Source organism: Ursus americanus, chromosome 7 (assembly GCF_024610735.1).
Source record: "Ursus americanus isolate L20-20 chromosome 7, mUrsAme1.1.p, whole genome shotgun sequence".
NCBI classification, from domain to species: domain Eukaryota; kingdom Metazoa; phylum Chordata; class Mammalia; order Carnivora; family Ursidae; genus Ursus; species Ursus americanus.
Window position 1 is genome coordinate 38,847,706 of NC_142133.1, and position 217,338 is coordinate 39,065,043.

At 46.1% G+C, this 217,338-nt stretch overlaps 5 protein-coding genes and 1 pseudogene across 13 annotated transcripts in view; 2 read left to right on the plus strand and 4 right to left on the minus strand.

The window, feature by feature from the left end:
- BOLA3 (bolA family member 3) overlaps positions 1 to 3,119 on the minus strand; it is a 10,693-nt gene extending 7,574 nt beyond the window's left edge. Inside the window, exons 1-2 of one of the 2 annotated variants that reach the window (XR_015725226.1) lie at positions 2,977 to 3,119; positions 551 to 674 (exon numbers count right to left, since the gene is read on the minus strand). Coding sequence is in view for 1 of the 2 variants with exons in the window: in XM_045788309.2 (XP_045644265.1) it covers positions 551 to 674; positions 2,977 to 3,030 (178 nt within the window). In the remaining variant the exon portion in view is untranslated. The remainder of the gene's footprint in view (positions 1 to 550; positions 675 to 2,976) is intronic. The other variant, XM_045788309.2, reaches the window with a different exon arrangement.
- Positions 3,120 to 9,969: 6,850 nt separating this feature from the next.
- Positions 9,970 to 28,273, minus strand: MOB1A (MOB kinase activator 1A). Of its 2 annotated transcripts, none has more exons than XM_045788313.2 (6): positions 28,048 to 28,273; positions 23,588 to 23,751; positions 18,226 to 18,319; positions 16,464 to 16,597; positions 12,278 to 12,441; positions 9,970 to 11,139 (listed from the first exon to the last, which is right to left on the minus strand). In XM_045788313.2, exons 1-6 carry the CDS (start codon positions 28,059 to 28,061, stop codon positions 11,062 to 11,064), a joined length of 648 nt encoding a protein of 215 aa, XP_045644269.1. In that variant the 5' UTR covers positions 28,062 to 28,273; the 3' UTR covers positions 9,970 to 11,061. The 2 variants fall into 2 exon arrangements, with proteins under 2 accessions (XP_045644269.1, XP_045644268.1); XM_045788312.2 differs by having other exon boundaries at positions 23,588 to 23,754; positions 28,048 to 28,272.
- A 14,021-nt stretch (positions 28,274 to 42,294) lies between these two features.
- On the plus strand, positions 42,295 to 54,834 carry MTHFD2 (methylenetetrahydrofolate dehydrogenase (NADP+ dependent) 2, methenyltetrahydrofolate cyclohydrolase). Its single transcript, XM_045788314.2, has 8 exons — positions 42,295 to 42,448; positions 47,647 to 47,831; positions 49,174 to 49,296; positions 49,702 to 49,854; positions 50,321 to 50,428; positions 51,849 to 51,941; positions 52,361 to 52,486; positions 53,638 to 54,834. The coding sequence occupies exons 1-8, from the start codon at positions 42,348 to 42,350 to the stop codon at positions 53,799 to 53,801; spliced, it is 1,053 nt and encodes a 350-aa protein (XP_045644270.1). The 5' UTR covers positions 42,295 to 42,347; the 3' UTR covers positions 53,802 to 54,834.
- Positions 54,835 to 55,543: 709 nt separating this feature from the next.
- On the minus strand, positions 55,544 to 143,795 carry SLC4A5 (solute carrier family 4 member 5). Its single transcript, XM_087863565.1, has 25 exons — positions 143,717 to 143,795; positions 137,135 to 137,326; positions 125,498 to 125,627; positions 105,520 to 105,680; positions 104,619 to 104,774; positions 103,237 to 103,332; positions 100,845 to 100,900; positions 97,488 to 97,645; positions 96,946 to 97,033; positions 95,891 to 96,045; positions 95,345 to 95,533; positions 93,519 to 93,693; positions 92,888 to 93,021; positions 91,921 to 92,192; positions 87,744 to 87,802; positions 85,255 to 85,455; positions 81,150 to 81,263; positions 79,757 to 79,918; positions 78,758 to 78,936; positions 77,472 to 77,544; positions 65,536 to 65,604; positions 64,703 to 64,876; positions 62,379 to 62,534; positions 59,434 to 59,501; positions 55,544 to 57,495 (listed from the first exon to the last, which is right to left on the minus strand). Exons 1-25 carry the CDS (start codon positions 143,793 to 143,795, stop codon positions 57,330 to 57,332), a joined length of 3,462 nt encoding a protein of 1,153 aa, XP_087719691.1. The 3' UTR covers positions 55,544 to 57,329.
- A 26,202-nt stretch (positions 143,796 to 169,997) lies between these two features.
- Positions 169,998 to 175,016, plus strand: LOC123786164 (adaptin ear-binding coat-associated protein 1 pseudogene; annotated as a pseudogene).
- Positions 175,017 to 182,221: 7,205 nt separating this feature from the next.
- Positions 182,222 to 212,064, minus strand: DCTN1 (dynactin subunit 1). Of its 7 annotated transcripts, XM_045788319.2 has the most exons (32): positions 211,978 to 212,064; positions 199,106 to 199,351; positions 198,761 to 198,839; positions 198,526 to 198,560; positions 197,808 to 197,828; positions 195,381 to 195,398; positions 193,966 to 193,986; positions 192,527 to 192,718; positions 191,982 to 192,179; positions 191,632 to 191,836; positions 191,477 to 191,555; positions 191,197 to 191,356; positions 190,980 to 191,084; positions 190,614 to 190,805; positions 190,409 to 190,525; positions 190,022 to 190,174; positions 189,224 to 189,384; positions 188,949 to 189,117; positions 188,609 to 188,677; positions 188,318 to 188,380; positions 188,056 to 188,205; positions 187,732 to 187,893; positions 187,515 to 187,646; positions 187,168 to 187,293; positions 186,779 to 186,921; positions 186,326 to 186,492; positions 184,971 to 184,985; positions 184,646 to 184,779; positions 184,339 to 184,531; positions 183,998 to 184,077; positions 183,110 to 183,199; positions 182,222 to 182,700 (listed from the first exon to the last, which is right to left on the minus strand). In XM_045788319.2, exons 2-32 carry the CDS (start codon positions 199,331 to 199,333, stop codon positions 182,563 to 182,565), a joined length of 3,795 nt encoding a protein of 1,264 aa, XP_045644275.1. In that variant the 5' UTR covers positions 199,334 to 199,351; positions 211,978 to 212,064; the 3' UTR covers positions 182,222 to 182,562. The 7 variants fall into 7 exon arrangements, with proteins under 7 accessions (XP_045644275.1, XP_087719694.1, XP_087719693.1 ...); XM_087863568.1 differs by lacking the exon at positions 197,808 to 197,828; XM_087863567.1 differs by lacking the exon at positions 184,971 to 184,985.
- Positions 212,065 to 217,338: the final 5,274 nt, after the last annotated feature.

A 217,338-nucleotide genomic window follows, 5' to 3' on the forward strand; every position in this document is an offset into this window, starting at 1 on the left:
GAGGTGCCTGGGGCTGGTAACCGGACTCAGGACAGAGTCCACCTGTGTCCCCCCGTGTCCTGGTGCTGGTTCCAGCTCTGCCACCTCCTCCCTGGGAGGGGCTGGGCAGGTTCTTTGGCCTTTCCGGGCTCGGCTCTTCATGGGGAAAGTAAGGAAGTTACTTTCAAAAGCATAAAATCCTTCTGGGATCCATTTAAGCTCTAACATTCTAGGGTGTCAGAAGAATGTGGAGAAATTAATGTTTATCTCGAAGTCAAATTAAAGACTGTGGACCTGAGCCCCAGGGTGGCCGAGAGGGACCTCATCCGAGCCAGGCCAGGCTAGCAACCATGAGTCCTCCCAGCTGGGTCTTATCCCCACACACTTTCCCTCTGACGCTTCCACATCCCCACCTCCGGCCGTTGGCTGGGAGGCTGAGTTCCATCTGTCCAAAAGCCACACGTGTGGAGAAGCCGCTGATGGCGAGGGCACTCTGCCCAGGCCCTGCCCCCTGCCCCTGCTGAGGGCAAAACCCTATCACGCCCTGTGGGAAGACGAGTGAAAACCTCACCTGAAATGTCGGTGACTTGGATAGCTGTCGCTCCAGGAAACTTGTCTTTGAGAATTTGGGTCACCTTGTGCTCCCCCTCAGTTTGCGAGGTAAACATCCGCTGGGCACAGTGGAGAAGAGGAAACTGCCACAGAACGGAGAAGAGTCAGGGCCGAGCGAGATGATGGCGCCCCCAGGCCGGGCTGGGCCACTGTGCAGGCCCCACCTGCCATGTGCTGCCAGCCAACCCGCACCCGGCAGCGGGGCCACAGGCTGCATCCCAGGGACCACATGGCAGTGCATGTCCACTAAAGCTCCCCAAGACACAGAATAAACTTTTGGGGGGAGTAAGTAGAGGTGGGGAGTGGAATTGTAAATAACTCACTTTGACTCCAGAGCAAGACAAACTTAACCAATCTTGAACTCACGATAATACCGTGAGAGAGACCCCATGATGAGGTCCGTCTTGGAGGTGAAGAACAGGGGGACTAAGGCAAGCGCTAAGGTTGGGCCCACTGGTAAGATGCGGAGCCAGAGGCCGGGCAGCCTGCCTCAGACGTGCCTCCCCAGGCCAGTGTGCCACCGACCACGCACTGCTGAGACCAAATGCCACCTGTCCTTTAGGCCTGATTCACACCCTCCAGTGGGCTGTGGCCTTGTGACTGACTGCTCACTAAGCCAGCTACACTTTGTGACATCTACTAATTCTTACTGGGGAGAAGCAGAATTCTTTTAAATGACCTGAAGGAGAAACATTTTTAGGTTATTTACCACCGGCAACAACACTCCCTCTGCCCCCAGTGGCTACCGTGGGAGCCAGTGCTTCTGATGGGAACGTGTCAAACCAGGTCTGCAGCCCCTTGACTGGGTTGAGCACATGCTACAAGCGAGACTGAAAAGAGAGCATGGCGGGCCTTGGAGTTTGTTAGGCCTCTTGATGGCAAAGTAACCTGCACAGAACGGTGCCTTTTGAAGCTAGTCAGGGAAGATGCCCAGATGAGAGGTATTGCCTGGGCTCGGGCTGGAGGGGGATGGCAGGTGGGACACACGAGCGCTGTTCATCTAGTGTTGGTGCTGAAGGTACCGTCCCCTCACCCTTCGGTCCTACCTGTCTCAAGCTGTTCCTGATGGCCCAGAGCAGGGTCCTGTGTTATAGACTCTCAAAGCACCTCTTGTTCTTTTTTAAAGTAGGTTCCCCACCCAGCGTGGAGCCCAACACAGGGCTTAAACTCACCACCCTGAGTTCAAGACCTGAGCTGAGATCAAGAGTCGGATGATTAACCAACTGAGCCACCCAGGTGCCCCGTGAAGCACCTTCTTTAAAATGACCTGTGCACTGGCTCTTTCACCAGCTGGTTTCAAAGGCCAAGACTGAGTCTGTCCTGTTACTGTAGCCTTCCAAAGTTGGGCCAGCACAGGCCCTCTGGGAGACTTGGGTGATGGGTGGATGAATGAATGAACAAATGAATGAACAGAAGGAGCACACTATTCAGGGCATGCCTACTTGCACCTGCAAAGAAGTCTCCGTTCTAGCAGACAGTTGAAATGCAGGTCAGAAGAAAGATCTGGAGTGAGACTGAGTGCTGTGTGGAGGGACAGAAACTTGATGCTGTGGGCCTGGCTAAGATTGGGATGGGGGGGCTGTGGAGCTTCCTCTGAGGACAGAGCTTTGAGAGGCAACGGCAGAAGGTAACCCGTGGCAGGCAGAAGCAGTAATCGCTAAGGGCTGAGGGTACTTAGCATTGCTGATTTCTCGGGAGGTCTTTCCTCCATTTTAGCTAACCTGTAGGCAGCGGCCGTTACACGAGCAACCTACTGACAAAATCCCTAGAATCCTGACTGTCCACGCTGAAAGCCACCCGCTCTTTAGGTTGGGGGCAGGCTCAAGAGCGGCAGGAGGGAAAGAAGACGGGGAGGCGAGCAGAGTGGATGAAGTGAGGAAAGGATGAATCAGGAGCGAGGAGAGAAAATTCAGAGAGCGCGTGGTGAGTGCCCTCTGCTGGGCTTCTACGCAGGGCGTGTGGGGCTCGGAGAGGGTTACGGTCGCAGAGGTGGGAGGACTTGCCCAAAGCCCAGAGCCCAGAGCCCTCGCACTCTCCGGCACCAGGACGCCGGGCCGTGACTGCCATGTCCCCGGCGCAGTACATCAACACCGCTTTCTCGGCGCCCGCCGGATCATGACTGTTTCTGTGTCTGTCCCCCTCGTCCCCCACCTCCACCGGCTCGGGAGCTCCGCCAGCGCGCGCCGGGGCCCGACGTTTCTCCGAGGCCCGCCGCCCGGGCCCACTGAAGAACCCAACCAACGAGGAATGAATGAGAGAAAGGAAGGGGAGGCCCCCCGGGCCGGCGCCGCGCTCTCCGGGAGCCCGTCCTCGAGCCGCGGCCGGCCCCGCGGTCCCTCCGCAGCTCCCGCCCGGGAAGAGCAGCCCGGTCCCGCCCGCGCTCACCCCGCGGATCCCGCGGAGCAGCGGCGCTGCAGCGGCCGGGCTCCACGCCGCCATGCCCGGCCGACGCGGCCCGCCGCCCGAGGTCGCCGCGTCCTCTGAGAGGCGCGGAGCCGGACTCCGGGAGCCGCCGCCGCGGGCGAGGCCGCCCCCTGCCGCCCGGAGGCCGCGAGCCGCCCCGCCCCGGCCCCGTCCTCGCCCCAGGGACGCCTCCCCGGAGCCTGCTGCTCCGCCGGCTCGCGACCCTCGCCGGCCCGGTCCTCGCCGCGCTCCACCAGCCTCCGGGGGTCGTGCCACCAGCGGGCCCTTCTTGCCCAGCCTGGGGACGCCCGGGGTTCTCGGCCCTCCGATCTGAGCTGCCCACACGCCAATGCCCGTCGCGCCCTAGGTAGGACATCTCCCTTGCCGTCCCCACCGCCGGCAACCTCGCTTCCAAACTGGAGAGTGTGGGTTTCTCCCTCCAGAGCAGGGGAGCCGTGGAGGGACTTTAAGCAGGGGAGTCGTGTTCAGATTTGCGTTTTAGAAAGATCGTTCGGGCTCCTGCGAAGAGGAGGGGCTGTTGGGGGCTGACACAGGACAGAAGTTCTGAGGCTACCGCGGCGGTCCGGCTGAGATTTGAGGTCTCAGCGAGAGCTGGGGCAGCAGGGATGGAGTAGTGCATCTGGATACTTGGGAGGGGAAGGGAAGGGAGTGACTGGATTGGGCGGCGAGGGTGAGGAAGGGGTCTGGCGTGGACAGTGCAGTGGGTGGAGGACAGCTTGGAGGTTTGGAGTGAGGGGCGCCGACAAACTTCGTTTTGGTTTTCCCTGCTTTAAGGTGCCTGCAGGACCCGGCAGCAGAGAAGTAGCCCGGAGCCACAGACCGTGGAATCCTGAGATTGCAGTGGAAGCTGCCGCCCTGAGGACGGGTAAGATTATCCAGCAAACCTGCCCCACCTCTGGACTGATTCAGACAGACGTTGAGGCCAAGTTTCGAGCGAGCCCTTTCTCTCTCTAGCGGTCTATTTTGGCAGCGTGTGGTCTGGTATACCCTGCAGGCTTCCCCGGTTCTTTTTGCTCTTGCGTTCCAGCCTGTGCAATCAGTATGTTCATCCAAGCGCAACGCTTGGATGAGCTGGACGGACCTACAGTTGCTCTTTGAAGTGATCACCTAGATATATGCTTATTCGGTCCAGTATTGAGTGACTTCTGTTCTGGGTCTCACAATTTCTCCTTTGGATTACTCTAATAACCTCTCTCACATTTTCCGCTTGATTCCTTAAACATCATGGTCGGTGGGATTAGGGATAACTTGCTAACTTTTCATTTTTCTTCACAGGTATAATTTAAATTACCAAAAATATGTTTCCCATTGTGTAGTAGTCAACCGCCCTTTGCTCCTCATACCACGTGGTTCAGATGAGGTGGACCTATCCCCAGCTCCGGGAGTGGTCACATGACCCAGGTCTGGCCCCTCCGGCCAGATTGGTTTGAGTTGGTGGCATGACCTGAGCCAGACCAGTGAGAGTTGGTCTAGAGACTCCTCTGGCACTAAGGAAAAGAAACTGTCCTTTCCCCCTGAGTTTCTAAACTGTTAGAGGGCCCCGCGCTGGTTGCCATCTTTGTAATCCTATGCGCCAAACCCATTCTGGGAAATGAAGTCAATACAGAAGGAGTTGTTGAGATGTTTGACTCTGTTTGTCACGTAGTTCCAGAAATGAGCACTAAAGTCATTTTAGTTGGATGGGTTTGTCACTTGTAAGATACCCACGTTAAACTCACTGATTTTGCCAAATTCCTCCTTTATTGAAAATCAGTACTTTTGCTTATCTTCAAACTTCCTCTTCCTCCTAATTTCATGATTGCTCACATTATTGTTATTTTGGACCATCACTCTGCCCTAGTAGTCTTCCCTTCACGTCTCCACACTGCTGTCAGAGGCATCTGAAGTGAAAACCTGTCCATGATTTGCTTATCTAAAATCTTTCTGACCCTCCCTCACCTACTGGCAAAAACTCAAATTCTTTCCTATGATTTAACCCCTACCTACCTGTCCCTCTGACATCCACCCTTCAGTAATACTGGACGGCTGGTACCTCCCCGTACAAGCCATGCTACAAGCTTGCTTCTGCGGTTCCCCACCTTATAAGCCAGTTTAAGAGTTGTTGTTCTCCAGGCAGTCACCTCTGATTGCCCCACAGTAAGCTTAAGGGCCCACAACTTGTGCCTAACTTCTATTGCACATGTGGCAATCAGAGAACTCTACCAATTTATGTAGGTGTCTGTTTTTCCCAGTGGTCCCTGAGCTCCAGCCCAGGCTCTTGATTTAATCCTCTTTGTCAGCTGCCCAGCATGGCATAGAACAAAAAGTTCACACACTAGGATTACTGAACAGAGCTGAACAGTGGTTTAGCCATTCTAGCTCCAGAGTGTGAATTTGAACCTCTTTAGGAAAGGATCTGCAGAACAATCTCACCAATCTTAGGCTTCTAATTAGTTCCAACTTAACATTTCAAGTGTAACTTTTTATGATAGAAGCAAATAAAAGGCCAGTTTTACTTTGTTATGATTAAAAGTAAAAAGCTTTAGTCCCGGGAAATGGGTCTGTCCCTTCTGCATTTACCCTTTTTCGCCGTGAACTTGAGATTCTCTGATCTTCACTTGTATTAGTCCATGGTCACTCACACTTACATTTACGTCTGAGCTAATCGCAAAAAAATCCTTCAGGAGGATCTCTTTGAATACATCTTTTTTTCACCTCATAGGTATGAGTATAAACTGCAGTCATTTTGTTTTTTAGAGACTCGTAGCACTCGTGAGCACACAGAATTTTTACAGATGCATCCCAGAGAAAAAGACTGGCCTCGCTGTGAACTAGCGATTTGAAGTCAGAGCATTTGTGCCACCTTCTGAAAAACACTGAAAAATTCTTCACATACCTCTCAGTTACCACCCCCTTGCCAGGTGGCTATAAGGATTAAATAAGATAATCTGCTGAAGGACTCCCCCAAATGGGTAGGTTCCCCTAAAGAAGTGATTTTCAAAGCGCTCCTCAGCCACAGGAAAAGAGCTTGGCCAGAATCTGAGTCAATAATTGACTTCCTTCACTTAGCCAATACACTACAAAAAATGTCAGCTGAGCTGAACAGCGTGCCCAGAAATTTACATTCTAGTGAAAACTCCCTTGTCTTTTCACACAGCAGGAACAAAAAGTTCAGAGCAGGAGCCAGTCCAAATTTTTCAAACATGCAGCATCAATTTTGCTGTAAACTCTAAACCTTCAAGTAAAATCCACAAACTTCCCCAGCCTCTCTAACAGCCAGGACAGAGGAATATGACCTAGGATCCACGGAGTCTGAGGCGCCCATATATTTGTTTAATTTGTCACCTGTGTACACTTTTTGTTAGGAAGAGACAGGAAAGGAAGAGAGTCTTAAGTAAAATTGTTTTTTCTAGCCAGGGCTGATGCATCTAGCTTTTGGGAGGCAGGGATGCAGAGACTGACATCTCACGGCCAGCAATAATGGTGCAGGCTGTAGTGTCCATTCCGAGCCCTTCAGCAATGAGTTACTAGCGAGAGGGCCCAAGACACGGTTTAGACACTGTTCTGGCAGTGTAGCTTTCAAGCCTGACTCTGGCCCTTCCAAAGATTATTTGGGTTATTCTACTACTCATTTATAAAGTTTAAAATAGCTATCAAACCAGACATTAGACACCATTACGTTTTTGTGAGTGATTTTTAATCCTATTGAAATACAACAATCAAAAACTGATCAAGAGTTTATATTTTATACAAAATAGGGAGTATTAACCCATATTATTTAGCCATATTAACTTCTAAATTTTAACTCTAATCAAAAGGTCAGAACAATTCTAGCATTGCTATTTTGAATTAAAATAAGGCACCTGTAATTTGGACCTCTAAAAATAACTAATACTTTCTCCTACAGGAACAAAAACTGGCTGTTTGGGGTGGGCGGTGTCTTGTAGATAGGCTGAACACTCAGTTCAAGGTCAGAAAATCGTGAGTCCATTCTCTCCTCTTCCCTTTTCTCAGTCTCACAACCAGGAATATGCACAAGAGCTCGGCTTGGTTAGTGCAGGAGGAGACTACTAATTTTTGTCTGGGATGGGTTTTAGCCACTGTAATCATAGGCTGAGTTTGTTTCTTGGGGGCTGGGGCCCTAGTATTATAGAATATTTATTTAGGGACTTCCCTTTCCTCTAAGCTTTTAGGAAACATTTTAGCTACTAAATGATAAGCAAAGACAAACTTCTATAGAAGCAAAAATCTTAAGTTTCACATTTAAATAGAAGTGTGAGGGGCACCTGGGTGGCTCAGTCGGCTTGTGTTTGACTTGATTTGGGCTCTCGTCATGGTCTCAGGGTCATGAGATCCAGCCAGTGTTGAGTCTGCTTGCTTCTCTTCCTCCCCCTCTGTCCCTCCCCCCTCACTCAGGGGAATATGCATGTGCACTCTCTCTCTCTCTCAAATAAATAAAATCTTAAAAAAAAAAGAAGCAGCATTGAGACATACTTTAAGCAGTCATTTAATATATTTTATTCTGATGAAGTTACAAAAGTAGATACAAAATACTTTCTTTAAAAGTACAATTAACTGACTTAGAAAAATAGATAAAGCCCCTAAAGTTTTAAAAATACAACATACATTTTCATGTAAAGAACATTTAAAAATATTTTAGATGGTAACCAAGACTAACTTATGCCAACTATTGCTGATGTGGACCAAACACAGAATGTTCTATAAAAAAAACCCTATAGCACACTGGTAATCCATTTGGGTTTACAAAATACTTGTTTGGAACAGAATTTGAAAATGAGAAAACCCAAGTGAATTTCAGTGCAGCTGCTTCAATAAAGCAATTACACTGCTATCACGTGGAATACCATCCCCCAAAGCCTGTTACCGTCTGAAAGAGCAACATCTAATGTGAACACACAGGAAGACTGAGGGACAACTATTTTCCCTCTTTGCCAGAATTCTACAATAGTAAAAATCAAATCCACTTAACTGAACTGACCTCAGGAAGAGAGACCATCCCTGTTGAAGGGGCTCGGTGTTTGGGGTCTCCGCCAGCGTCAGGCCGGAGTTCTCGGACAGGAGGCAGCCTCCCGTAGCCAGGGAGGGAACCCCAGCACCAGGACTGCTGCTGCTCAGAAACGAATTTCTCAGACTTGGACTCTCTGGGGCGGATTTGCTTATGCTGATGAGGTAATGATGTTATGTTTAGAAGCTCCACTTCTAGGACAACCTCATTGCTCCGAGAGAGCGCCAACAGTGTAATCAGAAAACCTCCACAATGTCTGCACAAGTTAAAGCCGTCAGCGGATCGCTCCTCTTGCCTCTGCCCTACTAGGAAAGCCTGCCTTTTGTTATCAAAGGCCTGATGAGTGCACATCTGCATTTCTCCAGCAGGCAGTGGCTTACAGAAGCCAGGGCTCTACAAGGCTAAGATGAAGGGAAATTTGTTAGCTGGCAGCCCTCTAAAAATCATTTTATTCACAGTCTGGAGAATAAAGAAGACAGTTGGCTATCAAAACAAAAACCGTAGTATGAGGAAGTTTCAGTATTTAAACAAAAGTCTGCACATCATTGTCTAAAAGTTTTTTAAAGGCCCGGAAATGAAGCACCATAGGACTACCTGCGTAATTTAGCAAGCACTCTCCCACCCCACGACAGTGTCAGACGCTGACAGGAGGTGACCTCTGATTCGGAGGGCAGGGAGGGTTGTGGAACAGGCAGAGCCCAAGCACAGGAAGATAAATCACAAGGGATGAGTCCAAAACAGACTGATTTCTTCCAACTCTTCTCAAAGGCTGGCCCTCTAGCCCGGTCAGGAGGCCTCCCCCTCTCCCCTTTCTCCAGTTCTCTGCTAGCTACTCCCTGGCTTTAGATGGGAACAAGTAGTGTTAACTTAATGGTTAGGTGCACTGTTGGGTAAGCCTGATTAGCCTGGGAACCTGGTAATGTGTGTTTATTTTAAAAAAGGACATTCTGAGTCTCAAATTACTGACAAATTTTTATTTATGTCTAGCATGTGACCATCTTTGGTTTGTTGGGATGGACTCATGAAGAGAGGGAGGATTTCTATCACTGAAAACTAAATGGAGAAAAGAACTCCTTTAAGAATCATTTGAAATATGAGAAATGATGGAAAGTACAATCCTGATTGAGAAATAGAATTTCATTCCTTGAAGACTTAATTAAAGCCAAAGTTGAGAGGCAGTAACATTCTGGGTGGCATCTGGAAACCTGCTTTCTTGTTCATAAACGACCCACACAAACACACAGAACTCCAGACAGGGACCTTTAGATAAGCTTAAAACATGGAGTGTGGAATGTTTCAGAGGGCTTTTCTCTCTTTTTTTCATAAGGGATTATACCACTTTTTAATTCCTGAAACAATGATGTATGCTTTCAGCCTAAATAGATGAAAGGTTTTGTTTCCTTTAAAATTCTGTATATCTGGATATGAAATTGAGTTACAATAAAAATGGAGTTCCTAAGCAATTTTTTTCTTTATACTTTAGTGGAATAATAAAAATAAATAACAACAACAACAAAAAAACCCTAACCAATCTAACCTTTTATCAAAGCCATCAAGGGAGTTGGTGAGCACTCTGCAAAAATCCCAGCTCTGAAATCACACAGAATGCTGGACTTCAAGCAATGCCAGTCAGACAAGTCTTCAGTAGACTTATGCCCAGTACATTCTTGACAGGCAGCTGGAGTTTACTAAGTTCTAGAAACCTAATGAAATAGACCTTTATTTCACTAAAGGGGAAGATTTTTTTTTTAAATCCCAGTAGAAATAGAAGAATTTCAAGTTTTGATACAAAAACAATTAAAACAGGATTAAACCACTATCAGGGCTCAATCCATCCTTTGACCACTAAGAGAATGAAGATCTTTTACGTATTCCTCCCATTTTGTTTACACACTTACACACACACACACACACACACACACACAGCAGCACACCAGACTTAAGCCGTGTTATAAAATGTGCACACCTTCAAGGTTTTTTATTATGGTCTTAAATGTTATCCTTGTGGGGGTAAAGTTTGGGCATTTCTGCACTACTCTTAACTAAGTCTCAAGTCACAATACAAACACATAGAAGCAATTCCTGTTTTTGTTTTAAAGGACACTCAAAAGAAAATAATCAAGTACTCTGAGTACTTCCTTTCACTCTCCTTTGCAGGATCTCAGGGGCTCTGAAAAACAACATGAATGAAAATAGTGGTTCTGAAACCTAAATTTGTCATAATTTTTTGGAGTTTTCTTTCTTAGCCAAAAGCTACCTATTAAAATTAATCTGAATGAAGCATTTCAAAATAAAAATGTACAAGACTATCCTTACATGCTTTAAGAAAATTATTTCTGATATACATATTCCTAAAACTTTAGACAGGTTTATGTGAATAAAATCCCAAATAAAGATTAAAAAATAAAGTCATTTTAGAAATAACTCTCGTTACTCCCATACCACATCGGTCATATGAGGATTTAAACTGCAATCATGGATTCTGAAAAAATAAAACATATATATATAGTCTTACCTATAAAAACACTAGCATACAAACTTCAAACTAAAAGGTTATCCAAAGTAACACACAAATGCTCTAAATCTTAAGGAAACTTAAAAATACCTCTTCTATTTGTAAATAAAAGCAGAATAAAACTGATCTGATTGCATTATTAGGTAATCTGTCCTGGAAACTTGTTAATAAAGTATTGGCGGAACTTCTCAATAGCCATTATGCTAGAACCTGAAGCACTCAATCATTTTCTTCAGTAAAAGAATAAGTAAACTAATAGACTGCATGTTAGTCATCACATATTACAACGAAGTCTGACCTGACAATAACAGGAGTGGTCACACAGCACCTCAGACTCGGCGCCTCTTGAATTTCTCACGGAAGGATCAGGCCAATCCACCTGTGGGACAATTTTATCAGTAGACACAAACAACAGGTGTCTTTTTATCCTGTTCTCTTAAAGTCTGTATCACTAGTCTATAACAGATAGCAATGAGATAGCTCTAGCAGATGAAGCAAGAGGGTAGCTGTGTTCTAGAAGAAACATTTATCTGTCTTTCGATCCGAGCTTCTCAATTAATTCCTGAAGAGGTGCCAACTCACGCCTATCAATCAGATTAAACTCCTAAAAAGAGAAGAGAAGTAAAATTTAGAAACAGGCCTAAAATTGAAACACTATAAATGTCATTCAGAGAAGGGATTCCCAGTCCTGGTTTTTTGAAATCCAAAAAAATGATGAAATGATCTCTGTGCACATTTTTAAATGGGATCATTTTTCCTCACTTTTTAAAATATAGGGGACTTACCAAAGAAGCAACTGTATGTATTAGCATGAGCCTCACTGCGTAAAACATTAAAATCAAACCTGCATATATGTTTGCTGTCGTTCCTAGATCTATACTATACCTACACCCGCAGACCTGTGTGTCTATACTCCAGCTATGCTACTTTTCTATACTCCATCTGTATCATATCTACCCTGTGTCTGTATCTACATACCTGTATCAGCACCTATACTCTATCGAGACCCATGCCATGCAACAATCTCAGAAGGAAGACAGAAGAGCACAGTACCTTCTCTCTTGTGTGGCCCATATAATTGAAATACACAGTATCTACTATAAAACTACTGGCTTTTCTATCAAAAAACAGTATCTAGACAGACATATATGTACATTTTGCAGAGAATTATATCTCTCTAAAGTTGCTAAAGGAGTCTCAATTCTCTAATATCTTTCTCAAACAACGCAAATTATTTTGATTTTAAAAAGTTCGAATTCCAATTCAGGCCCCATTAGGTAATAGGCCACATCTTTGAAGGGGTTGGTCCTTTTTGAAGTTTCTGGCTGCTGACTTCATAAGATTTGGCCTGAAATGGGACTTCTGGAAGCTTAAACCAAGAGAGCAGCTAACAAGTTCATCCAAAAGTTTCTCTCCCAGGCACAGACATCTCATGAAACAATCGCCAACGTTTTTCCATAGCATCTCTTCACTCAGCAGCGGTGATGGAACAGAACGGTGTGGACAAGCTGCCCTGGGGTTCTGAACTGTCATATCCTAACCAGAGACCTGGCTGGGGCAGCCAGAGGCAGAAAGCCCAAAATGGGGGTGATGCTTTCTATGTTGCTGTGCCCACTAACAAAATAACACGGAAAAGAGCTCTACTTCTACTTTGCTCTACATCTATAAATTAGACAACTCTATAAATTATGAACAAATGAGTCCAAGTCAAAGGACAAAGAAGTCAACATGGTTCAACTTACCTGAACAAAGAAAATAAAGTGCTTAAAGGAGGTGTTGAGGTGGGCCTCCTCTTGCAGCTGCATCACAGAATCAAAGTGCTGGTGATAAATATGGGCATAAACCCGGAACAGACGCTTCAGAATGGTCTTTGCCACAGACATAAAGTTTTTGGGAAATGGGACACCTGTAATCAAACACACATATGTACCAATTGTCTTTTACGTAACTGAACAGCAGAAGGTTTAGAAGCTGCATAAGCAACTCCATCACACAAACACACACATTCACAATATAAGCCTGTTTTCCATATAAACATTTTTTTAAAAGGCAAAGAAAAAAAAATCCCAAACATAAATACATGAGGTATCCTCACGTAAGCATACTTTTTCTGACTGCCCTAGAAGAACAGGCACTGGAATCAAGTTTATAAGGTGCTGCTGAATCAAAGTTATAACAAACATAATTTTAACTGTTTAATACTGGAGAGTTTCTTCCTAAAATTAACGCAACAAATATTTTGACTGTAAATAAAACTTTTATTTTTGTAATTCGTAACTCTAAAAAAAATTTTTACACACACACACACACACACTCTACTAGGAGTGAAAACTAAGCAAGAGAAAAAGGCATTATAATCTACTGTCTACAAAAAGTATTTATCTTCTGAATTACTCTGAAAAACCCGTCTTCTTTCTTTAATTAGGAGTCCCCAACTTTTTATCTTTTCAAAGTGCTATTTTCATTTTCCTGTGGAATACAAGATAGGGACAAACTTCCTGAAAAAGGGAGGAAGAGCACCTCACTATTTTGCAAAGAAAATAAACACTTCCTTAGAAAAGAACCGGGAAAGGGTTTGGTAATCTCTCTCCAAGCAGTGCTGGTGGGGATGTGACTGCTCCCATTCCTGAGAATTCCGGCTGACAAGATCGAAGTCTTAGGAAACAGGGACAGTAGAAAGACAATACAAGTGGCACTGAGTATAGTATATAAACACATTAAGAAGTCATCAGCTTCCAAAATAACCTAGATTAGACAGCTTTAAAGGCTATTCCACAACACTACTCAAGGAACATTTCCTTTTCTTCAATCTTTTAGAAAACAAAGGTTAAAAACTTTTACCTTTCCTACATTTTAATTTATTTCTTAACCAGTCCTTAAAAGCCTGAAATTTAGTGTATTCTGCTCTTGCAGAATTTTTCTGGTCCCTGCCCCCACCCCATCTTAGGTAACAATTGGGATTTGCATTTTTTTTTAAAAACTGTATTTATTTAAGGTAAGCTCTACCCACAATATGGGGCTTGCACTCACGACCTCCTGAGATCAAGAGTCAGTCACATGCTCTACGGACTGAGCCAGCCAGGAGCCCCTAACAACTTGCATTTTCAAACTTTATTCTGGAGCTTGTGGGCATGTTTTTCTGGACTGGGGTCTCGTACTCACATACTGAAAAGCTGGATTTTTAGGTCAAACTCCTTCTCTCAGAATTTACAAATATGCATCTTGCTAATAAAAGGAACAGTAATAATTTAGATGTATTAGTTCAAAATGAGTAACAGTTCTATCTAATCAGAATAAGTAACTGGGAGAAGTAAGATGTAGATAATAGCCTAATTGAGGGGGGAAAGGATTCCAGAACGTTAGGCTGGATTACTGAAGAATGGAAAGCCGAGAAAAGAGAACAAAGTTTTAAGTATTTTTTATCTTCCATAAGCGGAAGACTTTAACGAATAAAGAAACAGAAGTAACTGGTCTTAAACCAAGCACTTTCCGAGCTGAATTGAACAGCAACATTCAAGCACGGTCAATATACAATAAAGAATCTGTGAGAAAGGAAATAAATGGTTTAATAATAAAATAGAAAACCTGACCAATAGCAAACAGACGGGGTGTAACATGATACACGAGTTTTTCTCCCAAAAGAGCCACTAATTGGACCGCAAAAAGGAATCTGTTAGGGTCTGAATATTTGTGTCCCCTCAAAATTCCTATGTTGAAATCCTAACCCCCTACGTGATGCTATTAGGAGGTGGGGCTCTGGGAAGTGATTAGGTCACAAGGGCAGAGCCCTCATGCGTGGGATTAATGTCCTTATAAAAGAGGCCCCAGAGAACTTCTGCTGGCTCCTTCCACCATGTGAAGACTGAGAGGCTGGCAGTCTTCAACCCAAAAGTGGGCTTTCACAGGGACCCAACTATGCTGGCAGCTTGATCTTGGACTTCCAGCCTTTAGAACTGAGAAACAGATTTCTGTTGTCACAAGCCATCCAATCCCTGGTAGTTTTGTTATTAGCAGCTCAAACAGACAAGACAGAATCCAATGTTATTTGTAAGACACTCTTAAACTAAAAATGAAAAGACTGATCTCATCCATAAATACCGATGCCAAATTTTTTTAACTCTTATTTTTTTTAAAGATATTATTTAATTATTTGACGGAGAGAGACAGCCAGCAAGAGAGGGAACACAAGCAGGGGAAGTGGGAGAAGAAGCAGGCTCCCAGTGGAGCAGGGAGCCCGATGCTGGGCTCGATCCCAGGACCCTGGGATCACGCCCTGAGCCGAAGGCAGACACTTAACGACTGAGCCACCCAGGTGCCCCGCAATGCCAAAATCTTAATCAAAATATTAACAAATAAAAAATACTCTCCCAGTAAAACATTTAAAAAAATACTGGAGAAAACCTTATGGTAAAAAAAAACAGACACTGGGAAAATATCATAAAACTCAACAACCATACCTGATTTTTTAAAATTTACACACCTCTAACCAAAAGCAAGATTCCTGCTTACTGCTGAAGTACGAGAAACACTTGCATAAAAGTAAGTACACAAGAAAAGGAGGTCTGCCACATCATCACCATTACTCAGCACTGCTCTGGGGCAATGAGATAAGAGTTACACAAGAAGTATCCATATCAGAAAGGAAAAGGCAAAATTAATATTACCTTAGTATGATGTGATTGTATACTTAAAAAACTCAAGAAAACCAACCCAGAACAACTGAAACAATCAGAATCAGATGGTCAATTTCTGCAAAATTTTATATAAAAATCAAAAGCTTTCCTATATACTAAACAATAACCATTGGGAAGCCAGATATCAATTTAAAAAACCACAAAACGTCTAAAAATAAACTTAAACTTGAAGTATTAACATAAAGTAAACTATAGAACTTTACAAGAGGAAATTAAAAAGAACAAAAAAAAGAAGAAATGAAGAAATGTACCTTGTCCTTGGGTAGACCCAGTTTTGTCGAGAGAACAAGACTGCCTATGTTAATCTACAACTTGAATGAAATAATAATCAAAATCTCACAAATATTTTTATTTTACCTTGCCAAAATGATTCTAAGTTCTTTGGAAGAACAAATATCCCAGAATAGTCGTGAATATTCTGAAAAAGAAGAGCAAGGAAGAGAGACTAGCCCTACAAGATGCTCAAAGATACAGGCTATGGTAATTAAAACAGTGTGCAATTCCTATAGGAACAGATGAAGAGACTGAAAGACTCCAAATTATGTGGCAATCCGGTGTACACATATGATAACCCGGGGAGAAAAGACACATGTGTTTGATAAATGGTACTGGACACACTGATTAGCATTTATAACTAGAAAAAAAAATAAAGGGAGCCTTAAGAAGAAAATTTCTGGCAAGAACAAAGATTTAAATGTAAAAACCACAAAAGTACTAAATGAAAACAAGGATATTTTTGTAATCTTGAAGTAGGGAAAAGCTTTCTAATCATTATATTAAAATCCACACAACATAAAGGAAAAAATTAATAGGATAAAGTAAGAAAGTTACATATGGCAAGAATATCTCAAGAACAAAATAAGACAAAGGCAAGCTGAGGAAAGATACATATGACATATATGTCAAAGAATTAATACCCTTACCATACAAAGAAACAGACAAAGGATAGAACAGAAAACACACAATGATCAATAAACCAAAAAAATCTCAATGTCATCAATATATTTTGAATGTACATTCAAACTTATTTACCCAAACTGAAGAGATTAAAAAATGAGTAGCCAACCAGTACTAGTGAACAAACACAGGCATACACAAACATGGATGGAAGGAGTATGCATTTACAATCTTTTTGGAGAGGAATCTGGCAGTCTTTACATTTTAAAGTAACAGTATTAAAAAGAACGCAACATATTTATCAGTTAAAAAGGAAAACAGTTCAACATTAACTCACCAATCTTAGAAGGAAAAAGAGTTTCATCATCAAGCTGATCCTGAACCCAAGTCATCAAATAGTCAATGTATTTTGGTGCAGAACATTTGATTGGCTTTTTAATATTAGTACCATCTGCCCAATGATATTCGTATCTGGAGAGAAAAAGGTTTTACTGATAAAGTTTTCAAAAACAGTAACAAATATACAACTTGTAATCAAAGTAGGTCTACATTTTGTAAATAACTTAAAATTACTTCAAGTTCTATTGAAGGTTACTCAGGGTTCCCTATAGAATTACCTGAAATAGGAGAGTTATAACTGGAAGACAAGAGGAGGATAATGTGGCAGCTGACAGTGCCAGAATGGATGTTTTTTTAACACAGCCCTGGGAAAGATAAAGGAACTACACATTCCTGGCAGAGGGTGCTAAGGACTGGGTCAGGGACAGATGGATCTCCCACATCCTGCAACAGCTGGCCATCAAGGTATCAACAAGAGAGTCAATATAATAAGACTCTGTTTCCTGGAGGCGCCTGGGTGGCTCACTATGTTAAGCATCTGCCTTCGGCTCAGGTCATGATCCCATGGTCCTGGGATCAAGCCTGGCATCAGGCTCCCGGCTCAGTGGGGAGTCTGCTCTTCCTCTCCCTCTCCACCTCCCACTGCTTGTGCTCTCTCTCAAATACAAAAAATCTTTTAATAAATAAATAGTAAAAAAATAAATTCAACTGGAAAAAAATCCAAAATCTTAAAAAAAAAACAAAAAAAAAAACAGACTTTCCTGGAGAGGGTATGAAAGAAACACCCTTAGGCATGCATCTTTTCCTCCCTCCCTTTGCTGAACTAGAATGCATAATAAGACTTCTGCAAAACTTCACTGTGTGAAGCATTTAAGCCATAGATAAGTTTAATTTTCTTATTTATTTTATTTAAATTTCTTTTAAGGAAGTCTGAGAAATAAAACTTAACACAAAATAAAAACATCCCTCCAAAATACTGTAATTAAAAATAGAATTACAAACTCACTGGAGACCTTTTTTTTCTCTTTATACCTGTAGCAGATTCAGGAAAGAATTTTTTCCCAAGGGGTAAGTATCTTGATACCATGTATCATCACATAAAATCAGTCATTTATTATTGGGAAAAAAATTAGAAAGAAACACTAAAACATTAATCTCATCACACCTTGACTTAACATTACTAAGGGTGATAAAAAGTTCCACGTTTCTTAATGTTTCTTAAAATTTATCATAGTCAATTTTTTTTTTTTTGAGAGAAAGAGACGGCACACGTGCATGCACAAGGAGGAGGGGAAGAGGGAGAGAGAGAATCTCAGCAGACTCCCTCCTGAGCACAGAGCCTAACAGGGGGCTCAATCCCATGACACTGAGTTCATGACCCGAGCCAAAATCAAGAGTCAGCCAGCCACTTAACCAACTGAGCCACCCAGGCACCCCTATAGTCAAATTTTTTCAGTCTAGCATCTTTAAGCCAGATAATTAAAGCAGCACCATTTGGACATAATTAACACTAAGTAAGCACAAGAAAAAAAAATTGAACATTCATCACTTAGTATAATGCAATTAAATACTAATACCACATACCAAAATATTTAGTAATAACTAAAAGCTTATAGGGAAGTATTCAAGAACTCATAAAATTGAACTGCTTTTACAGAGGCAAACAGATTTAAAAAAAGGTTTTATTGTTTAATTTATATCAATTAGTGATTAGCTATATTTAGTACTTCAAATGCCTACGTAACAGGCAGTACATATACCTTGGACCTGCAGACATGACTGGACAGCTGGCTTCAGTGCAGAATTCTGTAATAGTTCCATACAGCATGTTGATCTGGTTGAAGAAATCCACAGCTGGAAACGTAATAGCAGAATTGTGTTAAAATGTTTGTGCAAACACAATAAAACACCCAACCTGGCAGCTGAAGGAAAAATGGACAATGCCTTCTAGTTCTTGAATAAATCCTTAAGAGAGGCAATGATGCAGAGGTGCTGCACACTGAAAACAGAGCTACCCTCTTTTAGCCCCGAAGTGGACCCACAACTCTCTGGTCAACTCATCTTCGACAAAGCAGGAAAGAATATCCGATGGAAAAAAGACAATCTCTTCAACAAATGGTGCTGGGAAAACTGGACAGCCACATGGAGAAGAATGAAACTGGACCATTCCCTTACACCATACACAAGCATAGACTCAAAATGGATGAAAGACCTCAATGTGAGACAGGAATCCGTCAAAATCCTTGAGAACACAGGCAGCAACCCTTGACCTCAGCCAAAGCAACTTCTTCCTAGACACATCAGCAAAGGCAAGGGAAGCAAGGACAAAAATGAACTATTGGGACTTCATCAAGATAAAAAGCTTTTGCACAGCAAAGTAAACAGTACACAAAACCAAAAGACAACCGACAGAATGGGAGACGATACTGCAAATGACAAGTCAGATAAAGAGCCAATATCCAAAATCTACATAGACTGTATCAAACTCAACACCAAAAGACCAAATAATCCAATCAAGAAATGGGCAGAAGACATGAACAGACCTTTCTCCAAAGACGACATACAAATGGCCAACAGACACATGAAAAAGTGCTTAACATCACTCAGCATCAGGGAAATACAAAGCAAAACCACAATGAGATACCGCCTCACACCGGTCAGAATGGCTAAAATTAACAAATCAGGAAACGACAGATGTTGGCAAGGAAGCGGAGACAGGGGAACCCTCCTACACTGTTGGTGGGACTGCAAGCTGGTGCAGCCACTCTGGAAAACAGTATGGAGGTTCCTCAAAAAGTTGAAAATAGAGCTATCCTATGACAGCACAACTGCACTACTGGGAATTTACCCCAAAGACAAATGCAGTAATCTGAAGGGGCATGTGCACCCCAATGTTTATAGCAGCAATGTCCACAAAAGCCAAACTATGGAAAGAGCCTAGATGTCCATCGACAGATGCATGGATAAAGATGATGTGGTGTATATCTACAATGGAATATTATGCAGCCATCAGAAAATGAAATCTTGCCATTTGTAACGACATGGATGGAACTAGAGAGTATTATGCTAAGCGAAATAAGTCAATCGGAGAAAGACAATTACCATATGATCTCACTGATATGTGGAATTTGAGAAACAAGGCAGAGGATCATAGGGAAAGAGAGGAAAAAAATGAAACAAGACAAAAGCAGAGAGGGAGATAAACCATAAGAGACTCTTGATCATAGGAAACAAACTGAGGGTTGCTGGAGTGGATGGGGATGGGAGGGATGGGGTGGCTGGGTGATCGACACTGGGGAGGGTATGTGCTATGGTGAGCACTGTGAATTGTGTAAGACTGATGAATCACAGACCTGTACCCCTGAAACAAATAATACATTGTATGTTAATTTAAAAAATTCCCTTCTCTTTTTAAGTTGTCACACCTAAATTAACTTTTAATATATATTCACTTTAATATAGTAAGTTTTCCAGCACAGAACAGCAGGAAAATAAAATCTTAGCAATAATTCTAACTTAATGGTGACTATTATATCATTAGAATATATAATTTAATTATATCCAAAGGAATGAAAAAAATCCATTGTTTCCTATTGATCGGGACCAGACAATACTATTTGTGTTGGGAAAAAGCAGAAAGCATTGTAGAAAATTCTATGAAGGAGAAGGTGTATCAGCTGAATCAACAGGCATTGAAAACATCTTATCATAAAAAACCTGAAGCCTAATGCATACTGAGGACATAAAAAGGACACTGGAGACTCCAGCTACCCGAAGGGACAAAATTGAAAGGAATAATAAACGACATGTAAGCGTTCAGAGAACAGGCAGCATGTTGAGGGGCTGAGGTAGTCAGGGAGCACTTCCTACAGGAGCTTCAGCTAGATGTGAAAAAACATGGAAGAGGAAGGGGGTAAGAAATGAACATATCTGAGTCAAATGTTCCTCTGCAAAGACACCCACATAAGCCTTGGAAAGTTTTAAAAAATGTTTTAGTTCCCCGTCCAAAGGAGTACCTAAAAACCAACTAGGGCTTTTCCACGTTTCTTAAAAATGTGGATAAAAAAAAGCTCCATCTTGTCAAAAGGAATTTTATATAAAACCCCCTCACTTCTTTTTTTTTTTTTTTTTAAGATTTATTTATTAGAGAGAGCGAGCAGGGGAAGGGGCAGAAGGAGAGAGAATCTGAAGCAGACTCCACGCCCAATACAGAGTTTGATGTGGGGCTCGATCTCCCAACCCTGAGATCATGACCCGAGCAGAAATCAGAGTCGACGTTTAATTGACTGAGCCACCCAGGCGCCCCTAAGCTAATTTTAAAAGATCAGGAATTGCAATAAGTTCTGTGAGGAAAATAACACAAGGTGATGAGAAAGAAAGTAACAGAAGGAGAAGGCTTTTCTGAGGAGGGGACGTCTACGCTGAGACCCGAAGAAGAGGAGAGAGCAGCCATGAAAACTCCCTCACTTCTAAACCTTCCTCTTACTTAGTCACATTTCTAAGAAAGTAATACTTAGGCACTCAATATTTATTCAAAACAAAGAGTATGCCCAGATAGTGTGCTGGTTTATTGGTCTAAAGCAGCTGTTCTCCAAACATGGTCCCTGGATTCCCCTGTTTCAGGGGGCATATGTGAAGTCAGAGCATTTCAACTGCTCCTTTCACTCTGATTCTCTCAGGAGGCACAGTGGAGTTGTCCAGAGGCTCCTGAGGTGGGACATCACAACAGACTGAAGGCAGAAGTGGACAGGACAATCCAGTTGTCTCCTATGCAGCCAAATGTGAAAACAGATTTCTAAACATGCACAACAATGCCACACTTAATACTAAAATTCATTTTGGAAAACACTCATTTTTCATAAAAATATATTTATGTTAACATGCAATGGGTTTGTTATTTTTAGATGAATTTAAAAATAAGTATTTAAAATTTCTCAGTTTTAATTTCTAACACAGTATCACTAGATACAAGCTACATAACTGAAAGGTCTTTGAGGTTCTCAATAATTTTTTAGAGAATATAGGGATCTTGAGGCTAAAAGGTTGGAGAACAGCCTCTCTACAGCAAAAAGCCTCAAAGAAAAACTGAAGGCTGAAGAAGGCCAACAGATGCCTTCAGAAACACAGATGATAATTTGAGTTCAGGTTAAAAAACCCGGGAAAGGTCTTGTCTGAATACACAATGCTTCACAAGGTTCACAAAGATCTACAAAAACATACAGTGATAAATCTTCATCCCAACCACTCCAGCTTCCCCCTACAGATAACCACTACATTTTTTTTGGTCTCCTGCCCCCTAAGCACCTGTATCCTGTCTTACACAAAAGATTCAACATATCACATAGTTCTGCACCTTGTTTTTTCTCTTAGTAATATGCATAATGGCTTTTTAATGTACTGAAAAAAAAAAAAAAACTTTTCTTAATATGACTCCTAGAAAGTTTTAAATTTGTAGCTCACGTTATATTTCTATCAGACAGTGCTGATCAAAGGAGTGATTATCAACAGCTGAACAATACCACATAACAAGACAGCTAGACACTATGGAGGGCATTATGGACACTGCTGGAAGTATATGCCAACACTCAGTCTTCCAAATAAACAAATTCAAACCTGAATTTGAGCAACACTCCAAACCCATACTAATGTGGGAGCCACTAGCCACATACGGCTACTTACATTAAAATTAAATTTAAAATTCAGTTCCAGTCACACGAGCCGCATTTCAAGAGCTAAAAGGCCACAGTACAGATACAGAACATTTGCATCATTGCAGGAAGTCCTACTGGGCAGTGCTGCTCTGATCTACCATTTATAGGAAATAAAAGGAAGAACAGAACATGATAATGGATGCCTTGGGGATACAATCAACAAAATTCATACTGTGGGAAATAAATGAACTGGTTTCTTCAACAACAACAAAATAGCAAGGAAAAAAAAACTGCAACGAGGGGAAACCTGTGAATTAAGAGATTCAAGAAACATTACATATAGGCCTTATTAGTCCTGATTTAAACCAACCGTAAATTTTTTTAAAAAGAAACATTTAGAAGACAATCAGGGAAAATGTGAACACTGACTGGATATTTGCTAACATAAAGGAATGGCAGTATTGTCATTATCTTTAAAAGGGGGAGTTCCTGTCTTTTAGAGATATGGAATATTTATAGATGAAATAATGTTTTTGGGATTCACCCCAAAACAATCAGGGTGAGGTGGGCTGGCTGGGTCTCAATGCCAGTGTGGACAAAGTAGGGGAGAGACAGATGAGTGGGGAGAGGTGGAGAAGGGAAGGAGGTGGGGAGGGAGGTATTAAAATATGAAAAAAAAATAATAATAATCAGGGTGAGATACAGAAGCATGAACTGGCCATGAATCGACTGTTGAAACTGGACAATGGATGCCTGGGGATTCACTGTACTAGTTTCTCTACTTTTTTATGTTTGAAATTTTCCATCAAGAAGTTTAAAAATTCCTGGAACATCTGAAATTCCTAACAGATTTAAACCTTGTCATCTGGCACTGATCTCACCTCAAAAATGATAGGCTCAAATACGCAAATCCCTAGCCTCAGTATATATAACTTACCACGTCGTGCCCTCATTTTCTTGAACTTGAGTGACTTTCAGCTCATGGGTCCCTCCTAATTTCTCCCAATCTCTCAATGTCCTTCTGACTACTCTTAAGCCACAACCATCACGTCACTGCCCACATGAACTGCAATGGACTTCTGTGTATACGCAGGCAGATGAGAGCTGCTGGGAATTGGGGGTGCAATTATGAAGATGGGCTCCATGCAAAGTCATGGTCTACCACAGGTAGAATTTTGTATTCCAATCTTTCATTTGACCTTATCCAATAATTCCTACCATTCCATCCTCAGAAATTACCCCAAAGCTCTCAACATTTCTCCTCAGGTGTCTCTATCCAGCCATACGAGCTACATACCCAAGTACTCTGAAGAGAACAGAACAGTTTTGGATGTATTTGTACTTAGGAGTTTCTTTACAGATAATCCATTATACTACAACAGTTATACCTGTAAAAGAAAATTCATTAACAAAAAGATTTTAGCAAAATTCTTCTATACAGCAGCAAAGCTGAATGTTATTAGAAACTTACTGTTAACAGCAATCCATTCATTGAGGTCCTCTCCCTCTGGCAACATAACAGCTTGTCTCAGATTCCCGCTTCCTAGAGTTGCTTCTGCATGTTTTAAGAGTTCATACTGATGAGAGCCCTCAGGGATATTCTTCTTTGGTTTGAATGTTTTAGAAGAGCGGCTACTGCTGTTAGGTTGAAAGTAAATCAATTTTTATCTTAGGACTGAAAGCAGAATGGCATAATTTTAGGCATACAAATTGTTCTGAAAATAAAAAAATACTCCCTGAAAAGTGGCAGGATGGGGAGGGGGTGATGATCACAGAAAAAGAAGGCTTTAAATTTTTTTCCTCACCTAGATTCAGGATTAGCAACACAGTTGCCTACAGAACGCAACTTTGCTATGCCTCATGAAGTAGTGTGGTGTAATAGGATTCCAGTCCTTGATCTGCCACTAATTCTGTGACTGTCTGAGAAAACGAACTTCCTTTTGGCTTCAATTTCTACCTATAGAAAATGGTGGGGGAGGGAGGTAGCCCTAAGTTTGAATAGCTCAAAAATCCAGTCTGCTGTATCAAAAGATTTGTGATGCCATCAAAGCAAATCACAGATGTAACATTAACATTTTGAAGTTACTAGCAGGGAAAATAACTGAGAGACAACTGGTTACTGCAAAAAAAAAAAAAAAAAGTTTTTCTGTAAGGAAGCTAACAGGATATGAAACCCAGAAAAAATGGAGGGGTTTCTAACCATAAGAATTAAAATTTCCATAACAGAACAAAGAGACAAGTAACAAAAAAAAGTACCCACAACATGTATTACAAAGTATTAACTAAAAAAAAAAAAAAAAGAGTATTAACTAGATAATAAAGGGCTTCAATAATCTGTTAAGAAAAAGGTAAGGAATCCTTTAGAAAAATGGGCTAGTGATCAACAGGGAACTCAAATAAAAATACAATGGCCAATAAACATATGAAAAACCGTTCAACTAAAATAATTTATTTTTCCTTAATCTGAATGTCAGATTACGTTACAACAACTATATTAAGTGTGAGCTAGGGTACAGGGAAATTAGTATTTTAATACACTTGATGAAAGTGTAAAGGGTATTTTGGGAAGGCAGTATTATAAACAGTATCTATAAACACGGAAGTGCTCCCAATCCATCCCTTCTAGGTATCCCTCCTAGATGTGGATAAGGATGTGCTTCCCAAGATTGGTTTAAGAGTGAAAAACCTGGAAACAATCCTAAAACTCATTAGAACAGGAATAAAAAATTTGATCTATCCATAACATGGAATACTACATAGTTAAGAACAAGTTACAGCTACATGTATATCTCAAAGTCATAGTTAAACATACTGAAACCAAATGTACAACAGAAGCCCATCTTGTAAATACATACAAAGTGTCAGAAAGGGGGCACCTGGCTGGCTCAGTCGGTAGAGCATGCGGCTGCTGATCCCGGAGCTGAGTTCAAGCCCCACATTGGGTATAGAAATTACTTAAAAATAAAATCTTAAAAAAAAAAAAAACTAACATGAAATGATGTCTCAAGATTCAATATGATCTTCATCTAAATTAATACTTTTGTGGGGCACTGGGTGGCTCAGTCAGTTAAGCTTTCAGCTCGGGTCATGATCCCAGGGTCCTGGGATGGAGCCCCACATCGGGCTCCATGCTCATCAGGGAGCCTGCTTCTCCCTCTCCCTCTGCCCCTCTCCCCCACTTGTGCTTTCTCTCTCGTTCTTTCTCTCAGATAAACAAAATCTTTAAAAAAAAATTTTTTTTAGGGGCGCCTGGGTGGCTCAGTCATTAAGCGTCTGCCTTCGGCTCAGGGCGTGATCCCAGTGTTATGGGATCAAGCCCCCCATCAGGCTTCTCCACTGGAAACCTGCTTCTTCCTCTCCCACTCCCCCTGCTTGTGTTCTCTCTCTCTGGCTGTCTCTCTCTCTCTGTCAAATAAATAAATAAAATCTTAAAAAAAATTTTTTTTTTAATTCTTACAACTCAAAAACAAAAAACAACCCAATTTAAAAAATGATCACAGGATCTGAAAAGACATTACTCCAGAGAACATATACAAATGGCCAACAGCATACCCAAAGGTGCTGACCATCGTTAGTCATTAGGAAAATGCAAAGTAAAATCACAATTAGATAACATTTCACATCCATCTGGGATGACTATAATCAAAAAGACAATTAACAAGCGCTACCTATGGTGTGGGTAAACTGAAACTCTCATACAGTACTGGTGGGCATGCAAAATGGCGCAGTGCTTTGAAAAACTTTGGCAGTTCCTCAAAAGATTAAACATAGCATATAACTCAGCAATTCCACTTCTGGGTATTTACCCAAGAGAAATGAACATATGCATCCAATAAAAAAATCTGAACACAAAAGTTCATAGCTGCATTATTCATAATGGCCAAAAAGTGGAAACTCAAATGCCTGTCAACAAAAGTTTAAAAGAAAAACACAGCGTCACATTTCAAGCCAAAAAGTAACTAAGCAACTGAGCATCCACGAACCAACCACTAACTAAACATTAACTCACAGGAAAAAGACTTCGGGGTGGAGGGAGAGACTGTTCCAGTAATATGGAGATTTACAATTACAATCTAAATCATACAAACTTTCAGACATGGTAATCATACTGTGTAAACCGTATTTCTAAAAAATAATTGAAAGGCGGGGAAAAAACATTTTGAACAAGGATATTCTCAGTAGTGCTATTTTGTAATAGCAAAATACTAGATAGAATCCAAATTGCCGTGTATTGGTTTGATAAGATTTCAAATCCACTTGTTTATAACAAGTGAAATTTATTTTAATCCACTTGTTTAGGACAAAGACAGAAAAAAGGTTTTCATGTAAGAATGAAGTAAATTGTGTCACGATGTCATCATCTCATCTGTTCTCACCCGTGAGAACTCAGTAGTTCAGCTGCTGAAGGGGCCCGCTGGGGCTTATCAGTGAAAACTTAACGAAGAAGCAACTAAGCTAGGAGACATTCTGACTATAAATACTATAAATTTGTGCGGAGTACTCCAGTGTGTTCGGTCTGGGCAAAGTGACGCTTTGCTGATCTAAACAGCTCTCTGAAAACCTGGAAGCAACTGGCCCCTGCCAGGCAAATGCCCAGACCAGAAGGAAAATCCACTTGCTGGTCAACGCCAGCGCCTGGCAACAAGAGCTTTCACATTAGTGCTGGCAGTGGGACCTCAGCACTGGGCTGGCTAAGCCCAACCCCTCTTCTCAGTACCAACTCCCGTAAAGGTACATCTCAACTAAACTTGGACTTTATTTCTTTCATCTCTCCTTGTCTGGAACAATAGTGTATTTAATCTATCACGGACTTGGAGTATTGCATTAGTTTAATAAAAAACACTATCCGGTATGCTATTGGCCTACGAAATTCCCACAGCAAACTTGTGTTAAATACATTGCCCACAAAGGCAAACTCAGTCTCTGGGCATGTGACCCCCAAAGCAAAACATTCTCACAATAAGGAACTGGATAAACTCTGTTTAAGGAACGCTACGTACTTTAATAAAATTTAATAAAAATGTCAAATATGTGAGTGATGTCTTCACACAACCCATAAATTTAAGTAATGTAACCAGGTAGAGAGAGCCACCTGAAAATATTTTCAGCAGCATTGTTGGAGCTATGCTTCCCAAACCTTCACATGCTAAGAATCATCAGAGAATTTACAAAAATGTCCACTTAAGCCTCATTTGGGCCCCAGACCTTATCTCTAAAATAGGATTCTACCCAGGAAAAGTTCATTACACAAAGCCACAGTGGTGCCTGGCTGGCTCAGTCAGTAGAGCACGCTCCTCCTGATCTCAGGGTTTTAAGTTTGAGCCCCATGATGGGTGTGGAGATTACTAACTAAAATCTACACAAAGTCACAAAGCGGGCTGAATCCGAATTGGACAGGAGTCTGCAGGCAAGGCCGCAGCTTAACTTTAAGCTTCTCAAACTGCGGCACTCCACGGTTTCCTGGGGCAGCGTCTTTCCGCGGGGGTAATTTAATACTGAAGATAATAAAACTTGACAGACGGTGGAGTAAAAAGCTAAGTCAGCATGGATCGGTACTAGAAGGCTCCAGACTTGAGAGGAATCTGGAGCCCAACGGCGGGGCTCGGGGCTCCGCCCCCAGGTCGTCCCTCCGCCTTCAGGGGCGCTGGGGCGGAAAAGTTTGGAGGCACTGCCGGCCTCAGGGCCTCTCTACTCCGCAACCCTCTCGCTCCGCTTCCTTTGCCTCGACCTTCACCTCCGTCTGCCTGGGCCCACGTCCGGGCCTCTCCCGCGGCCCGCGAGGGGAGAGGGCGGGGGGGCGGGCAAAGCAAACTTCCGCCACTCCGACCCCGACCCCGGGGCCCTGCCCTCTTCTCAGGCGTCAGCTCGCCCCCTTCCTCGCCCTCGCCCTCGGCCTTCAGCCCTCGGGGCCCTCGGCCCGGCCACACTCACAAGAGGAAGCTCATCTTCTATCCTCGGAGGGGAGGGGCCGCTGGCCCCCGCCGCGGTCTGGATTCGGAGCCCGCGCGGGAACCACGAGGAAGCGGACAGTCCTCAGCTCGCGGCCAGCGGAAGCACCGGTCACCGCTGCTCTGAACCGAGGGTCGAGCCGGTGCAAGTAGCTGCGCTAGCCTCCCCCACCTTGCCGACCCGAAATGCGGAACCAGCAAAATCTCGCGAGCGAAGGCTTCGGCACGCCCCGCCCCTGCGAGAGGGACTCGACGCACCCCTCTTCGCCCCGCCCTCTCTTAAAGTTCAGCCAATCAGCGGCCTCCAAGCCGGGACTTCCTCCTCCTGGGGGCGTGGTCAGTTCGTGGTCCCTGGCCTGGGGGAGTGGCTCACCTTGTGTTTGGTTCGGGTGGTTGCGGTTGGTTTGCAGGCATCGTCTTGATAAGGCTGGGGGTCTCCAAAAGCGCTGCAATTTTTAAGAATTTATTTTGCTTTTAAATTAAGATATAATTCACATAACATGAAATTAATGCTTTAAAAATTTACACTCCAGTGGTATTTTTCCTCTATTCAGAGTTAGCAACCATCACCTCTAATTCTAGAACATTTTCATCACCCAGAAAAGAAACCCATTAGCAGTCATTCCCCTTCCTCCCTCCTGGCAACCCTTGCCAACAACTAGTCTACCTTTTTTTATTTATATGGACTTGCATCACCTGGACATTTCACATAACTGGGTTTACACAGTAAATGGTCTTGTGACTGGCTTCTTTCACTTAGTATAAAGTTTTCTAGGTTCATCTACATTGTAGCATTCCTTTTTATGGCTGAATAATATTCCATTGTATGACTGTACCTATTTTGTCTGCCCATTCATTGGTTGATGGGCATTGAGTTATTTCTACTTTTTGACTATTATAATTAAGGCCGCTACAAACATTCCTATAGTGGTTTTTGTATGGACAAATGTGTTCGTTTCCTTGGGGTATTATACCTGGGAGTGTCTGGGTCATGTGGTAACTATATGTTTAACTTTTTGAGGAACTCCCAAACTGTTTTCCGAATTGGCAGCATCATTTTACATTCACACTGGCACATGTCTGAGGGTTGTAATATTTCCATATCCTTGATGACATTTGCTATTGTCTTTTTTTTTAAGTGTTTCTGGCTGCATTTACCTTTTTTAAAAAAAGATTAATTTATTTATTTTAGACAGAGAGAGAGTGTGTATGCAAGCAGTGGGAGGGGCAGAGAGATAGATTCCCAAGCAGACTTCCCACTGAGACTGGAGCCCAATGAGGGGTTCCAGATGGGGCTTGGTGTGGGGTTTGATGCCATGACCCCAAGACCGTGACCTGAGCTGAAATCAAGAGTCCACTCTCAACTGACTGCGCCACCCAGCCACCCCACTATTGTCTTTTTTATTGGAGCTATCTTAGTGGTGTGAAGTGATAATCTCATTGTGACTTTTATTTGAATGTCCCTGTTGGCTGCTGTTGAGAATCTTTTCATCTGCTTATGGGCCATATGGAAGAAATTTATTTTTATCTTCCTTTAAAGTTATCTCAGCCCCTTAAAGGATGGTACAACAACATAAAAGGGTTTCCAGTTCAATAACATAGTTCACTGTCTCCATGAGATCACCATCCCTCTGTTCCTCAACACCCGTCAGTCCAGATTCTGCACTCCACCCAGCCTCCCGAAAAAATTTGGCTCATCAAGCTCTCCAGTGTCTTAGCTTCTATATTCCATGGGTATTTTTCAGTCCTTATCTTACTTGCCACTTAGTTCTATCTGGCCCATCCTACCAGACTCATTTGATCACAGTGATTTCATTTTTCAAGAATCTCTTTCTTAAAAAACAAAAAAAAACTCTTTCTTACTCGCTGTGATCTGGTATTTTAAGGTGCGACTGGGGGACACAGAAAAGGGAAAACCATGGCCAGAATGTTGTAATAGTTTACTTTAGCCACATTTTTTTGGTAACAAGTGACAGAAACCCACATTGTTTGTATTTCCATCTGAACTCTTATATTTTCTTTCCGACTAGACTTTGAGATTAGTTAAAAATAAAGTCTTTAAAAAATAATAATAAAGTGAAGCAAGATAGAAGAGTGACTAAAAAGCTCAGATGACTGTCTGTGTTTGAAACCTGCCAGTGCTACTTAACAATCACATGAACTTTTAGGTATTTTATAACCCTTTGACTCAGTTTTCTCATCTGTAAAATGGGGAACAACCTCATAGGGTTACGGGGATTAAACGAGTTCAGGTATAGAACTCGACTTAGACTATTCTTGGAACATATACTGTATTAACTTTTGCTATTTAAAAAAGAAGACATTTTGACATGTCTTATTGAGACAGAGAAACTGAAGGGACCCCATGAAAAAAAAAAAAGCTTTTTTTCCCCCCTCTTTGCTTCTCTTCCAGCTTCTATCCTTGCTAGGAGCTGCACCCCTACCCCACTCTACACACACCTTGTAATGCAATAGTATATGTCCTCCTTGTGAGGGACAAAGAGATAATAATGTCTTTGGAGTCCTCCACCACAGTATATGATAACATCTGTGGAGTGACCGGGTGAGGTCATCATAACGGTTCTCTAAGACCACTGACTCCAAATACCTTGATGCCTAGACACCTGGCTTCAGGGAATGAATGATTTATGGACACCTGGATCCTATCCTTGTTCTGACCAGTTCCTGAATGCCCAAGAGGATGCGTGCACTACAACAGACCACAATCACTAATAAAACCCCAGGCCCCAAGCAAAGAGGAGACTTATACTCTTTTCCCTTCCAAATCTCCTGGAGGTTCCGTCTGTATCTCTCTCACTCTCTCTGTGTATATATATATATATTCAATAAACTCTGCTTTCACCTACTGCTGGCTCAGGTTTGATTTCCATCCTGCATGAAGCCAAGGACCCTCTTCACTAGTCCTGTGGGACCCCCTCTGGGTCCTCAGACCAGTCCCACCCATGTCATTATCCCCTTTATTGGATGGCCAACTTCCTGACAGCAAATCTCTGATTTATTTACCTTTGTGTTTTACACGTGTCTACTGTGGGGCCTTGTGTCAGAGTAGATATTCAGAAAATACTTGCCACGTGAATGCAATTGGATAGCTGGCTATATATTATTTTATTTAATTTATGATTTTTTAAAAATTTATTTATTTATTTTAAAGAGAGAGAGTTGGGGGGAGGAGGGAAAGGGATGCTGAGCACGGAACCCGACTTGGAGCCCAATCCCACGACCCAGAGACCACGACCTGAGCTAAAATCCAGAGTCAGATACTCAACCAACGGAGCCACGCAGGCACGCCTATATATGATTTTAGACTAATTCCTTAACTGATGTAGTCCCTGAATTTCAGTAGTTTTGTGTAGCTTGGGAAGAATTTATATCTCTTTGCCCAGAAAGTACATGCTCACTTTTTTTTTTTTTTTTTGGTCTTTTATCTACCATGGGTTTCCCCAGTGGAGAACAATTTTTGATCACATGACTGTGAAATGACCATATACGGCAGTACATATGTTCTGGGAGTGATGGAAGTGCCTTCCCCAGGCACTTTTACCATGTGGGAGAACCACAGAAATATATCACTAGGATACTGGAGGGAAAGCTGAGGAAATTCTGTACCCGTGGCTTCTGAGAAAGAACCCAGCCATTAAATGCTAGAGCAGTGGTAAACTGGAAACTAGGTCTATGTGTTTTGGATACCCATGTGTTTCCTATGAGAATTTTTTATATAGTATTTTCAGCTTGTTGTACACATGTTCTCTTTCTCCCTCACACACAATTATTCTAGACCATGTAGTCTTACAGAATTACAGTGTGAGCTGCATGTGTAATTTAAAACTTTCTAGGAGAGAGAGAGAGAGTGAGAGAGAGGAAGAGCATGAGCCGGGGGGATAGGCAGAGGGAGAGGGAGAAGCAGAGTCCCCGCTGAGCAGGGAGCCCACTGCTGCCACTGCCACTGCCACTGCTGTGATGGCCACTGCTGTGATGGCTGGGGCTGGATCCCAGGCCCCTGGGATCATGACCTGAGCCAAAGGCAGACACTTAACCAACTGAGCCACCCAGGTCCCCCTCTAGGGTATATATCTTAAAAAGCAAACATAAACACAAACAAAAACCCCAGGTGGAATTAATTTTTTTTTTAAAGTTTTCATTTATGTGACAGAGAGAGAGAGCACAAGCAGGGGGAGCAGCAGGCAGAGGGAGAAGCAGGCTCTCTGCTGAGCAGGGAGCCTGAAGCGGGACTCGATCCCAGGACCATGGGATCATGACCTGAGCCAAAGGCAGATGCTTAACCGACTGAGCCACCCAGGTGTCCCCAGGTGGAATTAATCTTGACAATATATTTTATTTAACCCAATATACCCCAAATAATGTGATTTTAACGTGGAATCAATTTTAAAATATTGAATGAGCTTTGTTGCTTTTTTTCATTCTAAGTCATCAAAATATGATATGAGGGTATTTTACATACACGCAGCTTAATTCAGACTATCCACATTTCAAGTGCTCAGTAGCCACATATGACTAGTGGCTGCCGTATGGGATGGTGTCGTTCTCCATCAACTGTATGACCCTCTGATAACACAATTTCAGTACCGTGGGTCCATTTGTGCTTGCTCTTGTTGATACCAAAGTGCCAAGTTGCTATGATCTAATGAAACATTAACAGAAGCAAATGATGTGAAAACAATGCATTAGCACCAAGTGAGAGCTACATGATGCCACGTTGGAATGAAGAAACCAAGGAAAAGAAAAATTGTGGGAGAAAAAGTCATAGCTCAGTAGATGGTGGTGCACGATGCCCAGTGCCGAAGACCTTGCCCCGTGCCCGTCACTAGCATATCCGTACTGCAGGTGATTTCATTTCCTCCAAGTATAGCCCGCACGTTAAGTGATGATGGTATTTTGATTTTATGAACTTCAGTAGTTTCGTTGGTGTTTAATTTATAACTGTGTTTATTGATAGCTGTTAAAAGCTATAAACATAATCGCTTCTCGGCCTTTTGGCTAAGATCAAGTGTAAAAAGCTATAAACATAAAATCATGTATGGACTTATAGTTTTATAATAATTTATATTATTTAAATAATGTAATTACCATGAAAATATTTCCAAACAGCATGGGGAGAAAGGAATTCATGAAAGTTCTTCCCACTTTTAATGGGATTGTTCAAGTTGGGCGTCTCCTCTGAGGATATGAAAGGCCACCCATTTATTAAAAATCCTTTCAGGATAGCTAGATTTAGGGGTGGGGGAAGTGAGGAGTCTCAAGTATTGGGGAAAAACCTAGGTCAGTATTTGACCAGGATATCAATATACTTCACTTAGAAATCAAAGATAAGATTTCTGAGTTGGGGGATGCCTGGGTGTCTCAGTTGGTTAAGCGTCTGCCTTCTGCTCAGGTCATGATCCCACAGTCCTGGGATCAAGTCCCGCATGGGGCTACTTGTTAAGGGGGGAGCCTGCTTCTCCCTCTGCCTGCCCACCCCCCCCCTTATACTCTCACGCTCACACTCTCTGGCAAATAAATAAATAAAATCTTAAAAAAAAAAAAAAAGCTTTCTGAGTTGAGGGAGGGAGATCTCGAGCTAATTACCAATTGCTGCAGGGCAATTGCCCCCTTCCCGAGCCAACATGCACAGCCTATAGTTTATGAAGACCGGGGAGGTTTACTCCCTCCTTGGCTCAGTTGGCTAAAGAGATCATTGCCCACCATCTGTTCACAGCAGATGCTGAAAGCAGAAGCTAAGCAGTAAATTATAAAGTAGCCAGTACTGCCTTTTCTGAACCTCTCCCAGCCCCCACCGCCACCCCCACCCCCATTCATCACGCAGTTCCCCTTTCCAGCTCTCTCGGACAGCATTTGCAACCTCGCATTTTCATTCTCTGTAAGTGTCCTGTCTCATCATTCGCAGATCTCCAGCTTTGCGCACCCACCCCACCCACAGGCAGGGCCTCTTCCCACGTGGCTCAGGGCAGGGTTCCCGCCCCTCCCGGCTAGCCGGGTCTCTCAGCAGCAGCTAGTGTTTCAGCCCCGGTCACAAGTGAGTGAAAAAAGACAGCAGTGAAGTTCCTAAGCCGTTCTTGCCTGTTATCTCAGGGCTCAGGTGGCAGATTGTGAAAGAGAAATCCCATTGTATCAGACACCGAAAACAATCAGCCAAGAAGCCGGATGAACGTTCCCACTTTGAAAATATCTTAAGTCTAAGGTCAGACCTCTGCCAGTCACCTGGACTGGTGAATAAAATACATGGTCCTTGTCCTCCTGGAGCTTACATTCAGTTGGAGGAGATAGGTATTAAGCAAATAATCACAGAGCTACTCTTAGGAGGAAAAGCATAGAATGCATTAAGAGCCTTCTGAGAGGGTCATGAGAGACTTAAGAGAGCCTGGGGAGTCTTAGGAAATGCCATTGAAGCCGAGCCCCCAGAAGATGAGTTAGCCAACTGTAGAGAGGGGGAGAGGGTCCACCCTGAGTCAACAGCATTTGCAAAGGCTTTGAAGTGGGTGTTTGTTCTGATCAAGGCACCGAAAGAAGTCAGCAAATGTGGCAGGCAAGGGAAAAGTGAAGGGAGCAGAAGGCAGTCACCGGGAATCTTGGATCTTATGTGAAGCAAGGTGGCCAGTCACCGAGAGGTTTTCAGAAGGACGATGCCAGCTACACTGTAAAACGCTGAAGCAGTTAAGAGGTTATTGCCGTTGTCTGGGCGGGGGGATGGAGTTGAGCTGGACTGGAGCTGCTGAGAGAGGTAGATGGAACTGAGATCTATTCTGGAAAGAAAGAATAAGCAGGTCTCAGTGCAGAGCTGGATGTGGTCAAGGCTGGGTCCTGTGTTTCCGGCACAAACGACTAACAGGTCGCTGGTTTGTCCCAATTACTAAGCTAGAAAAGACTGGGAGGAAAAGCAGCTTTGGGTGTAGATTGGGAGTTCTGTTCTCAATGTGTTAACTCTGAAATGCTGACAATACAGATACACTCAGATGTGGAGCTCAGAGAAGAGACCAGGATGGGGCTAAACCTGAGAGTTAGCAGGGCGCCTGGGTGGCTCAGTCGGTTAAGCATCTGCCTTCGGCTTGGGTCATGATTTCCCGGTTTTGGGATCGAGCCCTGCTAGAGCTCCATATGGGGGGGCGGGTGGCGCTCAGTGGGTGGCCTACTTCACCCTCCTCCTCTAACCCTCCCCCTGCTGGTGTGCGCATGCTCTCCCTCTCTCTCCAATAAATGTTAATATCTTAAAAACAAAACAACTTGGGAGTTAGCAGCATGTAGGTATTTACAGCCATGGCAGAGACTATGGCAGAGACTAAAATAGCCGAGGGATGGGTAGAGAGTGCCAGGATAGAACCACATATTTAGGGGCGCCTGGGTGGCGCAGTCGTTAAGCGTCTGCCTTCGGCTCAGGGCGTGATCCCGGCGATCTGGGATTGAGCCCCGCATCAGGCTCCTCTGCTGGGAGCCTGCTTCTTCCTCTCCCACTCCCCCTGCTTGTGTTCCCTCTCTTGCTGGCTGGCTGTCTCTGTCAAATAAATAAATAAAATCTTAAAAAAAAAAAAAAAAAAGAACCACATATTTAAAAGCCACATAGAGGGGCGCCTGGGTGGCACAGCGGTTAAGCGTCTGCCTTCGGCTCAGGGCGTGATCCCGGCGCTATAGGATCAAGCCCCACATCAGGCTCCTCCGCTATGAGCCTGCTTCTTCCTCTCCCACTCCCCCTGCTTGTGTTCCCTCTCTCGCTGGCTGTCTCTATCTCTGTCGAATAAATAAAAATAAAATCTTAAAAAAAAAAAAAAAGCCACATAGAGGAGAACTTGGAGGAGAAGCAGCCAGAGAAGTAGAAGGGAAAGTAGGAGGGGATCTTATGAAAGCGAGAGCAGAGTTTCGAAGGATAAGAGAGAGGGTCAATCCTGCTGAATGATCTCAAAGTTTCCAGTAAGATGAGGACTAAAGGGAAAGTCTATGAAAGCAGCGACCGTGGGGAAATGTGACAGCTTTCTCAGCTTTAGGTTTCACCTCAGTGATTCAGGACAGAAGCCTTGTAAGCCGCCATCCGCGTGGGGGGAGGGACCCGGGCAGGAACCAGATGTACTGATGAAAACCTCTGTCACCCAGGCATGGCCTGCTCCACTCACTCAAGAGCAGCTTTCTCTGAAAGCAGTCTTTCTTGAGTGAGAAATGGAGAAACAAAATCAGGTCAAGTTGCTCTCTGCCATGGAGACCCCAATGACCCCAAAGTTTTAAATGCCTTTTCTCTCATATTTTTTCACCATTTTACTTTGCTCTATTAATTCTGCCACTTACCAGCTGTGCACTGAGGGCAAGTTATTTCAGCTCTTTGTGTCTTACTTTCCCCATCGGTAAAACAAGGATAATAATACGATAGGTGTGAGGATTAGATAATACATGGAAAACACTTAAAACTGTGCCTAGTGTATGTTGGCTATTGTTAGTCTCAAAAACCAAAGTTTGGGTTATTAACTTCTTTCCTTTTCTCTTAATGTTCAAAAACGAATTTTCTTGGCGTCTTCAAGAAGGAAAGGTGGGACACCTGGGTGGCTCAGTTGGTTGAGCGGCTGACTCTTGGTTTCAGCTCAGGTCCTGGTTTCAGGGTCCTGGGATCGAGCCCCCCACGGTTGCACTCTCTGCTCGGTGGGGGGTCTGCTTGTGGATTCTCTCTCTCCCTCTCACTCTCCCCCAGCTCTCTCTCTAATAAATAAATAAATCTTAAAAAAAAAAAAAAAGGAAAAGAAATGAATTCGAAAATTAGATCTGCTATTTACTAGCCATGTGATTCTGGGAAAGTTACTAACCTCTCTGTGCCTCGGTTTCTTGACCTATAAAATAGGATATTGTAGTATACTACTTTATAGGGTTGTTGTGAGCACGAAATGAGTTATTAAGCATAAAGCATTTAGAACACAAAGCCCGGCACACAGTAACAGGTAAGTGCTACCTGTTAGTTACGTTGTTCTCTGCAGCAAATCATTCCCCTCAATATTAGTACCACCTTTAATCTTAAATGGGATAAAACCGGGACAAATAGAAAGTGTGTAGAATTATTTTCATGATAGGGGCGCCTGGGTGGCACAGCGGTTAAGCATCTGCCTTTGGCTCAGGGCGTGATCCCGGCGTTCTGGGATCCAGCCGCACATCAGGCTCCTCCACTATGAGTCTGCTTCTTCCTCTCCCACTCCCCCTGCTTGTGTTCCCTCTCTCGCTGGCTGTCTCTATCTCTGTCAAATAAATAAATAAAATCTTTTAAAAAAAAAGAATTATTTTCATGATAAAATACATGTTGTAATTGATTTATAATTAATTATAAGGAGATAATAAGCAAGAACATCCTGGATTGGCATCCAAGTACTGATATTTGGGAGATAAGCAGAATTTTCCATAACAATCCTTGGTGCTGCTCTCAGAATCATGTATTTTTAAGCACTCTGGTAAAGCAGCATCTCTATTTTTTTAAAAAAATATTTACTTGAGAGAGAGAGTGAGCACAAGCAGGCAGAAGGGCAGAGGGAGAGGGAGCAGACTCCCTGCTGAGCAGGGAGCCCGATGTGGGGCTCAATCCCAGGACCCTGGGATCATGACCTGAGCTGAAGGCAGACACTTAACCCACTGAGACACCCAGGCATCCCTATCATCTTTATTAAAAAAAAAAAACAAACACACACACACACACACACACACACACACACACACACACACACATATATATATATAATCATACAACATTTTTGTAAATGGTAAAAATTTAATGAGTTCATTTTAGCTGGCAAAAACAAAAAAAAAAAAAGGAGAAGGAGGAAGAAGAAGACAAAGAAGAAGGGGAAACAAAGGAAGGCTTGTCAGAGTATAAGCTTCCGGGAGAATCATGTCCTTAAATGTTCTATAACCTTGTCAGGATTCCTTGTTCTACATTCTGGCCACTATCTTCTGCCAGATGCACTGTCTTCCATCTGACCTAACACGACAGTGATAGACATGTTCTGTGGAAGAGCATTAGTTCTGGATGAAGACACACCTATGTTTAACACTGGCACTGCCATTACGAGCTGCTGATCACGGGCAAATTACTTTAAATTTGTGAATTTGTCTCTTCTATAATAGAGATAACAATAGAATGACGTCCCAGGAATGATAAGATTATGTGAGCAAATGTAAGGCAAGTACCTAGCACAGTTCCTGGCATGTGGCTAATGGTTTATGAATTTAGTTCCCTTCTTCTCCAACCTCTCACTCCCTGTCCCCTTTCCTTTCCTGCCAAATAGAGTCAGGTTTACTTACTTCTCCTTGAAATTCTAGGGGTGCCTGGCTGGCTCAGATGGTTAAGCATCTGCCTTCGGCTCAGGTCACACACGGGGTCTGGGGCCTGGGCTTGGAGCCCTGTGTCAGGCTCCCTGCTCAGCAGGTAGTCTGCTCCTCCCTCTCCCTCTGCCTCTCCCCTCTGCTCATGCTCTCTCTCCTCAAAGGAATAAAAAAAATCTTAAAAAAATAAATAAAGAAATTAGAAGAAAACTGAGTTGTATCACTTCAGGGTACCACACTGCTTCCCCCAGATACAGAGGAACCCCTCAAACTGAAGGACCCCCCCAGTTCAAAAGACAAGAAAGAGAACTGAAGAAAGAACCTAAATCTTGGAAATTCTGAGGCCAGTATTCTCCAAACACAAGATTCTTTTTTTTAAATTATTATTATTTTATTTTTGAGAGAGAGAGAGCTTGCAAGCACGAGCAGGGGGAGGGGCACAGGGAGAGAATCTTTCAAGCAGACTCCCAGCAGAGTGTGGAGCCCCACTCGGGGCTTGATCCCACTACCCATGAGATCACAGCCTGAGCTGAAACCAAGAGACGGATGCGTAACAACTGAGCCACCCTGGTGCCCCATTCCCAGCTTTTCATGAGCTAGGATGTACTGCCTGTGAACCTCCGGGGCTTCTTTTCCCTGTCAAAGGCCCTGCCAAAAAGGCTGGATGTACTCCCTGGCTTCCTTTTCCCAGCTTACACTGTCACTATGGCCATAGAGGCGATTCCAGTCTAAAGTCAAGAAGAGGAATCTGCCATGAAATATGGGTCCCTCCACTAAGCTCCCAGAGCCCCCTGGGCGTACCTCTATCACTTATCCACTCAACTGCTAACATGATTTGTCTTTCAGCCCACTGGGCTAAAAATCTGGGTAGTCTGAGTTTGCATTTTACTTGACAGTTTTATATCCTTACTTCCAAGCACAATAGTATTTGTTCACATCTGCTGTCTTAAGGGTTCTCAGTACCACATTTTTATTTTTACTTTCTTTTCTTGTTCACTGTTACGTCTGCCTTATCCCCAAACGCCATGAGGGCAGAAATTTTACTGTTTTTTTTCTTTTTTAACTTTTTTTTTTTTTAAGATTTATTTGAGAGAAAGAGAGAGAGAGAGAGAGCAGGCATGAGCAAGTGGGGGGAGAGGCAGAGGGAGAGAGAATCCTAAAGCAGACTCCCCACTGAGCACAGTGCCAGACCCTGAGATCATGGCCTGAGCCAAAACCAAGAGTCGGCTGCTTCACTAAGCCACCCAGGTGCCCCACTAGTCTTTCTCTTTTTTAATTTTGAAAAAATTTCAGACCCATAGGAAGGTTGCAGGAAAAGTTCAGAGCTCTTCACCCACTTCCCAGTTGTTAATATGTTACATTTGCCATATGGTGTATCAGTTTCTCTTTGTGTATATACATTGTCATGGACTGCATTGTGCCTTTCCCAAAAGTCATTTATGAATCTCTCATCCCTAGTACTTTAGAATGTGACTGTATTTGGAAATAGAGCCTTTAAAAACATAATGAAGTTAAAGTGAGGTGGTTAGGGTATCTCCAAATCCAATCTGACTGGTGTCCTTATAAGAAGAGGCAATTAAGATATCCAGAGAGACATAGCAGAGGTGTTCTGCCATAGGGAAAAGGCCACGTGAGGACAGCGAGAGGGCAGCCATATGCAAGGCAAGGAGAGAGGTCTCAAGAGAGAAAAAGCCCTGTGGACACCTTGATCATGGACTTCCAGCCTCTAGAACTGGGACAAAATAAATTTCTGTTGGTTAAGCTACCCAGTCTGTGATATTCTGTTATGACACCCTTAACAAACTAATATTTATACAGGTGACCCTTGAACCACACCGGTTTGAACTGCTTGGGTCCACCATGTAGAATTTTTCTGATAAATACAGTACTATAAATGTATTTCTCTCTTCCTTGATTTTCTTGATAACATTTTCTTTTCTCTAGCTTACCTTTTTTTTTCTTTCTTTATTCATTTTTTTGTCAGAGAGAGAGAGAAAGAGAGAGAGAGCACACAAGCAGGGGGAGTGGCAGGCAGAGGGAGAAACAGGCTCCCCGATGAGCAAGGAGCTTGATGCGGGACTCGATCCCAGGACACTGGGATCATGACCTAAGGTGAAGGCAGACGCTTAAGTGACTGAGCCACCCAGGTGTCCCTTACTTTTTTTTTTAATTTTAAAGATTTTATCCATTTATTTGAGAAAGAGAGAGAGAGCATGAGCAGGGTGAGGAGCAGAGAGAGAAGCCAACTTCCCACTGAGCAGGGAGCCCGACACAGGGCCAAGCCCAGGACCCAGAAACAGAGCGTGACCTGAGCCAAAGCCCGATGCTTAACTGACTGAGCCACCCAGGCGCCCCTCTCTAGCTTACTTTATTGTAAAAAAATATGTGGATATAATACATATAACATAAAGTATATGTTAATTGACTTGTTATCAGTAAAGCTTTTGGTCAACAGTAGGATATTAGTAGTTAAGTTTCTGAGGAGTCAAAAGTGATACAAGGATTTTCGACCATGTGAGGGTGTGCATAACCCCCCTGTTATTCAAAGGTCAACCATATTATATTATGCTATGTTATATTATATATATATTTTTTCTGAACCATTTGAAGACATGATGTCTCTTTATTTCTAAAGGCAAGTACATTCTTTTATGTAACCACAATATGATTAGGTAAAGCAGGAAATTAACACTGATACCATGCTATTAGCTGATCTACAGACTTTATTAATATTTTGCCAATTGTCCTGTAATATCCTTTACAGCAAAGAGAAAGGAAAAGAAAAGTGAAATAAAGAGAAAGAAAAATAATTTTTTTTGGTTCCAAATCACATGCTACATTTGTCATGTCTAGACTTTTCTAATCTAGAACACTACCTCATGTTTTGTTTTTCATGACTTTGACATTTTTCAAAAAGCAAAGGCTGCTTTTCTTGTAGAATGTCTCTCAGTTTGGGCTTATCTGGTATTTCCTTGTGATTAGATTAAGATTCACCAGTATATTCCAAAATTTCAGGAATATGGCTTTTTCTGGGACTGTTTTAATATTCCAGGTCTGTGTTCTCTCCTCTCAACGTGTAAATGAAAAAGCTGTAATAGTTTTTAGGGGGCTTAATGGTTTAGGAAAAAATCACTTCATTCAATTTGCAGACTTGTGAAGAGTTACGAAGTGATGTGTCCTCCTTAATGCATCATGTGTGTTTGTTCCATTACTGATGGTGTTAACTTTGATCACTTGTTTAAGGTCGTGACTTTCAGGTTTCCCTGTTGTGAATTTACTATTCCCCCCCCCCTTTGCTATTAGTAACTATTTTGTGGGAGAGATACTTTGACTCAATGCAAAAAGGGGAGCCAGATAAAATACAGGAAGCCCAGTTTAATTTTAATCGCAGATGACCTTCGAATACTATCCTAATACAAGTATGACCCCTCCTCCTAAATTATTTATCTAAAATTCAAATTTAATTGAGTGTCTTCTATTTTTATTTGCAAGATTTGGCAACCCAATAAGTACATACCTTGTTCCTCATCCAGCTTCATTCGGTTGTTTTGACATCCATTGATGATCCGGTTTTACTATGATTTTGCCAAATAGTTTCTTTCTAACTCCATCATTCTTCTATCTGCCTGTCTTTTTATCTACTTTCTACGCTGCCTGGCACACAGTAGGCGCTCGGATATTTCTTCAAGCAATGAATGAACAAACTCTCGCTCGCGCTGGCCCGGCTTCCGTGACACCCGCTGCGTAGGCAGGGGCTTGCCTTCCTTGGCCAATCTCTGCAGGCTACCGAGGCTTCCGAGCCTCCCAGGGCCTCGTCGCTGGCTCTTCTTGCCCCAATCACAAGCAGGGCTTTACTGGGAAGGGGCCAATGGGTGCGGGCGGGAGGCGGGGCCTGCCACGCGGCCGCGGTATAACCGCAGGGCCCGCGCGCGCGCTTCTCTCCTGGCGCGGACCTTGGCGCGGGTGATGGCTACTGTTTCCATCGTGTCTACGTTGGCCACCCGGCTGCTCCGGCCCGCGCAGAGCTGCCGTCTCCGTCATCGCCCCTTCCACCTTTCGGTAGTTCGGTAAGAGGGTCCGGGAGCTGGGTCAGCGCCGAAAGCCGAGGGGGACCGAGGGTGGGGGGCCGCCCGGGCTCCGGAGGAGCGCCGAGGGTTCTACTGAGCATCTCTGTCCCAGGCGGTGACGGGGCGACGTGGCAGCCGAGCGCGGCCGCAGTCTGGGCGCTCGCTCCGTGGGGCGGGCTGATGCCCGGAGCCCGCCTTTCAGACGGAGCCGGTCTCCGCAGCCCCGAGGCGTCGCCCTCTCTCGGGGCCAGTCCGTAGGCGGGACGGGGCCCACGGCACGGAGTGAAGGCGCAAGCTGGCTCTGGGGCGCCCGGATTTACACGGGACCGCTCGGAGGTTACCGGCCAGAACCTGCCGATCGCCCTTGGCGGTATTGCCAAGCCGCTTGGCGAAGCAGAGGACACGCTTTGGCGAGCGCGGGGAAGGGCTCTGAATGAGCAGCCTTCAGAGCGCGTCGGGATCCTAGCGGCGGAGGGGGTTGGTGCAGTCTGATGAAATCCCAGAGCCGGCTTGCTTGCCGGGTACCCGCTCTTCCCTCCTCCTTCGGGAGGTGGATGTGGCTCCCGCAGTTCTTCAAGCTGCCCCTCTCCTTCCCAAGAAAATAAATGTGCCGTGGTCACCAGGGCTTTGATGCGGGCCACCCAGGGCTAGTCACTGCCAGGCTGAGTAAATTGAAGAGAAAAATACCCTAGAGGAGGAGAGAAAGAGCTCTGTTTGCCTTTTCTTAGGGAGGTAATAGGATTTTTCTGATCTTTCTAGACCTCAAACTCCCTTTTTTTTTTTTTTTTAAATATTTATTTGACAGAGAGACAGCCAGCAAGAGGGAACACAGGCAGGGGGAGTGGGAGAGGAAGAAGCAGGCTCCCAACGGAGGAGCCTGATGTGGGGCTCGACCCCAGGACTCAGGGATCACTCCCTGAGCCCAAGGCAGACACTTGACTGGGCTACCCAGGCGCCCCTCAAACTCCCATTCTTAAATCTAGGTGGAAGAGTCTTCTGGGGGCCTATGATTTCTCTCCCTAAATCTGCGCACTCCCGCCCATCTTTAGAGCCTTTGCATTGCCAGCGAGCTGAGCCTTGTAACAGCAGCCGCTTCTTTCATCCAGGCACCGCGCTAGGCAGTGTGAATTCAGGGATGGTCATAAGTCCTGTTTGCCAGTGGAACTCACTTACCTGTCAAGGGGCAGAACACGTATGTACTTTCCACTCAGTGTAAAGAAATGTTATTAGAAACATTGCAAAGGTGCTGTCGTAGCACAGAATGCCCATTAATGCGTTCTTGAAAGAAGACCTGGGATACTCAGCCCTTTTCTTCTTCTGACCCTGACCTGCCTTTCCAGCCCCATCCCTCATTACTGTCTGTTCTCTCCATTGCTCCGTTCCTGAGTTCTGGCCGCGTGTGCCTGTGGCTTTCATGATTGAAGAGATTTGTAAAGACCCTCTAATTCATCACCTAGAAAACTGAACCAGTTTATTCACTCTCCAGTAACAGATGCCCTCCTTTCACTTATGTTTCTGAATGAACAAGTAGACTTCCATATCTCTGAAGGCAATACTATGGTATTTATGGTTTCCTTGTTTGGCTTTGATCACTGCTGGCTAGTAAATGTAAAACAATAATATCTTTTATGAGTCTGCACGTCTTGCTTTTGAGGGGGAGGATTTCAGGAACATAAACTCATGGTTGGAGAGATAGTACTATAGTACACTGGGAAAAATGGACTTTGGAGGCAGGGGTTGGTTTGCATTTGAATCTTGTTCTACTTTCCCCTTATGTATACCAGTATTAGTATAATAACCCCGAGGTAAATGAGAGTAATGTATGTAAAACTCTTAGCAAAATACCTAGTGTTTAAGAAATGTTAGTTCCATCCCCCTTTGTATGTAATTAGTAGATACTCGAACTCTCTCCAGAATAACCTGATCATGACTTGTAAAATGCACCTAGTAATTGTTTTTATGGAAAATTACAGTGCTGTAAGCTACTGAATTAGGAAAGCAAAGATACTGCTGAGTTGGATTTTAGTTTTGAATTTTATTTGAACAGTCCTTGTAACTTTTTTCTAGTCTGTTCACTCATTTTATTTTGTTCTCATTTGTAATTTTAATGAATTATTAAGCACATCTGTGAAAAGCATTTAATTCCTACATGAGCGTTAGCTAATATAGTTAATACATTTCAGATTCCCTGTGGGACTGAGCTGAGCCTCTGTTTCTGTTTCTTTTGGGGTAGCAGTTACTTTATCTGCCCTTTGGCAACAGAGATGATGGGACATGAGGTCATGACTCACTGGCAGGACTGTGTTTCACATTTTGCAGAGTTGTATATGCACAGGACGGCTAAAGCAGCTGATAGTACGGAAGATACTCACTGTATTGTTGCTTTGTTTTTGGTTCTTGTTGCTCTTTGACAGTTTTTTAAAAGCTAATTGGCATAACATCCAGAACCTGCCTTTGGGACTTGGAACACTGGGTTCTCCCAGAACCCTGTGTTCTTAACTGTAGTAGATCACTCTTAGCCCAAATGTGCTGCCACCATTTTGTCTAAGTTCATTGCTTTCAATTTTTTTTTTTAAAGATTTTATTTATTTGAGAGAGTCAGAGAGAGTGTGGGGTGGGGTGGGTTTGGGTGGGGGAGGAGCAGAGGGAGAGAGACAAGGGTGGAGCCTGATAGGGGCCTGTCACACAACCCTGAGATCACAACCTGCACTGAAGGCTGACGCTTAACTGACTGAGCCACCCAGTCACCCCCTCAAAAGGAACTTTTTAAGGAAATGCAATTTAAGACTTAATTGAATATTTATATGTGTGTATATATGTTTATGTACATATCCTTATGAGTAAGTACATATATATTATATAGAGTAAGAAATTAATTTTTATTGAATATATATGCCTTGCACTTTATATATGTTATTTCATTCAGTATAAATCACTGCTGTAAGCTCTTTTATAGTAATCTTTCATTCTTCAGCATTCCAGGGTTGCGAATGCATTTCTGGACTGGGGCTGTTCCCCAGAAGTGCTGCCAGAGGTGTTCGTGTCCAAAGCCCTTTGAATGAAGTCCCCTTCAACTCTAGTTCTAAAATAGATTTGCAAACGTTAACATGTTTTCAGTTCCTTAATATACCATGGGTGTATGTGAAATGCTATTATATATTTTGTGCTATGCTAGTATCATTACATAAAATTTGGGTGAAAGTACTGTTTGCTATAAAATTTTATCTTTTTAATACCTTCCAAGATACAAATACAAATTAATATAAGGTTTAGATATAAAATTACTGCTTTATATCTAAGACATTTCGATCTGGTTTAAAGTAGGTATTTAATCTTAATGGAAAGGAAGCATGGAAGGTTTAAAGACTGTTGAAGCTTTAGGGGCGCCTGGGTGGCACAGCGGTTAAGCGTCTGCCTTAGGCTCAGGGTGTGATCCTGGCGAACTGGGATCGAGCCCCACATCGGGCTCCTCCGCTATGAACCTGCTTCTTCCTCTCCCACTCCCCCTGCTTGTGTTCCCTCTCTCGCTGGCTGTCACAATCTCTGTCAAATAAATAAATAAATAAATAAATAAATAAATAAATCTTTAAAAAAAAATAAAGACTGTTGAAGCTTTAAAATTCCATTTTAATTAGCAGTGGTCTTAAGAATGAATCATACCTGGGGAGCCTGGCTGGCTCAGTCGGTGGAGCGTGCGGCTCTTGATCTCGGGGTTGTAAATTCGAGCCCCATGTTGGGCATAGCGATTACTTAAAAAAAAAGAGAGAGAGTGAATCATATCTGACCATTCAAGATAACCAGTACCTTGGTGTTATCCCTGAGAATTAAATACGTGCTATAAGGGGAAATTTTTTCAGTATTTCAGACAATCGTGTGTCTCATTGGTCTTGAGGTTGAAGCGTTCTTCATGATACCGAGGACAGAAAGGAAACTAAAGGGAAAGACTTGTTTCCACTGAGACCTTTATGCTTAAAGAACAGATGCTCATCCTACATTAAGAACTGGGAACTTTATTATGGATATGTACAGAAATAAGAAAACCAGGAATTTTCTACATTAGAATCCAGGAAGAGCTGCAGAAACAGTTCTTATTGGGAAGAAGTGGTCTTTCAGAGATTGGAACATGGTTTTGGGAACTGGAGTTTCTTCTAGACCCTGAATTTTCTCGTTGCCCCATCAACAGCAGTTTCCGCATCTCTTACTCTGTCCTACCATGAGTGTGACTGCTGTTCTCTCTGTCTCTACTTTTTTCTATGTCTTTCTTCAGCTCCTCCACCAACAAGTCCTCTTTGGTTCTAGCGCGTGAATGTGTTTTGGGGCGAAGCTCTTACCAGTCTGGTTAGCTATACCATCGCTCCTGTCGCACTGAGCTTGTGCGCCAGCTGGACCGCTGGCCAGCCTAGAAGTTGTCCTTGGCTTCAGATACTCACTCCTGGTCTGTCAGCTGTGGATGGGCCACTGGGGTCCCAGGGTGGAGCACACTGTCACCCACGGGGTGGACCCTCCTTGTTCTTACGGAAAGTCTTCTCCAGGAGGGGCTGTGGGGAGCAGTGGTAATTTTGAGGTTTGACCTGTCCAGAACATTGTCTGTTGGTTTAATTGCATAGCATAATTTGTATATTTGAAAGCATCATAGAAATTAAAAGCCAAGTGACTTAACTGGGAAATGGTTTGAAACACATGACTGGATGCTAATAACACAGGCATAACACAAACTACAAAATGGCATATAAGCACAAAGGAGACACAAACCTCATAGTGGTGACAGGTCGAATAAAACAATTCGAATTAAAACAGTGGAAAACTTTTCTTTTTGTTTTTGGTCTATCAATCTGTCAGTGATCGGGGGCAGGATGGTGCAGTGGTAAGAGCCTGGCCTCTGGATTCAGACAGAGCTGGCTATGAAAGCCGGCTTTGCCAGGTACTAGCGGTCACTCACTTAACCTCTCCAAGCTTCCGGGTAACGACAGTAACTATTTCGGTCAACTTCATCTCCCTAAACATGTGGCTGGACACAGATTTACCATGCTGACGTTGCCCTTCAGATTTCCGTTGTCCCTTGGCGTGGGCACCATATGTTTTCATCTACTTTTTAAGTTTGGGGTATTTAATAACTTTTTTTTTTTTTGGTAGTCTGATCTTTACTTTTCACAAAAATTTAAACTACTTGGTTTTGTGACTGTTGTTGCCTCCTGCAGAAATGAAGCCGTTGTCATTTCTGGAAGGAAACTTGCCCAGCAGATCAAGCAGGAAGTGCGGCAGGAGGTGGAGGAATGGGTGGCGTTGGGCAACAAGCGGCCGCACCTGAGTGTGGTTCTGGTGGGCGAGAATCCTGCAAGTCACTCCTACGTCCTCAACAAAACCCGGGCAGCTGCAGAAGTGGGTATGTGTTCCTCGCAGGCCCTGGCTGCTGTCAGATTGCGGCTTCTCCAGGCCAACTCCATTGTCATTCGTGATTCTTTCTTCTGATTAGAAGACTCAAGCAGAGGAGGCTGCTGGGATTGAACTGTATCCAAAATGTGGTCATAAAGAAATTAGGCCTATCTGTTGAGGAGGCTTCTAGACTAGGATGGAAGGAATATGGTTGGTATTCTTGGTGTCTTCTGGAATATAAGCTAAATTCTGTCTTTAGTCTTAGCATCGGACAAGGGACCTTGACCACGGTTTACATTTGCTTTCCTTGACCAATAGTGAGAGTCTGGCTGAAATGCTTGAGCATTTGGTTGAGGAGGCCTCAGTGCTATGGCCTAGAACACAGTCCTTGGTTTGAAGGATGTGACTGACTTCTGGGAAATAGCTTTCTGCTTCTCTACCAACTGGGTCCAAAGCCAATTAAATCATACAGTGGGGGGCACCTGGGTGCTCAGTTGGTTAAGCACCAACTCTTGATCTCAGCTCAGGTCATGGTCTCAGGGTCCTGGGATCGAGCCCCACGTCAGACTCTGTACTCAGTGTGGAGTCTGCTTGCGGATTCTCTCTCTCTCTTTCTCTCGCTCTCCCTCCCCCTCTGTCCCTCCCCCTGCTCTCATATTCTCTTGCTCTTTTACATAAAAATCTTAAAAAAAAAATCATGCAGTGGTTAGAGTTTGGAATGGGTGATGGGAAGTTTGTGTTCAAGGTCTCACTATACCACAGACTCTGTGTGATGTAGACCTGGGGTGGGTGGGCTTGGCTCTGCCTCTTCCTGCTCCTCTGTGGGTCGGTGGTATGAGCCCTGGGTGCCCTTCCCTTCTGAAAGGCTGTGAAACCACTGGGGCTGTGGGGCCATTGACTGGGCCGTGAGTTCTTGATATCACTAAGGATTGAGGCCTGCCCTTTTCTTCAAAAAACCTTTAGAACCTCTAGAAAATGGCAAGCTGTGGCTTTTTAAGATACCAGGAGGAAGCACAGTGCAATGGAAAGAACACGGACTCCAGAACTGGAAGGACTGCCTTCATCATTAGCTGGCTTGTGTTTCAGTTCTGCTGAGCCTCAGTCTCCTTGTCTGTAAATTGTAGTTCATGAGAATAGTGTAGAATAACGTAGATAATTGTCCAGCCAGCATTCTCTAGCATGTATATTTGTGAAGTTACTTTTTTAGGTGCCTTGGGAACTGATTTGGGCTTTTTAGCTACCAGGGTTGGGTATGATAAAGAATGGCTATGTTAGGATACCAGGGCAGGCAACTTATCATTGCTCATTAAATGCCTCGATATATTTTTTTTAACTTTGGAATTTTCTTATAGGAATCAACAGTGAGACAATTGTGAAGCCAGCTTCAATTTCCGAGGAAGAACTGTTGAATTTAATCAATAAACTAAATAATGATGATAATGTTGATGGCCTCCTTGTTCAGCTGCCTCTTCCAGGTGAGTTTTGGACTGTCACTCAGAATGATTTCTGAGTAGAGGATTCTTAGCTACTTTATACACCTGGCCCCTCGTGGATCTGACTTACACAGGAGGTAAACTAGAGAGAGTGAATATTTTATCAGGTATGTGCCGACTATTCAGAATACCAGTTACTCCTTGAGTTGGAATTGAGATCTTGATACAAACTGGCAACGGAGGGAAGCAGTTGTACAAGAGGGTACTGCCTTTGGTGTTGGCATTTGGCTTTGCGTGGTGTGTGTTCCTTCTGTGCAGACCAAGAAGTCAATCACGGAGAAAAGTCATGGAGGGGGAACGGGTTGGACGATAAACCAGATAAGCTGGAGTCAGGCAGCGCAAGTATGCAACAGTGACTTCAGGCCGCTGCTCTGATTTCTCTTTCAGAGCACATCGACGAGCGGAAGATCTGCAACGCTGTTTCCCCAGACAAGGATGTTGATGGCTTTCATGTAATTAACGTAGGGCGAATGTGTCTGGACCAGTACTCCATGTTACCGGCTACCCCGTGGGGTGTCTGGGAAATAATTCAGCGAACCGGTAGGTGTATCCCATAGTTGTATGTCTGTGTTAGTATCATGAAAACAGTACTTGTCTGTGATAACAGTACCTACAGTCGCAGAGTGGACACTCAGGCCACACGTCCTCCGGTCCTGCCCCCAGAGCCCGCCTCTCCCTGCGGTTGCTTGTTTTGACTGTATTTACCTGTATTGACTGCGTTGCTGTTAATCCAGAAGCCTCCCTGAGGGGAATGTAAGGTTTCATTGTGTTGATAGTGCACAGTCATAACATTTTGTAGCTTCCAGGGTGCTTTCTCTCATGTTCTTTCCGCCTTCAGGATGGGTAGCAAGTGATGGGCCCCCTTGACTGATGAGGCAACAAGCTTAGTAACTCCCTCCCTTGTCACAGTTAGATCCATGTCCTAGGCCCTCTGCCTGCCTTCTTTGATGCTCCTTCTGACATAGTCTGGCAACTCCTTTTCATGCAAATATATGTTTCTTCGTAGGCATTCCAACCCTAGGGAGGAATGTGGTTGTGGCTGGGAGGTCAAAAAATGTTGGAATGCCCATTGCAATGCTGCTCCACACGGACGGGGCGCACGAACGCCCTGGAGGTAAGGAAATGGCTTTCAGAGGAGTGTCCCTGCTCCCTGCCATGCGAACCTTCAGAGGGTGTCCTGTGTTTGTTAAACTTTGTATTTGTTGCAATTTTGTTAGCAGAGATTTGGGGAGTAATCTTTGTAGGAGAAGCTAACTATCACTTGAGGCTACTTATATTCATTTGTTAGGGAACTAGTACAGAAATGGGTATGCCTCAGAAATATATTTGAGTTCTGAGTGTAAGCACGGTCGTAGGCAATCAGACATTTTCAGTTATGGCTTTGATAGTTTGAACTAAGAAACAGTTCAAAGTTGGTATCCCATTGTCATTTGATAGAAAAAAAATCTTAGACCATTGCAAAGGATTGACTTGATAGGACTGTAATGTGTCATTATGTCAAGTTCTGATAATTTGAGAAAAAGACTCAAATCAGATAATTTGAGAAAAAGACTCAGAAATCAGTTGTCACGTGTGGTTATCACAGGACCTTACATGATTATATCAGAAATAACGGCAAAACTATGTATTTTTAGATACCTTTTAGCACGCTTTTTTTTTTTTTCCAACCTTGAATAATTCTAGTGATACTTTGCTTAGGAAAGGTAAAATTCCTGAAAGACTGCTAAATAGGATAAGGAATGAATTTAATTTTAAATGATTCCAAAGAGCTAGGATGAGGGGATAAAAGTTATAAGAAACTGGGTATTCACCCAAAGGATACAAACATAGTGATCTGAAGGGACACCTGCACCCCAGTGTCCGCCGTAGCCAAACTATGGAAAGAGCCCAGATGTCCATCAACAGATGAATGGATAAAGAAGAGGTGGTATATATACACAATGGAATACTACTCAGCTGTAAAAAAAAAAAAAAAAAGAGAGATCTTACCATTTGCAACCATGTGGATAGAACTAGAAGGTATTATGCTAAGTGAAATAAGTCAATCAGAGAAAGGCAATTATCCTAAGATTTCATTCATGTGGAATTTAAGAAAACAGGATCCTAGGGGAAGGGAGGGAAAAATAAGACGAAATCAGAGGGAGACAAACCATAAGAGACTCTTGACTAGAGGGAACAAACTGAGGGTTGCTGGAAGGGAGGTGGGTGGGGGGATGGGGTAATTGGGTGATGGGCATTAAAGAGGGCACTTGTACTGAGCACTGGGTGTTACATGTAAGTAATGAATCACTGAACTCTACTTCTGAAACTAATAATACACTATATGTTAATTAATTGAATTTAAATTAAAAAAAAGAAACTGGGTATTAATTGCTGAAAAGCAGCTGGTACTTAGCTGTCCAGAAAATGGGGTACACGAATTAAGTCAGTTACTTCTTCGGAGATGGTGAATTTCTAAGCTGGGTTGCCCGGTTGGGACCTAATCCAATCTCAGCTTTGATTCCGAAATCAAGAATGTACTTTTTAATTCCTAGGTGACGCCACTGTTACAATATCTCATCGATACACTCCCAAAGAGCAACTAAAGAAACATACGGTTCTTGCAGACATTGTGATCTCTGCCGCAGGTAAGAACCTCAGGGAGGGGATGGAAGGACCTCACCTCACAAGGGAGACGACAGACCTCTTATCGTGCAATTCGTCTGCCTCCCTGCTGCCCCATTCACCATTCTCCTAGCAGTGATACTGTCTGCGGCCCATAAGGATAAGGCGAGAACCGTGTTTGCGGCATTGGTTTCTGGCACTCCACTCTTGACTTGATGGGTGAATGTTACTTCAAAAACCTCTGAATATGTCTGTCCACTGTATGAAGTTCCAGTGGTTCCTTGGCTAATGGTTTTTACAGGTTTTCCTCAGAGAAGCTAATTAGTTCTTCCAAATCAGATAAGACTGACTGAAATTGAAAATTGAAATCAGATAAGACTGACAAGTAGAATCTTCCTTTCAGGACTAGTGATCATTCCTCTCATTCCTCCCTCGTTTGCAGGCATTCCAAATCTGATCACAGCAGATATGATCAAGGAGGGAGCTGCAGTCATCGATGTGGGAATAAATAGAGTTCAAGATCCCATCACTGCTAAACCCAAGTTAGTTGGAGATGTGGATTTTGAAGGTAAATGGTATAATTTTCTTAAAATATAAAATCAGTAAATACTACCTTTAATGGACATTTAGGACAGATCATTTACTTTTAACTTACTTACTCTGGGGGCACCTGGCTGGCTCAGTCAGTGGAGCATGTGACTCTTGGTTGTGAGTTCGAGCCCCACGTTGAGGGATAAATTACTTTAAAAAATTAAAAAAAAAAAACAGCTTATGTTACTCTGGTAATTCAAAATGCATTCCACATGAATTAAGAGAAACTTAAATTATAGTCATTCTAGAACCATTTTAGTTGTTCATATCATAAAATTAGGGGGACCGGGTATAAACTTTTCAGGGAGCTGTTTGTTCTTTCCTTAGGGTTACTTAATAATTAAAATGACTCCATCACTTTTAACAGATCTGAAAATTTAATGAATGACTCTCTGAAACCATTGAGTCTTCTAGAAGGTGTTACAGAGTTATCATTTTCACATTGAAAGGAGAGATCACAGACCTGGAATAGGAAAAATGGTCCAGGAAAGAGCACGTTCCTGGATTTTAAAATATATTAGATTTCTCCTTTCAGTTCTTATCATGTTTATCTCAATTTTAGGCTGGTAAACCTATTTCTAGTTTTCTATTTCTAATAAAGCAATCATACACAAGCCTAGGTATCTAAGTATTTTTCCTTTAAGATTGGGTTAGAAAAAAATCTTCTCAGTTTCCAGAAAATTGCCTTGGTGCTTTGGGCAAACAGTATAGTTAAATAAATATAGTAAATAAGATAGAGTAAAAGTAAGAAAATGTTGTAGGCAGGTATTAATTGGTAATATATTAATAATATAATTATAGTTATACGTCACATATAGTTAACCCATTGAGGTATTTCTTTTTAAACTGATTTAATATGGAAGAAAAGTATGGATGATAAATTATAGGTTATTTAGGTGTATAAATATTCATTGAACAACTCTTATTACATGTTCTTTTAGTATGTTTAAAAGCCTTTACTCCTGAGTAATGTAGATAGGACTTTTTTTGTTGTTACGAGTTTGAGGCTTATGAAGGTGCTTATGTATATTCTTTCTTTTTCTTTGAATGCTTCTTCCGTGGTACGTTAAGATGCATACATTTCCTTTGCCATGATTAAGGCAGTCTACCTGTCTTGTTTCTACGTAGGAGTCAGAAAGAAAGCCGGTTACATCACTCCAGTCCCTGGGGGTGTTGGTCCCATGACAGTGGCGATGCTGATGAAGAACACCATTATTGCTGCAAAAAAGGTGCTGAGGCTTGAAGAGCGGGAAGCATTGAAGCCTAAGGAGCGTGGAGTAGCAACCAACTAACTGTTGTGTCTTCTGTCACGAACACCACGCCAAGCCAGTCCGAGAGGCGAAACAGGCCAATAGAAATGCAATATTTTTTATTTATTTTACTGAAATGGTTTAAAATGATGCTTTGTATTTATTGAAAGCTGAAATGGGTGGGTGTGTGTGGGCATGGCTCTGCCATACCTCACCACGGAGCACGCCGGCCTCCTGCTGCGTCGCGTGAGCTGCCAAGAGACGCCGTTCATCTGGCGATGAACGTGGAGGACATCGTCCCATTGAGAGTGGGTGCTTAACTTGGTCAGGCCACTTCAGTTAAAATTTGCCTTTTCTAGGATTGCATTTCCCAAGTGCTATTCCAATAAGAGTTGATACTCGCTTTAGGTTCCAAACCTTTTGAGTTCAACTGGTCAAACCAAAGGAAAAATGTTGCTAGAGAAAATTAGGGGAAAAAGTCAAAAGGAAGAAATGATAATTGAGTAGAAAAAAACATTACTGTAATTTTACATACCGATGGTATGTAAAAGTACATGTGAATGATGTCCTTAGCTGTCATTCTGTGGCTTAGTCATTGGGAAGACATTCAGGGTAGTTCCGCGTGCTGTCAGTCCTCGTCCCACATGTGTTACATTCACAAGGCTTTCCCATTTTTCTCTAGGATTGAAAGGCTTATTTTATTTTATAGATTGTGTGTGTTGTCATATTTGGCTTTTCCTCTATCCTTAAACTTCATTGTTACATCTTTGTACTCCTGGGGATGTCTGTATGGTTTCCTTGGGATATCTTGAAACCTATTTTTGAAAAACAGAACTTGGGCTTGATAATCATTAGGATTAGGGCAGCTTGTATAAGTAGGCAACTTACTTTTCCACCAAAGACTTGTCAGCAGCTGCCTGCTTTTCTCTGATGTACCTGTTGGCTTTCCCCAATGGGTTTTTGAGAACTTGAGTTCATATTGAATTTAATCAGACTTTCTGATTAAAAGGGTTTTTTTTGTGTGTGTTTCACTATTTTATTTTTTTTTAATAAAACACTTCTGACTGGTGTGGAATGAGTTTTCCAAAATACGGTATCTTGCTGCTACATAGTTGTGATCTAATCATAATTAATCTTTCTCACTGGATGTAACGGATGTCGATATTCCTATATTTGGTGACACCTAATCCTGTGCCTTAACCTGATACAAAGCGCTGTGGAGAAACCAGTCAAGTCCTTTCAGTCTGATGTCCCAACAGCTGTGCCAAGCTGGGAGTTTAATCTGTAAGAGTCATTTAAGTGGTTAGGCTTGTTCTGGGTGTTTTCTAAACCATGCAGTTCAATTTACACATTGTTGGATTTACAAAGGACTTCTTGATGTGCCTGCTGACAGCCCCCTCCTTCAAGCTCCCCGCTCTCTGCTGTCTATACAATTATTTGTTCAGTGTGTGTGTTTGATTTGACAGATAGGAAAGTATTTGCTGTGCACATTTTGAGGCTGGGATAGGTCCCTGTGTATCCTCTGTTCTCTACCAGGGCTGAGTATTTTGGCTTCCAAGCAGATCCCCCTGCTCCTGCTCCAGGCAGCTTGAGGTAGAAAGAAAAGAACAATGGGGAGCTGACTTCCTCCTTCTGCCAGCTGCCTTTATTCTTTTGATAGTTTCCTGGAGATGAAAGAGGATAGTTTGCTGGAGATGTTTTTGTAAGTGAGGTTTAGCTCATGTCCACATCCCATGTTTGCTGACTTGACCAAAATTATTAAACATGGAGCAAGGTGAGCAGACAGGGTTAAGTTTTATTGAATTATAGTTACAAGTGGAATTCTGACCTGCTACATGGAGACGTAACAATGTCAACCTGTTAAAAGCTGTCAAAATTAAAATGTTCATGTATATACAAAATATAAATGACATAATAAGGTGAAAGTTACAGTGATCAATTTACAGCAACAAAAAATTAACATTGTAGTTTCCAACTTGATTAATCAAGCCCATTTACTCCGGAATCCATAACATTTCTACAGTTTAATTTGGACAAAGTGCTATTGGAAATCAGCCAAGTTTTAAAACTGAAATGTTAAGGGTCGATTGTTAGATCTCCCAGGATTGGTGCAGCTGAAGATAGAGAATTTATCCTTAAATTCAGGGGATGGTTCTGGATTAGTGAGCAGCTAAGTCATTTTGCTGCAATCAGTACAGCAGGAGAAGTTTAGAGCTTTACCTCTTGGCAGTATCCCTTGGAAGGGAGCTCTGAGATTTACTTAATCAACACAGTTTTCTAGGGACCAGGCACTGTATGAAGCTCTGAGGATCGCAAACACAATTAGCTGTCCTCGTACCCAAAGTGTTGATGCTCTAGTGTCATTTGTCTTTTTAAAAAACAGAAAAGAACGAAGAAAAAAAAGCACCTGCCTTGGTCATCATGAGTAAACGTAGTAACTAACCGAAGTGATTTCCTTGAGATTCAAATCCATAGTTGTTTCGGAGAAAGTACATGTCAGCTGCGCTGTGGCTGTCAGGCACATAGTAGGTGTTGAATAAACAAGGTTGGTGTTTGGTAAGTGGGGATTAAAGATAGACTGGTAGTAAGTTTCATGAGGAAGGGTTTGCTTATTGAGTTATTAATCTACCCAACTTCCAATCGTTCCTTTAAAGTACTAATCTAATACTGCAAAGTTATAATCATTTTACATTAGCGCTGCTTAACACGCAGTGGACCTGTGGGTGGGCGTTTGACTTTGGGAGCAAGGCCATTGAAAACCTGCAGGAAGGACCTACCCGAGGGTGGAAGGAAGTCTTACTCTGGATGTGGAAGACCAGTGGTATTAATTTAAAGGATCATTTTGTTGAGATAATGTGGTTGAAAGTTTCATTTTAACAAGAGCGATTTTATTTTGAAAATGTGCCCACTTTCATGTGTTGGTTCTTTCATTAGCAGACTTTGGGAACTGGCTTTTCAGTCTGGGGATGCTCCAGTCACACTTCTGTGCTGGCCCAGGGCCCACAAGGCATGCAGATGGCGCAGACTTGCCACAGGAGCCTTAGAAAGCTGCACGAGATGGGAAGGGAAGATAGGGCCTTCTATGCATTTCTTACTATGCCAAGTTGCAAAACAAATTTTCCAACTTTGGTCTACTGAAGTATGAGCGTTTCAGTGGTTTGTTCAAGACCATCTAGATACTTTAAAATCTAAGCTTTAAAAAAAAAATCTAACTGGTATTAGTTTCAATAAAAATTTACTATTGCCCCCTTTATCTCAGCTATATTTTAGGGGGCAAGCATTGTTTTCATTTCAAGAAACGTTACAATTTCTATCCTGGACTGCATTTTAAAATAAGGTACCATGTTTCCGTTGGTTGTTTTCATAACTACAGAAAGGAGGAGACAGCTTTGCACGTAAGTAGTACTTTTCATCCACAGATCAGTTTCCTATCAAGTGGAATGACTCCAGCTGTTTGGCAAATAAGGAAACCGGCTCAGAAGTTCAGGGGTCTGGCCCAGACCGCACAGTGACGATGCAACCGTGCCCTCCCACGGTGAAGCTGAAGCCCTGTCTGGGGGCAGCTGTGTCCTAGAGGGTGGTCTCGCCATCAGTTTCTCTTCCGTATCTGTCCACGTCTGTGAAGTCACAGTCTGACTCCATTTCTATCTTCACCTGTGGCACCATGAACACTGGGCTCTGTGAATAGTTGAAAGCAGGTGAAGCTGGACAGGAAATTCTGAAGTGCAGTGTGATGCTGGATGAGAAAAAGAGGGAAAGAAGAGGGCGTTATCTAGTACTTGGTGTTTTCCACGCTCTCCCCCGGAGCAGGGCTCTAAAGCAAGTGGTTTGGTCCTGGCTTAGGAACTGAACACGTCAAGGTAGCGAGCGGCATCCTCTGCGCCTGGCCTGCGGCTGTGCTTGCTGAGCTAGTCTCGCCAGGGGCCTCAGCCCGGTTTTCACATTGCTGCCAAGGCGAGCTTTCTGGATCACAGATCTGTCTGTGATTCCCACCGTTCAAGAGGTAGAATCCAAGCTCCTTAGTGTGGCCACACAGGGCCTTCTACTTTGCACTCCTGACTATTTCTGATTTGACTGCCTGTCCAGCCCAGCAGTCTTCACTGTGGGTCTACTTTCAAATGGTATTTCAGGATTGTTCCCACTGCCTGAAATGCCCTTCTTTTGTCTCTTTTCTTCTTTATTCTGTGCACCTGGCAGACTCCCATGTATCGTTCTTGGACTCTCAAGATAAGGCCGATCCCCCCCTCAGACACTGTCCTTTCTCTTATGTGTGCTCCATTGTTCTCGGCTCGCAGAGCCGTAAGTCTTTGTTCGAAGGCCTGTCTTTCTAGACCCCCAGGGATTAAGCGTCATGCCTGGGGAATCTCGGATGCTTAACCTTTGTTAAACTAGATCTTGTTGCTGAGCCTTTTCCTTCACTGAAACGGACCTGTTCAGTGGTCCCCTTCCACCTACTTACACAGAGCTGGTGAAAAACCAGTGCAGCTGTACCATGTTTGTATGTGGAAATGCCCCATCCTGGTCCATATTTTCTCTCCATGGACTGAAATTGGAGCAATTAGAGGTTCGATTTGGTGTAGGCTACTTGAAAATAAATCAGGATAGACTGCTTTTCTCCCAACACCCTCATATATAAAATCAGTGGCATTCGTGTAACGGCGTAGGAACCCTGACTGGGGAGGTAGGATGAGAAGGCAGGCGGCGATGTAATTTGGACGTGTGACACTCCTAGGCTAGAGTGCCCTTGGGTCTGCTGTACGGGGGCTTGTTACGACGTCCCGTCTCATCCTGGCAATGTGCTAACAACTTTGACTTCTTAGACGATCTCATTCATGTTTTCTAAAATCTCGTGGATGACTGCATCTAAGCCCAGAGGTTATTCTGCCTGTAGCCTTGGGCTAGCCTGTGCCTTTGCTCGTGTGTGATGTAGTACAGTGATTCCCATCCCGTTTAGGGCACCACGTAGGGGCGCCCTACCATCTTCTCCAGTAAGAGCTGAGGTTGACTTTCTCTTCTATTTTTGAGCCCTCCTTGTTTTCAGTCATCAAGTTGTCCACTTTTTTCATGGCTTCTCATTAACAACACTAAGGTATCACAGTTGGCACAGGGGCCCCTGGAAACTAGGCCTGGAATCCTTTCTTGACTATTCTCTCCATTTTTTTTTTTTTTAAAGTAATCTCTATGCCCGACCTGGGGCCTGAACTCACTATTCCGAGATCAAGAGTCGCACGCTCCACTTAATCTTTGATATTTAGTTAGGCTTCTGACCTTTCCTAATTAACCATGCTATTACTTTATTCCACAAAGTACTGGAGTACCTAGTGTTGATCTTTGAGCTCATTTATCCTGGCATTCAATAATGTATACTTCAGTCATATGTAGTTTTTCTCTATATTGTTTTCCCCCCAGTGTTTTCAGTTTTACATAGTATTTTGTAATTTCCTTTTCTAAAGTAGAATACCTTCGTGTATTGTAATCATGTTATGTCAGTAAGAGGACAGATTTGTTACTTGACACCAATAATCAGGTCTGACCCCCTCTGTCTCCCAAGGTGGACCGGCAAAGGCGTTTTACTGAGACACTGGCTAACCTGGGAAATCCTAGTCCCTCCACCCTCCTGGCCACTGCTTAGTCTCTTATCTAATACCCAAGGAGTCTAGCCCACGGCCATTACCTTCGGTCGAGTTCTGAGTCACTGAAGGAAGAATCAGAATGAGTAACTCCAACTGGAAGATCTTTTTCCTGGCAGGAAAATGACAACGTCAGTTGTGGAGCAGGTTTGAGGAGGATGCTGGAGAAGACCTTTCTCTAAACCCAACAGCCAACACTACGGAAGAGGAAATCAGGGGCCTCACAGATTGCTTCTGGCTCAGTTACTCCTTCCCCAGAAGGCTGTCAGCCAGGATAGGTGGGTGTGGGGCAGGGCCAGGGCCAGGGAAGAGTGAGAAAGGGTGATGGAAGTATACAAATGGGAAAGAGAGCAACTAAAAAAGAGGTACTAATGACGGAGATGTGATGGGAAGCCCCTCAAGGGCCCTGGCAGGAGCCTAATCTGGGTCTTTTAGCAAAGTGGCAAGCTCTGCATTAAGACCACCGAGATGAGGACTCAAGCGGGATCTTTCTGATTACTCCAAGGATAGGCTATGGTCTTGATGACAAGACCGCCCTCCGGTAGGGAGCTGAAGCTGGGAGGGGGTAAAGGCAGCCACCGAATCCCCCAGGATCTTTGTAAGCAATGCCCAATCCCTCCCAGGCAGCCCCCCTTTCAGCAGTTAGTCATCCAGAATCACAGCCCAACCACTAGGACCTTCCAATTTATGATCCAAATGCTTTGCTGCCTGTTTCTCTAAAGGGGACAGCTCAGCTTGGATTTGAACCCTCAATCATTTTCAACAACCACTGGAAAGCATGGGAGGCTCAGCAGGTCATGTTTGGATCGATGTGGTCTGACACAATGCAAGAGAGGGCCAGATGGTGCCACCGGCATCAGGAGGTACCAGGGGAAAGGAAGGAATGAGGGGCTTTGCCTAAATGGAAGTGAAGCTTGATCTGGCATCTGCAGGATTTGATTTGGGGATTCCACTGGTTGAAGTCTGAATCCTTGTGGCCCAGTTCTCACTGAACTCTGCCTACCACAGGAGTCCTCTAGCATCTAAGACCATTAGGTCCCCCTGAGTTAAAGATGGAAGTTCCTTGGAGGAAGAGGTAGAGAATTAGTAGTAAGTAGGAAGGGAGAGACACCATGTGTTTTACTTACTGGCAATGCAGTGGATACCATTTTGGGAATCTGATTGGACACTTTCCATGGGAATCTTTATAACTGAGGGAGGAGGGAACTGGGGCTGGAGAGAAACAGTGGGAAAAGCTGATAAACACCACCAATTCAACAGCTTTGACTCTCTTGCCAAGTTGGAAAATACATGCATCCACAATGTGCCAACCACCAATCCTCTCTACATCCAGTCTAAACGGGGTGCCGCAAATCCTCTGGGGCTCACTGAGGGGCAATCACAGTTAGCCTGCTGTCCTAAACAGGACAGAACTCTTCCAGGAACATTACTGATCAGAACAGTTTCAACTGTCACAGTAACCAATCTCTCAGGAGTGAATCTCACACTATAGCTGCTGTTGCTGTAAAGACGTGTAAAATGAATTTGTGCAAATTGAATCCCATTTTTCCACTGAATATATCATGCTTTTCCCCAACCCTGAAATAGTTCCTGGCACGTGGTAGCCACACAAATATTTATTGAATGAATCAATGAAAGAGTAAGCATTTGTCTTTAAAAGGCACTTAGATTCTCAGTTTCTTTGTTCTCAAGTCCTGTCTTTGCAAACCATCTAAATTGTCAATGAAAAACATGTGAATGAATGATGGGCCTCTTCCTACCTGGAAGAGGAAAGCAATTAAGGACAGGGGAGTTTGGATCTATCACTACCATCAGAAGATGATTTGATTGCCACCAATCAGCCAGCAAATGAACAGCTTTGATCTGCAAAAGGCAAAACCACTAGGATGGTTCAGGTGGATACAGGGATGTGGGTTCAGGTCAGGCCTGGGAGAACGGGAGCCAGGCATGTGGCTAGATGGCATGGACAGCTTAGCATATTAGAAATGATCACATTCAAAGTCAGGAACAGGGGGCGCCTGGGTGGCTCAGTCAGTGAAGTGTCTGCCTTCAGCTCAGGTCATGATCTCAGGGTCCTGGGATCTAGCCCTGCATCTGGCTCCCTGCTCAGCGGGGAGCCTGCTTCTCCCTCTCCCTCTGCCCCTCCCCCCACTCATGCTCTCTCTCAAATGAATAAAATCTTTAAAATAATAATAAAATGAAAAATCAGGAATGGTTTTCTTAATTCCCTTTTAGACATTTAGCCATATGTCCATCTTGGGTGAACCACTTCCCTTTTGGAGGACCGTTTCATCATCTGTAATGAGTACTTGAACTAGACAATCTTTCTGCTTCACATTTTGTGAACTCTAAGTCTGGACTGGCTTCCTGTCTGTTGACTCCCTGTTTTGGGGGTGGGATGGGGAGGAAGCATGAGAGAAGAGTAGATGGGGCAACCAGGTGGTCCCCAGCATCTGGGGAATGTAGCCACCCTCCTTCCAGTGAGGACATGCCTCTCTCCCCACCTTCTTCCCTAATACCCCAGGGGCAGGCAAACCTTGTTCCCAGTCCTTCCACCTGTCCAGGAGTCCAGTCTACTAATTGGTGCCCATCAGACTCTTCCCCTGAGACCTACTCCATTCTTTGGAGGTCGGTCCTCATAACCTCCCCCATGATGGAGCTGAGTCTTCTGCCCTGTTCCATCAAGGACCTGCCCTGCTGTTGATAACGGCCCCAGGAGCTCACAGAAATGGGAAAGAATGGGTGTGGCAACCAGCCTTTCCTTGGGTTGGGGGCGGGGGGCTCATTCACTATGGCCCACGCTGAGGATACTCCCATAAGCAGACAAACTCTCAGCACCCCACACCAACACAGGCAGAAGCCTCAGCTCATCCCAGACTAGGCCCAGGTGATCACAGCTGGCCACCTGACCTGGGCAGAAGTGGAGGTGATCACAGCTGGCCACCTGACTTGGTCTCTTCCCTCAGCCCTGGCCTCACATTCTCCCCACCTCCTCATCACTGTCTTCATGGGCCCCTTTCCTTCTCTTCTTCTTCTTATCTGTCTCCTTCTTCTCCTTCTCTGGAAGGATGTTGTCAATCCAGGCCAGATCGTGCTGGGAGAAGATGAGGTCCAGAAGCCTTCGAACAATGATGAGGCCCAGGATCTGTGGGGAGAGTTCAGAGAAAACCATGGGCTCAAGGATCCAAACTCAGACAGTTTTTTCTCCCTCAGCTATGTTTAGGAACTTTCTCTGGTATCTTTGGAGCCATCTCAAGAGCTCTGACAAAGCATCATTTACCACCTGCCCAGCTTGGTTCCTCTCATCTGGCCTTTCCTCAGTTGAGTGGCAAAGCCTACCAATGAGCCAGGGGACAAAGCCTGTGATAGCTGAGGTGGGGGAGCCAGGCAGAGACCAAGGGCCACAGAACTACAGTTATTCTTTAAATCTGCGATCCTCAAACTTGAGCTTCCATCAAAACACCTGGAGGGCTGTTAACACATACACTGCTGGGGGCTACCCCCAGAGGTTCTGCGTCAGCAGGTCTGGCGTGGGGCCCGAGAATCTGCATCTCTAATAAGTTTCCTAGGAGATGCTGATACTTCAGCATCAGAGACCATGCTCTGAGACCCACTGTCCCTCTGTCCCTATTTCTGAGAGCTGCCAATCTCTCTGTTAACAAGTATAAAGTACACTGAATAAAGTGTACTGGGATATCAGGAATTTTTACAGTAAACTCTAGAAAGTTTGGTTCTGTTCAGCATTCACAAATTAAGGGGGGAAAAATGTGTGCTTTGGGGAAGGATTAAATACTGGCCTTTTAACAAACTCAATGGGCCCAGGGTAACTAGTTATAAATATTGCCCCTTCACTCCCAAGAACCAGCCACTAAGTGAAGTCAGGGAGAAAACCAGCCAGGATTTAACTCTGGTTCCTCACTGACCTGCTTCTTGGGAGCAAGTAGAGGTTGAGAGCTGGACAGACCTGGGTTTTAAAAATCCTGGCTCTGAAAACAAATTAGTGGTTGCTAGGGGCAGGGGTGGGAAGAAGCACTGTCTGTATAGAAATGGCATGGGTGGGGGGCTCCTGGGTGGCTCAGTCAGTTAAGTGTCCCACTCTTGATATCAGCCCAGGGTTGTGAGATCGAGCCCCCTGTCGGGCTCTGTGAGAGGCATGGAGCCTGCTTAAGAGTCTCCCTCTGCCCCCTCCCCCTTGCTCCTGCTGTTGCACATATGTGCTCACTCACTTTCTCTCAAAAAAGAAAAGAAAAGAAATGGCTTGAGGGAATTTTAGGCATGACGGAACTGTTCTGTATCATGACTGTGGCTGTGGAACCACTAACCTGTGCATTTGTTTTTTTGTGTGTGTGTGTGTTTTTTAAAGATTTTATTTATTTATTCGACAGAGAGAGACAGCCAGCGAGAGAGGGAACACAAGCAGGGGGAGTGGGAGAGGAAGAAGCAGGCTCATAGCGGAAGAGCCTGATGTGGGACTCGATCCTGTAACGCCAGGATCACACCCTGAGCTGAAGGCAGACGCTTAATCGCTGTGCCACCCAGGCGCCCCAACCTGTGCATTTGTTAAAACTCATAGAACCACAGAGTGAATTTTACTGCATGTAAATTTTTAAAAAATCAATAGGGGGAGGGTATGGATCTTGGCTCAGGTCCTTTTGGTTGTGCGGTTTGGGTCACTCACACATGCTCTCGGAGCCTCAGTTTTCTCACCTGTAAAATGGGGTCAGTAGTAGTACTTCAAGGCTGCTGTGGACTAAATGAAACAGCACTCCACACATGCTAATCGTGCCCATAATTTCCTTTCCTTTCCTCTTGTTACCGCTAAACCTCATGAGGGCCCTGTTGGAGAGGACCCATTCCCTTTCCCTGGAGTGGTGGTTCCCAACCTTGACTGCACATTTATGCTCACTTGCAGACTTATTACAGGCACCAATGCCTGGGTGTCATGGACAGATACTGATTTAACTGATCTGGGGTGAGGCCCGGGAACAAGTTTGAAAAGCTCCCAAGTGATTCCAATGGTCACCCAAGGTTGAGAATCCCAGGTGGGCATATTTCAAATCCTGCCTCTCTGTCCTCACTTTGGCCCCCAGTCCAGCCCTGTACGCTTTCCCGAAGCATTAGCCCACAGGCTCCCGCACTGCCCCCCAACACCCCCCTCTCTATCTGGCCTGGTCTCACGACCCGAATCTTGTTCTGTGCTTGCCTCTGTGACCCTGAGAGAGGCGGGCCATCTGTGACGGCGGATCTCCCCGCCGGGGACGCCTGCCCAGGCCCAATTGGCCGAGCAGGATGGGGAGCCCGCGCCCACCTTACCATGACCGGGAAGATGATGGCGGCCATCGTGGACTTGAGGATCCAGAGCACCGCCAGGCAGAGTATCTGCACCAGCGTGAAGAGGTGGATCCGGCGCAGGGGCACGTGCCGCAGGAAGGCGTGGTCCGGTTGGTGCTTGGCCGGCATCAGGAAGAGCTTGCAGCGTTCCCAGAACTGGCGGAGGGCGCGAGCTCAGCCAGGCAGTGGGGACCCCGCGAGGGAGGGGGCCCTGATGGGGGCTTGGGACTGCGGGAAGGGGTGGTGCGGTGGGGTCTCATAGAAGGTAGCCCCTTGTCCGGACTAAGAATGCACCGGAGGGGGACTGCAGGTCTAGGAGGACACACAGGGAGCCCTTAGGGGAGGAGGCCTGAGCCCTGTCTGTGGGGCACAGGCCTGAAGCCGGCCACAAATGGACACTGCCCCCATTCAAGGAAAATGCAACTAATTGCAACACAAAGATATCCAAGACATCTGGTGTATCCTGCTAAATAAAGAACAAAACAAAAGAAAACATTTTCTTCTGCTAGAGTTGCCTTAGAGAAGAAGAGAGATGTAGTGAAAGGCTCACTGGAGTCAGCCCCATCGGTGTTGTGAATCCTGAGCCTTTCCCTCGTCTGTAAACTAGGTTTCACGGCACCTGTTACACAGATCTCATTACAGAACATCTGTGAAGGGCCTGGCGTAGTGATTTTACTTGGCACACAGGATATGGTAGTATCTTTATCACCCTTATTCTTCCGCTGAACTGGGAAAGGAAGCACTTGGGGTTTTGGTAATATGGCAGCAGACGTGGAGAGCTGACTCCGGGGCTCTGTGGGGTGGGGAGAGCTTACCTGGATGCCATTCAGGGAGGCCACGCCCATGTAGAGGAAGACTCCATACAGCACGGGCATGGGGATGTACTGAAAATGAGAGAGGGAAGCAGAGCTTTGGACTGGGTCTTTGCCCGGGGCGGGCTGTTGGCCACCCTGTTCTGTATGACAGCGTCTGCCAAGTCACAGAGGCAGCCTGGCCTGCCTTGGCTTTCCCCAAGCCATGAAGGAGCTGGGTGTTTAGGGGAACTGAGCCTCTGAGAGCAGATCTGGAGCCAGTGTTGGTGGGGAGGGCTGTCCTGCCCCCTTCTCTTTATGCAGCTGCTCCCCCAGCCTAGACGCCCTGCTGTCCTGCTTCTGTCCCTGCAGCAGCCATGTGGTTTGGCTGAAGACACACCTTCTGGAACGTAAGAAAGCTCCATAGAAACCCACTGCTTGTTCTTGTCAGCTCCTTTCCCCTCCCAGCCCCAGCTGAGGACCCCACAAAGCTGTATTGCTCTGGGAATCTTTATTGAGCTGACCTCCCTCAGCAGAGCACGTGCTGATTAACAAGAATTACATACCCTACACAATTGGATTTAAAAAAGAAACAAAACAGATGTGCATAGGTAAACCAACCACCACTAATTGCCAACTAATGGCTAATGGTCTGGTGGGCATCTTTCCTTCTGATCATGCTCACAGGTAACTTGTTAGCTTTTTCAAAAATTGGACCATATCACTCATACTGTTCTACAATCATCATTATGACTCTTTAGAAGCCTTTTGAGGTATTTATCCAGTCTCTTTAAGCTATATTTCTGCTTCTTTCATTCTTCCCCCTCCCCCACTTTTTTCTTTTTTCTCTTTCTTTCCCTCTTTCTTTTCTCCCTTTTTTTTTCTTTCTTTCTTTTCTTTCTTTCCCTTTCTTTCTTTCTTTCTTTCTTTCTTTCTTTCTTTCTTTCTTTCTTTCTTTCTTTCTTTCTTAAGATTTTATTTATTTGACAGAGAGACAGCCAGTGAGAGAGGGAACACAAGCAGGGGGAGTGGGAGAGGAAGAAGCAGGCTCCCAGCAGAGGAGCCTGATGTGGGGCTCGACCCCAGAACGCCGGGATCACACCCTGAGCCAAAGGCAGACGCTTAACCGCTGTGCCACCCAGGCGCCCCAAGAGAGAGAATCTTAAGCAGACTCCATGTCATGCCCAATGTAGACCCCAATGTGGGGCTCAATCTCACAACCCTGAGATCATGACCTGCACTGAAATCAAGAATCGGATGCTCAACCAACTGAGCCGCCCAGCACCCCCTCCTCCTTCCCTTTATCTGCCCCTTTGACATGTGCCACTGTGAACAAGGCTCTGCCTCGGTTCCAGGGCAGTCATGTTGGAACACGTGGGAAATACAAAGTCCTGTGCTCAACTTTAAGATGCCACTTAGGATGTCCAACTAAATAAGTAACCTCTTTTAACATAAGTTAGACTGGGTTCATTTTTTAAACACAAACCATGATTCGGACCCATATGCTGTAAACCTCAATCCAAGACATTTGATCTTAAAGTAAAGAAGGGAAATATGGGCCACTGCTTCATTCCATTTGTACATGGCTTATGAGATTTTTTGCCCAGTTATGAAACAAAGTAAAAATTCCCATGAACACTATCCTAATCATTCTCAAAATGTGGGAGCAATTGAGAGAGAAATAAAATCTTTTTTTCCCTAAGATTTTATTTATTTATTTGAGAGAGAAAGCAAGTGAGAGAGAGCACAAGTGGGGTAGGGGGCAGAGGGAGAGGAAGAAACAGGCTCCCTCCTGAGCAAGGAAGCCCAACATGGGGCTTGATCCCAGGACCCTGGGATCTTGACCTGAGCCAAGGGCAGACACTTAACCATCTGAGCCACCTGGGTGGCCCACAAAATAAAATCTTAGATAAAAGACTTAGCTATAGTCTGTAATAACACAAATTCTAGATGGCTTAAAACTTCCCTTTGGACCTCATGAGGAGAACTGGGCTAAGTGTTAGAGAATTTGCAGTTATCCATGCCTGATTGAAAAGTCACCCTTCAACCCTAGGAAAATGTCTCCTGTCCTGTCATTTGCAGATTCAAACAGCTTGCTTGGCAAATCCCAAAGGTCCATGACATCACACTGACAAGTGATGGGGCTGTGATCTAGAATTCTAGATTAATCCACACAAATCTTCCTAGGATCCCCACAGAAAGCCCTTTTCAAACATTAATGAAACAGTAAAATGGCAAAAAAGGTGCCTCTAGTGTTAGTTTTTTACTCTATGTTGGAGGAGTTGACAATGATCACAATCCCACAAACATAAAGACATTGCAGCCTTCCCATATGATTTGCAGCTGAGACCATGAGAACACCTCATGGGGATCAGAGGGGGAGCTTCTGATATGGCCAGGGGTTCCCCTGAGGCAGAATGCTGAAACCCACGGTCCTGAAGAACAGCGGCAAGGTGCGAGCAAAACATGAACAGAACAGGACAACCCCTCAGGGCTTGGGAAGGACCGGGGATCTGCAGAACAGAGTGTGTAAGGTGTTTATGCCACCTGTCAGAAACGTGGCCACCTCATCCTCCAACGCCCTCACTTGGCAAGATAACCGAAACTTTGCAGATTGGTGATGACAGGGCTGAAGATCATCACTGATCCTCTAGCACTAAAAATCACTGTGTCTCAATCAGTACAACCATCCACTGAGAGAGAAATTTCATCCCTTACTGCTCAAAGTGTGATCTTTGGACCACCATTACTGGCATTGCCTGTGAGCTTGTTAAAAATGGAGAATTTTGGCCTACAGGAGGGGAGTTAAGATGGCAGAGGACTAGGGGACCCCTTTTTCAGCCGGTCCCCTGAGTCGAGCTGGATAGGTACCAGACCAGCCTAAACAACCACGGAACCAGCCAGAGACGCGGGAAGATGCTCTGGATCTCTACAAATGAACATCTCCAGCGCTGAGTATTGAGGTACAAAGCAGGGAGCCGTGAAACCGCACACAGATATCGGAAGATAAATGGAAGGGGGAGGGAGCCGCCGCATTCGGGCACCGGGAAGCGGTAGCCAGCTGCACGGGGGAGCGGGCGGACTCGCGGACGCACCCGTGAGAGAGCGGACTGAGACCGTGAGCCAGGGAACGTGCGACCAGACTGAAACGGAGCTCGGAGCTTCGGTGCGCTCACTGGAACCAGACTGAGACCGGGAGCTCCGGGAGTGTGCACGGGGCGGCTGGCGGCTGGCAGCGTTAGAAACACAAAGGACAGAGACGCGCCGGCTCTGGAAGTGAGGGCTGGGACGCCGGGTGTGGGGCGCACATCCCGGGACGCTGCAGGTTTGAGCAGCACCAACAGAAACAGAGTTAAAGTGGCCAGAACCTCAGTGGAGAACGGTCTGCAATCCCTCTGTTCTGAGACAGAGGCTGAGATTCGGCCGCTGCTGCTCTGACTCTCAGAAGAGGCACAGCAAACTGCCAGGGAAAGCCGCCAGAGAACAAAAGCCTGGAAATACAGGCTCACAGTGTGCCCATCCCCATCCCCCCTCGCAGGGGACACGGAAACTCTACCCAAACAGGGTTGCCTGAGTATTGGTGCGGCAGGCCCCTCCCCCAGAAGACAGGCTGAAATATCAAGAAGCCCACATCCCTAAGATCCCTATAAAACAAGGGCGCATGGCCTGGGTCCTGGTCAATAATTTGGGCTCTGGACAACCCCGCAACCTCTCCTCATCAGAATGACGAGAAGGAGAAATCCCCCCCCAGCAAAGAAAAGACAATGAGTCTGTGGCCTCTGCCACAGAACTAATGGATATGGATATAACCAAATTATCAGAAATGGAATTCAGAGTAACAATGGTCAAGATGATGTGTAGACTTGAAAAAAGTATTAACAAAAATTTTAATGAGAATATGGAATCTCTAAGGGTGGGAATGAGAGTGAATCTGGCAGAAATAAAAAATTCTATAAGCCAAATGCAGTCAAAACTAGAGGCTCTGACGGCCAGGGTGAATGAGGCAGAAGAACGTATCAGCGAATTGGAGGATGGGTTAGTAGAAGAGAAAGCTAAAATAGAATCTGGACTGAAAAAAATCCATTCTCATGAATGTAGGTTACGGGAGATTACTGACTCAATGAAACGTCCAATGTCAGAATCATCAGCATCCTCGAGAGGGTGGAGAAAAACAGAGGTCTAGAAGAGATATTTGAACAAATTGTAGCTGAAAACTTCCCTAACTAGCAAGGGAAACAAACATTCGTGTCCAAGAGGCAGAGAGGACCTCTCCCAAGCTCAACCACGACAAACCTACGCCACGTCACGTCATAGTGCAATTTGCAAATATTAGATCCAAGGATACAGTATTGAAAGCAGCCAGGGCAAAGAAATTTCTCATGTACCAAGGCAAAGGTATCAGAATTACATCAGACCTGTCTACACAGACCTGGAATGAGAGAAAGGGTTGGGGGGGCATTTTTAAAGTTCTTTCAGAGAAAAACATGCAGCCAAGGATCCTTTATCCAGCAAGGCTGTCATTCAGAGTTGATGGAGAAATAGGGGTGCCTGGGTAGTGCAGTCGTTAAGCGTCTGCCTTCGGCTCAGGGCGTGATCCCAGCGTTCCGGGATCAAGTCCCACATCAGGCTCCTCTGCTGGGAGCCTGCTTCTTCCTCTCCCACTCCCCCTGCTGTGTTCCCTTTCTCACTGGCTGTCTCTCTGTCAAATAAATAAATAAAATCTTAAAAAAAAAAAAGAATTGATGGAGAAATAAAGACCTTCCAGAATCGCCAGTCATTGACAAATTTCGTAACCATGAAACCAGCCCTACAGGAGATATTAAGGGGGGTTCTATAAAAGTAAAAAGGCCCCAAGAGTGATACAGAACAGAAAGTCACAATCTATAGAAACAAAGACTTACTGGCAACATGGCATCATTAAAATCATATCTCTCAATAATCAGTCTCAATGTAAATGGCCTAAATGCTTCCATAAAATGCCACAGGGTTGCAGATTGGATAAAAAGACACGACCCATCCATTTGCTGTCTACAAGAGACTCATTTTGAACCTAAAGATACATTCAGATTGAAAGTAAAGGGATGGAATACCATCTTTCACGCCAATGGACCTCAAAAGAAAGCTGGGGTAGCAATTCTCATATCAGACAGATTGGATTTTAAACTAAAGACTACAGTTAGAGACACAGAAGGGCACTATATTATTCTTAAAGGATGTATCCAACAAGTGGATATGACAATTATAAATATATATGCCCCCAACAGGGGAGCAGCAAGATACACAAGCCAACTCTTAACCAGAATAAAGAGACATATAGATAAAAATACGTGGGACCTCAACACTCCACTATCAGAAATAGACAGAGCACCCATGCAGAAAATTGACAAAGAAACAAGGGCTTTGAATGCCATACTCGATGAGTTGGACCTCATAGATATATATAGAACACTACACCCCAGAACCAAAGAATACTCATTCTATTCTAATGCCCATGGAACATTCTCAAGAATAGACCATGTTCTTGGTCACAAAACAGGTCTCAACCGATACCAAAAGACTGAAATTATTCCCTGCATATTCTCAGACCACAACGCTCTGAAATTGGAACTCCCACAAGGAAAAATTTGGAAGAAACTCAAACACTTGGAGACTAAGAACCATCCTGCTCAGGAATGATTTGATAAACCAGGAAATCAAAAATCAATTTAAACAATTTATGGAGACCAACGAGAATGAAAACACAACGGTCCAAAACCTATGAGATACTGCAAAGGCAGTCCTAAGGGGGAAATACATAGCCATCCAAGCCTCACTCAAAAGAATAGAAAAATCTAAAATGCAGTTTTTATATTCTCACCTCAAGAAGCTGGAACAGCAACAGAGGGACAGGCCTAATCCATGCACGAGGAAGCAGTTGACCAAGATTAGAGCAGAAATCAATGAATTAGAAACCAGGAGTACAGTAGAGCAGATCAACAGAACTAGAAGCTGGTTCTTTGAGAGAATCAATAAAATTGACAGACCACTGGCAAGACTTATCCAAAAGAATAGAGAAAGGATCCAAATTAATAAAATTATGAATGAAAAAGGAGAGGTCACAACCAACACCAATGAAATTGGAAGGATTATTAGAAACTTTTATCAACAGCTTTATGCCAATAAATTAAGCAATCTGGAAGAGATGGAGGCCTTCCTGGAAACCTATAAACTACCAAGACTGAAACAGGAAGAAATTGATTTTTTAAACAGGCCAATTAATTATGAAGAGATTGAAACAGTGTTAAACAACCTTCCAAAAAACAAAACTCCAGGCCCGGATGGTTTTCCTGGGGAATTCTACCAAACATTCAAAGAAGAAATAATACCTATTCTCCTAAAGCTATTTCAAAAAATAGAAACAGAAGGAAAGCTACCAAACTCATTCTATGAGGCCAATATTACCTTGATCCCCAAACCAGGCAAAGACCCCATCAAAAAGGAGAATTACAGACCGATTTCCCTAATGAATATGGATGCCAAAATCCTCAACAAGATCCTGGCTAATAGAATCCGACAGTACATTAAAAGGATTATCCATCATGACCAAGTGGGATTCATCCCTGGGATGCAAGGGTTGTTCAACATTCGCAAATCAATCAATGTCATAGATTTTATCCAGAAAGAAAAACTCAAAAATCATATGATTCTCTCAATAGATGCAGAAAAAGCATTTGACAAAATACAGCATCCTTTCCTGATTAAAACCCTTCAGAGTGTAGGGATAGAGGGTACATTCCTCAATCTCATAAAAACCATCTATGAAAAGCCTACAGCAAATATCATTCTCAATGGGGAAAAGCTGGAAGCCTTTCCCTTAAGATCAGGAACACGACAAGGATGCCCGCTCTCACCACTATTATTCAACATAGTACTAGAAGTCCTTGCAACAGCAATCAGACAACAAAAAGGGATAAAAGGTATCCAAATCGGCAAAGAAGTCAAAATGTCTCTCTTCGCAGATGACATGATACTCTATATGGAAAACCCAAAAGAATCCACTCCCAAACTATTAGAAGTTATAGAGCAATTCAGTAATGTGGCGGGATACAAAATCAATGCTCAGAAATCAGTTGCATTTCTATACACGAATAATGAGACTGAAGAAAGAGAAATTAGGGATTCCATCCCATTTACAATAGCACCAAAAACCATACGTTACCTTGGAATTAACTTAACCAGAGACGTAAAGGACCTATATTCTAGAAACTATAAATCACTCTTGAAGGACATTGAAGAAGACACAAAAAGATGGAAAAATATTCCATGCTCATGGATCGGAAGAATTAACATAGTTAAAATGTCCATGCTACCCAGAGCAATCTACACTTTCAATGCTATCCCGATCAAAATACCGATGACATTTTTCAAAGAACTGGAACAAATAGTCCTTAAATTTGTATGGAACCAGAAAAGGCCCCGAATCGCCAAGGAACTGTTGAAAAGGAAAAACAAAGCCAGGGGCATCACAATGCCGGATTTCGAGCTGTACTACAAAGCTGTGATCACAAAGACAGCATGGTACTGGCACAAAAATAGACACATAGACCAATGGAACAGAATAGAGAACCCAGAAATGGACCCTCGGCTCTTTGGGCAACTAATCTTTGATAAAGCAGGAAAAAACATCTGGTGAAAAAAAGACAGTCTCTTCAATAAATGGTGCTGGGAAAATTGGACAGCTACATGCAAAAGAATGAAACTTGACCACTCTCTCACACCATACACAAAGATAAACTCCAAATAGATGAAAGACCTCGATGTGAGACAGGAATCCATCAAAATCCTAGAGGAGAACATAGGCAGCAACCTCTATGACATCGGCTAAAGCAACCTTTTCGTGACACATCTCCAAAGGCAAGAGAAACAGAAGATAAAATGAATTTGTGGGACTTTATCAAGATAAAAATCTTCTGCACAGCCAAGGAAACAGTCAGAAAACCTAAGAGGCAGCCCACGGAATGGGAGAATATATTTGCAAATGATACTACAGATGAAAGACTGGTATCCAAGATCTACAAAGAACTTCTCAAACTCAATACGTGAGAAACAAATAAACAAATCATAAAATGGGCAGAAGATATGAACAGACACTTTTCCAATGATGACATACAAATGGCTAACAGACACATGAAAAAATGTTCAAAATCATTAGCCATCAGGGAAATTCAAATCAAAACCACACTAAGATACCACCTTACGCCAGTTAGAATGGCAAAAATTGACAAGGCAAGAAACAACAATTGCTGGAGAGGATGTGGAGAAAGGGGATCCCTCCTACATTGTTGGTGGGAATGCAAGTTGGTACAGCCACTCTAGAAAAGTGTGGAGGTCCCTTAAAAAGTTAAAAATTGAGCTACCCTATGACACAGCCTTTGCACTACTGGGTATTTACCCCAAAGATACAGATGTAGTGAAGAGAAGGGCCATATGCACCCCAATGTTCATAGCAGCATTGTCCATAATAGCTAAATCGTGGAAGGAACCGAGATGCCCTTCAACAGATGACTGGATTAAGAAGTTGTGGTCCATATATACAATGGAATATTACTCAGCTATCAGAAAGAACGAGTTCTCAACATTTGCTGCAACATGGACGGCACTGGAGGAGATAATGCTAAGTGAAATAAGTCAAGCAGAGAAAGACAGTTATCATATGATTTCTCTCATCTATGGAACATAAGAACTAGGAAGATCGGTAGGGGAAGAAAGGGATAAAGAAAGGGGGGGTAATCAGAAGGGGGAATGAAGCATGAGACACTATGGACTATGAGAAACAAACTGAGGGCTACAGAGGGGAGGGGGGTGGGGGAATGGGATAGGCTGGTGATGGGTAGTAAGGAGGGCACGTATTGCATGGTGCACTGGGTGTTATACGCAACTAATGAAACATCAAACTTTACATCAAAAACCAGGGATATACTGTATGGTGACTAACATAATATAATAAAAAAAATTTTTTTAAAATGGAGAATTTTGGGTCCTACCCAGACCTACTGAATCAGTATCTTTTTTTTTTATTAAGTTTTAATTCTAATTCCAGAATAGTTAACATACAGTGTTATATTAGTATCTTTAACAAGATTCCCAGGTAATTTATATATATAATATATATTATATTATATATTATATATATTATATATATATATTATATATATTATATATATATATTATATATATATATAATTACCTGGGAATCTTGTTAAAGATTATATATTATATTATATATTATATATATATAATATAATATATATATACACACACACATACACATATATACACACATATATATATACACACATACAAATAAATATATGATATATAAATAAAAAGAAAACATTTTTTTCCTTTTTTTAAAGTAGGCTCCACGCCCAGCATGGAGCCCAATGAGGGGCTTGAACACACAACCCTGAGATCAAGACCTGAGCTGAGATCAAGAGTCAGACACTTAATTGACTGAGTCACAGAGATGCCCCTCCCAGGTGATTTTTATACACATTAAAATTTGAGAAGCCCTAGAGCAGAATTCTACTGGAGAAACTGGTACAAAGGTATAGTTAATAATTGATTTAGAAACATTGATAAAAATAAAAACACTAATAACTAGGATCCAATTTGCACCCTCTAAAATCTGTGGCACCAAGGAGATCTCTTCCCTGTTTGCTACATAAACAGGAATCGAAGATCCAAGGACGCCTGGGTGGCTTAGTCAGGTAAGTGTCCAACTCTTGGTTTCGGCTCAGGTCATGATCTCAGGGTCCTGGAATCAAACCCTGCGACAGGCCCCATGCTCAGCAGGGAGTCTGCTTGAGGATTCTCTCTCTGCCCCTCCCCCCTTCCCTCAAATAAATAAATAAATCTTAAAAAAGAAAAGCAGTTAAGATCTCAACTGGAGTATGTCTTGGGTAGACTGCTGTCCAATGTAAGTTCTCTGAATCTGGTATGTACTCAGCTATGCCTAATTTGACAGACATGGGCAAACACACAGTTGCAAAAATTTAAATAAGCTTTATGGAAAATTTTTCTTTCAAAATTTTATGTATTTATTTGAGAGAGAGAGAGCGTGTATGCATGCAAGAGAGCACAAATGGGGGGTGGGTAGAGGAAGAGGGAGAAGTAGACTCCCTGCTGAGCAGAGAGCCTGACACCAGGACCCTGGGATCATGACCTGAGCTGAAGGCAGACGCTTAACCAACTAAGCCACCCAGTTTCTTCTTGGTGGAAATAAATGCTGGGATTAAATCTAGGACCTCAGATCTGGGTTGTTATATTTTTCTTGAACTGGCTATATAAAATATCTTCCCTTTAACGTAAAATTACCCTAATATTTAGTACTGGCGTCAGCTAGTGATAATGCTTTAATCACTTAACGAAAACGATTTTGAAAGCCAGTCTGTTGTTGTTGTTGTTGCTAGAAATGATTTTATTTTGCTTGGTTAAGATGGAAGACCATGGATAGTTGTCAAGTTGTGATGGGGAAGGTCTGCCTCAAGGACACTTAAGCTATTATGCCAAGGAGCAGTTTTGAGCGGAATCAGTTTGTCCTTGAAGAGCTATGTGCAAAGTTGTTGACTTCTTCTGAAGGCCTATCTTTATAAAAAGGTATAAAAATATAAATAAACACATAAAATGAAAAGATATATACCTTAATACAATCAAATGAGAAATCGTAAATCTTATGATCAATAAAAATCTAGATAGGTCTTCTCTGTTATAAAATTTATCAAATAGATAATTGGTGGTGAATACAATATTATATTTTTTCTACTCTTATTTGAAAAGAACCTGGGTAAGATTTTGGGGGGTGGGGTAGGGTAGGATTTTTCCAATTGTTTGTCATTGAATACAAAGACAATATCAGACAGAGCCTTTGGAGCCAGGCAGACTCACGGAAATTTCTCCATGATGGCCAGAGCAATAATCAACTTTTCCCCGTATCTGGCTTCAGAAGAGACCAAACCTGGTGACACTCTGATCATGAACTTCTGTGCGAAAATAAGTGTTTCAGCTGCCCGGTCTGCGGTACTGTGTCATGGCAGCAGGTGAACAGAACAGGTGAGCAGCTGAATGGCAGAGACGGAGAAACCTGAGCAGAGAGGGGTCATGGACGCCCACTCGGAACGAACTCCCGCTTGATTTCGTCTCTTCCAGGTGGTCTGGAGGGACGTGAGCAAAAGGAGCTTCAAACCGTGTGGGGGGAAAATCAGTTACGTGCCCAAGACATTGCAAGACAGAGGAGCGGAGAACAGGCCACAGGAAAATCTACAGAAGCCTTCCCCTGTAAGTGTGAAGCTTCAGACGACAGGTGAGCAAAGAGGTGTCTGGCGAGCCCTAAACCACAGCGTGGAGACACAGCCAGCTCGGCAAGCTCCTGATCTAAGCAAGGATGGGACTCGGCCAAGGACGCCGGGGTGGCTCAGTCGGTGAAGCGGCTGCCTTCAGCTCAGGTCATGATTCCAGGGTCCTGGGATCAAGTCTCACATTGGGCTCCTTGCTCAGTGGGGAGTCTGCTTCTCCCTCTGCCTGCTGCTCCCCCTGCTTGTGCTCTGACAAATAAATAAAATCTTGGAAGGAAGGAAGGAAGGAAGGAAGGAAGGAAGGAAGGAAGGAAGGAAGGAAGGAAGGAAGGAAGGAAAGAAGGAAGGAAGAAGGAAGACAAAAGGGATGGAACTTGGCCAAACTTTCTGAGGGAGGAGCGTCCTCCAGAAAGGGGAGGATGGACCCTGGGAAGAGTGGAAAAGAGCAGTGAGGATTGCCTGGTGCTGCTAAACAATGCAATATTCCAGAAAACAAGGATGATGATGAAACCTCTCTTCGGGTCCTGCCCCTTGAGGGTCCACATGGAGACCCTCTCCCGACCCCTGACGCATCCGGCCGGTGCTCTCGCAGGCTGACAGGCCCTGGTGGAGGGCGCAGAGCCTCACCTTCAGGACAGGGGCCAGGAAGACAGAGATGCCCGTCAGGATGAAGACGATGGTGCCGGTCACTCTTTGTTCCCTAGCAGACAAGGGCACACGGTCAGGGTGGACTGGGAGAGGCTCCCTGACCATTCTAGCCTCTGGCCCTCTGTGTGCACCGAATGGTGGTGTCCACGCCCTGGCCTCTGCCCTGTTCCCCCATTCCAGAGAGTAAACCTGCTGCCTGAGGCCCTGACCGGCTCATGGGAAGAGAGGGAGCCCTGACGAGGCAGCTGGAGGGGCATTTGGGAGGGTGTCCAGTGCAGTGACTAATGGTGGAGGTGCTGGAGCGGTGACCTCGAGCTCAGCTGTGTGGCATCAGGCGAGGCCCTCCATGTCTTCAGCCTCAGTAGAAGCAAGATAGTGGCAACTGCCTTGGGAGTCGTTGTGAGGATGAAATGGGAATGTGCACTGCTAATGATCCCTGTCCTTCGACTGCAGGAAGATCCCACGTCTGTGGGGCATGACTAAGGGAATCGGAGGCTGGCAGAGCCGGCGTGAGGGACGGGAGAGCAGCTATGCTTTCCTGAGTGCCCAGGCAGCAATCCAGGTGCCAGCAGGGGCACACTGCTCAGGCCCAGTCCTCTGGGGCTCAGGATTCCAGGACGGGACCCTGCCCTGGCCAGAGAAGGCTCAGCCGGGGCAGGCTGGGTAGCCCAGGTGTCCCGAGGCAGTGAGGAGAAAGTCTCTGGACAGCCAGTGTCTGGTGTGGGCTCACCCTGGAGGCCCTAAGAGGTGGAAGATGCACATGGCTGCCAGTAACAGGTAAGGGAGCAGACGCGGGCATGAGAGGAGGAGGAGGGCATGGAAGTGACAGGCCATGGGCCACCATCTAGGGAGTGGGAGTGGTCCTGGGAAGACTTTCCAGAAGAATGGAGACTGGGGAGGACCTGTATCCACAGGAGGAGCTGGGGAATGGTGGGGGCGGGGGTCTTTAAGAAGAAGAGACAAGAGGACGGGTCAGAGGGGGCAGTGGGGACATTGAGTAGCCCATGCAGGTGAGAGGTCAGTGTGCATGCGGGTCGTGGTGGCGTACTGCTTACAATCCGTTACCAAAAAAGCACCACTTAGAACTGAATTTTTGTCTCCCTCCTCTCTCCCTTGGGAATATCACTCCTATTCTCACAGTTGCTGGGCTGTCAGAACAGGGGCCCTTTTTGCCCAGATAACTTGATGGTAAGAAAAACCTGCTTCCCTTCTCCCCACCTAAATACCCCTGCTCGGGTGGTCCCCAGTCACTGCTCCCCACCTACCTGACCCCTAGGAACTGGGGCTGCTCCCCAGGGGCGCTGGTCTCCGTCTCCATCTTGAGGCTGTCAATGTGGGCGATGGAGATGACGGTGGCCGCCACATACCAGGGGAGCCCCATGAAGGAGCACAGGGCCATGAGGATGCCCACCCAGAACAGGTCCAGATGGTAGCCAGCAGCCTTCTGCATGGGGTAGTGGGAGGGGAGAAGCTGTCTCGGGGGTCTGCACCTGACCACCTGTTGGTTTGGGGGGAGGGAGATAGAAATCTCCCCAGAGCAGCCGTTTTGTGGAACATGGCTCAAAGGCTCCCCTCGGCCTCCGTTAGGTACTCTTAGGATGTCACCACCCTGAGGTGTTCAGGCATCACCAACCCCAGGGTTTGTTGAGCCGGGGAAGAGACACAGGAAAGGGAGGCGAGGGGCATTTGGGCTTGGAGAGGCCCTGGGCTTGGGTCCTTGGGAAGAAGGGCTCCTACCAGGGGCCACAGTATCTCTGCAATTCATGAACGAGGGGTCTTGGCCAGGGCAGGCTCTAGGCCAAGCTAAGAGTGGTTTAGATTGGGATGGGGGAAGGGTAGCCCGAATCTCTTCAAACCCAGAGGCAGGGAGGGGAGCTGCAGGGACCAGGAGGGTTAAGGACTCTCCTCTGCCTCAGGGTTCTGGGTCAAAACCCCAGATGCACTTGGACTCCCAAGTTCCTGGTCAGGAGGCACAGAGCTGAAAGGCCACTTGGGGACAAGCAAGGAGCCTGTGCCTAGTGGCCCACCCTGGCCTTGGTCCTGGTCCTTGGATCAAATCACCCTGGCCCTGGTGGCCTTACCCACATCTGGAGCATCTGGAGGTCACATCTGCCCACACATGCACCAGAACTCCAGTCTTCTGACCTCACATCTCGCTTTATAAACGTCCCCACATTTTGATAGACACACCATCTTCCTTCTTTGCTCCTTCTGACTTTGGGGGAAGAGAGAGGTTGTGCTCCTGCCCCCAGCAGCCGCCTTACCCTCAGCTTGTTCTCCTTCCGGTTGACTATGACGGCGGTGATCTGCTGGTCCATGAAGATCAGGATGGTCACCAGCAGGGCGGGCAGGGTGCTCGCCAGGTACACCCACCAAGGGTTCTTCCCGAAGGGGGCCACGAACCAGCCTCGGTCAGGCCGAGTGGGCTGAGCGGAGCAAACGGAAACGGCCCCTTCCTCTCTCCCCTGTCCCAGTGCACTTGTGGCCCAGGGCCCCACTCTCCCTGACCTCCCTCCGCTCCCCCACCGGGGTGCTGTGTGAGTGCAATCTTTTCCTGTCAAGGCCACAGATGCAGACAGCCCTGGGAAGGGCATGGTGTCTGCTGCGCGGGGGTTGGCTGGGAATGGGGAGGTGCAGAGCCACAGGCTGTTGGGAGAGAGCGTGCAGTCCACTAACTGCAAGGTAACGAGACGCAGGAATGAGGCCCAACAGGTGAGAATAAGGAATTTGACGGGCCTGGTGCCTGACGCTTCTGCCTCTCCTCTGAGTCATCTGTCTGGGGAGCATTTCAGGATGGTCTGTACAACCCCAAACATTAATTCAGACTTGCATATTAACAACAAGGGCTCGTCTGTGCAGGAGCTGGGCTGAAATCTTTTGTTTTACTTAAGAGCAAGAGGTACTTTTTGTGTTTAAGCTACTAAAGAGAACCCTGAAGCAATCGTGAGAGGTCAAGCTGTCAAAGGCAGGGAGGGCCCGTGCTAGACCCTGTACCCACGCCCAGGGTAGGTGGTTCGTGCCCCTTCCTGAGGGAGCCGGCTTGAGCTGAGCTGCAAGCAAACAGCGCCAACTCAGGACTGATTGGAACTTGCTGCGGCAGTCATTCTCAAGCTCGGCAGGCCTTTTCAGGGGCGGGTGTGGGGGGCAAGGAGCGTTGATTAAAATGCAGAACTCTGGGCCCCATCCCCAGACTTTCTGATTCCACAGGTCTGGGGTGGGGCTGAGAAGATGATTTCTAACAAGTTCTCAGGTGATGATGTGATGTTAGTCTGAGGACCACATTCTGAGAATCAGTGTTCTAGGGATCATTTTCAACAGACCCCAGGTGACCCCGCTTAAAGACTGCTGGAGCCAGGGGACCACAGCCCCATAAGTGGAAGTTAGGGGCCTTCTGCTGGGCTGGCGGGGGTTGGGGGGCTCAGCACCTTCCCCAGTCCGTGACTCCACAGCAGGATTTCACTGTGAATATGTCCCCAACCTACCATCCCAAGGGACTGCCCCCTGGGAGGCTGTGTGGAGGAAGGGTGGAGCATACCCAGAGAACCCCCCAGGTTGGTTGGCTGAGAGTCTACGGAAGTTCGATCGGCATAGAGGGGAAAGGAACTGCAGCTGGTGGACAGGCAGGGCTAATGCCTAGAGCAGGGGCCAGGGGCAAACCTTGATGACACTGGGCACGTGCAGCTTTGGGGTCGCCAGGCCGAAGCAGGCATCAATGCCACAGAACAGCAGGATGGAGAAGATAATGGAAAAGTCGGCTACCAGGGCCCGGACCTGCAGAAAGGAGATGGGCAAGTGAGGGAAGCACCTGCCCACCTCCCAGAGGGCTCAGTCCTTCCCTGCCCCACGAGGAGCACAGGTAAGAACTTGGGCTTCAGCGTCAGCAGACCGAGGCTCAAATCCTGGCTCTGCCCTTGCCAGCTATGTGACTTTGGGGAAGCAGGGCATCTCTTGGAGCCTCAGTTTCTTGATCTGTAAAATGGACATAATGATAGCACCTACCTCATAGACATAGGTGCTGCACTATGACACATTCAGAGGGCTTGGCATAGGTTCGTGAATGTGGGAATTGTTATCAGCCATGTGGCACGTCACCACTGCTGAAAACATTTTCCAGTGTGACAGATGGAACTGGGTCATGCGTAAAGGGTGGTGAGGGCAAGGCTGAACGCTAAAGGAAATCCTAGCTCCTGAAAATGTGTGGCAGATGGCTGCGCGGCCACGTGGGCTGGGACGGAGGTTCCCGATTCTGCTGGGAACCCGTCTGCTCTCAGACCTTCTGTCCACTAGGAGTCCTTCATCTCTTGCTCCTGTGTCTCAGGATGCCCATCCTAGGCCAGGTTCCCGACCTCACGCCCCCTGCCCTCTGACCAACGTCCACACTGCTGCCTTTCCTATATCTCCTCAAAGAGAGCAGTTTCCAGAGAACAACAGGGAAAGAGGTTAGGCAGGGCAGGGCAGGTGATGGCACATTGAAAGCATTCCCTGTACCCCCACTCCCCTTTAAAATTGTTATTAAAATAACATCTGTAATTAATGAAAAACCCATATGGTGTAGAAAGCCAAGTCTGCCACCTCACCTTTCCTCACTCCAGATGTACCCATATGTCTGCTTGATTTTAGTTGTTCCGGTGGTTTCCTCCACGTCATTATCTAATACGCTATACTTTTATATTTTGATTTATTAATTTAAAGCATGATCTACTGATAAAGATTTGGCTTACTTGCACCGTTCCTCCTGCCCTTTCCTCAATCCCAATCTTTGAGAGTTATTTTCAAACTCTATGGGTTTCCTTTGTACTTTCAAATCATACAGTGAAGCTTCTCTTTCTGCTGACTTTGCCAATCACTGGCGTGCCCCGTCATGTGAGGCTAGCTGCCTCCCTTCCCACCACCTCCCCTCCCCATCCTGTTCCGCCTGTGACCCTTCCCTGTGGATCTTTACATTGCCAAAGCTGAGAGCACTGTGTTCCATAAACACATGTCTTCTGTAGTTTATCTGTAAGGTGATTCTGAAAGTTGAAAATCAATAGCAGCTTTATAGTACTCTGACCATGTAAGCCAAGCAGTGTGCAGGGTTACAGTTGTTTTCCTGCAATATTCCCAGCATCCAGATCAAAAAGTTATTAAGTTAAACCATATGAATTTGCCGTTTTTTTGCAGGGCAAAACAGTCCAATGCACTCCATTGCGTATGGTCTGACCTAGCATAAAGATGGCTATGATGAACAGCTGTGAACTCCCCGTACCTTATGAAAATATACCCAGTCAATCCTTCTCTGTGATCCAGTGGCATCCCTGTCTCTGCTCTCTAGAGAGACCCACTGCTCAGAATTTGGACTTTATTCTTCCCACAAATGTCTTAATACTTTTACTAAATATGTATATAGCCCTAAACAAAATATGGTGTTGTTTTGCACATTTTAAAATTCTACATACATGGTTTCATATTATTTGCAATCTTCTGCAATTTGCCTTATTTGCTCAATATTATGTTGGTGCTATTTTTCCTTGTGGATATAGTTCTGGTCTACGTGTATGTGCACTGCAGCTTAATGTATGACTGTTTGCCATTTATTTCTTCATTCTCCTCTTGATATATCAACTTAGATTATTTTCATTGCTTTCCTCTTATTATCAATACTTCTGTGAACATTCTTGCACACATATGAGAATTTCTCTGGGGTGTATTCCTGGGAGTGGAAATGCCCACTGGAAGGTCAAACCCATCTTCAGCTCTATCGGAGAGGGCCAGCGGCTGAACTGCTTGTGCGTATTTACATTCCCCCCCCCCTTTTCACCTCCAACACTTGGTATTCCAAGACCTTCATATCTTTACCAATCTGATGGGTACGAAGTGGTATAGTCTCATTCTTCTCTGCAACACTAAATTCCAGGAGGTAACAGAGCAATTCGTAAGAATTTAAGGTGGAAAATGTTGGTGATAAAAGAATTTCCTACTATATGAATTATATTTCATCCTTCAGGAAATAGACCATCTCAGATGTAATCACTGCTCTAGATCTTTTACAAAAGAGCTTACCTGGATATGATCTGGTTGGAAGCAGGGAGGAAGGGAGGGAATTTGTCTTAAGGATGCATTTGTGTTGCAAGCACACTGTTTTTTCCTCAGCTCGTACATTGCAAAACTTCTTAAACAGTCTTTTATTGTTAATAAATATTGAGAAAAATTCAATTATTTATATCAATTTTATCATCATTATCATCAGGTGTAGTAGTAGTAGTAGCAGTAATATTTATTCAAGATGGCTTTAGGAGAGGGGTGCCTGGCTGGCTCAGTAGAGCATGAGACTCTTGATCTTGGGGTCATGAGTTCGAGCCCCACATTGGGTGTAGAGATTACTAAAGATAAATAAACTTTAGAAAGATGGCTTTAGGAGAGTGCTTGTGGGATTTATGGTGGAAGTGTGTTGCTGAAATTCTTCTGAGCATCCCTCCCCATGGCACAGCTATTGCTCATGTATGCAAGTGCTGTTTTGATTAATTAATGTTTTATTCTGACTACAGAAAATGCAATTAAAATTAGTATTTAATATGTCAATAACATAAAAAATCAAGGGCTTAAGATTAAATCTAATAAAAAGTGTGCAAGAGCTTAAGGCCAAAACCTAAAAAAAAAAAAAAAGAAGAAGAAGAAGAAAAAAGAAAAAGAAAAAAAATGGAGAGAAAAAAAGACCCAAATAAATGGTGAAGCACAGAATATTCATGGATCTGAGGACTCCAAATTTAAAAGGTGTCAATCCTCCCCAAATTGACATTTAGGGTCAATGTAATCCTATCAAAATTCCAACAAGTTTTTATTTTAGTAAAATTTAAGATGATTCTTAGAAAAGGACGACAAAGAGGGAGAGTTTGGTCCATAACACATACAGACTTATTATGAGCCATACAAATGAAGACTATGAAATAAGCGGAAAAATAAACCAGTGAAACAGAATAAAGAACCTAGAAACAGACCTCATCGTATCTGAATATTTGACATCTGGCAAAGGAAGCATTGCAGAGCTGTGGGAAAAGACAGTCTTTTTTTTAAAAAGTTCTATTTATATACATATAAAAAGAAACACTATCTCACACTGTATGTCAAAAGTAATTCTGATATAACATGAAAGGAAAAACAATAACACTTTTAGAAGACAACAGAATATCTTCTTGTCCAATATTTTCCTTGAGGAAAATTCTGATACATTTGATTACAATAAAACTAAGAATTTCTATTAGTCAAAAGATACCACTAATAAAGTAAAAAGGCCAGTCACATAAGAGAAGATATTTGCAACACATATGATTACAAAAAGTTTTCTATCTAGAATATGTAAAGAACTCTTGCAAATCAGAAAGAAAAAGACAGATTGCCCAATAGAAAATGTGTGAGAGTTGAATAGGCACTTCCAAGAAGAAAGTCAAATGGCTATGTGGCCAATAAACACACAAGATTTTCAACTTCATTAGTTACTGGGGAAATGAAAAATTTAAAAACACAATGAGATACTACTGCACAGAAAGACTAAAGATAAAAGTCTTACAATACCAAGTGTTGCCAAGAGGGCTTGATAACAAGGGAACTCACTTCTCTCTGACTCCAAATCTGTGCTCTCAATCTGGAAAATCCTGGTGGGTGAGCCAGTGCTGAGGTAGTGGTATCCATCCTGTCAGTGGGCCAGAACCCTCAGAGGGAAACTCAGTGGGGTTTCCTTCTGAACTGCCTAACTGCAGGCCCCTTCCTCGCTGCAGGGTGAGCTTACCTTGGTAGGGAAATAGCGGCTGAATTTGAACTTCTTCAGGGTCAGGGTCATGGAGTACGTCCCAAAGAAAAGGATGAAGGACATGAGTGCCAGGTCTGGAATGAACTGGCAGGAATTCCCAAGCAGCTGCCCACCGTAGTTCAGACACTCCTTCTTGCTCAGCAGAGACCAGTCCAGTGCTGTGAGGTTAAGGGGGTTGTACTTGGAGACCAAGCACAGGAGAGAAAGGGTCAGGGCCTTCCTGGGGAGTCAGCTGTATCCTTGCCCCTAGAGTCCCTCAGGCAGCCCACACACCCCTCCGATCCTCCACAGGGCCCAGCAACAGAATTATGTTCCTGGAGACAGGCTGTGTCAAGGAACAACAAACTGCAGGGCCCCTGGGAAGATTAGGAGCTGACAAGTGTTTCCAGTGTGTTCTAGGATGTACTGCTGAGTTAGTGAGGAGAAGCAGTTCAGACGGTGGGATGCCCTCTCCTACGGCAGGCTTGGCTACCAGCTCAGTCACCTATGGATCTCTTTCCTGGAGCATGTTACGTTTATTCTTCCTTTCTCTTCCTCTATGCACAGCTTTTCACATGTTGGGGCTTACACCCCACCCTCGTCAGATCTCTCTTGGGTCAGTCACTTCCCCTTTTCATGTCTAGATGACTAAAATCCAGGTACACAAAACAATTACATATATGGAAATATATATATATATACACACACACATCTCAGTGTATGCATGAGTGCATATATAGACATACATGTGTATATACACAAATACGTGTTCATACACGTTTCTAAGTGTAATAAAAGCAGAATAATTTATAATAAAATTTCATATACATTTCAAAAAATTACTGCATAAATATACAGGAACCTGAAAAATGAAGTAAACAGGTGTTTGCAACCACCTGTAATGAATGTCTGGATTAAGGGGGGTGTGGGACTTTGATATAATAGTGGTTTCCAATGACTCACGCCTCCCTGTGTCCACATGCCTCCACGTTACACCAAATGTCATCTCATCAAAAAGTGGTCTATTCCTCCACCCTTTTGAACCTGGCCTGGCCCTGGGTCTGCTCAGACCAAAGGAATGGGGAGGAGGTGGCTCTGAGCAGGTTCTGGAGCCAATGCCTTGAGGAGCCTTGCAGGCTCTGCTCTCACCCTCTTGGAAATGTGAGACCGCCATACTGTGGGACAGCTCGGGATCAGAAAACACCACATGAAGAGAGAAATCCAGATTTGCAAGACATCTGCTGAATGTCAGGGCTTCCCTCAGTCACCGAAGCTATTAAAGCTGCCCCCTGTCGGGCAGGATGCTTCCACTGCCCCACCAGTGCCGCCCCACATCTCTCTCCCAGCTCATCTCTTGTGGTTCCCACACCCTCATGCTGTCTTGGCCGGGCTGGTCCACTCACTGTCCTCAGAACATGTTTTGTGTTTTCCTTGTTTGCCCTTCTGTCTGTGCTGGTCCCTGGGCCTGGAATGTGCTTCTCTCTAGGGAACCAACTTTCCTGACCTTCAAGACCAGATGACATTCCACTTTCTGAGGCTTTCTTCTCCAGCTTGCAGGGTGCCTCCTGTCTCCTTGGCTGGAAGGACACATTTGACCTATATTTGACACATGGCATTCTCTGCTTCTCTGTCCCGTTAGCCTTCATGTTCATCTCCACACGTATATTACACGCAAGCTGGAAGGCAGGCAGGGGCCACCTCTGGTTTTTTGTGTCCTTTCAGCCCTCAGAGTGTACCCAGTACCTCACACATAGTAAGTATCCAGGCATAGGCACTGGCTGATTCCATTCTTCCTCCCTCGAAATCAGATATTTGAAAGACCTTAGGTTAAGTTGCCAACTGAGCAGTGGGCTGCCTCTGCAGGGGTGACTAAAGGAGCAACCTCAGGGACACAGAAAGTCCAAAGATCTCCCCCAAAGCCCACCAGGAGCCACTCTGCTGCTTCTGGACTTCCCACCATTGGAGCCACTCAGGCTGGGCCCCTCTCCTGAGGGCCACTGCTCATCATTCTGGGGAGAGGCAGACCAGACATGACAGGGACTCGGAGCACACAGGAGATCAGACTCAGCGGGAGGGGGGGGGTAGCATTAACAACCTTTCTGGGGCTGGGGAGTGGCACTGTTAGGTGGGAGTAGGAGGTGCTAGGTGGAAAGGCAAGGAAGAAGGTGGAAACCTGGCTGGGAAACTGTGTTCATACTGCTGTTTCTGCAACCATTCCTCACCTCTGCCTCCCCTTCATGTGTGTGAGCCTGTGTGTGTGGTATTTATGCACATGGATTTAATAGGACATGTTTTAAAGGGGAGGTTTTGACAGTATATACTTACAATAAAAGTATGCATTTACACAGCTCCACAGGTGACCCTGATGTGCAACTGGGACTGACCTTTGCAAGTCTGGCTTGCCATGAAATGGCCTGTTTCCCAATTTCTCTCACTCTCCCCACAAACAAAAGCCCTTGAATGTCGGAGTAAGAGGAGAGGACACTTACCAGAGAAGTGTTGGTGTTTGGTGTCAGCAGGGCTGAAGCATTGAACACGGTTGTATTCGCTGTGGATGAGCACAGGACACGGAAAGGGTCAGCAGCTGCTGGGCTGGGAGCCTGTGGCCCTCGCCAGGTCCCCACATTTTCCATCTCCCGCCATTGCTCAGAGCCCAGGAGTGACTTCCCTTGTGAGGGCAGCTCATCGTGCCCTGGCCTCTCGCCACTCTCCTCACTCTGCCCAGTGAGGACAGGGGTGCTGGAGGAGCCTGGGTCAGAGCTCTGACAGACCCACTGGGTCAGTCTAGGACAGCTCCTGTCTGACCCTGAAGCGCTGGCTTTAAAAACCAAAGTAAGGGACCTGCTGCCAAGACACAGTGCGGACACAAGCTGGTGGGTAACGGGCCTTGTGAATCCCTACCAGCACCTGGATCCACATCTGTGCTCTAAGACATTTTCAAGACTCACTCTAGGCCACGCACTATGCCAAACCTTACACACATCATCTGACCAAGTTCCTAAACTCCCAAGTCGTCTCCCCCCTTTTATTTTTTTTTTAATTTTTTAAAGATTTATTTATTTATTTGACAGAGGGAGACAGCCAGCGAGAGAGGGAACACAAGCAGGGGGAGTGGGAGAGGGAGAAGCAGGCTCCCAGCGGAGCAGGGAGCCTGATGAGGGGCTCAATCCCAGGACTCTGGGATCACACCCTGAGCCGAAGGCAGACACTTAATGACTGAGCCACCCAGGTGCCCCTATCTCCCCCCTTTTTAAAGATGAGGTCACTGAAGCCCAGGGAGGTTAAGTAACCTGCCCATTGCCCCAGTCGCACAGCTCGGATCCCAGGCAGACTGGCCCAGACTGTGTGCCTCCAAGCTCTACACGGCAGGTGTCCCTTCCTGTACAAATGCTGCCGTTCTCTCCCAGCCCCTGTCCACATGTGCTTTTTGTAGGTCAACTGTAAGAACACATTGGCTTTGATATTGAATTTTCTAACCTGCCCCTAAATGCATGCTGCAGAATATTAAACCCAAGTCCAGGACCTGAAGGAGAATCAGAACCCAGAGTGCTGCTCTGAGCGGTTGAGCACATCCCTCGTCTGGACACTCCCCTACCCAGCCTTGTGTCCCGAACTGTAAGTAGAGCATATAAAAGGGCTCCCATCACAGGCCACGAGAAGAATTGAGAGCTGTAATTCCCTTCCTGGGGGATGTAGCCATTCCTTAAAAAGGCAGGCCTTGGAGGCTGCTGTTTGCCTTTTCTCTCACTCCTGCACTGCATGGGTGGAGAAGGGCCAGGTCCTCCTTGCCTTTCTTCACCCAGTGAAGGCTCATTAAGTAGTTTCAATGCAGCAGGTTTGGGGTGGGAGGGAGGCGGCCAGCTAGGCAGCTTGCTGGCAATAAATCTGAAATGCATGGCAAGCTATTTGGCTCCTGCTAGCTGTCCATGGTTGGTTAGGAACCCAGAGTGAAGTAGAGGCTATTCTTGAAGCTTCCTTCAACTTCCAAAAAGCTGTCATGGGATGGATGTGATCACAGGGCCCCTCTCCTCTGTGTTGCCCACTTCTGGGGTAGTTGGGGCTGGGAGCAACTAAGGAATTCATTCTTGACCCAGGGCAGAATATTCCTAAAAGTTCTACAAACCAGAGATATGTTATGATTATTCTGAAGAAAGTTTCACTTACAAATCAGGACATCTGCTGCCTTACCTCATACCACTGACCAAGACAACATGACGCACAGTTAACAACAGAGAAGAGAAAGTGGGCAAGGCTAACTCAGGGCTACCCTCACAAACACTAGAGGACTCCCAGTCGACACTTGAGCCTAGGGAGTTCAGGCGCCTTTCCATTGCCCAAGCTTGTCAGACCAGACACTCCTTTGATGTCTTCTGCTTAGGCTGAGCCATTCTTTTTTATTGGGTAGGGTTTATCTGAAAGCCACTTTGAGATGAAGAAGGATGAAATATAACATGGAAAATTCCAGAAACTGTCCAAGTATCAAATATTTTTAAATTCTAGTGTTTACAAAGTGGTACTCACTTGGGATTGAAAGCAGCCAAATCAGTGTATGCAGCATCCATAAATAGAATACAAACCAGTTACAATGGAAACAAGATTAAATTTAAAAAGAGCACCCCCACACAATGAGCTCTTAGGATCAAGAGTCAAGAGTCGGGAAGAATGATAGGGTGCCTTTGCCAGACTGGACTTTGCAGTAAAGCTAGGAACATGGGACATTTGGTAAGCAAGTGGCCCATGGACTGGGAAAGAAACACTCCTCACTTAGGTCCCCCCTCCCCCATCTCCTGTGGTCAAGAACTTTCCTTTTCATATTCTAATCAAAATGAACTGGTCCTGATTCCAGTTCCTTTACTCTTGGTGAAGAAACTGAAAATCTAATCTTACCAGGGTTAGTGGCTAATAATGGCTACACATTACTAATAGTTCAATAGAGCAATTCTCAAACTTAAGCATGCATCAGAATCACCTGGAAGGCTTCTTACTATTCAGCTAGTCCTACCGCAGAATTTCTGATTAACAGGTATGGGGTGAGACCCAAGAATTTGTATTTCTAACAAGTTCCTGGAGGTGCTAATGCTGCTTTATGAGGACCACACTTTGAGAACCATGGCAGTAGAGTGACCCAACATGATGAGGTGACATCAGGCACCTGGGCAAGACCAGAGGGGGCGCTATTTGGAGGCAAATAGATTTTATTAAGGCCTTCAAATCCAAACCTATGTCCCCTGTTCTTAGGGCATGTCTGTTTGGTTTCTCCTGTGGACAGATGATTCTCAGAACGACCAAAGTGCCACATATGACCCCAGAATTTGGACTGTTTCTAAAGGAGATTGAGGCCATGTACTTCCAAAAGCCATATTTGTGGGAACATTTGTGTTCAGTCAGTACAACGAAGCCACCGTCCAGTGGGCACAAGCAGCAAATGGGAGTGCCCTGATGGGGCCCAGGCCACAGAGGAGAGACTCAATCCAGGGCCGAATGAAAAGGGCCTGCAAGTAGGATCTTTTCCATCCCCTGGGCAAGCAATATGTTCTGGCTTGGGACAAATGATAACTTCACCTATTGTTGGATTTTAATGAAATAAGTCTAAATTAATGATAGAAAAAAAGTAAGTCTAGAATTCTTTACAAAACCAGTGCAGTAGCAGAGAGAGAGGGGGTATTACCAAAACTATACTACCTGAGGTCAGGAGATCTTCCTCTCCATGAGGCCTAGTCTAAAGCAAGGTGCACAGTGACCGTACAGTAAATATTTTGGATTGACTTATGATCACTCTTTTATCAATAACATGTGTTCTAGTGTTAAAGAACACAAAATCTACTTGTGTCAAATTCCAGTCTAATCTGGTATAGATTTGAAAGCCTCACAAGAGTTCCATGAGACTGGCTAGGGCCAGCATTGATATCCCTCTTTCACACCTAGGGAAACTGAGGTTCATTGTGTCCCTGGGTGGTCTCTGGACCTCAGTTTGCTCTCTGTGAGTCCATCTTGGTGGTGCTCAAAGATATATGGATGGGTATCTCTCTCTCTCTCTCTCTCTCTCTCTAGATCTATGTATCTGTGGGTGTCTCTGCTCGCAGCATCCTGGCCACCCCAGGCACAGCCCACTGAAGGCTTTGAGGGCACGATTGGACTGTGAAGGGAGGCCAGGGGTTGAGATTATAGGAAGCCCTAACTATACAGATGACACTGTTTTGGTCAGTAAGGAATGCCACAGGAACGACACTGAGTATTAGCGGGTTGATCAGTTGGTTGATTCAACCTCCCACCCAGTGCAGGCTTTTTTTTTTTTTTTTTTTTTTTTTTTGAGAGAGAGCAAGATAGCAGGGATGGTGGGGAGCAAAGGGAGAGGGGGAGAGAGAATCTTAAGCAGGCTCCATGCTCAGCACAGAGCCTGATGCGGGGCTCGATCTTATGCCCTGACATCATGACCTGAGCCAAAACCAAGGGTCGGCACTTAACCGACTGAGCCACCTGGGCACCCCAGGAATTCTTTCAACATAACCCTTGGCAGATGGACATCCAGGTAGTGTTCAGGTCACTTGTTACCACCCAAGGGGGCTGATACCTCTCAGGGTGGTATCTCCTACATTTGAGTAGAGAGCTGTGGTGGGGGGAGAGTGAGTGGTGGGGGCCCAGGGCACATCTGGGATTACCGGTCACCTGTGTCAGGGGCGACACACTCGCATTTGTAGGTGGTGATGGAGTCAGGCTTGAAGTCCACGTTGATGGGGTAGTACTTGAAGGCGCCAATCATCTTCTTGATGGCATCATAGATGAAGATGAAGCTGATGAGCGTGGAGAAGCCCTCTTCGGTGAAGCGGGTGATGTACTTGATGATAAAGCTGGCATCCGTGGCCACCAGGATCAGGCACTGGACGGCGGAGTGGAGGCCAATCCAGAGGCGGAACTCCATGTAGTCCAGACCGTTGCCTCTGGAAGACAGAGGGAAGGAAGGGGCCTCGAGCCCAGGGCTCTTGGATGAGCTTGGCCCCCCAGACCCACTGTTAGTGGCTCATCTGTCCCTCCTGTGGCACAGATGCCCTCCTAGGAACTGTGAGAAGACCAGGGACAGGGACAGTTCCTGGGTGGGGTTGTCTCATCTTTGCAAATTCTGGGAAAGAATCTCACAGGAGTGGCAGGAAGGTGCTAAGACATCTCAATTCTCACACATTTGGTAACAAACACCCAGGGTAAATGGAAAACAGGAAATATCAGGGTGATGGAGCTAGGGGGTGGCCTTAAAATGGCCTCATGTTTTAGATGAGGCAACTGAGCCCAGAGTGGTGACAGGAGCTGCCTGGTTCGGGGTATAGCGTTCGGACATCCAGCTCAAGGCCACATTGACTTCCAGTCATAACTGTTCATAAACACTTAGTGAGAATTGTCTCCTCTTGTCTTACCTTGGTGTCTCCCTATCAGCTATGCTAAAATGCACTAGGATGGCTAAAGGCAAGTAGCTGGAGGGAGTCAGGGGGGACCCCCCGGCAGTCCTTCCCATAGGTAATAAAGGCAGCTTTGGTACCTCCTCCTCACCCCTGCCTCCCTTTTGGGCCTATTCCCCTGTCCTGGCCTTGGTATACTGCCCTAGGTGCAAGAGCAGGCACCAGGGGCTACCAAAGGCACCTACTTGCTGAAGTCGAAGAGGAGCTTCTCAAAGATGAGGATGGGCCCTGTGCTGCTGAGAATGATGAGAGGCTGTCCCGAGAAGAGGCAGAACAAGGAGCCGGCCATGGCAGTGCCCAGGAAGCTCTCCATCACTCCCTGGGGGCATGAGGAGTATGAGGCTCAATGGAGGCAGGAGAAGGGGCTTCTCGGTACTGGCTAGAACCCAGCCAAGGGCTCAGGCCACAGTGTTCATCTTTTTTTTTGGGCCCTCTCCTCCCAAAATTCACTATGTTGTATATCTAATATAACTAATATAAGATTGCATGTCGACTATACTTCAATAATAAAAATTAACAAAAAAGAATAGAGTGCAATTAACACTACTTAATACATATAATAAATGTTGAAAAAGTTTGATTTATGTCATCCTCACATTTGGACTTTAGGAACATGATTTATCTTTAGGTCTTTTCATATGTTGGCTTATTATTTTTTGAAGGGTAAAGGATTACTAAAAATGATGGTCTGAACCCCATGGCGGATGAAACCCAAGCCTTGGTTTTGGGGTTATGGGATGAAGCTCCTTACCGCCACCTGGTGGCAGCAGGTCTTACGGAAGTTTGCCCTCCTGGCCCCCGCCCTCACACACACACCTGATAATTGTCAGTGGCATCCCCCAGAAGCCCACCAAAGGTGATTGCGTTGGTGATGCAGCCGAGGTAGATGAACAGGATGGCAGAGATGGACTGGATGTGGAAGCCATCGTAGAAGTCACTTGGGAACCAGGGCAGCTTCCTCTTGATATCCAGACACAGGCCTCCGAAGAACCTGCTCAAGACAGGCCCAGGGGCTGCTTTCTCCCCACAAACACCAGCGCAGGGGCAGGGGTATTTTACAGGAGCTGCAGAATCTGGGGCGAGGAAGGGAACTTGACTAGAGAGGGATGGGGACAAATGTTCTACCAGAACACTTAAAGGCAGGGAAGGATTTTCGCGGGACTGAAAGTTTGTGGTCAGCATCATCCTCACTGCGGTGGTCGTGGACAGCCTGGATGGGGGGGGGGCTGATGGGGAGGGTCCTGGAGTAGACATAACATTGCATGGGGAACAGGAATCACGCGGTCCACAGAAGTCTGGCCATCCTCCTCAGGTATGTCCCTGATCATCCGCGGGGCACCTGCCTGTGCTTGGTAGACATAGGTGTGTCCAACTTTAGGGGAGAGAGACATCCCAGGTTCATCAAGGGCAGGTTCTGAATCTTATAACTGGTTTCCTTATTCTCTGGAACAACTGAGTGGGGAATTTTAGGTTTGGAGACAGTGTTTATTGGGTCTACTATTCCCCACAGCTCCTAATGCAACGCTTGGCACGGAGCAGGGTTTCTCGGCCTCGGTACTACTGACACGTCAGGCTGGGTGCTCCTTTGTCGTGGGGCTGTCCTGTGCCTCGTAGCACGCTGAGCAGCATCTCTGGCCTCTGTCCACTAGATGCCAGCAGCACCCCCTCTCTAGTTGTGGCAAACAAAAATGTCTCCGGACATTGCCAAATGTCTCCTGGGGGAGGATAGGGGTGCAGGCAAAGTTACCCCCAGTTTGGAACCGCTGGCTGGCATAAAGCCAAAGGTATATAAAACATGACTCCATTCTCAAAGTCGATTTCCACATAGCTTTGCAGGGCCATGTCCTTTCCTAAATTCAAAGCGACCTGAATTATTCTAAGAGTCAGCTAGGAAACCCAACCCAATTTCTCTCTGTTAAAGAAAGAAAAAAGAGAAAAAAATTCAAATGGTACTGTTACGGATTAAATTGTGTCACCCCCAAAGACACATTGAAATCCTAACCCCAGTACCTGTGAATGTGACCTTATAGGGAAATAGGGTCTTTGCTGATGTAATCAAGTTAAGAGGAGGTCATGGGGGTGGGCCCTAATCCAATATGACCAGTGTGCTCAGAAAAGGAGAAAAGTGCCACAGGTGGGGGGAACACCACGTGAGAACAGATGCAGAGACCAGAGCCACACTGCTGCAAGCCAAGGACACAAAGGATCCCTGGCCGCCGCCAGAAGCTCAGGAGAAGCAAGGAAGGATGCCACCCAGAGTCTCAGAGGGAGCTGGCCTTGCCGAGGCCTTGATTGGAACTTCTACCCTCCAGAACTGTGAGAGAAAACTTCTACTGCTTAAGCCACCTACAATGTGATACTTTGTTAGGACAGCCCTAGAAGACTCATACAGTAACAGAGTGTTTAGAGAAAAGTTCGGCTTCCTCCACTCATGTGCTGGGTGCCACTTCCCTACTCCTGCAGCAACCCTTTGCCAGATCCAGAGGGGTTTGGGGGGCGTGGGGAGGAAAAGAGTGCCGTGGCCAGATCCCGTGGCCGGGAGGGGGCGCTGCAGGCAGAGGTGGGGAAGGTGCCCGCAGCTGGGTGAGAAGAAGGCAAGCCTAAAGGTTGGGGGGCGTCATCGTCAGGCCTGGGGTGGGCACCTTCCTGTCCAGATAAGCTCTTCCCCGATTTCGTGCATGGCTGGCATCTCTCCGTCATCCCCGTTGCTCCCTCCGCCGGCCCCGCCGCCACTGCCACCGCCACCGCCTCCGCCTCCTGCGGCCGCCCCGCCGCCTCCCTCTGCAGAGCCGTTCATCTGGCCTAGCTCCATCAGCGAGAACACGGATTTCCTGTAAGGAGCACGGGGGAAGGGGACTGTGGGACTCCCAATCCTTGGACGAGCTTAGCCCCTCCAGAACTTTCCAGAGAACACCTTACCTCTCCCACAAAAATCATGAAATACATTAAAATACAGAGACAAATGTAGAGAATGATCTCCCAGTACCATGTACAGGTCACCCAGATGTTACAGACGTTCACGTGCAGCATATTGCTTGTTTTTTGTTTGTTTGTTTTTTGAGAAATAAAATGACACCAGAAAAAGAAATAGTATAAACCCATCTATGCTAACCAGAAAAGCCATGGACAGACTCGGGGCTCCCTTTGAACCACTTCCCTCCTTGCCACCCCTCCATCCACATACACACCTCTTGTCAGCAGAGGGAACTTTCTTGGGGGGTTCAATTCGGATATTTGGGTCCCATTCCCCAGGGGGAAGGACGATGACCTCATCCAGAAACTCATCAATCCCCGCTATCAGATCTTCCCGATTCCGGGCTTTATAGGCCACGTCACTGAAGAGCTGGCAAGGAAAGAGGAAGGGGACATCTTGAGGTCTGCTTCTTAGCCACCTCTTGGGAGCACATCACGTATAGCGTCGGAGAAAAATCTCCTGCCAGCTCATTGTCTGTCTTTAGGGAAGGACAGAGCCCTGCAGGTGAAATTCTGCACAGTGGGGAGCTGCGGACCTTGGGGGAGGACCTGAGGGCCAGGTCTCCTTGTCCTAGCTGTAGGACTTTGGCTGAATGACTTCACCTTTCTGCTTTCAGTTTTGCACGGAGCAAGCCCATTCAAAAACTTGTTCAGAGCCCAGTCCCAGAAGCTCAGATATTTTAGATCTGATTATAACTTCCTAACCCCTCATCCTTGGAGGGTCAGGCTACACCCTTCCAGGCTGTGTCCAGGGCATTCTTTCTGACGTACAGATCGCGCCTGTGTTGAACATCTTCTAGGCTCCCCATCACCTCTGGGACAGAGAGAGCTCGAAGCTGTGCCTACAGGCTCTGTGTCATCTCCGGCTCCCCTCCTGCTCTTGAAGTTCTTACACTGAGCCTAAGTTGAATCACTTCTATCCAGCTTCTCCATCTCCAAGCTTTGGCTCCTTTTCCCTTTGTCTGGAATGCCTGCCTCTTAGGCTTGTGCAGGGTAGACCTAACTCCTGCTCATCCTTGCAGAAGGCCCTCTTCTGTGTCAAGCCTTGCCTGGGACAGTTAGGATGGGGTTCACTTCAGAGTTACAGGTCTGTCTCTCCCACTTAATTGGTGCTCCTAAAGGGCAGTGACTGTCCCCCGATTCTCAGAACCCTCAGCACCCTGGCACATAGATGCTCGAATGTGCCTGTTGGATAAGTGAGTGAATGAAGGCCCAGTGCTTATACAGGAGCCGTGACGGTCAGGAGTACGTGCTTCTCGTTACCACTTACATCGTCTACCATGAGGGTTGCAATGGCTCGGCCAATTTCATTGTAGGATTTTGCTCTCCCAGAAGGTCCAAGCAGTATGAACAGAAATCTGCAAGGAAGATGGAGGAAGAGGAGGAGGAAGAGGAGGAAGAAAGCAAGAAGGAAAAATAGAAGCAGGTGAAGAGAGGGATTCTCTGGCCCTGGACATTACTCATTGTTAATTCATGAATTGACCACACACTTGTCTCTTCCCTCCTTTGAATCCCATATTTGCTCTGGAAAGACATTTCTTCTTCACCTCCACCAGCTTCCCCTTGAGCACCCTCACCATTGTCTTGTTGCCCAAGCCCAGCCAACAGTGTCTGTCTCAGCTCCTTCTTTTTTTATGATTATTTTAAATAAACTCAAACTCTCCCTTAGTCAGAAAATTTCCCTCACCAGCAATTCCCTAATTTTCCTTCTACGTTTCAGGGTTGTCTCCAACAGCAGTTTGTGATGACTGCATGGACAGCTGGCTTCCTTCAGGTCGGTGGGGGGAGGTGTCAGATTTCAGTGACCCTCACCTGGTGGGGACAGGGACCTCAGTCACTCCTCCCAGCATGGCCGACTGGATGAGACGCACGAAGGCAATGAACGGCTGGTCCAGGAAGTCCACCTCGCCCACGAGCACGTTGGAAGCTTCTGAGTCCTTGGGGATCTTCTTCATGAATTTGTTTTTCCGCTGGTCAGGGAGGGGGAAACAAGATGCCCATGGATATTCTCATCAGTGGTTTCAGCTCTCAGTCCCCTCCCCCCTTCAGATTGCTCTGAAGGCCTGACTTTAAAAATTCTCCAAGCGCTCTTCAGGAGACTGAAATAACCAAATACTTTGCCCTGTTCTGCAGATGAGGAAACGCAAAATGGGTTAACCCCAGGACCAAGCAAGCCTTGGGAGACAGGAAGGAACAGGCAATGACTTGACCCCTAAGACATTCCCAGATGGGTGGGAACTTTGCTCAACTGAAGTGTGAGCTGAGGGGTCAGACAAGAGAGCCCAGGCTTGCTGGACACCAGGCCTCACCCCCCAGCCCCCTGCGGCCCAAGCAGATGGGAGTCAGCTCTTTCATGCTGGGCGCCCAGCCCTCCCTCTCTGCCTTCACCTTGGATGGCTGTGGGAAGGATGAGGCCCATTCTGATGACCAGGGCAGACACGTTTTGTTTTCCCTTTGCCATCAGCTTCCGGGCTGACAGGAGCCCCTGGACCCCACCTCCCAATCTGCAGAAGACTTCCATGCCCCCTAGTCACCTCCAGGGGAACTCCCAGGAAACTCATAGCTTCTTAGATTTTCCAACTAAGACCATCGAAATGCTAGGGGCTAGTGTCTGTTCAGGACAGGAAGGTCAAATAGGCAGAGAGAGTGGGGTCCAATATGAGAGGTACCGGAGACAGGCCCTTGTCCCAAACTTATTCCCACTCTCCACATGTCAGACTTCATTCCTAGGGGTTAAGACACGGACTCCTTCTGAGTCCCACTGTACAATGAAAATGCCTCAGGGACAGTCACATACAAGCTGTTCCTCGTCTTTAACATCATAGGATGCAGTGGTTTCTCAGATTGCTTCCCCTCCGGCAGCAAGGGGGTGGGCAAGGGACAGAGATCACTTTGTACAGAGAGGATGGGGACAGATGCTTTTGTGAGGGCAGGGATGTTGGAAGTCCACAGTGGCCAACATAGGAAGAAAGGGCCAGAGAGGGAGGCAAGTGCTAAAGAGAGCCTGTGGACACCACAATTTTGCCACCCTTTCCTCCTTGGCTGGAGTCTCTCCTGTTTGTCATAAGCACAGTGAGGACACAGACTCCTTGTGTCTCTTCCTGTCCCTGGGCATGGGCATGGCTCACAGCTGGTCCCTGATGGGGGGTATGATACACACGGGGCTGGGTGGCCTACCAGCACAAGGAAAGGCACATGAGTGACGGCTACACCCTTATCATCTTTAAAATCCAAACAAACAAACAAAACTCTTCACAGGCCCCCAGGCCACAGTCCCAAGGACACTAACACAGCAAGACTAAGCGTGGCCAGGAGTTAAACAGGAAGGCCAGAGTCCCTCCGTTGTAGGCGCTGTCAGCTGATTCATAAGCAGCTGGGGGTTCCCTGGGCAGCTGCGGTCCCCCTGCCAGTTCCGTGCCCCTGAGCTTCTAGCAGGGAGGAATCCAGGGGACAGGAGGAGAGGAAGGGTGGCAAGAGTGCCCTGGAGAACCAGGCTTTGAAAACAACAAGGGTGTTGTTCCAAGCAGCACACCCATAAACCAGGAGAGGAGAAGGGCCGGGGTCCTCCCTTGCAGATTGTGGCATGTTTGCTAAGGAGGCTGCCCTGGTGGCATCCCAGATGAGCCACACTGGCCTTCTGGCCATCCTGGCTCCGCCACAGTCTGAACATGGGTTTATCCAATGTTGACCCCACTTCCTGAACCCCGTGGGGACTCTGTCCACCTCTGCTGAGTCTCTGCACACAGCGAATCCACGCTCTGCTCACTGGGAACCTGCTGGCCTGTCCAGGGCGGGTGTGGGGTTTCGAAGGAAGATGCATCTGAGGGGCACCCACTGGCTTCCAAGCCATCGTGCCCACCAGCCACGCGGCTGCAGATACGGAGAAGCAGTCCCACTTGGTCAAGACAGCTGGACGCTGGGCTCCAACCCCTAGATCAAGGCAGTATTACCCAGGGAAAGCGACAGCTAGTATTCTTAGTACTACTTAGATAGTTATTAAAATCGTCTCTGAGAGACTTTCACCGGGCAATGCTTTCTTATCATGGCTTCACCGTCTGTGTGCATGACTATAGTAAAGCAGGATTCCTCTCTAAATAACATTCCAGAATATTCCTTCCTACGTTGCTCCCAAAGTAAGGGCTTTAGAATCAGACTGCCTGGGTTAAATCACAGTTCTGTTACCCTTCAGCCGCATGGACTTGGGCACATTATTTAACTGCTTTAAGCCTCAGGGTCCTCACCAGTAGAGATGTTAAGAGCACCTTCGCCCTGCACACAACAGCTTAGCACGGGGTAGTGTGTGCAGTGTGTGGACCTTAAATGTGGGTTTATGTTGTTCTTCTTATTTTAGCCATCAAAGGGCCCTGAGACTCTGAGATGAGGGACTGTTTTTTGTTTTGCCTTCCACCAAACTTCGGGGTGCCTTGAAGGCCTGGAGGTCCCCCAAGCTCCTGAGGGGTTCTCACCAAATTTCAGGTTTCCTTCATCACCTCTCTTCCTATTCCTGGGGGTACAGGCAAGGGGACTGCTGCCCTCAAGATGTGTGGGGGTTGCACTGGAAGGGGGCTCCCACTGGTGTTCCCCTGGGGGCTCTAGTCATGGGGTACCTGGGCTGTGGGCCTTAGAACTTGGACTCAACCTGTTTGTAGGGTTCTGATCTGCTCACAGGGGTTTCAGCCAAGCTGGTGGGAGATAAGAACTGACATTATCTTCCCCTGGCCTAGGATAAGACCCACTTGTGGGCAGTCCAGGGGATCCACCGGCCCTGCTGTCTCCACGGGGAGGCCCCACTGCTCTTCTCTGCCAGCCCAAATCCCCACTCCCTCCTTAAGGTTGCTCGGGGGCCATGGAGGAGGTGAGACTCTGTGTGCTGGTCTCTGTCCAACAAATCCCAAGCTCAGGGATGGCTGGTGTTTCACCAGATCACGCTTCTCTGTCCCCCACTGCCCCCAGTGCCTGGCACAGCGCCCACATATAGGGCTTGATCAGTACCTGACTGATGGGCTGGCTAGTCACCAAGGCAGCCCTGAGCCCCCGCCTGGATCCTTCCTGGGGACTCCTACTCCTTCATGGGAGTGGAGTTCTGCCCGTAGGGCCTCCCTGCCCCTGAAACCAACGGCGCCTTCCTGCCCTGCGCCTTCACAGCAGCCAGTGCAGGGTCTTTACTACCTGGTCTGTGTTTGGGGTGCGAGAAATATCATTCATGCTTCTGCTCTGGGCGTGACCTAGGAGAGAAGGAAGAGAAGGAGAAGTCAGGTTCTTGCAGATCCTTTTCCCTTGGTCCCTACACACACTTCTCCCAGCTTCACAACCAAAGCAAGACCCCTTCTCCCCTCGCCCCCTGGAGCTAGCCTCTACTTCTTTTTCTTCTCTTTCTTTCCTTCCACTGCAGGTTCTCTTTTTCCCTCCTCACTCCTCAGTCTGTTGCACTCCGCCCCTCCACCCCCCCCCTCCTTGGGCAGAGACCAAGATGTCTGCTCTGTGCCAGGTCCTGGAGGAGGGGGGGGACACGACACATTATCAGGAGAGTTGCCAGGTGTCACTGAGCTTAGACTTGGAGAGAGAAGACCACTTTCACCTCTGTCATCCATGACCCATGTGAGTGCTACAAGATGGTCAGGGGTTTGGCTGGCAGAGGGAAGAAAGGTGGGGCTCTCTGTGGGGAGAACAGTGATGGCAAATTATTTGAACTTCCCGATGGTTCCTTCCCCTGTCCAGGCAGGAGAAAGTCAGCTCTCATTTCCCAGCAGCAGCCACATCCAAGGGGCACTCTCAGACCTGTTATTTCTTGGCTTTCTGTGGCCTGTCGCACCCCCTGGTTTCCAGCACTCTGCCCTCCCTTGGCTCCCTTCTTATTTGTATCCAGGATCCTCTCCTGCTGGGCTCAGGGCCTTGCTTTGCCTTCACTCCCTGCTGCGGCTTCACCCCCTCCATCCTTGTTCAGTCAGATCTACCTGCATCACTTCATGCCCACCCTGGGCTGAGGATGCCCAGATTGGGTCTCTGTTCCACACCTCTCTCCCGGGCCCCAGAATCTACCGGGCAGCCCCACCTGGATCTTACACTCAACACACTGGGAAACAGAGCTCACTGACTTCCACCAAACGACTCCCATTCCACACCTTACTCTGCTCAGTGTCCCTCCCTCCCATCACCAGCCTGGGTGCCAGCCTTGCCTTCTCCACTTCCTCACCTCCTGCTTCTCGCATCCCACCTTGACCCTTTCCTCTCCAGTCTTGCTCTGACAGTCTTTCTCTTCCAATCTTGTCCCCGTTCTTTCTCAAATAGGAATCTGATCCTGGTGTGCCTCCACTTAAAGCTTCTCCGAGGTCCCCATTACCTTCACAATAGAGGCAGGGAGGGTCCTTTTGTAGGGCATGTGGGCCCTCTTCAGTTTGACCTTCTTGCCCTCAGGCCCTGCCCTCCTCCTGAAGTGAACCGCCCCCTTCACAGTGCCTTCCTTCTGCTCTTTGTTTCTTTTGCTTAGAACACCCTTCTCCCCCATCACCCTCACCCCACCACATGCTCCTAGAAAACCCCTATTTATTCTCCAAGACTCAGGCATGTCTCCTCTTTGAGCCTTCCAGGGGCCACCGTGGGGTAGGATGGTATGCACACAAAAACCTTTTCTCTGGGCCTCCTTCTCCATGGTGTTGGGCACAAGGGTGACCTCAGACACAATGAATAACTGGGAGGAAGACTTGCCCCAAAGCCATTTGGTGCCTGCTGCCTCCTGGCATCCCTACAGGGAATAACCAAGGCCAGGAGGACTAGGGACCCAGGGGCACCAACAACAGAGAGAAAAGACTATAGCTGAGGCCTTGGCCAGGGCCCACACTGCCCTCCAAATCATCCCTTGGGCTTGGTTAGGGCACAGCTGGTATAACTTGCTCATATTTTGGCCTTTTAGTAAAAGTACTTAAAGGAACATACCCTTCTCACTCCTTTTTCTTTTCATTTTGCAGGTTCTCTCTTTTCTTTGCTTCACAGCTCACCTGTGTGTTTCCCCCGATGAACTGCCTGAAAAGTCCTGTCTGTGACTGTGCACCTCACAAGCCCCTTCACCCATTCCCAGGACTCGGCGGGGGGCGGGGGGGGGGGTTGTGACTGCCAGCATCCCATGGTCGTCATGCACAAGGCTGTCATCCAGTGATGGCAGTGTTCTCTGACTGTCCCAGGGGAAAGTTCCAGGCCTGTTTCTAATTCAGTTTCGAGGAAGATTTCTTACCAAAAGTGGGACTGATGATCATTTTGGTGGAAACAAAGGTACAGACTAAGACAAAAATGCCTAGCACATAGGATTGGGTACTGATCATGCGAGCACTTGATTTAGACTTGCATCTGTCAGAGCAATTACCTAGACACTTAGGGTAGTAAGTTAGGCCCCAAGGACAGCCCGGGTTTGGGGTGGAGGTTAGATTTCTCCCGATGCCTGTCCTGAGAATTCTAGATAGGCCCTGGCCTTTATCTCCCCGACCCACGAAAGCTTATGGAAGCTGGCATGCCCCAGCTGCCACGGGCAGCTGTCGTGTTGTCGTGCGGCAGCCGAGAGCACACTCACACAGCTGGCCGTAATTGGCACTTTGTCGCATCCTCAGGTCCTCGGTGGAGTGGTGGAGGCTCGGACCAGCCACTGGGCCCCGCGCTGGGCTGCGATCTGGGGGGAGGAACAGAAGGAATTTGGCGTCAGCAGCCTGCTGTCAGCATGGCTTACATTTCCAGTCATTCCACCTAAACAAAGCTGGGCCGTGAGACGTGTCTCTTCCCCTTTCAGGAAGAAAGCCTATTTTGGTTGTTTTATGTTTTGCCTTTGAAGTAAGTTAATAGTCTGAACAAGATTCCAGAGAAAGTATTTGTACTCTTGAGAGTGAGATAGATACACAATTATCAAATAGGCAGCAGGTGTTGTAGACTGCTGGGTTCATCCCCGACTCCACCACTTACTAGCTGTGTGATCTTAGGCAAGTCACCTAGGCTCTCGGTGCCTCAGGCTGCTCATCTGTAAAATGGGGAGAACAAGAACAGCACCCAGCCACAGGGTTTCTGTGAAGATGGAGTGAGTTAACGCATGTGGAGCACTCAGAACAGTGCCTGGAACATGCTAAGCGCTGACTCTAACCTGCTGTTGTTACCATGCTAAACACTTGCCATTCTAAAACAATTCATCTAAAGAGATTCCTCAAGGTTCTTTCTTTAGCAACCTCATCGACTTTGTTCTGATTACTGCATTTATCTGGCAGGTTCAGCGAGGCTACTGTCTGGGCGTCTCGACTCTGCAGTATTAAGAGTGGAGGATTGCAGGTTGGAGACGTGTGCTTGGAACAATCACTCTCCCTAACGGCCCTAGGCTCTGCCAATCACAGTGACACAGCTGCCAGATTTACAAGCCCAGGCACACTTGAGATGAACCCAGAGCCTTCTATCACCTTGATGTACTTCATTTTCAGCCAAGGCTCTTGGCACTTCTTGGGGATTCAGTGGGAGACTTTCGAGCTCTTTCCACACACATGCCATCTCTACCGGCATTTTGCAATCCCAACCGCACAACAGAATCTCCTGGGGAGCTTTCTAAACTCCCCGTTCCCAGGCCATACCCCAGACCAACTGAATCCAACTCTCAGGGTGAGGCTGAGGCACTGGGACATGTTTCATACTCCCAGGTGATTGCCACGTGCAGCCCAGGCAGAGAACCAGTTCTCTTCCTAGGACTAGTTCTGTTCTGCTGGTGGGGACAACATTGCAGTATGGCTGGGGTCTCTGCAGGCCTGCCAGAGAAGGAAGCTGAGGGATCCCCAGAGCCTCAGAATTTCTCTGGGAATACAAAGTCCAGGAAGCTTCCACATTGCCAAGACTATTCAGCCACCAAGGTGGGCTCACTCGGACCCTGGGACCTGACACCAGCCCCCACATGCCCATCGCCCACCAGCATATGGCCCAACTCACTGGTGGTGGAGGAGACAGACTTTCCAATGTCGACCAAGGAGCGGTGGATGGGCTTCTTGGTTTGGTGACGGTGTTTTCTCAGGAGGACATAGCTGACCCTCTCCCGGAGCTCGGGCCGCAGGAGGCCGTCCTCGATTTGCTTCTCAATGACTTCATCTAAGTGGGGAACAGACATGCCTCGTCCATGTGGGACAGAAGGACCAGGCGTTGACCGGAGGGGGGGGTGTCTTCGGTTTCATCTGTTATCAGTAGGATTAAAAGTGACTAGAGGAGGCAGGAGATGTGGAAATAGTCCCAGCTTTGCCTCAAACTGTGAAAACATGAGGTCACAGGCCTGTGGGTATGTGTGTCTATGTGTGTGTATATAATTCCACACTCTATCAATGCTATTGTGAAAAGTCAATGAAGTACCCTAAGAAGCACAAAAGTGTTCTGTGTTTGATGGTTTTACTCCTAACATGAATTCCTTTTAGAAAAGCATTTGGGGCAACATACTTGTGGCAAATCTGAATGTGGTAGAACAAAATTTGCAAAATGTTTTAGGGACAAAAGACCAGCCTTATTGTCTCCCTTCACCACTCCACCAAATGAGAGCTGATTTCCTAAAAGTAAATGATGATCCATTTACTCTGACCAGAAACAGGTTGCCATGGCAATAGGTATCTGTGTCAATGCTAGGAAGCCCCTCTCCCTTTTGCTCCCTTGCTGGATGGCGATTTAGAGGATGGTGTTCTCCCCGTCAGAGCTCTACATGGGACCGAGACCTGGAAGTCACTGTGCCGCTGTCTTGGGAGCGTCAGACCCAGAGCCTGGTCTCTGCAGAATCCGGCGGGTGTCACACAGACCCGGCGCGGGCACGAGGCTGCCAGGGCTTTCAGGGGCCTGGAAGTCCCTGCCTCACCTATGATCTGTGGTAAGGAGCCACTGTCCAAATCCAGCAGCACCGTCCCCGTCTGTAAGCAGGTCCGCAACTCGAAGAGGCTGTGCAGCGACAGTGTGGACACGTGGGGCTTGCTCCAGCGTTCGCCTCCTTCCTCTACCTTTTCTTCAAACTTTATCCACCTGGAAGGGGTTAGGATGGGGCTCAGCGTGGCCACTGCCCTCAAGAGCAGCCCCCACCGGCGGGTCTCCTCGGGGCAAGGGGTATTGGCCGGCAAGTCATGCGCATGCGCTGCATGTCGGGATGTCTCACAGGCAGAGGATCTTGGGAAACCCTTCACTCTACCCCCCACTTCTGATGTTGTGCTCAAAGTGACATTCCAGAGGAGGACATAAACGGGCATGAGGGGTCTTTTTGCGGGTGGCAGAAATGTTTCTGGTGATGGTTGCACCTGTTCATTCACCAAAAATCATCTAATTGTACAGTTAAAATGAGGGAAGTTGACGATAACCTGTAATTATAAAGCTGTTAAAAAAAAGTATCAACTGGAACCTGGCTATCCAGGGCCGGTCTCACATGTGTGCAGGGTCTGCCTTACAGGGGGTATTGTTTGTGGGGAACAGAGAAAGCGTTCCTGATAAAAGTATTTCCCCACAGCTTCTGCTGCAGGGCCTGGGGATTCTACACGTCCACTCTAGGTTCTGGTTCTCATAGTTCATCTTAAAATCCATATGTCATCTGGGGAAGCAAAGAAATTAAACCAAGGGCGTATAGGAATTCGTTCTTTCTAGAAGACAGAACAGAGGCTGGGTGGACGAGCCCAGTGGGAAGGCCCGGGGCGGCCCAGCAGAGGGCAGCAGCAGACAGCCTGGAGAGCTGCCAGGAGCGCACCTCCAGCAGGCTTGCTTTGCAAGATGTCAAGCCCAAGTTAGTGGGTAGCTTCAAGCTATTCCAATCAAAATCCCAAAAGAGTAGTTTTGGAACTCATGATTAATTCTGAAGTTCTTCTGAAAAAGTAAATGTCTGAAAATGGTTGCGGAATGTCTAAATAAGATGGGGATGGCTATGCTGTTAGCAGATACAGAAACTTGCCTAAAAGCTGGCACGTGGTTCCAGTCCAGATATAGACAAAGGGATCAATGAACAACCGTCCAGAAGCAGACCTAGGCCCTCATGGGAATTTGGGTTTTGATAGAGAAGTTGTTTAAAAGATGACCAACATAAAAATTAAAAATAAAAAAAACTTACCTGCCACCTACTTCTCAGCAAACTATTAAATTCTACATGGATTAAAGTCTAAACATAAAGTTAAATCTATGATAGAATATTATTGACTCTTAAAAATAGAAGAAACTCTGACACATGCTACCACATGGATGAACCTTGAAGACTTTCTATTAGGTGACAGGAGCCAGGCGCAAAAGATGAACACTGCGCGATTCCACTTCTGCGGAGACCAGACCTGAAGTAACTAAATTCGTAGAGACAGGAAGTAGAGCGGTGGCTGCCAGGGAGCGGGGAGTGGGAGCTACCGTTGGATGAGTAGAGTTTCAGTTTTGCAAGATGAAAAAAGTTCCAGAGATGCATGGTGGTGATGGTGACTCCATCACCTTAGGTGACTGTATCTAAGGCCACTGAACTGTACACTTAACAACGGTTGAAATGGTAAAATTCATGTTATATATATTTTACCACAATTAAAATAAATAATTTAAAATGTATAAACAACAATGCAAATATACTAGAAGAGAATATAGGAGAGTCTTCTTATATTCTTGGTTGTATAGAAAGAATTCCTAAATAAGATGTAAAACCACAAGGGAAAAAATGGGCAGCTTTTGGCACATAATAAAATTTCTGTATGACAAAATAAGACAAAGTTCCAAGAAATGCAACAAGTGGGAAAATATTTACAACACACAGGGCATCAAAAAATTGGTATTTATAACACAACTCCTTCACATCAATAAGAAAAACTCAAATTACCCAACTGAAAAGTGAACAATTCTGGAAAGAAATGAAGATGATCAAGAGACTTTCAACTTTACTAGGAATTGAGAATATTCAAATTACTGCAGATGGAATGACATTCTTCATTTCTCGTATTGGCAAAGGTGAAAAAGACTGGTGACTTCTGGTGTTGGTGAGAACATCGCCGCGGGAAGTGCGAGATTAGTGGGTATGCGTACATAGTGTCTGCATGTGTGCATACGCTGTATGTGTACAGAGGAACAGCACAGTCCTGGTGTGGGGAACTGGGCAGCTGCTTTCAGCATTTAGTGTGCATGTCTTTTGATGCAGTGGTTCCATTTCCAGGAAATTATCACAGAAGTATCATTACATACCTGCATATAGTCAAATGCATACAAGGATGTTCACTGCAGCTTTGTTCATTAAGGTGAAGGACAGGAAACTGCCAGTTTCCAGTAGGGGGAAGGTCACAACGATTCCCTACATCCCGGCTGCAGAGGTAGAGTATGAGGGTGAACTCTGCATACTGACAGGATGGACAATACCATCCCATTTTAAAAAAAGAAACACACACATCCGTGTGTTTGGCCACAGGTGTCTAAAAGTGCCTGGCAGAAGCTTTGGAAGGCTACCTGTCAAATAGTTATAGGAGTCTGGGGAGAGGGGTGGGTTTGCTGGTGGAGGAGGGGCTAAGAGACTCTGACTCTGGGTTAATTAGCGTAGTAACAGGGCAGCCTGTGCAGCCAGACAACCAGGCTGAGTCCCAGCTCCATCATTTATTAGCTGTGGACCTTATCATTTTGTTTTCTTCAGGAATAACAATAGTATGTAGCAGTTAGAGCAGAGCCCGGCACAAAATGCACATGATGTGTTAGCTATTAATGTAAAAATAAAGAATATTGCTTTTGTAATTTTAGATACAAAAAATAAAGTAGAGGCATTCAAAGATCTCCCAACCAGAGGACACTATGGTTGATATTTTGATGACTATCATTATTATTATTTAATTTTTAGAGAGAGAACACACTTGTGCATGCAAGGGCGGGGGGTGGGCAAAGGTGGAAGGAGAAAAAGACAGACTCTTAAGCAGGCTTCATGTCCAGCGTGGAGCCTGATGTGGAGCTCGATCCCTCAACCCTGAAATCATGACCTGACCCAAAATCAAGAGTTTGACACTTAACCGACTGAGCCACTCAGACGCCCCTCCATGACTATCATTATAGATCTCTGTGTGCGTGAAAGCACGTGTGTACATGTGCGCACACAGTTTTACATTAATGACACCATAAGGACATCATAACTACTGGACATTCATGTCTACAAATGTCTATAAATATTTATATCATTTTAAAGGCTGTTTAGTATTTTACTGTATGAATAGACCACAATTGATATGAATAACCCTCACTTGGTGGACATTTAGGTTCTTTTTTAAGATTTTATTTATTCATTTGAGAGAGAGAGTACGAGTAGGAACGGGGGAGGGTCAGAGGAGGAGGGAGAAGCAGACTCCCCACTGAGAAGGGAGCCCCATGTGGGGCTCAATCCCAAGACCCTGAGATCATGACCCGAAGGCAGACGCTTAACTGACTGAGCCGCCCAGCCGCCCCCTAATTATTCTTTATTATAAACAAGGCTGGCTTGAATATCCTTGGCCCTGCTCAATAATTTCCTTAGGATAAATTCTCAGAGGTGGAATTGCTATGTCTGTACATTTTTAAGTGTATGATATACATTGTCAAACTGTTCTCCAGCAAGCTTCTGCCAATTTACATCTCCACCAATGTACAGGAAACCTCGCCTTCCTCTGAAGTCTTTCAAACCCTGGTATTGTCATTCTTTTTCACTTTTGTTCTTTTGGTAATTGAAAATTTACATCACATTTGCATTCTTCTGATTACTAGTGAGGCTGAAAATGTTTTCCTTTGTCAGATTTCCTCTTTACACAATTGTGTGAGTACTTTGCATTATGAATGTCTAACATTCTGATTTAATGCGTTTATTTGAGACCAGTTAACCAGGTGCCTGGCAGGGCCTTGAGGGCTTGAACGGATACAGGATGGGAGGTTTGATTAAAAGAGGCTTGGGAGGTGAAGACCTACGACATGGGGGCTGGAGCGGAGACCACACATACACTAGCCTCAGGGTTTACCAAAGTGTAGCGGACTTTTTTAAGTGGGAAAAATCTGCTTGGGAAACATCAGCTAAATTATGGTAGATCCAAGTCTGTATGAAGTCAATACAAAGTTTTTCTAAAAGATGTATTAATATAAGGGTTGGTAAGGAAGAGATCAAAGGATAAGTCCAAATGTTTTGATTGAGAAGATGCTTACCTTCTCCCTGAGTCTTTCTCCCATACAAGCAATCACACTGCCCTGTTTTTTCTCTAAAATACACAAGATAAATTATACTATCACCTTGTCACTGAAGACCCTTTGCTACTCTACAGCCTTGCCCTATCCACCCAACGGTGTGATGTATCCCAGTGCACGGGGCTCTAGGGTTGATTGCTCTCTACACTGTCTCATAAACATCCTGGGTGGACATTCTTGGGCAGCTCTCTGCCATGACATCTGTTCTTCTGTTTTCTGCCTATACAAATGCAACTCTACCCAGAAGGAGTGGGTGAGAGCATACCTTCTCTTTGAAACATCTTCTATTAACTCCAGATAGCAAGGACAATCGGTTCTCTCTGCCTCCCAGAACTTCAACTCTTCGTACTGTGTTAGGTCCCCACAAAACATCAGCTCTACAGACACACACACAAGGATGTCAACCTACCTGAGCACAGTCTGCAGAAGAGCAAAGTTACCTTTTCCAGGTTCAGGGCAATGCCAGCATCCCTAGAGAAACTGATTTCAAAAAATTCCAGGATACTCAACAACTTTACTAGGAACCGCTGTCCAGGTCCTCCTTGCAACTATTTTGGGAATCCAGATGTTGGAACAGTGAGCCTGTACCCTGAAACTTAATTTTATGTTTTTGGTGGCAACTACTAGACATTGAGCTCACTTCTGCCTTGAGTAGAACGTGGAAACATGGAGGACCCAAGATATGCAGCAGTGATTTTTAACTTTGGCTATCGATTAGAAGTGCGTGGGGAGATTTTGTAAAATACAGATGCCTGGGTGGTCACCCCTTCCGGAGTGTGGCCTAGCCACGAAAGCTCCCAGTTTATGTGACTGTGCGAGGGTTGAGGAGCCCTTGCTTTGGAATCATATAGAACCGTGTCACACAGGGATAGTTGGACTTGTCTGGGGTCCCAGTGCAGACACACAGCTCTGTGCACATGGGTCCCACTCTCCTTATACAAGAGGAAACATGGCTTTGAGAACACCAGCTGAAAGAGCAGAACCATATCTCCAGAGTCTCTTTCCTAGCATGGCCATTTTTTTGTTTTTGTTTCTTTGACTTTTATAATTGGAGTACATACTCTACACCAGTGTGTCTCACTCAAACTTTAATGTACATACAAATCACATAGAGATATTGTTAAAATACGGATTCTGATTCAGCAGGTCTGGAGTAGGGTCCCAGATTCTGCATTGCTAACAAGCTTTCAGGCATGCCTGTGCTGCTGGTCTCCAGATTCCTTTTGAGGGTCATGGATCTATACAGTGAAATGTCCTCTTTCCTCTCTGTTTTCCAGATCTGACCCCTTCATTCTCTACTTCATTCCCAGCAAGAGGGCCTCTTCCTCTCAAACCTTTCCCAGTCACCCTGGTTATTTCTCCGATAGTAAACACTGAGGACAGGGTTCTCAAACTTAAGCACACATCAGTATCACTGGAAGGCTTAGGAAACACAGATTACTGGGTCTCACCAGAGTTTCTGAGTTCATAGGTCTCGGGTACAGGGGAAGAAGCACCAAGAATTTGGACATTTCTTACATTCATCCCAGGTGATGCTGATGCTGTGATCTAGGGACCACATTTTAAGAACGCCTATCCTAGGATAATGATTCTTAAAACGGGCTGCACAGAAAAATAACTCGGATGCTTTTAAAACCTTATTGTCTAGGTCTATCCTAGACCAATTTACATCAGAATACCTGAGTAGGGGGGGTGCCTGGGGGGCTCAGTGAGTGAAGTATCTGCCTTCAGCTCAGGTTGAGATCCCAGGGGCTCAAATCAAGATCCAGGGTCCTGGGATCGAGCCCCACATCAGGCTCCCTGCTGATCAGGGAGCCCGCTTCTCCCTCTCCCTCCCGCTCCCCCTGCTTGTGTGTGCGCTCTGTCAAATAAATAAATAAGATCTCCAGAATACCTGAGTGGGACCTAGGCAACTCTGCTATAGACTATTCTAGGTAAAGTTCCTGACTTCTGGGGCTCAGAGGCTAAAATAAACAATTAATTGTAGTCAATGATGTTTCTTGGTTATTTGGATATATACCTGCTTCCCCAAATAGACATTAAGCTTCTTGAGGACAGGACCACTGTTCCCTCACTGGTGTCCCCTCACCGTCATTAATTGCTTGCTCCCTCCTGCTTGAGGATAGTGAGGCTGATCACTTTGGGTGGACGCCTAGCTAGGAGGAAATGACTGGAGAAAAGAGACAAGGGTGGGTCTTAACTGTATTTAAAAATACTGAGAACAATCTAAGCAATGACCATGAGTCTAGCACCATCACAGACACACACACAAAGATCAGTGGGGCCGGAATGGCCTCCTGATAGAAGTAGACACTGCCACCTGTGAAATAGGCTTCTGAAAAAGGCAGACAGGAATAAGACAAGCCTAGACCCCACCATCACTTTATAAGAAATAGAGATGTTAAACACCATTGCAGAGACACAATGCAATCCAGAAGGTGCAAAACCTATAGGACGAATGATGCCGTTTCTTTAGCAATAACAATTGTGAAGGAAAAATAGAGGAGGAGGAACCTGTAGAGTAAAAACGACTTCAGAGGCCTATCTCCCAAATGCAGTATGTGGACCGATGATAGATAGATAGATAGATAGATAGATAGATAGATAGATAGATAGATAGATATGCCACCCGAACCACCCAGGCACCCCTGGACCAATTATACTTTTAAAAATAGGAGATGATCTGGGAAATATAGACATTGCCTAGATAATTCCATTAAAATAAAGAATTAGGGGTGCCTGGGTGGCTCAGTTGGTTAAGCATCCAACTCTTGATTTCGGCTCAGGTCATGATCCTGCAGTTGAGCCCCACGTCAGGCTCCGAGCTGGGCATGGAGCCTGCCTAAGATTCTCTCCCTCTGCCCCTCCCCCCACAAAAAAATTTTAAAAATGAAGAATTAGTGTCATTTTCTTAAAAAGATGTGACAGTGATACTATGGTTGAAATGATATCCAAATAATTGAAAACAGGGTCTTGAAGATGGTCTGTGGATCAAGATCCATGGTCACAGCTTTATTCACAATAACTAAAACGTGGAAACAACCCAAGCGTCCGCCAACGGATGAATGGATAAGCAAAATGTAGTATATGCATACGGTGGACTATTACTGATCCTTAAAAAGGAAGGAAATTCTGGCATATCCTACAACATGCATGAACCTGGAGGACATTATGCAAAGTAGAAGAAGCCAGTCGTGAAAAGATAAATACGGTATGGTTCCAGTTCTAAGAGGTATTTAGAGTCGTCAAAATCTTGGAGACAGAAGGTAGAATGGTGATTTCCAGGGTCTGGAGGGAGGGGGAGAAAGGAGAGTTATTGCTTCATGGGTACCAGGTTTCAGTTTTAGAAGCTGAAAGAGCTGTGAGGATGAATGGTGGTGATGGCTGTACAGCATTAAGAATGTATTCAAAATCACTGCACTGCATGCCTAAAAAATAGCTAAGATGGTAAGCATTATGCTAAGTATATTTTACAATAAAAAAATGGAAAAGAAAGGAAGAAAGATGCGTTATATTTTAGAAGCATACACTGAAATATTTGCAGATGGAATGCTGAATGTCTGGGATTCGTGTCAGCGTGATCCAGTGTGTGTGTGTGGGGGGGGTGGCTGGCAAGCAGGGGAGAGAGACACAAGATTGGCCATGAGTTAGCTGGTAACCATTGAATCTGGGTGATGGGTACGTGGGGGTTCATTCTACTACATACTACTTTTAAATTTAAATTTTCCGCAATAAAATGTGTAACCACTTTTCTGAAGGAATGAAGGCTTGGGCTCTTTAAAGAGCCTTTGACCAGAGCCTGCTTTAAAAACTCTCAGAAGCCTGATAAAATGGTTAATGTGTGATCCCAAGCAACTCATTGCAAAGTGACCTTTATACCGTGGTTGGCTTCAAGAAAGTGGGGAATTAGAGGTAGAGAAGCAGGTCAAGTGGAAAGAAAATCTCCCGCTAGGAAAGAACCCGCAGGGATTTTGTCCAGGCTCGGGGGCGGGCACCAGGTGCCCCTCTTGTGGCTGGGGTGGAGCTGAACAGAACCTTGAAGAGTCACATGTCCCAGAAAGCAGTTCCCTGTCACGCAAAGAGGGTCTGGAACAGAGGCCTTTTTTGTGACTTGTAACTCGGCCACAGACACAATTAGAGAAATCACCATTCAGTTAATATCTAGAGTGGTAGAAAGTGTCATGGGGGCAAGCTACCTGGTACAGCCAAGGCTTTCCAACACTTAAACCCAGGATGTGAGAAGAAGAGGGGGTTCTCCTTTTAGGCCCTGGAAAGAGGCGAAAACCAGGAGACCTGATTCTAGCTCCGTGGATGGAGACTTAAATTATAACCCCACTCACCCTGCACTGGCTAGCGTATCCATCACTCTTAATCTCAGCTGCACTAGTGTCATCTGGGAGCTTGTGACAAATTCCAACACCTAAGGCTGAACCCCAGAGTAATGACATTAGAATCTCAGGGGCCTGAGAATCGGACATCAGTACTTTTAGAAAGACAAAGGTCTTTAAGAGGACAATGAGCAGGCCATTAGGTGTGCTTACCAAAGAGTAAAATCTGGAGAATATAGACAAACATTTTGATTAGAGCGAAGGTCTTGCTGTGCTTATTTTGCATATCATTATCATTAGATTATGTCCTGGTTAATTTGTTTGCAAAATTCCCCTAGAACATCCTAAATTTAAAGATTAAAAAAATGTAGGCACGCAGGGCTGGCTCAGTCAGAAGAACACGTGACTCTTGATCTTGGGGTTGAGTTTGCGCCCCACGTCGAGGGCAGAGACTACTTAAATAAACTAAAAACTTCAAAAAAAAAATAAAGATTAAAAAAAGTAATCTCCTATAAAATGCAACCTTCAATGTTAAGGTTAAACATTTGCCTCTAAACATTTGTTGTAAGACTTATATTTGTGTGAATTATTGCTTAGATAAAGTTATGTTGGGGCACCTGGGTGGCTAGTTGGTTAAGCGCCTGCCTTCAGCTCAGGTCACGATCTCAGTGTCCTGGGGAGCTTGCTTCTCCCTCTGATTCCCTCTCCCTCTGCCTGCTGCTCCCCCTGCTTGTGCTCTCTGTCAAATAAATAAACTTAAACAAAAAGTTACATTTACTCGCCTGAAAGTTGAGAAGTACATACTACACTGTGGTAATTCTCCATCTACTTGGCCTCACTAACTTTATTCTGTACCTCTCCCATCCCTACCCCATCACCCATTGTCCAAAGACTTGACTTCCACGTATCAGTTACAAAGCATCAAGACATGGTGTTTTTGCTTGCTGCGTGGGGCCAGCTGGTAAAAAAATTTTGTAACTTTAACAGATTCATTTAAGAGTGACATGAATGTGAGTTTTCCCCCATCATCCAGCAAAGCTATTTAACTTCACTTTGAGTCATATCAATATCCTGATTTTCCAGTAGAAACCAAAAGCCAGAATCTTCCTGGAGATATCTGAAATAGCATTAGATATTCCCTAGTTTCAGTCTTTGAAAGAGGCACCAAGAGATGATACTTGGAAGAAAAGTTTTTCAAAATGGGGACTCCTAAACAAATTCTTGTCCATTCCTACAATTTACTTGGCAAATTCTTCCTACATAATGATAAGCACATGCATTAAATATAAATGTAAAGTAATAAAAAAGTTATTTCTACAACTGACTAAAATTCCACATATTGTATTTATGTTCACAAACCAAACTTGACAGTGAATTTGAAAGACTATAAAGTATAGAAGACTGAGTGGGCAGGCATGAGTCAAGGGTCAACATGTATATGCTGAAGTTTAGAAGGTACCAGGAGGAGAAAAACCTCACAGGTCTCTTGGGGAATCTACCCCAGACTAGACTCAGAAATTTGTCTTTTTATTGTCCCAGAGATGATTAGTTCCAAGGCTATGACTAATATTAACCAAGTTCACAAGGACTGATGTATAAACCCAAATTTACAAGGAGGTTTCCAACAGTTATGGAGTTAGTTACTGTCATCTTGCAGCCCTTGCTTTCTCTCCTTTTAGGCAGATGCATGGGGAAAGCCAAATTATCATCAGAAAGATACAGAATCAGAATTGAGGCTAAGTGACTCAAATGTTTAATAGACAGGATAAAATGTCTGTAATCTTACATCTCTGCAAATGAGATTTGTCTGGGACTGGGACCAGACAAGTGGGGACCTCAGTTGTAGACTGTTCTGGAGTGAACCCCACATGCTTCCACGGCTGACTAACTCCCTGTGATTGAAAATCTTTCCTTTTGCTAGCACAGGAGTCTCCTCTAAGGGCCTCTGGTTATGCAGTGCAATTTGGGCATTACTGGAGCACCACTTCTCAGAAAGTGCACCCAGCAGTTTGCCAGCAGGGGGCAGGCAGAGCTGTGTCATTCCGGGAGCTGTTGTGAATGGAATGGGGGTGGGCACTCTGCCCCCAAGGTCATACATTTGATGAAGGGTCCGTCCTGCTGCATATCATGTCTTCATTCAGGGGTAAGGGGGAGCCCCTAGCTAAGTGAATGCCATCAGACACAGCTACGGTAAATTCCTAACTGGTTCCTTCAGGGAAAGGCTTCTGGAGCCAGATCTCTCTGAAGGCCATTTGTCTGTGTGTCCAGGAAGGACCCTGGCTTGACGGTCTCCCTCAGAGTCTGCTGGCATCCGCTCCTCCCTGTCTCTCAGGAAAAGCACTCTTCTCTATGTGGGTGCTCCCTCCCTCACTTCTGCTATTCAGGCCCTAGTTCAAAGGTCACTTCATCCATGCAAAGCCTCCCCAGGGACCCAGCTTGAAGAGACTCCTCCTTCCTCTAACTCCCATCCCATCCTGTGACATTTACCACATGGCACTTAAGATAACAACAGTGGCTAAAGCTTACTGAGCACATACTATGCACCAGGTGTTATACTAAGAGCTTTACATATATTATCTCACTTAATCCTCAGATCAGCCCCTTGAGGAAGGTCTGTTCTATTCTCATTGTCCAGGTTAGGAGGCCAGAGACTTAGAGGACAAGGAACCTGCTCAAGGTCATGCAGCTATAAGAGGCAGGGTTTGCAGGCGAGTCTTTTGACCCCAGAGCTCTGTTCTGACCACTTCACGGAATGCCCCTGGGTTTTAGTTATCTGTGTCTATGAGCCCATGCCTGCCTTTTACACTAGATTGGGGTTAAAAAACCACATCCTATGTGTTAAGAGTGCCTCACAGTTGCTTTTGTATGGCCAGCTAAGAATAGTGTTTACATTTTTAAAGGGTAGTAAGAAAGGAGGAAGAAAAGAAGAAAAGGAGGAAGAGATCATACAGGAACAGAAAGCCTAAAATGCTTACTACTCCCCCTTAGAAGAATTTTGTTGACACCTGCACTAGAGCATAAGCATCTCAAGAACAGATTCATACCTGTCTCATTTCATTTCTCCCATAGAACCTAACACAACATCCCCTACAATATTTTTAGAATGAAAGGAGAAAGCCTGAAGACTTCTGGAAATTCTGGTTGGCATTAGAAGTACAATTGCAGCCAAAGAATAGATTACATGAAGTGCATATCTTCACTACTACATATGTGAAAAAGACATATTTGGGATGTCTGTTCTGCTGCCATTCATGGGGATATGTTCCCCAGGCCAGCTCACCCCATAGCTCCCCATAACTCTGATATGGGTCACAGTGATGGGACAACCAAAGTTAGGCAAATCAGATGCTCTTTGAAAAATTAGGAATTGGGGTTAAGAAATAACTACACATTGTAGGATGGTCCCTTGAGTAAAACAGATGTAAACATGGAAGCTAAGGAATTTCCAAGGACAGGGACAAACGGGGGGGGGGGGGGGGAGCCAGCTGCAGAAGAGTGAAGACGCTGCTCAGAGAGAGGGAGAGACCAGAAACAGAGAAAGAGGGCAGCCTGGCTTCCTGGGCCCAGGCCTTAAGATATCCGACCATCCCTGGGTACCATGAGGTCACCCCATATTCTGCTGATGCTCCCTCTTTTTGCATAAGTTAGCTTGAGCAGGCTTTTGTTACTTGCAGCCTAAAATGCCCTAACAATGACAGGGCATTTCTCTCTCCCTTGGCCATCCTGCACAGGCCCTGACAGCTCACTTGAGCTTAGGCTGTGGCTGGGGAGCTCCATGGAGCAGATGGGGAGGCTCTTGCCTTTAGCACAAATACCACCTGACAAAGTGTTTCCAGGGAGTCTATTCCTTCAGCATCTCCGGAGTCTGACAGCTCTGATCCCAACAAGACAGGAGACAAAACAACCAAAATCAATTGTGGACCTTGTTTTGATTTGAAGTTGTACAAACCAACAGTAAAGGGATGTTTTTGAGAAAATTAGGGATATTTAAATGTAGACTAAATGCCATATTAAGGAGTTGCTCTCAGTTTTGTCAGGAGATATGATGGCATTGTGGTTGTGTTTATAAAAGTCTAATTGTGTTTATAAAAGAAGTCTAATTTCATAAAGTTGTATACTAAAATGTTTACAACATGTGGGATTTTCTTTAAAACATTGTGGTAGAAACAAACAACAAAACAAAATTTCTAAAAGCAAACAAAAAAAGTGGTGGAGATCAATATTAATCATTGATGAAAATGGGTATAGGAATGCCTGGGTGGCTCAGACGGTTAAGCGTCTGCCTTCAGCTCAGGTCATGATCCCAGGGTCCTTGCCCATTGGGGAGTCTGCTTCTCCCTCTGCCTGCTGTTCCCCCTGCTTGTGCTTGCTCTCTGACAAATAAAATCTTAACAACAACAAAAAGAAACGGGGTAATAGATACATGGGGACTCATTACACTGTTCTCTCTACTTTCTGTGTTTGAAACTTTCCATAATATAAAATTATAGATATTTAGATATTTAAAAGTTAAATATATATATTTAGATTTAGATGAATACATATTTACATATATATCATATACACATATATATGTATGTGCGTATATGTCTATGTCTATAAACCAACTGGCGTCTTGTCAGGCAAGGTCGTCTGATGATGGGCTTTCTTCCCTCCTGACAACTGCATCTGAGGGAGCCACCCGAGGATGTCCTTGGTTGTGGAGAGGTGATCCTTCCTGCTGGCCAGCCTCTAGGGGTTCTGAGGAACTGACAGCCAGTCAAGCCACATCTGTGAAGCATTCTGCCCTCTCCTCACTTAGCTAGCCTTCCTAGCCCACGCACTGGCTGGCTAATCCTATCTTGCCGTCCTGAGTCCACCAGGTAATGGCCTTGTGTCACTCTCTGGCCGTCCCCATGGGGACGGACTGGTGCTTACCCAACCTGATGCTTTGAAGGCACTTTGAAGGTGGCCCCTCCTGGTGTGTTAGGCCTCAGGCAGCCCCCACCCTGAGCTGTGCTAACTAGAAGTGATCAGGAAATCCCTGGGGGGACACACACCCTGGCACAGTACTCCCCTCCCCCATTGTTCTGAGTTCACACAACTCACGGGTGAGAGCGCTGGCTGCAACCAGGGCCTCTGAGGCCTGGGGGAACACTGCCTACTTCTACCTGGGCCTTGATCCAAGTTCTGCTTTGTATAAAATCACTTCTTCCCCACTTACCCAGCATAAGTGTCAGGTATCAGTGTTTGACTAGCCGAGGGAGAGGGAAGCACCATGTTAGCTACTGGGTGTGTAAGCAGCTTGATAAAGACTGTGTGACTATTCAGACCAGGAAATAAGCATCTAGTCAAAGTCAAAAACCTTCAAAATGTTCATCTGACCACAAATCTCCATATGTGGCTCCACTGCACTCAAATGGGAGGCCCCAGGACCACCTGGCCCCCTATAGCTCCCGCAGTCTGCTCTTCCGCTCCACCCCCTCCTCCAACCACCACCAGCCCTCTCCACTCCTTCTAGGAGACCCCAAGCCTCGCTGCAGCTGCCCTGCCCTCTGCTCCTTTCTTGGGCCTGTCACACAGAAGGGGTGTGGCCTTCCTAGCCGGGGGCTCAGGGCCCTGCCCCCTCCCCCAGCAGCTCCTCTCTGGCTCATGCATCTTTACACCACTCTCCTTCATCTGGCTCCTTTCCATCAGTGTTCAGCATGCTCAGATCTCTCATGCTCACAGACAAGGAACAAAAGCCTCCCTTGAGAGACCTCACTCACCGCCACTTTTCACAGACAAGCATCTTGGAAGAACCATTCCACTGAACCCACCCGCCGCCCCATGTCTCCCCTGAGACTGCTCTCGTCTCTCCATCCTATGGATATTCTTCTGTTCCTCCCCCACTTGGTGGCCACTCCTTCCGTCTTGAATGTCTGCCCCTGGTTTCCAGGACACGGCACTCCTCTTGCTCCCCTCCTACTTCTCTGTGGCTTCTTCCCAGTCTCTGTGGTGGGTTCCACACCCTCTGCCCACCCCTCAAATGTTAGTGACCTGGGGGGTCTGCCCTGGGAACTCTCTTCACATCACAGTTCTCGGAGGCAACCTTACCATTTTCTATGGGTTTGATTCCCCTCTAGACGCCGAGCACTGACAAATCTAGGCTTCTGCATGGAGCTCTAGACCTCCGTACCTACATGGTGACCTGCTGGACACCTCCACTTGCAGTTTTCCCAAACAGAACGTGTCCCACAGGAACCTCATCACCAGCGTCCACCAGAACAAAACACAATGCCCAACACAACAAGAACTTGCTATTCCTCTTGTGTTTCCTCAATTGCTACCCCGAGTTACGCACTTGCTCAAGCGGGAAAGCTGGGCATCTCCCGGACTCTCCTGGTCCCCAACATGGCACCTGTCACCAAGTCCTGTCAATTCTTCCTGCTGAGACAGGTCTCACATCCTGTAAAAGGAGCAGTGGCTGCCGGGGAGTAAGGAAGAGAGCGACGTGAATAAGCAGAGCACAGAGGATGTTTAGGGCAGGGACGCTACTGTGTAGGATACGCTCATGGTGGGTGCATGTCCCTCCACGTGTGTCCAGACCCATAGTAGGTCCAACACCAAGAGTGAACCCTAATGTAAACTCTGGACTTTGGGTGATGACATGCAGTGCAGGCCATCAACAGTGACAAAAGGACCACGCTCATGGAGGACGTCGGTCACTGGGGAGGCGCTGCATGCTCAGGGGCAGGATTCACATGGGAACTCTGCACCTTCTGCTCACTTTTGTTGTGAATCTAAAACTGCTCTAAAAAATAAGGTATATTTAAACGGAATATATATATTAATATATGTGTGTATATATATTAAATTATATGCTCGAAAACATAGGTCTCAAATCCTCCCCTTCTGTTCCCACTGCCAACTTCTTGGTTCAGGGTCCCATCTTTCAATGGTCTTGCCTCTTTTAATACATTCTCCACCCTGAAGCCAGAGTGGCCTCTCCCAGACCATCCTGCTCCTCTCCCCCTCGGTGGTCCTCTGAAGCTCCCAGCATCAGGTTCAAACTGCACAGCATGGCCTGTGTAGGCCTCCACGACTGGGCCCTCTGCAGCCCAGCCACAGGGCATTTCTGCGCCTTCCTCTGTGTGTCTGTTCTCCGTGTTCCCAGAGCCTCTCCTGGCCCCCTCCATACCCTCTCCTGGCTAACTCTGACCTATCTTTCAGGTCTCAGGGTGAACACCTCTTACTCCTGTTTGTCTTTCTTAACCCCTGCTGTCTGGGCTACGTGCCCCCACACTGTGCTTTCACAGCACGCCGTCATCAAATGCCTGTTCATCCACTTTTGTGCCCCATTCGACGGAAGGCCCAAGTGAGTCGGGATGGCATCGGCCATGTTCATTTTTGTATCTCCAGCAGCTGGCTCAGGTTTATAGACAGTAAACACTCTGTAAATCATACTTAAATGAATGAATGAGGTTGGCTGACCTCTGTGCTAAGAGCTCTCAGCTTCCTACTCTGCTTTAATCCATAGAATGGTCCCAGGTGAGTAGAGAGACCAGAGGGCTGGGGGTGCATTCTGCCCCCCTCCCAGGTTAAGCAGGGAAATGATACTAGGAAGGCATTCTACAAGATCTTAAGTGGGAGCAGTTTCAAAGTTGAGACAAAGTTCAGGCTTCCCCCTCTATCACATAGGGAATGTGCCAGCATCTCCACACATAGAGGCTTTTGAAAATATACTGGTCTGGTTTGACCCAACTAAGCTGACCCACTTTTTCTGCCCTTCTTGCTGCCCTTTCCTAGTCATCACACAAATGTCCTCAAAGCATAGGTGTCTCATAAGAACCTCTGGAAAGTTCACTCTTTTGGTCTGCTCTGAGTTGAGATCAGAGGCAGCTTGGATTTGGAATTTTCTCTCAGAAGTCTTGGAAAGCTCTAAACTCTTGGCTATCTCTGAGTAACCCCAAAGGGCCCTCCACACTTGGGTGGGTTCCAGCCCAGGTCATTCTTCTCTTCCTGTCCTTGCAGCCAAGCCGACTTGGGTCTGAGAGAGGACAGCATTCTGGGTAAACTGTTTGCTAGTAGTGAGGGGGTTGTGTGCCCCCACTCACCTGACCCAGCCCTCCCTTCAGGCAAGGTCAGTATCAGCAAACAGCCAGCTGCATTTCCCTCCCGGGAATGCTAAAGAGATCGAGTTAGTAAAAATCTATCTTGTTAACAGCCTGACCTACCAGCATTGATCACACTAGAAGTAATGCCTGCACACACAGACTCCAATATGCACGCAGGGCAAGGCTTCAGTGGAGCTCAAAAAGCCATTTAAATCCGTCCAGAGGTGACTCCTTCTCCAAGGGCTCAAAACATCCCTCAAACTAATAACCCCTGACAAAGCACCACCAGGGAAAATTCCTTGCGGATTTGAGATTTTCACTCTGTTAATCTCCTAACTCAATAAAGCAAATACTCCTGCCACAAATTAAATACTTTTATTAAAGGGTCCCCTCCTCTATTCCCTTTGATGTGGGTGTAGGCCTGCATCCCTCCCAGGGCCTGAGTGTCTGTGTGAGGGGTTATCCACCCCCTACACCACCATCATTTTCTCCCATTACCCCAAGGAGGCCAGAACCCACTAGGATTTGCAGATTCTTGGATTCTGGAAACTTCTAAGACCTCTGGCTTCCCGGAGGAGATCTCACAGCCTGTCAGCTGAGGGAAATGCTTCCCATTCCTTTGTGGGGGTGTGGCCTGGCCCCAAGCACCTCTACTGTTGCAGTTTGCCTGGAGGAGTCGCCGGCACAACTATCCAGGCCAAGGTAGATTTGTTGGCCAATGGTCAAGCCCTTCCTCTGAACTTTCTACAGGCTTGTTGGTCAAACCTCCAACAGTGAGCTGCATACCTGATGTGGTTAGCTGGACAAAAGATTAAAGGAGGCAAGGTAGAGAAAGGGGACTCGAGGTAGGGAGGCCTGAGCTTCTCTCCTCCCATTGTTTCCTGCTCCAAGTTGGACGCCAACCTGCTTCCCCCTCACATCTGCCTGGAATTGGGTTCAGCCATTTTAACTTCTTCTACCCATTACTTTCCTCTCACTATTGATTTGAGGTCCACTCAGGACCCTTCTAGGATCACCTCAGATGCCGTCCTCACAAAGCCTACCTTGCAGGGAAACCCACCAGCTTGCACATGGTAACTGTCAAATCAGACTCCTTTCTATTTCAGGAGGAGCCTCCTTCTAGAAACACCACCTACAGTTTATCAGTTTCATTACAGGGTCTAGAGTGCAGAAGACTCAGTGAATCCATTCTCAGAGAGACCAGAAACAGTATTTTGTCTATGGTGATAATCCGGTCTCTGAGGGCTCTGAGACCTTTGAGCAAGGGCTCTGTGGGCGTGTATGATAGGTCCTCGTGGAAGGTCTGGTCCTGGCATTTGTTGCCAGGGGTCCTTGATGCAGACCTTGCCCAGGGGAGAGAACACCCTCTTCTTACTGGGTCTCTAAAAAGGCCCTTCTCAACGTTTCTTCTATTTGCCCACCTTTGACAAGAAAGGGAGAGGAAGCACTAGCTCCTCACAGGCATTAAGACACCATAGCCCAGACTGGGCCCTGGTCTTTTAAAACATCCTACTCTCTCTTCTCAGCCCTGAATAGAAGCCCTGGGCTCTGTGACTATCTCCATTTATTTCCCATCCCAGTGAAATTGCCTCCAGAGTCTCATGAAAACCCAAACCGAGTCCCTGGAAGTTGGAGGAAGGAGAGGGAGGTAGCTGAGAAAATGGGGAAAGGATGACAAAGTACATAAGCCCTCAAGCTAGGGTCAGACAGGCCTGGGCTAGAAGCCAGACTCAGCAGCACGCACACTCTGACCCTTGAAAGCTATTTCCCCCTCTAAACCTCAGTATCCTCATCTATAAAATGGAGATAATAATAGCTCCCACATCCTTGGGGTCATTGTGCAGCTTGCTTAGATGAGCCTGTAAACTATTTAGCATATGGTAAGTGCTCACTGAATGGCTGGTAAGTAGAGGCTCAAGAGCTTCCAGACAGAGATTGGGGCAGGCCACGAGGCTAGAATTCATTCCTTCCCAGAGGCCCGCAGGGATTTGGAAGTCCACCCAGTGGCCTTTCTTCCAGGAGAGATTAGAAGGGGGAGGCTTGGGGATGTCCAAACTTGCCCTTCCTTACTCTGCAGAGCAACTGCCCAGGTGAGCGAGGTTGGTGGGTGAGGGAGGAGCCCAGGCCATGGATGGAGCAGGGGCCAGGATCTGGGCGTCCTGGTGGCCCCCAGGCAGAGCCAGTCCCAGACACAGGTAGCGGTTAGTCCAGGCATTCTCAGCTGGGGCAATAGCAGCCCCAAAGGGGTCTTGGGGAAGCAAAAAGTTTTAGAGATTGCCATGGTTTATGGCATTCCAAAATTCAAGCCAACATGACAGAATCACATCCCTTGGTATTTAATTCCTCTCGTTAGAAATAAATTAAATCAAATACTAATTTAATAAAGTTAATTTAAACTAAAATTTCTTGGGCATGAGGGCACACTAATACAAAAATAAGGTTGAGAAAAATTGGTATGTATGGTCCATCTTCTGGACTTTCTCAACTTGCTTCCCAGGGTCCCTCCTCTCTCACCAGCCCTTCTTGCTGCCTCCAACCATAGCCTTCCTTTTCCTTAGACTCTTGGCGGCATTTGGTGTTGCTGACCAGTCCCGTTCAGTTAGGCCACCTTGTCCCAGGCACTGGCTATGACTAGCGGTACTCCTTACTCCAATCCTCCCTTGGCCCCACATCCTCACCACGTGGTTCCCCAACAGTCTTCTGACTCTTCTCCTTCTACTGCCCCTATATTTGCAGTTCCTCTGCCCCTCACATGTGCCTCCAGAGCTCCACTCTGTTTGTCCCACCCCAAACTCTGAGTTTCTTTTCTTCAGAGGCCCACTGGACCACTCCACCTGGATTTTTCATGACATACATTTTTCTTCCTCCAGGAAGCCCTCCCTGCCTACCCCAGCCCCTTGGTGCTTTCCCTTCTCCTATAGCATTTAGTTTGAAAGATTTGACAAGAAAGAATATATGTCCTTGTATTATTCTCTCATGGCCTCATGGGGGTCTGTTCTACTTTCCCACTTGGATTTTAATTTGAGAATAAAGAAAGTGATAAGTATCTGTGTGCTCAGTGTCCAGCCCAGTTCTGGACACCAAGGCAGGCAGATGTGGAGGTCTTTAGGGGCCAGGGAGTGCCACAGCTGAACACAAGGTGCAAGATGCCACTGGTCAATGGTCCTTCCCACCAGGAGGGTCAGCTCAGCCTGGGCCCCAGACAGACTGCCGTGGGAAGCCACCTTCTCCCTTTCCCGGGACTCCACCTCACCTGGCTGACTCCTTCCACTCCATCTGGTCTCCATCGTGCTGCAGAGTGTCCATCTCTGTGAAGAGGGTGGGGTTGGGAGCCTCATCTTCCTCCCCCAGGATGTCCTGGAGCTGCTCAGCAGCTGGAGACCCTGCAGAAAGAGGGCAGCAGGGTCTGCTGAATGGCCTGCGGGAGGCTAAGGGCTGCAAGGCCAACTGAAATGCAGCAGAAGCCAAGCTCAAGGGAAAAGTATTTCCAAAGTTAGTAAAACTAAGTCCAGCTTCCAGGTGAAGCTAGACTCAAGCCTCTGTTGGTTAGACGTGGGTGAGATATTCTTCGCAATAAAGGGGATAAGAGGATTTGGTCTTCATTCAGACACTAGGGTCTTGTAGCTGACAATGAAAAAGGATACAAAATGGCCAAAGGTGGGCAGCAGCAAGGACGGGAAACAGAGAAGTGAGAAGTGAGGAAAACTCTGACCCAACTTCAGCATAACAAACCCAGAGGGACCCCTTTTCCCACTGGGCGCCAAACCAGTCAACTCCCAGTGTTGGCCTTGAAGGGGCAGTCAGCCTGTGAAAGGACGTGCTTGTACCAGTGTGCTGGGGGAGCCCACCTTCTTCACGGGCATGGTGACAACCTATTCCTGAGCTCCCATGCTGCTTTCCAACTGCCCACTGCATGTCACCTCCTGGCTGTCTCTCAGGTACCTCAAAAGTCAGCGTTCCAGCACTGAACATGTACCCTTCCCCACACATGCTTCTGCTTCCTGTTTTTTGGGGTTTTTTTAAGATTTTATTTGACAGAGCACAAGCAGGGGAATGAGCAGCAGGCAGAGGGAGAGGGAGAAGCAGGCTCCCTGCTGAGCAGAGAGCCCGACATGGGGCTCTATCCCATGATTGACCCTGGGATCATGAACTGAGCCAGCCAGGCATCCCTTTTCTTTCCTTTCTTTATTTCATGAAAGTCTACTATGTGCCAGGCATTGTTCCAGGTGTTGGAAAACAAAGCTGGAATGAAGGCCCATACATCCCTGCTCTCTTGAATGTCTATTCTAGTGGTAGAAACAGACAAAAACAGGTAAGCAAAAGCATAGCGATCATTTCAGGTAATGATAAGCATTCTGAAAAAAGATAAAATAGAGCAACAGGAGAACTACATTAGAGAGATTGGTTAAGAAAGACCCCTCTGAGGAGTGTGTGTTTGAATTGTGACTTGGAAGAGGAGAATGAGCCACTTCTGCATTTCTGGAAAAAGAGTGCTCCAAGTGTTTCACAGACCCTGAAGTGAGAATGTGTTGGCCGTTGTGTCTAGAGCACGGTGAGCAAGAGAGAGGCAGGATGTGATGTGGAAAGCCTTGGTTAAAGGCATAGCTGTCCACCCAACTGTACAGGCTAGACACCCTTGAGTCATCTTCACCTCAACCACTTTCTCTCACCTCCATCCCCCTATTGAAAGTTTTCAAGAATACTTCCCTCTTCACCAATCCCTTTGCCCCTGCCCAGTTCAATCTCTCATTGATTGTCTCCTGGGCTCCATCAAGTCTTCCCCTTCCTCTTCCCCTCTCCGTCCCCTCAATTTATCATCCCCACTGGCCCTCACTCATTCCTTCATGGATTCTCAATGGTCAATAATTTCAACTACTTGGTCATCATACTCCCCACTCTTATTCCTTGACTTCCCAGTAAAACCAGGCAACCAATGGCAAACAAGAATTCACTGGCCCAGTCCACCTCTACAAGAGTGTCCTGGGGGCACAGGGAGAGACAGTGTGATATTGTGGTATGGTGGAGACAAGGCGCACAATGGGCTTGCAATCCAGCTCGATGTGGGTATGAATCCAAGAGTTGCCACTTGCTCATGGGTGTTTAGTCTGAGTGAGCAGGGTTGTTGGGAGGAGCAAGGAGGTAAGTCAGATAAGGAGAATAAGATGCATGACACGGCCTGGAGTGTATCCCCTTCACCACCAACCCCAGCACCCAGGCTCATGAGCCCTGATGGAGAAAACCATCCAACTGTGCAAATAGAGGGTTTCCATTCCAGCAGGTCTCAGAAGTGCCGCTACCTCCCACACATTCTTGTCAGCACCATGTCCCATGTCCCTCGATGCCATTCCTAACCTTGTTCCTCTCTACAAGCCTCTTGGTCCATCTCCTACCCACCTCACCAAGGAAATAAAGGCCTCCAGATGTGAAATCCATTGCACTCTCCCTTCTAGTTCTTCTGTACCCTTACCACTTTGTAGTCCATTTTTGAACAAAGGAGTCCTTCCTCCCACTTAATCTCTGGCCCTATTTATTCTCTTCTGCTGGATTCTTATTTTATCAACTAGCCTTTCCTTACCTTTGTCTTCAACTTCCTATCTCCACTCTTTTTCTTCCAGCCTATAAACAGTTCTTCCTAACCTAGAACATTCTCCCCTGACCCCGCCTGCCTTCCAAGCTCTCTGCTCTCCTTTCCCTCCAACTTCTTGAAGTAGTGGTCTCTACTTGCCATCTCCACTTCCTCCTTGTCCAACCAGTTTCCAATCTGCTGCAACTGGTTCAGCCCTACCACACTAAGGGACAGAAATTTCAAACTGGCAGCTCAAAGTTATGTTTAATTTAGCCCTCACAGAGTATAAAAGTTTTTGAAATTGTTGCTAACATAAAGAATTGTGAGATTTCATAGAACAATCCAGATTTCTGAAAATTCAGATGCTCTGATGACTGTGCCTACATTCCTGCTTGGCAACAATCAACTAGGGCTGAGTGATGGCTGCTTTTAGGTGGGCATACGTATTTTTTAAAAGTCCTTCTATTTGAGTATAGTTGACACACAATGTTATAGGCATATGCATTTTAGTTTGCCACAGCCCCCACTGCTCCCTACTCTACCCTACTAATCTCATTTATGTTATGCACCTGAGTTTACAACCCTGCCCTCAGATCACTCTTCTCTTATTCTCAAACCAGTAAATTAATAAAAGCAAGCAAACCAACAAGTCTGGCTTATCAGTGGTGCTTACTGCTCCCTCTGAACGGACATTCTACTCTTGGGTCTCATAACAGTACTTTCTTGATACTTTTTCCTATGTCTTTGTGGACTCCTAAGTATCTTTCCCTGGGCCCCTCTTGCTGGTCTTATTTAAATCTTCATCTTTCCCAAGATTTTCTCCTTGGCCTTCTTTTCTTTTCTCTTTCTACACTCTACACTATCTTGTGTTCTTTATGGCGTCACCCTATAGATGAGGTCACCATGTCTCCAGACCCTGCCTGTATTGAGCATTTCCAACAGTCAACTGGATTACTCCAGCTGGGAATTCTGCAGCCTTCGCAAGTCAACCTCAGTATATTCAAAACGGTTTCCTTATTCCAGCACCCCAACCCTGCCCTTCTCTGTTTTGAATGATAGCACTGCTAGCTACCCAGCCATCCAGATAAGAAATACTGGACTCACTCCTGAAGCCTCTCTCTCTCTCACCATTCATGTCCAATCAGCCACTAACTTCTTTCCCTTGCTTCCTAAATGCTTTTCAGCCCTCCCCCCCCCACTTTTTTTTGCACACTGCCTCCATTTTAGTTCAGGTTCTCATTATTTCCTGATCCTATCACTGTGAGAGCCTCCTACTGCTCCTATGGCCCCGGTTGCATAATCCACCCCCCACTCCCTATGTGGCAGCAGTTTGCTTTTAAAACATTTCAAACATATTCACGTGATACACTTCTGGGAGTCATGGTGCTCCTTGGGCAGCACCATAAAATATTTTGCATAGGAGTTAGAAATAAATTAATAGTATTTTCTGCTAGTAAAATTATCTGTATATAGCTCAATCTACCTTTAGATGAATTTTATTTCTGAATTTTTCTGTTACTTTAAACATAGTCTTTTCATTGGGTTGATTGCTGACACTTGCTAGCAGACATCAAAGGTTAAGGAAGTTTTATAGAAGAAAAACTAACAATTGAACAAATAACTTTATTTTTTTCTTTAGACTGGGAGCAGACTAGGACTCTGATTCTGAGAGGACATACCAATTCTCCATGAAACCGGAGTTCAAGAACTACTCTTTTAAAATGTAAATTTGATTATGTTACTCTCCAGGTGAAAAACCCCTAATAGGCTCTGCATTACTTAGAGCTGAGGGTCTAGGACATGGCTCAAAACAACCCTTGTGATCTGGCCCTTACCTGCCTTTTTAGGTTCTATCACGTTCCTCAGCCAAATACCCGAGAACCTGGTCACCCTTAACCCCCGATACCCTTGACCCCAGCCACTCCCAGTGCCAGATACCTTTGACCCCAGCTATCTCTGACCACAGACACCCCCAGACCCCAGCGACCCCCAATCCCAGATGGCCTGCACCGCAGCCACATCGGACCACAGACAGTTCTCTGAAGAGGAGGGCACCTCACGCCCTGGATCCTTCTGCCTACTGCTCCCTACGTTTGGAATTCCCCTTCCCCTTCAAGGCCAGATAAGAAGACAATAGATGGAACAGTCATAGAGAGAGGAGACAGGGCAGAGAGCGGGATGCCTGAAGCAGCCCTGTCTGGGACATTACCTGCTCCCTGGAACAGCTGAGCGCTGCGGTCTCCGGCTGTTGGCACTGCCTCTGGCCCCAGCCTGTTTCTGCTGCTGCCCCCCTGGCCACTGCCTCCAAACGTCCTCTTCCCCACCAGGTCACAACAAACTCACTTTTGTTTCCAGTTAAGCACCAGGGGAGGTGTGGGGAGAGAAGAGGGAGAGAGAGACAGAGAGAGAAAGGCAGAAAGAGAGGCAGAAAGAGAGGCAGAGAAGGAAGGTGGGAAAGACTGGGGAGGTGGAGAGAGAGGGCTGTATGGGGGAGAGAAGAGAGATGTAGTAAGTGTGAGAGAAATTGTATGTAAGAGAGAAAGGCTGTGTTGAGGGTGAATTAAAGATACCGTGGGTATGAGAGAGGTGTGTGTGTGTGTGAGAGAGAGAGAGAGAGAGAGAATGTGAGAGAGAGCAATGTGAGGGGCGGGGGTCCTCAAGTGCACTGGAGAGAGAAGGGCTCAGTGGCGCCACAGAGGCTCCAGCAAGCAGCCGAGGCTTCACAGCAGCAGGGGCGGTGGCGGCGGGCCTGTGAGAGCGCCGGCGGAACTGCCCTGTCCCCCCTCCCCCATGAGGGCTGCAGGAGAGCCCAGGCACCTCGCCTCAGGCCCCTTTATAAAGGCAGAGGTAGGATTTGCCGGGAGACTCCCTGGGGCCTCCTTAAGAGCCTTGGCCACAGGTGAGCTGGTGGAGAGCTGGCTGCCAAGGCAGCGTTCTCTCAGCAGGACACGGCCCCAGAGGAGGTGGGTGGTTTGGGAGGGTTGCTGTGGGGTCTCGTGTTTCAAAGCAACCACGCTTGGTCAATAAAGCTCCATGCACCTGGCTTCTCTCTGTCGCCAACTCTAAACCCAAACTCCTCATCCTCTCTGTCTTCATCTACTTCCATGACAAAGTGCCAAACACCATCCCTCCGTGGGTGGTTCCTGAGAGCCCGAGGACGGACGGTGGGAACTGGTCACTTGAGGGTGTGTGGGGAACCCCACTGGGGAATTATTTTGCTCTGCTGAGAAATTCCTAATCTCCTGGGTTCGGTTCAACAAGTGCTTACTGCCTACTTAGAATGTGCCAAGGTTGATTAGAGGTCACTGGGCGGCTGCTGCTCCGAGGGCTGCTCTGTCTCTGCGCTATAGGGCGGCGTTCAGCCGCTGTCGAATCCACAAGCCCTTTACTTCCCAGATGAGAAACTGGAAACCCAGTTCACACCACAGAAGGCCCCAGCAGGCCCCAAATTTGGGGAGCCTAGAGGAGAGCAAAGTCTGCCGACGTCCTCTAACCCACACTGCCCACCCGTGGCTGGCCCCACTCATCACATTTTCATACCTGAGGCTCAAGGATCATGGACGCTCGCTTTCAAGTTGAGGAAACAGCAGCGGAAGGGCAGGGACGTGTGTTTAGGTGCCGGGCTCCAAGCAAACACCACCGTCCGGGACTTTCTGCCACGGCAGACTCCTCAGCAGGACAGGACACGGAGGAGACAGGCCCCTCCCCAGGGTCCCAGGCTCTACAGGTCACACTGCAATGTGGCTGAAGCCAGCCCATCTCCTGAGCGCCCCTGGGTGGCTACTACACGCCACACTAGGTCAGGGGCTGGGGGTGGCCCCGAAACACCACAGAAACACCCAGCGAGAGCACCAAGGACGCCAGAGGCTTCTCTTTATTCCTGCGGTGCTTTAAGAGCCCAAACCTGGGCTTAACACCTGACTCCGCTAATTACTAGCAGTAGGAGCTGGCAAAGCATGAAGCTCTCGGAGCCTTAGTTTCCCCCTCTATAAAGTGGGGCTAATCACGCATACCTCACTAGACCGTGGTGGGCATTAAGTGAGATAATATATGTGATGGGGCTGGCACAGTGCTCAGTATACACCAACCACCCAGTACAAGCTCCAGCTATTACCATTGCTGTCAATGGGTCTGACGCCTTTCTCCCTTATTACCAGTCATCAGCCTGGCCCTTTTCAAATTGCAAGGGCTCGATCCTTTTCAGGCTCTAAATGCCCACACGGCTTCCGTGCTACCTCCTGACCCTCCACCCCGAGGCCCCTCCACTCTCTCGGCCCCTCCCTCCTGCGCACAGAAGGCTTAGCGCAACCACATGCAGGGCTCCCGGATCAGGGTGACTCTAAAGCACTGTGGGCCCCACGTGCAGGCAGCACATCAGAAGTTAATCCCCATAATGAGAAACGCCACAGATAATAGCCCCTGTGGTTGACAGCACACAGCTGAGGCTCACATAGTGACGGCTGGAGGACTGCGCTCCAGCAGCAGCTGCTGGGAAAAACATAACCGAGCAGGAGCCAGCTTCAGGAAGCCTGAGAAGAGAGGCAAGCAGAACTGTGCTTTCACTGAGTGGGGACTGTCCAGTCACTGGATGAACAAAGCACAGAATGATCTAGTGGACTACAAACCAGCAAGGCTTCAACCCTAGTAAAGACCTGGAAGGCATTTAGGACAGTCAGGAAGTCAAGACGAGGACTTGGTCCTGGGGCCCTGGGCTCTGGGGGAGCCCTTTCAGAGGTTCCCTCCCTCTCTCTTGGACTCCACGCGGATCTCTAGTTTGCCAGCTTTGCAAGGTTGGAGTCTGCCTTGCTCCGGTCATGCTGCTGGCCCCCAGCACAGAGCTCACACAGCATGGGCACTCAATAAATATTTGCTGGGTGAATGAATTTCACTGATTAACACTGAGTGTATCAGCTGGGATTAGGCTTGGCAAGAAAGGAGCCAAGGACAAGGGAATGCTGCTGGGGGTGGAGCTGGGTGGGGACTTTGGATAGCTCAAGGCCACTGAATACTGGGGAGTGTGAGACTGACCTAGAGTTCTAAAGCCATTCTTGAAATTGTATGAAGAGGGTCTCGAGAGGCGATGTGAAGGCTCCAAGTCCTAATTTCATGGACAGTAAAGTTCTTTTTCGAGGAAGCTCTCCTAAAACTCCAAATGTACTCTCTGAGAGAAGAGGAAGAGAATCTGCCCCCGTTAAGTGTTTACAGGGATTTAGAGATTTCAGCCCAGCCCATACCCCTCCCCAAAATGATGACCCTCTGGCAGCTGTGTTGGTGGAATGTAGGACCTGTGCCCCTTGGCTACAGGTAATCAGACCACGAACAGTTCACTGATCATCTGACCCAAGCCTGGAAACTTTGAATTGGGTCTCTAAGATAGCTGGGGTCTTTCCTGATGGTCTCCGGAAGAGAGAGAGCATGTAAACTGGAAGACAAGGGCACAGAAGATGCAGAAAAGGCTACAGATGGAGGGGAATGGAGCAGAACCACAGGAGAGGCAGAGGAAGAGGCCATCCATCCTGGAGAGGGGATTGAGAGGTGCTGTGTCCACTTGCTGAGCCTGGCTGTTTATTCTGCTTTGGGACCGTGAGAGGCTTCTTTGGTCTTATGATATCAACAAACACACACACACACACACACACACACACACACACACACATTCCCTCCTTGCCCAAGCCAGCTCAGATAGGTTTCGGATACTTGTGATCAAATTACCTTCTTAATCATGAGTGCCCCTTATATGAAATTCTAGGGTATGGAAATTTTCTTCTATGTACCTTCTCAAGAACCCCAAGTGTAAGAGTTATAAAGGACGTTGAGTCACTGTAGTAAGAACAGTTAGGATAAGAAAGAATGGGGAATTAGTAAATGAGGGGAGAAGAGCAATGGCAGAGCAGGCCAAAAGCAAGAAAAGAAGTAAGGTCAAGGCAAAGTAACCCTGGCCCTGGCCCTGGTGGAGGGCGGAGCTGCGCCAGAGGATGGGCGGAGCCTGGCAAGGGCACTGCTGGCTCCCTTACAGGCCCGTGGGTGGAACCAAGGCTGGAAGATCTTGGTGTGCTGGGCAAGCCGGAGACTCACCCAGATTCAAATAAGAGGTTCCCTCAGCCTTCCCTGGGAAGGGCATCAACCTCAACAGGAAATCAGACTTGGAGCATTTGCAGGAGACTCCCCAGAGAAAAGAGAACAGTGACACTCCTCTCGCTGGAGCCCTGCGGGAGGAGGTTCTAACAGTTCTGGGGAGACAAAATAGTAAGAGGCAATTGATTGTACCATAGCCATTATTTATCGTGTAAGGTGTGTGAGATGTTACCAATAGTCTTCAATTCACATGTTTTGTTTTAGTGACAATAAATGCAGTAAAGTGAAGAAATTGTGATTTAAAATCAAAACAGACAGTTGCTGCGTCTCCTGCCTAGGCCATCAGGGATGTGCGGCCCCGAGTCACACAGGGAATCCTGACATGGCCTGCAGAGGCCCATGGGGAGGGGGAAGGGGGAGAAGGAAGCGGCAAGCCTCTTTCAGGTCTTCGAAGGGCTAGACTTAGAGGAGACGGTCTCTGTGTTTAGGTCCACTCATTATGTGGCCTCAGCTGTGCGAAAATGGGCCCTGAGCCGTGCGAAAATGGGCCCTGAGCCAAGGAGGGGCGGAAAGAGAAATTGCTGTGACTGAAAAGTGAGGGGACTGGGTGTGTGTGTGTGAGGAGGGGGCTCAGCGCTGAAAGCAAGGAGATGTAAGGGGATTTGGGAGGGGACAGGGGCTGGGCAGGAGTCCCCCCAGAATATGGTGGGAGGCTGGAACTGCAGAGGAGAATGCCCAGTGGGAAATTTCCAGTGGCCAGAGGATTTTTAAGAACAGGGATGTCTAGTATCTCATTTTAAAAATTGTGTATCTCTGCGACATTAAACTTGGTTCTGAAACTCTGGCAAAGCCTGCCCCTCACAAGTATGCCATATGTGACCAATTCTGGGGAAACCAAAGAAGGTATGAACTCCATGCCTGAGCTGGCCTGGAGGTGAAGGCAGAGGACAGGTATAGGAGGTGAAACACAGGGAGATGACAGGGAGGGACTTGGAGCCAGGGTGACACTGAGATTGGCAGCCCTGGGAATACACAGCAATTTCGGCAAAGACGTGGACCTCCCCCAGGATGAAGCCAGGGAGACCACTTCAGCTAATTCTCCAGGAATACAGTAAACCTGGCTAACGTATGGTGTATGAAAACTATCCAGTATTAGCACTTTCCTTGGTTCACTTGCAAACTTGGACTCTCAACCCCATTTTCCCCTCAAGGTCTTAAGGTCACTAACTCAGGATTCTTTTCTAATAGGATTTTTTGTTTGTTTTTAGAACAGCCCTCATGGCTAGGGAGGGAATGCTGTATATGTTGATAACTCCAGGAGATCCAGGTTTTAAAGTGTCAAAGGACAAGAAGAGAGAGAAAATACATGCTTCTTTTGGGAAATATGTTTTAATTTGCTTTCCTGCCTGCCCCCCCCCAGCCCAAAGGGGGCATATAAAGTCTGGAACGATCCTCATTCTTTCTCCTTTTTTGTCTTCCTTTCTCCTGTCTCTCTCCAAGTTGTATTCTTCCAAGACACAAATTTGTAAGGTACACAAAGGGAAGGTAGCTACCCCATTTTAAAGCTTCAAACTCTAAAAGAACCTCGACTGTCTTTGCACCTATGTTGGAAATAGCCTGTTTCAGGAACTATTCTGGAGGAGACGCTTTAGAGACAAGTATGTGTTCTGTCTCAACCCGTGCTCCTTCCTCATCAGAAATGACAACAGAAGACCAAATGAAATATATCCTTGATCCTAAGGCCCTGGGATGAAGCTCAATATGAGGCTGAAATGCCTGGCTGGATAACAGCCTTTCCCTCCTTTATTGCTCATCTTGGGGTGGTTTTAGCAACCCCAGAGTTAATACCGGGCAAGTAGAAGAAGACCTTAATAATTTTTCACACCCCTCCCACCAGAAGGATCTCATAAGCCCTTGGTACCAATAAGGACAGCCAAACCAATATCCACTTGTAGAGGAAAAAGACTTGGGATCCTTGCTCTTAAATTGGGTTAATGTGTATTAGTTGAACTAACATCTATTAAGTGCCTACCACACACCCACCATATTATTTATTTCTTGCCTGCCTCAGGAGGGACTCAGCAAACTCAATTTTAAAAGGGCATCTCATCCCTATATGTGTGTGTGGGGGGTTTACAGGTGAATGCCCCAGAAGGGGAAGGTGAGGCATCCAGATCCAACATGGGGAGCAGAAGGTCTTCCCAACAGGTTGCTTGCCTCTGGGTCTCTGATGTTCCTACCCCTGAGCTGGTCCATGTGCGCATGCGTGGTTTCATCAGCGCTCATCTCTTATGCTAGAAAGCTCCAAGGGACTTCCATTAACCCATCTCCCATATAGACACGTTTACTCTGAAAAAGCCACAGGCCTTGGTGGACTTGGTGCCAAGGAGAGCAGTTGTTCAGGGCAGCTGCAAGGTTGGCCTTTGGGAGCATGTATGTCAGATCTCTTCCTACAGGGACACTGAGACACTGTTACTGTCTCTGATATTCCTTTGAAGGTTTAGATGGTAAAATAACTAATTTTGCCTTGCTGAAGACAGTGGAAATATATAATAGAGACCATGAAATACCATTTATTGTGCAGATTTAGGATATGCTGGGGTGAAATCATGTCCCTAGAAACAGTGAAGTCTCAAAAGAATAAAATGTCACAGCTGGGCTCTAAGGATTCCAGTCTTTTCACTTTTCTTAAGATTAAGACTTTTCTTTCCACAGGAAGGAATGAAAGATTGATTTTTAATCAGCCCAGAACTGATTTCTGCAGCAACAGCAGAAGGCCTCAGGGGATTTGCTGGCCTGGGAGAGAGCTTCCCAGGGGTCTGCAAGCTACCATGCAGGTGCCTAGACAATTCTGTACCATGCCTTCAAGCTCCGGTGAGGAAAGAGGGTGGAGGTAATGTGATGTGAAATTCAGTTTACTGAGCACAATGCCTCCTGCCAAACAGTCAAGTCTGTGGTTAGGGCAATGGCTGTGTGGCCCCTAGGAATTTGGAAATGAGGAAAAGAATTAAACCATGAAATCAAGTTGGAATGGATCAGAGCGGAAGTCTCAAAGTCACTAGAGAGAGAGACGGGGCTCAGCCTGACTAAAGGTGTCCCTGGGCAAGGAGGTCGGTCTGCAGGGGCAGCAGAGCAGGGGGTGCTGAGACCCCTGACCCCAGTGGGACATCACTGAGTCTCCAGAGGATGTCGCCCCATCTGGGCTCCCCAGCAGATGGCTCCCCCCAGATGCGCCCCCCAAGAACTCACGGGTCCTGCTGACATGATCCACATTGCTGTCCCGGCTGCTTCCCCTGTTGCCCGCGCCAGTCAGTTCCTGCTGCGGCTTGTCGGGCTGGAGGCCCCAGCAGACCTTTTGCAGGCCCGGAAGACGTCCCTGCTGGTCTCTTTTCCTTTGAGGGTAACTGGGGACTGAAAGCCCAATGTGGATGGAACGGCAGTCTGTGGGCACAGCAAAAAAAGGGGGGGGCAAGGATTACTGAAAATGGGCGTTTCTCCCTAATGTCCTGCAATTACAAAGAGCTAGGGCCACCAAAGCAAAATGGAAGACATGGGATTCCTGGCCAGGGCCACTGCCCCGAGTCTTGGGTTTGACAGAATTCCATTTCTGAACAACCCAGCAGTTGCTGGAAACGATACCCTTAGTGCTGTAGTTAGAACTCAATTGGAATGAGCAGAACTCCCATCACTTGTCCAGAACATCAGTAACCACGTAACGCTTATGACACATGGCCTGGGAGATAGTCCCTCAGTGAGTCACAGATTTAGTCCAAAATGCCAACCCCTCTCTTTGGGAAAGCTGTATGTATTTCCACTGAGGGCTGCTTTTACTCATAACCAAAGACTACATAGAATATTTACGAGAAAAGTGAGTGACTAAGGATTTCTCAAAGCTGGTTTTGTATACTAGCATTTTCAAGAACTAGAATCACCAAGAACCTTAATTTCAAATTCCACTAAGAAGCCTGGCTGCTCTGTGACGCCTCCGGGGGCCTTTGCACACAAAAGTCGCTGAATTTTTCCAGCTCTCAGGATGGACATTCTGCTATCAGTGTTACATATGTTGGCTTGAATTGGTCAAAAGTTTTTAAAACAATCAATAGATTTAGTTTTATATTTACAGAATAATTGAGCAGATAGCACATAGGAAGCTAGACTTCCATCCTACCCACCCTCAGACCCCCACTCCACAAACAGTTTCTCTTATTTTTTTTTAATTGAGGTAGAATTGACATATAACACTGCACTCGTGCAAGGTGTGCAACATACTAACTTGATAGATGTGTATGTTGCAAAATGATCACCACAAGAAGTCTAGTTAATATCCATCACCCCACACAGCTGCACTTTTTTCTTGCAATGAGAACTTTTAGAATCTATTCTCTTGACAACTTTCAAATATACAATACAGATTGCTAACTATACTTACCATGCTGTACACTCCATCCCCAGAACTTATTTATCTTATAACTGGAAGTTTGTACCTTTGACTACTTTCACCCCTTTTGCCCACCCCCAAACTCCTGTCTCTGAAACCACTAATCTATTCTCTGTTTCTATGAGTTTGGTTCTTTAGATTCCACATACAAATAAGATCATACAGTATTTGTCTTTCTCTGTCATTGCCGAGACTGCCAAGGAGCTAACCCTCTGTGTTTTCTTCTTGGCATTTTGTTGTTTCAGGTGTTACATCAGTCTTCTATCCATTTTGAGGTGTGTGTGTGTGTGTGTGTATGGTGTAAGATGTAAGATAGTGGTCCAATTTAATTCTTATGCATGTGGTTGTCTAGTTTTCTCATCAGGGAGACTATCCTTTCCCCCACTGTATATTCTTGGTTCCTTCATCATAAATTAATTGAACTTAAAAGTGTGGCTATATATCTGGGCTCTCTATTCTTTTCCATTGCACCATGTGTCTGTTTTTATGCCAGTACTATACTGTATTGATTAGTATAACTTTGTAATATCTTTTGAATCAGGAAGCGTGATGCCTCCAGCTTTGTTCTTTTGCAAGATCACTTTGGTTATTCAGGGTCCTTCATGGTTCCATACAAATTTTAGAATTATTTGTTCTATTTCTGTGAAAAACACCATTGAAATTTTGATAGGGATTGCATTGAATCTGTAGATTGCTTTGGGTAGCATGGACACTTTAAAAATATTAATTCATCCAATCCGTGAGCATGGAATATCTTTCTATTTATTTGTGTCTTCAGTTTCTTTCATCAATGTCTTATAGTTTTCAGCGTATAAGTCTCTCACCTCCCTTGTTAAGTTTATTCATTCCTATGTATTTTATTCTTTTTGTAGCAATTATAAATAGAATTTTTTTTCTCAATTTCTCCTGAAACTTCAATATTAGTATATAGAAATGTACTTTTTGTATTGATTTTTGTATATTGATTTTGTATCCTGCAACTTTACTGAATTTGTTTATTAGTTCTAATGATTTTTTGGTGGAGTCTTTAGGGTTTTCCATATATAATGTGTCATCTGCAAATAGAAACGGTTTTACTTCTGCCTTTCTAATTTGAATGCCTTTTATTTCTTTTTCTTGACTAATTGCTCTGGCTAGGACTTCCAGTACAATTCTGAATAAAAGTGGTGAGAGTGGGCATCCTGATCTTATTCCTGGTCTTAGAGGAAAAGCTCTCAGCTTTTCATTGTTGACTATGTTAGCTGTGAGCTTGTCATATATGGCCTTTGTTATGTTGAGGTACATTCCCTCTATACTCAGTTTGTTGATATTTTTGATAATGAATACATGTTGAATTTTGTCAAATACATTTTCTGCATCTATTGGGATGACCACATGATCTTTATCCTTCATTTTGTTAATGGGGGTATATCACATTGATTGATTTGCAGGTGTTGAACCATCCTTGCACTCCTGAAATAAATCCTACTTGATCATGGTGCAAGACCCTTTTAATGTATTGTTGAATTTGGTTTCCCAATATTTTGTTGAGGATTTTTGCACCTTTGTCACCAGAGATATTGGCACAAAATTTTTTTTTCCCTGTAGTGTCCTAGTCTGTTTTTGATATCTGGGTAATGTTAGTGTCATAAAATGAATTTGAAAGTGTTCCCTTCTCTTCTATCTTTTGAAAGAGTTTGAGAAGGATTGGTATTAATTCTTATATAAATGTTTGGTAGAATTAGCCAATTAAGTCCTCTGTTCCTGAACTTTTGTTTGTTGGGGGGTTTTTCATTGCTGATTCAATCTCCTTACTAGTAATTTGTCTGTTCAGGATTTCTGTTTCTTCACTACTTAGTTTTAGTAAGTTGTATCTTTAGGAATTCATCCATTTCTTCTAAGTTGTCCAAATTGTTCACATATAACTTTTCACAGGAGTCTCTTTTGGTCTTTTGTATTTGTGTGCTTTCAGTTGTAATGTCCTTTCTTTCATTTCTAATTTTATTTATTTGAGTCTTCTTTTTTTTTTCCCCCTTGGTAAGTCTAGCTAAAGATTTGTCTATTTTGTTTGTCTTTTCAAAAAATAGTTCTTAGTTTCATTGATCTTTTCTATTGTCTTTTTAGTCTCTATTTTACTTATTTCTTCTCATATCTTTGTTATCTCCTCCCTCTACTAACTTTGGGCTTAGTTTGTTCTTCTTTTTCTAGTTCTCTGAGGTGTAAAGTTAGGTGTTTACTTGGGCTCCTTCTTTTTTCTTTTCTTTTTTTTTTTTTAAGATTTTATTTATTTATTTGACAGGGAGAGAGACAGCCAGCAAGAGAGGGAACACAAGCAGGGGGAGTGGGAGAGGAAGAAGCAGGCTCCCAGCAGAGGAGCCTGATGTGGGGCTCGATCCCAGAATGCCAGGATCATGCCCTGAGCCGAAGGCAGACGCTTAACGACTGAGCCACCCAGGAACCCCTCCTTCTTTTTTCTTAATGTAGGCATTTATTGGTATGAATAGATTACCCTATTATTAACAATTTGCATTAGTGTGGTACATTTGTTACAATTAACCAACCAAAATTGATATATTATGATTAGCTATAGTCTATTGTTTACATTGTTTCACTCTTAGTGTTGTATAGTTTAATGGGTTTTGACAAATGCATAATGACATGCATCTACCATTATAGTATCATACAGAATAGTTTCACCAGCCTAAAAATTCCCTGTGCTTCACCTATTCATCCCTCCCCTTCCTGAATACTAAAGCTACTTTCCTCTTTTGGGCCTTTACACTTTGTTGTCTTTTCTTTTTTTTCTTCTTTCTGCAGAGAAATGAGAATGGGTGGGGTAAATGAGTGGGAAGATCTTTTTCTCTGCTTATGTGAACTGCAGCAAAAATGTTTGACAACCACTAGTTTAGGATAAGTTTGAGTCTGGAATTCCATGGTGACAATTTTCCAAAGAGCAGGCTGGACAAAAAATATTATTGTAACTACAGTAATTCCCCCTTTCCACAGGGGATATGCTCCAAGTTCCCTAGTGGATGCCTAAAACTGCAGACAGCACTGAACCCTATATATACCATGCTTTTTCCTACACATACATACCTATGATCAAGTTTAATGTATAAATTAGGCATAGTAAGAGATTAACAATAATAAATAATAAAATAGAATAATTGTAATAATATTTTATAATAAAAGTTAGGTGAATGAGGTCTCTCTCTATCTCTCTCAAGATATCCTATTGTGCTGTATTCACCTTTCTTGTTGTGAAGATGCAAGATAATAAAATGCTTACATGACGAGATGAAGTAAGATAAATGACATAGGCACTATGACATAGTGTTGGGCTGCTACTAACCTTCTGATGATGTGTCCGAAAGAGAATCTATTTGCTTCCAAACCATGGTTGAATACGGGTAACTGAAACTGAAGAGAGTGAAATCACAGATAAGGGGGGACTACATCTTTTTAAAGCCCAAGGACGGCAACTGAGAGTTGAAAGCTGCTGCAGAATGGGAAATTAGACTCTGTGTTCTTACGTCAAGATCTACATTAACTTGATTTTATTTTCCTTGAGGGGAGGTCTGCCTCTTGGCTCAAACTTCTGAAATGCAGCTGCTAATGTCTGGGCATTCATTGACTGTAGATATCACACAGAAACTACATCAGCTGAACCTTGGAGAAGCATATCTACCTAAGCCTTTTAGAGATATGTTGAGTGTCTACTCTGGTGAAAAGACTCGATGAGTCATTCCTAGGCATGGGAAAGTGAGTTTAGCTGGATGTCAGTGTCCAAATCTCTTTAGAGCCCAGCTCACCTGAGCTTACCTCACTGCTCACTCTTCGGAACCTCCAGTCTTTCTTGGCTGTAACCAGGAAGGTGAGGTGGAGATTTTTATGAAGTACAGCCTTGCTTTCTAGTGGACCAATATCAGAATGTTGGGTGCTCCTCCTTCCTTCCCTCCTCTCCCTCCAGTATGGTGTGACTTCCCTTGCTCGAGTCTACCATTTCTTTTTTTTTTAAGATTTTATTTTATTTATTTATCTGACAGAGAGAGACAGCCAGCGAGAGAGGGAACACAAGCAGGAGGAGTGGGAGAGGAAGAAGCAGGCTCCCAGTGGAGAAGCTTGATGTGGGGCTCGATCCCAGAACATGCCTTGGGATCACGCCCTGAGCCGAAGGCAGACGCTTAATGACTGCACCACCCAGGCGCCCCACAAGTCTACCATTTCTTAAGCAAGCTGTTATTCGAGTATGCCATGGACACCAGTAAGAGGTAAGTAGTTTTAATCTAAAGGCTTAGCAAATGAGTTCCTATTCTCCACCACTGAGGCCAGGAACAGATATGAGAGGCAGCTGATATATCAGAAAGACCTCTGCCAAGAGTCACCTGCCCGGGATGCTCCCTGGCTTGTTCTTCACTTGCTCTATGGCCATGAACATCTGCCTCTCAAGGACTCAGTGTCCTCACCTATAATGTGGGAATAAAATCCCTTCTCTACTGTCTGGGCAAGGTTTTTGAGAAGATATAATGGGATGGTATATGGGAACATCATCAGAAAATTGTAAGGGCTATACACATGAAGAATATGCTTATTAAAGAAATCAGGGGATATAGGTATCAGGAAAATATGTTACTTTCTGCCCTGGATCTAACTTGTCCCTTTTCTTCCTCGCTCCCATCATGATCATCAGAGTGTGGCTGAGTAGCTAGTGAACTGTGGAGAATGGCTAGCCCTCTCCCAAGCCTCCTCCTTCGTTCTGCGGGACCTCTCCACTCACTGTGAACATCTTGCAGTTTGACTCAGGACAATGCCAAGTTCTCCTAGAAACTCCTCAACGGCATTCTTCTCCATTGACAGCCCCAAAATGGCTCTACACATTCTGCAGCTCAGCAAACATCCAGCTGGGCAGTGAGATTAGTGTTTCCTCCAAGTGGGGCTGGGGCAGTGGCAGGACAGTAGCCTGTCTGGTTGCCTCTTCATAAGTCCTGTGGTTGCTTCTCTGTAGAGTGTAGGAATTTAGGTCTTCTGCATCAGCGATTTTGGAGCAAGAGATACCCCCATTCAATATCCTCTTGCACTAGTTTTAACGGAGCTGTCATTTTTAGAATCTATATAATGGTGGCATCTTGTATGGTTTGCAGATCTTATAAAATTAGGTAAGTTGAATTTTGTGTTGGGGATGCTATGCCCTAATTCATAGAAACAAAGCACTAGTTTCCTGTCTTTGGCCCAACTATGTGGTCTCTTTAAGATACTGTGAAGCCTGGTCCCATTGGATCCAGAGAAGACACCATGCGTGGATCAGGGAAAGGAACCAGCTCTCTAGATTTCCCCACTGGAGGTATGTTATAAGGATATTTAAGAAACTGGCAGACACCCCTAGGATTTGCATCAAGTTCTCAAAATGACCTTACCTTCCTGATCCTGACATCTTCTCCTGTAGTTAGCGGGGTCCAGCTTCCCTACCCCAGCCTTCTCTTCTTCCACCTTCATAACTATAAAAAATGAACACAGCCTCAAAATACATACAACACAAAAAGGTAGGATTCAAGGAGAAATGGCCAGATCCACACCCATAGTAGGACACCCTAAAGCAGATGAAAAAACTAAGGCAAAAGAATATAAAACAAATTGAAGAAGCTCAAATAACTAACTCTAACAAATAGAGAACAGATCTCTTTTTCAAGTACAAATAGAACATTTATAGAAAGCACATATCTAGGTCACAGGAAAGCCTTAGTAAATTTCAAAGAATCTGTATCATACTTCTACAGCAAGAATGTATGTGTGTGTGGAAGATGTAAGATATTCTTACATATATATATATATATATATATATATATATATATGTAATACACACACACATATATATAACTTTAGAAACTAAAAGTAATTTCTACTCATGGATTTAAAAGGAAACCACAATGGAAATTATTAAATATTTAGAACTCAACAATTACAACCACTAAATGTTGAAACTTATGGGATGCCACATATTTAGAGGAAACAGGGAAGGAAGTAGAGGAGGGAGGAAAATAAATGTGATAAGCATTCAACTAAAGAACCTAGGAAAAAAAAAAGAGAAAACCCAAAGAAAGTAGAAAAATGTAAATAAAAAATAGAAAACCAAAAAATAATGAAATAGAAACAAGAATAGATGGTTAATAAATCCAAAGAAAATTATTTGAAAGATTATTAAAATAGGCAAACTATGCAAAACTAACCAAGAAGAAAAAGGAATATTCATGAGTAAACAATATTAGGAATGAAAAAGAGACATAACTAAAAATATAGTGAAGAATTTAAAAATTAAAAAAGAATGCCATGAAAACTTCATGCCAATACATTTTAACTCTGATAATAATAATAATACCATTTCAATGTGCCAGGAACTATTTTAAATGCTCTGCATGAATGACTTAATTGCGTCTTCTCAACAACCTTATGAGATAAGTAACATTATTATTTCCATTTTACAGATGAGGAAACTGAGGCACAAGAGCTTAAATGACTGCCCAAATGAAGGAACAGAGATTCAAACCCAGGCAATCTGTTTCTGGAATTAAAGCTCTTAGCCATGAGGCTGATAAATGGATATTTTATTAGAAAAATAACAGAAGTGATCAAAGTTGACTTTAAAAGAATTAGAAAACCTCAATTAACCAATAACCATTAACTGAAATGTTTCTGGGAAAATCATTACAAACAGCCTTTCCCATATACCATGTATAATTATTGAACCTGGATTATAGGTTCAAAAGGATCATCATTTTTTTCTATTTTTGTTTTGTCTGATTTTTTTCCTATAGTGAAAAGAAAAATAAACACCAGGAGCAGACAGTTTTAAAAAAAATGTTTTATCTGAACCTTCAAGGATTAGATAGTCTCTAAGTGATACAAAATGCTCTTGAAAAGTAGGGAAAAAAAAGGAAATTGGAGGCAGTAGATGCATCTAAAGACCAGAATACAGGGTAGAACTAAAAGCAGGAAAGTTGGTTGAAAATCTTCATAAGGGGTCAATTAAACCCTCAGATATCTCTCTCTCAGGCTCCAGGCTCTTAGAATGAGCCCCCCTCTAGAATATGGAGGGGTTAAACCAGAAGACCTCTGGATAACTAAGGGCAAGAAGGAGTCATTTCATTGAGGGAGAGGTGGGGAGAGGATTTAAGCGAAGGCAGTAAGCCACTCAGCCCTCTGCCTACTTGATTCCTAGAACTCTAATGAAGGTTACACACTCCAGGTGGGAAATTGGAGGACTTACAGATCCTGACATTTTGGGGACCTCTAACAAATGGTGAGGGCTCCACCCAATTGCCCAGCATGAGTCTATCATTCCATAAGTCCAGACTGTCAAAAAGTTGTTTGACAGCTCCACTCCAAAATGATGGCCAGCCAAGAATCACCAGAAAGAGACCAAAACAAACAAGAAGAGAGGAAGTTCAAGGGAACAGGAGCAATACAGGCAGCCAGAGAACGATTTAAAAAGCAGGTAATTCACATCTTCAAGTAGACTAGAAAAGACCTTGTATCCATGACAAAAAGAAAACTAGAATGCTATAAACCTGGAACTTTTAAAGAATAAGAAAGAACTTTTGGAAATTAAAGACATATTAGAAGAAAAATTTCAGTAAAAGAGTTGGAACATAAAGTTGAAAAAATACTTGAGATAATAAAGCACAAATACAAAAAATTTCTTTAAATAGTAGGAAAAAAACAAGGAAATCAGAGGACCAATCCAGGGGTCTAACATCAAAGCAACAGAAGTTCTCAAAGAGAGATCAGAAAAAATAATGGAGGGGAAATTATTTAGGACCTGAGAATATTTCCCAAACCAGCATTTGAATTTCCTGGTGGAAAGAACTTGCTGAGAGCTCACAAAAATGAATTTAAAACAAAATCCACTCCAAGTGACATCATTACAAAGTGTTAGAATACCACATATAAAGAGAAGACCCTAAAAACTTTCTAGAAGAAGAAAATCAGTCACCTACAAAGAATCAGATGTGAGAACTGGCATTGGACACAAGGGAAGCTATAAGACAATGGAGTTATGCCTCCGAAAGTGAGAAAAATTTATTTCCAACCAAGATTTACAGTCCAAACCAAAATATCAAATGTGAGGGTAGAAAAAGGGCATTTTGGGGACAAGAAATGTCTTAAAATTTTACCATGTATGCACTTTTTTCAGGAAGTAGTTGAAGGAAGAACTCCAGCAAGATAGAAGTACATCCAAGAAAGGAATATAGCATCTAGAAAATGGGATTCACCACAGAAGATTGTTACAGCAGGCCCTGGGAAGAAGCTGTGTAGCAGTCCAGAGAGCAGTGGGTGCATCTTAGATCAGGCTCTGCATGGGTTCTCCAAGAAAACCTGAAACTCATCAATTATCTGGATGTGTTTCACTGTTTTGAGAGGATACCAAGATTCTTTCAAGAATAAAGAGTCATGGAAAGGAAAGGTGATCATTGAACATTATGTAACTCAAATGTGACCAATATTTACATAGTCATAATACATAAAAATGAATACTAACTTAACCAAAAACTGTGATATAAGCAGGGCTGGTATTCCACCAATGTGCAGTATTATGCGTATGTTGTTGTTTGTGGCTGGTGTTCAGGTGTCCATTCTAATTGGTCAGTGTCAATGCCATATGGGTTATTAAATACTTTTAATTTCTACATTGGATGTAACTATTGCGAGAGATGAGGATTGTCAGGGGGAGGAGGGTTGTAAGACACTTGTAGAGGACACTGCTAGCTACCTGCCCGATGTCCATCCCCCTTCCTGTTCTGATTTTATTCAGGGCAGCAATGAGGCTGACTAAAAACAATCACTTCCCCCAATTGCCCTTCAGCAATCTCTAAAGAGATATAGGAGAAAGAACCTAGGATAAGATTCCTTTCCTGGATGAAGCCTCTGAGGAAGAAAGTTCCTCCATTGTTCCTTCTTCCTTCCTGGATAAGGTTGCCAGATTTAGCAAATAAAATAGAGTTTCCCCAGTTAAATCTGAGTTTTATATACCCAATTAATACTTTTTAGTATAACTATGTCCCATCCAACATTTGGGACATACTTATACCAAAAAGATTACTCATCGTTTATACGAAATTCAAATTTAACTGGGCAGACTGTATTTTATCTGGGAAACTATTTCATCTCTGTATCTGAAGCATAGACATGATGCCCGGAAGTGCAGCAGCCATCTTGCCATCATGGAAATGGAGGCCACATGCTAACTGTGGATACAAGGGGAGGAAGGATCCTGAATCCTTAATGTCTTCACTGAGTCATTCTACAGCACTGGACAGCCCACACTTGGGTTTCCCATTATGGAGAACAGTTAAACCACTTGTTTAAATACTATAGTTCACTTTTCTGTTACTCAAAACCATACCTGGGTCATAGGACAAAAGACTCTGGGACCATATTTACTGGGCAAATAAGATTGGGTTCTGTTAGTAAGGAAAACAAGGGGAATGGGCACTGAGTGGTCATGTAACAGTGTCTGCTACACTTTCCAACACCCATTCCCTCCTTGTCTTGCCTATTCTGTTCAGGTAGAAACACAGGGTCCTTCCCCAACTCCAAGCATGAATTGTGATCTGTCTAAATTATTTATGATAATCATATGGCCTTTGACCAGTAACCAATCTTAGGACTAGTCATGTAACCCTATCAAGCCAGTGAGATTTAAATGAAAGTCCATTGGGTAGGACTTCCAGGGAAGCTTTTATTTCCCTAATAAAAAGTGACAGACCCCTCTGGAATGCACATTTGGCCAATTACCCTCCCTATTTTTCTGCACAGACCTTGGACATGAGACTTCTAGATGAAGCAGCCCTCTTGCAACAATGATGTGACAGGTCTGAAGAGCAAAGGCTCGGGCTGAGGACAAAACAGAAGGCTAGAACAAATCTCGGTTCCTGATAATGTCACTGAGCTCCAGACTGCTTATCTCTGGGCTTCCTGTTATATGAAAAGAAATCTACTTTTCATATTTAAATTGCTAGCCAAGGTTTATGTTACTTTTAGCTAAAGACCTGCCCAGGGGTGCCTGGGTGGCTCAGTCAGTTAAGCATTCAACTCTTGATCTCAACTCAGGTCTTGATCTTGGGGTCATGAATTCAAGTCCTGTGTTGAGCTACACACTGGGCGTGGAGCCTACTTAAAAAGCAATAATAATAAAAATGTAAAAACAAAGACCTTCCTAACTGATACATAATGGAATACTATGGGGAGTTCAAACAAATGAACTAGATTTCTGTGTATTGACATGTATAAATCTCAAAAACGTAAGAAGTAAAAAAAGCAAGTTGTAAAGATACATAAACAAAATGACATTATTTATATAAAACTTAAAAACATTGTTTTAAATTTTATTGTTTTCTGCAATAGCAGAAAATCACCCAGAGGAGTGAGACACACTGACTTCAGGTTACTTCTGGGGAAAGATAAAGTTTAATGCTGATGTTTTAGCTGTATCTTTGATATTTTGGATAGATAGAGATGGAAATGAAGCAAATATGATAAAATGTTAATATCTGTTAATTCTGGACAGTGATAGACATTTACAAATTTGAAATATTTTATTATTACAAAATTTTAAATGAGTTTTTTTAAAAGAAATAAGAGAACTCCCCACCACTATGACATAACAGTCTCAAATAAAATGGGCTGAGTACCCTGCACAAAGAATGACTGGTGGGAAAAATCCTCACACTTTGATATGTCATTGTGAAATTTTAGAACACTAAATAAATGTGAAGAAAAAAATCCTAAAAACTTCTAGAGTGAAAGAAACAGGAACAGGTCACCTACAAATGAATAAAAATCAGACTATCTGATTTCTCATCAGCAACTTGGATAACAGAAGATGATGGAGCACTTCATCCAAAATTCTGAGGGAGAATGATTTCCAACCTAGCATTCTCCACTCAGCCAAACGACCAGGCAAGAGCGAGGGTAGAAGACATCTTCAGCCATGCAAGAAACCATTTTACTTCTCGCTTATAACTTCCTACAAAGTTAAGTCTGTTACCACAATGAGCCAAGAAGGGGAAGACAACGGGATCCAGGAGAGGGCTCCAAGCTGAAGAATAACGAAGGGAGGTCCCTAGCTGGCAGCTGCGCTGCAGCCCTAGTCCCTCCTCAGTAGAGCTAAAAATGACATTTCAGAAGGAGCCACCCAAGGAAAAGATGAAATGCCAGAGATCTGATACACTTCTTGAGAATGTGGAACAATTCAAGACAGTGACAAAGACAGAAAATGCAAAGAAAGGCAATTAGAAGTACTAGGAAAAAATTGAAGTTACAAGAAATAAAATGATTATGGTACACGGTCATAAGAGTATAAACACTGATTTTTGAATTAATAAAAACAATGATGATATATCTACATTGGGAGAATGAAGAAGAGATGGGTGTGGTATAAGATAATTACTTACTGTAGGTGGCTAATATCCAACTCTGTTAAATAGCAGGAGATACATATATAAAAATAATATGTATATATTATTAGAGGGGTGTAGGTAGCCAACAGAAAAAGCTAAAAGAATTTCAGGTGATCATCTTTAGGAGATGGAACAGTGGAGTGTTTAGAAAGCTGGAATGGAGTTTTCTTGTTTTTTATTATAAGCTCTTACATGTGTTACTTGATTTTTAATTATGGTTATACATTATTTTTATTTTAAACATTTTAAGGCAAATAATTTACTATGACACGTATACTCCCACTTCATGTGATAATTGTATCCCCCTGAAAATCCATGGTTAATTTCAAATTCGTTCATTCAAAGTGAATCATGTTTACATATTCAGGAAAACTGCAAAACAAAGAACCTTTAAGAAAATGGTTCACAGGAGTTCTCAGACGTAAGCCTGTGTCAGAATCATCTGGAGGGCTGGTTAAAACCTAGATTTCTGGGCTCCACTCCAGAGTTACCGATTCTGTCGATCTGAGGTGTAGACTGAGAGTTTGCATTTCCAACAAGATTTCACTTGATCCTGAAGCTGCTAATCCAGGGACCACACATTGAGAACCGCTGTTTTAAGGAAATAACTTCAATTTATATTTTCTGTTAAACTGAATCACCATACACAGAGTTTAATTCACATGAGTTTCACATACATAACAATATCACATCTTTGCGTTCAAACCGGGCATTGTGAACTGGTAAGCTTAGCAAGGACACACTAGTAGCTCCAATTGGTTGGTGATTTTTTGAGAGTTGATATCTTCCTCGACCCTCGTAGCATGAGGAAAGAAAAGCTGAATAACAGATCCTCTTTTCCCATATAGAACCACCTCCAGAGACCATCTCTCCCCAGCCACAACCAGCAAAGGCCATGTGACCCAGCCTGGCCCATCAAACACTCCCCATTTCCCCATCACAGAGATTGGTTCCATGCTGATCCCACGCCCAAAGCTGGGCCACTCCGAATTTTTCCTAAGACTTCTCCACTTGATCCATCCAAAACCTGCCTGCTCTGGCTCTGGCTCTGGCTCTGGCTCTGGCTGGTGAAGCTGATAAGCTTGGATGCTACTATGTTGCTTGCCACAGGGAGGGAAGCATCCAAGAAAAGTAGAGAAACAGAGTACTGGTAACACTGTAACTCCCTGAGTCAGTTAATTCTGAATGGGCCTGACTAATACAAATGAAATAGAATTTTCCAGCATGTTTTAAAAACATATTCTTTCATATTTCAAGTACTATGGATTTTCGGATTGGAAACCAAACACAAGTGAATGCAAAATGACGAACAGAGGTAAACAGATGAAAACTTTACGGAACTATAGAAGCACAGAGATGTAATGTGGTTCATATTCAGGTAGATGCATACCTCCCAGTTCTGCACTAGTTCAGACCATTCCTTTCCCCACTCCTCTGTGCTGGGTACTACCTCCTCACAACTTGGGAGAAGCTCCCTTCCAGGAGGATGCAGAAGTAGGAAAAAAACCCAGGCTGCCCCAGAGCATCTTCAACGGAATCCATTCGTTTGCAACAACTCAAGAAGAGCGCTACCATATGCAAAATGGTTAGATTATCAGCAGCTGCACGGCTGATGACAAAAATTTGCAAAAATGACCTATCTCTTGAAACAGAATTTCTATCTCCACCATTCTGTATAATGTACATTAACTGAATGTCAGATATCTTGCTTTCATAATCTCAATTAATCCTGATTAAAATTCAGTGAGGTGCATAATTTTCACCCCCATTTTATAGATGAGGAAATGAATATTCAGAGAATTAAGACATTTTTCCTGTGTCACAGGCAGAGCTAAGATTGAAATTGGATTCTCTCTGATTCCCCAACCCAAGGAAGAAAGGAAGGCAGGGAAAAGAGAAAGGGAGGGAGAAAATGAAGGGAGGTAGGGGGGTAGAAGAGGAAAGAAAGACGTGAAGACATAAGAGACAGAGAAGTCTGGAAGAAGCCATCGACTTCTGAGTTCTAGGCCCTTCCTGAGGTCTAGCTGAATTCCCATCTCCAAGACCTCCCAATATCCTTATAATGAACTCCTCTTTTCTCTTTAGCTAGCTTTAGTTGATTTGAGTTATTTGCATCCAAGAATATTAACAGGTACAACCATCCACCACAATATGTTGCCAGAGGAATTTGTTAGCAACACACCAGCCCCGGGCATGCTACAAATGAAAGAACTTGTAACAGCAGTTTTTCCTACACCAGCCCTTCCACGGCTTCATTCCCTTATCATTATTCTCCCATCTTTAGACCCTGGGGGTGAGTATGGCTCTACTATGAGGGATCAGACCAAATTCTCTTCTGTCCTGAGTCACTTAAGGGACCCATTCCACTTTACTACCCTGCCACCAGCCTGGAATCCCATGGTGGATCCCTGAGAGTATAAACCCTACTGACAAAATCAATGCCCTAAGCCTGTAAGGCTAAGCACCAGAGTGCTACACCAGGGAACAGACACACAGGGTCCCTACCCAAGCCGCCTTCATGTCCACTGCAGCAAGGAGGGGCTGATACAGCCAACCTGATGTGCATACAGCGCATTTTGACTATCATAACCCTGGTGATTGAATCGTGGGCCATTTAACACTGCCCCCTCCCCAAGACCCCAGAGGCACATCAGGTCAGTCCAACAAATCCACTTTGTTTCAGATACTTGCTCTAGACAATGCAAACAAACAGAACAAAATAGTTTACTAGGGAGGAAGGGCAAAATAAATGGGAATAAATCCTTAAGACTGGACATCCATATGTCCAGGGGGAAAACGAACTAGAAAAAAGATTGCATTGTGTCACATGCATTGGTCAGGCTTTTGGGAGCCTTTCTTCCCATCCCATCTTTTAAGCCATCTGACATTATACCTAAGACCAGGGACCAGCTCAATGTCGAATCCAGTGAACTTCTCTGAGAGCTCAAAGTATTTCAAAAAAGGACCTCCCGGAGAGCTCATCTGGGATGGCTTTGTGAGCTGACCTGACAAAAATGACACAGGGTCCTGCTGGGTTTTAAAGACTAAACTTAGAAACTACAGAAGGGCCACCCTCCCAACTGAGAGCTTATTCATTGTCTCTGGGCCCATGCATGCCCCAGAAGAGGAAGAGAAAACAAGCAAACAAAACATCCCCTAGCAAACCACCAGTAACAAAACCAGGTGCAGTATCCAAACCTAACAACAGAAATGTGTAATGAAAGGAGGCTAGCCATTATTTCGTTTCTATCCTGAGATGTTATATCAACAGATGGAATCTATTTTCCCATAGTTTTCGGGGAAAGAAGGGAGTCTCAGGGTTCTTGCTTACTTCCCATAAAAATTTCAGCCAGTCTTGTGAATTTGTCAAAGACAAAAGAAATTTGCATTTCCTAGGAGAAAAAGATTCTCAGTTCCATCAGATGAGAACAAAAATGAACTAACTTGCCAGAGTGTCAGAGAGAGTGCATTTCATGCCATTTCGGTTAATTTGGTGTGAGGTTTTATGCCCCAAACCAGTGAACTCAAGACACCAGGGTGACGATAACAGTATAATTTTTTTAAAGAAAAGGCAAATATCCAATGCTCGTTTGGAGGATTTATTCAGCTTTCATGGTATTCTCCTTCTCAGTGCGCATGAAGCTCACTCTCAAATACTGTGTTTGCATTGTCAAGCACATTTTTCCTTATCTGTATAGTTTTGTCTACTATCTCTGAAACTCCAAGCTGCAAACTTACCTTCACGCTCTTAGCACTGGAAACCAGGATCCAATCTCAGGAAGGCCAGAGTCACTTGCTCTGGTGCTGTTAGGTGGCAAGAAGGACGCTCTGTGATTTCCAGGCTGAACAGTATTTGGGGCATTGGAGATTGACTTGTGGGGCTCAGTGGAGGCCAGCCATGTGACCAGGGTGGGGGAAGGGACACTCCTGCAGGGCAAGGGACCGATGCCTGCTCGGCTGACATACCAGTAGAGCAGGGTCTGAACAGAGCTGGCCATAATTATAGGCAGACTGCTTTGCTCTGAATTTCTTCTTGGATTTTCACTTAGTTACCTTCTTATGGCAGGGTTGTGTCTCAGCCTTGGTTTTTAAATGCTTGTTTATCTCCCTACATGATTTCCATCCTAAGTCCTTTTTGGATTCTGTCTTGGAGGGATGTTAGAGCAGGAAGAGACCTTACAGGTGATCAGGACCACCCCCCACCCCAGGGTCACGCATTTTACAGATGGGTGGCAGCACTTCCAGGAGCCTGCAGAGGCCTGGGTTTGGTATTGTGTACTGGAGGACCCCAGCTGCCTGGCACCCCAAATTACAGCTCACTTGAATATCTTCAACCCTTAGGTTGTTAGAGCTTTGAGGACCGCTGAGATGCCAGTAATGAATCTGACCACACTGCAGGTGCCTAAATCTGCAGCTGTCAGATTAGGCCATGGCTTAGAAATTGTGGCAGTTTGTATTTGTGGTCAAAGAGTTTATATAGGGGCTCCTGGGTGGCTCAGCCAGTTGAGCATCTGACTCTTGATTTCGGCTCAGGGCGTGATCTTAGGGTCCTGGGATTGAGCCCCACCTGGGGCTTTGCACTCAGCTCGGAGTCTGCTTGTCCCTCTCCCTCCCCCTCTGCCCTACCCCCCCTCGCTCATGTGCTATCTCTAAAGTAAATAAATGAATCTTTTTAAAAAGGGGGTCTATATAAACGTGTACTTATGCTTATGTATCTCTATCACAGTCTTCTCAAAACACTCCAAGATGATCTTTTTGAAGGAATTAGGGGACATCAGGAGCTGAAGAGATATTTGATCTTAAAGACCCTGAAAACTTCTCAGGACCAGAGCCATGTGAGTAGCCTTCTAGTTCACCTCTGTTTCTCCACCCAAATGGTCTGTGCTGGCTGCCTGCCAACCAAAAGGGGGCTAGTGGTAATGACGGTGGCAACGGTAGAGGGAGAAGTGGCAGGGGGAACGGTAGCAGTGGCGATATGGTAGCTGGGCATACACAGACGTCGTAGAGGCATCAGTGGAGGCGGTGGAGGCAAGGATGGAGGCGATGAGGCATAGCTGGAGGTGATGAGGAGTAAAGGAGGTGGCGTAGACAGTAGTGGTGATGGGGGAAGGGGCAAGAAGACCCCCTGAATGAGAGAGTAGGAGATTCTTGTTACTGACTCTTAGGCCGATGACCCCAGATGAAGCTGACCTGCTGGGATGTCAAGTGTGAAATGGAAAGTCATGGCATTAGAAGTCTGAAGAACCTCATTCTGTCCCCAGAACTGTGCAGTCTTAAGGTAATCACTTCACCTCTCTGGAGTCCAGTTTTCTTGAAGTAGAGCTTGCACTTAAATGGTACCTTGTTGGGGGAAACTCATCCCTCTCCCTCTAAGCCCTTTACCCTTCCCTGTAAAGCAGTAGCTTCTGTCCTTTCCAAAGTCTGAAAGAGTACTCTTCACTTACCTCCCCACCTCCTCACTCACTTTCACTTAGAGGAGGATGAGTGACTCAGACAACTGGCACATTTGGGAGAATAAAATGGGCACGTGCCATGGCTCAGATCCGTCTGAGAACTGCCTGCTTCAGAGAAAGTCCAAGCTGTGCTCCTCTCCTCCTCTCTTCACAGCAAACTTCCAGGGCAGGTAGGGAGTCCTCCAGGGTTGGGTAGACAAGCTTAATTCTGGGGGAAAAAATTAGGAAACCTGATTGTGGTTGTACATTCTAAACCAAATTCTCCAATCAGCTTTACCTGTTACAAAGTTATTTTGACTTCTACCTATGGGACTTCTGTACCTTATTATTTCTCATATGATTCCAAGCATAGAGGGAAAGATTGTAAAGAAGTATCCTCCTCAGATCCCAATGCTGATGAATTAATGAAAGAGCATACGTAGAGCTGATTGGACTAAACGGTCTCTAAATTTCCTTCAAGTTTAACATCCTGTGATTCTACGCATCTGTGTCTCTGGAGTAGAACAAATATTTGTGAAGCTGGGAGGAAGGCTGAGACTCTTAGCGGACAACTTCCTAATCTCTGACTCTCCTCTTTTCTGCTTTTCAACCCGATGAAGACCTCTAGTCTCCAGACATCTTCCTCTTCTTCCCCTCCACCAGCCCTACATGACTTCTTTACCCCCATTCTGGTCTGGACCCCATGATGAATCACTTCACCCTTCCTTCACTGATACCCATAACCTCCTGTTCCTGCCCTGCCGATCTTTTGGTCTAAATCAGCCCCACTGCTACACTTCTCCTGTACTGAGCTCTCTTTTGTCTCTGGAGAAAGCCTGTATTCAGGGGGAGAGAAGAGCAGAACAGCACCAAGATAGAGAGTGGTAGAAGTGTGTGTGTGTGTGTGTGTGTGTGTGTGTGTGTGTGTGTGTGTGACTAAGAGACAGAATGGAGAGAGACAGACCTAGTCCAATGGTACCTATGGCCAGCTCTACCCCTGCCCTTCTCCATGGTTTCATTTCGTGAGTGAAAAATGTTGAAGGAAGATCTGGCCATTTCATTTGTCTCCTCTCCCTTACCTCTGGCCTCCTTCACTTACTGCTAAGGAGACTGGTTTGCCCAGCTGGCATTAAGCACTTGGACAAATCTTGAGGGCTTTCAGTCCTTCCACACCACCAGAGTGATAATGGCTGAGACCAATGCATTGGCTTAGGAGCAAGGGAAAAGATTGGACCCAGTGGGTTCTTAGTCAGAATTGCCCCCCCCCCCACTCGCCCAGGGGACATTTGTCAATGGCTGGACACATTTCTGGCTGTTAACACTGGGATGAGAGTCCTACTGGCCTCTAGTGGGTAGAGGCCAGAGATGCTGCTAACATTTTACAATGCACAAGACACCCCCACAACAAAGAATCAGCTGGCCCACAATGTCAATAGTGCCAAGGTCAAGAATCCTGGATTAGACTGCTCAGCCCCCTGTGGTTCTAGAAACCAAAATGCCTCTAACCCAGGCCAAAAGAGTATTTCACATGGGCTCACCTCAATCACCAGGATGCTACAAGAAGGGAGGAAGGGTAAAGATCCTTAGTAATTTGCAGTTTTTGACACCTGGGCCTCCATCTCCTTTGGAGACCTGGCACACAAGGGTGGTTACTTCAAAGGGACACATTCCCTTCCATCTTCTGGCTAAATGCCACCTGAACCCCACCCGGGTTTAATAGATGGCAGGGCTTAGGCAGATTTGACATTGGGTCCTGGCATAGGGGGTGAAGTCTCACAAAGGAAAAATGAGCTTCCTACCCCTGTGTTGGTGGGAATAAGGATTCATTCGGGGCCCCAGCAGGCTTACCTAGAACTTTTGCCCCGAAGAGGTTTTCCACAAGCTGGGCAAGCCTCATGCCAGTATGTGTGATTTTTGGCTCTCAGATTGTTTGTACCAAGCTTTGGCGGGTGGTACAAGACTGGCTGCCCCAGATTCTTGTCCACTTTAGCTGCTTTTGAACTGTATCCAGGGTTGAGGAGGGAACATACTGTGGCATGTCAAGACTGTACAGGAAGGCAAGAAAAGCTGAGAGATATCTTAAAGGGAAGCTGAGAAACCTGAGCAGGCCAGGCTCAGGTTTTGCAGAGGATGGGTTCTCTCCCTCCTCCATCTCCATCTGCCCCCAATCACTGCTGTGGCCTGTGGCCAGCAATAGCATAGACCTCGGCTCACTCTGCACCAACCACACTGCACGTCCTATCATTCCTCCAACATCCCAAGCTCATTCCCACCTCAGGACCTTTGCACTTACTGCCTCCCCAACCTTCAGCTCTCTCATGTACTCAGCTTTCTGGTCAAATGCCATATACCTAAGAAAGTCCTCCCTGACCAGCCTATCTAAAATGCCCCTCTCTAGTCTTTAACTCTGCCTTATTGGTCTATATTTCTATCCAAAACCACATTATGTATTTGTTCATTCGTTACTTTCTCTTCCTCTGATATGGCAGGGACTTTGTCTTGTTTACTGAGGTATCTCTGACACCTATAATACAGGCTTATAAATGGTTGGTTCGAATCCTGGCTCCACAAACTATGGGATGTTGAGCAAGTCACCTGTCTACTTTTTTCTTCAACTTCCTCAACTGAAAAATGGAAATATTAATCATACCTACACCTCAGTGGTTGTTATGAGAACTGACTGAATCCCTGTATATAAAATCTTAGGTCAATGTCTGGCATGCTGAAAATAATTAGTATCAAGTAGTAATACTATAATTATTATACTCCCAGGAAGTTCACGCCATGCCTATTCTGAGGAGGTGGGGAGTGGTATTCCTGGCAGTTTGCAGGAATGGAGCGGTCATTGTTACTTCTCTAGGAACCAAAATCCCTCTGCAGGGCGCCGGGACCTTTTCTCTCCTCTGGACCTGCTCTCTGCTGCCCTCTGAAGGCCCTGGGTGGAGGCTGGCAAAAGAGAATGTTAAGGACTCCACGGATGACATATTTCTCAAACAAAAATGAGCCATCCCATATATATGTATGTATATATATGTATATACACATATACATATATATACATATATAAAGATTTTATTTATTTGACAGAGAGAGAGGGAACACAAGCAGGGGGAGTGGGAGAGGGAGAAGCAGGCTTCCCGCAGAGCAGGGAGCCCAATGCGGGGCTCGATCCCAGGACCCTGGGATCATGACCTGAGCCGAAGGCAGACACTTAACTGACTGAGCCACCCAGGCGCCCTGCCATCCCTTTTTTTAAGCAAGCCACACTCCTCAGGTGGTAAGCTTGGCCCTTGACAAAGCTGCCACTGGAGCCATCATTTGACAAACTCAATTATGAACCACTGAGGCCACAGAGGGGACTGCAGGTGCTTGGGAATCCATCCCTGAGGCTCCAGGAGGGACAGCGAGTGGGAATCCCCTTCTCCCTTCCCTCAGGCTGTACTTCCTGAGCCTGGGGACAGTGATCTGAGCCACCTTGGAAACCAACCTGAGCCACCCTGGAAAGCCATTCCTCACCCTGTGCCTCATTCCCTGTTGGACTGTGTATCCCCATGTGGGTCAAGTGATCTTCATGTTGTCCACCTAAAATGAGAGGGAAAGCCACTCCTCTGGGGGCTTCTGGATGGTGATTCATTAACAAGAATCTGGGGACACACACACGCTGTCTCATAAAAAGATATAATGGGGGGAAAGATTTCATTTTCAAAAGGAACAAAACTCCTAAAACATCTAGAAATAAACTTGCCTAGAAATGCATATTTTATACAAGAATGTATGAGAAAATTTTGCTAAGAAGTGTAAAATAGGTAACATATTCCTGAATGGGAAAATTGAATAGGGTGTATATGTTCAATATTCATAAATTTATATACATTTTAAATATGACAAAAAATCATGGTTAAGATATTAGCTTAGAATTTATGGAGCTTTTACTATGTGCTAGGATCTGGGCTAAGAGCTTTACAAAATTACCTCAGTTAATCCTATAGCAACCCTATGTGATTGTTATCATTTATGAAGGAAAGGGCCGGGCAGTGGTTAAGAGCAGGAGGTCACATGACTTTGGGCAGCCTACTTCTAACCCTGAGACTTGGTTTCCTCATCTGTAAAATGGGAATGATAGTATGTATCTCATGAGTTTCTGCTTAGGATTAAATGAGATAATTTGGAATAGTGCCTGGTAAGTGCCAAGCACGTAATTAATATGAACTACTGTTATCCACATTTATAGATAAGGAAATTAAAGCTCTGAGAGGATAAAATAACTTGCCCAACTTTACATAGCTGGTAAATGGCTGAACTAGCCTGGGGGGTGGAGTTAGGGAGGTTTTCCTAAAAGATATAGAAAATTACAAATCATAATAGTTAAAACAGGAAGCACACCTTATATAAGGCATTTACATATGCCTTGCAAAATAATGTTCTGAATGATTAGCTAGTGCCTGCTATTGAATGAATGAATGAATGGCCAGCCTGCTATTTTCTTTACTACAAATTCTCTCTCCCCCATTCAAACAGCCAGACCATTCCATGCTTTGCCTCAGGGAGGGCATGTGAAAGCAGAAAATAGAGCTAAAAGGAGCGTTTTCCCTCAGGGCAACAGAAAAGACTCCTGACCAAACCTAGACTGAAGTATAGGAGAAGATGGCTATGATGATCAAGGCTGTCCCCTCCCCCTCATCCAAGGTGGCACAAAGATATGGAGAGGGACTCGGTGCTCCACAGGGACTTCTAGGTACCAACAAACAAGGACTGATGGGACAAGCACAGACGATGTCAAGGGGAGGGGCCTTTGTAGGTCCCTAAGAATCCAGCGACCCACCCGCTCTGACCGCGAAACGGAAACTGAACTGACAGGGATTTGAAAAGACAGCACATTTTTTTAATGGGGGCCCAAAATACATATGGAGACTGTTAGAAAATAAACTAACGTTTCTTATATGCTTCAGTTTAGAGGCTGAAACTGGGATTCCAAAGGATAGATTTTTAAAGAAAATAGCGTTGGAGAAATGCGCTATTAAAAAAATTTTCCACTTACAGGAGAAGCTTGGGCAGTGGACAAAGGCAGCAATATATTTATTTATTGGACTCAGCACATTCATCTCTGCCCTGAAATTAAATGTGATCGTCCTTAAGACTGGGGTTGAACTTGCATCCCAATTTGCCTTGGACAGTCACCATCTGCCCACTTGTCTTGGCTTCATTGTGAGTACTGCCCCCTTTCATTCTCAAAAGCCTTCCAGTTTGGGCAATAAGTTATGTGGTTCCTCTGTTAAGATTTTAAAATTCAAGCAATCCTGTGGGTGAGCAACTCTTAGCTAGATGCTATGAAACAGAAAGTAAGAATGTCCAGGCCTGGGCGGCTAGAGGACAGCATAGCAATGAAGCGAAGCCTCTGGAGGGGCTGAGAATCTCGCCTGGATGGGAAAGGAAGGGGCAGGTGGCGCCTCGAGAGAGGAGTCTTGGTAAGGTTGAAGGTTGGGTGCTGTGTGGAGTTAAGAGGACACTGGCTGGGTTAGAATGGGCTGTTTGAACTTAATCTTTCACACATGAAACAGCTCAGGGTGTTTCAACAACAGCGTGGCCCAGGTTATGCCCACGGAGCAGGCAAGAAATGGAACTTAGATTGCGTTTGGGGTTAGGGACTGGGGAGCTAAAGAGAGACTTGGAAAGGGGGGATGTCTACTCCATACCCTTTTATTCCTATTAAATTTTTAATCTTGTGACTGTATTGCCTATTCAGAAAAAAATAGAAGCAAAATGGAAATTTTAAGGAACCCAGGCTACCTTGCCCATATTCTCTAGATAAACCGTGAAATCATTTTGTCAAGTTTTTAAAATGCCATCAGTAAAACAAGTGGCCTTGAAACATTTGAAAAGATGTTCGACCTCATTAAAAAAAAAGGGGGGGTGCACTTGGTTTGCTCAGTCGGTTAAGGTTAAGTGGTTAAGCATCTGCCTTTGGCTCAGATACTGATCTCAGGGTCCTGGAATCTGACAGTCAGGCTCCCTGCTCAGGGAGAGTCTGCCTGTCCCTCTGCCCCTCCCCCACTCATGTTCCTGCGCGAGCGTGTGTCCCCCCACATGCACGCGCGCGCTCTCTCTCTCTCTCTCTAGTAAATTAATGAAATCTTTAAAAAGAAGCAAATTAGAGCCACAGTAAAATACCTCTTTTTAGCTTTCAAATCCACAAATATCAAAAGGTTTCACAACAGCAGCAGTGGAAGGAAATAGGCCCTCTTCCACACAATGGCTTGTGGCCCTGCAGTTGCGCACAGACCCTATGGGGCCACTTTGGCAATATTTATAAAACTTTAAAATGCGCATACCTTTGGGTAGCAGCAACTCTTTGTCTAGAAATTTATCTTACGAATATACTCCCACCTGTGGGTAAAGACATATGTGTGGTTTGGGGCAGTTACCCACCTCCCTGCATTTTTACATCTGAGGATTATCATGGGAATTAAATGATATAATACATGGAAAGAATGTTAAAGGATTTAAAGATGACACATAACGAATGCTCAATAAATCCTGGCTGTTATTATTACAGGATGGTTTGTGGCAGCAAAGCACTGGAAACATCCTGAATGTCCCTCTATCAGGGACTGATAAAAAAAGATTTGTCTGTACTTTGGAAAACCATGAAGGTTTTAAATAGAGTGAATACACTTTAAACAGTGCTAGGAAATATTCTTTAGAAATATTAAGTGGGGGGAAAAAACAAAGTGTAGAAGAGGGCTTATGGTTTGTCACCATTTGGGGGGGCAGGTGGGCTTGTGGGGGCATAGCCTCTCCAGGGAAGAAGTCAGAAGAACCTGGTTTCACTGAAGATTCCTGCTTCCTGGGAGCAGAACCAGGAGGCAGGTGCTCAGAGGCCGCTGGTATAGCCTCTTGTCCCTTTTACATTGTCCACATAGGGATGTATTTGCTATTCAAAAACAAATAAATGTCTACTTCTGGATATATATCCCAAAGGGTTAAAAAGCAGGGGCTCAAACAGCTACTCGTATTGTATACCAATGTTCATTACTCACAATAGGCAAAAGGTGGAAACAACCCAAATGTTCATCTATAGATGAATGAATAAACAAAATGTGGCATATCCATGCAATTCAATATCACTCAGACTTTCAAAGGGAGGAGGGGTGCCTGGCTGGCTCAGCTGGTAGAGCATGTGACTCTTGAGCTTGGGGTTGTAAGTTCGAGCCCCACATTGGGTGTAGAAATCACATAAAAATAAAATCTTTTTTTAAAAATTTAAAAATGAAAGGAAAGAAATTCTAACACATGCTACAACATTGCTGAACCTTGAGGACATTGTGCTAAGTGAAATAAGCCAGACCCAAAATACTGTATGATTCCATTTATGTGAAGTACCTAGAATAGCCAAATTCATAGAGACAGAAGACAGAATAGTGGATCTGGGGCTGGGGGAAGGGGCAATGGGGAGTCACTGTTTAAAGGGTACAGAGTTTCAGTTGGGGAAGATGAAAAAGTTCTGGATACAGATGGTGGTGATAGTTGTACAACAATGTGAATGTACTTAATGCAATTAAATTTGTACTTTCAAAAATAGTTAAAATGGTAAATATTGTTATATATATTCTACCACAAAAAAATAAATAATTTAAATTTAATTTTAAATAAGATAATATATAATTTTAAATACTTTTTTTGATAAAGATTTTATTTATTCATTTGAGAGAGACAGACAGACAGAGAGAGCTCCCAGGACCTGGAGAGCATGACCTGAGCCGAAGGCAGACGCTCAACCATCTGAGCCACCCAGGTGCCCCTAAACACTTTTTTAAAATAGTCCTTTTTTTACTTTGATTGGAGTTATGTTAGATGTAGAGATTGATTACAAGGAGCTATAATGTATGAAACACAACAAAGAATAAGCCCTAAAAAAGGACCCTTGGTCTCCAAACCCTGGCATTCTCCGTGCCAGGTGAACCTACTGTGCTGACTGGCTTCTGGAGGATTCCTGATACAGAGCAGAGGTGAAAGGCTGAAGCAGGACCAAGGGAGGAGGGCAAGCAACTTCATCCAAGACAGGAAAGAAAAAGGAAGGCAAGAGATGACGGGTAGGGGCAGAAGCAGAGAAAATTCCCACCTGACCACATAGATTTTCTCCATGAGGAAGGAGGTAAGGGGTGGGAGTGTGTGCCTGGGGTGGACTTTGAGGGTAGTGGAAAGGTTGACCTTCAAGGGGTCAGACCAGGGATGTGTAAAAGAATTGCCATGTCCCCCACTGAGGACCCTGGTGAGGCTGGAGAACAGATATGTGCAGAGCGAATTTTCCTACTCCTCTCACCTCTTCTCCCTCCCCACACAATAACCCTGAAGTGTTCACAGACCCCTGGGAGCTAAATAAGTGAGGAGGAGTAGAAACCAGGACTTTCCATCCAGACCAGCAACTACCATAGGCCTCTCTTCCTCAGCAACACCAGGCTGGGATGGGAAGAGGCCCCAATTTTAAATTGAGATCGAGGTTTGGATTATCACTGGGATCAACGTTATAATTTCTGAAATGAGACCAAGGCCAAGGGTTACCAGAACAATCATATGACTTGTCTAAATTTCATCCAGGGGCAGAGTAAGATTCAGTCACACAGAATAAATTTAAAAGAGCAATCAGAGGTGAAAACCAGGTTGCTTTCTGATTTTACCCCATGAGTCATGCTTGTTTAATGCAACACTTATAGTATCTTCAACTGTTACTTAACATGCATATATCTTGCACCTCCCTCTAGATTGTAAGCTTTCTGAGGGCAGGGCCCATGTGCTATTTATCCACATATTGCCACCACAGCCCAGCAAAGAGCCTTGCATGTCCTCAGTAAGCCATAGGGTTATATGATTCGGTGCGTGGGGACAGTATCGCTGACAACATGACTAGTGTACACGTGTACCACGGTAAACTGGCTAAGCAGCTAGCAGCAGCCAGCCAGTACTTTCGAAATTCCTTAGCTAGATCACTGAGTTCATGAAATACACTTTAAGAAAGGGGGGAGAAGGTCACCTGGGTGGCTCAGTTGGTTAAGCATTCGACTCTTGGTTTTGGCTCAGGGTCCTGGGATGGAGCTCCACATTGGGCTACTTGCTCAGCGGGGAGTCTACCTCCCCACCCACCCCTGCTCTTTCCCGTACTCATGATCTCTCTCTTTCTCTCTCTCTCTCAAATAATAAATCTTTAAAAAATCAAAAAGAGCCTGTGTTCAAGGAATTCTGATATAAAATGATGCTGCAGTTTGCCCAGATTTAGGGTAAAAGGCATAGAAAGGACGTAGATGTGGATGGTCACGTTCTGTTTCTCTGCTAGAGCCGCTCTTGTTCTGAGCTAAGGGGAAGCAGGCTAAGACCCAAGAGGAGGGTGTGATCAGACCCGGCTCACGCCCTGCGATAGCAGGAGTGAACACGGCAGTGCCCCATTAGGCTTCAAACCAAGCTGAATCCATTTCTGAGTAAGGAATCTTAAAGGGCTCCTGTCTTCAAGATTATATAAAATGATCCATATTATGTACTTCTGAGAGAATAAATTAGCAGAAGCAGCACAGAGCCCAACTCTTTAGATAGGGAAGTAGATCTCAAGTAGCTCAAGAAGCAAAATTTTCCACAGATGAAGGTTATGAGAAGGAAACTTAAGACCAGTTGATTCTGGTTTGCAGATGGTAACATCGAAGAACACACTCTGCCGTCTATTTCATGTGACTGCACCTCTTGTGCTGAAGTACCTCCTTTGTGGGCATGGGCTCCGTCAACAGTCACAGAGCGGGGAGGGAGAAGGGGAGACATTTGAGCATCTCCATCAGTACGTCTAAGTGCGTGATTACTGTCTCTCTGAGAAGATGAACTGAACTGAAGGGAGAGTGGGCAGGCATTCAGTCAAGCACAAGCCACTTCCTGAGCACCTTCAACGGATGGGAGAGATGGCTCTCCGCAGACTGGGCAACCCAAATAAACTAGGGGGCTGAGGGGGAGAAAGAGCATAGTTGGTGGCTTTTTAGGATACTCCTGAGAACATTCCTCAGCTCATGAGCTCACAGCTCAGTACCAAATCGTAAGAAAGTAAAAAACTCTTTCTCAGGGACAGAAGACCACAGAGCTGAGGGCTCTGGATTTCTAAGTTAGAATTTCATCAAGGGCTGGGTGACCCTTTCTTGGATGGACAACTAGATCCCCAGAAGTCCTGATTCGCTACAGTCCGTTACATCTAGGAAGAGAGATGAGGACTAGCTCCCTGGCTTCTCATACATCACCTCCCTCCCATTCCCTAGAGCCCGAGAAGCAGATCCTTGGTAAAGTTCACCTCCTTCTGGTAGGAAAGCTTAGTTGAAGTGGGGATTTTTATATAAGTCTCATGTTTCCTGGACTCATAGGAGCCTCCAAGAAGATGCTGGAAATAACCCTTATTGACTTGGAAGAAGCTTGAAGTAAGCACAGGGCCAACCACGACTTCCACGGCTGAAGAACATGGGTTTAAGAAGGGCAGTTAGACCTCCGTGCAGAGAATATAACTAGATCTAGATCTCAGCCCCTCAGAGCACAGCTGACGTTGCACAGATGCACGTGCACGGAGATGCTCCCCTCTCCAAGGTGGGGGCAGGGGCACGCAGAATAGCAACACCACCACAGGACAACCTGGTCATTGTCTCACCTGTCCTTCACCATGATGAAATAGTTAAAAATTAATTGAAACAACAGATTGTTCCTTATCTTTGCTCTCTAAATCTTGCACAGGCCTTTAGCAAAAAGCAACAAAATTCTCACCTGACCCTCCGTGGGCTGGAGATTCCTGCCTATACTACTGGGTTCATTCATTCGCATCCCCAAACCAGAACCTACAACTAAGCTGTTAACTCCATAATATTTAAAATCCACTCTACTCACCCCGGAGCAGTAGCCTGTTGCTCCCGGAGCCCTTGAATCCAATCCTTGAGGGTGGGCCTTGCAGTTGGAACCCACCCACTGTTCCTTTTTTCCTACCTCCGCTATTAACATAGCGCCTCCTCTATTACCTCACCAATCAACTATTTTAGAACCAAAAAGTCTTTGTCTATTCACAGACACTGTAAAAGTAACATTTGTTTTAAGTTTTTAAATCTAATGTCCGTGTCTTCCACAATTCTTATTGGTTTATCTAATCAGCATGTCCTAGGAGGTTCATTACTTGCGGGTTTAGCTTGCCCAAGCACATCGGAGCCAGCCGAGGCGTTTCCCCGGAGAGAACCAGCTCCTGGAAGAGACAATCCCCGGGAAAGATGTCTTCAGAGGCCTGAGATCAAGAAGCACGTTCCACATCCCACAGCCCCTCCAGCTCAGTAAGCCCCAATTCCTGACTTTTCAGAGAAGAACATGGACAAGAGAAACGAAGAAGGCATTTGAACAAATCAAACCCTACAAGAAAAACATTGAATACTTTGTGATTTTTCTAAGTTTTCTGCTGATTTTTGCCCTCATTTTAACTGCTTTGTGAGTAGGAAACATTTAACGAGGGAGCGATCAGTGGGAAGAGGGCAGGGAGAAGGCAGAGACAGTGAGTAGGAAGTGAGGGGAAAAGAAATGCTAGTGGGGGAGGGACACACAGTGTTGGGGTGTGGGCGCACAGTGCTGGGGGACAGACCAGAGTGTTGGGGGTATGGGCACACAATATATGGGTGCAGGCACACAACATTGGGGGTCAGACACACAGTGTTAGGTGTAGGAACACAGGGTTGGGGTGTGAGCACACAGGGTTGGGGTGTGGGCACACAGGGTTTGGGTGTGGGCACACAGGGTTGGGGTGAGAGCACACAGTGGGTGTGGGCATACAGTGTTGGGGTGTGGGCACAGTGTTTGGGGTGTGGGCACACAGTGTTGGGGTGTGCGCACACAGGTTTGGGGTGTGGGCACACAGCATTGGGGTGTGGGCACACAGGTTTGGGGTGTGGGCACACAGGGTTGGGTGTGGGCACACAGGGTTGGGTATGGGCACACAGGGTTGGGGTGTGGGCACACAGTGTTTGGGGTGTGGGCACACAGGGTTGGGTTGTGAGCACACAGTGGGTGTGGGTACACAGGTCTGGGGTGTGAGCACACAGGGTTGGAGTGTGGGCACACAGGTTGGGGGTGTGGGCACACAGGGTTGGGTATGAGCACACAGAGTTGGGGTGTGAGCACACAGTGTTGGGGTGTGGGCACACAGGTTGGGGGTGTGAGCACACAGGGTTGGGGTGTGAGCACACAGTGTTGGGGTATGGGCACACAGGTAGGTGGTGTGAGCACACAGTTTGGGGTGTGAGCACACAGTGTTGGTGTGTGGGTACACAGGTGGCGATGTGAGCACACAGTGCTGGGGTGTGGGCACACAGTGTTGGGGGTGGGCACATGGCTTGTTTTGGGTTGTTGGCACACAGAGTAGGAGGGATGAGAAAGAGGAGCGTGCTGAAATCTCTGGTAGCCTAGGCATCTCTGGACACCAAGCACTGGGCTCAGTGACACACACACCTTCCTTATTTAACTCTCAACAGTCCTGCCAGGCGAGGATTTTCATCCCCAGATGAAACCTTGCAGATACGGAAACTGAGACTCAGAGAGTGTAATACTAGCCCATGGACTTACAGATGTAGGCGGCAGAACAGGGGTTGGAAGCTCCATTGCGAAATGAACTCCACCCCTTTTCTTACCCAGGCCCTACTGTAGATCTACTGAGTGTCTTCAAACCCACATTTCAGGGTTTAGCATTTCTTTCAGCTAGGAAACTTACCATCTTATAAAGTCCTCACTCTGTTCCTAGCTCACTGGGGTTTCATGCAGCAGACAGGTGGGAAGGTGTGTTTTGGAGGCCGTGGCTGAGCTGTAACTTTAAGCCTACATCCTACTTTCTTTCCATAATGCATGGAATCAGACTAGCGAGACTAGGATGACAGACTCGCCTTGGTTTGCCAGACACTCTCCCGGTTTTAGCTCTGAAAGAACTGCAACCTAGGAAACTCCTCGTCTGGGGCAGATAGTACAGCCTGGTCCAGAAAACACTGCCTCCAGCCTCAGGGAGTTTCCAGCAAATCGGGGATTAGGCAAATACACAAGCAGAAGAGTGCAAGGCCCCATAAAACAGCACAAAGGGAGGCAGGGGTTCAGTAAAAGAAAAACCATATGTGTTTAGAGGACTGATTCATTTCACAAATGGTCACTGCTTACCTTGGAAGTCCTGGGCCGTAGCTTAGGCCCTGTGTGTTAAAGAAACACTTCATGGAGGGGCAGCTAGGTGGCAGAATTGGTTGAACATCCAACTCTTGATTTCTGCTCTGGTCATGATCTCAGGGTCATGAGACTCAACCTGCAGAGGCCCCACGTGGGCCCCTCAGGGAGCTCCATGTCGGGCTCTGCACTGGGCATGGAGCCTGCTTAAGATTCTCTCTCCTTCTCCCTCTGCATTGCCCCCTCACATGCACACTCTCTCTCTCTCTGGAAAAAAAAAGAGAGGGAGGGAGGGAGGGAGGGAGAGAGAGAGGGAAAGAAAGAAAGAAAGAAAGAAAGAAAGAAAGAAAGAAAGAGAAGAAAGAAAGAAAGAAAGAAAGAAAGAAAGAAAGAAAGAAAGAAGGGAGGAAGGAAGAAAGGAAGGGAGGAAGGAAGAAAGGAAGGGAGGAAAGAAGGAAAAGAAAGAAAGAAGGAAAGAAAAAGAAACACTTCATGGAAAAAATGGCCTTCAGTAGGATGTGAAGGAAAAGGGTATAGGGGTGGGAATTTGGAACAGCAGGCAGGAGGGAAGGAGCCATAAACACAAAGACCTAAGTGATGGAGGAATGCAGGGTACCCCAGGAACTGGGGGGCAGTTTCCCTGGTACAGGGCGGGTTTGGGGAGGAAAAGGATTGGGCCATTCTAGGGAGAGACATAATTGTCAGCAAATGAGTTGGAGCTCCAAGGAATGTGGAGCAGGACTTTGTATGAGAATGGAATGATTGGCTTCGGAGTAGATTGTAGCACAGCAGGGAAGACCCGTTGAGCTGTTACTGCCAAGCATAACAGGGAGACCCTTTGGTTTCTACCCACCCAGGTTTTGCTTAAATCATTTGGGTATTTAGTTCAGATATTTTAGCTTTTGATGTCTGGTTTTGTTTTTCACTTCATGCAGGAATTAGAGGGTGAGGTTCACCCTGGGTAGTTGGTGAGGGGCCAGGATGCACCAAGGGAACAGGTCTGCAGGCTGAGGATCCTTCCTGATAAAGGAAATAGGGAGGGGACTGCTCTGGCAGCAAAGGGCTTTCCTGCTTGTGTCCCGTGTCCACTGAGGGTTCACTGGAGCGCTTGCCTCTTCCTCTGTCCAGCTCTAATGATACCTTTGCTGTCAACCAATGCACATTCTTACTCTTTTTTTTTTTTTTTTTGCTTAAAACAAAGCACATAATTCTAAGAGTTCTTATTGACTGTGAGAGCCTTTCTGCCCTGCTGTGTGTGAGCAAAGGGCCAGGGAGGGTGGAGGCTGGGGCACACGGCCGGACATGCCCCCACTACCCCCGACTGCCACAATGCCTGCTGTCTTGGGGCCACAGGGCTGTCCCACTCTGCCTAATTCTCAGGGGATCCCTCTTCTCTCCGTGTGAGGAGGCAGTTGCTCAGCAAGTGTGATGCAAGTTCAGTTTACGTCCAGAACTCTAGCAGCAAGGGACACTGAGAAATAAGGTGTGGGGCTTTCCAATCTCTCCAGTTAGGAGGGTGAAACGATAGGCCATTAAATAGGCTCAAGAGAGCCTATCCAAGAACGTACCACAGGGTTTCTAAGTCTTGACCAATGGTAAAGCTGTATTTGGTCTTCCAATCGACGATGATGTGTCTCTTCCATAAAATAGAACCCGAGGTGAGGGCGGGGGGGTGGGGTGGTGAGAGGCATCCCTTCCCCTCACTGTGCCCCAGCCTGAGCCATTCAGCCACAGCTAGGAAGCCGGCTCTGCAGGAACGTGGCCGTCCCACCTGAACCACGCGCATGGAGTGAGGCTGGAGGACTTTCCTGCCAACGGGACAAGTGCTTGGTGTCAGATCCTAAAGAATCTACCGCACAGCAATCCCTCCTTCCCCGCAGGTTCACCTTCTGTGGTTTCGGTTACCTGCAGTCAACTGTGGTCCGGAAGCAGGCGCTCCTCCTTCATTAGCAGGTCAGCAGGAGCCTAAGCCTACTTGCGTCACAGCGCCTATGTCATTCCCCTCACGTCGTCTCATCACGTAGGCATTTTATCATCTCACAGCATCACCAGAAGGGTGAGTACCATACAATAAGCTATTTTGAGAGAGAGAGAGAGCACATTCACATAACTTTTATTACAGCATATCATTATAATTGTTCTATTTTATTTTTAGTTGTTGTTAATCTCTTACTGTGCCTAATTTACAAATTAACATAGGTATGTATGTATAGGAAAAAACATAGCATATAAGGAGTTCGGTACATCTGTGGTTTCAGGCATCCACTGGGGGTCTAGGAACATATACCCCACAGGTAAGGGCGAACTACCATACTTGTTTTCCTGCACTGCTTTGGAATTTTTCCCTTTTCTTTTCTTTCTTTCCTTTAAAAAACTGTAGTTTCAGTTGAACTTAGGGAGGAGAGAGAAGTAAATGTAAGGGTTCGGTTCATTTTTTTTTTTTTTTAAGATTTATTTATTTATTTATTCGACAGAGATAGAGACAGCCAGTGAGAGAGGGAACACAAGCAGGGGGAGTGGGAGAGGAAGAAGCAGGCTCATAGCGTAGGAGCCTGATGTGGGGCTCGATCCCACAACGCTGGGATCACACCCTGAACCGCCCTGAGCCGAAGGCAGGTGCCTAACCACTGTGCCACCCAGGCGCCCCAGGGTTTGGTTCATCTTGAACTAGAGTTTTTGATTCCTATTAAGGCTGAATTTTTTCAGCTGGTATTGAACAACTGGATTATTTGTGAATTGTTATTCATATTTATGTTTATATTGGTATGTTTCTCTTTTCTTATTTATGCATAAGAATTACTTATCATATATTGTAATATTTTTCTAAGTTTGTCATTTTTATTCAATTTTAATGGCCTTTCCTTTTTTTCCTTACTGAAGGGCTTCGTGTATGTGCATGTGTGAGTTTTAACAAAGTCAAATTTATCCATATTTTTCCATTAAGGTTTCTAGTTTTGTTGCCAATCTCAGAAACACTTTAACCATCCCCAAGTTTATGTACACCTATATTTTCATCTAGTTCTAAAAGTCAACTGACTTAAATTTAGCGTATGGTGTAAGATAAGGATTTAACTTTATTATTTTCCCCCCTGCTACATCACCATTTGTCAAACTATGTATCCTCTCTCCAGTAGTTCGAAATGCTACTTTTATCACATCCTGAATGTCTCCGTGTGCTGGGTCTGTGCTCAGCCAACCATCCTGACAGCATGTTACACACTCAGTTACTTTTTGCTACCGCTCACTCTCCCCTCAAACCACTGTGCTGGGATTTTTGCTCCCACTGTGTTACAAACATTCCTCTGGCAAAGCTCATCACCAGACTCCTAATAGCCAAAGTCTGCGGATGCTTTTCAGGGCTTAGAATTCTTGATAGACCTCTCTGGTATATCTGATATTGCAGACAATTCTTTCCTTCTTGAAATCCCTTCTTTTGGGTTGATTTGTTTGCCTGTTTGTTTTGGTATATTTGAGACATTTGGATCTTTAGGTACATGCATCTTCATCTTTGCTGAATCCTGCCATGGTGTTCTCCAGAAGGACTATGGTACTTCACAGCCCCACAAGCAGTGTGAGATAGTCTAATGGGGTTACTTAGGGACAAGCGTTGGTAGAGCCGGGACGCTCCGGATCTCTGCCCCGCAGCATTTGCTCAGCTCCCCACAAATCTCTCTCTTGTGAACTTGAAACCTCCTGCCTGCCTTAGCTAACCCCATGACCATCCCCACTCTCCCCACAACACAAACCAATTGAGAGATTTAAAGGCTCACTTGCCTAAAACCTCGTGTTTGCATTTTGTCCCCTGTCCCAAAATCACCAGAGGCTTTCCAGGGCAGTCAAATAAAGTCTGAGCTCCTTGGATAGGCAGCCAAGGCCTTCCCTTTGCCCAGCTTCCTCATTCTTTCCAAGACTTATCTCCCCCCACTCTCTATAGGAGAACACTTGAATCCAGGCAAGGGGACCCATCCTGGTGCTGGGGGGTAAACCAGTACAGCCACTCTGCAAAAACATGTGGCAATATTTAATAAGGATGAAAATACACATACCAGGGGCGCCTAGGTGGCACAGCGGTTAAGTGTCTGCCTTCGGCTCAGGGCGTGATCCTGGCGTTATGGAATCGAGCCCCACATCAGGCTCCTCCGCTATGAGCCTGCTTCTTCCTCTCCCGCTCCCCCTGCTTGTGTTCCTTCTCTCGCTGGCTGTCTCTATCTCTGTCGAATGAATAAATAAAATCTTTGAAAAAAAAGAAAAGAAAATACACATACCAAACGACCAAGCAATTCCACGTTCGCACATGTGTACCGGAGCACGTGAACAAGGATATTTATACAGCATGGTTTGTAGGTACTCAAACTTGGAAGCAACCCAAGTGTCCATCGAGAGCAGAATGGATAAGTTCCAGTCTCTGTACCCTTTCTCACTCTGACCCTCACTGACCTAGCATCAGTGGGGATATTTCTTTTTCAGATAACATATCTTCATTTAAAACGGGAGCCCAACTGCCTACTTTCCAAAATAGTTCGGATTCTTTCCCCCCACTTAAAAATGAATTTCCTGTATCATTGTGTAAACATGTAGGAAAACTCTAACAAGTTGTGGTCAACTACTTGTTTTATCATTGTGTCCATCTAAGTCCATTTTTTCTTTATTAATCCACTTTTAAAAGTTTATATACAGTAAAATCCATTCTCTTTTAGTGTTCAGTTCTAAGAGTGTTAACAAATGCATACAACCTATCCTTTGCTTTTTTAAATTTATTTATTTTTTACAAAGGAGTATCAACATGGGTCTCACGTAATTGATCTTAGATTTTATCCACTGAGATCTGAGACTTTGGAAAACAAAGTTTGATTGGACAATTTGGTAGGCAAGTTGTGTTTACTCCATGAGTTCACAAAAGTTTACCTGTTTCACTTGTTGGTCCTTGCTCAATTGTTTGCATAGGTTCTGATTGTCTAGAATGGCCAGTCATGGGCTGACCCTCTCCACCAAGATCAGAAGGGAAAACAGGCCTGGATTTCAACTCTCTATGGACACTTGACAAGCCATTGCCGCAGGTGAAGTGTCCAGCCAAGGATCTTCTAAACAAGGTGTCCTCAGCTGCCAAGTACGTAAGCGACCTAAAACTCCAGGAGAGGGTCTGCCATTTCTGAGCTACCTTGTCATCTAGAAAGTGCCCAGATCTGATAGCCTAAGCATTGAGGGAGAGTGAACACTTGTCCCTACACTTCTCCAAGAAAGGCAGGAAAACTTGGACCTTAGTAGGCATACAGTTTTCAAAGTACCTTAAATCAACTAAGTTAACTTTTTAACCATAAGTCCACCAGTTCGTTTGTTCTGACATGATGCAATGCAAAAAATGTTTAATATTTCATTGATTAAAACCTAGAAATACTTGCATGCCATCCCACCAAGAGACCAACTACTATCTCACCCAATATTTTATCCCTCCCTACCCCAGTCGTTTTGACTTCTATTCTTCAGTGGATGACCTAAAAAATGGGATGCTAAGCCTCACCAAGATGGTGACCTTGATGGCCAGCGCCTCTGGGGTGGCCAGCACCTCTGGTGGGCTATTAACTTATCTTACAAATTTCCAGGTGGTGCAGATGCTGGTTGTCAGGAGACCACACTTTGAGAATCATAGCTGTAAATCTAAAAATTTATAGGAAATATGGAAGGCAGAGGAACCTATTAACACCATGAGGATATATTTTAAATCCAGACTCTGAGAAATAGTTCCTTCAACACATAAATTATAAGGCAAAAGAAAGCAAGAAAGAACCTACAGACAAAAAGAGACTTAGTAGGCATGGAGAGTAGGGTCAAGATAGTACAGTTGAAATACAAGCCTTGACCTCTGTATGAAGCTGAGTGTCAGCATCTATCAGATTCTGCCCAGTGCCTCCAACAGCAGCTACAGGCTGGACTTCAGGCCACCCTACTTAGACTGGTCACCTCCAAATCGCTTCAAAAGGGAAGGTTTCCTATCAACTCGAGTATAAAATATCATGGGAGCTCTTTGTTTGGGCACCAGTAGAAATAATACCCTATCATTGCTGAGGAGATAGTGACAGATTCCAGCTTCTACAGTCTAATCTGGTTCCAGGATGACACTGGGCATAGTGCTTTCATTGACATTTACTTTATAGATCAAATGATGCCTTTGACTTTAATATCCTTCTGCAAAAATCACTTCAAGTGGGTAAAGCAAGTATCTAAGATGTCCAATGAATCTCAAGAACTAGATACTCAGCCCAAGTTGGATCTGGGCTTCAAGGAAGGACAGACCATCAAGTTGAGTAGTAGGAACATTGCAACCAAGAGATGATGGGTCTCTAAGCCCAGGACCACAGGGCACTGGGGACCTAAGTTTACTCCCAACCGCCCTTGGAGGCAAAATCACTATTCCCCTTCCACCCTCAGAGGATGCCATGAGCAATCATGTTGCCCCCATCACCCATTCCAAATCTAACCATGGAGGCAGTGACACAGATAACCTTTTAGGATGGGCTTCTACTCCTGTCATGACACCAGCTCCAGTCTCCAGACTCCAGTCTCTCCAGACTTGGGGAGACTTTGGCCCTGCATCCAGCTCTGTTCCAAACCTGGCACCACAGCCATCCAACTAAGTCCAGGACTGAATAGCCTTGGCAGAACATCAAGAACGGACTTGAAGAATAAAAATGACCACGAGAAGATAGGGAAGAAAACCCCATCCTTGATGAAGAAAACAGATGAGGTGCAGAAGAGATTTTTTCTAAACAATTGCAATATATATTTTTTGGGGGGTGATCAGAATACTTACACAGAGGAGCCAGCAGATATTCTTGAAGACCTTGTCATAGAGTTCATCACTGAAATGATGCACAAGGCGATGTCAGTTGAAAGACAAGGTCGAGAACAAGTTGAAGATTTCATCTTCTTGATTTGAAACGATCCAGGGAAACTTGTTAAGGTTACTCGTGATTACTGTGAATGAAGAATTGAAACAGGCTGGAAAAGAATTTGATGAAGCCTACTATAGATCCTGACATGTTTCTAATTTCTGAAGCTTCATTATCTTGTGGGGCAGCCATATATAATAACTGAATATTTTCAGCAGTAAGGTCTATGTAATTGGAAGATGGGAAAACACAAAATCTTCATGTCTTCAATTTAAGAGTGATATTTGAGATTTTAATTGCCTGCTTTGATATTACCATACTTGAATTACTTACTGGGTTTCAATGACCACACAAAAGTTATCTTATCTTGCGAACCACACAGTTCCTTCTGACTTTCGAAGATATGATGAAGTAGTACTTGTATTAGGTGTCTTTCTGCCATTGTAAGCTATACTATAGCTGTTTAATATGTGAAATCTAAATGTCACTTTTGACCCTGTGATACCTGAAATATGTTTCATGTATTTTCAAGTTTCTAGACAACAGTAATCTAACAGATTATTAAAGATAGTGAACAGTTGAATCACTATATTGTACACGTGAAACTAATATCACACTGTATGTTAACTGGAATTTAAATAAAAAGTGAAAAATAAAGAGAGTGAACTGGTTTGTGTTTCTGTTAAGTAGATGATATTGGAATATAGTCTTTGGTAAGAATGTTTATGTCTTAAAAAATAATTTGCTCTATCCTTTTCATTAGATAGCAAGTGATTTTTTGGAGAAACTAAATTTCATGTGAATGCTTGCATCGGAAAGCTTTTTTGACTTGAAAGGTTTGGGGCTTATACACACTATATAGTCAAGCTGTAGGAGAAATCATTCTCCTGGATCAGATTAAAGCTTCTAAAATACATGCTTTTAGTAGTAGTTGGAATGGAATTGCTTAAAGACCTGATGGCAGAATAAGCATTTGGGGTAGTGTTTTATTAACATATTTGTTAGTTCCTGTTCATTGTGGAAAGACGTACTTGATTAAAACCAAATATGGCCATGGAAGCCACTTCCTCACCTTCCTGCAGTTCAGGATATACGTATTTTGCGTGTATTTAGCTACGCTTTATTAAATTATTATTGCACTTAGTTTAAAATAAGGATTTAGGGGCGCCTGGGTGGCTCAGTCATTCGGCGTCTGCCTTCGGCTCAGGGTGTGATCCTGGCGTTTTGGGATCGAGCCCCACATCAAGCTCCTCCATTGGAAGCCCACTTCTTCCTCTCCCACTCCCCTTGCTTGTGTTCCCTCTCTCGCTGGCTGTCTCTCTGTCAAATAAATAAATAAAATCTTAGAAAAAAAGAGGAAAAATATAAAATAAGGATTTAAATTGCATTTAAAGAGATCGGTGAATGTTACTATTTGTGAAATGGAGCATTTTGTGTGCTGTTTATAAACATTATAAATCAGTAATTGGGAAAACTCTACTTTCTTAAGCTACTAATACCAGGAATAAAATATGAAAAATTAAAAACAGATGACCCATGACCCTGGGGACACAAATCTTTAAGTTGGAAAGCCCTTCTCTGTCCCAGAACTAAAACTACTGGACAGTCTTTTTCTTTTTTTTTTTTTTTTTAAGATTTTTTATTTATTTTATGTGACAGAGAGACAGCCAGCGAGAGAGGGAACACAGCAGGGGGAGTGGGAGAGGAAGAAGCAGGCTCACAGCGGAGAAGCCTGATGTGGGACTCGATCCTGGCACGCCGGGATCACGCCCTGAGCCGAAGGCAGATGCTTTAACGACTGCGCTACCCAGGCGCCCCTGGACAGTCTTTTTCTTAACTTTCCCATGGCGTGCAAGCTGGTTTGTGGTTCCCTTTGACATTACTTGCTGTGTATCTGCCATTTCCTGCCCATTAACAAGGCAGGCACAGTGGGGCTTACTGTGAAGGGCTCAGCAGGCCAGGGAGAAATGACCCCTAACATCTGCTAAAATTCTTCTCCACCTTTTACATTTCATGTCCTTCAGTCATCTCATGATCCTTGCGCACCTCTTTGTGAAGTCTTACTTAGCAATTTCAGGGACAAGAAATCCTTGCACTTCCTTTTCCCCTGAGCTAATTCTCTGAAAAGGGATAGACTAACCTGAGCGACTATAAATCCAGAATTTGGGCAGGGGTAGGGATGGAGAGAGTTGTCTTCTCTGGGCGCTGTTCTATACCCTTCTTCAAGGCATCTAGGGCTGTCTGCAGCTCCATCACCCTCTTGTACGTTCACACTTCCCTTCCTATGGGAGAAGGTTGTGTCGATGACATCTCCACTATTCTTTTCTGTTGGTTGGAGAAGCATATCTTTGGCCTGTAGGTGTGGCTTGGATGAAGGAAGTACAAGGGGCTGCTCTCAGTTATATTCTAGGGAAGTGTTTGTTTTCTTGTAGTTCCATCCTGTTGCTGCACGTGAAGCAAAGCTTTCCTTGGTGCTTGCCCCATTGTTTAATCATTGGCACGTTTAGAATTTCTAACCTGACCTGTGGAGCAGAGAGGTTGAAACCACTTAGCTCATGATGAGTACCTATGTTGCCATGCTGCCTGGGTATCTGCCCATTTCTGTGAACATTTTTTTTTTAATCTGTCTTAAAGTTCTTCAGTAGAAATGTGTTACATTATCATTTACAAAGTTGAAGGGTCATAGCTCCAGCTAATTGACAGGCTTCCCAAAGTGAAGGCTCTAGTACCCAACACCTAGAGAACCTCAAAAGCAGGTTGCTCTCCCACCACTTTCCCTTCCCCCAGCCTCCTTTTTTGTGTACAGTGCTCTGAGGAGAACATTCCTTCACAGGTCAATGGGCCCTATCAATTTGTTTAATTAATGGGCAACTTGAGGCAGAAATAAGAGGACATAATTTCTTCTCTTAGCACGTATTTGGATGCTGTTATGGACCGAATGTATGTGTACCTCAAAATTCATGTTGAAATATGATAGTATTTAGAGGTAGGGCTTGTGGGAGGAGATGAGGTCATGAGTGTGGAGCTTCATGAATGGGACTAGTCCATTTCTAAGAGGCCAGAGAGCTTGCTTATTCTCTTTCTGCCATTTGAGGATCCAAGATGTCAGCTGTCTGTGACCAGAAGAGCACCCTCTCCAGTACATGACCATGCTGGCACCCTGATCTCAGACTTCCAGCTTCTAGAACTGTGAGAAATAAATTTTTGTTGTTGATAAGCCAGCCAGTTTATGGTATTTTGCTGTAGCAGCCCAAGCGAAGATAGATGCTTGCAATCTGAATGAAGGAAATCCTTATATTTAATTTCAAAATACATTCTCTCTTGATTTCCCTCCTTTACCTCTTCCTTATTTTGGGTCCATTTTTTTTTCATTGTACTCCCGTTCCAGCAGCTCTATGCTTGCAGAGCCACAGCAGGGAATCTTTAAATTAAAGTTTTAAATAGAAAACACTGAAAGGAAAATCTCAGGGCACCTGAATGGCTCCATTGGTTAAGCATCTGCCTTCAGCTCAGGTCATGATCCCAGGGTCCTAGGATCAAGTCCTGCGTCAGGCTCCTTGCTCAAGAGGGAGCCTGCTTCTCCCTCTGCCTCTCTCTCTCTGTCTCCCATGAATAAATATATAAAATCTTAAAAAAAAAAAAAAAAGGAAAATCTCTACAATCATTAGTGACTAAGTACTGGCAACTTATGTTCTCAATCTTCCTTCACATTGTATTTTTTGTATTCTCAAGACGATTTTATATATATGCGTGTGTGTGTCTGTGTGTGTATATATATGTATACATTGCTGACACATTAAAAATAAAGTTTAAGGCATATGCAAACAAAGCATATGTGTTTTGGTACAATAATGGTAATTTAGAAAGAGGGACTCAAGAAACAACTATTTGTAGTGTATTGTCTTTTCTTTGAGCCTTACCCAAACACACATGCTGTAAAACAAAACATTTATGAGACAATCAGGGTAATCTGAACACTGGATATTTGATGAATTAAATTTTTTAGATGTGATAATGGCATTATAGTTTTCTTTAAGAACACTATCTTTTAGGGATACTAAAATACTTTGAAATGAAATGATAAGATAATGCCCAGGATCTGCTTCAAAATAATCTGGAGGGAAAGGAGAGCAAAGGGGTATAGAGGAAATATAATTGGTCATGAAATGATATCGGCAAATGGAGATTCATTACACCCTACTCTCATTTGAATGTTGAAATTTCCTATGAGAAAAAGTAACAAAACAAAACACAGGATGACAGACATATTTACTCTGACCCCAGTTATTTGGGCAAGATGAGTCTAGGTCTCACTCCCAAACTCCCCAGGCTTGCGGAGAGGAATGGAGATCAAATGTCCCAGGCCACCCCTTTGTGCGCCTCAGCGGTAGTGGCCATGTGTCCCTGGAGCAGCAGTGCCTGTTTCAGCTGGCACACATCGTACAGATGAAAGCAGCCTGGGTGAATGACATGTTTCTCAATATACCTGGAGGAGAGGGCTACATGGAGCGTAACACCCACAGGGAGGCAGGAGGAGCCCTCACCCGCAGAGCCCATGTTCTCCAGGTGCCCCTGGGCCTTCTCGATAGGGGTCAAGGTATTCCATCCTACAAAGCTTCCCCATTTGGGCACCTGGAGCTGTGGAACCCACATGCTCGTGCTCGTGGTTTGCTTTCAGCCCCAAGGCTGGGTAGGGCACCATCAGCTCTGGGGCACTGCACGTTTCCTAGGATGAGCCAGCAGAGGCTCAAGTCTCTGTACTGTCCCCCATCCTTGGTACAGAGTGCCTCACTAGGCCTCTCTCCCCCATCATCACAGCCCAGTTTCCAGAACCACCTTGGGCCCCATGAGCAGCTCCCATTGCCATCCACAGGCAATGATGCTTGCATCAGCTGTCTGCCATCCGCTGGCCACCCAGCTTCCACGATTATTGGGACACAGTGCACACATGCTGCTCTCTCCCCTTTCTGGCCACCATGACCCAGTTTCTGCTCCCTCTACCCCACTGAGACTGCTCTGGTCAGCTCACCAGGCATCTGACAATCAGGTGCTACTTTCTAGAATGCAGTCACATTACCTCTGAGCTATATCAGAGGCTGCTCACCACATCTCCTGAATCCCTCCTCCTTGGCCCTGACATTTCCTCTGGGAGCCTCTGCTCCAATGGATGCTCCCTTGGGCCCCACTGCAGGCTCTTGAACACTTAGGACTGCCCTCCCCGCGCCTGGACACTCTCCTCAGGTGACTTGTGGCCTCACCTGATTTCCAGGCCTTCAGTTGCTTGCTCTGCCTTGACCAAGTCCTGTAGGCCAGTGCCCTTCTGTTCACTGTGCTACTTCAGGACTTGGGGGACTGCAGGGCATGGGGTCTGGCTTTCCTGGTGGCTAAGTAATACAATCCCAGCAAGTGAGGGAGAGCAAACACCTCACAGGGCAAACTTGGAGCAACGTAAGACAGAAGACAGGAAGGAGAGCAGGTGAATCTGCTCTCCATCCCTCCCTCAACCCGATGTAATGTTGCAGCCAGGCACGGTGTTTGTGAACAGTCTAACCAGAGACAGCACACATGGGCAGGTGGCTAGCTGTGTCTTGGTGAAGCAGTGGGCAACTCATTAAAACAAACCTTGTTTCTTCTCCTTCCCTGCCTAGTTTCCCTCCCCTCCCCTCACTCGCAGTACTTTGGGACTGCAACTACTATAAAGCACTAGCACTTCAGCTTCGCCTCTGATTCGGTTTTCTAAGTAACCTGAATTAAGACCCTACACCTCACCCAAACCAACCACCACTGACACAACTCATTCCCCAAACCGTATCTCCAAACCAGACTTCGTGCTGAGCTCCAGGACTCAGCCAGCTCCAACTGCCAAAGGCCATCTGCACTCAGACATTCTTACAAGCACCTCATATCCATTTCCAAAATGAAACTCACAGTTCTCCTTCCCAAACACGTACTCTTCTCCCTGTGTTTTAGGGGATGCCAAGATAAAAGACATCCTCTAGGAACTCTCAGTCTGTCTACAGTGGGTGACCAAGGGTAAACTGATGACTACAATGACAAGAGCTGCTTCCCAGTATGAAGCTGGCATGCATTATCTCTTTTAGCCTTCACGGCAACCCTGGAAGGCGTCATTCTTCCCATTCTGTTATTGAGAAAGCAAACCAAAAGTTAGAAACCTTGTCAAGGAACAAGACAACTAAATCCAAGCACACCTGGAAAAAATGTTCATATTCTCTGCTCCCTCCAGTACAGGAGCACCCAACAGGTCACAGGAATTGGAGATTTCCTAAGGTGTCAATGCCAGAGCTGTCCTAGTAAATGAACAGGATGTCAGCTGAGGTGGGGTGGGGCAGGAGGTGGCTGGCTGGCTTTCTGGGCAGGGGCAAGGGGCCTGAGAGAGCACAGGGTGGCAGAGCAACTGCAGGGATTCACTAAGGGAAGACCACCATGCACACGTGGACAAGTAGCCCCAAGAGAGGCTGGAGAGGTGGGCAGGACCCAAAACACAAATGGCCTTGTGTGCAATTCTAGTGCATTTAAATTTTAAGTTCTAGATACTTAGAGCAACTACTTTAGGATTTTATTTAAATTTCAAATTTTAGTTGGAAGAATCATTTCAGGAGTTAAAGCAGGGAATAACATGGCCCAGTTTAAATTCTGGAAAGGTCCCTCTGCTGTGAGTGGGAACCGGTTGACAGATGCATGGAGGTAGGGTGGCTGATCCTAAGTCCTAGCTCCCCTAACTCCATAAATAACTTAGGTGTCAAGCCCCTGGTCTAGCCCTTTTCCCCTTGTTCACAGTAACTTCCTGCATGTGAATGTGAGAGGCACACCGTTCCACTGGTCTCTACAGAGAGGGGCCCTCGAATCTGGCACAGCCAAAGCCTCCTCAGGATCCCTTTTCCTCCACTCCTGCTCTGAACCAAAAGGCCCAAGTCTCATTCTCAACACCACACGGAAAGCACTGAAGCAGAAGTTGCTTTAATCAAAGGGTGAAGTCCTCTATCAGGAGGACCTCACTGAACCTTTGGTGGTGGGGTCTCAGCCTACCCCCCACATGCCCTGAGGCCCCTCAGGAAGGAGGGAGCAGCTGAACAGCAAATCCTGGCAGAGGCCAAGGAATGGAAATAGGGGAACCCAAGTCAAGGGGCAGGGGTGGGCACTGACAGGTGGACGTGAAGCCGAACAGGGCAGGGACAGCTGTGCACACACAGTTCTACAATGGGGACTAGCTGAGGTGGCTGTGCATCGGGCAGAATGGCACGAGGAGGGCGGAGGGTAGAAGTGGATGGGGCGGAAGGAGCACTTAGGAGATGAGGCGACCATGAAGCTGGTGCAGCTGCTCCTGGGTCAGCACCAGCCGGTGTCGCTGTCCAAGGCCAGCGGCGCACGAGAAGATCACTTTGCCCATGTAGACAGTGTCGTCTTGCTGCTCTTCCTTGGCCTGGGAGTTGGCAAAGAGAAGAGGCCCCCAGGTCAGAGGCTCACCTGAGCTGTGTGCCCAACAGGGACCCTGAGCACTGAGACCAAGGCAGCTCCCACAAGACAGACTTTAGGGCTCCCAGACTATGGTGACCACATACTCCAAATCAGAATTGGGGTACATAGTCTGACAATGGAGTTTTGAGCCTCTCCTGGTGCCAATTCATAAAAGATGTTCAACTGCTAAAATACTGGAATTTCTGGAAGCACTGCAAGGACTCCTGAGTTGCTTACGAGATTTGGCCAGTTAACTCAGGATGTGCAGTTGTTGGACCTGAGACCCCAAAGGCCTCTTCATATTCTGGGGGAGAGGGGAAGGACCCACCTGAGGCCTCGATACTGCCTGAACTCCTCCCCATGCTCCCTCTTACCCTAAGGAAGGCTGACGAAGGGAAGGTGGCAAAGTCAGTGGGGACTGTGGCTCCAGGGCGCTGAGATACGGTCTCCTTAAGGACCTCATCCTGGCAAGGAGTAGAACAAGGGTTCATTTTGGGGACACCCCCAAGGCTAGCCCAAAATCTCCCTGGTTTCACAGGGACACTAATATCAGGAGGAGAGCAGGGACTTGGTCCTCTCTGTCACCATACTTTTGCTCTCACTCCAACCCCATCCCCACCCAACATCCTTACTTTACAGATACCTATCCTTTGAAGCCCAACTCAAACTCCACAGCCTCTGGGAAGCCATCCCCAACCATTCTACCCCACAGTGATCTCAGCACTGAAGAAGCTGTACCCAAACCCCACACTCTAAAAATGATCCCATGGGGCGCCTGGGTGGCTCAGGCATTAAACGTCTGCCTTCGGCCCAGGGTGTGATCCCGCCATTCTGGGATCGAGCCCTGCATCGGGCTCCTCCACTGGGAGCCTGCTTCCTCCTCTCCCACTCCCCCTGCTTGTGTTCCCTCTCTCGCTGGCTGTCTCTCTCTGTGTCAAATGAATAAATAAAATCTTTAAAAATAAATAAATAAAATAAATAAATAAATAATAAATAAATAAATAATAAAAATAAAATAAAAATGATCCCAGCTCAACCCATTTTGTTGATGAGACTGTGTCTTCTGTTTGCACCATGACAGTGAGCTTCTGAGGCAGGAACCCTGCCTTGCCCTCTACCTTCTCCCCAGTGGGCTGTCTAGCACAGGGCTGGGCCCACTGGAACTCTGGCAGTGCCTGTGGAAATGAATGTGCTAAGGGCTCCAGCAGGGAACGTTATGAAGCAAACTCTGTAGACTGAGGAAGGGCAGGGTCTGAGCTAACCTTGAGTTTCTCGATGGTGTCACTTAAGGACTTGAGCTGAGCCACCTGCTCCAGGAGTTGGGCCGACGGGCTCTTGGCAGCTGTGGGGAAGGAAGGCTAGTGAGGCTCACCAAGGCCCAGGCAGGCCGCTGTACTGGATTAAGGGTTAGGCGTGCAGATATTAGACCCTCTCGTGGAGCAGGTACATAAGAGAATGGGTGAATCAAGCAAACTGACCACTGAGGCCAGAAAGCAATGCTAGGAAGAGCCTCTACGGTATGGCAGCTGCCTGGGTAGGGGTTATATCCCCAGGGTAAAGAGAGGCGGTATGTTATACATCTCAGGGGTTGGTGGGTCCATACCAGGGCTGGAACGAGTGATATCTACTACGTGGGTGTGTGTGCTCAGTTGATTCAATGTCTCCAACAGCTGGCTGGTCTTACGATACAGCGCACCAGCTGCTAGCTCACTGTCAGGGCCCTCGTGAGGTGAGGGGGAGAGCTTTGCCACATGCAGAGGGGGCAGGGCTGCTAAAGATGCCTTCATCTGGGCTCCCTGTGGGGGGAAGAAGAGGAATGGTGGTAAGAGATGATAGAAGGCCCTGCCATCTATCATCAGTGGGGCAGGTAGACTCCACCTGCGCCCCAGTCCTTCCTGTGACGCCCTCACCTTGAGGATGCTATTCTCATGCTGGAGCTGGGAGATGTGCAGCCTCATGGCCGAGATCTGCTGAAGCAGCAGTGGTGAGTCCTTCACCAGCCCGGGGCCTGGCACAGACCCTGGAGCCTGCCCAGGTGCACCGCCTGTGTGTACCAAGACAAATGTCATCAGCCGCAAGCGCAGAGGGTGGAAGATGGGCCCCAACCCTGCTCATCCCCTTTCTTATCCTCTCCCACCTCCAGTCCTGGTTGCTCCCAAGGAGGGAGTCTTTACCCTGCTCCCCCAGACCCACTTCCCACAACCCTGGTAACCCCTCGCCGAGGTGGCTCTCTACCTCGCTGCTGTTCTTCTGTGCTCGGGATAGCCCATGGGGGAGCAGGAAAAGAGGAGAGAGGAGTTAGATGATTTGGGGGCTAAGGGGCCACACCAGAGGAATCCTGGACATGACCTACAGGAAAACCCTTTCCTAACCATCACTCCCCCCTAACAAGACGCTGCCCTTGCCCTCTGCACTGGAGGAAGAGCAAATATGTGCGAAAGAGGAGCGAGGTGTGAGGAAGAGTGGCAGTGGGGGTGCGTGCTGGAGGAAGCACTTGGGGCAGGAGGTGTTCCTGCTCCTTGCCTCACACTCCATCTCCAAGAAGGGCAGAGGGAACACTCCCGAGACCCTAAGACGTCTGCACCCTTGGTATTCTGCAGCAGCAAAGCTGAAGTTAAAGGTGCAGCCGCATTCCCTCCTCCTCAGGTTCCCCACTGTGCTGGGGTGAAAAACGCTCTTTTTTGGTGGGAAGTTTCATGAATCAGAACCAGTATCTGTTTAGAGAGCCTGTGCTATGACAACACAACGTGGTAACTCTGGAGACCCTTTGGCCAAAGAACAGCAGCCAACTGTACCACATGAGTCCAAAGCCAACAAGTACTCGGTCACCAACCAAGAACAAGAGGCACCAGCGAAGGGGGTTTTGTTGAGAACAAGACAGGCATAGCAGGGGAGCTCTAGAGATCCTGAGGGCTTCAGGGCAAGAAGTCTGTCTTCTGGAGGTAAGAAAGAAACTGAAAAACTACAGAGCAGACGAGAACTAACATGGCAGTGACCGCCTCCTTGGTCCAGGAAAAGTGGGGAGACTGGGCCTCAGAACTAGAAAAACTCCAGGTAAGGAGCCCTGACCACACTAGAGACCAGGCAGAGGTCAGAACACAAGCCCCAAGTGGAACTGGGAGAACTCAGCAATGGAAGAGACAACCACACCACAGGGTAAAGTCACGTGAACTCAGTACGGAGAAATACAAAGTGCAAGCAGAGGAGCAATCAAGAGCAAGCATCAGGCATGGCTGGATACAGCAGCAGAGTTAGTCTAATCTGCTGCAGGCTGATGACCCTCTGGGATATAGGGCTGGCACAGAAAGGCCAGACCCAAAAGGGACATCTGCTAGAGTATAACTGTTGTTCTAATTCTGAGCTCCACTGAAAAGCTGGTAATGCCCCACCTTGACCAGGGGGACTCTGTGCATATCTTCAGGAGAAGTAAAAACTTGGTAAAAAAGCTTTCATAGAGCGAAACTGGGCGAACACATTCCTGGCTGAACATCCAGTAAGCGGGGGGCAAAAGTCAAACTGAGGCAAGGACAGGAGGGAAGCCATTCAATCTCATCTGGGCCGACACTGCCTATCGATACCACTACACTCACCACCAGCAATGCCAGAGACCAGGGTAGCAATACCCGAGGGAGGGGGCCCCCGGAGCCCCTCGATTGTGCGCTTCGACTGGCTGTTCAGCCGCTGCTTTAGCTCTGCCTTCTCTGCCTCTAGCTGGTCAATGTCAGCCTGGAGTGCGTCCATCGTTTCCTCAAACTCTCTGTGAAAGAGAATCTGTGCTTGGGCAGCGTCCCTTCCCCAGAGCCCCCCTTCCCCACTTCTCAGGCCTGACAGGTCCTCGGAGTACCCCTGCTGGTGACGAGCCAGGAGCAGCACATGCTCCGCTGGGATGACACAGTGGGCTTGGCAGTGGGGAAGCAAAATGGCATCTGTTCCCCGGAAGGGGTCTCCCTCTGAGAGGGCCCGGGGAGGGGACGGGTTAGGAGGGACAGCAGCTGGCAGGAAGGAGGAGGGCAGTAACCAGGGACCCGGGGAAGGCGCCTGACTTCTCCTTCTTCCGCAGCAGTGCCTGCGTCTCCTCCAGCCGAGTCTGGACTTTCTCGATGCGCTCGTCTGCATCCTTGGCAGCGCTGTCCAGCTTCTTCTCCAGGAGACTCAGTCGCACATTGGCCTCACTCAGCTCCTCCCCCTGGACAAGGGCAGAGAGTGTCTGGTTCCCTTACATCCTCTCATGGGCCCCAAGAACCTGGGACAGACCACGAGCTAGAAAGCTCCTAAGAGCCCGTAGGTGCTCCCCCTACTAATCACAGGTGCCACTTCTTCCCTTAACCCCCAACCCGTCTCAGTCCCAGGAGATCCCCAACACTCAGTGTTGTCCTATACCTCAGCAATATTTCCTGGCCCCCCAGACCCTGAGCCTACACTACACCCTCACCTTGATTTTCAGTGACTTCTTCAACTCCTTGATAACTGTCTCTCGATCTTCAAGCTTCAAGCCAAGGCCTTCAGCATCGGTGATCTCTGCACGAAGGGCTGCAGCCCTCAGCTCAACTGGAGGAGGCTAGGAGTCAGGTGGGAGCAGAAGGCAGGGATGGGGAGAGGAAGTCATCAAAGTCCTCCTTCCAGAGAGAGCTGGGTATAGGGAGAGCCTTGCCTTCCAAGCAGGGTGGTGCTCTCCGGATTCCCTTCTCCTGCCTCCCAGCCCTCCCACAACCAGCAGTAGCTCTGTTAAGTCCGGCTCCTCTGGGATCCTCGAGCCCCTCTAAAGAGTTCCCTACCCACCTTGCTGGGGGGCCGCTCTGCATCATACTCGCCCTCCTGCATGGCTGTGGCCAGTTTGTTCATGGTACTGATGAGAATGTTGCTTGACTGGCGCAGACACTCATAGGGGCTGCTGGAGGGGGTCCCGTAGATCTGCAGGAGCAAGGGCAGCAGTGAAGATCCCATACTGGCCACATGACTCCATCACCACCACCTCCACCCAGCCGTCCAGGCCCACCTGCTCGCTTGCTTTGAAAGCCAGCTCCTCCAGGGCAGCCACAGGCAGTCCCTCATTCTCTGCCAGCGGGGCAATGAGCTGGGCAGCAGCAGCTGCCACCTCCTGCAGCACAGCTACCACCCATGTCAAGTGTTTCCTGCAGTCTAGGAGCGTGTCCGACACCTGTGCGACAGTCCAGAGTCAGGAGCCCACCCTGGGTCCCACGCCACAGCTCCCAGCTACCTCAAGACCATTCTTGTTCCCCGACCAGAGGCAGATCGCAACACTCGAGGCCCCTCCTGGTTCTACTCAGCTTCCTTTCCTTCCCCCTTCGCTGCCCTAAACCTGTGGTCCAAAGGCCAGTGCAGCTGGGATCCCAGGAGCATCTGTCCCTGGCATTCGCCTTCGGATCTTCTTGCAGAACTGGCGGATGTCACTGCATGATGTTTCCAGGTCCCGGAGTAGGAGGGCAATATCTGAAGCCTCCTGGCCACCCTACTCAGGGAACAGGAAATAGATGGGGAACCAACACAGCATCAGGGCAGGAGGTGAGGAGGTGGGGACTAATGAGGAAGAGGAGGTCAAAGAGATCCGGCTGTGCTCTCACCTGCAAGAAGGCACGCAGCCGTCCCACCTCCACGCTCATGCAGTCCAGGGCACTCTGGGTGAACTGTAAGGAAAGATGCCTGTGGTTGTCAGCTCCCAACAGGAGCCCTTCTGCCCCATCACCATTTCTAAGTAGTCCCCACCCTCCACCAACAAAGATGTCGGTTCTCCACCTTCCCCGATCTGACTGTTCCAGTCTTATGGGACACCCCTTGAAGGCCAGATCTCTTGACCTGATGTCCTCCAGTGCTGATCTCTACAGGGGGCTCAACCACTGGCCCAGACACCTCACCTTAATGTGGTCAGCCAGCTGCATGGTACTGTCCTCGGGCTGTTCGGCAAGATGGATACTATACAGATGCTGAGGAGAAATGACAGAGAGACAGCCTTTAGATGCTGGAAGGATAGAGAATTCTTCCCAAACTGCAACTTGAGCACCGGTCATCCTAGGACTCTGGAGGTGTAAGAGAATCTGAGACCCCAAGGCGCTGCATCCTCAGGCAAGCTCCTTTAGGAGCAAGCCAAGCCTTAAGCAGCCGGCCTAGGACCCACAACCTTGGCCACGCTGGCAACAGCCCCAGCAGGAGAAACCTTCCCTCCCTGCTGTGCCAAGCCGAATTCTCGCCGCCGACCTGGTAGTATTTGATGGCCTTGGTGAGAGGCTCTACGTTGACAGTCTCGTCCAGCTGATCCTTGTGTAACAGCTCAATGAGGAAATCCAAGGAGCGCTCATGGGCACTCATCTCAGGGTAGAGGCTGCCAACCTTCTTATACACGTCCACGTTGCACTGAGAGAGGGCGCTAGAGACCAGAGAACGGTTTTCTGAGGCCAAGGCCTGCCAGGCAATCTCAGTTCCACCCAATCTTGGCCCTGTGGTCTCAGACCAGGGGCCAGGGGGTCACTCACTGCTCATAGCGGTGGAGTGTGGCCTGCAACAGACTCAGCGAGTACACCAGCCCAGCAGCAAAGCTCAGCTGCTCCCCTGCAGCTCCTCGGAGCCCGGGCCGCTCCGAACAGTTTTCACTTAGTTCAAACTTCTCCTGGGCCTGCTTCCGGATCAGCTCTGCCTGTGGGAAGAAGCACCAGGGACCTGGGGCTCAGAGCAGAGGATGGAGAACACAGACTCAGGAACACAGGACACAAACTAAGCAACTAGGTGGGGCGGGGCGGCGGGGGGGGGAAGAGACACACACATGGACACAGAGAGGAGGAAAACAGAAACAGCTCTTAGATGGGGAGGGAGTCTCACCTAGGGAACGGATAATGCTGTGATTATTGGCAGTTGTGAGGATTTGGGATGTGGAGAAGAAAGGGTAGTGAACCAGTGGGACCGAGCTCTTTCCTGCCTTAAAGCTACTGCTTCTGCTACCCTTTTACCTGAATTCTATCCTGACGGTTATCCCCCAACTAGCTCCTAATCATCTTCTGGGTCTCAGTTCAAATGTTCTTCCTCCAGTGCCACCCTTCCACCTAAATCAGAGCCCCAACGGTGCTGTTTCAGAGAAGCCACCTGCCCGTCACAGCCCAGCGTCTGTAATACACATCCACCTGCGACTTGGTTAACTACCTTCCTCCACTCCACAATCAACCCTCTGTGAGCAGGGACGCCGACTGCGATCCTCACTCGGCATCCTCCAGGCCTGCTACACAGCAAGCTCAAAAGAGTCTTCCTGTTGAACACGGGATTAGTCTGATTGATCATACCTTGCAAATGAGACGAGGCATGAGCAGCAGCACCAGGACGCAGTCATGGTCCCCACCCGGCCGAAGGAAGCTGTCGGGCATGAAGGCTGTCAGCAGGGACATGTGCCGGTTGGCCTGGGCCACCTCCATCTGCCTCAATTCCATCTCAATTGCCTGTGAGGTGGACAGGTAGGTGGGCTCTCAGCCAGGCTGGAGAGAGCCTCAGAACTAACATGCCTTGTTCCACCAGGTCCCCTACTTCTGGGACAAGCCTAGGCCAAGAGGCTTCCAGACCCCCAAGCAAAGCATCCCCTCTCCTCCAGCCACATGAAGTCCAGATCAGCCTACAGCCACACCCAGGCTGGATCCCCAACACTCCCCACTCTCTGGCCTAACCACTGTCCTGACCTTGGCATGAGCCTTAGTCTCAGCAAACTTGATTTTGAAGTCAAAAGTCTCCGGGGGTGGCTGCTGCTGCCTCTCCACAGATGCTTCTTGCTGGTTGGTCAGTTCGCGATTCACGTCCTGGGAGGAGAAACAGACGATGAGGCACAGCTGAGTCACGAGGGAGCCCAGGGTGACTACGCGTGGACAGGAGGGGGTACACGGGCACCTGAAGGTGGGCGGTCAGCTGGCGGTACTTCTTTATGGTTTGCTGGTAGTCTGCGACCGTCTCCTGAGCTGCCTCCACACGCTTCTGGGCCTCCCGGACCCGTGCGCCCGCCATGTCCAGCTGCTCCCGCAGCTCCAGTTCCGTCTCTCGAGCATTCTCCTGCAGCTCATCGTTCATCTCATTCATCGCTTCCTGGGAGGCCACAAGGCAGCAGGGCAAAGGAAAGGCAGAGTCAGGGTGGCAGGTCAGGGTGGGGCCACTCACCACAGCCTGCTCAAAGGTCAGGAGTCATGCCAGTCCCTCTTTCAGCAAGTGCCTTCCAAATACCCTCCATCAGGGTGGTAAGTCAGGGGTCTATCCTCTTACCAAGTCCCCCACGGTCTCTCTCAATTCTCGCACTTTCTCCTCTAGATTCAGGTTCCTGTCTGTTAGCATTTCCACCATCTCCTCAGCACCCAGAGCAGCGTCCACCTGCGTTACAGGGAGGGAACAGGGAGAAGGGCTGCCAAAAGGTACCTGGAAAGAGGCAACACCAACCTCAGAGGAGAGGGGTCCCCTGGGCCAGGGCCTGGGCTCCCCTGACCTGCTCCTTGAGCTCATCGATGGTGCTCTCTGCCTGACTTAGCTCCTCCTGCAGACGCTCCCGCTGCTGCCTCACAACCTCCAGCTCTTGGTTTTTCTTTTCCATGAGCTTCTGGAGTTTCACATGCTCCTGCTTCTCTGAGGAAGAAAGATCCCGCATCCTGCGGGGAAGCAGGGAAGGGAGAAGGGAGAAAGGATGTCTGAGTCACTGGCGGTGGCCGCTCTAATACATCTACGGACAGGAGAGTGAGCCCAGGAGCCAAGCAGGGAGGTGACCCTACCTCACTAGGGCATCCTTCAGGCGGGCGTTCTGCTCCTCGAGCTGCTTGAGCTGGTAACTGGACGCTGCCCCGTCTGAGCCTGGGGAAGACCATGAACATTTTCAGACACGGTTCCAACCCCACTGTCTGGCCCCCAGCAGCTCCTGGCCCCTTACCCTTCTCTTCAATCTCCGCTTTGAGGATCTCTAAGTCAGTGGTGAGCTCATCCACACGTTCCTTCAACGCCTCCACCTCCTGCTGCAGGGACTCAGCCCGCTCTTCAGCCATCTCCTTGTCCAGGGTGGCCATCTCGATGGCATCGGCAGTGTCAGCCATCTCCTCCATGTAGCGCTCCTTTGCCTCCAGTGCCTCCTTGGCTTCCTGAGGGGTGGAGGTTGGTGGGAGTGCAAGCAGAGACACGCCTCATGAACCCTTTTGCACAGGCTATTCCAGGCTCCGGCCTAGTGTCCAGTGCACCGGCTTGGGTCCTAAGCAACTCAGCTCCCTCATTCCCCCCAAGTCCCACCTTCCGCGCCTCTTTGAGGCGTCGCTGCAGGTCCGCCTGCTGCTCCTGCATCTTGCTCTTCCATTCTTGCACCTGCTCCAGCTGGATCTTATGTTTCTCCAGCTCTTTTAGTTTTGCCTTGTCTTCTGCCCGTTTCAACCGCAGGGTCTCCAGTTTCTCCTCCAGGTCCCGCACCTGGGCCCTCAGCCCCTCCTCCTCCTGCAAAGGAGAGACCTCTCAGTAGGTGCATAGCCTCCCCCTCCCCCCCACCAAGGCTGAGCTGGAGCAAAAGGACAGGAATGTATGCAAACATCATTCCGGCCCCAGGGTCAAAAGCAAAAGTGGCCTATGAGCACGTGAGAAAGGACGGGTGCATAAGGGGAAAATGTGGAAGAAAGGCAGAAAAGAAAGGGTAGCTGAGTGAACGGCAGAACCATACTCTACATCCCCACCCTTCAGAGTCAAATTCTGGGTCTCCCCCAACCATGGAAAATTTCTAAGATCCTGCCTGGGGTCACAGGCTCCCCTATGTCTTGGTTCTTCTTCACTCCAACCCCAGTCCTTACCTTGGAAGGGGAAGGCAGTGGGGGTGCCGCTCCAGGAGAGGTGAGAGCCGGTGTGGGGATGATGGGTGCTGCCAGCGGAGTCTGAGCCGGGGTGCTGGGCTCACTGCTGCTCAGCTCACCTGCTGATGCTGAGCCAGAGGGGCCCAGGGAGCTACTGGCCCCAGCCACCCCAGTACTGGCTGGGCGGGTGGGCTATTCAGAGAGGGCAGAGGAAGGCCAGAAAAAGAACATGGGTGGTGAGAAAGGCAGAATATGAGAATCCACCAAGGGAAGGAGACAGAGAAGGAAAAAGGCAGTGAGAGAGTATCAAAGCACAGTGAGAACAGAGAAGCAGAGTGAAGGGGAGAGGAAAAATGACACAGAGTCAGAGACAGTGACAAAGGATGGGGGAGGCAGGAGGCGGGCAGAGGAGAGAGGGAGGAAGTGATAGAAGACGTAAGATTATAATGCTTCTCCCTTGGCACTGACCCCATATTCCTCCCAGCTCTGGCACTACCCCCTTAGAGCAGAATCCCTTACTCCCCAAACCTCCCCTCTGTGACCCAGTTGTGATCATTCTAGCAATTTCTTAATACTCCCAGTCCTATCGTTGTTCTGGGCCTGTACTCTCCTCCCCCAGGAAGAAAAAGTGCCTCAATGTCATTCCCAGAGCAAAAGAACAAATTGGAGTTTGTTCTCTAACTTTCATGTTCCCAGAGAAGGCTGGGCTAAAAGTAGGGGTACCAAGTTCTGTATCCCACTCTTTGGGAGTTGAGCTAATTCTCCCTCCCTTGATCTACCTTAGGGACCTTTCAGGTAAAAGGGCCAAAGTGGAAGTTGTACTCCTAGGCTCCCCCTTGAAACATGGTCAGTACAGCTGACCTTCTGTCATCTCCCTCCCCCAAGACAAAGGGGCTCTAACCAGGCAACATTTACCCAGGCCCCCATGGGGCTGGGGCAGAGCTCCCTGAAGCCCCAGGCCCTGGAGAAGACAGGCCTGCCCAGTGCTCTCCCTTGCAGTACGGAGCCCTGAAGCTCTCCTGATGGGCTGACACTCAGAGATCACATGCTACCCACAGATAACCCCAGGTCCTTATCCCCTGACACTGACACTGCCAAGTTGTTCTTCGCCTTTCTTCCAACTTCCACTCCCAGTCATGCATCAAAAAACTAGTCAAAATGCTCTTCTTCAAGAAAGCTAGCCCTGATTGACCACAACCATTCTTGTTTCTCTTCTGCACTCAGGCTACTGGCTCAGACAATCTCCTAAGAGCCAGAAGTCATTTTCCCAGGAGAGGCTTGCCACCACCCTCAGTCCCCACACTCCTCTGAAAAAGAAGACCCAGGATGCACTGCGACCACCTTTAACTTGTTCACACACATGCCCACACACATGCACATGCCTGAAATGTGAGTCCATACTCAGCAGTGGCTTGTACAGAGGCCTTTATTTTTCTCACCTTGGGCCGCCGAGTTGTGGTCTGGACAGGCAACAGGAGCCAGAGGAGGAGGAGGAGTCAGGAAAGAAAGGATAATGGCAGAAAGACAGACAGCAGAAGGGACAGCAATGAGAGCAGAAGAAGTACCAGGAATGGGGTTACACTTAACTGCCTCCCCGCTCCCATCCCCACCCCATCCCCTTTTCCCTCCAGTCAATCACCTTGTTTCTACTCCAGGACCTCAGAATCCTATTCCCCATTTGTTGCTTGTCCCACTTATGCCCAACCCTTGCAGATCTCACACCTTCAAACACCCTAAAAATCCCAGAAATCCCCATCTCCTAGGCTGAGCCACAGGAGACCAAAGGCAGCAGCTGGTGGAGGTCCCTGGAGACGGTCCTTCTTACACTCCAGCCCAGAGCCAGAGGCCCCGCCCACCCACCACTCCCAAGGACTTTCCCAGGTCAGCCCCTTCCTCCAAGTGCCAGACTCCACAGAAGACCCCCTAGAAATAACATGTGAGCAGAGTGATGCTAGAAGCCCAGAAGTGAGTGATATGACCCCAGCAGGGGGGCTCAAGCCCCCTAGGCAAAACAGTGCTGCTGTCCTCCCTACCCTATCCCCTCCCCCAGGGCCAGATCCTGCAGCAGTCCCCATCCCTAGGGCAGAGGGCTCAGGTGTCAGGACCATGAATACTGCATTAACCAGAAGCCCAGAGCTCAGCAAAGTAACCCCACCCAAGCTGCAAGAAAGGACATGGGGGTGGGCAGCAGCATAGAGAAACTAGTGCCCTAAACAAAAATAGATGATTAATCCCAAGTTCCAAATTGTGTTCCTGCTACCCAGTATCTTACAGCAAAACAGCAAAAACATATTTAGCTTGGACTCTACCTCTAGGAGACACTGAGTCCAAGGAGATCAAACCCCACCCCTCCTACCCTGAGCTAAGCCTCCATAGCTGTTCTATGGTCCCCATAGAACTATTCTAGGGTCTCCATCCCACCCTGGAAAAGCCCTTTAATACAAACCCTGGTGGAGAAGGGATGCTGGGAGTACAACCGAGAGGCATCCTAGCAAAGGATAAGGGTGAGGTCGGCCTGCTAGAGGCATGAAGACACTGGGACCTGCTTCCCCACATCCTCTCACAGGAAACTCCCAGAGCCAGTTTGCAGCAAAAGCTGACTAAAGCCCAAGGCTGTGAGGCCACTGGGTACGAGGTCCAGAACACACAGTCAGAGCCCAGAGCAGGGGGCAAATGCCCAGGGTGTGGGGCATGGCAGTGACACACACCTCTCCCTGGCCCCCACCTTCATCCCCACCCTCCTCCCCCAACCAGGTAGACAGATGAAGTCAATCAGCCCCCACCCCCACCCCAGGAGGCTGCTGCCACCATCGCCCTGGCAACCCGGCAGCAGGACCAGAGCAAGCAAGAGTACCTTTCGGGCTGTCGGTGCCTGTCTCATCATTGCAGAAAACCAAAGAAAGCCAGGAGAGGAAAGAGAAGGAGGGACAGAGGAGGATGGACAAACACACAGAGGAAGGACAGACGAAGGGAGGGAGGGAAAGAGACCGAACAGAGGGAAAGGCGGCGGAGACAGGAGATTAGTGCATCAAATCCCAACAATGCAGCCTCAGCTTCCCGGCAGGCCGGCTGCCCAGCCCGCAAACGGCTGTGGCTCAGACGCAGAAGTCCCCCGCAGGTGCGCAGTGGGACAGCCAGGCTCCGGCAGGCACTGGAGAGGCGCCCGGCCCAGTTCACCAGCTAAGGCTGATGGCAGCCTCAGTGGCCGCAGCACCAGCTCCACCTGACGTCATGCACCCACCCTCCTCTGATCCGTGGGGGTGGAGCCACTGCTCCTCGGTCACCTAGCAACCGCCGGGCTCTGCCGGCTCCTCCTCCTCCACATGACTGGACAAAGTCCTGCGCAGAACCCGCCCTGCTTCTTCCTCCATAGAACAGGTTCTGACTCCTCCTACCCTTCCCTCCCACCCCCAATCCCCAAGAGTCTGCTCCAAGAAACTGGGCTAGGGGCCATCCCAGAAATGGTACTCTCCAGGGCCGAGGCATGACTGGGCAGGGCCACGGAGCCTCACTGCTCCACCAGCCTCTCATACACTCCCCTCCGCCCACAGCCCCATCAACTTCACTTGTCTCATACACACGGACAACGCCCTGACGGTTGGTCTCTCATGAGGCACACGCACCCAGAATACCCCTCCTGTGACAGCATCCGCTCTGAGGGGCACACAATGACACTAAGAAACCCTGGGGAACATTCAGCAGCAGCTCTAATGGCAGTGTTTGGCTCCTCTCCCAAACCTCCCCTGGTTGCTGGCAGATTAAAGCCTGTCTCTAAAGACCTTCCAGAAGGGCCCGGGCACCTTGCAGCGACATCTGGGTTCTCTTCTGCTCTCCTCCTCAAAGTTCCTTTTTTTTTTTTTTTTTTTTAAGGTTCTGGTGCTAGCTCCCTGTTCCCCCCAGGTGGTGAGAACACAGCCCTGGGCTAAATGGTCTGCTGTGAGAGAACCACTGGAGAGGAAGACCTTGCTGGGGACTTGACTATTTGACCAGCACTTTGCACGCGAGCAAAGAAGGCCCTGTATCGCAGCACAGGTAGCCTAGGCCGGGCTTTGCCACACTTCCCCAGGCAGCTGCCAAAACCCCTGCTTCCAGACATAGCTCAGGCCCCGCCCAGGCTCAGGTCCGCCTGTGGCGAGAACTCCTCCATGGATATCAGACTGCAGGTCCATGCTCTTCTCTATTCAGAGGCCTGAGGCAAGACTGGGAGCCCAACCAGGAGACAAGAATCCAGGGAAGAAGCCAAGTTTCTATAACCTTGTAATGGGTTCAGCATCCTTTAGAGCATTATACTCCTTCTTACATCCCCACTCCCACCTGAGCAGGACCTCAAAGCAAATACCAGAATGTGGTCTCTTCCATGGCAAGACTCCAGAGTGAGGACCCATCAACAACCAGGAGTTGAAAAGATGTTTTCCTCTCCCCACCCACTGCCCCAATCCAGTAGCTCTCCATGCAGGTCAGAAGGGTCTGAGACAACTGGTGACAAGGAAATCACAAAACCATACATGTGGCACAGGACATACAGGTCAGACAGGCACATGCAGGTCAGAGACAGCTTGGGCACAGGCCCAAGGCAAGGGCTGGTGTGAGGAAGTGGTCAAGGCAGTGACTTAAGGGTTTAAAAAGAGTCTGGGGGTGGCCCAGTTGAGTCCCACACAATGACGGCTGATGGAAGGCTGCCAAGGGTGGGAGCTGGGCCTCAGGCACAGCACCAGAGGCAGGAAGAGGCAGGGAAAGACTGATGGAGAGCAGAGCGAGGGTGGGCATCCATGGCTAGCGCCCGTATAGAAACAAACACACAGACTCTTAGGCTTTCCAACTCAGGACTGTTCTTCCTGTGCTCTGCTCCCTGGCCTCCTGCCTCCTTGCCCAGTCATCTCATTTGGTACTTTCTCCACTCCCAACCTCCCAGTGTTTCCTTCCACTGCCCCCAAACTCAGACTGAAAACCCAGTGTAACTCAGTAAATTCCCTACTCCATGCTGCTGCTTTACATTTACAGTCGAAATGCTTGGAGCCTCTAACTAGAAGTGCTAAGGCAGTGGGGAAGGGGACAAGTAGGTGCAGAGGTCATCTCTAATAAGTGCCACCTGAGCCTGGACACTGAGCATGATGTCCTTGCATCCCTCAAAGGAACCTGAAAGCCAAGGCCACCATTTCCTCTGGCCATCCCAGCCCCAAGGTCACACAAACATGCATGCAGCAGCCCAAGGACATGCAGGACAGCCGGGGAGGGGGCTCCTGGCCCTCAGCCACCCAGGCACAAATAGTAAACACACCACCTTCTTAGGCTTCAGTCCCCGCTGCATGAGGAGTAGGAAAGGGCAGAGTTAGAGAACAGACATCACAGTGTGCTAGCTGGCCAGACATCCTGGGTGGGGGGTGTTAAGACCAACTCAGGTATACACAGGTAAAGGGTAGAGTCAGGTCACTGCCAACTCCTGGGTAAGTGAGATGAGGGGTCCCTCAAGGATCAGCTTCCAGGATGTCTACACCCTGACCCAAAGAAGCTGGAGGGTCTGAATCCCCACCTCAGACACCCTGCACAGAGCAGTGGAGGAGAATTAAAATGGGCCCTCGGCATGCAGCCTAAAACAGGCAGCAGTAGCCCTTACCATTCACTTGTGAACAGGAGAGCTCCTTCTTCTTCTAGCTCTCACCTTACCCCTACCCTCCAACCTTTAAGATCCTGGAAGCCTTGGGTACCAAAAGGTAGGAAGCTGGCAACACCACTACTAGGGTCACACATGTCTTTCCTATCATCCCTAGCCTTGCCTCCATGACCCTAAACTTCTGGGCCCTAACAGTTCTTCCTTGCTACCACCTTTACCCCTAAAGCAGCAACTCATAACCAGAAAGCTTCCTTCTGAGGGAGGTTGGAGACTGGAAGGCTTAACTCCGTTTACTCACCTACTATTTCTACCTGCCTAGCAGTGGTCTCCCTCCTCTTTCTCCTTTCCCTCTTTCTCTTACTCTCCACTCCCACCCCCAACCACTCACCAGTTTGCTGGTCTTTGCAGTTGAGTCTGTTCCCTCTGTAGAAAGCAAGCAGAAACAAAGTGTGTGTTTGTATAGAGGGGTGGGGGCAGAGACCATCGTGGTGAGGTAGAAAAGACGTAACAAGGGAATATGGCGGTGATGGAAAAATCTCAGGAACCACTGTGGCCCTGTATTCTGGGGAGAAGTCCTGGGGACTCCTGGATGTGGGAAGGCAACTTAACTGGGTGGCTGTTACCTCTTTTGAGGACCTTTGAGGCAGAAGAATCAGGTGTCTCTGGGGAAGTAGTATCTGCTCCATCTTCAAATACCTGGATCTGAGGCCAGAGAACAGACTCAATATAGCCAGATCAAGGATGACTGTGATCTGGGCCACTCCCCACGTGCCGAGCAAGCCTAGGGTACAGGGCAGCTCACAAAAGGATGGACATAAGGATGGATCACCAATCTCCCCTCCCCCACTACCTCCCACTCTCTCAACCAGAGACGTACACTCATGCACAGGAAAAGGGAGCCCCCCACAAAAGCTGCACAAGCAACAGAGCACGTGCACGTGCACACACTCAGAACAGCGCATAGGTACCTGGGACTGACGCACAAAGATGCCATGCCCCTCATCACAAGTGAAGTACTTCCTGCCTTGGACAGTTCCATCATTCTTGCCCTTTGCTTCATCCAGGATCACGCCGACCCATTTGCCAGTGGCAAAGAGAGTGGCTCCTACATAGGCCACAGTGCCTCGGTGGCCTTTTCCAATCACCTCCACACGGGAGCCCACTCGCAGAGGCCGGGCGCTTGCCTCTGCGCTCATTCTGCTGCCACTGGGCGTCTGAAAGAAAGACACGTGCAAACATACGCAGTTAAAGGCCTCAGGTTGAGGGTGTCATCCCAATGCACCAGAAAGGCCCCAGTCAGCATCCTGGACTGAAAAAGGACAAGAAGTCACTTCCCTGAACCCCATGTTCAGGGTGAAGTGGACCCCAAATTCCCTTTTGAAAAATACCAGTGATGTTCTAAGACTTCTCCGAACTCCTCTGGAATCTGCCACAATTTTTAAGAGTTTATATTTAAATTTTATAACAAATCAGAATTCAATGCAGACCTGTGAATGTCACCACATGGCTTCTTTCTCAGGAGCACTGCCCCCAAGGAGGGGAATGAAGCTCAAGCGAATAACTCAATTGAGACCAGGCTCTCCAAACAAAACCCAGTGCCCTGACTCAGGTGCCTAAGCTGAGAAGACAGGTGACTCATGGGTGACCCCACAGGATCCTATTCCACTCCCCACTGCTGTCTGTCTTCCCTGTGATACAACAGCTCTCTTAGGCCTCTCCCTTTCAAAAGTACACAATTGGGCCTCCTTCCAACCCTCAAGTCACCATCACTCCTTCCAGACCCGACTCCCCCCACCCCATCCACACACCCACCATGACATTCCTAAATGCCTCACCGCAGCCCATTCAACCATTTAGCTCCCTTCTTCCTGGCCTGAGCCCTGTTCTATCAACCCTACCCCAAGCTCTAGAGATCCTTCCCCCACACTATGTTGCTATAAAAAGAAAAACAAAGGCCAGGTAAATCAGGTACCTCAGATCTGACCTACACTGTCCCCTAGACTCTGCCCAGTGGTCCAAATGGATGGCTTATCACCCCATGGATGGACAAGGCAAAGGAATAGACTAAACATTGTCCTTCGGAAGTTCTCAGCTTCTGACACATCCGTGATGACAGGACACAACATGAAATTAGGTTTCTAAAGAGGGCCATGGTTTAGAAAAAAATCACACCTAAGCCATTTTTAGCAATAGCAGCTCCTTGAACCAAGGGCCTTGCAGCAAACAGATGAATGAGGCATGAGAAAGTGACTCCCTGATTCTAAAGATTCCACAGGGCTCCCTCTGATGCTTCCACTTGGCTTCAGAAGGGAGCCCTGCCAGAGCCTGTCACTCCCCGAATCCCTTCCCCAAAGGGATCATCCAGGAAGATTAAGGCTATAGCTAGCAGGGGCTCCAGGACCCCAAACTGCACCTGGGACATCAGGGTTGCTCTCATGGATCTGACAACAAAAAGAACTGACAGTGACATCAGGGCTAGCCCCAAACTCAAGAGACTCCCTCAACCTCCCAACCCTAATAAGCCTCTCAGAACCAGGTGGACACAATAGTGGGTACAGATTCAATCTCAACCGGAAGACAGAGAAAGCAAGTGGCAGACAACAGAGCACCTCTAAAGAAAGGCGTCACTGTAAGGCCATTCCAACCCACCAGCCCCACTGAGAGTCCCCAACATAGTCTGATCCCTTCAGAAACCTCTAGCCAGAGGTCCAATTAGAGTCAAAGGTCAGGCCTTGCCAGCCCCCACTGAGGGCCCAACTCTGGGAGGGGAGGCCTGTCCAGCCTAACACCATCAGTCCCTGCTGCGAGTGGCCCCAGCCTAGCTCCAGCCTGTCTCCCCAGCCCCCACAGCAGTGTCCACAGGCACCCAGGCCTTCTCCAGAAGCCCTCCCAGGGCCATCCCAGATAAGGACCACTTACCCGGCTGTACATATGCCTCTTGCTCTGGGCCATGTTGCTCACCCGGCTTCTACCCCCTCCCCCAGTGGGCCAAAGACAGAGAGAAAAGGCAAAAACCTAGGCAGGAGGGTCAGGGCTCCAGGCCCTCATGGACAGACACAGAAGCCGTCAGGCGCGGCCCTCCCCAGTCCATGGACCTCACTCGGTGGCCTACCGGGGTAGGGATGGGGGCAGAGATGGGGGCTGAGGAGCAAGTCCTCTCTGCTGCCTGATGATTCCTGAACCCAGAGACACCGAATCCTGCTTGCCAGCTGATGAGTCTCACTCTGCGCTAGTGCTGCTCTAGACTTGTCAGGAACCGTGTTAGCCTCTGGGTCCTAGTGCCCCCCTGCTTCACCTGGGCCAGACAAGCAAGGCAGGACTGGGGGCTCCACCCAAACCACAGACCCTCAGCAGTCACCTCTAGAGTAAACTGTTACTATTTCGGGCTGGGAGCACAGCCCTGACTGGTCCTCCTAGTCTGTACCCCTCAGCATCACTGCTGCCACCCCTAACACTTCCCCCCACAATGTGCCTTAGCAGGACCACAGCATCAAGTGACACTCAAAGAGATCAGCTACCTACAGGCCTCCACGCAGCCAAAATAAGGGTCTCTTACACCCTCTTTCTGGGGCTCTTCTTTCTCCCTCCTTTTTCTAAACTCTAGACTCAGGGCCCAAACCCCTATAATTAGTCTGGATTTCAATTTCACCCTGGGCTGAAGCAGCCAGACGCGTGCGCTGCACAGCAAAGGAAGGGCAGTAATGGAGGTAACCTCATACAGTAAGGCAAGTCAAGTACCCATGTTCCCCCCACACCGGCAAAGCTTGCCAGACCCTTTCTCTCTTCCGGCTGTTATAAAGGGCCAGGCTCAAAGCCCAAGACTATCAGGTTCAACTGGATGAATAACTGCAGAGAGCTCCGCATGCCCCTTGTAGCTCAAGGCCCAGCCCTCCTCAACCACCTGCCCCTTACACTCTTGGCCTTGCTTCCCAGCCATCTCCTTAACAGAAAAAACGAGATGGTTTTTTTTTCTACATTTCACCAAATTTCTTTAATAACCACATATTACTTTTATAATTAAAAATATTTAATTTAATAAGATTAAGCATTCTAGTGAGAGGTCTCCAGAGGGCTAAGGGCTATGTCATGATGCCACTGAATTCGTTTACCCATCTAACACGGGCTAGGAGCCAACACACCATGCTCCCTGCCCCTGAGCACTCAACAAGGTTGGCTTGAGGTCTGACCCGTGTAACTCCACTAGCTGCAGTGTGGATCTAGGGATACCTGTCTTGTCTACGCTGGACTTCACTGGCCAAACAGAATCTTCCTCCTCTTCACCCTCTTTCTAAGGCAGGCCAGATAGCCCAACAGTAGAATGACAGTCAACATCCAGATATATGGCCCCAAAACACCTCTCCACATCTTCAATCCTGGCCAGAACCCCTAGGGAGCCATTTCTCTTGGCCCCACAAAAATCTCCATGTTTGCCCCTTCCCTTCCCTATTCACATTTATTCAGGTAGGCAGGGCCATGCAGCTCCTTGCAGCCTGGACTTCGCATGTTCAGAGCACTTTACAGTCTACAGAGCACCTTGAAAAACATAATTTTATAGTACTGTGGTTAAGAGTGCTGTTTCTAGACTCGGACTGCTTATGTTCACTTCCTGGCTTCACCACCTGGGAACCACCTTGGTCCAGCTACTTAACATCTCTGCAATTCGATTTCCTTATCTGTCATTTGGGAACAAAGAACATACCTCAGAGAGCTGTTGTGAGGATTAGCCAAGATAATCCATGTAAAACATTTAGGACATTGCCTGGTATTTACTAAGTACTCAACAAAAGTCAGCTAATTATCGAGGCTGTTATCCTCATATTTGGACATCACAATAACCCCACAGAGAGGCAGGCCAGGGACAGTGCTGACAAGGAAACTGAAGCCGAGAGAACTGAGCAACTTCCCTGAAATTACACAGAAGGTGAGGAGTGGAGCCAAAGCTGGAACCAGAGCCTGACCCAGAACCCTCTGCACTTTCCACTAGCCTCAGTGTTGACCGCAAATCTCTCTAGGCTTCTTCTTAGGCCGTGCTCCTCCCCTAGACCACACTGTCTCCAGAGATTCAGGAGAACTCATATCTAAGAACCCTCACAACTCACCAGTCACACAGGTTAATATGGTTACCTAAATTCTTGCAAGCTGTTTCTTCTCCTATAAAATGGGAATATCATCAGCCATCTCTATGTTAACGTTACTAGGCCTGAATATGGTAAAGCACATTAAAGTGCTTTGCAAAAAAATACAGAAGCTATAAAGTGCAAAAAATTAGCTGACATAATAGATGATATATAACTCTAAAAATAACATATTGACATTATAACACATGTTATAAGGAATTACAGACAAAAGAAAGGTGAACTAAAAAGGGGTTAAAAATAAAAAAGAAAAAGAAAAGGGGTACCTGACTATGCCTTGAATTACGGGCTGTTTTCTGGATATGTGAAAAGGCCTACAAACGCTGTAAGCTGTGAATACACTAAGTAGAGACAAAATAATTTTACTTCACTAGGGAATATTAAAGAAGACTAGGTTGCCTTTAGTAAAGAATTCTAGATGAGTTGTTCTATCTAACTCTAAGCCTTTTAAAGCACAGCCCACAACATCCCTCTTTGTGATCCCATCACCCTTAGCCCACGGAGTCAAGTATTTATTGAGTAAATAAACACACATCAATACTGAGAGGTACTAGAAGGTAAGTATGGGTAGTCAGCGAGTTGAACGTTCAGGTAGAGATAGGTAAGTCCATCTTCATGATCCAGTAACAACAACCGGGTCTCTTCCTGAGCAGGAGACTGGCATAATGAAAACTATGTCAGGAGGCTCAAACAGGTGGCAGAGCAGGCTGGAGGGGAGGCAGGAGCAACTGAGTAAAGACAAGAAAACAGCAAGGAGACTGCTACATAATGAGCAAGGGGTGAGGAGGGTCTGAGCCAGGGAAGAGAGGGAGAGGGAAAGAAGCAGGAGAGGATAGGAGCTAATTCAGAGAATGTACAAAAATGCCCTGAGAAGGCCCTAGGGTAGATCACGCATGGGGAAAGAGGCAGAGCGCCTGCATGGGCTTCAGAGACACACATGACCTAGATATAGCTTTGGTTCTCTGTATTTCCTCACCTGTATGACTCTGGTCAAGATATTTAACTTTCCGAGCCCAGCTACCTCATCTGAAAAACAGGGGAAATAATACCTACCTCACAGGGACGTTGTGAGGATTAAATAAGATTGAAGAAAGCATTTAACACAGTACCTGGCACAGAATATACACTCAACAGAATGTAGATATCGTCTTCATCATTATTGAGAAGATACATCAATGATGACTTACACACAGAAGGAATTTAAATGTTGCATGAATAAATGGATGGATGAATGAATGCATGAACAAAAAATGAATGAATGAACTCAGGAGCTTTCAAGCATGAGTAATGGAAGAATGATGATTGAAAACATTAAGAGAATTGGGAGGAAATGGGAAAACAAACTGAACATGTTAGGAGAGAGAAGATAAGTCTTGTTCTTAGGGCCTTGTCTAGTGCAAATTTAACTGTATAAACGAACACATGTATTTCACTATCTCCTTCCAAAATGCACCTGTGATGCAGACAAAACAGATAGCATTATCTCTATCCTATAGGTGATGGAACTGGGTCTCAGAAGTCGAATGACTCTCCTGAGTCTCACGGCCAGAAAATGGCAGGGGGGCACATCTGACTAGCTGTACAGACAGTGATCCTTCCATAGCACCCCTGGGCCCCATTCCATGTCACATAGGACAATTCTGAGTTACATGTTCCCTCAGCCAGAGATGAGACCAATACGCCCTGGATTTAATTCATTTTCCTCCCTAGGTATATTAAATACTGTTGAAATATCTAGGAAAATGGGAAGAGAGGAGGGAAAAAATCTCAATCTCTGTCTGATAAATAGGTAACCAATGGTCTTGGAGATTATTTCAGAAAATGACAGGATTGCAAGTAGATTGTTAAGAATTAAGAAGGAGGGGCGCCTGGGTGGTGCAGTCGTTAAGCGTCTGCCTTTGGCTCAGGGCGTGATCCCAGCGTTCTGGGATGGAGCCCCACATCAGGCTCCTCCGCTGGGAGCCTGCTTCTTCCTCTCCCACTCTCCCTGCTTGTGTTCCCTCTCTCGCTGGCTGTCTCTCTCTGTGTCAAATGAATAAATAAAATCTTTTAAAAAAATAAAATTAAAAAAATTAAAAAAAAAAAAAAAAGAACTAAGAAGGAACAAGTAAGAAGGAGAAACTTCTTTGGCACCGAGCCTGTACTATTCCTACCTTGCTTTTACTAGCACCCCAGCATCCTTTGAGCCCTTGACCTCCTCTTGTCTCATCTCACCTAACCTCGATCCTGAGCTAACCCAACTGTCTGATTTCCCTCATCTCTCTCATAGAGGAGCTGGTATGAATCTCAGGGAGTCTCATAGCAGGGTCCACACACTTGAACTGCACTGCATCAGGCACTGGGTATACAGTAGTTTGGTTACAAAGATAAAAGAAACATAATAGTAACTAGCAAGATCCAGATTTTCTTCAGACTAGGACAAAATTGTACAACTCTGAAAGTACTGGTAAGGAAGGCATAAATGTGGATGTAAGTCCCTCAGGAATCAGGAAAAAAGAGCTGTTTGCTCACTGAGTGGGGAACAGAGGCTGGAAGGGGAACTAGAAGCATGGAAGGCTGGGATTCAGATACACCCAGAAACCCAGAAAGAAGACATTACACAGCCCATTGCTCCAAAGTCCTCCTCCAGTATCTGCCTTATAGACCTCTTACAGATAGGGCCTAATCCTAAATGGACTTTCTTTACCTTTCCAACTCCTTGTTATCCCCAGAAATGTCTGCAGCCCACTCTCAATCTGAATGCAACTTGACCTCCTCCCAAAGTATCCCCTTTCCCCAAGAATACCCAGTGACTGCCAGGCCCACCTCCAAAAGTACAGACCTCCAAGAGCCAGGAAGGAAATCTACACAATATGCCTCACTTAACCTCAATAAAGGAACTTTCACAGGAAGGCGGCAGGTATGCGAGTAGCCCCCAGCCCCATACTCAAGAACTACAACCTTCCCAGTGCTAGCAGGAGTCCTGCTTGTCAGCGTGTTTGAAGTTCCTGCTGGTTCCTCCCCATGAATCAACCAGCAATTCTCTGGCACTAGGACCCTGCAGACAGGGAACCCTGAGCCTGCGCTCTAAAGAGAGAGATGCACCATTTCACAACTTCAGCAAAAGCCAAGGCAGCCAACAAAGCCACAGCCACCTTGGCTGTGCTTGGGCTCTGCCTTTTGGGCAGCTCACCGGCCACTCCCCAAAAGCAGAGCATTCTGTCCTTTCTCTTTTTAAATCCACGTCATCATTTGATCATAATGGAAATCAATCTCCTCAAGTCACCACGCAAAGGCGTATCCATAGCAACCACAAGAGGAAGGACACGGAAATGATGCTCCAGTAGCTGCAGCGGCGAAAGGTAAGCCGTTTCTCTTCCATCCATGCTACCCCACCATTCTCCCCCTTCACTCAAGTGCGCCTTACCTGCAAATTCTATCCCGTTAAAGGGGAAAACATAAAAGGTGAGTGTTAATAATCTATGCTATTATGTAAGGTTATAAGTCTGCCTACTCCCGTATCTGGCAGAAAAAAATTCTCTTTTTCTGGTTGGATGGGGACAATTCTCTTTTAAGTATTCACTGTCTCAGGTGACACAGTCTCAGCCTGCAATACCCAACAAAGTCACTTGTCTTTTTAGTCAGGATGCTGGTCTCTTTCAAGGACTTCAGAGTTCCCTATGTAGTTGTAAAAGGCCAGGAGCCACACTGCCCCCACCGCCCTGGCCACCCATGCCACCCACACACTGGCCAGGTAAGACCTGCTTCTTAGCAGCCCTAGACTCCAGCCCCCCAAGGTCCAGAAACTGGGAGCTGGGATTCAATTTCTGCCTCCTCTGATGCCTCAGAGGAAAGAGTGCCATTTCTGCAGAGGTAAGAGACTCATCAAGCGTAAGCACTACTAAGCCTAAGTAATCCTCCATGCCTCCATTTCCTCTTGTGCAAAATAGAGACCTTAACGATACCTTTAATAGAGTTGTTGTGAGAATGCCTGAAAAGCACTCAGAAGAGTGCCTGGTACGAAGCACTCAATAAACATCAGCCATCATTATTGTGAGAAAGAGGAAGGAGGGGCCTACAGTGTGAGGTTTAAGTTCTGAGGGTACTCAACACTCTTGGAGAGAGTCTCGGGTCTGATCTCCGCCCCTTTCCTCTGGACAGTTATTTCAAGCTTCCCTTACTACTTTAAGTCCCTATTCCTATCTGAGCCCACACCAGCACCTCCTCCCTCAGCAATTAAAGTTGCTAAGAAAGAAAACTGAACCTATTAGAGAATTCCTTTGCAAATTTAGATATATCTGCCACCATCACTGCCTCTTTCTTCCTACATTGTCTTCTTTTTTCTGTCATTCCTCTTTCAAAGAAAATGAGGTCCCTTTCTTTACAGGGCCAACCCCTCCACCCGCCGCTGAGGACCTGATTTAGCAATCATCTTTTCTCTTGTGCCTTCAACTGCACCCCCTCTACTCGCTCTCACACATTATCAGGTAACCTATGCTCGAGATTTCTGTTCTGGGAAAAACCGTCTCTAGTCTCTGCTACCTCCTCCGTGAGATGCCACCATCTCCCTTCCTTCCCTGCCAGGCTACTCAAGTGAGTATACCCTCCCTGCCTTTCCCATCCACTGCTCTATCTGGCTTAACCTTGCTCCTGTCCCTACCACTTTTCAGAAGCTGTTCACACTAAAAAAGTAAAAGAGCCCTGGTTACCACAATCTCCTAACTGATCAGTCTCAAGGTGCATTTTCCAAGCTCATCCTACTTGACTTCCCTGTAGCAAGCGAAGCTGCTGACCCTCTTCCTGGAACTTGTTCTTCTCCTAGCTCCCTGGGCAACATTCTCCCGTACCTTGCACACCAATCCTTCTTGACTCCTCTGTCATCTTCAGCCTCCTATAAGCATTGCCAGACTCATCCATTCCCATGGCATCAACCCCCACTTACACCTACTGCCCCAGGCAGACTCTCTTCTGAACTTCAGACCCACACTTCCACCTGTCTGCTATGTGCCACAGATGCCCCCCAAGTTCAACATAACTCAAAACACACTTGGTATCTTTCCCCTCAAAAAATGTTCCTCTTCTATATTCCTCTTTCCTACTGGCACCACCACCCACCCAAAACAGAAAACGGAGTCATCTTGAACAACTCCCTCTCTCATTCTCAACAACAGTTAATCACTACATCAGGTTGACTGTCTCTCTGGTCTCACTCAGATTCATCTCCTTTCCACCCCCACTGACCTAATCCTTAGTTCAGTGTTATACCATGCCTATGTTATATTACAAGAGTCTCCTGATGTCCCTGATCTAAATTCTCCCCTTAGTCTACTACCACAGTTAGCTTCCCAAAATACAATCACATCACCTCTCTGCCTGCAAAACTGAATCTTCTTAGCACGGCACTTCAGGTCATTAAAAACCTGGCCTCATTATGAATATCTAGTCTCATCAATCACCTCTCCTCTGATCCCAAAGTTCTTATATTCCAGCTACATGGATCTACTTACCTTCCCCCTTATGCCTCTATAAATGTTGCAAAAATCACCAGGGCCATTCTCTTTCCTCATCAAGGGTCAGCTCAATTATCGTCTCTTTCCTGAAGATTCCCAATGTCTCCATGCAGAGCTAGTCATTCCCTCCTGTGCCCTCACACAGCACTTTGGACATATCTCTGTTACAACATCACACTTTTATTAAAATATCGTCTCCCTTATCCCATCATGAACTCCTCCAGGGAAGAGAGTTTTTATTCATTTCAGTATCCTAAGCACTGAACACAGAAGACATTCAATGTTAAATACAAGCCTGTACCAACACCAGCCTCTAGGGATATAAACTGGCTCTGACAAGTTTCCCTGAGTAGCTCCAGCCTTAAAGACCCCCCACCAGGGAGGAAATTAAGTCATGTACACACGAACCCCAGCAGATGTAGCTCTTTCCTCTCCAGACGGGAGCCTAAGAAACTAAAAATGGAGGGACAGCCCCATGTCCTGCGTAATTTGGTAATGACACTAGTTCTCAATCTCATATGTTTCCATGGTGAAAGGACCACAGAAAGACCTCTAGACTCTAGGGCAAATGCAGATCTGGGAAAACAGCTTCAGTGAGGCTTTAGGGGTGACAAAGGTCTAGTGTTTGCTTAAGTGAATCCCTCATGGAATATGTTAGGAGCATGGGGACGCTCAATTTATCCATTAGCCAAGTGCTACTGGTACTAGCCTGAACTTGAAAAGGAAAGTGATAGAAAGCCAAATCCAGAGTCTCCAGGATGGCAAGGGCCCTAACACAGATTTGAATCAGTCAACCGCTCAGCACTTACCTCCTCAGGGGACACTGAGGATTCAGTTCTCATTGCCCTTCGTATGGGGCAGACAACCCAAGTCCCCACAGTACCACCAGTAGCTGCAGACAGGCCAAGCAACCTGCGAATCCTCTGCTACAATCCCTCCCAACCCGTAACTCCAGGCAGCCACTAGCAATGACAGAGATGGGAGAGTAAAATCTAGAGTGGAAGTTGTCAAAGGTATCACAATTCTCCCATGTGTTCTGAATCCTCCCTAACAAGTTCTTCTCTTTTGTATCTTTCCATCAGTCAGGCCCAAATTACCAATTCTTAGTAGCACCTCCCACATCCCTCTTTTCTCCTCCATTACCACTGTCATCTCTTTGGTTGGCCATTAAATAGCTTTGAGAATTGAGGCAAACTATTTTCCCTCTTTGGTGCCTCATCTACGAAACAGGATAACAACTGCTCCGCCTACCTCACAGGATTATTAAATAAAATGAGATCATGCCTGCGAGAAAGGTTCTGTAATCTGTAAAATCTTATACATAAATATAAGGCATTCCTGTTATCATCAACCTAAGTCTTCTATCACTGATACGTGAAGCATATCTGGCTCCCTGTCTCGCTCTCCATTTCCAACCACATTACATCCCACGTAAGACAATGACACACGCTAAAATACTGTTTTGCCCATATGCCCCCAGATCTTTCACTGACATACCATTTCTTATTTTAATCCAACAGTCCTGGCTCTGACATGCAGTGTCATCTCTGCACCACCACTCTGCTTAGGACGTTTCCCTAGTCCTGCAAGCTCCACCCATGCTTCAAAGGCCAGCCAAAGCCCCTCTACACTCCACACGGAAAGACTAAATTTCAGCAGAGAAAACTTGGTGGGAAGTTATCATCTAATACTTTAAGAGTCACCTTTTTGAAGGTGGACTGTACTTTTTTTTCTGTTCAATTGTAAAAGAGAACCTAGAACCAACAGGATAGAAGTTACAGAGACATATTTCAGCAAATTGAAAACTTCCTTACTAAGGTATCTCAAGATGAAATGTAGTAAGTTCCCCATTATTAGTAATGTTCAAGCCCAAATTGGCTATTTGGGAAGGATATTTTAGATGGACTTCCACTATCACAAGGGTAACCGAATTTGAATCACAGCATTTTAGATCTGAAAGGAATCTTAGTGCTCTTCTAGTCCAGCCTCCTATTTTACAGGCCTGGACAGGTGAAGTGGCTCACTCAAGGCAGCAGTGTTTGTATCAGAGAGCAGGAAGGAGAACACGGTCTTTAAATTTCAATCCAGTGATCTACACCCTTGCTATTCAAAGTGTGGTCTGAGGAGCAGCAGTAGCAGCAGCCGCAGCACCTGGAAACTGGTTAGAAAGGTAGACCCAACAATGCGCCATTCAAGTTTGAAAAGCACGGACCTACACTGTCCCCTCCAAACCTTGATTTTCTAATTCTGGAATTGCATTTCCCAAACTATTTCAGATGTTAAACGGAGTCAGCACCCAAGAAAAACAGCATTTCCCGTTCAAATCTGGGAAAGCCTCCATACCATACTTTCAGTGTGAGATTCATGGTAACTATCTTTAGCATATTGAAGGCTCTGAAATATTCCGTAAGAAACTTTAACCATGAAGTCTCTAAACATATTTGAGCACGAAATGCCTTAAGGAAAAAAAAAGGGTTATGACAATCTCCTTTAATATCCCCGTAGCTCAGGCTCTGGCTGTACACCAGGTAAAGAATGTCAGCCTGGACCTGCAGTTCTTCGACTCTCAGTACCTTAAACGTACTGGATTAGTAAGTGGTCAACATGGGCTTGATGTTCTCATCACTGCAATACAGGAGGGGAAGCTTCTAAATCACTGCCTCTTTAAAAACAGCGGAGTTCCTCATCTGTGTGTTTACCTGTGCTTCTGCCTAAAGACAAGCGGAATGTGCACGATGACTTCTCAAGGGTCATCCTGCCAGTTAAGGCGGCCCCCAAGCGTGGCAGGCACAGACACACCAAACCCATATCCAGGCCCCCACGCTTGAGTCCTCTATGGTTTTCTGGTTTTCGTTTGACACAAACTTCTCAACCATGTGCCCACAGAAACCTGTGGCTTGGAATGGGTTCAGGGGTTGCCTCAGACGCTCCCGGGAAAGGAGGGAGACCCTCGCCGCCGCGGAGGAATTCGGGGGCGCAACCACTCCGACCCCGGGAGAACACTGCCAGACTGAAGAGCGCAGGTGGGTCGGACAGGCCCAGACGCTGGCAGGTGCCCACCCCGCCGCGGCCCATCCCTACCATCCCCGCTCCGCACACCGGACTCCGCGCTGCGCCCCAGCCCAGCACCGGGGCCCCCCCCGTCCACAGCCGGGAACCTAGCGAACACGCGGGGGGCGGCGGAGGAGACGGTTGGCAGGGTGGCCGCCTCCGTACCTGTCCTGTCAGGGGCTCCGCGCCCGGCTCCGGTCCCACCACCGGCGACCGACGCCCAAGTCCTTGCCAGTCCCGCCCCGCCCGCCCCGCCCGCGTGGGCTGCCCGACGCGCCGCCCGACCCCTTGAGGCCCGTCCCACACCCGCTCGCCCCAGAGGCCTAGTGACGCTCCGGCTCCAGGGAACACGCTACTGTCCCCCGAAGACCAGCCCGGGTTAAAAACTGAGGGCTGAGCGCAGCCGAGGAGACCTGGGTCAGGCACAAAGCTGGACACCTGGAGCGAAATGTGCGCGTGCGCACTGTGCCTGGGAAGCCAATTAGGACCACAGGAGAGGGGCGCCTCTAGGCATGCGTCCTCTGCCGGCCGAGGGGAGGCATCGCTCAAGGGACTGGAGGTTTCCTGGCTCTGCGCAAATGATTTTCCAGGGGTCACTAAGCTTTTGAGCGATAAACTGCTAATTAAAACATTAGTGATAACTATATCTGGTCAGTTAGCTTGAGGAAAAAACCAAATTTTGCGGCTACTCGACGTTATCCGTATGGGGATACAGGCATTCTCATGCCCTCACGATGGGAAAGTAAAGTAACACCAACGTACTTGTAATGGCATTTTGGCTTTTTAATTTAAAAAGAAAAAAATTAAAAGGACAAACTCCTTGTCCCAATGTACCCACTTCTAATAGTGTAGTCAAAGAAATGAAATAATAGGGCAAGTGTTCAAAGATACTTGTACAAGGATGTTGGGAGAGCCAGGTTTTGATAGATGGGGGGTTGAATTCTGTGATTTACAGGCTGTGCGAGATCTTGGGTGGATTACTTAACCCTTCCATGGCCCTGTTCCCTCATTTGTAAAATGGGAATGTTAATTATATTATCTATATTACTAGGTTGTTAGGAAAATTTAAATGAATCCATATAAAGAGCCTGAATAATAACCATTGTAATGTTATGTTTGTCTCAGTTCATCTAAGACTGAAAACAACCTGAAAAGTCCATAAAATTGATGGTGAGGTGGGGGGTGGAAGGATAAATGGTAGAAATGATGAATTGGGCAACGTCTCCACCATGGCCCCGTTTTTTTCCCATTTTATCAATATTTCTAATATATTGAATGGATAATGCATTTGCATAATTCAAAAATCAAAACAATATAAAGAATATACACTGGAAGGGGTGCCTGGGTGGCACAGCGGTTAAGCGTCTGCCTTCGGCTCAGGGCGTGATCCCAGCGTTCTGGGATCGAGCCCCACATCAGGCTCCTCCGCTAGGAGCCTGCTTCTTCCTCTCCCGCTCCCCCTGCTTGTGTTCCCTCTCTCGCTGGCTGTCTCTCTCTGTCAAATAAATAAATAAATAAAATATTTTTTAAAAAAAGGAATATACACTGAAAAACCTCCCTTCAACCTATTTCCATCCACTCCTTCCTTCTGCTCACTACAGGTAACCTTTGTTTTTAGTTTCTTGTTTATCCTTTCAATGCTCTACGCAAATGCAAGCAAATATATAGCCTTACTCCTCCCCTTTCTTATGCAAAAGGTAGCATGCTATATACACTTGCATCTTGGTTTCTTCACTTAATATATCCTGGATATCTTTCTAAATCAGTTAGAGATCTTCCTTATTGGTTTTTTGTTTTGGTTTGGTTTTTGGTTTTTTGTTTTCTGTGGGTTTTCTTGTTTTTTTGTTTTTTGGGGTTTTTTGTTTTTGTTTTTTTTTTTCAGAGAGAGAAAGAAATCAGAGGATGGGGGAGTGGGGCAGGTGGAGGAGGCAGATGGAGAGAGAGAATCTCAAGCAGGCTCTGTGCTGAGCCACCCAGGCACCCCTCTTATTTTTTTCACCACATAGAACTCTATTGCCTGGATATACATAATTTATGAACCAGCCTCTTCCAGTGGGATACTTTGTTTCCAATCTTTTGAAGCTGCAAGTAAGGCTACAGTGAATCACCCTGTACATGTGACACTTCATATGTGGGCAGGTATGTACAAGTAGGATCCATCTGGTCAAATAATAAATGCATCTGTAATTTTAGTAGAAATAGCCTCCATCCCCTTCAATCAAAGAGAAACGGCGTATAAAAATGAATCTAGGGGCTCCTGGGTGGCTCAGTCAGTTAAGCATCTGGCTTTAGCTCAGGTCATGATCCCAGGGTCCCTGCTCAGCGGGAAGCCTGCTTCTCCCTCTCCCTCTGCTACCCCCCCTCCTCCGCTTGTGCTGTCAGATAAATAAATAAAATCTTTTTAAAAAATAAAAAATAAATCTAAAACATACTACCTGCACATACCTTTTATTGTGGTAACATGTGCATAAAACTTCCCATTTCAACCATTTTTAAGCATACAGTTCAGTGGAACTAAGTACACTTACATTATTCTGCAACTAGAGGGACCAAGGGCAGTCTGCCCCAAAATGTGCCACTTTGACATGCAGATTATTTCAAGCTAAAACAATCAAGGACCAAGGGAGGAAGAAATTTTGACCTCCCATCTAACTGCCTAAAATAATTTAGGTGGAGGACCTGCTTCAGGAAGAGAGCTCTCACCATAGATAACTACATTATAATATGAACAAGGGGTGGTAGAAAGGGAGGACACTAGCAAGGCCTGTTTGATCAAAATTCCTTCTATGTCCCTTGTTTCTGGATGGCCCAGCAACTATTTATTCACCAAAGATTTACTCTTTTCATGTGCCCATGACTTGCTTTCCTTCCATTTGTAGTCCCAGACTTCTACCCCCCTTTCCTTGGTTCAAGATGACATACACACTTCCATTTGCTTGATTGCTTTGGAATCTCATGTCAGTGTGGACTCCCTGTATGTGTGTAATTAAATTTGATTTTCTCCTGTTAGTCTGTCTCACGTCAATTTAATTCTTAGACCAGCTAGAAGAATTTTGAAGGTTAAAGGAAATTTTCCTTCCCCAGCACAAGCATCACCATTATCCATCTATAGAACTGTCTCATCTTTCCTTTCTGAAACTCTGTACCCATTAAACACAAGTTCCCTATTCTCCCCTCCCCCAGACCCTGGGCACAAGGGTTCTACTATCTGTCTCTATGAATTTGACTACTCTAAGTACTTTATATAAGTGGAATCATACAATATGTGTCCTTTTGTGCCTGGCTTACATTTTCAAGATTCATTCATATTGTAGCACGTGTCAGCATTTCCTTCCTTTTTGAGGCTGAAAAATATCCCCTCGTGTGTATACACCACATTCTGTTCATCATTCTCCCATCAATGGCCATTTGGGTTGTTTCTACCTTTTGGCTATTGTGAGTATGCACATATTTTTTTAAACATGTATATCCCACTCGTCGCATCACCCAAGATCCCTACCCAAAGCAGCTCAATGCCTGTGTTTTGTTTGTTTTGTCATTCCAGTGTCAGGCTCTGAAAACTTAAGCATTTTAGATGCAAATGGCAGCTTCCTAGATCTACCTTCCGAACCTTGTTTTTATCTCCACTGGAAACTAAATCCTGGAGGTTGTCTATATTAGCACATATTGATCTCTTGAAAAATTTTTTGAGTGTACATTTTTTGAGCTGGAGTCATCCTTCTGAGTGACTTAAACAACCTTTAACAGATGTGCTGAGTTTTCATGTGAAGCAGCCAGGCCCCAGGTGGAATGAGAATGGGGACACAGGAAAGACCCAAATGCTTCTCAGCACCACGAAAGGGGGTCCCACCGAATCTAAAGGACAGTATGCGCTAATAGGAAAAATATCGTTTCTTTTACATTGGATTAGGCTACATGGTCTTCAAGGAAAATTAATATTTTCTTTGTTCTATGTCTGTTTTCATAGGTCCCAGCCTGAGGGTCCCTCTGATGGGGAATCCCAATTTGCATGACTGGAGTCCATCCTCCCAAACTGTGATGCTGAACAGAGAATATCTGTACTCTTCAGGTGGAATCCTGTGCATTCCAAAACATGGGAAGGAACCAAGAGGGGAATACCTCCCCTTGAGGAAAAGAATGCTGTTTCCTAGAGGGAGGAGGTGGTCTTCAGGCTGAGAGACTTGGAGAGGCAATTGGGTAAAGGTAGACAGCAAGACACATGCAGAAGAAGGAAACTGGACCATTTTCTTATACCATACACAAAAATAGACTCAAAACAGATGAAAGACAAAAAGACCTAAATGTGAGACAGGAATCTATCAAAATCCTAGACGAGAACACAGGCAGCAACCTCTTTGACCTTGGCCGCAGCAACTTCTTGCTAGACACATCAGCAAAGGCAAGGGAAACAAAGGCAAAAATGAACTATTGGGACTTCATCAAGATAAAATCTTTTGCACAGCAAAGGAAACAGTCAACAAAACCAAAAGACAGCTGACAGAATGGGAGAAGATATTTGTAAATGTCTTATCAGATAAAGGGCTAGTATCCAAAATCTATAAAGAACTTATCAAACTCAACACCCAAAGAACAAATAATCCAATCAAGAAATGGGCAGAAGACATGAACAGATATTTCTCCAAAGAAGACATCCAAGTGGCCAACAGACACATGAAAAAGTTCTCCACAGCTCTCGGCATCGGGGAAATACAAATCAAACCCACAATGAGATACCGCCTCACACCAGTCAGAATGGCTAAAATTAACAAGTCAGGAAACGACAGATGTTGGCGAGGATGTGGAGAAAGGGGAGCCCTCTTACACTGTTGGTGGGAATGCAAGCTGGTGCAGCCACTCTGGAAAACGGTATGGAAGTTCCACAAAAAGTTGAAAATAGAGCTACCCTATGACCCAGCAATTGCACTACTAGGTATTTACCCCAAAGGTACAAACATAGTGATTCAAAGGGGCACCTGTGCCCCAATGTTTATAGCAGCAATGTCCACAATAGCCAAAATATGGAAGGAGCCCAGATGTCCATCAACAGATGAATGGATAAAGAAGATGTGGTATATATATACAATGTAATACTACTCAGCCATCACAAAACGAAATCTTGTCACTTGCAACGATGTAGATGGAACTAGAAGGTATTATGCTAAGCAGAATAAGTCAGTCAGAGAAAGACAAATATATGATTTCATTCATATGTGGAATTTAAGAAACAAAACAGAGGAGCATAGGGGAAGGGAGGGAAAAATAAGATGAAAACAGAGAGGGAGACAAACCCATAAGAGACTCTTAACTATAGGAAACAAACTGAGGGTTGCTGGAATGGAGGGGGGCTCGGGGATGGGGTAACTGGGTGATGGGCATTAAGGAGGGCACTTGATGGAATGGAGCACTGGGTATTATATGCAACTGATGAATCACTAAATTCTACCCCTGAAACTAATAATACACTATATGTTAATTAAATTAATTTAAATAAGTAAATAATTTATAGTTGAAGTATATTCATGTAGG

What these genes read in the sequence shown, in the direction of transcription:
- MOB1A (XM_045788312.2), bottom strand. An exon ending in TCTTTTTCCTTCTAAGATTG is followed by an intron (nt 12,442 to 16,463) that starts GTGAGTTAATGT and finishes GTTTGATTACAG; the next exon opens with GTGTCCCATTTCCCAAAAAC. An exon ending in ACTTTATTTTCTTTGTTCAG is followed by an intron (nt 11,140 to 12,277) that starts GTAAGTTGAACC and finishes TTCTCTTTTTAG; the next exon opens with GAGTTTAATCTGATTGATAG.
- MTHFD2 (XM_045788314.2), top strand. Translation starts at nt 42,348, where the DNA reads ATGGCTACTGTTTCCATCGTGTCTACGTTGGCCACCCGGCTGCTCCGG. An exon ending in CCGGGCAGCTGCAGAAGTGG is followed by an intron (nt 47,832 to 49,173) that starts GTATGTGTTCCT and finishes ATTTTCTTATAG; the next exon opens with GAATCAACAGTGAGACAATT. An exon ending in TGGAGATGTGGATTTTGAAG is followed by an intron (nt 52,487 to 53,637) that starts GTAAATGGTATA and finishes GTTTCTACGTAG; the next exon opens with GAGTCAGAAAGAAAGCCGGT.
- SLC4A5 (XM_087863565.1), bottom strand. Translation starts at nt 143,795, where the DNA reads ATGAAGGTGGAAGAAGAGAAGGCTGGGGTAGGGAAGCTGGACCCCGCT. An exon ending in CAACCCTCATGGTAGACGAT is followed by an intron (nt 96,046 to 96,945) that starts GTAAGTGGTAAC and finishes TTTCCTTGCCAG; the next exon opens with CTCTTCAGTGACGTGGCCTA. An exon ending in GAGCTTATCTGGACAGGAAG is followed by an intron (nt 93,694 to 95,344) that starts GTGCCCACCCCA and finishes TGTCTTGAGCAG; the next exon opens with GTTCTTCGGAGGCCTGTGTC.
- DCTN1 (XM_045788319.2), bottom strand. Translation starts at nt 199,333, where the DNA reads ATGAGCGCAGAGGCAAGCGCCCGGCCTCTGCGAGTGGGCTCCCGTGTG. An exon ending in ACACTCCACCGCTATGAGCA is followed by an intron (nt 189,118 to 189,223) that starts GTGAGTGACCCC and finishes TCTGGTCTCTAG; the next exon opens with CGCCCTCTCTCAGTGCAACG. An exon ending in AGGCCATCAAATACTACCAG is followed by an intron (nt 188,678 to 188,948) that starts GTCGGCGGCGAG and finishes ATTTCTCCTCAG; the next exon opens with CATCTGTATAGTATCCATCT.